This window comes from Schistocerca americana, chromosome 3 (genome assembly GCF_021461395.2).
Source record: "Schistocerca americana isolate TAMUIC-IGC-003095 chromosome 3, iqSchAmer2.1, whole genome shotgun sequence".
In the NCBI taxonomy this organism is placed as follows: Eukaryota; Metazoa; Arthropoda; class Insecta; order Orthoptera; family Acrididae; genus Schistocerca; species Schistocerca americana.
The window spans coordinates 537175578-537463935 of NC_060121.1; the positions used below are offsets into that span (position 1 = coordinate 537175578).

General features: G+C 40.8%; 2 protein-coding genes across 4 annotated transcripts; one reads left to right on the forward strand and one right to left on the reverse strand.

Moving 5' to 3' along the window:
* Positions 1-52790: 52790 nt before the first annotated feature.
* On the reverse strand, positions 52791-161947 carry LOC124605450 (ubiquitin-conjugating enzyme E2 W). Of its 3 annotated transcripts, none has more exons than XM_047137129.1 (6): positions 161822-161947; positions 152147-152238; positions 123393-123495; positions 100199-100354; positions 70164-70239; positions 52791-53770 (listed from the first exon to the last, which is right to left on the reverse strand). In XM_047137129.1, the coding sequence occupies exons 1-6, from the start codon at positions 161843-161845 to the stop codon at positions 53757-53759; spliced, it is 465 nt and encodes a 154-aa protein (XP_046993085.1). In that variant the 5' UTR covers positions 161846-161947; the 3' UTR covers positions 52791-53756. The 3 variants fall into 3 exon arrangements, with proteins under 3 accessions (XP_046993085.1, XP_046993087.1, XP_046993086.1); XM_047137131.1 differs by lacking the exon at positions 161822-161947 and adding an exon at positions 161745-161763; XM_047137130.1 differs by lacking the exon at positions 161822-161947 and adding an exon at positions 161386-161608.
* Positions 161903-196220, forward strand: LOC124605449 (inositol monophosphatase 3). Its single transcript, XM_047137128.1, has 5 exons — positions 161903-162469; positions 162750-162903; positions 183599-183753; positions 183831-183939; positions 195048-196220. The coding sequence occupies exons 1-5, from the start codon at positions 162119-162121 to the stop codon at positions 195293-195295; spliced, it is 1017 nt and encodes a 338-aa protein (XP_046993084.1). The 5' UTR covers positions 161903-162118; the 3' UTR covers positions 195296-196220.
* The last annotated feature ends 92138 nt before the right edge of the window (positions 196221-288358 follow it).

Genomic DNA, 288358 nt, shown 5'->3' on the forward strand with positions numbered 1-288358 from the left:
TTATGACAAACACATGCAACTGACGACTGACACAACAACAACAACAACAACAACATCATCATTATTATTAAAGAATAATATAGGATTTTCCATACATGGTCAGTAGTTGAATTACTATTTTTCTATATTGTTGACATTATTTTGTGTATACATCACCATTGTATGACCTGTTATGGCTATAAATATATTATTTCTCATTTCATTCTTAATCGACAGTATAGAAACAGAAGAAAAAGTATCAGAAGTATGTCAGGAGATGATCATTTCAATCAAAGTGTGTTTTATACATTGCTGCGCTGAAAATGTATCATACAAAAATGAAGAAATGGGCTTTGATTAGTTGGGTTACATTTTTTAGTACTGGATATGTTGATAATACTGAATAGCTTAAAAAAATTATTTCATCTTGTAGTGAGGGCATTGTTTCATTGGTCCATTATATGAAAGTATTCACAGCAGGAGCATGCTCACTTGGGTCCATATTATAAAAGGCCTTGGCATTAGAAGGTTAAATTCATGGTGAAGTGTGTTGGAAATCTATACACATTTGTCTGAGTGATAAGCAAAAATGGGCTCACTGCTATGTTCACTAAATAGATGCAGATGTCCCTTTCAAATATGCACGTCAGTAACAAATCTCGTGTCGGACTGTGCGTTCAAGTAAGTATCCCCAGCTTATAGAATGATTTAGAATATGAAAATAATATTTTTTGTAAAAATAAATAAGTAAGTAAATCCAAATTTTTCCCACACTGGCAGTAATAATCATTAAGGTCTTGCAATTATTTTGAATGGGATTTGAAATTAACACTTTTGTGGGCGTGTTGCGGTATTTACACTGTGATTTTGTATTATGCAGTTATTGTTTTTAGGATAACAAAAGAGACCAAAATAAAATAGCTTGTCATTTCATTAATTTCTTATTTGAGGTAAAATAAAAATCAGTCATATTATTAAAATAGTTTACATCAATAAACATCTTCAATCAAAACGAATTTCCGTCTGCTGGTCATTAGCATCACAGGAGAAGCATGACATTCTGATGAGAATGGCTTTTTGCAGACACTTCTTTCCACAACTGTTGTACAATGTTTTTGTCCTGACATTTCTGAGCTGTCTACGTAAGCGACATATTCCAGGTTTGAGTTCATCGTGAACTGGCCTGCGGTTTTCTGAATCTTTTTAGAAATATTTGTATGTCTTTCAGAAGGTTCATTAGTTCGCTCTTCATTCTAGATCAGCTTTCATAAGACTATACAATAGCTTTTTTAGAAAAAGCTGTCACCTGTCTTTATAATCTGTATTGCAGTGTCCAATGATGATGATCGAATTAAAACATGCAATACTGTGATGTGAGATGTGGGCAGCCATCTCCTGATTATTCCAGCTGTTTTATAAGATGCACACATCTGATACACATTATCTATCCATCTCTCCTTTAGTTCTGCTGTAGTCTAAATTTACTGACAATTTTCCACATTCGCTGCAGATTTCATTTGTATTGCGCATTGTAGAGAGATAAGCAGAAATCGTACAAAAACCGTTGAGTGTCACTTTGATTTCCCTTGTATTCTGAGCTAGACTGTAGCTGGTGTAATAGTTATCAGTTGTAACATTCCTATTTGTGCCTCCAATAACAGTTGTCTGTCTTCTGACGTCATCTTCAGGTTTATCTGAGTTTCAGTATGGCCCAGCCAATTGTTTGCCATAGTACACTTTGAAATTTAGGGTGTAAAATGCCTTTGCATCATGAAGTGCATATATTTTGATAGCATACTTTGCAAGCTTATTTGGAATGTACTGTACAAATCCACAGCAGTCTCTAAAGACCTGCAGCATTTCATTAATTGCACATGTTAAGGAGCTTTTGCACATGCACAACTGGTGTGACGTAATTGCCTTTCGGGCCAAATACATACAGATTTGGTAAATGTGCACGGGTCATGGTGTCATACCACTCAACTGAAAGTTTATGTCAATGCCACCAGGTGGCAGCACAATCCACAGAGGTGTGAATTCACTACAGTTATACTGACAGCCAAACTTATTTTGTGGGATTCTGAATGAGACATAGTACATCAAGCTTTGGATTTTATCATAGAGGAATCCATTTGAGGTGCTGAGAGTTCTAAAGCACATTGTCGATTGTGAGAGTGTAGCATTTATTCATGCTTCAGACATCTGTTAAACTTATAGAGAGTGAGGTTTATCTTTACTGTAAGCCCACATTGTACATATATCTGAACATTTATGAAAAGCTATCTCACTGGTTTCTCTTATATTTACTTAAATATGGGGGACAGGGGTCAAAGGTGGTGTGCTATTGGCCCTTACGGCCCTCAGTGCTTCATCTGTACTCTAGTCAAATGCCCTTGTTGGTAGATAGTACTACTTGAACTTAATCATTTCCGCAAACGCAGTTTGTGTTTTGAGTTGGTTGTCTACTGTGCAGGAATCAGGTATCCTGTAGAGTGTCAACATGAACTCTGTTGAACTTGTATTAAGCACCACCAGAAAAGAAAATTACCAGGAAAAATTAGCTACAAAGAAACTAGGGCATTCCAGACCAGATTCATTGTCTGAGAAAGTGAAGAAATGAAATAAGCATGATTGCAAGCAAACATTTAACAAAAAAAGTGAGTAATAAGCATATGTTTCTGTGTGGGGGAACATAATGTTGCCTGATTTTCAGCCCAGAAATTAATTTGTTAACTAATACAGGATTTAGGAATCTTGTACATTTGTCCAAAAAAATAGAAAGGTATGAAAACACCCACTTACACAAAAATGCAAAACGGAGAGTAGCAAAACTATAAACATTATTTCATCCTTATCATAAACTGTACTTAATTTTGCACAAAAAAAAAAAAAAAAAAAAAAAAAATCCGCACAAGCAATTCTTCCTTTTGTTCAGACATGTTATGCATATTATTATTATTATTATTATTATTATTATTATTATTATTGTTATTGACAGGGACTGAAGATGTATAAATATATTGTTAGCATAACTATACAGCAGACGCTATTAATTTCGCACTCTTATATTTATCTGAATTTAAAAAAATTGTGAACATGCAGAATGTATACATATGAACTGCTACTGGCTAACACTTGGTTTAAGAATCATGGCAGTAGGTTTGATACCTGGAAGAGGCCTGGAGACACCAAATTGATTATGTAATGGTTAGGCAGAGATTTAGGAACCAGATTTTAAATAAGACATTTCCAGGAACAGATGTGGACTCTAACCACTGTTTATTGATTGTGAACCACAAATTAAAACTGAAGAGACTGCAAAAGGCAGGAATTGAAGGAGATGGAACCTGGATAAACAGAAAGAACCAGAGATTGTAGAGGGTTTAAAAGGGAGCATTAGGGAACTATTGACAAGAACAGGGGAAAGGAATACAGTAGAAGAAGAATGGGTAGCTTTGAGAGACGAAATAGTGAAGGCAGCAGAGGATCGAGTAGGTAAAAACATGAGGGCTAGTAGCAGTCCTTGGGTAACACACAAGATATTGAATTTAATTGATGAAAGGATAACATATAAAAATGCAGTAAATGAAGCACATGAAAAGTAATACAAATGTCTAAAAATGTGATTGACTGGAAGTGCAAAATGTCTAAGCAGGGATGGCTAGAGGACAAACGTAAGGAGGTAGAAGCATGTGTCACTAGGGATAAGATAGATACTGCCCAAAGGAAAATTAGAGAGACATTTGGAGAAAGAGAACCACCTGTGTGAATATCAAGAGCTCACATGTAAAACCAGTCCTAAGCAAAGAAGTGAAGGCGGACAGGTGGTAGGAGTATATAGAGTGTCTATACAAGGGTGATGGAATTGAGGGCAATATTATGGAAATGGAAGATGTCATAGAGAAAGGTGAGAAGGGAGATGTGATACTGGGTGAAGAATTTGACAATACTAAACAGTCCTCCAAAGTAGTACGTTCAGTCAACGATTTAACAATTGCAAATTTCAGGGAAAGCCTACAGCAGTTAGACTGGGATGAGGTGTACCGTGAACCTGATGCCAATTTAAAATATAATTTATTTCATGACATTTTTGTAAATGCATTTGAAAACTGCTTCCCCAAGAAAATAGTTAAATATACTCGTAAGAAACCTTGTAACAAACCATGGCTTACTAAGGGTATAAAAATATCTTGTAACCGGAAAAGGGAAATGTATCTGACAGCAAGAAAGAGTAGTGACCCAGAAACTATCAAAAATTATAAAAACTACTGTGTTATATTAAGAAAAGTTATTAAAAAATCCAGGAATATGTGTATCATGTCTGAAATCAGCAACTCTGATAATAAAATTAAAACAATTTGGAATATTATTAAAAGAGAAACAGGTCAACCAAGAGCAGAGGAAGACAGTATTACCATCAAATTGAATGAAAACTTTACGAACAAAAAGTCAGAAGTTGAAAATATTTTTAATAATCATTTTCTAAATGTTGTGGATATAGTAGGATCCAGGTGTTCATTAGAAGATGCTAGGCTGTTAATGGAAGAGGCCATACCTATGCAATTTGATACAATTGAAATCTCACCCACTTCTCCCTCTGAAATTAGGAAAATAATAAACTTGCTTAAAAGCAAAAACTCACATGGAATTGATGGCATTTCCAGCAAAATACTAAAAGCTTGTTCTCAACAGATAAGTAAGATTCTCAGCCACCTGTGTAATAGCTCTCTGGAACAGGGCATTTTCCCTGATAGACTGAAATATGCTATTGTTATACCTTTGCATAAAAAGGGGGATAGATCTGATGTCAACAATTACCGTCCAATCTCCCTTCTAACAGCTTTATCCAAAATTTTTGAGAAAGTAATGTATTCAAGAGTAGCTTCACATATCTGTAAAAATGAAGTACTAACAAAACGTTAGTTTGGTTTCCAGAAAGGTTTTTCAACAGAAAATGCCATATATGCTTTCACCAGTCAAATTTTGAATGATCTGAATAACCGAACACCACCCATTGGGATTTTTTGTGATCTCTCAAAGGCTTTTGATTGTGTAAATCATGAAATTCTGCTAGACAAGCTCAAGTATTGTGGCATGAGTGGGACAGTGCACAAATGGTTTAATTCGTACCTAACTGGAAGAGTGCAGAAAGTTGAAATAAGTAGTTCTCGTAATATGCAAAGATCAGCACATTCCTCAAACTGGGGAACTATCAAGAATGGGGTTCCACAAGGGTCAGTCTTGGGTCCTTTGTCGTTCTTATTATATATTAATGACGTGCCATTCTACATTCATGAAGAGGCAAAGTTAGTTCTCTTTGCTGATGATACAAGTATAGTAATCACACCTGAGAAACAAGAATTAACTGATGAAATTGTCAATACTGTCTTTCAGAAAATTACTAAGTGGTTCCTTGTAAACGGACTCTCACTGAATTTTGATAAGACACAGTACATACAGTTCCGTACAGTGAATGGTATGACGCCATTAATAAATATAGACCTTAATCAGAAGCATATAGCTAAGGTAGAATATTCCAAATTTTTAGGTATGTCCATTGATGAGAGATTAAATTGGAAGAAACACATTGATGATCTGCTGAAACCTTTGAGTTCAGCTACTTATGCAATAAGGGTCATTGCAAATTTTGGTGATAAACATCTTAGTAAATTAGCTTACTACGCCTATTTTCACTCATTGCTTTCATATGGCATCATATTTTGGGGTAATTCATCACTGAGGAATAAAGTATTTATTGCACAAAAGCGTGTAATCAGAATAATAGCTGGAGTCCACCCAAGATCATCCTGCAGACATTTATTTAAGGATCTAGGGATATTCACAGTAGCTTCTCATTATATATACTCTCTTATGAAATTTGTTATTAACAACCAAACCCAATTCAAAAGTAATAGCAGTGTGCATAACTACAATACTAGGAGTAAGGACGATCTTCACTATTCAAGATTAAATCTAACTTTGGCACAGAAAGGGGTGAATTATACTGGCACTAAAGTCTTTGGTCACTTACCAAATAGTATCAAAAGTTTGACAGATAACCAACAAGTATTTAAGAAGAAATTAAAAGAATTTCTGAATGACAACTCCTTCTACTCCATAGAGGAATTTTTAGATATAAATTAAGAAAAAAAAAATAAATAAATAAATAAAGAAAAACAAAAAAACACAAAAAAATAAAGTTGTTATATTAACTTAAGTATGTTGTTAAATTAACCTAATTATGTCATGTATTGGAAAATTCGACTCGTTCCACATCATTACGAAATATCGTATTCATGATCCATGGAACTAGTATTAATCTAATCTAATCTAGAGCACTTAGTCTGAAATCAAAACAACCACCTGGGAGTAGATACCATTCCACTTGAGCTACTGATAGCCTTCAGAGAGCCAGCCATGACAAAATTCTTCCATCTGGTGGGCAAGCTGTATGAGAAAGGTGAAATACCTTCAGACTTGAAGAAGAATATAACAGTTGCAATTCCAAACAAAGAAAGTGCTGATAGTTGTGAAGATTATCGAACTATCAGTTTAATAAGTCACAGTTGAAAATACTAACACGTATCCTTTACGGAAGAAAGGAAAAACTGGTAGAAGCCAACCTTGGGGAAGATCAGTTTGGATTCCAGAGAAATGTAGGAACATGCAAAGCAATACTGACCCTATGACTTCTCGTAGAAGATAGGTTGAGGAAAGGCAAACCTACATTTATAGCATTTGTGGACTTAAAGTTCGCTTTTGACACTGTTGACTGGAATATTCTCTTTCAAATTCTGAAGGTGGAAGGGGTAAAACACAGGGAGCAAAAGGCTATTTACAATTTGTACAGAAACCAGATGGCAGTTATGAATCAAGGGGCACGAAAGGAAAGCAGTAGTTGAGAAAGGAGTGATGCAGGGTTGTAGCCTGTCCCCAGTGTCATTCAATCTGTATATTGAGCAAGCAGTAAAAGAAACTAAAGAAAAATTTGGAGTAGGAATTAGAGTCCAGGGAAAAGAAATGAAAACTTTGAGATTTGCCGATGTCATTGTAATTCTGTAAGAGACAGCAAAGGACTTGGAAGAGCAGTGTCTTGAAAGGAGGATATAAGATGAACATCAACAAAAGCAAAATGAGGATAATGGAATGTAGTTGAATCAAATGAGGTGATGCTGAGGGAATTAGATGAGGAAATTAGATCAGGAAATGAGACACTTAAAGTGTTAAAGGAGTTTTGTTATTTGGGAAGCAAAATAACTGATGGTGGTTGAAGTAGGGAGAATATAAAATGTAGACTGGCAATGGCAAGAAAAGCATTTCTGAAGAAGAGAAATTTGTGAACATCGAGTATAGATTTAAGTGTCGGGAAGTCCTTTCTGGAAGTGTTTGTATGGAGTGTAGCCATGTGTGGAAGTGAGACATGGACAATAAACCAATTCGACAAGAAGAGAATAGAAGCTTTTGAAATTTAGTCCTACAGAAGAATGCTGGATATTAGATGGATAGATCATGTAACTAATGAGGAGGTACTGAATAGAACTGGGGAGAAGAATAACTTGTGGTACAATCTGACTAAAAGAAGGGTTTGGTTGGTAAGACACATCCTGCGGCATCAAGGATCGTCAATGTAATATAGGAGGGAAGTTTGGGCGAAAAATCGTAGAGGAAGACCAAGAGATGAATGTAGTAAGCAGTTTCAGAGGGATGTAGGTTGCAGTAGTTACTTGGAGATGAAGAGGCTTGCACAGGATAGAGTGGCATGGCGAGCTGCAACAAACCAGTCTTTGGATTGAAAACCACAACAACAGCAGCAACAACAAAACAGCAACAGTTATTTACAAATTTTTGATGAAACTCACATTGCCTCAGTAAGTTGTAGAAGCTACAGGCTGGGTGAAACATTTCATCATCCATAGCTTCTTTTCCTTCACTTCGAACCATTCGTCCTTTCAAAGAGAACTGTACAATGGTAGACATTCTGCAAATCACCTTGATTGCTTCATCCACTACCTCAGTGTCCAGAATTCCCATACGTTGTAGTATCTAGGATAAATCACCACCTTTTTTGAATGTTGTAGGTGAATTGGTGTCCTGTTTCGTTTTGTAGTCCCGATGTGTTGAATCCGCTTCCAGTGCCCTCAAAATTGCATGGGTCTATGTATCACAGGTGCTGAATTCATCAGATTTGGAGGGCACAATCATAGCAAACCACTTAGCAGGCGAGGTTTTCCCCAGGCTTTGATGTCGTCATTGTCATTTCGCACCTCCAATTTTGCAGGTGATGGGGATGAGCCTCTTCCAGCTTCCTCTGTCCTTGTATCCTCTATCCTTGTGTAGCTCTGTCTGATGGATTTGATCCCAAAGGAGAGCACTTCCAGTGATGTTGCTCGTAATTTAGTCGCTCTATCTTCTCCTTGGCTGTCTAACATGTCTTTTGGCATCTGTAGTCATTTCTAGAAATTTGGCGCTCTCTCTCTCTCTCTCTCTCTCCAGAGAGTAGGTCAAAATGGTAGGAATATAGTAGGTATTAAAGATGGTTATTTTGCCTTTTGTGGTATCTGGTTTTCTCACAAAGGTGGCACATTATGTGATTCTGAACCTAGGTGGCTTTGAGTATACGGTTTGGACTTCACTTTGCATTAAATTTTTAAAATTCGTCATGCAGCACATTCTTCAGCAATCTGTTGCCATTCGTCTCTTAACTTGGGCTATCATTGTCTGCTTACCTTCATGATAACAGTTGTGGATTCACTGGCTTTGAGACCAAACTTCTGAAAGTGATTGTTCCATATATTCAGTTTTCTTGGATCTCGGACTGCTTAGATGTATTAATGTAATTCACTTATAATTATGGTGCCAACATAAAATGGTATTTTTCCTCTTATATTTCAAGAGATCAAAATAACCCTCTTGCCTTCAGATCCCTCAGATGGGAAAACCAATACATCTTATTGTCAAATCTGGATCCCAAGAACCTCACCAAATCATTCACATCCAGTGCAATGCCCCTCATAAGCAGTGCTGGTGTATTTTAAATGTTCTTTGAACAAAGGAAACACATACATCGTTTACTCTGGTAGGAACCTGAAACCAACATACCCTATCCACTCTTTGAAACTGTTGCTCATCAACTGTAACTGTTGTTGTTGGAGGGGGATCTTGAGTAGTGAGGCCTGTGGTTGTATGCTAATCATAGTAATGTGCTGTTAGTGACTGCACGGGACATATTTCTAAAGCACTCCCTTTAGGGAGACAGTTTCATCATCTCGATATGTGAAATACTGAGGCGACGGGAGGTCTATGTAAAACTGGGAAGACATTTCTGGAAGCTGCAAATGCAGAATATGTTTAAGAATACTTTGCACCCAAACAGTGGCATAGGCCTTCTCAGTATCAAAAAGGATGCAAATGAAGTGCTCATGGAGTCAGTTTCAACTACAAAAGGAGGGCATGTAAAACATCAAAGAAATTGTTTCTTCCATATATAGTCGTTTTCCTTATATAATTTCAGCCAAAAAGTATTTCTTTGCTATTGGTTTCACAGAAAATAGAAAAGTTGTGTTTATGGCTGATCAGCTTATTGTTAGAATACTACTACAGAATTTCAGTTATTTGAAATTTGTGGATGCCTGCTGCAACTTGATTGAAATGTAAAATTATTTTCTGTAAAAAATATTCATGGGAGATGAGACTTGGTATTATAAATACAAATCTTCCACAAAATGACAAACTGCATAAATTCTCATTAAGGGTCAGTGTTTTGATAACATAACCAACATTCAGGTCAATGTGACATGCAGGCTGAACAATGTACTGCAAAAAGGAATTTTCCAACTGTTTCACATGATTGTATGAACATTCTGCACATTTTACTCAAATGGGGGAGACTATGAAGAACAGCTGAAGCATTAAAAACATCATCTTAATATTATTCTATTTTTTATCAAACTAGTCTCAAAACATTTTCGACTGTCAGGGTATACAGTTCTACATGTATTTTGATAGTAACAAATTACTGAATGAAACCGAGTTTGGATTTATAAAAAATGTATCAACCATAAAAGCTACTGAAATCCTGCTAACTACAGGTCCCACTAGTTGTGAAAGGAAACTGATGATCTGTGCTACATTTACAGTCTTAAGTACACCACCATGTGATATTTTTGCCAAAAAGCTATAATTCTCTTTTATTGTAGCTAAACCACTAAATTTAGTTGCTCCTTACCTGAGCAACAGCCAAAAATTAGTGTCTGTCAGCATGGAAAGGTCAAGACTAATGAAAATAGAGAGAGGAATCACACAAGGCTCTGTTCTTAGACCATTCTGACCTCTGGTTTGTACGTTAATGACTTCTCAAACTATATGGCCGGCAAAAATGTCTCATATGCTGAAGTTGATTGGAAAATGTAGTTAGTGATAGAGATAAGTAAGGAAATATATGAAAAATGTTGTCTGTAGTATAAAGCTGTCCAGTTATGTGTAAATAAAACAAAAACAGAGCAAATTTATTTTAATCAAAAGATATAAAGAGAAAAGAATCAGCATGTCAAATTGTCGGACTTATAACAGACAAAAGACTCTCATGGGGTGAGCCTGTGAAATATCTGAATGGTAAACTGGTGTGTGTGATTTTTCTACTATATGAACTAACATGGGGACCGTGCCTACCCATCATGGCTAATTCCGTCCAAATTTATTGTATATGGTGTGCTTGGTAACAAATGAAGTGACAGTAGTAAGAGCTCCAGATGGCCAAACATTCAGAAAAAAATTGAATTTGTTGGCACAAGTTGCACAAAGCTTGAGCCATTTATGTTAGTGTAGTTCCCAGGTTGTGATTGGTGCAGTGGGAAAATGTTCAGAGTGGTTATCTGAGGGTCACGTTTTAATTCTTTGAACGACTTTAAGTGTCATGTGCATAACTCCCACTTCTTTAGCAATAAGACTTACTTGAGATTGTCAGCCAACTTTCCTTGCTGGTTAGCTAGCTTCTGCAACCTCCTTTTCTCTTCTTCTCCGAAGTATATTTGCTAGGAACAGGAATTTCTCAAGATTCTTTCTACTTATAAAAAAATAAGCAGACATATACGGCTTCTTTTGCTTCACTTAACAATGTATATTCAAACATCAAAACTTTTACGAATCTCGTTCTCCTCATAAACACTGTCAAGTAAGTCTCCTCAGGTATCCAAAGGTTAGAAACAAAGTTCACTTAAACATAAGAGAAAGTTGGCTTAAAAACCGAATCCAATCTCATCCTGAATCTGAATACACGTCTTATCCTCTCCAAGTCCAAGACGAGCATCCATTTTACAATATTTCAACAGTTCTTCCTCCCCCCCCCCCCTTCCAGTAGTCAAAGTTATAAAACAGTTTGGAGTAACACAGAAGTTCCTTGAGTCTGCCGTGTTCTTTCATTAAACTTCCATGGCATGGCGCGACAGGCAAACAGTTATCAGTGCCATTTGACCACTGTGTCTACAGTCTTCTTACGTAGTAAGTAGTACGTAGTACATCGGACCTGCACACACAGACAGGCAATGTGCTATAGATAGGCTCTCTCACACTTACACTGCTGGCCATTAAAATTGCTACACCAAGAAGAAATGCAGATGATAATATTATACTAGAACTGACATGTGATAACCTTTTCACGCAATTTTGGTGCATAGATCGTGAGAAATCAGTACCCGGAACAACCACCTCTGGCTGTAATAATGGCCTTGATACGCCTGGGCATTGAGTCAAACAGAGCTTGGATGGCATGTACAGGTACAGCTGCCCATGCCGCTTCAACATGATACCACAGTTCATCAAGAGTAGTGACTGGCATATTGTGTTGAGTCCGTTGCTCGGCCACCATTGACCAGACGTTTTCAATTGGTGAGAGATCTGGAGAATGTGCTGGTCAGGGCAATAGTCGAACATTTTCTGTATCCAGAAAGGCCCGTACAGGACCTACAACATGCGGTCGTGCATTATCCTGCTGAAATGTAGGGTTTTGCAGGGATCGAATGAAGGGTAGAGCCACGGGTCATAACACATCTGAAATGTACTGCCATTGTGATGCCCAATAACTTATTCAATAGAATTAATGATTGGTACTGGGTCGTGCAGTGTTGAAGTTCAAACACAGCTGGCAATAATCCGAAGGAATAGTGTTATTAGATACACATTCCTAATTGTAGAAGGTTTGATCATAAATTGCTTCCTTGCAATGAATTTTTACAAGAGAGGGATGTCAAATTAGAATTTCCTAATGGTGAATGTGTATTGATGAAAAGAATATTGCTATAAATTTATTGGGGAAAAAATCCAGGCATAATAAGTACTGTCAAGGTGTAAAGGTAAAATTTAATAAACAAAAAAGTGTTGCATGTCAGCAGTCTCGTAGCATAGGTATGAACTCTAATGAATACATATTAGGAATAAAGTGTCAGAATCCAAGTATCTTAAATTGCAGCAACAAGCTGAACTAGTCAATTTATTATTAAAGTATATAGACGTATTTGCAGAGATTTTGAGTACTGCATGGAAGTAATGCCTCACAAAACATTTTGTCATAGGTCTTAATCCATCTTGTGCTCCTAGCAAGAGGCATACAATAATTTTATTTCTCATATACAGGTTTGTGTAAATACATACAACCTGATATATTTAAAAACAAAGATGATGTGACTTACCGTACGAAAGCGCTGGCAGGTCGATAGAAACACAAACAGACACAGACATACATACACACAAAATTCAAGCTTTCGCAACAAACTGTTGCCTTATCAGGAAAGAGGGAAGGAGAGGGAAAGACGAAAGGAAGTGGGTTTTAAGGGAGAGGGTAAGGAGTCATTCCAATCCCGGGAGCGGAAAGACTTACCTTAGGGGGAAGAAAGGACGGGTATAACATGATATTTCGTTTAATCTTAATTGCTGTAATCCCATCAGACATATAATGGATGATACCATACTATTAAACCGTCACTCTACACCTACGCCTGACAAGTTGTCAGGCGTAGGTGTAGAGTGACGGTTTAATAGTATGGTATCATCCATTATATGTCTGATGGGATTACAGCAATTAAGATTAAACGAAATATCATGTTATACCCGTCCTTTCTTCCCCCTAAGGTAAGTCTTTCCGCTCCCGGGATTGGAATGACTCCTTACCCTCTCCCTTAAAACCCACTTCCTTTCGTCTTTCCCTCTCCTTCCCTCTTTCCTGATAAGGCAACAGTTTGTTGCGAAAGCTTGAATTTTGTGTGTATGTATGTGTCTGTTTGTGTTTCTATCAACCTGCCAGCGCTTTCGTATGGTAAGTCACATCATCTTTGTTTTTAAATATATTTTTCCTGCGTGGAATGTTTCCCTCATTATATACATACAACCTGAGTTATACATAAGTTAGTTGTCTTATAAGCATTGACAAAAATTTAATTACATGATCTATGTGAAAAATACAAGGGTATGAGTAAGGTGCAGTACTTAATACGACCTGTACTCATGTACATATTGTAGATCTAATACAGAACATGTATATTCCATAGTTATTTAGTATAGAGATCAAGGGATATCTAGAAATAGAAATTATCTGCTGTCAAATGACAGACGCAAACACAGTTAAGCTGTGAATCAATGTCAGTGAGTAACTAGCTAACCCTCTCCAAGTATACTGTGTCTGTATTTATGCGCATAGAAGTTGTGAGTGAGCACACAGAGTGAAGTGTACATTACTTTTCAAAATATTTCAAGCAGGAATAGGTGAGTGCCATTAAAAACTATATAAAGTGCTATTGATAACTCCCTCTGTGGCAATAATTATCACTAGTTCATTGAATTATCGACATTAGTAACATTACGAAGAAAATAGTTGGCGATATATGCAGATTAATGACATATTCGTGTGTTCATTTAGAAAAGCACAAATGAGTGCTAACACATCATGTCAAAGACGGAATATTTTACGAAGTTAACTTTCATATAGGTTTTAAGAATACATCCTATCTAAGGCATTTGACTATACAAATCACAGTATTCTCCTAGATAAACATTTTATGGGACAGATGATACAGCCAACCAATGGATAATGTCATATCTAACCAAAAGAATGCAGAAGGTTGTACTTCATAATTCAACCAATATAGTCCAGGGACATAATTCTGATGGGAGAAATCATGTGGGGTTCCCAAGAAGTCATCGACTGGTTTTCTGTGAATGGTTTCACCCTCAGTTTTAATAAGACCCGACATATTTACTTCTGCACATGTAGAGGTACTACACCATTGATAAGAGTAACACATAGTGAGAAAACAATAAATAGGCTGGAAACTTCAAAATTCTTAGGTGTCAATACTTATGTGAATTTAAACTAGTAAAAGCACATTTTGGAACTCCCAAAATAACGATGTTCAGCCGCAGTTACAGTTAGAATCATTGCAAATCTCGCGAGGAGAAAATTGGAAAGTCGACATTCTTGCATATTTTTATTTAGTAACGTTTTATGGAATTATGTTCTGGGGTAAGTCATCTTTAGGAAAGAAAGTCTTAATTGCTCAAAAACTTGCTGTAACAATAATTTGTGGTGCTCAACTATGATCATATTGTAGACATCTGTTTAGGGAGTTGAGCATTCTGACTACTCCTTCACAGTATATTTCTTCCCCCATGAAGTTTGCTGTAAATAATCCACTAAAGTTCAAAAGTAACAATGATGTACATAATCACAATATTAGAAGGAACAATGACATTCATTACTCCACATTAAGGTTGTCTTTAGCACAAAAAGGTGTGCACAATGCTGTAACTAAAGTTTTTGAGCACTTATCCAGTGATATAAAATGCCTGACAGATGGCAAAGTAAAATTTGAAAACAAACTGTAGAAGTGTCTCTGTGACATTTCTTCCTATTCCATAGAAGAATTTCTGTTACTGTAATCGTCATTGCAATTTATCGTGCAAAATGATTCATGGAACATGAAACTAACAAACTAACAATATAGTAGTGACCGATATTCACTTAGATATCAATGCAGTGAAGACAAGAGACTAACCATATATAGTGTACATAATATAATAGCTGTGCTACATGAGCAACAACTGACTTACAGTAAAAGGAGTATTTCTACTGTCACGTGGACATACCTGGCACAAAAGGAACTAAAAGATTCTTCATGTTGTATATACACCAACAGAAAAAAATAAGTACATTATTCATTTAAGGCAACACCCACCATCTTGGTGTGACAAGCAAAATGATGAATGGTGCATAGCAATGACAGGGCATACACAATGCCTGGGGGGGGGGGGGGGGGGGGCGGGGAAGAAGTTGTACACGCTTTTAGAGGTTTCCAGTCCATTCAAGATTTATTGTTGCAACATTGCATATGGCATATATGAAATGATTACATTTACTGATCAATAGCACAAGCAGTTCTGAGGTAGCAGGTACTGAACCATGGTGAAACACCCATATTAGCACATGTTGTAGCTTCCAAGGACAGCAATGCAGGCATTGACTCTGACATCCAGTTGGTTGTGTAGATGGCGAATACTGTCCTGGGATACATTATGCTAAACCTGCTTGACCTGTTCACGAAGTTCTGTAAGAGTTATGGTTGATGAATCACACAAGTAAGTGACTCGTCCCATACATGCTCGACTGGAGACAAGTCCAGAGATCGTGCTGGCCAGGGTAGTTGTTGGATGTCTTGCAGGACAAGTTGAGTTTCGTGGACATTGTGTAGGCAAGCATTATCCTGTTGGAACAACTCATCACTTTCCTGATGCAAGAGCAGCAAAAGAATAGGTCTGACAACATTCTGCATGTACGAAGCACTGGTTAGTATCCCTTCCAAAAACAGCAAAAGTGAATGAGCGTTGTGATAACACATCCCAGACCATAAGACCTGGGGTGGGGTGAGTGTATGTTGGAAGAGTGCCTTCTATGAGACAGCACTCATCAGGTCTACATCATATGCACAAACCATTATCACTTGCCTGCAGGCAGAATCCGCTTGCACAACTGAAGACCACGGCACACCATTCCGTCTTCCAATGATGGCACCAGTCGAGCTGTGGATGTTGATGCTGTGGTGTGAACAGAATGGGCTAGAGGTGTGCATGCCTGTGGTCCCACTGCTAATATCTGGTTTACAACAGTTCATGCTGACACATCTGGACTCCCAAGCCTTCTTATCTGTGCTGTGGTAGCAGTAAGATCTGCCTCTGGTGCCCTTACAGTACAATGATCTTGGCAGGGGTCTGTGCTGCATGGAAATTCAGAACCTTGTCTACTGGTGCGAGAATGCTCATTTCACCACTGACAATAGCATTGTTGCACAACTGATACAGCACATCTAACTTGTGTGGCAATTCTCCAAAAGGACCATCCCAACACTTTGGAAGGCCACACACAGTTTGATCTGCTTCAAACTCACTCAGTTGACTGTAGGAAGCACAAATGCTTCTCCACGGCGTTGTTGCCTGCTTGCTTCACATATTTGCATCACACCCAGTCTGTTGTCTTTGCATTCCCTTTTAAAAGGTAGACACAGAGCACTCCTGCAGGTATGCCCCTAAGCTATTTGTTGGCGGATGATGCTGGAACGATTATCGGTGTGTCTGCTATCCCCCAGTTGGCATATGCCGTCACTGATCAAAATCAAACGTCAGCTTTCCAGGCATACTATGCCTATTCCCACCCCCACCCCCTTCCGACAGTGTCTGTATGATGACTTAGGACTGTAGTGTAGGAACAATTTCCGAGTTTATGTTTGTGACAATATACCTAGGGAAGTGATATTAGACCTATCTGTGCTTTGAACAATGTGCTGTGTAACTGGTACTCGTTTGTAGCTAGGAAATGTTTATTTCATTCATTCTTTAGCACATGGTTTTTCTTTGTTGCTTAATGAAATCTCCTTCTTGTATCCTAATGCATGTGTAGTACATGCAGAGAGTTACATAAAAAGGGTTGTCAGAGAGAGAGAGAGAGAGAGAGAGAGAGAGAGAGAGAGTGGGGGAGGGAGCGTTGGTTGGTTGTCTGATATTATAAATCCAAATAGTAGCGTACTTCAGCTGCTGCTTGCACTTGGTGCATTTCACCATGTCGGGTCTTTCATTCACCTTTACATTATTTCTGTTTATGTATGGTCACTTTATGAGTTGTTCTGGTGGTCCAGTTACTCTATCCCAATGCCATGTAGGAACTTTCTCTTCTTCTGGAATTCGATCCTTTGCAGGGAAATGCTGAAATATGATATCACAATGATTATTTAAAGCCATGAAATAAACTTTGAACTCTTGAGTTTCACTTCTCCATATTTTAAATTCTTCCTCTCTCACAATGACAGATCTCCTTCATTATAACTTGGAATAATGTAACTCTGACACAATATTATACATGTGACCCATAGGCTACACATCAAAGTTCCATCATTTTAGTTCAAAAAAGTGATTCATTTGTCTTTGGTCCTCGTTGACATTATCGGTGGCCCTCCTACTCCAAGCTGTCCATGACACCACCAACTCAGAGTGTCAAAACATAACTATATCCTCTTGTAGCAAGTGAGCTGCACTCATCTGCTGATGACTCGCCGCTGCCCTCGTTGCTACCACTCATGCACCCTTTGTGCCAACACAGACTGGTTTCAGCTACCACAATCATCTTTATCTGGTACAAACATTATTAGTGGAGCAGGTATTTCATAAAGTGCCCTGTTACACTACAATATAATAATACTGCAGTGCCTGTGTTATTCCAAATTGCGATGCAGTTTTCCTTCAAACGCATATGCATGCATGTCCGGAGGGACAGGCACTACAGTGACTATAGCCATTATGAAATACATGTATACATTTCATGTAAAATGTCGCCTCTGTACGGGAATATACATAATGGATCTACGAGTACAGATTGTAGACAAATGGTTGATTACATATGGATGTTTTGGTCTGGTTCAGATAGCCAAATGATAAGGCTATTGCTCACTGTAAGTGGGAAATCTGGGTTCGAGTCCTGGCTCAAATTTTTATTGTCTATATTCCATTATACAACTGATGGCTGTCCATATTCGCGACTGCTAACACATTTCTTGTAGTAAAATATAACACATTCATGATGGTGTGCATGCCTATAAATTTCTGGCCAAAATGTCACGCTCTTATAAATATATGGATCATTGTGGACTAGAGTTCTTGTTTCCCATGGAATGTGTAAATATAATGTAAATACTTTGGTTATACCATGTGTCATAAGAAACTACTGCCAATGGAGACAATATTAAAACGCCTGTGAAATGAAAGACTGTGATGCTAAAATCTATATGTAGAAGTGCTTGTGTTTAAGCTTTGCAAAGTGAACAGTTAAGACCCTCCTTCGAGTCATGCCACCAAATGTAGACATGGACAGTAAGTCTAGCACATAAATAAATAAGCTGTGGTTTCTCACTCACCTTATTCAAGTTTGGACTAAGGTGTATTCATATCCGTAATCCAATGAGAGAGCTCAACTTCAGACAAGTTTGATTAAATGTTTTACCTAAGAAGCACATGTAACATCATCGTGAGAAAACAATAAATGGCCTCTCTATCCACACTTGCTGTAAGCTACAATACTCTCTGTGATGTACCTGACTGTTGACGTGGACAACAGGCCAGGCACACAACTATTATTGACTTAAACTGTGCAGTGCCAATTTTGAAACTCAGCCCAACAACGATACTCATCAGATGCAGGTAGTGGGCATTAATAAGTCTCACCTGTGAGATAAAGTACAGGTCGCGGGTAACAGAAAATAATTTAAATCAATATAGAAAACATGTGGTCAATAGGCAATGAAGAGACCTGCAAAGATAAAAATTAAAAGAAAGAGGGGAGAAACAGGTATAATTAATAATTTGTTTACATACTTACATAAATTTTATTTATTTGTTAATAAGATTTTTATTTCAGAAACACCTAATATAAGTTTTATGTAATATGTTATTGACATAAACATACAAATGTTTTCAGCTGCCTGACGTCTCCTTCAAATGAAACCAACCAATCCTGAGGCCTGCCCATGACCTTCTGCTACTTCATCGACCTGACTATCCAGATCCCTATCATTGTACAATAGGTCCTGTGTTGATGACCAACACTTCTTTCCTGCCTAGGGTCCAGCTCCTCTCACCTGAATACAGAAGACCATACATCATCAGCTATCATCCAAAATTCTCAAACCAATTGTACAATACAACTAACATGTGATTCTCCTTTCCACATGTGGACGAATTATTGTGAAACGTGAAACAAACAAAGTTAAAATCTGTACGTATCTCTTCTAGGATCAAAAAGAAGTTTTCCTACTGCTTAATGCAGACTGTCTCCACGAACGTGTACACCACAATTACTCTACCACGCAAACATTTGGGGTTACACTTGCCTGGTATGAGACATTCCCAGAGGGCAGGGGTTCCACTGGGGGCTGAACCACACAATAACCCTGGGTTCAGCGTGGTGCGGCGGTGAGGTGGGTGGACTGCTGTGGCTTGTAGTGGTGTTGTGAACCACTGAGGGCTATGGCAGGACAAAGCCTCTCTGTCATTTCTAGGTCCCCAGTTTAATACACACAATACACGATACACACACATTATGCGGCCAAATGCTGTGTTTATAAAAATTATTACAATTTAGTGGGCTCTATTGAATTTAGTTATTTGTCCTCAGACAAAAATGTTGAATGGCAGGTGTACGTTCACTGATCATGGATACAATTCACGATTAATTGGATGCTATATTGACAGAACTCCCTGTACTTTTACTAATATTATTTGAAACCCACACACTTTATGTAAAAACCATAAACTTATACTGGTTTACAAGGACCTTAAATTCATTATCAATTATACTTAAAGTAGAATTCTAATATTATGTGGCATGCATGTCCTGTACACCATGATCCATAATGCTTATAATCATGAATTATGTTAAAATCAGAAGGCCCTTTCCCAGTTTTCAGCACAGGTTTCCCATGTACTTTGCCTGAATATGGGGACAGACAGGTTAAATTTGATCTCGAGCATTGATGAAGTAATCCAGGTTTTAACAATATGATATTATATAATCTTTAATTACCTAGCATAAACTTGATCAGATATGTAACTAATTAATGAGGTGGATACCATGCCATGGAGAAACTCTAATGATAGTATTTGTTCCATAAAGCCACACCCAAATGCAGCCAGAATAGTTCAGTCATATAATTCCCTTACCAAGAATAATATGTAACAAATTACCATAGTTAAGTGACTAGTATTTCCTGTACCTTACTGAAGTTTTTCATAACAATTGAAGTAGCATGTAGTCGAATACTGTAAGCCAGTTTACACTAATGGACACTGCCTTCACCATACAAGGGGGTTATAAAACTTATCTTTTGATAAAGGCACAAGAGTGAACTCTTGTGTCTAATTAAATAACCCTGAAGGGACGTAACAGAAATGATGTCAAATGATATTCCTGCTTGTGGACTGCCACGTAGCAGCTACTAATATTATTTCAGTTGAAATGTTTGCTTGATTACGTCACCACCATTGAATCAACAGTAAAATACTATTTCTTTTGGTTGTGTCTATGTAAAAGCAAAGTCTTGTAAAAGTCTAACACACTGATGTTATACCAGTCTTTGTTCTCCAATAATTATTGTTCTATCTGAGAAATATGCAACATTAGAATGTCTTCTTCTCTTTTTTTCCCCTTGGTGTGGCATTAACGCAATTCAGATATATGTTGCAGTAGATCTATCCACCAATAATAATTGGGACGCTACATTTTTTTTCAATTTTAATTAGATCAAACAATCAATTCCTGGCTGTTTAAACTAAGATTGAAGTGTCTTCTTTAATGACAACAATGGAGCACCTTAAGCATCCTGTTGTTATTTATAACAATATTATAAAAAGGAAAGTTGCTAGTCACCATATATAGTAGATTCTGAGTCACAGATTGGCACAACAAAAGACTGGCACAACAAAAGACTGTCACAAATAAAGCTTTCGGCTAGTAAGGTATCAAATTTTGCATCACATGTTGCTGGGTGCCAAAATCTTCACTTGTTTTACACTCTTTTCAACAAATATGCTTGTAATTGAAATTTCAAAGTTTGAAGTGCTATCTAAAATACCTATACTTATTCATGTCCACAATATTCATCTTATACTCTTATGATTAACCAAGAGAACAAAGTTTGATGAAATGCCATAACTACAATCACGTTTGAAACACGATAATCCAAAACCAAACAATGGAAAATCCAGGAAGGAATGTAACAATACCAGAGAAGGAAAGTTGCTACTCACCATATAGTGGAGATACTGAGTGGTGAAAGGCACAACCAAAAGATTCACACAATTAAAGCATTCAGCCATTAAGGCCTTTGTCAGCAGTACACACACATACACACACGCACACACACACACACACACACACACACACTCAAGTAAACGCAACTTTCACACATGTCTGCAGTCTCAGAGAGCTGAAACCATACTGCGAACAGCAGCACCAGTGCATGAGGGGAGTGGCGACTGGGTGGGGGTAAGGAGGAGGCTGGAGGGGAGGGGGAGGGATAATATGGTGGGAGTGGCGGACATTGAAGTGTTGCAGTTGAAACGGAGGGCAGGAGAGGAGAGAAGGTGTGGAGGGGGGGGGGGGGGGTAAGTAGATGAAAGGAGAGAAATAAAAATAAATTAAAAGACTGGGTGTGGTGGTGAAATGACAGCTGTGTAGTACTGGAATAGGAACAGGGAGGGGGTTGGATGGGTGAGGACAGCGACCAACGAAGGTTGAGGCCAGGAGGGTTACGGGGACGTAGGATGTAATGCAGGGAAAGTTCCCACCAGCGCAATTCAGAAAAGCTGGTGTTGGTGGGAAGAATCCATAAGGCACAGGCTGTGAAACAGTCATTGAGATGAGGGATATCATGTTTGGCAGCGTGTTCAGCAACAGGGTGGTCCTCTTGTTTTTTGGCCACAGTTTGTCGGTGGCTGTTCATGTGGACAGACAGCTTGTTGGTTGCCATGCCTACATAGAATGCAGCACAGAGGTTGCAGCTTAGCTTGTAAATCACATGACTGGTTTCACAGGTAGCCCTGCCTTTGATGGGATAGGCGATGTTAGTGACCGGACTGGAGTAGGTGGTGGTAGGAGGATGTATGGGACAGGTCTTGCATCTAGGTCTATTACAGGGGTATGAGCCATGAGGTAAGGGATTGGGAGCAGGGGTTATGTAAGGATGGATGAGTACATTGCGTAGGTTCGGTGGACGGTGGAATACCACGGTTGGAGGGGTGGGAAGGATAGTGGGCAGGACGTTTCTCATTTCAGGGCACGACGAGAGGTAATCGAAACCCTGGTGGAGAATGTAATTCAGTTGCTCCAGTCCCAGATGGTACTGAGTTACGAGGGGAATGCTCCTCTGTGGCCGGACTGTGGACTTTGGGAGGTGGTGGGAGACTGGAAAGATAAGGCATGGGAGATTTGTTTTTGTACAAGGATGGGAGGATAATTACGGTCGGTGAAGGCTTCAGTGAGACCCTCGGTATATTTTGAGAGGGACTGTTAGTTACTGCAGATGCGACGACCACGGGTGGCTAGGCTGTAATGAAGGGACTTCTTGGTATGGAATGGGTGTCAGCTGTCAAAGTGGAAGTATTGCTGGTGGTTAGTAGGTTCCCATTCCAGCACTACACAGCTGTCAGTTCACCACCACACCCAATCTTTTAATTTATTTTTATTTCTCTCCTTTCATCTACTTACCCCCTCCCCCCTCCACACCTTCTCTCCTGCCCTCAGTCTAAACTGCAACACTTCAGTGTCCGCCACAACCACCATATTATCCCTCCCCCCTCCCCTCCAGCCTCCTCCTTACCCCCACCCAGTCGCCACTCCCATCATGCGCTGGTGCTGCTGTTCGCAGTATGGTTTCAGCTCTCTGAGACTGCAGACGTGTGTGCAAGTTGCGTTTACGTGTCTGTGTGTGTGTGTGTGTGTGTGTGTGTGTGTGTGTGTGTGTGTGTGTGTGTGTGCGCACGCGCGTGTGTGTATGTGTGTTTACTGCTGACAAAGCCCTTAATGGCCGAAAGCTTTAATTGAGTGAATCTTTTGCTGTGCCTGTCGCGACTCGTAATCCAAAACCAATAGATTGCAAAGCAGTTTAAATAACAACAGCATTCAGTTTAGCTTCATAATGCCTGCAGTGTTTGTGAGGAATTAAAAAGCCATCTTAGCTACTACAGGATATTAAATAAAAGTAAATTGATGAATTTACAAATATACTCATTTATTAAAAAGTAATTGCGTTTTCAAGACTTGTAGGCCACTGGGAGCCTTAGGTGATGGAAAATCCTGAACATGTTTTATTCCTTGCCAGTATTGCTGGATTTGAGATTGTATCAGAATATGAAACATTTAATTTGAGTCTTAATTCACAACTTCATAACACATGTGATTTGTGAGTGGTAAATACTAAAATTCTGCTTAGATTTTTATACTTTTAATTTACTAAGCAACACTCAAACAGTCTTTCTCAAGAGAAAGGTGAACTTTAAAATGTAAATTTGCTAGCATTTCCAAAACAATTGCCTTGGTCGAATTACCTGTGTTGTTAAGTGTAAAAACTATAAATTGTGATTCCGTTAGCAACACCCACTACCGAAATATAGCATTTGTTCATGAAAATGATTAACATCTGGTTTATTTTTACTGTATACATTACTGTCTACTTATCATCTATGTAATTAAGGGAAATGTAACTAGTAAATTAGGATTACCAGTTAAGTCCACCATTTTTGAAAACAGATGCATGAAAATGCACTTCATTTACTGCTGTCATGCGGAGTGGGTGTATATCCTCTCCTATAAACAAGTGTGACGTCATTACACCACTCATTGTGCAATGTTTTGTTACTCTGAACTGGTATTACTCCACTTATGAATAAATGGAAGTCATTAACTGAAATATAAAACCACAGGTTTTATTTGAAATTTCAAAAGACTTTATTAAAATAAAATATCTGTACAAAACTCAACCTGAGACTTACAATGATACAATTTTTGTCATCATGAGATCAAAGTAACAAAAGATAAGTAACCTGCTCTCGGAATGCGCGTTAGTTACCTCACAAATTTGGATTTTGCTGTGCTAAGATCCCATGATTAGTGATAGCAACCAGAAATTCCTCCAGAGTATGGATAGTGATATTTCAAACCAAAATTTCCTTGAACAGAGCACACAAATTGTCATACTTGTATTAATGATCAGTAAAGATCCTTCGACAGCAGATGATACTGTCCATCATGCTCAGTGAAGACTTTTGAACATCTTGTCAAGTCATATATTGAATGCTGATGGGGATATAATAAAATTTTGCTAATGTCTAAGATGGCTTTCAGAATCGGAGGAGCACCATTAATTATTAAAAAAAGTCCTGATGATCTATAAAAGTTTTCATAACAGAAGATTGTCTTACAACTTTCCTCTTGGGTGTTGTAGCTGTTTGCCTACTTTGTTTCTTCACTGAGTGTCTCGGTGTTGATGTACTGCGTTGCTACATTGGCTGAAAAATAGGTTGTGGATTCCAACACTGACAACAGTAAATAATGCAGCCGACAGATGCACATTTGCGTTTCACTGTATTTTACTTTCACTTTTCGCAACCCCCCTATATACACATTTGTATAACCAGTGCACTATTGTTTAACTTTCGATAAGCCTCATTAATAGGTTATAGGCGAAGATCCACATACTGCTACAATAGTTTACTGTTGAACATCTAAGAGCATTAAAAAATATAACCCCGAAGTTCACAGTTCTTGAAGAATAGGAAGGTATGTATGGAAACAGAAAATGTCATTGTTTTTACACACGGCCTATTGGTGTAACACTTATTTCACTGTTAAGTTGGTGCATTGTTGTCATTCTAACCAACACAGGTTCCTCATGTGAAACTTGGCCATGGACAGACTGTCTTATGATCAAAATTTGGGCCCTTATATATCTTCACAATAATAGGGGCCAAAACTACACATTGTTCAAAGTTAAATTTACAGAAATTACAATTAAAACTTAACTCATTTGATTAACTGCATACTTCAAAAAATTCCATCTTTGAACAGTTTCTTCTGCTATAAGAGTTAGGCCAAGTTATTTGTTTAAATCATGAAATTAACAAACATAAGTACACAAACAATACTTTGGACAAAACTGTTAATTACTTTAGAATTAATTAAGGGCTGGCTTTGCTAACATTTTTCTGAAAATAACTTTCAGATTACTAGCATTTAATCTTCCAAATATTTATAATTAGTACAGAACTTATATTTGTTTATACATCAGCAATAGAATTTAAGTTACGAAACAATTACTGACTTCGCCCTATAACAAAAGATACTAACTAGGCATAGTCAAAATAAATTAGAAAATCCATTACATACATAAAACTAAGCACAAAATTAGATGTGGTGTTATATTCTTTTAAAACTTAGGGCCAACCTTTCTCTTATATGAAAATGCAGATTATGCTCATGTATGTTAATGGTAATTAGTTAAAAGTGAAAAACCAAATTTAAGGAAGCAGATGGGAAAAGAGGAGGGGAAGTAAAAATATCCCAGCTTGCTTCATCACAGTGTTGGGGAGATATGGCTCTGTGGACATTTTCTTACTTTCACAAAAGTTAAACTACTTCAGGACCCACCTATTTCTCCTATTTTCTGCAAAAATAATATTTACATTTTTTTACAGCCATACTCTGGAAACCACTGTGAATTGCATGGCAGCACTTGCTCCCTAGTGTACCATGTATTAGTGTTTCTTCCCATTCCATATGGATTGTGTGAAGAATGACTGCTCAGATGGCTCTGTGACCACTGTAATTATTTAAACTTGGCTTTACAGTCCCTATGAGAGTGATTTGTAGTGGAGTGTATATTCCTCGATTCCTCATTTAATATTGGTTCTTGAAATTGGACAGAAATTCATGTGACATTGTTCATAATGTCATCTCTGAAAATTACTTACAGCCTGGTTGGAAAACAAACTCATGAGGGCAGTGCTTTGGAGCTCCTACTAATTAACAAACTCAAATTTTTAAAATTGTTTAACACAGAGGAGGACATCACAGATCATAATGCTGTTGTAGCATTGATGGTTACAAGTGTTACAAGGAATGCTTCCACATCAAGAGTGACAGGAAACAAATGCCAAAGTCTCTTGAGTAGTCAATATCAACTATCTGGCTCTGAGGACAAAGATGAGGAGCAAAAATGAATAAAATTCAATAGCACTGTACAATATGCCTTAGACCTATTTGTGATGAGAATGTGCTTGGGTTGGGAAAAGCCCACTGTGGTTCAAAAGTGATGATAAAAATTTGCTACAAAAGCAAAGAGGGCTCCATCACAGATTTAAGTGAAGTCAAAATCTCATTGACATACAAAAGCTGAGTGAAGCCAAAATGAATGTGAGGAGAGCAATGTGAGACATGTTCAGTGAATTTGAAAGTAAATTTTTACCAACCATTCTGACTAAAACATAAGAAGTTTTGCTTGTATATAGTCATGATCACAGTGGGTCAAAATTATCTATATAGTCACTTGGTGACCATGCTGGTACTGAAATGGAAAACGATGGAGAGAAACCTGAAATGTGTGTCTGGTTTCCCAAAGTTATTTTGCCACAAAAATTGAAATACATTTCCTCCTTTCCCTCACTGTGGATACTGAGGTAAATGATCATGGAATAGAAAATCAACTATAATCTCTTAACAGTGGAAAGGCACCTGGTTCCCCCCCCCCCCCCCTTTCCCCTCATGCATGCCCTTTTGCAAGAGAGAGGCTGTGTGTTGCTGACTGGCTAAGATTCATAATGTCATAAGAAGGGCAGCTTAAACATTATGTGGTTGCATCCACGGGTAGCCTGGATCATCAAATGAACTGACAGACACATCTCTGTAGTATACTCACAGTACTGTTATCAACATGCCAGACAAAAACATAGATGAGGGAGCCATTTCAGCACTTAATACAGGAATGAATTTTGTTCCTGCACCTCACACTGTACCTACTGTGGATTTCACTAGTAGAGTTGGACAGGCAGTATGGCATCTCACACAGGACAATGTTGACAAGAAACAACTTACCACCAGTGGTGTTTTAGCCTCAGCCAAGTCACCCAAATCTAGCATCAGCTGAGCAGAACGAAAGGTGCTCTGTGCATTGTGGAGAGATGAAGATCTCATTGTACTTCCGGCTAACAAGGGAAATGCTATGGTTGTTCTTAATTCTACTGAATATCACAGCAAAGTGGCATCACTGTTGGAGGATAGCACATCAGATGCCTAAAATGATACCCAACTCTGTCATGCTGCAGAACTCTGTCATGCAGCAGAAAAATGGCAGAGCTTCTGATGGATTCTTGTCCATCAGAGGACATCCTGAAAAATATTTGAACTCAAGTTCCTCGACCTCACATGCTGTATAGACTATCTTAAGTCCATAAGGAAGGTATTCCATTGAGACTGGTTGTTAGCTATTGGTTGTCCTAACTACAGGTTAGCCACATATCTAAGTTAATGACTTACAGTTGGCTGTTCCAAACATCACATCGGAAATGCTGAGATATTTCATTGGGAAAATCAAACAGATCAGAGTTGGCCTGGATGACATTTTTCTCAGCCTGGATATTGTCTCACTATCTACAAACGTTCCAGTGGAGGAAACATTGACACTGTTGGCAGAGCATTTTCATTCTGAAATGATAAACTTGTTCCGATGAGTTACGATGACCACCTGCCTCTTGTATAGCAGTAAATTTTATGGTATGATAGGTGGAATGGCTATCAGTTCTCCACTGTCTCCAGCAGTTTTATGGAACATTTTGAGGAATGTGCATTAAATTTGGTTCCTTTTTGTTCAACTTCAGTTTACTGTTTATGTTGACAACATGTTTATGGTGTGGCCACACAGTGCAGCAGCTCTCGGGCTCTTTCTTTAACACACGAACAGCAAGCACCCAAACATCCAATTCACTTTTGAGACACAGAAAGAAGGAAGGTTGCCATTTTTAGATATTTTGGCCCAATGAAAATTGGATGGACATCTTGACCACTTTGTATACCACAAGTCGACACACAATGAACTATATCTTAGTACCCAGAGCTTTTGGTCCAGAAGACATAATTTTTATATTTGAGTGGTTTACAAAATAAAAGGTATGAAACAACATTGTGGGAATAATTTAAGTCTTTATTTAAAAGTAATCACCAGAGGCCTGAGCACAACAAGCCCAGTGTTACACAAACAAAAATATTCCCTGTTCCTACCATTCCTGTCACTGTGATAGGAGCCAGTCCTCCTCTATGTCCTTTAGTTTGTCATCCAATTTGGATGGCTTCCCTTTGAGATATTTTTTTCGCAGGCCAAAGAAATGGAAGTTCAAGGGCTGTAGGGCAGACACTCAAGCTGTTCCCACTTTGTGTGATCTTGGAGACCTATGGAAGTGCATTATAGTGGAGCAGAATCATTCCCTATATGAGCAGCTCAAGCTGTTTGCTCTTGATGGACTTGCATGTGTTAAAGAGTGCCTCACAGTACACATAATTGTTAATGATTTTTCTGTGCTCAAGGAAATCAGTGAGTATTGGACATTGGGATCAAAAAAAGATGCTGAGCATCAACTTAGCTGCTGAGAAGAAGCTTGGAATTTTTAAGGATTGGTGATGACACTACATTTGTGACGTAAGATGTCTCACTGTGTTATCAAAAAGCAGCTTATGCAAATTTCAACTGGCTTGGTTGTTAAGATGTTCCATACCTTTTTATCTGAACACTCCTTATATACTGGGATGCAGAGAAGAAACAGTTTCTGATGAGTGGCCACTAAGAGGCCAAAATTTATCATCTGAACTACATGATCTGAAAGAACAGCTATGGTTCACATGATATGAAGTCAGCATTCTCCAAGAAAAGGAAATGTGAAAATGTTGAATTCATGGGGTGAACCATTGACTGTATTCCTTCCTTTCTATGGCACTACATCCAGCAAATTAAGCAGAGTTCAGGAAAGATGAGGTATAAGACCTATTTTCTGACCTCCTAAGAAGATAAAGAAGATGACAGTCTTGGCCTCAGAATCCCTGGGATTTATAACATCCTTTGTGAGCGCAGAAACAGTTCCACCTGTCAGTCCATCCGTACCGTTTCCAACCTCTGAACAGAGCATCAACAGCACATAAAATAATCGGTAACTGGAGAAATCTGCAGTTGCTGAGCACAGCCTTACAAACAACCTCAAAGTACTGTTTAATGAGAGAACAGTTTTGTCCCAGGTTTATAAATACTGGGATCCTGTGATTAACTAGTCAGTAGAAAATATGAATGTGAAATAACTTCAACCATGACTGTGGATATTGTCATAGCAATGGTGCATGGAAGCTAGATCTTGATGCAGGAAAGCAGCAGAAATATTCGTTGCAATGTTTAAGCTTCTACGGGAGTGGTGGCACCACTAGCATAGACGCTGACACCATATGCGACAGCATTACTTAATTAGTGATCAATCAGAAGCCTTCTATAGGCTATATAAGGCCACCATACCAGTAGTTTAGACAGTCAGTTGCTCCTGGCAAAGACAATGGAGATAATTGTCTAAAGCTCAAGTTTTGACCCTGTACTGACATGGCAATAAGATTGAGAATGTTTATACAACAATACTGTCATGAAAGACTTCATTCTCAAGTATAAAAAGTGTTTCAAGAGTTCCTGAAGTTTTCAAACATGTGTTACACATAAGTGATCCATGTAAAATAGGACTAACAAGGGATACTGAATATGCACAAAGAAGAGCCACATGGATAGTCACATGTTTGTTCGACTTGAGGTAGCGCACCACAGAAATACTGAAAAACCTGAATTGGCAGGCACTTGAAGATACATGCCACTTATCTATTAAAAGCCAACTTTCAGAATTTCCAGAATCAGTATTCAGAGAAGAATTTGTGAACAGGCTAGAACACACTATGTATCACTCCTGGAGGTACAGCAATGAGGAGATTAAACACTGCAGGCACAGAGGCATTCAAGCAGCCATTCTTCCAGTGCTCTATACATGAATGGTATGGGAGACACCAAGTATGTGGTACAATGGAAAGTACTCTCCATCATGCACTTCATAGTGCTATGCAGAGGTTGGATGTAAAAGCAGAAGGTACAGTAATAAATGAATATTGCTGTCACCAGAATGATCCTGTTGCCACGGGCATGCCCCTTGCTTTCTTCCAATCTTAGAAATGATTTCTCTTATTTAACGTGGTTTATTTCACATTAACAAATCATTGCCAGAAGTGAAAGAAATGGTAACTGGGGGGTGCTGGGTTGGGGGGAAGAAAAGATTCATTGCACCCTATGCCTTTAGTCAGTAGTCTATTACTGACTAATGTTTTTTAACAATTTATTTAGCTGCAGACCAGTATTTGGAGACTGTCCAGAATTTTTTTTCCCCATGGCAAAAAAACAAAAAAAAAAAAACAAATATATATATATATATATATATATATATATATATATATATATATATATATATATCTGCTTGTGTCTGTATGTGTGGATGGATATGTGCGTGTGTGCTAGTGTATACCTGTCCTTTTTTCCCCCTAAGGTAAGTCTTTCCGCTCCCGGGATTGGAATGACTCCTTACCCTCTCCCTTAAAACCCACTTCCTTTCGTCTTCCCCTCTCCTTCCCTCTTTCCTGATGAGGCAACAGTTTGTTGCGAAAGCTTGAATTTTATGTGTATGTTTGTGTTTGTTTGTGTATCTATCAGCCAGCCAGCGCTTTTGTTCGGTAAGTCACCTCATCTTTGTTTTTTTATATATATATATATATATATATATATATATATATATATATATATATATATATATATATGTGTGTGTGTGTGTGTGTGTGTGTGTGTGTGTGTTAATTAAGAAGTGTTGAGGTAGCGCACCACAGAAATACTGAAAAACCTGAATTGGCAGGCACTTGAAGATACATGCCACTTATCTATTAAAAGAAGTGTTCATATGTTCCATTAATTGTGGCAGTTTACATACAGGAAGTTACGGTATTATTTTAGTAAACCACAGTATTATTGCACGTGATGGTAAGGAAGCTTTAGTTGGGTTACCTTGAGTTTTTATCGTGCTATTTCACTAGGACACACTGAACCACTTGACACCATACGCACAAGTGTCCTAAGCATCTATTTTCCTTAATGACTTGTTTACTGTAACATCACTGTACACTTCCAATAATGAGGCCAAGTGCAATTGTCATCAGATAATAATCATAAAAATGACAAGCATTTATAATAAGTGAAACAGTGAAGAAAGAACCCACAGACAACTGTTTTTGGTATCACACTTGAGTTGTGTAGAAACAGAGCTACATCATAATTGGAAGTTAGGTAATATCAATAAAAGAGATTCAAAATGACATTAATCTTTTACCCCTTCTCAGGGTGTGGTGACACTGATAAAGGACTTGAAATTTATTCTTGCAAATGACCTTTCTTGATGAACACAATAAAATTATTTTTCTCCCAAATGGAAATAAGAAACAAAAGAATAAAGTACAACAGTAGGTTCTTTCTTCACATGCCTTGAGCTGCACTGTCACAATGGGTTATTTCTGTCACTTTGAGGTGTACAGAGAAATACACACAAAATTTTTTGAAAGAGTTTAATGCATTGTTCATTAAATCTTTTTGGAGCATCCAGTGCTGATCTGCTAGGTACAATGAGAACTGTTGTATATTAGGCTGTGTGAGATGAAACAGTGAAGGCAGCAGAGGATCAAGTACCGTATTTACTCGAATCTAAGCCGCACTTTTTTTCCGGTTTTTGTAGTCCAAAAAACCACCTGCGGCTTAGAATCGAGTGCAAAGTAAGCGGAAGTTCTAAAAATGTTGGTAGGTGCCGCCACAACTAACTTCTGTCGTCGAATATATGTAGCGCTACGCAGGCATGCTTCGCAGGCACAAAGACAAATACTGGCACCAAAACCACTGTTGCCAACTCTAAAAAACCCGAGTCGCTAGATTCAATATCAAAAGTCGCTAGAAAGTCGCTAAAACTGATTTTACTAGTGGTGTACTGAAAATTTCGTGCTGTGAATGGTGCAATAAGCCAGTGGGGGTGGGGGTGGGGGTAATAAAATATTAATAAAAATTGTCTCACACGTTATTGCTATATTGTCTTAATTAAATTATGCATCGCTTGCAGCAACATACATATAAAATACGCTAATGTTTAATTAAACATGTGATCATAATTGACGCAACACATAAACTGTTGTTTCAATCACAGTAGTCAAATATACTAGAAATATACAACTATATTTGTAACAAAAGAAAGCAAGAACTCAAATTAGGTTACAAAATATATACATACTGGTGTGTGAGCTGTTCATCGTCGTCACTCAGACGATCGAATAACTCTTCTGTTTCTTGCTCTGACAGAACTGTAGTTGATGTAGGGGTTGAACGTCGCTCAAAAGATGATGTTGCAGTTCGACTGGTTTTGTCGCAAAAGAGTAACTTTTGTTCTTTTCAATAAGCTCCAATACGTCTGATGGTATGTCAAAAGATACACAGTCTTCATTTTGTTTCTTCAGCTGGTCTCTCAATATGATCAAAGCATTAATTGTCTTTAACGATAATCTGTTACGTTGTTTAGTTTTTATAATGTTCATTGTTGTTGTTGTGGTCTTCAGTCCTGAGACTGGTTTGATGCAGCTCTCCATGCTACTCTATCCTGTGCAAGCTCCTTCATCTCCCAGTACCTACTGCAACCTACATCCTTCTGAATCTGCTTAGTGTATTCATCTCTTGGTCTCCCTCTACGATTTTTACCCTCCACGGTGCCCTCCAATGCTAAATTTGTGATCCCTTGATGCCTCAAAACATGTCCTACCAATCGATCCCTTCTTCTAGTCAAGTTGTGCCACAAACTTCTCTTCTCTCCAATTCTATTCAATACCTCCTCATTAGTTACGTGATCTACCCACCTTATCTTCAGCATTCTTCTGTAGCACCACATTTCAAAAGCTTCTATTCTCTTCTTGTCCAAACTAGTTATCATCCATGTTTCACTTCCATACATGGCTACACTCCATACAAATACTTTCAGAAACGACTTCCTGACGCTTAAATCTATACTCGATGTTAACAAATTTCTCTTCTTCAGAAACACTTTCCTTCCCATTGCTGGTCTACATTTTATATCCTCTCTACTTCGACCATCATCAGTTACTTTGCTCCCTAAATAGCAAAATTCCTTTACTACTTTAAGTGTCTCATTTCCTAATCTAATTCCCTCAGCATCACCCGACTTAATTTGACTACATTCCATTATCCTCGTTTTGCTTTTGTTGATGTTCATCTTATATCCTCCTTTCAAGACACTGTCCATTCCGTTCAACTGCTCTTCCAAGTCCTTTGCTGTCTCTGACAGAATTACAATGTCATCGGCGAACCTCAAAGTTTTTACTTCTTCTCCATGAATTTTAATACCTACTCCGAATTTTTCTTTTGTTTCCTTTACTGCTTGCTCAATATACAGATTGAATAACATCGGGGAGAGGCTACAACCCTGTCTCACTCCTTTCCCAACCACAGCTTCCCTTTCATGCCCCTCGACTCTTATAACTGCCATCTGGTTTCTGTACAAATTGTAAATAGCCTTTCGCTCCCTGTATTTTACCCCTGCCACCGTCAGAATTTGAAAGAGAGTATTCCAGTTAACATTGTCAAAAGCTTTCTCTAAGTCTACAAATGCTAGAAACGTAGGTTTGCCTTTTCTTAATCTTTCTTCTAAGATAAGTCTTAAGGTTAGTATTGCCTCACATGTTCCAACATTTCTACGGAATCCAAACTGATCTTCCCCGAGGTCGGCTTCTACCAGTTTTTCCATTCGTCTGTAAAGAATTCGCGTTAGTATTTTGCAGCTGTGACTTATTAAACTGATAGTTCAGTAATTTTCACATCTGTCAACACCTGCTTTCTTTGGGATTGGAATTATTATATTCTTCTTGAAGTCTGAGGGTATTTCGCCTGTCTCGTACATCTTGCTCACCAGATGGTAGAGTTTTGTCATGAATGGCTCTCCCAAGGCCATCAGTAGTTCTAATGGAATGTTGTCTACTACCGGGGCCTTGTTTCGTCTCAGGTCTTTCAGTGCTCTGTCAAACTCTTCACGCAGTATCTTATCTCCCATTTCGTCTTCATCTACATCCTCTTCCATTTCCATAATATTGTCCTCAAGTACATCGCCCTTGTATAAACCCTCTATATACTCCTTCCACCTTTCTGCCTTCCCTTCTTTGCTTAGAACTGGGTTGCCATCTGAGCTCTTGATGTTCATACAAGTGGTTCTCTTATCTCCAAAGGTCTCTCTAATTTTCCTGTAGGCAGTATCTATCTTACCCCTAGTGAGACAAGCCTCTACATCCTTACATTTGTCCTCTAGCCATCCCTGCTAAGCCATTTTGCACTTCCTGTCGATATCATTTTTGAGACGTTTGTATTCCTTTTTGCCTGCGTTCATAGAACTGAATATTCTTTCCACTTCCGCATTTGAATGCGGTAGGCATAGAACAGTCATTGCTAGCTGCGAAATCAAAGAAAAAGGATTCTCCCCTGCGGCATTTTTATACTGCAAAACCTCACTCCAAAATCGAACAGTGCTAGTAGTGTTATTCCACCTACTGAAGTTGATATTATGCCATTCTTGCAGCATACCGTCTATGAAATCGCCACTAAAACCCAATTCTTTGGCTACATCCGCTACAGAATTATTTTTATTCACTTTTAGTGTTTCTTCAACATTCGGCATTAACATTTTTTTCAGGATCGTAACGTTACTTGGCAGTATTTGTTGAATTTCTTTAATGAGTTTCAGACTAAACTGAATGCATCTCTTCTTCAAATAAACTTTATTTTCTTTAGACAAACTTGACTCAGACAATTTCTGTTCAATATTCATAAATGACCTCGTGCATGACATCGGAAGTTCACTGAGGCTTTTTGCAGGTGATGCTGTGGTGTATCGAGAGGTTGTAACAATAGAAAATTGTACTGGAATGCTGGAGGATCTGAAGCAAATTGACGCATGGTGCAGGGAATGGCAATTCAATCTCAATGTAGACAAGTGTAATGTGCTGCAAATACATAGAAAGATAGACCCCTTATCATTTAGCTACAAAATAGCAGGTCAGCAACTGGAAGCAGTTAATTCCATAAATTATCTGGGAGTACGCATTAGGAGTGATTTAAAATGGAATGATCTTATAAAGTTGATCGTCGGTAAAGCAGATTCCAGACTGAGATTCATTGGAAGAATCCTGAGGAAATGTAATCCGAAAACAAAGGAAGTAGGTTACAGTACGCTTGTTCGCCCACTGCTTGAATACTGCTCAGCAGTGTGGGATCCGTACCAGATAGGGTTGATAGAAGAGAGAGAGAAGATCCAGCGGAGAGCAGCGCGCTTCGTTACAGGATCATTTAGTAATCGCGAAAGCGTTACGGAGATGATAGATAAACTCCAGTGGAAGACTCTGCAGGAGAGACGCTCAGTAGCTCGGTACGGGCTTTTGTTAAAGTTTCGAGAACATACCTCCACCGAAGAGTCAAGCAGTATATTGCTCCCTCCTACATATATCTCGCGAAGAGACCATGAGGATAAAATCAGATAGATTAGAGCCCACACAGAAGCATACCGACAATCCTTCTTTCCACAAACAATACGAGACTGGAATAGAAGGGAGAACCTATAGAGGTACTCAGGGTACCCTCCGCCACACACCGTCAGGTGGCTTGCGGAGTATGGATGTAGACGTAGATGTAGAAGCCAAGGTTCGGATTTGCGTACATACATTCGCTTGGAACTGGTGTTGTCAACAAATCAACAGTTGAAAAAACTATGTTTTGTCCGAGTGACTGCATGAGAAATATAAGTGTATCTAGTAATTTAGTGGGGTCATTGTCTTCTCCTTCAAAAGCTTTTATTGCTACTTGTACGTCTTTTAAAGCATGTTTAAGGTAAATCGTGTAAAGCTGATTTTAGTCGTCACAATACATCTTGTACAAAAGATCGGCAGTGTAACAATTGTCTTGAATCATAGCAAGTGAAAAATATAGCTTTAGTTCTTCCCACTGCCCCAGAATTCTTCGTATTGCTGGTTCAAGTAAAAGCCAACGTGATGCACAGACCTCCAAAATTTTTAGTGGCTGTTTTCCACAGTTTACTGTCTCATAAACCTTTTTATATCCCTCTTGTCTTTTGGGTGAAATGGAGAACCAATTGTAGGTTTCCCGTACAAGAAACTCTATGTTTCTAGGTATGGTATTCACTGAGGCATGCGAAACTGCAAGTGAAGAGAGTGACAAATGCAACGGATCAGTACCAAATGCTTCAAACCATATTTTCTCTTGAGTTGTTCGAAAAGCCTATTGTTTATTCCAACCATTGCAGAAGCATTATCTGTGCCAATTCCTACCATATTAGCGATTGGAAGTTTGAGATCTTTCAAATAATTTGCAAGAACAGCAGCCAGATTTCTTGCATCTGCAGTTTCTACTACAGCGAGTTTGAGAAATGCTGTTTACACTATAGTACCGTATAACGATATCTAGCATTTTACATATTGGTACATCTGTGGATTCATCTATTAGTACACTGTATTTTTGGTTATCTATATCTTCAACCAATGATTGTGTAAAATATGGAGCCAAAACTTCAGTTATAATGATTGTGCACTTTGTACGATGTAATTGCATGTTTTCAGCGCCCTCATCACCGGAAAACACCTTCTTGCACAGTATTCCTAAATGATCTACAGCTAAAATAGAACAATGTTCAGCAATAAATAAAGGGCGCCTTCCGCTCTGCTTGCTATTCTAACTGTAGTGTTCGGAACAATTTTCACAGGTAAGGTGGTTTGTGTTTTTTTTTAATCAATTTTTTGTTTATGCTTAATAGATTTCGAACGCTTTCTAATATCACACAATTTAGCATAAAACTCTGTTGCACATACTTGACATCTTGCCTTGGATAAGTCTCCAACTACTGGTTTCAGCCACCCATTGAATTAAGGTTCTGCTTCCCACGCATCCCGATATTTTTGAGCGTACTGCTTCTTCTTCTGCGGTAAATCCATTATGTAAGCCATCACAACATAAGTTTCACCAATTTATAATCACTGAAAATACATTAAAACTCAGGCGAACTAGAGGTCATGAAACAATCTACTCACTCGGTAACTCGATATCAGTCCTATTGTTCATTGTTTAAAACGTAATAATATCTGAAATACCCCTACCGAATTGTTCTTGCATTACTACTGTGCATGTGGTAATAATTTGACTGCGAGTTAACATTTCGAAAATTAGAGGTTGCTGGACAGAAATGTATTTTATTATACTTAATATTACGTATGTTTTTTTGTCAATTCGAAAAATAAAGGAAGTTCAAAGTTGAGGAATTATAGATCAATACGCTATCGACGATATCAGGCTAGTGGGTAAGGAATAATGAATTGTTCTATAGTCAACGTTTTCTTACTCTGTAGGCAATTCCAACATTCAGGTTTACTAAATGCTGAACAATGCTACATGATCTGCTAAGAACTGAATTTAACTTAGTAAATCTAGAACAAAGTCAGTGTAGTACCCATTGTATAGTTAAAATCTTAGTTTTGTTAATTAAAATGCTGGCCCAAAATAGTTTTGATTTGTACTTCAAAAGTCGTCAGTACTCCAAAAGTCGCCAGATAAGTCGCTAAAAAGTTTTTTTTGTCGCTAAGACGAAGGCAAAAGTCGCCATTTCTAGCGACAAAGTCGCAAAATTGGCAACACTGACCAAAACCTCTGCGTCAGTAAATAAATTAAAAAAAAGGTGGAAGACGAGCTTTTTTTTCTCCGCCCCGAGTTTCGACCACTGCATTTTCATACATTATCCAACGAAGTAAATACAAATTCCGTATTGTTCCTCTTCGAACGTAGCAGCATTTCAATGTACTACGAAAATCCGACTGGCGAGACTGTTTGGGATATTTGTCAATATGGCCAACTCTGCTTTCTGAATTTTTTCCTAACTGTGAGAAGAAATGGTTGCTAATAGGAACTTTTATGAATTGTGAATCACATGCAGTATTCTCTTCACCATAAGAATATTACGAATATAAAAATTTTTCCATGTATTCTTTCGTGTTTGCTGCTATCTCATTTAAATCCTGTCCGCCTAATAAACTACGAAACTAGAGTGAGACAACAGCAGACGCGGAAGAATATACATACCATGTCATGTTTATATTCGTATTATTCTTATGCCTAATAGTGATACAGTCAAAAATGAAGCACGGCAATTGACTAGATTTTTAAATCTAAGATGACTCTAATTTCTGTGCACAATGTAACGTACTAAAGAGGCGTCTGCAAAGATTTTCAAACGGAAAAATTTTTCGCTAAATTCTCGTTCAGAACATCTTCTATCATACGCAGTCTATTATTTGATTCTTGTTGATCATTATCAAAGAAAGCAGCAGTGTAAGTAGCAACGAATAGCAGTCTCATGCCATTGTTTCGCTAATGAGACGATTTCTCTCTTTGTTTTTTTTTTTAAATTGTAAGCGGCGGTAGCGTGCACAAAAGCAAGCCACGCTGCGAGCGGCGACAGGCCGTAAACCCTAATTTTCAGAATGCGACAAACAATGCATGACACAGTACAGTAATGCATTTTCAGCTTTGAGTGACGGAAACACCTATAACAAAGAGAACTGCACTTGTCAGATCAAAGAAAAATAAGCAATCAATTCAAACCAGACGAAGCACGTGAAAAAGGAAGGGTACCCGTATAAATACGGACGGAGCGCCTGACGCATAACAACGGCTACCAGGTAAAGCTTAACTGCTAAGCTTACGACTCGAACCAAACTACTACAGCTGTATCGTCATTCATTCAACCTAAATTGTTTGTCATATTACAATGGACCAAGTTTGTTTCGATGTGGAAGTGCGGCCTAAAACTTTTCTCTCCCCTTGAATTTCGAGTCTCAGATTTCAGGTGCGGCTTAGATTCGGGAAATATTTTTTTTCCTCGATTTCGAGTCTAATTTTTCAGATGCGGCTTAGATTCGAGTGCGGCTTAAATTCGAGTAAATACGGTAAGTAAAAAGACAAGGGCTAGAAGAAATCCTTGGGTAACAGAAGAGATGCTGAATTTAATTGATCAGAGGAGAAAATATAAAAATGCAGTAAATGTAGCAGGCAGAAAGGAATACAAATGTCTCAAAAATGAGAGTGACAGGAAATGCAAATTGGCTAAGCTGGGATGGCTAGAGGACAAATGTAAGGATGTAGAGGCATATATCACTAGGGGATAAGACAGATACTGCCTACAGGTAAATTAAGAGACCTTTGGGGAAAAAAGAACCACTTTTAAAAATATCAAGAGCTCAGATGGAAAACCAGTTCTAAGCAAAGAAGGGAAATCAGAAAGGTGGAAGGAGTATATAGAGGGTCTATACAAGGGTGATGTACTTGAGGACAATATTATGGAAATGGAAGAGGATTTAGATGAAGATGAAATGGGAGATATGATACTGTATGAAGAATTTGACAGATCACTGAAAGACCTAAGTTGAAACAAGGCCCTGGGAGTAGACAACATTCCATTAAAATTATTTTTAGCCTTGGGAGAGCCAGCCCTGACAAAACTCTAATATCTGGTGAGCAGGATATGTGAGACAGGTGAAATACTCTCAGACTTTAAGAAGAATATAATAATTCCAATCTCAAAGAAATCAGATGTTGAAAAGTTAAAAATTACTGAACTATCAGTTTAATAAGTCAGAGCTGCAAAATACTAACATGAATTCCTTACAGATGAATGGAAAAACTGGTAGAAGCCAATCTCGGTGAAGATCAGTTTGGATTCCATAGAAATGTTGGAACACATGAGGCAATACTGACCCTACGAATTATCTTGGAAGATAGAGTAAGGAAAGGCAAACCTACATTTTTAGCATTTGTGGACTTAGAGAAAGCTTTTGACAGTGTTGACTGGAATACTCTTTTTCAAATTCTGAAGGTGGGAGGGGTAAAATATAGGGACCGAAAGGCTATTTACAATTTGTACAGAAACCAGATGGTAGTTACGAGACAGTGGACATGAAAGGGAAGCAGTGGTTGGGAAGGGAGTGATACACGGTTGTAGCCTATCCCTAATGTTATTCAATCTGTATTTTGAGTAAAGGAAACAAAAGAAAAAAGTGGAGTAGGGATTAAAATCCATGGAGAAGAAATAAAAACTTTCAGTTTTGCCGATGACATTATAATTCTGTCACAGACAGCAAAGGACCTGGAAGAGCAGTTGAAAGGAATGGACAGTGTCTTGAAAGGAGAATATAAGATGAACATCAGCAAAAGCAAAACAAAGATAACAGAATCTAATCAAATTAAATCAGGTGATGCTGAGGGAATTAGATTAGGAAATGAGGCACTTAAAGTAGTAAATGAGTTTTGCTACCTGGGAAGGAAAATAACTGATGATGGTCGAAGTTGAGAGGATATAAAATGTAGACTGCCAATGGCAAGGAAGGCGTTTCTGAAAAAGAGAAATTTGTTAGAGTATAGAATTAAGTGTCAGGAAGTCCTTTCTGAAAGTATTTGTATGGAGTGCAGCAATGTATGGAAGTGAAACATGGACGATAAAATAGTTCAGCCAAGAAGAGAATAGAAGCTTTCGAAATGTGGCGCTACAGAAAAATGCTGAAGATTAGGTGGGTAACTCATGTAACTAATGAGGAGGTACCAAATAGAATTGGAGAGAAGAGGAATTTATGGCACAGCTTGACTGCAAGAAGGGATCAGTTGAAGGATATGTTCTGAGGCATCAAGGGATCACAAATTTAGTATTGGAGGGCAGCATGGAGGGTAAAAATTGTAGAGGGAGATGATAGAGAGGAATACACTAAGCAGATTCATATGGATTTAGACTGCACTAGGTACTTGGAGATGAAAAAGCTTGCACAGGACAGAGTAGCATGGAGAGCTGCATCAAACCAGTCTCTGGACTGAAGACCACAACAGCATTACTGGTTATCTCTCTCCCTATATATAAAAGGCAATGTCCCAACTGACTAACGCATTATTGCCCGGCCCAAACCACTAAGGATATAAACTTGAAATTTGGAGAGAGTACTGATCTTACACTATTGTAGGCACTGTTTAAGAAGGGATTTTTCAAAATTTCACCCCTAAGGGGTGAAAAAGGGGATGAGAGGTTTTTTAAAAATATGAACAGAGAAACAGTGTTTTTTCCCTGACTGAGAAGCCAAAATTTTCATAGATTGAGCTTTAAAAATGCTTACATAATAAATACTTTGTAAAACATTTCATCTCTTATTTCACCTCCTTAGGGGCTGAATTTCCAAAAACACTGAATCTTATTTTTTTTAAATTTATAACCAAGAAGTCAAACACAAAAGCATTTAAGTAGTTCTTTAATAAATATTTATTTTAAAAAACTGTCACCCACTATTTCTTCCCCTCAGGGGTTAAATGTCCAAAAATGCTGAGACACACATTTCTTTATTTCTGACTGAGAAACTAAGTATTGGTTTTTTTACGTCTAATAATTATTGAGTAATTTTGAGGGTGGACTTTCAAGAGACACCTCAGTGAGCAAAGTGCTGGCTGATCCTTGCTTCTTCAAAGAACTTAGTGATGTCTTTCAGTTCTGTGTTTGCTGCTTAAAACATTCTTGCATTACCTGAATAAATAGTATTAGGTAGTCCTCTTCTTGCAGTATATCTCCTGAAGGTCATCAAAGATTTATCTGTACTCATATCTGATGCAAGTTTGAGGTGGAGGTCTCTTGTAGCAGCTTAAGTAAATAGTAACATATAACACTGAGCGAGGTGGTGCAGTGGTTAGCACACTGGACTTGCATTTGGGAGGACGATGGTTCAAACTCAAGTCCGGCCATCGTGATTTAGGTTTTCCATGATTTCCCTAAATTGCTTCAGGTAAATTCCAGGGCAGTTCCTGTGAAAGCGTACGGCCGACTTCCTTCCCTAATCTGATGGGACCAATGACATTGCTGTTTGGTCCCTTCACCCCGAATCATCCAACCAACCGACATATAGCATTTTCGTAACAAGTTGCTGAGTTTGATGAAAAGTGGTCCTGCAAAATGTGAGCCTGTTATGGCAAATAGTTTAGTGAATTTAATGCAGTCAAGTGGTAGAGGAGGTTCTGTCTCGCATCCTCGTGCATTTCTGGGAGACACGTGTATATGACTCCTTTTACTGTTTGTCTTCCCCTTAAAATCCAATATTCATTCTGTAATTCAACTAATACTATAGGACTTCTTGGATGGTGTAACCATATGTGTGTTTGTCAAATAATTAACATGGATGAGAACCTTGCAAGAGTAATGGATGGTTTTACAGTACATTCAAGTCCACAAAGTGAAGTCGTATGAGTCCATCCTGAAGAAACAGGTTGTAATGTTCTATCTTTGTCTTTGCTGGGAACTCGTGTTATTCTGCTGGAAAGATTTCGTGGTGGGCCATCCGATCCAACTTCATTTTGTTGATTCTAGTTCATGGGCAGTGAATTTACCCTTTCTCTGTACTGGATATGTAACATTATAGATGAAACAGTGAATCCATTCCATTATATGCAACAGTTTCCAATAAGAACTGTATTTTGATGCCTGAATGGGACACTCCCATGTGTTAAGAGCTAGGTTTGGTTTGTATATCTTTGATGTCTCTGGTAATGGGTCACAAGAGATTTATTGTTGAGGCCAAGTTTCAGGTTTCTGAGTTAGCCATGATGGCCCATGCCACAATGACATGAGATAGTGTAATCTCTCTATTGAAGTTCCACATGATATCAAATCTGCTCTATTGTCTGTGGAAGGGCACTGTCCTGCATATTGATCCTTTCAACTTGCTCATTCTGAATATAAAGCTACACCTGTGAGTAACGCATCTCATGAAAATGAATGTTACTTGAAAATTTTCTTTGTAACGAGATAAAATGACTTTCTGCATTGCAACAATTTGAAGAAAGGATCATAGCTTTCTTTCTTAGTAATGAAACTATCCTCCTGCCTTCCACTATTTGGAATGCATCAAGGAATTTCTGCAAAGTGGTGTCATGTTGGGATGAGAGTGATCATTCTTGTTTTTCTTTTATCCCCATTAATTCTAAATCCCAGAAACGAAGCATGTCCTTGTCTAAGGATATCGAATCTTTGTTGCAGTACACATGACTAACAATTATATGCATTACAATAATACCTGACCAGCACCCACTAAAAATTCATGCAAATCTAGAAGGAAGAAGAACTGCTGAATCAGTTGAGTGTATTAGTGGATCATCCTTTATTATTTTCCAATATTGATCTTGCAACAATAAGAATTTCAATAGGGTTCTGGTGATCTTCGTCTTTGGAATCAGCAAATTGCAGCTTATGTGTATTAATATCTTGAGGAAAAGATGGAAGTTATGTATACGTGTTTCTACTTTCAAAGGCAGAGAAATTCAAAGTATTTTTGTACAAACTCCTGTCAGCTTGAAGTGAAAAAGCCTGCAGTTTTTGATGTGATATGTGGTGACTCAAGTCCTACAACAGCTAATGGTTGGTGGGTGATGACTCATATTTACAAGCTGTTGACCAAATTTGTGCTGATGAAGCTGCATTGGTTCCCAGTGCTGAGTAAACAGCACATACATTTTTTTTAGTCCAGTCAGATCTGTGATCCACACAGAGGCAGTTTGAAGATATATGAAGAGGGGTCACTGAACATCAATCGCCTGGCCGTCTTGAAGCTGCACTTGCAGCGCACAAGTTCAGCACTGGAAGTGAAGACGGCGTCAGGCCCAGTCATTTTTCTCCTCAAAAATGAGCACTTTTCATTAGTAGACATTGTCTACAACTTGAATCAAAAGCACACCTCACACACTTCAAAAGGTACTCTACTGGCAGAGTTGACACCATGCCTGTGTCATGTCTCATTCCTGCACCTGGTGCCACGTCTGCATTGCATCTCATCCTGGCACCTGGTGCCATGCATGCACTGAATTGCATCTCCGCAACCCATCTATCACTTTGCACGACAATGCGCGGGCGCATAGAGCGCAAGCTGTGGCTGCTCTGTTCGGTCAGTGGGACTGGGAAGTACTGTACCATCCACCATACGCCCTGGACTTAAGTCCTTGTGACTATGATTTGATTCCGAAGATGAAGGAACCACTTCATGGCATTTGCTTCAGAACTGTTCCAGAGATTCGATTGGCAGTAGACTGCTCCATTCACACCATCAATAAAACAGGCTCTGCTAACGCTGTACTACGCCTTCCACATCGCTGGCAACGGGTTCTACACAAAACTGATGACTACTTTGAAGGACAGTAACAGGTGCAAAACATGTAACTTTTTTGTATCGGTTGTGAATAAATAGTTGACTATTTAAGTTCCAACTCTCGTATAAAGACTGACAGAACATATATCGTTCTTATGGCTTTATTTACGTTACTAGTCGCAGATATATAATACAAAGATTAATGCACTACAAACAGAGTATTTATTTAACCCTTGACAATCGATATTCTTCTGGTTAGAGTACAATTTTGATAAAGTCCTAGGATGCGAGACAATAATCAGCTGCATCCTTGTGTATGGAGCATGTGCTTGAAAACCCATACTGAACAGATTTACTGGTCACAGATCTTTAACTGTTGTTATTCTAGTCTTCTTCGGAATGAGCATAGTGATTCCAGTTCAGGAAAGCCAACCATACCAATTCATTAAAAATATATGTCACCTGTTCATCAAACAGATGCTACTAGCGAACAAAAAATTCTACTGGTGCTCCATGTGCCTCCACTGATTCCCATTTTATCATTTGTATATTGGACTATGAGCGTGTGATTTCTCTAAGACTATGGCAGATCTTTGTACAGAGAGTTTGTTTTGGCGTTGGTTAGCTTGTGTGGAGAAAGCCATTGCACACTCTTGAAAAGTGAATTTTCTCATGCGGCTGATCTTGTCTGTTGTTATTACCTAGCTGATTGTGTGATTTTCCATATTTATTAATAAAGATAGATAGCTCTCAATGATTTTAATTTTCATTTTGTGCCGTCGTATGTATGTGGTTTTCTTCTGTCTTACACGCAGTTTCCCTATGCGCATTGGGTGTCTTGAGATATCTGCACAGTGAGGACTGATTTCCTTTGGTTTGTACTTTAAGACTAGTGATCTATGTTGTTTGTTTTTTGTCTTGTACCTGAGTTGATAAGGATGTAATTTGGTCTTCTCTATTAAGAGTCTGCATTGAGGACAAATACACCTAAGACGGTCTGTCACAGTGCGCATAGCACACGTACATGACTGTACTTCATACATGATTCTTGCTTTGTATACCTATAATAATATCTAATAGGACAAGACATGATTTTTTACATTCAGTGTGTGTAATCAGAACACCATTTTCTGTGTTGAAGAACCTATTATTCTGCCAATTTTCTCTTTGAATCTATATACTAGTATCATTTGCATTCAGGGCCTGCTGTATTTGTCTAGCAAGATTTTCATCGGACAGAATGCAGTTATATGTTCGCATGTTAGACTGTTGTCTTGTTACTCTCTCATTTGCAATTCAGAAACTCCACACATCAATTTGTGTTATTACCTGTTCGTAAGTAAGTTTTGTCAATGAATCATTACTGCTAGCTTCCTAAAAAGATGGCTGCACACTGTTTTCATTATAAGTCAATGGAACAGAATGGAATGGCGGGGCACGTGACGTCACCATCAAATGGTGGTATGCACACACAGAATAGAACATCAACATGTCACTTTGTTTAGCCCAGTACTAAATGGAGTGAGATACCAGTCATGATTCAACTATTTCAAATACAGTATTAGAATAAAAGAACTTGGAATGAGTATGTTTATGACTGGCCAAAGCAAACTGTAATGGATGCTTTTCTGAGACATTAAACAATATGAAATATGTCATACAAATAGTACAAACGATCAACATTTCTTTGCTGGTGTAGGGCAATACATAGCCTTTTTACCGTATTCAATGTGCTTTTTCTCTTTCTAAGGAACAAATAACATCAAATACAACTGTACTTGCTCCTTCACTATTGGTGCTGCTTCACACAACTCCTGATTTTTTTTTCTTTTGTACCATTCCAGCCTTCTTCTCATAGAAAGAATGGATTACACTTCTATCTCATTTGTTGACACTAAGCTTCTTATTAATGGAAAATATTTTCTCCCATTCCATATTATTAAAAGCCATTACCAGATCCATGTATGTAAGGTATGTTTCCTAGCTTTCTCTAAATATACCCTATATTATTAGTCGCATATTTTAAACCTGATTCTCAAGAAGCCCTGATTCCCTCAGACCAAACTTGTCCTAGGTGCAATTTCCCCAACCATTCTTCCGCAAAGTATTCTTGCAAGTATTGAAACTTTACAATTACTTTCTTTTTTTTCAGAATTTCATTGTAGCTTTCCCAGTTTCATAAATTTTGTTCTGCTTGAGGATTTCTTCTTTCTCTGCATTTTGGCCTGATGCCTGTATAGTCACACTGGCGTTTCATTAACACACAGATACTTGTTCCTTCTTGTTTAAACAAAGTTTTCTGTAATTCAAGATAGGGACTGAATTGCTCCTACTATTTTCTTGCAATGTGGGCTCATTTTCATTCGGCATAATATCTTCTGCTTTCCGTTACTTTCATCTCCATACCTGCCAATTTTTGAAAAGGGCTGTCAGTGTGACAAAAAAACCAATGTTTTTTTACATGTCCTGGCTTTATGAAAATAATAATACTTTTGGGCTACAAAATACAATAATTCATGCTTTAAACAGGATACTTCAATGAAATCACATCGGCTTCATCATAGGCTAATGATTTGCAGATGAACATAACAATCTAGAAGAAATCCATGTTAAACAGCAGCAGGCGTGGTAAATATTGGTTCAGAGCATACACAACAGTACTTCATTGATAAATTGAGCAGATATGTGATAACTGAAAGATACTTTACCCAATGAAAATTGTTTAATTTAACACAGGCAAGAAATAATATAATAAACACTGCAAATTGCATCCTAGTTTGACTTTGAAGTCGTAGTTCTGGCCTTTTTAGCTTTCTGCAAAAAAACCCTGAGAAAATGCTTTGTCATAACAGGGTCCAGAACTCCAGGTCTTTGAAACAGAGACTCCAGAGGTTCATTGGACATGGATGACCTGAACTCTATTCTATTTTCCTTCACAAGGCTGAAAACATGTTCACATTCTGCATTGCTATGGGGTATGGTGACAACAAAGAGCATTACTGTAGAAATTCAATTATACTTAAGAAATCCATCAACTGCACGAATTCTTGATATTTGTGCCCAACTGGAACCACTTGTAGCATTTTGATTTGCAGCCAAAGTGTCATCCACCTGAAGAGCTGTAAAATGCCTTTGTATATATTCGATGGAAGAAAACTCTGCATCTTCAATTTTGTCCAACCTAGCAACTTGAGCATGCTTTACGACATTACACTGAAGTGGAAACTTGTGATGATGTAGTCACAGGCAGTACAAAAGTAGTTTCTCACTTATGAAAATAGCAGGGATTTGTCTGTATCCTGTAGATCATTCACTATGTACAACATCTGAATGCCAATATCTAACTTATCATCACTACTTTGATTTTGAATCAAATTGTACTCAACTTCAAGCAATCAGTAGGTTTTGACAATTTTGGGCTTAACAAATGAGGCGAACAACTGCTTTAGCAAATCCACTACAAGTTCTAACAAAAAGTGAACTTGTGAAGAAGAAATCTGAAGGGCAACATTCAGTTTGTCAAATACAGGAATAGTCACATGGAAGAAGGTGCAAAAGATTTTGTTCAAGCTTGAGGACAGAAACACAAACAATTCTTCTTCATGTGTTGTAGCAGAAGTCTTACTTTTAGGACAGGTTTGTCACATATGGAATAATATGCTATTCTTTTAGGGGCAGATTTAGTAACAGAATCAAGAATTCTCTTCTTCTGATATTCTTTCGATCCACTTTCTTCAAACTCTAGGTATTCTGAAAGATGTCAAGCTTGTGGGAATGTTTAAGGTACATAATATTACTTCCTGCTTGAGGAAAGAAAGAAGCAGATCCCCCTAGTCCAGCAGTTTATCCAAACATCTGGCCCGAAAATAATCACCTAGTACATACATGCTTCAAAATTTTCTTTGCCTCTTTATTGTGAAAGTTCTGAAGGCATTCTTTCCTTTTGGCACTCTTCCCTAAGAAATAAAATATATCAACAAGTTTCTCATCCACTATAAGTGGTAATCTCCCATCACCTTCCTCAGCTGCTAGATTAATGAGGTGGAAAATGCAACCTACTCGTATGATAGCATTACCTGGTCGAACTTCCTTCCAAACTGCTGGAACCCCATTTTTGTGTCCTATCACAACAGGAGCATTGTTTGAGCAGAAAGCCACACAGTTTTCAGTTGGCTGATAACATCAGGTTACCTATGTTTCACCCTGTTGAGTCCTCATCTAATGCTGGTATGGATAGCACAGTGCTCACTACTTTTTCCCATGGAATGTCATAGAATGTAACAACAACAGAATACAACTTGGTATTCATATCATTGCCTCCATCCACTGCCAAAGAAAATGGTCCATTCTGAAGGCACTTAACAACTTCAGATGATGCATTTTTCACCATTTTATTTACAATGCATGTAGTTTTTATGTGACCATATCTATATTTCTTTTAACTTCTGATTTGGGAAACATCATCTTAAATAAAGCACCAGCATGATCACACACACTTAAGGACACATTGTGTTCCATCAAAAAGGAAGTAAAAAGATAATTGGCCCTAATTATGTCACTGTCAACGTTTCCAGACCTGCCAAAAGTGTTGATTTTCTTGTTATCTTTCTTCGATTTAACACAACTTATGTATTTACACTTGATGATTACTTAAATTGTTTCTACTACCATGTGCAATATTAACATCCTCCCACATACCATGCAAAAGGCAAATTTTTCTCTCTTTCTGATTTTAGTACGCACTGAAAATCAACATATGATTCTTTAAATGTCTGGAAGTGCTGTTTCTTATCAGATTTATTCATGAATCCTACAACAATAATATAGCAAATGAAAATGTCCAACAACATATGTCTTAATATGTACTGAAACATCAAAAAGACCTGGATCACTGAATGTCACACAAAATTATAACATAAACACCGCTGACCGACCGCTCTCCAGGACGACAACACGACAGCAGTGGCCCCTATGTGAGGAGGACATAAGTGCCATGCCTGACTGGTCATGGCCCAGTTCTACAACAGCTTCAAGACTAGCAATGTGGATAGAAGCATCAATTCTTAAAACTTGCTTGCACTGTCTATGTAACAAGGACTTGGGAGTTGTTATACTGAAGACATTTCTTATTTTGTCTGTCGCCCTTTGCTTGCGACACATCTGTGTAACATGAAGTTAAGTATTGTATTTTTTCCATTTTGAAATTAAACTCATTAATACACTTTGTTTGAATGTTGTCTAGTGATCCAAGAAAGCAGGATTCCAAGATGATCATGATGACGATGATGATGATGATTGGTTTGTGGGGCGCTCAACGGCGCGGTTATCAGCGCCTGTACAAACACCCAACTTCTGCTCAGCCCAGTCTCACCACTTTCATGGATGATGAGGACAACACAAACACCCAGTCATCTCGAGGCAGGTGAAAATCTCTGACCCCGCCAGGAATCGAACCCGGGACCCCGTGCTCGGGAAGCTAGAACGCGACTGAGAGCTGCGGACAGGGTTCCAAGACACCCCATATTTGACGACTACGCTGGATTTAACACAGAGCCTGTCGACACACAAGATTCATATGGAATAATTGTTATCCCGGCTTTAAATTCAGTTCCAATGATGACACAAACATCACATGGTTGAAAGTACCAATCATATCAAAGAATGAGCTATCAACTATCGTAGACTTTCCTTCAACTGAAGAAATCAATCAATTGTATCAAAGTGGTGTGATTATCAAATATTAACATTCCACATTCCAAATTTTTGTGTGTGTCATACAATGATGCCATCCATCCATAAAATTCTGCGATTTCCGTAAATTTTATGGATAAACTGTAATATGGAGCACAGTGTTTAGAGGTGCAAACCTGCTAACTAAGTGATTTCAATATCTCATCCGTTACCCGTAGCATCCCAGAGTGTGCATTTTTCCAATTCTATTGTCTTTTCTGTTGCATTTAATATATTTCTTTTAAAACCATCCAGTCAGCTTTCTACAATAACAACTTCATGAAGCACCAGCATTTCCTTTTGTCACATGACCTTCCAAAGCTGGTTTTTTCAACTCTGTTAGTTTCCACTACTGTTTTCTCAGCTGATTTTTTTTCAGCTTGGTTAGCTTCCGTTACTGCTTTCTCTTTATCTTACTGAATTTCAAGTGGCATTGCAGACATTATTATTAGGTTACGGTTTCATTAACATCAGCACCTGGATAACTCTTGCAGTTCTTAACTTGATTTCTGAATTTTGACTTAACCAAACGGCAATTAACATTGTATTGTGTGTGATCCTCAGGCATCTTCCTAAATATGTTGTTCTGAAAGCGTTCTCAATAAATGTATTCACTGCAACTAAATTCTGCCCAGCAAAGAATTCTGTTATTCTTATGCTTCCAATCATTTTGCTTCCAAAATCAAACTGTTAAGTTATTTTCTGTTCCCGATATTCACCAATGACTGCAGTCCAGTCACCATTTTGATTAAATCCAAATCGTCCTCTGACATATTTCATAAATGCATTAATACAACCACGACTTTTTCAGTTCCACTGACATCATCTATGTTTGGCTTGTATGCTTTCGTGTTTGTTGGACATCTATTCAATTTCATTAGCAACACTTTTTTGCTTGCTGCAGCTAACCTATTATTCTATTGTCAATTTCCCTATATATAACTATTCCCAATCCTGCTCCACTTAATCTGACCCAGTATGAATACTCCCACGATCACCACTAAACACCCCCCTCGTCAATGCATATCTCATATACACGAAAAACTACATTTACATATGAGGTCTGTTACAAAAATTCTGGAACATTTGTAATTTCACATCAATGGTGGCTGGCATCCCTGCACACCCCTGTGTTTGAAGTGTAACTGCCATAAGTTTCATTGTTATATGTCTGTTAGTTATTGTACTGAACAACTTTGTGTCGAACAGTTTGCGAATTTCGAGATGGCAGAGTTAGAGGAGCAACATGTCTGGATTAAATTTTGCGTGAAACTCAAGAAAATGTTCACACACACACACACACACACACACACACACACACACACACACACACACACACACACATCCCAAATGATGCAGGAAGCATATGGTGCTGAGTGCTTAAGCATTACTCAGCGTTACGAATGGTCGGACAAAAGTTAAAGATGACCCTTGTTCAGGAAGCCATTCGACATCTACCAATGACACCCATCAACATCAATGAAATTGCGGATGTCAATCGAAGACAGAAGGGATTGCAAAAGAATGTCATTTCAGGTGGCCCATGTCATGACATCCTAACACAGCATCTTAGAATGCATTGTGTTGCCATGAAGTTTGTCCCACGACTCGTGAGTCACGACCATACAGACTTTCACCGCGCAATCTGTGAAGTGCTTTTCGATCGCACAAATGAGACCAAGATATTCCTTAAGAGAATCATAACTGGTCTGGTGATGAGATTTGGGTTTACGGTTTTTATGCTGAGATTAAGATTCAACCTTCACAATACGTCGGGAAAGGTTCCCCAAGACCAAAAAAAAATCTCATGAGGTCAGATCAGAGTCATGCTGATAGTTTTCTTTGACTTTGAAGGATTAGTTCAATATAAATTCATACTACAGAGACAAGATCGATGGGACTATTGAGACATGTTGCAATGCCTGCGAGATAATGTGAGCAGCTTTGGCACGAATTTCACTAACACTCTCTTCATGACCAAATATTCAGTCACAACGGATGTTCCAAGAAAGTGCTGATGCCTATCTCTTCCACAATTTCCCTGAAAGTCACACGAGGGTTTTGCATCACCACAGTGTTCACTTTGGCAATGGCATGGTCATTTGAGCATGCTGATAGCTGACCAGAGCATGGCTCACTTTCCACTGACATGCAACTGTCTTTAAACCAGTTGTATCACTCCTTAATCCATGTGATGCCCATAGAATCGTCACTGAAAGCCATCTGAATGTTCTGCATGGTTTCCACCTGGGTGTTGCTCAGTTTCCGGCAAAATTTGGTGTAGTGGCTCTGCTACAGTTGTTCAGTCATTTTCTGTGCAATGAAAAACAGATGCAAGCACCACACACCACCTCACTTGTTGCTTGCCAGCAACTGACACGATCGATGGGTCAGAAAAAATTCATACATGCGCACAAAGGGTCGAGGTCAGCTCATGCAAGCATGCAAGATTCAAATCCATCAGGTGTTTACAAAAACAAACAAGGTCGGATTCTTTTCTAACAGACCTCGTAAATGTGTACTCCCAGTTAGGAAGTGCTGAGCAGAACCAATTCACTTTATGGTATTTCATATCAGAATTTCTACTACTGACTACACACTGGAAAATCTGGGATCAAGCAAACAAAGTGCAATACACAAGTAGATTAAAAATATGATTTCATTTATACCCTTAAAGTATTAAATATCTAGACAGAATTAGTGTATTTACAGTTTAAGAAATGTACAAAATTTAAAATAAATTTACACTGGACTTCTTTTTCCTCTTATACATCAGCAATCTTATTAGTTACAGTAATCATACAATTTGTAATAAGGCAATGAAGTATATTGAGAGTGCAAGAACTTCTTGACCTATCTGAAGTCACACATTTAGCCTAGGTACAAAACCAATAAAACAAGCAAATAATTCTGTATAAAATATAACTGGTTTCTGTAAGAAATTAAGTAACATGTCACTATTAAACCCACTGGTGCATCGTACGTTAACCAGGGTTCAAAATATGAGAACTTTTTACATCTTGAGCTTTCACACACCACAACATTGTGCAATGAATGCTGCTTATTATGTAAAACTGATTCTAATCCACATCACGTGAACACAACATACATAATTCAAAAAGCAGCTCTCTGTGGGCTAGTGAAAACACTTCAAGATACCTTAGATACTAAAAATGGTGATTACTCTCAGTAAATGCAGAAGCTGTGGATTAAGTAATTCCAATTTCAGTCTTTTGAAACTGAACTGAATAAAATACAAACAACAACAATGAGAAACAACAAAGGTAAATCCACACAAAAGCCACTAATGTTCTTTAAATTATGAAAACAATGTCTTGCTAGTACATCACAACACAGATTTGTGGCAACATACACAAAAAAACCTTCTCACTCAATGACCAAAGCTGTATTTTGTGACACAGGTCAGTTACTGTAGTATCACAAAAAACTGGTGAAATTTAAACGCAGACAGTTTCATGTTTTACACATTAGATATCCATGTTTGTCCACCAACTATTCACTTTTCATAGATGATCACAGACAAAAATCATCTGGTTTCACACTGTAGTGTGGTACTCTTTAATTTAAAGATGCTATAAAGTTCATCCTATACATCATCATCTGTAAAAAAAAAAAAAAAAGAAAATAATGGTGAGATAACCATATTAGTAATAATAACTACATACTTTTAATATCAAGAAGCAAAAATCACACGCAACATACACCAACCAGGGAAAAAAGATCATTTATTAAAAAAAAAAAAAGGAGCTGCTGCACCACAGAGGCATAAGTAAGGCAGTTGAGAAATTAACCATTACCTTGAACCTAACAGAAGATAGCTGGTACAACAAACCATGTGAAACTACATGGCAGACAAGATAATATTTGCTGTGCCATAAAATAAGAATACCACAGCTGACAAGGGAATGCTCCAATCTGACTGTCAGAACCTGTCTTGAAATTTTTTATACAGGAAGAAAACGTTGAGAGAAACGTGATGTCTAAATTTTAGCTGCTAAGACATACTACAATTATTTTTAAACAATGCTGAAAATTGCCAAATTTGAAGTTCACCAGGTGGTGGGTGAAATGTACACACCTACTGTAGTTTTAGCAGGTAGCACACACACAACACGGCAGGGGCATTATCCTTGGTTGTTGGTACGTTGTTGAATAGGTGACACAGCATGACACAATTGTAATTTGTAAAGTGAATATCAGTTTTCATTGATAGTTTCCCTGTCACAACTCTTCAAAGTTACTATTCACTAGAATTTGCAATTCATGTAATATCCATAACACTCAGCAGTTCCCTTTGCAGTATTGTCAAGTGTTAAAAATGGAGAGGAAACTGAATTAATTTTCTTTGTACGTGTTTTCTAATAGCATCTGTCTTTGTGCAGCTTCCAGAGTTTCACACTAATGTGGAATACAATACTGTTTTAAACCTTGCAAAGATGAAATATGAAGACTATGATATGCAATCAGAGTCACCTGGTTCTCCTGAAGACCTACATATGAGTCATTTATTAGTTAATTTGTCAACATTAGAAGAAAAAAAAATACAATACCTTCCTTTCAAGCCCTCCAAGCCCAAAGAAAATATGTACAGTAAGGGCTTTCAGTGACAAAGAAAAGGCCATACATTTTTTAGTTAAACAAAGGGGGTGGACAGGGGGGAGGGAGGGAGGGAGGGAGGGAGGGAGGGAGGGAGGGAGGGAGGGAGGGAGTTAATAGGTGATACTACAGAGAAATTTGTAGCTGTCGTAAAGATGAAGCTTCTTGTAATCCCTTAAAATGCAGGGTATAATGCCAATCAGCCAGGTTTCATTGAAGATCTACATGCAAACCGCACTTTATCATTTCAAGTGAAAGAAAGACCGAGTCACTTGTGCAGTCGATGAATGCCATGACACATTCGTATAAAATAATGCCAGTAATAAGTATCAGTGGATTAATTAATGTATTCACAGCTTTATATATTTCTTCACAAAACTCACAGCAAATAATTAGGACCACTATTAAAAAAAAGGACTGTTTAGTTGCAAAAATCTGGCATAGCAAAACATGGGAAAAATGGGAGAGAATAATTTTCAATATTACTGCTGAAATGTCTTCTTTTCAGTTGCAGAAATTAATTCACTGCTTTTGTTGGACTCTTGGCCTGGACATAACACTGCTTTGTCTTTATGAGGATGGCAAAAAGACTGTTAATATAATTCTGATTCCACTCTGAACTAATAGCATGATTTAGCCTCTACATAAAGAAATGGTTCCACAGTGTAAAGCTTTTTTTTAAAATTATTGTCCAAATATAATTTCTGATAGTTCTGTTAAATGTCAGTCATTTGTGCATTGTCAGTTTGTACCACCATGTTTTAAGAATTTGATCAAGTGTGCCTGGTACGGAGTACTATACGCAGGACGACCAGGACTTCACCCAGTTCTGCCTAAATAGGACTAATAATTACAGTGAAGTTCCTGAATGCATTAATTTTTCTTTCATCAGGTGTGCCTCAGGTAAGTCTCTCCCTCTCTCTCTCTCTCTCTCTCCATCCAATAGACACTTCTCAGGTTTATGATGACTGCAGCGAACAAACAAGGAACTGCTCAATGTTAGAAAAATATATATTATTAGAAAATTATTGAAACAGCTGTGCTACAGGAATTGTCATAAAATATTTCATGTAACCAAATTAAAGTCCCGACTGATGGAAGTCGTCTCAAATGTTACATCATACACTGCCTCAATTTTCTAATCACTTGTTTAACAATTACATCTACAACAACTTGGATGTCAATACGAACTGCACATTATTCTGATGCACTTTGGCATTCATGCTATGCGGTGCTACGATATCATGTCACTGTTGCATCTGCTTATTCACCGACTAGCATACTTGGCTGTTATAAGCGATTCTTCATGTAGCAACAATCAGTAACATATATTTAAAAAACAATTTACTTGCATGCACCTTTGCAGCTACAATTTGGCAGTGCATTTCTTTCGGTATATTCTTCTTGTGAGGTAAATTGCAGGCTAGGTCCCAACATATCGCATTGGACTACTTCCTTGTGAGAAGAAGAAAAGGTGATACACCATACCTTCCAGTTTCTGGCACACAATTACATTCCATAATACCCATCCCAAATATAAGAGTGACACATGGTTTGTTGCCTCATATTCTAACTGGAGTTATAACATTGAGTTGACTGACAATTCTGCTTACAATATTTTATGAGCCCAACTAAAATAACTTCTCAAAATTTCTGCACAACTCATTGCATGTCTGATTAGTATCTGCAAGTTATACAGTGATTGGGTTTCCATATCATTCACAAAGTACACAAAATCAGAAGTGGCGAAGTGATACATAACACTCCAGAGGAACAATGAATATCCCTATGCATTGTTACTAACAAATACACTCACAACAAGAGTTGGTTACACAGTGGAAAAAAGTGCAAATAATGTACATTATTTTTAGTTTTATTATTCATGTGGTCAGCCATAATGAGGCACGATGTGCCCCATAATGCCTCTTTGGTATAGGACAGCGGCCACAGCAGCTAAGAGGAAATACCATCAGATCAGACACGAAAATAAATATTCCATGGATTGCCATTCTGCTCTGGAGATTTGCCAACTTTCCAAGAAGTCACTAATCAAATAACTTTTAACACTGTTTAGGAACATCAGCAACAGTAAATTAAAAAACAAAAACAACAAAGACAACAACAACAACAACAACAGCAAATAATCCAGATTGCAATCAGTTAATTATTTTTTATTCTGGTTACCAACTTCACTCTGTATGACCATCTTCTGACCAGAAGCTCAGATGACATGAGGACCAGGTATACAGAACTGCTGCAACCACCAACTGGTCCTGATACCAGTCACAAAAGTGCAGCTGGTGACTGGTACCAGGTGGTGCTCACAGCGGCGTCTAAAGATGGACATATAGATCAAAATTGGTCACTGGAATTAAAAATAAATAATTTATTACAATCTGGCTTTTTTAGTTAAAAATGATATAACATCAATAGAAAAACAATGTAACAGAAGTGAGATGAACTTCTGAGCTAGAACTTATCTCTTATCCACGAGTATTAAAAAGTTATATTATTATGAGTGGTTGATGAATTTGAAGTGAAAGCAAATATATTGCTTGTTAAGCCAGGAATATGTGGGAAGTTTATTTTTAAAATGTGATGTAAATGAGAAAACATTATTTTGATCTAAAGAAGTTATTACAGCTTTGGTGATACAAGTCCTGAAGATCAATGTGGAAAGTACTGTTATACAAATATAACAACAAATGATGACTAACTGAAAACCCTCAGCTGCTGACAGGTGTTGTTGATATACCTTGATGTGGACAGTTGAAAATGTGTGCCCCGACCGGGACTCGAACCCGGGATCTCCTGCTTACATGGCACACGCTCTATGCATAGTGTGTGTGTGTGTATGTGTGTGTGTGTGTGTGTGTGTGTGTGTGTGTGTGTAAGTACAATCAAACTTCTGCACCATTTCAGCGCAGTAATGTGTTCATTGTAAATAAGTATTATAGTAGTCGTATTACATGTTTATTACCTCATAAATAAATAAACTTTTTTATTTTAAATTCAGTGCATTAGTATTTGTAAAATGACTTTCATATAGTGTTCATTAAAAAATGACGATCATTCCACTTGGGACCTGTGGAATGGTACATTAGCTTATTTGTTTTAGTTGTAAATATTTGTCATGTATTGTTGTTTTTCTGACATGTTCCACATCCTGGAGGATCTCCTCACTATGGATCAATTGGAATGAAAGTAAATCTAATCTAAAAAAAAAAAAAAAAAAAAAAAAACTTAGTGCCCCCCCCCCCCCCCCCCAGTTTTGTTTGTAAGCTCAAGAAGTTTTTTTTTTTTTTTTTTTTTTTTTTTTTTTTTTTTTTTTTTTAAATGTATCAATCCTCATTTACTGTCCTCAGCCTTTCTAGTGAGATTGTTATGATGTGTATGCAATCAAAGAAAGTACATAACACATAACCTGTTCTATCCGCTTTTCTCAGACCACATTTTCGGAAGATCAAGACATGATGTTCTCTTTATATCTGGTTAAAACAGCACAATCACATTTTGTCCCCACTTAAAATGTTGAATATCAGTTTCAATCCACCAGAATGAAATCTATTGCACAATAATTCTTCTGTTTCAAAATTTCTTGGCATAGTATCCAATTAATGCAAATGTAAAGTCTTTCAACAAGGCTTTTAGAGACAGCTGATATCACAGTCTCGACAGTACACTGAACGTGCTGGGAGGGGAAGTAGGTCAGCTTGACCAGTCTCTCAAAGTGAAATTTGCATTATTCAACAGGATATGATGGTGACCAAGTGAATAGACTTCCATCTTATGAAGAACTGTTACGTTTATGTGTATGATGATAATGAAGGACTTAGGCTATGGAAATAAATTTTCTAAATTGCAGATGCAAATACCTAAGGTAATGATTCACACTAAGCTCCAATTTGAAATAATAAAACAAGGACTGCCCATCAATGTTAACATTTAAACTTTATGGAAGGAGATCATATGATTACTTCCAAAAGTCACAAATTAATGAAACTTGCAATAAAAGATTGTTTAAAAATGTGATCAATGTGTAGAAACAACATTGTAAAAAGTTCACTGTTACCCTCCTAATTTTTGATGAGTAGACTATAGTGACAAATAATATTATCCAAATCTCTCAAAAATTTTGCATTCTTAACAAAAAAGTGAGGTAAGAGAAGAGCAATAAACTATAAGCTTAATTAAAAAAATTAAAAATTTTTAAAAATTAAAAATAAAACCATTTTAAATTGAATTAACACACAACTGAAGTGGGCAAACAGGAAGATATAGCTAAGGGCAGGTAGTACTAGAAAGGATTTGGTAAATGACAGGTGGGTAATGCTAGACAACTTGAGTGATCACTTAAGTTTGACGCTGAACAATGTGCAAGCAGTTAATGGATGTGTAAACACATACATGGTTGTGACATTTGTGGAAGGATTCTCAACTGGTGTTTGTTGAAGTTACATCAACATATGCAGCAGATGAATTATATGATTAATAATATAACCAGGAAAAATTTACTGTATAAATGGCAACTTTGACAGCACAGTGCACTTTAGTTATTGTCAATGATTCACACATAAACAGAAAATTTCCTCAATACTGCTTGCAGTGCCATGGATATCACAGCATACAATTTGTACTATATTTCAAACACATAAAACGCTGTATTATGTTCTGGCTGGTATGTGGCAGTTTTCTCCACAGCATGGAATATGATGATTCTTCCCTGGCCCACTACTGCCATTGATTAATAACGTATAGTGGAAGTCACAGGAAATCATTTCCATGGTTAGGATGTTCTTTTATTTTGAACTAACACTATGCAGCTTTACTGTATGATTAAATTATGATGGCGTCCTCTTGGGTAAAATATTCCGGAGGTAAAATAGTCCCCCATTTGGATCTCCGGGCGGGGACTACTCAGGAGGACGTCGTTATCAGGAGAAAGAAAACTGGCATTCTACGGATCGGAGCGTGGAATGTCAGATCCCTTAATCGGGCAGGTAGGTTAGAAAATTAAAAAAGGGAAATGGATAGGTTAAAGTTAGATATAGTGGGAATTAGTGACGTTCGGTGGCAGGAGGAACAAGACTTTTGGTCAGGTGATTACAGGGTTATAAATACAAAATCAAATAGGGGTAATGCAGGAGTAGGTTTAATAATGAATTAAAAAATAGGAGTGCGGGTTAGCTACTACAAACAGCATAGTGAACGCATTATTGTGGCCAAGACAGACACAAAGCCCATGCCTACTACAGTAGTACAAGTTTATATGCCAACTAGCTCTGGAGATGATGAAGAAATAGATGAAATGTATGACGAGATAAAAGAAATTATTCAGGTAGTGAAGGGAGACGAAAATTTAATAGTCATGGGTGACTGGAATTCGTCAGTAGGAAAAGGAAGAGAAGGAAACATAGTAGGTGAATACGGATTGGGGCTAAGAAATGAAAGAGGAATCTGCCTGGTAGAATTTTGCGCAGAGCATAACTTAATCATAGCTAACACTTGGTTCAAGAATCATAAAAGAAGGTTGTATACCTGGAAGAGTCCTGGAGATACTAAAAGGTATCAGATAGATTATATAATGGTAAGACAGAGATTTAGGAACCAGGTTTTAAATTGTAAGACATTTCCTGGGGCAGATGTGGATTCTGACCACAATCTATTGGTTATGAACTGCAGATTGAAACTGAAGAAACTGCAAAAAGGTGGGAATTTAAGGAGATGGGACCTGGATAAACTGAAAGAACCAGAGGTTGTAGAGAGTTTCAGGGAGAGTATAAGGGAACAATTGACAGGAATGGGGGAACGAAATACAGTAGAAGAAGAATGGGTAGCTCTGAGGGATGAAGTAGTGAAGGCAGCAGACCATCAAGTAGGTAAAAAGACGAGGGCTAATAGAAATCCTTGGGTAACAGAAGAAATATTGAATTTAATTGATGAAAGGAGAAAATATAAAAACACAGTAAATGAAGCAGGCAAAAGGGAATACAAACGTCTCAAAAATGAGATCGACAGAAAGTGCAAAATGGCTAAGCAGGGATGGCTAGAGGACAAATGTAAGGATGTAGAGGCTTGTCTCACTAGGGGTAAGATCGATACTGCCTACAGGAAAATTAAAGAGACCTTTGGAGAGAAGAGAACCACTTGTATGAATATCAAGAGCTCAGATGGCAACCCAGTTCTAAGCAAAGAAGGGAAGGCAGAAAGGTGGAAGGAGTATATAGAGGGTTTATACAAGGGCGATGTACTCGAGGACAATATTATGGAAATGGAAGAGGATGTAGATGAAGACGAAATGGGAGATAAGATACTGCGTGAAGAGTTTGACAGAGCACTGAAAGACCTGAGTCGAAACAAGGCCCCCGGAGTAGACAACATTCCATTAGAACTACTGATGGCCTTGGGAGAGCCAGTCATGACAAAACTCTACCATCTGGTGAGCCCGATGTATGAGACAGGAGAAATACCCTCAGACTTCAAGAAGAATATAATAATTCCAATCCCAAAGAAAGCAGGTGTTGACAAATGTGAAAATTACCGAACTATCAGTTTAATAAGTCACAGCTGCAAAATACTAACGCGAATTATTTACAGACGAATGGAAAAACTGGTACAAGCCGACCTCGGGGAAGATCAGTTTGGATTCCGTAGAAATGTTGGAACACGTGAGGCAATACGGACCTTACGACTTATCTTAGAAGAAAGATTACGAAAAGGCAAACCTACGTTTCTAGCATTTGTAGACTTAGAGAAAGCTTTTGACAATGTTAACTGGAATACTCTCTTTCAAATTCTGAAGGTGGCGGGGGTAAAATACAGGGAGCGAAAGGCTATTTACAATTTGTACAGAAACCAGATGGCAGTTGTAAGAGTCGAGGGGCATGAAAGGGAAGCAGTGGTTGGGAAACGAGTGAGACAGGGTTGTAGCCTCTCCCCGATGTTATTCAATCTGTATATTGAGCAAGCAGTAAAGGAAAATTCGGAGTAGGTATTAAAATTCATGGAGAAGAAGTAAAAACTTTGAGGTTCGCCGATGACATTGTAATTCTGTCAGAGACAGCAAAGGACTTGGAAGAGCAGTTGAACGGAATGGACAGTGTCTTGAAAGGAGGATATAAGATGAACATCAACAAAAGCAAAACGAGGATAATGGAATGTAGTCAAATTAAGTCGGGTGACGCTGAGGGAATTAGATTAGGAAATGAGACACTTAAAGTAGCAAAGGAGTTTTGCTATTTAGGGAGTAAAATAACCGATGATGATCGAAGTAGAGAGGATATAAAATGTAGACTGGCAATGGCAAGGAAAGTGTTTCTGAAGAAGAGAAATTTGTTAACATCGAGTATAGATTTAAGTGTCAGGAAGTCGTTTCTGAAAGTGTTTGTATGGAGTGTAGCCATGTATGGAAGTGAAACATGGACGATAACTAGTTTGGATAAGAAGAGAATAGAAGCTTTCGAAATGTGGTGCTACAGAAGAATGCTGAAGATACAGTGGGTAGATTACGTAACTAATGAGGAGGTATTGAATAGGATTGGGGAGAAGAGAAGTTTGTGGCACAACTTGGCCAGAAGAAGGGATCGGTTGGTAGGACATGTTTTGAGGCATCAAGGGATCACAAATTTAGCATTGGAGGGCACCGTGGAGGATAAAAATCGTAGAGGGAGACCAAGAGATGAATACACTAAGCAGATTCAGAAGGATGTAGGTTGCGGTAGGTACTGGGAGATGAAGAAGCTTGCACAGGATAGAGTAGCATGGAGAGCTGCATCAAACCAGTCTCAGGACTGAAGACCACAACAACAACAACATGCTCACGGAATGTTATATTACACACATAAGAGTTTGTGGAGGGGGGAAGCAGCACGTGATGGCAACCTAGTTTCACACAACCATGATTGATATGAACACAACTATCACAGATGTGAAGTACATAAATGTAAAATGAGAGAAGTGCAACCTGTATGTAGGTTTCGTCATTGAATCAGCACTGTTTCTTTATAAATTTACAGCATATGTGGACCCATACATAAAAAGGAGGAGGTCAGTTGGCAGTGAGGCCACCAGTATTTCTAAGTACTTGGTAAAAATGACTTGTGATATGAAGAGAAACACAATAATTGTAATATCACTCGAAGTGACCAAACACATCCCACCTCAATTTCTTGCTACTACAGCTCAGTATGCAGACAGAAGATAGAACATTCCTACAGTATTGTACAGTTTGTTTTATGTGGTATACACACTGTACTAGTCTGATGATTCCAGAAGGTATTTACTTTTTCCCCCCTGCTGCGTATTATTTGAATAGTAATGTTGTGAGGACAGTCAATTTATACCATTTTCTGTTTACGTGTGTCTACAGTCCTGCAGTATTTTAGAAATGGCAACTTTTCTGCCTAAACTCTTATTAAATGTATTTATTTCTTTAGAAGGGAGGAAAATTGGATTTAATGTCCTGTCAACAACAAGGTCATAAGGAATGGAACACAAGCTCGGATTGTATCAAGGATGGTGAAGCAAATTGGACGTGCCCTTTCAAAGGAGCCATCACTGCATTTTCCTGGAGAGATTTAGGGAAATCACGGAAAACCTACACCTGGATAGTCGGACACAGGTTTCAACCGTCGTCTTCCCAAATGTGAGTCCAGTGTGCTAACCAATGCACCACCTTATTTCTTTATGATAGTGATTTTAGGTATTGTGTCATTCTCAACCAACAGCTGTAACAACATTAAGTTGCTAAAAACAAGTACATATTAATGGGTTGCTGGACAGCGTGAGTGTGGTGGTGTTGCAGGGGGGGGGGGGGGGGGGGGGAGGAGGAATTCAGGAACCAAACTGTGAGGTCATCAGTCCCTTCATCCTATATATATATAGAACGAGGAATAATCCTTAGAGGAAGGAAACATAAGGCAAATGCGAGGAAGCCTGACTGTAACCAAGATACAGGAAGACAGAGATAGAAGCAAGGAGAAGTAGGAGCCAAGGGAAAGGTAGTAAGGTGGGCATGTTGCTCTACTCTGAATGCAGCTGGAGAACCCCTGGGCATGGAACAAGGTGAGAGATGGAGAGACTCCATCTGACCATCAGTACTTTGCCCTATCCCAAGAACATTGGCAGCACAGGCAAGATAATAACATTTTAGGAAAGACAAATATTAAAAATTGTGAATACAAAAGAAAGACGAGAATAAAAAGGTGGGAAGGGTAGGAGACAGGCTGGGCGACCGATCTAAGGCCACCTTTCATGTCCTGGGACAGAGCAGGCAAGGGGGCGCCCCTACAACCCTTCAGGTGGTCAATGAGGCCAAAACTACAAAACTACACCACCTCACAGAGACTAGTAGCAGAAATCACCTTTGTGGGTAAAACATAAAACCAGGTCAGCCATTAGCACCAGAGGTACCAGTCATGAAGTTTAAGATACCGCTGGAAGGCATCTAAATTTGGGCAGTGTAATAGGGTGTAGGCCACTATTGGGTGGGCAACTCATTGGCAAAAAAAGGGGGGGGGGCGGCGGCTTCACTTCGGAAAATGTGCCCATGGGTCAGCCAAGTAAGGCCAATGCATAGCTGAAAAAGGACAGTGGATTCCCTGCACAAAGGGAAGACTGCCATGTCATCATGGTATCCTTTATTGCCCTCAGTCTGTTGGGGAGTCTGGGGTGGACCATACTCAGTTCCATGCCACTACAACTAATGGTGTAGAGTTGACTGAATGTCCAGTTCTGAAACACCATTTCCAAAATTGACAACATCCTGGTAGCCAACTTTGTCAACCAGTTGGCATGTACATTCCCTGAGATCATCCCAACATGACCAAGGATGCAAAGACGAGCTGCTGTTCAGCTTGGTGGACATCAGAAAGAAGATCCCAGAATGTTGTGACTAATGGGTGATGAGGGTAGCACTGGTCTACAGCCTGAAGGCTGGTCAGAGTGTTGCTGCACCTTAGAAGCATCTTGCCGGTGCAAGAACAAGCATGGCTAAGAGCTTGTTTGATGGCTGCCAATTCAGCTGTGAAGACTTTGCATCTATTCAGCATACAGCATAGTTCACTGCATCCTGCACATGTGTATCCAAAACCGGTTGATCCATTGACCATTGAGCCACGAGTGTATACCACTTTGGAACCCAGAAAAAACATCGGGGACACCCTGGAACAGGTGATGAAAAATCAGGTGTCAGCTGATCTTTCAGTTCAAAGGATAAATCGTGACAGATCCTAAGTCAAGGTACATGCCATGGGGGCATACGCGAATGCTCCCTGGCAAGAAGCAACAGGGGGGGGGAGTTCGATTAAGCAGAGACACTGTATTCAAACTGCAATTGTGACCCCAGTTCTGGGTCTCTCTTGTGGGAGGTGGATCTCCCCACTGGGGAAAAGTGCACAGTAGTTTCAATGCTTAGGGGAGTTGCAAATGTGTATAGCGTAAGTGAGTAGCTGTTGTTGGTGCCTGATCCACAATGGAGAGACCCTAGCCTCCTAAGTAGGCTGTTCACAGGGATAGTTCAAAACGCTCCTGTTGCAAGCCGGACCCCACAGTGGTGTACCAGATCCAGTGACCACAATACTGAGGGCAATGCTGGACCATATGCCAGACTCCCATAATCAAGACAAGACAGGATCAAGGCCTTGTAAAGCTGCTGAAGAGTAGAACAGTCTGTGCCCCAGCTGGTGTTACTGAGGTAGTGAAGTATATTAAGATGTAGCCAGCACTTTCGCTTAATTTGATGAAGATGGGGAAACCAGGTCAGTAAGGCATCAAAGAACAGTTCCACAAAACAATAAATCTCCACCACATTGAGTAACTGGTCATCAACGTAAAGTTCTGATTGTGGACGAACAGCAGAACATTGAGAAAAGTGCAGGACACCAGTCTTGGTGGCTGAAAACTCAACGCCATGGGTGAGGGCTCGTGACTGCGCCTTTTGAATGGCACTGAGCAACACCCACGCAAGAGGAGGAATAGTAAAAGCAACAATCGTTAGCATACAAGTACGGTGATACTGAGGACCCCACAGCTACTGCTAGACCATTGATGGCCACTAGAAAGAGAGGGACACTCAATACGGAGCCCTATGGCACCCCATTCTCTTGGATATGGATGGGGGGATGTTTCTGTGGGAAGCATTAACTTGAACCTGGAAAGTACAGTGCTACAAGAAATTCTGGGCAAAAATTGACAGCTATCCTACTCATGTAAGGTACTGAGGATATTGTGTTGCCATGTGGAGTCATAATCCTTCTGCACATCAAAGAAGATGGCAATAAGGAGTGGACATTGGTCACAAGCTGCCCAGATGGCAGAATCCAGGCAAACAATGTTGTCAGCAGTGGAAAGGCCTTGGCAAAAACCACCCTGGGACAGAGCCAGAAGGCCCCGAGACTGAAGGAGCCAACGCAGCTGCCGGCTCACAATGCATCAGAAAAGCTTACAGAGAACACTGGTGAGACTAACTGGGTGATTAGCTGTCCATTTCTAGGGTGTTTCAGTACCGGGACAATGATGCTTTCTCGCTATTGAGATGGTAACTCATCCTCATTCCTTTTATGGTTGAAGATGGTAAGGAGATGATGCTGACAATCCACTGATAGGTGTTTTAGCATTTGGTTGTGGATGCAGTCTGGCCCAGGAACTGATCAGTGCAAAAAGGGTAGGGCACTAATGGGTTCACACTCATTGAATGGAGCATTAGAGGGCTCCAGGTGGGTGTAGTGAAAGATAAGTGCATTCACTCCATCCACTGTTTGAAGACACAAAATGCAGACTGATAATTCTCAGACGCAGACGCTCAAGCATAATGCAGAGCAAAATGTTCTATGACAGTGTGTGGGTCAGTGAAGACAGTACCGTTCATGGAAATAGCACATACACCTGTAGGGGGCTGTTATCTCTAGAGGCGGCTTACCTTTGCTGAACCTATGAAGGAGTGGTACATGGTCCAATGGTTGACACATACAGTTCCCTGCATTCTTGTTTGTGCCATTTTATTAGGTGGCACACCCAGGCATGGAGCCATTTACAGGCAATAAGGTGCTCTATAGATGGATTCCACTCAGGGCATTGGAGCCCTGCCTTTGATCTACAATAGCCTCTATGATTTCTGAGGTCCATCAAGGTACTGTCTTCCAACAGGAGGATCACACAGAATAGGGGATCGATAAGTCAGCTGCCAACAGAACGGTTGCCCTTGTACTCCATGTAGTGGAGAGCTAAAGGACAACAGTGGAGGTGAAAGTATCTCAGAACCATTGTTGTAAGCACATCTGGGAGGACATCTAGGGGAATGATACTGAGGGAAGGGCAGGAAGATCAGGAATTGGTCACTACCACGCAGGTCATCACGGGCTCTATTGGATGGATGAGAGAAGACAAGGGCTGCAAATGGGAAGATCAATAGCTAAATAAGTTCCATGTGAAACACTGAAATGTGTGGAGGCATCGTGCCAGTAAGTTTTCAATGTCTTTACCATGGTCAGTGATCGTGGTTCCACCCCACTAGAGGTTATGTGTTTTGAAGTCACCCAAGATTGGGAAAGGGGGCAAGGGGTGGGGGGGTGGGGGGGAGGAGCTGAGAAACCAATGCAGACAATATGTTCTGTGACACATCACTACCACTGGGATGGACATAAATAGTACAGACAGAAAATCCTTAGACGCCCTTACCTGAACAGCCACAGCCTCCAAAACTGTACTAAGAGGCCCAAGTTTGCTAGATGCAGAGCCCAAAACATACGAGCAAACTCCACTTGACACTCTACCATAGCCAGCGTGATTCTTAAAATATTTCTGGTAACCACAAAGTGCTTGGGTCTGCATTGCTAGAAACCAGGCTTCCTGAAAGGCAATGCAGAAAGTAGGGGAGGTGCTTAAAAGATGTCGTAGTTCAGCCAGGTGGTGGAAAGAACCACTATACTTCCTCTTGGGAATCTTTCTGTTAGTATAATGAGTGGGTGTGTAGGGAACAAGGAGGCAGGTTATACCCCAGGATCAGCTGATGACACTCATTGAGAATTTATGGTTATCAAGATACATAGGTTCTGAACTCATTGCGTGGTGCAATCTGGAACCTCGGGGGCCACTAGAATCGCCACCTTGGCCACAAAAGCAGAACACACAGGACTGGTGGCATGGGAGCCACCTGATTCTCCTTCTTCTTAGAAGACTTTTTTTTTATCTTTGGCCTCCTTAAGGGGTTTAGATGACTGGGAGGGTTTTTCTGAATTAGTTTTAGGGACTGAAGAAGATTGCGAACCCTTATGAACAGCAGCCTGTGCCTCCTTCAGCCACTGGTTGGTATCCTGCTGCAGACCGGCAGAAACTTTGGAGGGAAATGTTGCGAGGGACACCTTCCTGGCTTGAGAAGCCAGATGAGAGTGATGCATCTCTGGCCGGGGGATGGGGATTGATGGCCCTGGTGGATTGGCGAGCCACTGCTCCCAAAGTGACTGTGTAGGAAGCAGCAGCAGGAGGAGAGTCCCAAACCACGATGGATTCAGGCATGGTCAAGTGCCCCTGAGGGCCTGCTGTAAAAGGCATAATGGGTAAACATATCGTTGTCAGAGAGGGCAATGTCATCATAGCTGTAGCACACAACATTGTTCCTCATGGAGGCTGTAGATGCTTGTACTTTTTCTTAGCCTCTTGGTATGCTAGTTTGTCCAGAGTCTTATATTCCCCTATTTTCTCTCTCTCTGAAAGACAGTGCAGTCTGGGGGGGCAGGGAGAATAGTGCTCTCCACAAATGCCACAGTCGTTGTGAGGGACACATTTGCATGCAACTGTTGTCCACAATCCCTACAGACTGGGGTGGCACAGCAATGCGAAGACATGTACTTGACTTTTATGCTTCTGAAGCACTGCATGGGCAGGTGGGGGGACTTATGGCTTCACATCACATCAGTATACAATCACCTTCATCTTTCCAGCAATGGATCATGTTAAAACAGGCCAAGAGGAGGACCCCAGTAGCAATACTATTGTCCCTTGGTCTCCTATAGACATAATGGACAATGTGTACACCCTGTTGCTCTAATTTGGCATGTAGCTCATCATCAGAGGAGGTCATGCAAGAAAATGATGCCCTGAGCCATGTTTAGACTACTATGGGATATGATAAATCACTGGACTGTCACAAGCAAGCAATGCTCGCGCCTGGACAAGGAATGTGTTTTAATCAAAACTGACCCACTCTTCATTTTGGAGATGGCTGCAGGTTCCCCAAACCTGTCCTCTATATTCTCCACAAAGAGTAACAGCTTTGTGACAAATCCCCATCAGTACTTATATAAACCAGGCATTGGGATTGAGTATTTCTCTGTTGCTTAATCCAAAGTTCCTACCAGGGCATAGCCAGGGAAGGATACATTTTGGGGTCATATCTCTCTGCACTGAACAAATTCTTTCCTTCTGAAGAGACTGTTGGGATTGTATGACCACCAGCAGGAGAAACTCATCTGCTTCATATGCAAGTCATCTGCCATGGTGCCACCCACTGCAAACTAGGGTTCACCCCTTGGGCGCCACCCTTCCTCAGCAACATCTGTTACTCAGTCCCTGTGCCCCAGACATGATGAGCACATACTCCTTGGGGAGTTTCCACTTCAAGCACCAACAGAGAGATCCCTGGGTAGTCCAGCAGGCTACCACTGTGCAGGTACTTGACGATGACACTCCCCCCCTTCCCCCCCACACTGGGATGGCAACCAAATTGGGTTTTGGGCATACTACCTCACTAGAAAGGAAATGGTGCTAAGGTGGAAAGGCACAAAGGTGGAACATATACAACAATGGACAACCTTTCCTGCATGATTCGTACTTCTGAAAAATTTGGGAAAGTGTTGGCAGGTCAGACCCAATAATGGGGACAATGTATTGATTATTGAGAAAGTTCAAAAAGCACAGGAAGTGAAACAAAAAAAAAAAAAAAAAATAGGGTGCAAAATAATGTACATGGTGCAAATGAGGTCTTCAGCAGGAAAACCATTTGATGAAAAGACAGGGGGGGAAAGGGACAGTGGAAGTATAGGCTTGGAGCACAGGAAGGGAAGCAGTGCTGCAAAGGCTGGGGCCCTCTGGTAGCCAAGTACATACTTGCAACAGAGTTGTTGGCTCCCTGTGGGACATCAGTATTCAATGTAAACTGCTAAAAGACCATTTTTCATGTTGGTGGTCATGTAAACTGCTAAAATAATTCTACGAAATGGTCTCTCGAGTTTATGTTGTTACAGCTGTTACTAGAAAATGGCACAATAACTGAGATCACAAATATAAATAAATACATTTAATAAAAGTCCTGGTAAAAAATCTTGTCACCTCCATTTGTCAAGTTATATTCCCACTGCAGAAGATGCAGCATGCAGTCAAGATTCTCAGTTTTCATACATACCATGATACCACCATTTTGTCTTCTTTGGATTCTTATTACACGTTTTGACATAAAATGAGTTGTCAGGCGGCCTTTTCTGAAAATAAAAGTACATAATCTTAGCTTCTTATTCTATGCATGGAATTCTAAGTACTACTACTACTACTACTAGTACTAACAATAACAACAACAATAATAATAATAATAATAACAATACAAGCTACTGAGTTAGTTGTTGTTCAATTTGGAGCTAATTAGTCATTAGCATGTGGAACTAGTCAGATTTATAGTTATAGTACACTTTCTCAGCAATAAACATGGCAACCTGCTGACCATTTACACGATTCCTAAAGTTGTGTATGTATTTCCCTTCCCTTGCAAATGATATTTTGATTCCTTTTGTAACCCAGGGTTTTCTTGTGTCTTATTAGTGTCATATTTCATTGTTTTGTAATGAATGCAGCTGTTAAAGACTGATGGAAACCCATCAACAAATACACTGAATTTGGAATTGACAATGTGCCACATTATACACATTCATCTAGTCAGCTTCCTGTATGACTACCTTGAAACTTTCTGTTGTCTGTTCATTAATTATCCTGTTTTCCATAAATCACTTCATTGGAATGAGACAATTCATTTCGTATGGCTATGCTCCGATTAAAATTCAGGGTGTATACGTGGACAAGGAAAAAAAATTCCCGGATTTTTCCTGGATTTCCAGGTTAAAAATACACTTTCTCCCGGATGAAAATACACTTTTCCTGTGTTAAGTGACAGTATACTCTTCCTCAACACTGTAAAACTCATCCATCCTGTGAATGTTTATGGTTTTATATACCGACATAGAATTTCCCGGCACTTTAGAAAACGAAACTCAGGGGGGGAAAAACACATTTTGAAAGATCTTTGATATGCAGCAACATGTACGCTGCTTATATTCGTATTACGAAGGTATATATTTGAATTCCATCAAACACCGCATGTCACTTTCCGAAGCATTGAAATCGAGATTGCAATGCACTTTTGTAAGCCAGTCATAGCTCATGTCACGTGGTCTCACCAGCCGATGACAGCATACGACACATGATGTAGTCAGCCAATAGCAGTATCACTCTTAAGTAGCGGGAAAACACAAGTAAGAAAAGGTAATGGTTAAATTAATATACATAGCATCCACATATAATATTGGTCTCTAAGATTAATAAGCTAGAAGAGAAGCTAAGCTTCCACATATAATGTTCATCTTTTTTGCGTGTGTTACACTTTAAGATACATTGTACAAATGTGCCAGTAAAATTTTTAATAACGACGTAATGTCTGATCCTCTGGGCTCGAAATTCTTCTAAATTGGCGTCCTCAAAGAGTTGATTTTTAAATGAGAGTCAAACACTTTGTGATTTACGAAATTCATTGTACATTCTCGCACATAGTTCATCTTGTGTAAAAGGAAATTTGCTTTGAATGTAATGCTTTTCAAACCACCATTCGCAATATTTTCCCGCGACCTGTTAGAAATAGGTTCGTTTCAGCAGTTTCAAGAGAGTGCCAGATAAGAGGCGTCACCGCGCTGCCACAGCTACGATGATGCAGGAAGCCCATATGTTTGGACATGTAAAACATTAAAAGATCATATATTATGTCATAAAGGAAACAAGACATCAGCGGATACTTCAAGAGCATCGGAATTTCGTGAACCATACTGAAATGCATAATTCGGCTTAAAGTGCACATTCGTATGTCCAGATTCGGATGTAAATTTTTTTGGAGCAGCAGTACTGCATTATGTCATGTTTGGCTCTCTGTTATGGCATAATGCCATACATGGACTTGAAATGCAGCAAACAGTTGAAAGTAGCCAACAGTGTGAAATTTAACACTTTGTTTCAAATAAATTGACTGTCAGCAGAAAAGATTAATAAAAGCCAAATCTCTTTAGCAAACTGACAAAAATAACTTCATTGTTCTGCAAGGCTGGCTGTGAGAAAGGAGGAAATAAATTCTGAAACTAATAACATATTTTTGCCTCCCGTAATTATGCGAACGTATTTTAATGCATTTGATAGCTCCTGGCTACAGAAATCCGTTGTGGTTTCATTTAATGTAAGAGCAATAAATGAAGAGTAAACAACAAAATCACGGAACGCAAACACATGTCACGTGGAGATGACCCACCTCCCCACCACAACTCAGACTGCTCTGTGCATCAGCCCCAGATTTACTATATTTCCAAACCAGGGCAATATTACGTGATGGCACCCAGCCACACTTCCGTAACCAGAAGCGGGAGAAGGTACTTCTCATATGCGACTCAACTGCGAATGCACAAGAGCCCGCCCGCAACTGCTCATACGAATCTAATTTAAACAATTGTCAAGCCACGCTCATCAGAGGCAATTTGTTGTTAAGAAGCATTGCATAGTCTTCCTAAAGCCTTTGACACATTTTGTTGTTGGCAGACGCTTGTATGAGCACTGTATTTTGTTGTTGTATACGGCGCATTTCCTTTGCAACTTAAATTTTATTTTCATTTATTTTTCTTTTTTTTCTCTCTCGTTGCTGCAGTATTACTTTTCAGTAGTGGGATACAGTAATTCCTTTGTTAGAGTATTGGTTCTTACCAGCCAAAATTACAAAAAAATTAACTGAAAACTAAAACAATGAAAAATTCTCGGAATTCTAAACAATTCCCGCGTTTTCCCCGGTTTTCTCCCGGATGAAAAAATTCCTGGGTTTTTCCCGGATCTCCCAGTTGTCCTAGGTCGTATACACCCTGAAATTACTTTGTGACTGATGTTTCAGTGAGTCTAGTGGTAGGAGCCCTGAGTGTCAGGCAATCGCACCTGTAACTCGGGCTCCATTTGCTTGCTGTGTTACCTGTTCTGCTGGCACGAACAGCAGAGCCTTACCAAGTGACACGGCTTGCAGGTTTTGGCAGGGGCCAGGCAGTAGACTTAATGGGCAGGAGAGGGGAGGATAAGAAATGCCAAACATGCAGCGATTTTTGCATTTTCTGTTGGGCCATTAAAATATATTTTTATGCAAATAAGACAAAGCTACATCTACTGCTGAAGTTGGTATTTTGATAAGTGCTTTACGTTCTGCACAAATATACTGGAAAGAATATATCACACTCTCAATTTTTATCAAGTGATCAAAAATAAACAATTTGGTTAAAAACTTTGATTCTCTTGCATCTTATAGTCCCACGTTGTAGCTTGCCATTACTGGTCAACTGGTTACCATTAGATCACTGAATTTAAGTGCTGTTGGACTTGACTAGCTCCTGGAAGAGTGACCGTCTAGGCCTGCGGTTACCATTAGATCACTGAATTTAAGTGCTGTTGGACTTGACTAGCTCCTGGAAGAATGACCGTCTAGGCCTGCTGAGTGCGATGGGTGACTGTCTAGGTCTGCTGAGTGCTACTGGCAAGCGGAGCACACTCAGTCCTTGTAAGGCCAAGTGATTAAGAAGTAATGGCTCAAGTCACAAAATCTGACAATGGCTGACCGCATGCCCCTCCATTTCCACATCTATACTATGTGATCAAAAGTATCCGAACGCCCTCAAAAACATATTTTTTCATATGAGGTGCATTGTGCTGCCACCTACTGCCAGGTACTCCACACCAACGAACTCAGTAGTCATTAGACATCGTAAGAGAGCAGAATGGAGTGCTCTGCGGAACTCACGGACTTCGAACGAGGTCAGGTGATCGGGTGTCACTTGTGTCATACATCTGTATGACAGATTTCCACACTCCTAAACATCCCTAGGTCCACTGTTTCCAATGTGATAGTGAAGTGGACACATGAAGGGACACATACAGCACAAAAGTGTACTGGTCGACCTTGTCTGCTGACTGACAGAGACCATCCAGACCATCCCACAAGAATTCCAAACTGCTTCTGGATATACTGCATGTACTATGACATTAGGTGGGAAGTGAGAAAACTTGGGTTTCTTGGTTGAGCAGCTGCTCATAAGCCACACATCATGCCGGTGAATGCCAAACGATGCCTTGCTTGGCGTAAGGAGCGTAAACATTGGACGATTGTACAGTGGAAAAATGTTGTATGGAGTGATGAATCATGGTACACAATGTGGCGATCCGATGGCAGGGAGTGGGTATGGCGAATGCTTGGTAAACATCATCTGCCAGCGTGTGTAGTGCCAACAGTAAAACAGTGTTATTGTGTGGTCGTGTTTTTCATTTGGGGGGGGGGGGGGGGGGGGGGGGGCGCTTGCACCACTTGTTGTTTTGCAAGGCACTATCACAGCACAGGCCTACATTGATGTTTTAAGCACCTTCTTGCTTTCCACTGTTGAAGAACAATTCGGGGATGGTGATTGATTCTTTCAACACAATTGAGCACCTGTTCATAATGCACAGCCAGTGGCGGATCAGTTACACAACAATAACATCCCTGTAATGGACTGTCCTGCACAGAATCCTAACCTGAATCCTACAGCACACCTTTGGGATGTTTTGGAACACCGACTTCATGCTAGGCCTCACCAACCAACATCGATGCCTCTCCTCAGTGCTAAACTCCGTGAAGAATGGGCTGCCATTCCCCAAGTAACATTCCAGCACCTGACTGAACATATGCCTGTGAGAGTGGAAGCTGTCATCAAGGTTAAGGGTGGGCCAATACCATACTAAATTCCCACATTACCGATGGAGGTTGCCACGAACTTGTAAGTCATCAGCCAACTGTCCGGATACTTTTGATCACATAATGTAGTGATGCCTATTGGGTGAGGACAACATGGCAGTCGGTTAGCACCATTGAGCCTTCAGAGGCCTGTGAAGACAGAGTTTAGTTTTTATTACTTTAGTGGTTATAGATATTATGAAATCAAGAAATCTATGGCATTTAATTCAGGGAACTTGAAGTAAAAATGTGTTCAGTGGACTTTATATCATATCTTACTGTACATGAAATGCAGCCATCCAACCAAAATTGTTTTTAAGGTGGAAAGAGAGCCATATCTCACTACAAAGTGAAGTAAATATAACTGATGTAGTTGTAATACATCACACAGTGCCACAATCATAGTTGTACCTGTGCACTGTGCCAAATTTATTTATCTGTTTGTGATTCTTACACTATTTATCAAATCCATCAGTAATCTAAGTTGGCATAACAGTTACAATGTACTGTAATGAGATGAAATAAAACAAAACTTTTTGTGTGACACATTAGGATAAGAGTAAAGCATTGGAATGTGTTGCAAATCTCAGTCCCACCAAACATATACACTAGAAAATTTGAAGATTATTCCACTGAGGCAGTCCAGAAATCGTCTACAGGGAAGCGAGGAAGCATTGCCTCAGTGTTTGAAATATGACAACAGCGCAAGCCAATCTCGAGGTACCTTGTGATAAACAGAATTACACTCAGGGCTAGATGACCAGCTGCAAGCCTAGACGCTGCCAAGAACAGGAAGAAGTCTCCAGACATGACCAAATATAGTAATGGAAGAAACACTATGTACATCACCAACAGCTCAAGAGTGTTCTGGAAGCAGGTATTGGGACCATATAAGAAGAAGCACACAACACAAAGGTAAGAGTAGACACTGCAGTCTCCAGTCGACACAAACTCTGTGTCACATGTCGCTGGATGTTGGACTTTGACTATTTGACTAGTCATGGCGCCAGCCATTGGTATGGAGATTGGTTTTCAGAGCAGCAGATGGGCTTCTGATGAGATGTTAGTTGGGAGATAACGCAAGACAAGTCTTCAGTGGTATGTAGCAAGTGTGGGCACTTAGCATTTACATCCTGACCCCTTATTATTCTCACCAAGTTCTGTACTCTGCAGTATTTATAGCTTACATCTAGCAGCTGTCAAGAGTTCTACAAGCGGCCCATGCAATCTTCCACTCATTGAGTATCCGCCTAAGGAAAGACCCCTGTGACTGTAGCTGTGTGTCCCTTGCACTCCCTCTCAGGTCACAACAGGAAGGAAGGGGGGGGGGGGGGGGAAACTGGCTCCAGTTGTGGGGTGTTTTGTATATGGTGAAGCAGGGATGAGACACAGAGGTGTAGGGGAGATTGGCAGAATCAGCCCAGCTCTGAGTGAAGAAGGGGTACCATTCAGGCATTGCCATCTGCAGCCAACATGCGCAAGAGGCCCGCTGTACCAGAGGCTTTGCTACTTGCAACCGATGTGGGTGAAAAGCCCATCATACTACATGAATTGTCATTTGCAGCTGATAACCGGCGTGAGCAAGAGGCTCGCTGTAATGAGTGCCAGACAGTGGCAGACCAACACAGCTAGCAGCTCAACATCTGCAGAAGGGTAGTGAAGATGGAACAAAAAAAAAAAAAAACAGCTGATTCATTACATAATGCCATGTTGTTGTTGTTGTCTTCAGTCCTGAGACTGGTTTGATGCAGTTCTTCATGCTACTCTATCCTGTGCAAGCTGCTTCATCTCCCAGTACCTACTGCAGTCTCAGGGTGTATACACGGACGACGAAAAAAAATTCCCGGATTTCCCGGTTAAAAATACACTTTCTCCCCGATGAAAATACACTTTTTCCTTGTTAAGTAACAGTATACTTTTTCTCGGAACTGTGAAACTTATCAATCCTTTCAGTAGTCGTGGTCTTACACCGGCGTAGAATTTCCTGGCACTTTAGAAAATTAAACTGAAGGGGGAAAAACAAGTTTTGGAAAGATTTCCGATGTGCAGCAACATGTACACTGCATATTTCGTATAATGAAAGTATAAATTCGAATTCCACCAAACACCGCATGTTACTTTGCGTAGAATTGAAATCGAGATTGCAATGCGCTTTTGTAAGCCAGTCTTAGCTCATGTCAAGCGATCTCGCCAGCCGATGACAGCGGATATTCAGAGCATAGGACACATGATGTAGTCAGCCAATAGCAACAGCACTGTTAAGTAGCGCGAACTCACAAATCGGGAAAGGTAATGGTTTAAATTAATATACATAGTGTTGCTAAAAGAAAAGAAAAGCTTTCACGTACCCTATAATATTGGCTTCTAACATTAATAAGCTGCAAGAGAAGCTAGGCTTTCACATGTAATGTTGATCCTTTTTGTGCGTGTTTCACTTCAAGATACATCACAGAAATGTGCCAGTAAATTTTTTAACAATGACATAAATGTCTGACCTTCTGGGCTCAAAAATACTCTAAATGGTCGTTCTCAAAGATTTGAATTTTGAATGAGCGTCAAACGCTCTGTTTTAAAAAATTCATCGGACATTGGCGCACAGAGTTCATCTTGTGTAAAAGGAAATTTACTTTACTTGAAAGTAACGCTTTTCAAACAACCATTCGGAATATTTTCCCACGACGTTATATTCGTTTCAGCAGTTACGCCAGATGACAAGGGTCGTCGTGATTGCGCAGCTACGATGACGCAGGAAGCCCATACGTTCGTACGTGTAAAACATGGAAAAAAGATCTTACATTATGTCATAAAAGAAACAAGACGTTAAGACGGTACTCCAAGAGCATGGGAATTTTGTGAACCCTACTAAAATGCATAATTCAGCTTAAAATGCACATTCGTATGTCCAGATTCAGATGTGTTGTTGTTGTTGTGGTCTTCAGTCCTGAGACTGGTTTGATGCAGCTCTCCATGCTACTCTATCCTGTGCAAGCTTCTTCATCTCCCAGTACCTACTGCAACCTACATCCTTCTGAATCAGCTTGGTGTATTCATCTCTTGGTCTCCCTCTACGATTTTTACCCTCCACGCTGCCCTCCAATGCTAAATTTGTGATCCCTTGATGCCTCAAAACATGTCCTACCAACCGATCCCTTCTTCTAGTCAAGTTGTGCCACAAACTTCTCTTCTCCCCAATCCTATTCAATACCTCCTCATTAGTTACGTGATCTACCCACCTTATCTTCAGCATTCTTCTGTAGCACCACATTTTGAAAGCTTCTATTCTCTTCTTGTCCAAACTAGTTATCGTCCATGTTTCACTTCCATACGTGGCTACACTCCATACAAATACTTTCAGAAACGACTTCCTGACACTTAAATCTGTACTCGATGTTAACAAATTTCTCTTCTTGAGAAACGCTTTCCTTGCCATTGCCAGTCTACATTTTATATCTGGTTTCTGTACAAATTGTAAATAGCCTTTCGCTCCCTGTATTTTACCCCCGCCACCTTCAGAATTTGAAAGAGAGTATTCCAGTTAACATTGTCAAAAGCTTTCTCTAAGTCTACAAATGCTAGAAACGTAGGTTTGCCTTTTCTTAATCTTTCTTCTAAGATAAGTCGTAAGGTCTGTATTGCCTCACGTGTTCCAACATTTCTACGGAATCCAAACTGATCTTCCCCGAGGTCGGCTTCTACCAGTTTTTCCATTCGTCTGTAAATAATTCGCGTTAGTATTTTGCAGCTGTGACTTATTAAACTGATAGTTCGGTAATTTTCACATCTGTCAACACCTGCTTTCTTTTGGATTGGAATTATTATATTCTTCTTGAAGTCGGAGGGTATTTCTCCTGTCTCACACATTGTGCTCACCAGATGGTAGAGTTTTGTCATGACTGGCTCTCCCAAGTTCTAATGGAATGTTGTCTACTCCGGGGGCCTTGTTTCGACTCAGGTCTTTCAGTGCTCTGTCAAACTCTTCACGCAGTATCTTATCTCCCATTTCGTCTTCATCTACATCCTCTTCCATTTCCATAATATTGTCCTCAAGTACATCGCCCTTGTATAAACCCTCTATATACCCTTTCCACCTTTCTGCCTTCCCTTCTTTGCTTAGAACTGGGTTGCCATCTGAGCTCTTGATATTCATACAAGTGGTTCTCTTCTCTCCAAAGGTCTCTTTAATTTTCCTGTAGGCAGTATCGATCTTACCCCTAGTGAGACAAGCCTCTACATCCTTACATTTGTCCTCTAGCCATCCCTGCTTAGCCATTTTGCACTTCCTGTCGATCTCATTTTTGAGACGTTTGTATTCCTTTTTGCCTGCTTCATTTACTGCATTTTTATATTTTCTCCTTTCATCAATTACATTCAATATTTCTTCTGTTACCCTAGGATTTCTATTAGCCCTCGTCTTTTTACCTACTTGATGGTCTGCTGCCTTCACTACTTCATCCCTCAGAGCTACCCATTCTTCTTCTACTGCATTTCTTTCCCCCATTCCTGTCAATTGTTCCCTTATGCTCTCCCTGAAACTCTCTACAAACTCTGGTTCTTTCAGTTTATCCAGGTCCCATCTCCTTAAATTCCCACCTTTTTGCAGTTTCTTCAGTTTCAATCTGCAGTTCATAACCAATAGATTGTGGTCAGAATCCACATCTGCCCCAGGAAATGTCTTACAATTTAAAACCTGGTTCCTAAATCTCTGTCTTACCATTATATAATCTATCTGATACCTTTTAGTATCTCCAGGACTCTTTCAGGTATACAACCTTCTTTTATGATTCTTGAACCAAGTGTTAGCTATGATTAAGTTATGCTCTGCGCAAAATTCTACCAGGCAGATTCCTCTTTCATTTCTTAGCCCCAATCCGTATTCACCTACTATGTTTCCTTCTCTTCCTTTTCCTACTGATGAATTCCAGTCACCCATGACTATTAAATTTTCGTCTCCCTTCACTACCTGAATAATTTCTTTTATCTCGTCATACATTTCATCTATTTCTTCATCATCTCCAGAGCTAGTTGGCATATAAACTTGTACTACTGTAGTAGGCATGGGCTTTGTGTCTATCTTGGCCACAATAATGCGTTCACTATGCTGTTTGTAGTAGCTAACCCGCACTCCTATTTTTTAATTCATTATTAAACCTACTCCTGCATTACCCCTATTTGATTTTGTATTTATAACCCTGTAATCACCTGACCAAAAGTCTTGTTCCTCCTGCCACCGAACGTCACTAATTCCCACTATATCTAACTTTAACCTATCCATTTCCCTTTTTAAATTTTCTAACCTACCTGCCCGATTAAGGGATCTGACATTCCATGCTCCGATCCGTAGAATGCCAGTTTTCTTTCTCCTGATAACGACGTCCTCCTGAGTAGTCCCCGCCCGGAGATCCGAATGGGGGACTATTTTACCTCCGGAATATTTTACCCAAGAGGACGCCATCATCATTTAATCATACAGTAGAGCTGCATGTCCTCGGGAAAAATTACGGCTGTAGTTTCCCCTTGCTTTCAGCCGTTCGCAGTACCAGCACAGCAAGGCTGTTTTGGTTAATGTTACAAGGCCAGATCAGTCAATCGTCCAGACTGTTGCCCCTGCAACTACTGAAAAGATTCAGATGTACCAGTACTGTATTATCTCATAATTGGTTCTTTATTATGGCATAATGCCATACTTACTAGACGATAAAAACGTGCACTTGAAATGTAGCGAACAGTTGAAACTAGGCAATAGTGTGGAATTAAACACTTCTTTTCAAATAAACTGACTGCCTCAGCAGAAAAGATTAATTAAAGTCAAATTTCTTTAACAAACCAACAAAGATAACTTCATTGTTCTGCAAGGCGATTAACACTTGACTGTCATAGAGGTAGAAACAAAATAAAATCTGAAACTAATAACTTATTTTAGCCTTCCGTAATTATGAGTATGTATTTTAATTCACTTGATAGCTCCCGACCACAGAAATCTGTTTTGTTTTCATTTGACGTGAGAGCAATAAACGAAGAGGAAACAGCAAAATCACTTAACGTAAACACGGGTCACGTAGAGACTACCACCTCCCCACTAGAACTCAGACTGATCTGTGCACCAGGTCCGGATCTATGATATTTCCCATCCCTCGAGCGTTAAGGTAGGATGCCAAAAATTTAAAAAAATCGACTTTTCAAAAATATCTTCGTATTGTAGCGCACGTCTTTCTGAAGTGTCTGATACATAAAACATATATGATCGAGGCAACGTAAGACACGTTATTTGGTCTTAAGCGTGTCAAAATGCAGTGCCACGCCTCTTCATACAGCATTCTTCTATGGCACGTCACTGTATTTCGCTGTGGATTTCAAATGTATAATATTTTGTAATGGATGTCATCAAACCTGTATTGAGGACAGTGGAAATTAAAATGCCCTGTGGTGCCTCTCCTGATCCCAGTTGACCTGTTTGACATCTTACCTCTCTCTTTTTTTTTTTAAAAAAAAACCTTGCAATTAATACTTGGTGGGATTATTTGTGACCGGCAGAACAAGAACTCTTCAGAAATTTGCAGTCTCAACTGCCTATTAGCTAATAACTTGCTGTTCTGTGTGACATAAAATTATATATAGGATACATAAAAGGAGTAAAGACAAGAGACAAGCAAGACAGTACACATTTCTTCAATCCTTACATCCTAGCTTTTTTTTCCCTCTCTAATCTTGCTGCAGCTTTATATGGCGTACTGTCCTTTCTGGGAAAGAATCTATTATACCATCAAAGTTCGGCAACGTTTTGCTACATGAAAAAAGGAAATGTCGTTGTCTAACATCAGAAAAGCTGTTAATACAAATAGTACCCAAGACTGGTGTGGTTTCTCGATCTGATTACGTGTATTTTGTCACTGTCTGCTAGATAAAACAAAATAGGCCTGCCTAATATTGCAGCAGTTGTTACACACACCAAATAAACGAGACTGTTTTGGCACAAATGGTCATTTTTATAACACGACAGAATATAATTCAGGAAGCACCAATATCAAAAGCCCATTAGGCCTACTACGAGCAAAAAGTTTTATGTTAGGAAATAATTTCACATTTCATTCATACTCTCTAGCTTCAGAAGCGTGAGATCGAAAAGTAGTAGTACGTAATTTTTATATAAATTTGGAATCGTCATATACTTCTGTAATTTGTGACAGTCTCCGTTTGTTCTCCTTCCTCGTTCTAACAAACAATCTTGTCATCACTAATTCTGTAACTATTCCTGCCAGTGTCAAAATTTTTCTCTGGTTAACTTCCCTAACCCTGCCACAATCACCAGTTTAGTTATCCCGCATTTGTTCTTCGGTCACGCGTTATTAAGAGCTCGTACAACGCATTTTCTGCGCTACTCCCAGAATAGAACTTTAGCGGCTGCTAGTGTACCAGTCTGGCCAAAAATTTTCTGTCAAAATTTCATTTTCTTGGATACACGGAGAAGACAACACGTAATCTTGGTTGCCTGTTATTCCTGTTAGTCGTTTATTTCCACTCTGGTAGCCTGAATCGATGTAATTCACTAGTAATTATAACAACGCTGATGATTTGCAAACCCAGTCAACCAGGAACAGTTTACAGCGATTGTCATTCACCCTTTCGGCTTTATTCGCTCAGCTCGTATAGACCTGTCCCCTTTTGTCTGCAGGAAAGTATTTTTCTAGATGCGATGGAGATTCCCCTGGCAGAGACATCACGTACACTACGCAAGCATTCAAAAATCAGTTTACAATTCATTCAGAAATCAACCTAGAATTTGATCAAAAAAGTTCAAAAACCAACAGGGATGCGCTCAAAATCATATGAGTAATCGATAGACCAACGTGCACTGGATACTAGGTTCTTTGTGAAACGAGGTCTTTTTCCTCAATAATATGAATTTGGTGCTCCCCCCCCCCCCGCCCCCCTCGAAACTGCCGCCCGGGACAGATAGTTACCCCTGTTTGCCCCCACTCCCTAGTTTCGGGCCTGTTGTGCATACGTGAATCTGCCAGCTTAGGTGCACCAGTAAAATTTTTCCGGATAGCATCTGGCTGCTTGCTGCTATTGCTTATACAGCTAACTGCCACACTTCTGTAGCCAGAAGTGGGAGAAGGTACTACTCATACGCGACTCAACTGCACGTGCGCATAAACTCGCCCGCAACCGCTCAAACAAATCTAATGTAAACAGTTGTGACATCACGCTCATCGGAGGCAATTTGTTGTTATAAAACATTGCATAGTCTTCCTAAAGCCTTGACACAATTTTGCTGTTGGCAGACACTTGTACGAGCACTGTGTTTTGTTCCTGTATATGGCGCATTTCCTTTGCAACTTAGGTTTTATTTTCGTTTTTTTTCTCTTGTTCGTGTTTTATTGCTCCAGTATTATTCTGCAGTAGCGAGATACAGTAATATTCTTTGTTATAGTATTGGTTCTTAATAGTCAAATTTACAAAAATGTAACCAAAAACTAAAACAATGAAAAATTCCCAGAATTATAAAAAATTTCCGGGTTTTTCCCAGTTTTCTCCCGGATGAAAAAATTCCCGGGTTTTTCCCGGATCTCCCAGTTGTCCCGGGTCGTATACACCCTGAGCCTACATCCATCTGAATCTGCTTAGTGTATTCATCTCTTGGTCTCCCTCTACGATTTTCACCCTCCACGCTGCCCTCCAATACTAAACTGGTGATCCCTCGATATCTCAGAACATGTCCTACCAATCGATCCCTTCTTCTAGTCAAGTTGTACCACAAGCTCCTCTTCTCCCCAACTCTATTCAATACCTCTTCATTAGTTATGTGATCTACCCATCTAATCTTCAGCATTCTTCTGTAACATAATGCCATGAATAGTGTAAATCATCAGTATCTGAGCTATAGTGAGGCTGTGAAACTAGTACCTAGGAAATTCGATGGGGACAGGGTCAGCTTTCTGAGTTTTTAGATAACTGTGACAGTGCCTATGAGCTGGCCGAATCGAAAGCTAGGAAACTATTTTCTAAAATATATTATAGGACAAATCATTGGACAGCCTCTAGTAAGTTAGAAGTAAGAGGTCAAACAGAGACTTGGTCCACTGTGGTCTGACGGGGCACCCATGTTATTACAATACAATTCCATTTCCGTTAAACAATGAAGCAGGTAATGAATAATGTTGGTTTTAGTAGTAATGAAGTAGTTGGTAAACTGGGCCAGTTGGTATTCATTAAAGGATTGCTTCACGACTGAATAAAGACAGTGATGCATGTACATGAGGAATGGGTAACCATTATCAGAAGTAATTGATTTGGCATTAACAAAAGAATGCGCGATCAAATTCGATCAGGAAAGCTACAAGGCAGTCACACTCCCAAAATAGGCCCACAAAATAGTGAGAAAGTGTTTTAATTGTGGGAAGTATGGCCCTATGGTGCGCAATTGCAGACAAAGACTCCATATATGTAAAATTAACCACTCACAGACAGCACACCCCCAATCGGAATGGTCCAGTTAAGCTGTTACTGATAATTATGTTCGACAGTACAGAGCAGATGGTTTATGGTCCGAGTGCCCTCCCCCCTCATCACCCCCTAAGTCAGATGTACACAGTGTAATTCACACCTGTGGTGTTAAATTACACTTTGTACATCTGACTTGGGGGTGGGGGAGGGGTGGGGGGCATCTCCTCTGTACTGTCGAACATCATTATCAGTAACAGCGCACGTGCCCACACGTGCATACACGCTCATGTAGACAAGCAAATCCAGTTACTTGTTTTACATGTCACCGAACAGGGCATTATGTGAGAGACTGCAATGAGAGCTGGTGGGTGAACCTATACAGGAAGAACACATTCGGAAACAGCGAGCACAGTGCAGCAGTCACTTCACGCTGTGTTGGTGATAATATATACAGCATACTGCACAAGAAAGAATACTGCATACAATTACAAAGTGTTAACACTAACAGTACTCACGTGAATTTATGAATCAATAGTGGAGCCCACGTGAGTTTGATTAAAGCCACCACTTTAGAAAGAAAGAATGGGGACCTGAGAAGAGCTGCAACAACTCAAAGCATAGCAAACAAAGAGATCTGACCCAAAACACAAGTTAAGCTGAATCCACATAGCAAGATGGGCATTGAATATGCTCAGGATTTTCAGATTATAGGCGCACACACACACAGATTTACCTTTTGAGAGATTACTAGGACAGGATTTCCTAGGAAGGCATAAAGTTTTAATTAACTATGAACACACGAGAATTAGATTATGGGAAAGATGGTTAGAGCTGAGGGAAGCCAAAAAGGCGGCAAAGATATCAAAACAGAATTGGCAATAAATACAACTGTTGAGACCTGGGGAACCAGTTACACATTTGTAACCACACATGGGCGTACAAGGGACTGCGAACCAATAGATAGCAAGACAGAGGCGTTTTGAGACAGGAAAGTAAAATAGTCCTGGGTTCAATAACAGAGCCACCAGCTGCTACGAACCACGTGAACTGAGTTTTACATAAGAGGACAAATATAGCTCCATTACGAGACCAGTCTACTCATGTGCTGTCACCTTCCACCATCAGCGAACAACAGAAGGAAAGCTCACAAGGAAATGCATGACAAACAGAGAAATACGAATGCGAAGGATTCCAGCCAGCAGAATTTACCAGCAATTACACACAGAGGAGAAACTGTAATCTGTTCTTGGGAAGAATGTTTAGTGAAGATGTGCATAGCGCAGGTACTAGTGGCAGAAGTTCCGACTCACAAGCAAGAAATTCAACATGGTGTGCACATTTCAGAAGTGCTAGAGACTGTTCAATAAGAAACTCAGTGTATTTAACACTTGGGATCAAGACATTCGATTAGAGTTGCCTGAAGCATTCACAGAACAAACCACCCCCCCACCCCACCCCTCCCCAGTAGTTACAAAATTCAATAAGTTGCAACCAAACAGAAGGTCATGACGAAGTCGGGACTCAGTCTGCTTAAGGAAAATATTTGACTCAAACATTTAAGTAGTGAATAAAAATCATCTTCGGTGGGGGTATTGTTTGATGGTTTCTGCTTTGGCAGGGTCAGGTTGTAATCCCGAAGCTGTTAATATGTGCCCTAAGAAAGTGACTTTGGTTTGCATGACTTTGCACTTATCTACTTGCGACTTCAAATATCCTTGCCTCAATCACATAAGCTTGAGGGGATATGTGCTGCATACAATGATACATTTCACTTGCCTCGGGATGTGTTACATCACACCACATTGGTGAAACACAGCATACCTCCGATACAGGAGGCAGAAGACATGATCATAAATCAGAGGCCATACCAAATACCACAAATTCAGAAAGAAGTTTCAGAGGATGCTAGCAAATGGGATAATATTCCATCATACCAGTCCCTGGAATTTTTCTCTTCTCGTGGTACCTGAAAAATCAGACACCAGTGATCGACAAAAGTGGTGAGTAGTAGCTGATAATACAGGGTGTATACGCGGACAAGGAAAAAAAATTCCCGGATTTCTCCCGGATCTCCCGGTTAAAAATACACTTCCTTCCGGGTGGAAACATAGTTTTTAGCTGTTAATTGACAGTATATTTTCTTTCAGCACTGTATAACTTATCAATCCTTTGAATGGTTATGGTTTTATACACGGGCGTAGAACTACCGGCGCTTTGGAAAACGAAACTCAGGAAGGAAAAAAAACCTTTTGGAAAGATGTTTGATGTGCAATAACATGTACGCTGCATATGTTTGTATTACGAAAGTATAAATTCGAATTCCACCAAACACCGCATGTTACTTTCCGAAGCATTGAAATCGAGATTGCGATGCGTTTTTGTAAGCCAGTCATAGCTCATGTCACGTGATCTCGCCAGCCGATGACAGCGGATATTCAGAGCTTCGGACACATGGCGTAGTCATCCAATAGCAACATCACTGTTAAGTAGCGTGAACATACGAACAGGAAAATTTAATGGTTTAAAGTAATATATATAATGGTGCTGCAAGAAAAACAAAGCTTTCGCATATAATATTGGTCTCTAAGGCCAATACGCTGCAAGAGAAACTATGATTTCACATATAATGTTGGTCTTTTATGCACGTATTACATTTTAAGATATATCACACAAATGTGGCAGTAAATTTTTTAATAATGACAAAAATGTGTGATTTTCTGGGCTCTAAATTGTTCTAAATGGTTTGTCATTAAAGAGCTGATTTTTAAATGAGTCCCAGATTCCCAGTGAAGTAGGCCTCGGCTTGATATTAAGCTTTTCAATGTGGTTTTCGGGATGTAAATTTTCTTGGGTACCAGTACTTAGTTACCTCATGTTTGTTTCAAAAATATGTTCATTTTGTAGCGCACATCTTTCTGAAGAGTCTGTTATATAAAACATACGTGTCCGAGGAATTGTAAGACATGTTATTTGATCTTAAGCGTGCCAAAGTGCAGCGCCACACCTCTTCACACAGCATTCTTCTACCGCATGTCACTGTATTTCGGTCCGTGAAATTGAAACGTGTATATTTTGTACTGGATGCCATCAAACTATATTCAGGACAGTGGAAAATTAAAATGCCCTATGGTGCCTCTCCTGCCTCAGTCGGCCGGTTTGACATCCTGCCCCTCTTTTTCTTTCTTTTCTTTTTTTTTTAAAAAAAACTCTTCAGAAAATTTGCACTCTTTATTCCCTATTAGCTAACAACTTGCTGCTTTGTGTGATATAAAATTAAGTACAGGATACATAAAACCAGTAAAGACAAGTGGCAAGCAAGACAGTACACATTTCTTCAATCCTTAGCTCCTAGAATTCTTTTTCTCTCTAATCTTGCTAAGCTTTACTGGCGTGCTTTCCTTTCTGCGAAAGAATCTGTTACCTCATCAAAGTTCGTCAAACATTTTGTTACATGAAAAATAGAAATGTCATTGTCTAATACTGAAAAAGCTGTTAATGCAAATAGGCCCAAGACTGGTGTGGTTTCTCGACCTGATTACCTGTATTACTGCAGCAATTGTAACACACGCCAAATAAAGGAGACTGTTTTCACAGAAATGGTCATTTTTATAACACGGCACAACATAATTCACAAAGTACCAACATTGTATGCCTATTAGGCCTCCTACAAGCAAAAAGCTTTACGTTAGGTTATAGTTTTACACTTCATTCATACGCTCCAGTTTCTCAAGCACGAGATCGAAAAGAAGTAGTGCGATATTTTTATATAAATTTGGAATCGTCATATTCTTCCATAATTTAAGTAATGTCACCGTTTCTTCTCCTTCCTCGTTCTAACAAACAGTGTCGTCATCACTAATTCTGTATCTATTCCTGCCAATGTCAAAGCTTATTCGCCGATTTACTTCACTAACTCTGCAAGAATCACCAGTTTAGTTATCCCGCGATTATTCTCTGGTTAGGCATTGTTACGTTTTCGTATTACGTGTTTTCCGTGCTACTTCCAGAATAGACCTTAAAGCGGCTGCTAGCCGGAGACTGTACAACTGGCCCTTGTTAGTATAGCGATCTGGCCAAAAATTTTCTGTCAAAATTTAATTTTCCTGGATACACCGGGAAGATAATATTTAATCTTTCTTACCTATTATTCCTGTTAGTCATTTATTCGCACTCTGGTAGTCTGAATCTATGGATTTCACTGGTAATCATAACAACGCTCATAATTCGCAAACCCAATCAACCACATAATCAGACAGTGGTTGGCTTTCTTTCGTTCGGCTATTCTCTGCTCAGCTCGTATAGCCCCTTTTGTCTGAAGGGAAATTTTATTTCTAGATGTGACGAGGATTCCACTGGCAGAGACATCACGTACACTATGCACCCATTCACAAATCAACTTATGATTCATTCAGAAATCAACTTAGAATGTGTTCAACAATGTTCAAAAACCGACAGGGACACGTTTCAAAGTCATACGAATAATCGATAGACCAACGTGCGCTGGATGCTAGGCGCTTTTTGAAACAAGGTTTTTTCCTCAAGAATATGAATTTGCCCCTTCCACTCCTAGATCCAGGGCTGCTGCACGAATCTTGCAGCTTGTGACTTCATGTTCATCTGAGGAAATTTGTTGTTACGAAGCATTGCAAAGTCTCCCTAAAGCCTTTGACGCATTTTGCTGTTGGCAGACGCTTGTATGAGCACTGTGTTTTGTTGCTGTACATGGTGCATTTCCTTTGCAATTTAAGTTTTATTTTAGTTTTTTCTCTCGTTCATGTTTTATTGCTGCAGTATTATTCTGCAGTAGCAGGATACAGTAATATCCTTTGTTAGAGTATTGGTTCTTACCAGTGAAAATTGCAAAAAATTCACTGAGAACAAAAACAATGAAAAATTCCCGGAATTCAATAAAATTCCCGGGTTTTTCCTGGTTTTCTCCCGGATGAAAAAATTCCCCGGGTTTTTCCCGGATATGCCGGTTGTCCCGGGCCGTAGACACTCTGTAATAGAAGACTCAATGATATTTCCCTCAAAATGTTATTGAGGATCTGCCTAGTAAAATTGAATCACAGCAAAGAATTACTTTCTGAGGATGGTCAGTGAGTCACTGTTCCATATGGGGATATTCGCGATCTATAATATGCTGTGCGAAAATCTGCATAACCAATACTGTCATGAACAGAAGTCCATCCAGGAAATTGGTCAGATATATGCACATGGATAACTCCAAAATCAATGAAGTTGCAGAGGAGGAAGAGAGATCTGTTAGACTTTCACCATTTCCAGTCAAAGAAATGTGGAGAGAGCGAAGTCAGACACCACAACCCTCCAGTGTGATGGAATCAGGTGTGCCAATGGAAGAATCTCCAAAACTGTGCACAGACAAAATAAAAATCTCACTTTTAGCGGAATGAAACTAAACTGTGAGCGAAATGGACTCCTCATGTAATACTGTAATGTAGTACATGTGTAAAATGATAACACAGAAAGTTTAACAATTATATACTCAAAAAGTTTAATAAGTATATACTCAGTGGTAAAACAGAAATTAAACTCAGAGCAAAATGGACGCATCAAATACCAGTGTAATGTAATAAATATGTTAAGTGTTAACATAAAAGTGTAATGACTGTACACACACAGTGATAAAATTGAAATGACAACGATGGAAATGAATAAAACCGATAGTCAAGAATGACTCACTACATGAGCATAGAGTATTGCTGTTGTGTAAAATGTGTTAAATGTATTCAAGAAAGATTTTGCGTATATTTTATGAACTGTGTATCATGTGAAATGGACTTGCCACCAGGGTAGAACTATATAGCGTTTTTCAATGTACACTTTCACCATGTAAACAATGTAACATGTTTTGTGGATGCAATAAAAAGAAGACTGCTCCAATGGCACAGGAAATAGGAACAGAAATTTTATAAACTCTGAGGTCAGAGCTTATAAAATTTCGCCATGGGGATGGGAGGTGTTGCAAACCTCAGTTCTATCAAACATCTTCATTAGAAAATTTGAGAATGATTCCACTGAGACAGTCCAGAAATTGGTTACAAGGAAGCTCAGTGTTTGAAATATGACAACAGTGCAAGCCGACTTCGAGGCGCATTGTGACAAAGGCAGAGTTACACTCAGGGCTATTTGACTGGCCACATGCTGAGAAGCAGTCAGCAACAGAAAGAAATCTCCAGACATGACCAAATATGGTAATGGAAGAACACTGTGTGTGTGACCAGTAGCTCGGGGTGTGCTGGAAGCAGGCTTAGGGGACATACAAATAGGAGCACATCAACACACAACTAAGAGTAGATACCTTAGGCTCCAGTCGACACCATCTCTGTGTCACATGTTGCCAGATATTAGACTTAGATTATTTGACTAGCTTCGGCACCAGTTGTTGCTATGAAGATAGGTTTTTTGAGCAGCAGATTGGCTACTGATGAGAAGTTAGGTTGGGAGATAGTGACAGAGGAGTCTTCAACTGTTATGTACCAAGTAGCGGCACTTAGAATTTATACCCTGATTTCTTAATTATCTTCACTGAGTCCCATACTCTGCACCATTTATAGCTTGTATGTAACAGCTGTCAGAGTTCAACAAGCAGCCCATGCCATCTTCCACTTGTTGAGTACTCACCTGAGGTAAGACCCCAGCTACTGTAGCTACATGTCCTTGTAACACCTTCTCATGGGATGACAAACAGCAATGGAGTGCTTTATTTCCATATGCATGAACATAAAAAACTGAGAATTTATATAAATCATTATTCCTTGGTTTTAGTTGTTGATTGATGTATTCAAATCAAATGGAGATTTTTCTCAGCTAAAAGCAAACGGAATTGGAATCTGTGAATTATTCTGCAGATAATTGTAGAAAGAGAGAATAACTGGATCTCGTGGCTCAAAACAAGCTACCTTTACCTCTAATATGTTGCAGATGAAATTACATAAAAATATGGTCATAGGATCCTCAAACTGCCACCAAATCACTGCCACTTCAGTTCCACCAAACTCATAAGAGCTCTAGTTAAAAGTTATGTAGAAAGGAACAACAAAACATATACATCAGCAGAGATGGAAAGATTGACAAAAGATGCTATAAACTTTGTTGTCATATTGGCAGACTCCTCTACCACATGCAAAGGAAGTAATAATGAAAGCATCGAAGAATGAAGAAACTGAAGATGTTATTTCATCAAATTCTGACAGCAGTTTCTATGACCACGCAGTAAATATGGAAAATTATGAGATACAAGTGGTCTGCATCCATTAGTGGTATAATGTGTAACCAAAACTTCAACTGTGTACATCACCCACCATTTTCTCCACTTATTTAGATTATTTGTTACTTTGCAATGTGTGACAGAACGCTCGTCTTATTGCTGTTACTCACCTAAAACATATGATTTTGATATCTTAAAGCATCTCCGCCCCTATAGCAGCAGCAGCCCCACCACTGCCCTCCCTACTGCCACAAAGATGTTTGCACAGTCATCAAGTAGACTGTGTGTAATCTTAGGCTTTCCAAGTGAATCAGATGTTTGTACCATTGTCAAGTGTCCAGCCAGGTGGAGTCCTTTTTATAACACAAGATTTCTACAGCACACCTTGCTGTCATCCTTAGATGATACCTATCGAGTAAGTATCTTGGCTATATCCTACCTCCTTTATACTCTAATCACCCACCACCCCTTCCTCCATTACCAGTTGCACATCGCAACAGGTGGAGTTGTGAGTGGGATAGTGCTGCCAGATGCTGGGTGTGAAATCTGTTTGAAAAAAAAGGTTCAAATGGCTCTGAGCACTATGGGACTTAACATCTGAGGTCATCAGTCCCCTAGAACTTAGAACTACTTAAACCTAACTAACCTAAGGACATCACACACATCCACACCCGAGGCAGGATTTGAGCCTGTGACCGTAGCGGTCGCGCGGTTCCAGACTCAAGTGCCTAGAACCACTGTCACACCAGCCGGCAAATCTGTTTCCTCAGTATTCCTGTGGTTTACATTGGGTGCAGAAGTTGCTCTCGGCTGACATTGTGATTTTAGTTGGCTGAGTGCTGAGTCTCAAGTTTTGCTGATAGTGAACCTGGCATCTCTGTTGACCAGCCCCTTGTACTGTGTGGAGAAGAAAGTCATCAACACTGATTTTTAGCTGCCAGCTGCCATCATTCTTCACAGTGTGAGGATGCGCTAGGTACACTGGTACACAGGGCCCATACAACACTGGACAAAAAAAAGACTACGAAGGGAGCTCAACTATGTCAAGCATGTTTTCAAGAAGCACAGATACAATGAGAGACAAATCAATGTGCTTTCAGGTAGAAAGTACTAGCCCAGCAGACAGAAAACAATGAAAGACAATGGCTTATCTGCCATATGCTGGCAGCCTATAAGAAGAATCGGTATAAAGGTTCAATGTAAATATTAAATGCATTTTCCACCCTCTTCCGAAAATGTGTGCCCTATTGGGTATGGTGCAAGATGATTTGGGGATCCGTAAACCAGGTGTTTACTATATTCCAAGTAAATGCAGTAAGGCATGTGTCGAGGACACTGTACGGACAATCAAAGAAAGATGCAAGGAATGCAGAAAACACACCAAATTCAAGCAACCAGCAAAATCTGTTGTTACAACACATGGCATGGCTACAGGGGACAAAATGAAGTATGAAGAAATTGAACTGCTAAGACACACCACATTATTTTGGGACAGTATTCTGAAGGAGGCTATTGAAATGAGAGTGGCTGACAGGCTGAGCAGCAGAGGCACTGAGTTCACTCCCAGCAGGCTTGGGACCCACCATTCTTCCAGCTAAAATCAAAGCATCGTACAAGAGCGATTCCCGCACCCAAAGCACCACAGGAGCACTGAGGGGCCAGAATTTGTGCCCAGCATCCAGTGGTACTGTCCTCCACTACTCCACCTGTGACCTTCCTTGTGACCATCAGTGGAGGAGGCAATAAGAGTATAAAGGAGGTCAGATGTAGCAAAGACACTCATTCTACAGGTAACACCTGAAGATGGCTAGGTACGCTGCTGAAAAATCACATTACGAAAAGGACTGTACCCAGCTGGACAACATTACAAACAATAAGTAGATGACTTGTTTCTTTTTTTGATGCATGTGCAACCATTGAGTGCATGAACAAGTAGTATGTCATTTATGAGCTGCCAACTCTGCTCCCCAGCGCTGACATCTGTCAGTCGCAAAGTAATTTTGATGGGAGTCTAGTGCAGTATCATGGGTAGAGAGGCCATTCAGTACTGGACAAACATTTATATCATTTGGGGTATAAAAAAATGGTTCAAATGGCTCTTAGCACTATGGGACTCAACTTCTGAGGTCATTAATCCCCTAGAACTAACCTAAGGACATCACACACATCCATGCCCGAGGCAGGATTCGAACCTGCGACTGTAGCGGTCTCACGGTTCCAGACTGCAGCGCCTAGAACCGCACGGCCACTTCTGCCGGCTTTTGGAGTATAGTTCAGTACAATGGATAGAGAGGCCATTCAGTACTAGACAAACATTTATATCATAGATTACATAACCATCTATAAAGAATGTTGAGTATTAATGTATTGCTTTCCTGAGTACTTCTGGTGAGAAAATTAACAACATAACTAATGTTGATTCTCTATTCCCAAACAACACAGTTTGTTTTTGAAGTGCTACTGCCAAGCATAGTTTTTCAAGTCTCTATTCCCCCTCATTAAAGTTTATATTGTGAGAGTTTTAACAGACTTAAAATTACTCTGTACAATACGTGTGCACATCAGCTTCTGTGTTAGTGATTAATGGGGAGTACATTACGTAAGAGAGAGAAAACTGTAGATAAAATGGAGGCAATACCACTACAAAAAGTAAACAATAACACAAGCTAGTAGTTTTATAGAACACACTTCAAATGTTTTGGTTGAAAAAGGAAACCTCACACTAAATCTAATGTCAATAATATTATCAACAATACTAGAAAGGACAGATTGCTACTCTCTTTGAAGATGACATGTTGAGTTGCAGACAGGTACAACGAAAAGATTGTTACACATTTAACTTTCGGCCTAAGCCTTTTTCAGAACCCCCCCCCCCCCCCCCCCCCACACACACACACATATACCTGCACAAGCAAGCACACCTCACACACACATGACCATCATCTCCAGCCACTCAGGCCAGAATGCAATTGTTGTGATGAACAAAAGCAGCAATCCAGAGAGCGGCGGGGAAGGGGCAAAGTTTCAGCCCTTCCCAGAACCTCTCCTCTGAATCAATTTGCCTCCTCATCCCTATGAACCACCACTCACCCACCTTCTACATGCTCCACAAACCAAACAATCCTGAACACCCCCCACTGTAGCTGGTTATTGTGCCTCCAATGAAAGAATGTCAGCTCGCATTAACCAAAACCTCCAACCAATTTCCAGTAATTTAGCATCCAATGCCAAAGATCCCAAAAAATTCCTTCACCAACACTCCACCATCCACACCTCTTTGCCCCCTGGATCCCTAATCTTCACTGTTGATGCCACCTCCCTATACACCAGTATCCCTCATGTCCATTGTCTTACTGCTGTTGAATACTATCTTTCTCAATGTCCTTTACACTCCAAACCCACTCCCTCTTTCCTCTTACACCCTATTAACTTTATCCTAACTCACAACTACTACCCCTTTGAAGGGAAGGTATACAGACAAATCAGCAGCACAGCCATGGGCACCCACATAGCATCATCCTATTCCAACCTGCTATTGGCCATCCAGAGGGAATCTTCGTAGCCTCCAAAAACCCCTGGTCTGGTTCAGGTTCACTGATGACATCTTCGTGAGCTGGACTCTGGGCCAAGACACCCTATTCTCTTTCCTTCACAACCCTAACTCATTCTCAGCCATCTGCTTCACCTGGTCCTCCTCAACTCAGTGTGCCACTTTCCTGATGACCTACTCTTTGATGGCTCCATCTGCACCTCTGTGCACATCAAACCCACCAACAGTACCTGCTTTTTGGCAGCTGCCATCCATTTCACATCCAAAAATCCATCCCATACCACCTGGCCACCCAGGAACAGTGTATCTGTGAAGATGAAAACTCCCCTGCCCAGTTTGCTGAAGGTCTCCCTTCACAGACAGGCACTAACCCACCCACACACACCTGGTCCACAAACAGATCTCCTGTGCCATATCTACACACAACCCGGATCCTCCCACTACTCCCAAGAACCAGCTACAAAGGAGTGCACCTTTCGTCACCCAATACCACTCTCGATTGGAACAACTGGATCAAATCCTTCATCAAGGTTTTGCTGATCTATAATTATTCCCTGAAATGAGGGACATTGTACCCAGGGTCCTGGCATTTGATATAACATGTAATTACAAACATTTGGACAAGGCTTTTTAGTAAGCTGCTGACAAATGCTGATCACTAATATATAAAGCCAGAAGAACATTGACATGCTATATGATTTAAGTCACTGCCACAGGAGCATACTGTTTATAAATAGAGATTATTACAAGTTAAAATGAAAGCTCTAAATTAATAATACATCTTGAAGTGCATGAATGGAAAATTGAACATACAAGTGAAGATGAGGAGGTTCTGTTGTCCTTTCAACTGGTGAGTGGTAGATATAGCAACAATTTTTAATGGAGGATAAACAAATGTGTAAAATCCTTGAAAAATTAAAATTTTTCGTAGCATATAAAATACTAACTGACCTACAGAAATTAGAAACATCAAAACAGAACACTTACACTACTGGCCATTACAATTGCTACACTACGAAGATGACGTGCTACAGACACGAAATTTAACCGACAGGAAGAAGATGCTGTGATACGCAAATGATTAGCTTTCCGGAGCATTCACACAAGGTTGGTGCCAGTGGCGACACCTACAACGTGCTGACACGAGGAAAGTTTCCAACCGATTTGTCATACACAAACAGCAGTTGACCGGCGTTGCCTGGTGAAACGTTGTTGTTATGACTCGTGTAAGGAGGAGAAATGCGTACCATCACATTTCCGACTTTGATAAAGGTCAGATTGTAGCCTGTCATGATTGCAGTGTATCGTATCGCGACATTGCTGCTCGTGTTGGTCGAGATCCAATGACTGTTAGCAGAATATGGAATCGGTAGGTTCAGGAGGGTAATACAGAACGTCACACTGGATCCCAACGGCCTCGTATCACTAGCAGTCGAGGTGACAGGCGTTTGCAGCAGCATGGACTGTCAGCTCGGAGACCATGGCTGCGGTTACCCTTGACGCTGCATCACGGACACGAACGCCTGCGGCGGTGTACTCAACGACGAACCTGGGTGCATGAATGGCAAAAAGTCATTTTTTCGGATGAATCCAGGTTTTGTTTACAGCATCATGATGGTCGCATCCATGTTTAGCGACATCGCGGTCAATGCACATTGGAAGCATGTATTTGTCATCGTCATACTGGCGTATCACCCAGTGTGATGGTATAGAGTGCCATTGGTTAACGTCTCGGTCACCTCTTGTTCACATTGACGGCACTTTGAACAGTGGACGTTACATTTCAGATGTGTTACGACCCATGGCTCTTCCCTTCATTCGATCCCTGCAAAACCCTACATTTCAGCAGGATAATGTATGACCACATGTTGCAGATCCTGTACGGGCCTCTCTGGATACAGAAAATGTTCGACTGCTGTCCTGGCCAGCACATTCTCCAGATCTCTCACCAATTGAAAACGTCTGGTCAATGGTGGCCAAACAACTGGCTTGTCACAATACGCCAGTCACTACTCTTGATGAACTGTGGTATCATGTTGAAGCTGCATGGGCAGCTGTACCTGTACACGCCATCCAAGCTGTGTTTGACTCAATGCCCAGGCATATCAAGGCTGTTACTACAGACAGAGGCGGTTGTTCTGGGTACTGATTTCTCAGGAGTTATGCACCCAAACTGCGTGAAAATGTAATCACACGTTTATCATCTGCATTTCTTCTTGGTGTAGCAATTTTAATGGCCAGTAGTGTATTTCATTGCAAATGAGAATAATTATTGTGTGTGCTGCTCTGATACGTATTCGTGTAAATATATTAAATTCACTTCACCACAGATTTCCCCCTTCATTATTTAACTATAACACAGCAAACATTCCAGAAATAAAAAAGTATTAATGAACAATATAAAATTCAAATCAGCAATTAATTTTAAGTTTTTGAAAATAGTATGATTTACTGAATTAAACATTTAGTAAGGTTCACAGAAAATGGAAAGAAATTGGTAAGTCAGTCAACATTCTAATGCTAAAAGAGAAAAGTGACCCTGGAATCAGAATGAATTCTTTTGCTTTTGCAGTACTTTTTTCAGTCACAGTAGGGTTATAAACACCATTCCACAATGAATAAAGCTTGACTTCAACAACTAATTAAAAAAGAAAACTCAGAGAATTTGCACTAATTTATTAACTAGACTAGGACTTTTGAGGAATATTTACAGTTGTTCCCATCAAATCGCACACAAAAATGCTGTCCGACACAGTTTAATCTGATTTATTTATTTCTTTTTTTTTTTTTTTTTTTTTTAACTGATATGGGAAAATTGTGGACTGAACATAACAAATGGCACAAGGGAAGACACTTATTCAAACCTGTGACTGACACACGATACCACCAGAGTCTGGGTGACTTGTTAAGTTAGCTCCAACTTTTACTCCTTTGCTGAAAGTACTACACACACCTTTTTGCATATGAGTTTAAATCATTGAACAGCTACTGTCGAACAGTTTGACAAGTTTGGTGGCCCAGTTGCAGAGACTATGCTATTTTGCAACATTCTACAACATCATAATGTTTGACCTTGCTGTTTAATTATGTTTTTTTGTTTTAGTCTCTGTGTATCTTCTTACTACAGTTTGGGGAGACAGCTTCTTATTCTGCATTTCCTGTTATCCTTTACAGTGTTTTCCTAGCAGTCACCCTGGGTATTGCAACTTTCCCTCCACCTGGCTTCCTATGTGGAAGCTATCACAGACTCATCTTATCACAGACTCATCTTATTCCTGCATAAGCTGTCCTTATTCCCATATTCCTTATCATCCTCCTCTGCTGTTCCTTCCTCTAACTATATTGTTCCATCCACATTTATTGCTCATGGAAACCACACATTTTTGTTGTACCACCAAACATCGAGACCTTCAGAGGTGGTGGAACAGATTTCTGTACACAGTGGGTACCTCTAATACCCAGTAGCACGTCTGTATTAATTGTGACATACTATCCACAAGTTCATCAAGGCACTGTTGGTCCAGATTGTTCCACCCCTCAACGTCGATTCAGTGTAGATTCCTCAGAGTGGTTGGTGGGTCATGTTGTCCATAAGTAGCCCTTTTCAGTCTATCCCAGGTATGTCCAGTAGGATTTATGTGTGGAGAACATGTTGGCCACCCTAGTCGAGCGATGTCGTTATCCTGAAGGAAGTCATTCACAAGAGGTGCACGATGGGGGCATAAATTGTTGTCCATGAAGACAAATGCCTCACCAATATGCTGCCAATATGGTTGCACTATCGGTCAGAGGATGGTATTCACATATCACAGCCGATATGGCGGCTTCCATGACCACCAACGGTGTATGTCGGCCCCACGTAATGCCACCCCAAAACATCAGGGAACCTCCACCTTGCACTCACCGGACAGTGTGTCTCTGACAATTGTATGGTTGAAGGCATATGCGATACACATTGGTGAAGAGAACATGATCCCAATCCCGAGTGGTCTATTTGGCATGTTGTTGGGCCCATCTGTACTGCCCTGCATGGTGTTTTGCTTGCAAAGGTGGACCTCGCCATGGGCATCGGGAGTGAAGTTGCACATTATGCAGCCTATTGCGCACAGCTTGAGTCGTAACATGAGGTCCTGTGACTGCACTAAAAGCATTATTCAACATGGTGGCGTTGCTATCAGGATTCCTCCGAGCCATAATCCGTAGGTAGCGGTCATCCACTGCAGTAGTAGCCCTTGGACAGCCTGAGTGAGGCATGTCATCGACAATTCCTGTCTCTCTGTACCTCCTCCATGTCACAACAACACTCCAAGCTGCCTGGACACTTCCCTTGTTGAGAGCCCTTCCTGGCACAAAGTAACAATGTGGATGCGATCGAATTGCAGTACTGACTGTCTAGGCATGGTTAACTACAGACAACACAAGCCGTGTACCTCCTTCCTGGTGGAATGACTGGAACTGATCAGATGTCGGACACCCTCTGTCTAATAGGCGCTGCTCGTGCATGGTTGTTTACATCTTTGGGTGGGTTTAGTGACACCTCTGAACAGTCAAAAGGACTGTGTCTGTGATACAATATCCACAGTAAACTTCTATCTTCAGGAGTTCTGGGAACTGGGGTGATGCAAATCTTTTTGATTTTTTTTTTTTTTTGTGTGTGTGTGTGAGAGAGAGAGAGAGAGAGAGAGAGAGAGAGAGAGAGAGAGGATGCACAACTGAGGCTGAAACCCAGGTTTTGGGAGCAACACATGCACTGCTACAGAATCCCCCCCAAACACACACTTTTTTGTTTGTGCATATGACTGTGACTGGGAGGTTTCCTATAATTCAGATTCGGTGATAAGAAAAAATATAATTTTTTGCAAAACATTATCTCACTTTCTTAAATGAAATTATAGGGAGCTTTTTCTGCATTTACTACAGACTGATGTACAAATCTCTTTAGCACAACACTTCTCTATTTGCAATGCTTTTCTGCATAAAATTAGAGCCCACATCAAGAAAGATAATTAAAAGTTGTTGGTTGCTTTTATTCCTACGTCCCATAAGGATCAACAACTTACATGTTATGTGTAACACATTCCAATAGTAATCTCAAATATATTTCAAGAATGTTACACTGATTTTCAGTATGTGAGCTTAAAAAGAAATGGTAAAAATGCTAGTGTTTACTACCTTCTCTTTACAACTGCTAAGCATGGAGACTATGCTAAGGCAGACTGACTGTACTGAAAGTGCTGGCGACCAGTCTTCAGTCAAAATTGACAAACAGATATGTCCGTTACTATACACATGTGGATGGACTGGAATATTTGGTCCTATGAATGTAACCTGCAAGAAAGCAATAAATTTACCAATACGTAAAAAATTTTAAATTTTTTTCCACAGTAAGACCCACAATATTTTTCCTGAATACACTATAAGAGTAAAGTCATTCAATATATCAAATGCAAGCATTACCTTAAATTTTTATAGCTAAAACAATACCTAATTAATAAAAGAGTAAAGTACTAATTATCTATGAGGATTTCAGATCAATAACCAGTATGAATGAAGCAAGCCTATTTAAGAAACACAACTAAGTTAAAATGATTAATCAATTGAAAATTTGTCATAAGAACAAGAGTGTTGCAGAATGCAGCCAAATTACATTAAGAGAATATGATCACACAAAATTACGGGAATTGAAGATGTCAGTCCACAGAGAGACACTACCATAATTTGACAATGAAGCATACAATTGCTGGAAAAAATTTTTTTTATGCTGTCAGATGTGTGGCATTTAATTGGTGAGCATAGTGCTGCAGGTTATTATTGAAATGCCCATTAGTAATTACAGCAAGTGTGAATCATGGTCATTATTCTTCATTTAAGTTTTCCTTAACTGCTTCTTTGAAACCCATTTTCCTATTTTTTTTCTAAGGAAACACTGTTCAGTTTAAAATTAGCAGACTATTCTCAAGAAACACATCTCCTCCTCCTCCTCCTCCTCCTCCTCCTCCTCCTCAAGGTTTCATATTTTCATCAGTACTAAAATCAGACAAATCATTGTAATTTATATTTTATCCAGCAGAGAGTTATCTAAAAGAAAGTAACTTCTTGTCACTTACTGGTAAAACTTATACTGTTCCCATGTAACCTTCTTGATTTATCAAAGATGAATCAGAATATGGCAACAGCAGCTTCTTCTGCTACAAAGACATTTGGGAACTTGGCCATCCTGCCAACTACTGATATCCTTATTGTATGGATAGAGAGATTCTAAATAGAGTCAATCACAATTACAAAGCAAAATGTGAAGCCTCAGGAAACAGTGTGGATCTCAAAATAAGAGTGATGATTAATCAACACTACGATATAGAGAATCTAAAGGTAAATTTGTACTGACGCGCTGATGGGAGAATTATCCTACCACCGTAAAATACTTCAAGTGCCAAAGTAAGTTTTTTCTCTCTTTTGAAAATGAAAGATGGTGTATTACACCCAGCTAATGTAACTCACCCCAAACCCCCATCATGTCAAATCTCATCTCTAGCTATTCTTCTGCCCACTGATGGACAGCTGTAACTCCATAAGGACAAGAACAGATATGGAAATAGAACAGGCGAAAGCCTCCTGATTTCATACTAACTGGAGTGATCACATAGGCTCAGTAAAGCATGTGGCAGGCTTTGGTTCATTCATAGGATACAGGGATAATATAAAAGTGTGACTACAGCCTAAAATAAGAAGAAACACTTTCTGACACATGTAGATATTGTGTTAGTTTTCTTATTTACGTGGCTGTGGTCTGCTGAGAGTCCAGGGAAACAAGAAAATATAAGAAAACTCCTCTCACAGTAATGCTTCATCTTCTTTGCTGACTTGAGATTTGTATACATAATGGTGCCAAATATTGTAATATTTGTATGTAAGACAATTCCAGCATACATGGCCATGGAGGGAGGGAGAGAGAGAGAGAGAGAGAGAGAGAGAGAGAGAGAGAGAGAGAATCAGTGAATAGTACATTTGCACTAATTATCTACAACACTACAAAATCAGGGCTTACAAACTATTATAGTGTGTTTTCCTTATTGTCAATGCAATTCTGGACTTCCTTCTCAAGTAGACTGTTGTGACTTCACCACCCTAATATTAAAAAAAGATATACAAATCTTTCTTGGAACTATGAAATTCAAAGACTTGCACAGAAAATGTAAGCTATGTTCTTCACTATAAAAATATAATCTCCAGTGCTGCTGTGACTGAAAAGCAACATCTTGTTTACTTATTTTCATTTTATACTTTTCTATGACGATATTCTTTGGAGCATCTCTGTGCATCCACGAAGAATATTCTTTGCCCATAAAAGGGCAATTACAATGATCTGCAGGGTCAGTTAGCATACTACAAGCTTGATGTGGTTTAAGCATTTTGGAATTAACTCTACTGTTCTTGCACACGTATCACCCCCCCCCCCCCCCTCCCCCAATAGTATATAGTATAATATGGACTGATTTCAAAGGGACTGGAGCACTTACTCAGTTCCATCAAAGTTCTATGGCCAAGGAACTTAACCATTCAATAACCTTTTGGAGCAGCCTTTACGAAGTCATTCCAGTTCCCTTCCAAATAATTCTGCTGGGCAAGATGTGTAAGCCATCATGTCACTATCACACTCTTGGTTGTGTATAAAATACCCCATTTATGATGGGATACCTGGCTGGTATCTTGGGTACTTGTTCTTATGTTGTTGAACTGACTCCAGATTTTTCTTGGCAGTTGTATAGCTGTAGTAATTGTTTGTCTGATTCTTCAGGCCTTGTCCAGAAAACTGTGTCCAATTAGCTCTTCAGGCCACCCAGGCTTTCTAGATTTAAGCCCAGTAAATGGAAGATAAGAAATATATTTTTATTGCAATGTTTTTAGTAACCGGTCTGTAGCAAAAATTATTCCATTCTTAGTTCACTCTCTGTTGTTATACAAGATCTGGTGGTGCTATATTACACAAGACATGAAACGTGGAAACTTGTGTTTATTTTATTTTCAATATGTTGTTCGGATGGACATAAATCTCGCTGAGAACTTACTGCAGCCATATAGAAGCTCAGTATCTGCTTACAGAACACACAACTGATAATATTGCTGTATATTAAAGTGTCTGCTTGTGCTCCCCCCCCCCCTCCCCCCTCCTCCAGCTTGTTCCAGTAAACTTTTGATAATGCTATTTCCTCTAAGCATTGGAGAGTGATCAAGTATTTCACCTAAATATTTAGTACATAGGTTGCAGTTTAGCTGTCAACTTCAGCAACTGATACTAAGTTTTATTTCAGAGACCTTGCTCTTTAAGTGGAATATACACATCTTCACTTAAGCAAAGCAACGGAAGCAGTCTTTCTTTGAAAACAGCTTACAAATTCCTCATCATATATGCCAAGACATTCTCCTGCTGAAATATTGTAAATGAATTCAACTGACCTTTCTGTTGTAGTGGATGCTCTTCAGAATCCATCAATATGCAAGGTTCTATACTATACTGAATCCAAACTCACTCAAAAGAGTCCACTAAGCTACTGAATGATACAGGCTACCAAATTGTAGTCAACATTATTGTATCTAACACCTACACAGTCATTGCTACACAACAGGTGAAAGCATGATTTGCCGGAAAATGACAAGTGGGGTCACATTAAGTTTTAATTACCACCTCAAACACATAGTGTTAAATAAGTAATACTTTGTTTGCTTGCAGGTGCATGTATGCCCTCCTGGTACACACTGAAATCCCATGGCTCTGAGCCAAAAGAAAATGGCGCAGCCTACCGACAAAGTAGTGTCTCATGCAGAAATTCTTTTTCCATTTTTGAAGGGGAACAATGCATGCTTAGTTGATAGCAACAGTGTAGCATCATATGACAAAGTGGTTAAATGGAAAAGACACTTCCAGTGTAGTCAACCACATTGGAATGATGAACAAGGAGGCACACCATTTCTGTCAAGAACCAGGAAAAGTTGAGGTCCTGATGCTCGAAGATCAGTGTAACACAATCTAGGCAACAGTGAAAAAAAAGAAAGTCAGTCATGGAACAGTTTTCAAACCTTGGACGACATTTTGAATATGATGCAAGCCGCCACCCAGTGCATGCTGTGAGCTCACATACACTAAAACTGTCAGTCGAACTGAGGTGGAAGTGGAAATTTTATGCTGTGTCAAGGAGCGGTCTTTTTTAGCGATGTAATCACCACAGATAAATGCTGGATGTATCACCATAAACACGATGAATGAGTAAAGCAAGCATGGAAAAAACATGGATAACCACCACCATAAAAGGTGAAGACCCAAGCATCATGGGGCAAGGTGATACTAGGTCTTTTTTGGGACTGCCACTGTGTGGTGCTGACAGATTATGTTCCAATGGGCAATCAGTCACAGGCACATACTATTGAATTACCCTGACAAGAATATGAGAGGCTGTCAAGATGATGTATTGCTGGAAGCTGTCCAAGGGGGTGTTTTTGCTCCATAATGACAAGCCAGCTCATTATGCAAGGGCATAATTACATGTGCTGTTTCTTTGAGCTATCAAATTTTGTTTCACCATCTTCACCTGACACAGCGCCTAGTGACTTTTTCCTCTTTCCTTGGATGAATAAACGATTGTGGCAGGAATGTATAGTAACCAAAATATAGATTTCTAAAAACAAATTCTCTACCATGTCATCAGTAAATGGGAAAATCTGCCACATTGAAGGATGAATACACAGAAAAGAATTAAGGCATCATCAAGCTCCACAGCTGCAATTTGATCTTATCTTTTCAAGGTAGTAAATAAAACTTCATGGCCACCACTTGTGCACTGTTCTACAAATTTACCCCATTTGGACTCTGTCAGGTTATTCCTACCAGGTCATGGAATTTTTCATTAAAGCATAACTGACATACACCAAGGCGACCAAAGTCTTGGGATAACAATATTTGTGCATATAGATGGCGTTAGTGCCACATACACTAGGTAAAAAGAGGGCAGTGTGTTGGAGGAGCTGTCTTATGTACTCACCTGATTCATGTGAAAAGGTTTCAGATGTGATTTGGCCATGCATGGAACATTTCATTTTGAAAATCATTAAAGAACTCAAGAGACTGCTGAGAATAACAGATTTTGGGCATTACCTCTCACCATGGACAATGCAGTGGCCAATGGCCTTCACTTAATGACAGAGCAACAGTGTTTGCATAAGTTGTCAGTGCTACAAGCAAGAATGCATGGAATAACCACAGAAATCAATGTGGGATGTACCACAAATGTATCAACTAGGACAGTGCGGTGAATTTGGAGTTAATGGACTAATGCAGTAGATGACCAATTAGAGTGCCTTCGCCAACAGCATGATATCGCATGCACCGCCTCTACTGCGCTCATGACCATAGCCGATATTCCCTACACATGACTGGAACACTGTGGCCTGGTAAGATGAGTCCCAATTTCAGTTGGTAAGGGCTGTTGGTATGGTTTGAGTGTGGTGCAGACCCCATGGACGCTAGTTGTCAACAAGGCGCTATGCAAACTGGTGATGGCTGTGCTAATATGGAATGGATTGAACCAACCATTGACTGGAAACAGTTTGGCTACTTGGAGACCATCTACAGCCATTCATGGACTCCATATCTCCAAACAATGATTGAATTTTTATGTATGACAATGCACCATGTCACCAGGCCACAACTGTTCACGACTGGTTTGAAGAACATTTTGAGCAATTTGTATGAACGATTTTGTCACCCATTGAACATATATGTGATATAATCGACATGTCAGTTTGAGCACAAAATTCTACATTGAAAACACTTTTGCAATTACGGATAGCTATAGAGGCAGCATGGCTCAATATTTCTGCAAGAGACTTCCCACAAATTGTTGTGACCATGCCATGTCAAGTTGCTGCACTACAATGGACAAAAGAAGGTCTGACACGACATCAGGAGGTACCCCACGATTTTAAGTCACTACAGTGTACTTCTCTCCTGATGCTAAATGAATCCACCCTTAAACACTGGTTTTCTGACATAATTATAGTTTTAATCTCTGCAGTCCCAACCAAAATTAGGTACTGAACTGTGAAATCACTGAGTGATGTAATCACATTATGAAAAGGATAGTTGCTACTCACCATATAGTGGAGATGCTGAGTCGCAGATAAGCACAAAAAAAGACTTGGAAAATGAGGTTTTAGCCAACAATGCATTTGTTGGAAAAATAACCATGCGCGCGCGCACGCACACACACAGTATCTGGCACCTGAAGTCTGACATTTTGGCTTCAGCTGCCGAAGACTGTCGTGTGTGTGTGTGTGTGTGTGTGTGCGCGCGCGTGCACACATTTTCAACAAAGGCCTTGTTGGCCGAAACCACAGTTTCCAACAGCCTCTCCTCTATATGGTGAGTAGCAACTATCTTTTTCGTAATATTATTACAGTCCATCCTGGATTTTCAATTATTTGAGTTATGTAATCATCTTCAAATCAATTTAAAAGCTCCACTCTGCAGGTCTAGAAAGGAATTTTTTTTTACCAGCAATTTCATGTTAATAATGACTGACTAATGCTTGCATCCACAATCACCAACAGAAGGATTAAGTTGCTCCCATTGTAGGAGGAGACTTTAAAATCCGTTATGGTACCATGATACATGTACAATTTGACACTGTTCTGAACACATTTATACTTCAGAACTTAAAATTGGAATTGTCAATGTTGGTTTTTCTTTTTCATAACTTAAACCAGACAAAATCATTAATATGTTAAAAACTCAAGGATCTAATGAATTTCCTGTTTCAGCCATAATAATGTGGGCAAAACTGTGCTGGCTAAGTTCCAGTATGAAACAAATATTTCATTCTAAGTGGTAGATTGGGATATTTAACCGTATGATGGGGTTAGCGTTTTTCAGACTATCATTAGTAAAGTTCACAACTGTTTGACAAACAGCATAATATTTTGGCTTTGAGACACAACTTGAGGATGACTAAAATTGTTTTCAAATACATCCATCCTGGAATATCTGTTGGAAAAATATTACACTATGTTAATATTTTAATGCTGTTAAATAAAATGATGCACTGGGAGGATTTCCAATCATTCAGTACAGACTGACTGCTAAAGAAATGTCACTTTCTGAAACAAGCACATCACAAAACCATATGCACTCCTTATCTCACACATCTGTGTATACCACTAATTACAAGTATAGCATATCATGGAAAGCCATTAAAAACAAAACAAAAAAAATCTTCAGGCTACAGTTATAATGGAATGATTCTAAATGACCCCAGCAGCACGACAATCAGTGCAGAGCAGGACTGGTGAAATAAATCAGTGATACTGCATGCATGTGTGCAACAAAGAGCAGAATGGTGTAGCAATGAAGGGATAAAACATGTTTGTCACAAAGCTGTGACAAGGGCAGCACCAGCAGCAATCCACTACAGACAATAGCTTGCTACCAATTGTACTTTTTTTGCATGATAGTCAGAAAAAAAAGACATCAGCAGACACCTTAATATCAGCTGCTTTTACCTGCCATCCTACATAGGATCAGCAAGACGATTGTCAGAATAGATGAAATTTTTGGTCAAATTGTTGGATTAGATGGCAGGAGAATCACTGACTATTTAACAGATCTTCGTTTTCACATTTCCTTAGTCTTTTACTTTTACTGACGTAAAGCGAGAGTCAATAGTGAAGTTAAAAGTAGCATAGCTGGTAAACACACTGAAATCATTTATTTTGTAACAAATTTTGGAATAGCATCTCTTACTTGGATAACTTCATTTGTCACAATATCAAAGTTGTTTCCTGTTTCAAAACTACCTTGCATGAATGCTTGATTTCTACTACACATTGCTCTTTATGTTCAGGGATCCCTCTAGGATAATAAAAGTATTTTGCACAATATCACCAGTAAATTACAGTAAAGTTTCTACTGACTTCTAACATATTTTTCACTTAATATTCATTGTTTCAAACACACATTGTAGAAAGATATTTGTTGAATTTTTTTTCTCTGAATCTAAACTCTACTGAGCAAATGCCATAACAATGACTATGCCTCATCTCCAATGAGCATGTAAGGCAGTACAACAGACATCTGTAGCAGTAAACATTATAGCAGTATATTAAAGTTCTCTCATTGCATCAAGTGACACCCACTTGAAGACCAAATGGTACTGTTGCTTTGTTTCCTACTTCTCCTATGGTGATTCTACTGAAACTCCTATGATCATTTGTAACTGTTTGTTCTATGATTGAGTAAAACTGTTTACAGTTGAAAAACAACTGTGTAGAATTTTATGGGCATTTAAATGAATGTTCATTTCTTCTTTTGAGCTACATGGGTCACAAATAAAGTTAGTCCAAGTAGATTGTAGTTCGTGTCATTTGTACTGTAAGCTGTAGTCAAACATGGTAGTTTACTTTCTGAAGTGATATCCACAAGTACAACATGATGAAACTTTCAATTTCTCTGACTGAAAACACTGATTGGATGGATAGACCATACACTCAGTTCCTTTTAGACACACATTGACATAAATGATAAAATCTAACAGCACTGTATCCTAAGTACACTCATGATAGTAACACATTTCAAACTTCAAGTACCTGTAGATAACAACTCTTCCCACTCGTTGGGCAATTTCTTTGGTCAGGACAATGTACTGCACTGCTCAGTTGCCCCACTATACATGCATAAGAAGTGCTGATGTGGTGCCAACCTAACACTCTGTGCTGCACTACTCTCGAGCATCACTCCACTACAACCTGGGGCTCAAGCATGGACTGAAATTATCTAACAAGGGGAGGCCGTCAATTGTGAAATTCAGATTCGATTTATACTGCGTATAATAAAAGCTAATGGCCAGAGGTGTAATGTGGCAAAGCACCAAGATGGACTTCTCAGCCATTGTCGAGAAAATCGACAGTTAAAAGAAACCGTTGCGGTGAAATACTCTCTACGATTAACAATTTTCTCCAGCGACATGGCGCAGCGGTAAGCGCTCGGGTTCTTAATCCGAAGGTCGCCGGATCGAATCTCGTGCCATGCAACCTTTTTTTTAGTATTTGTTTTATATATATATATATATATACATACCAACAACCTGACAACAGCTTTCGCATCCCGCAACTACCCTCCCGACCTGGTACAGAAGCAAATAACCAGAGCCACTTCCTCATCCCCTCAAACCCAGAACCTCCCACAGAAGAAACACAACAGTGCCCCACTTGTGACAGGATACTTTCCGGGACTTGATCAGACTTGAGAGACGTCTACAGACGTTAAAGTAACCTCTGGCGTGCCACAGGGGAGTGTTATGGGACCATTGCTTTTCACAATATATATAAATGACTTAGTAGATAGTGTCGGAAGTTCCATGCGGCTTTTCGCGGATGATGCTGTAGTATACAGAGAAGTTGCTGCATTAGAAAATTGTAGCGAAATACAGGAAGATCTGCAGCGGATAGGCACTTGGTGCAGGGAGTGGCAACTGACCCTTAACATAGACAAATGTAATGTATTGCGAATACATAGAAAGAAGGATCCTTTATTGTATGATTATATGATAGCGGAACAAACACTGGTAGCAGTTACTTCTGTAAAATATCTGGGAGTATGCGTACGGAACGATTTGAAGTGGAATGATCATATAAAACTAATTGTTGGTAAGGCGGGTACCAGGTTGAGATTCATTGGGAGAGTGCTTAGAAAATGTAGTCCATCAACAAAGGAGGTGGCTTACAAAACACTCGTTCGACCTATACTTGAGTATTGCTCATCAGTGTGGGATCCGTACCAGGTCGGGTTGACGGAGGAGATAGAGAAGATCCAAAGAAGAGCGGCGCGTTTCGTCACTGGGTTATTTGGTAACCGTGATAGCGTTACGGAGATGTTTAATAAACTCAAGTGGCAGACTCTGCAAGAGAGGCGCTCTGCATCGCGGTGTAGCTTGCTCGCCAGGTTTCGAGAGGGTGCGTTTCTGGATGAGGTATCGAATATATTGCTTCCCCCTACTTATACTTCCCGAGGAGATCACGAATGTAAAATTAGAGAGATTAGAGCGCGCACGGAGGCTTTCAGACAGTCGTTCTTCCCGCGAACCATACGCGACTGGAACAGGAAAGGGAGGTAATGACAGTGGCACGTAAAGTGCCCTCCGCCACACACCGTTGGGTGGCTTGCGGAGTATCAATGTAGATGTAGATGTAGATGTAGACTCTGAATGTAGCTCTCCAGCAGGGATACGACTTCCTCAAATCCTACCCTGAAATGAGATCCATCCTTCATGAAATCCTCGCCACTCCACCACGAGTGTCTTTCTGCCGTCCACCTAACCTTCGTAACCTCTTAGTTCATCCCTATGAAATCCCCAAACCACCTTCCCTACCCTCTGGCTCCTACCCTTGTAACTGCCCCCGGTGTAAAACCTGTCCCATGCACCCTCCCACCAGCAACTACTCCAGTCCTGTAACCCGGAAGGTGTACACGACAAAAGGCAGAGCCATGTGTGAAAGCACCCACGTGATTTACCAACTGACCTGCCTACACTGTAATGCATTCTATGTGGGAATGACCAGCAACAAACTGTCCATTCGCATGAATGGACACAGGCAGACAGTGTTTGTTGGTAATGAGGATCACCCTGTGGCTAAACATGCCTTGGTGCACGGCCAGCACATCTTGGCACAGTGTTACACCGTCCGGGTGTAACGCTGTGCCACTAACACCAACCTATCCGAACTCCGGAGATGGAAACTTGCTCTTCAATATATCCTCTCTTCCCGTTATCCACCACGCCTCAATCTCCGCTAATTTCAAGTTGCCGCCACTCATACCTCACCTGTCATTCAACAACATCTTTGCCTCTGCACTTCCATCTCGACTGACATCTCTGCCCAAACTCTTTGCCTTTACAAATGTCTGCTTGTGTCTGTGTATGTGCGGATGGGTGTGGGTGTGTGTGCGAGTGTGTACTTGTCCTTTTTTCCCCCTAGGGTGGGTCTTTCCGCTCCCGGGATTGGAGTGGCTCCTTGCCCTCTCCCTTGAGACCCGCATCCTTTCGTCTTTCCCTCTCCTTCCCCCTTTCCGGGTGGGGCGGCGGTTTGTTGCGGAGGCTTGAATTTTGTGTGTATGTTTGTGTTTGTTTGTGTGTCTATCGACGTGCCAGCGCTTTCATTTGGTGGGTCGCATCATCTTTGTTTTGTTTTTAGGTATATTTTTCCCATGTGGAATGTTTCCCTAGGATGATGTGACTTGCCGGGCGGGGGCGCTGGCACGTCGATGGACACACGAGCACGGGCATACGCACGGGGTTCGGGCTTTCGCGGCGGACTGTTGCCTCGTCGGGGGGGAGGGGGGGGGGGACAGGGGAATGTGGGTTTTGGGGGAGGGGGTGGGGAGTCGTTCCGGTCCTGGGGGCGGGGGGACTTGCCTTAGGGGGAGGGAGGGACGGGTGTGCGCTCGCGCACACACTCGTGTCCGTCCGCACATGCACGGACACAGGCAGCACATGTCTGCTTGTGTCTGTGTATGTGCGGATGGATATGAGTGTGTGTGCGAGTGTATACCTGTCCTTTTTCCCCCCTAAGGTAAGTCACATCCGCTGGCACGTCGATAGACACACAAACAAACACAAACATACACACAAAATTCAAGCTTTCGCAACAAACTGTTGCCTCATCAGGAAAGAGGGAAGGAGAGGGAAAGACGAAAGGATGTGGGTTTTAAGGGAGAGGGTAAGGAGTCATTCCAATCCCGGGAGCGGAAAGACTTACATTAGGGGGAAAAAAGGACAGGTATACACACACACACACACACACACACACACACACACACACACACACACATATCCATCTGCACATACACAGACACAAGCAGCAAAATCTCCAGTTACTTTCAAGTTCACCTTTATCTCTCCCCATATATTTTTGTTTTCATTTTCATTTCAGCCTCATGTTACACTTTCCACCTTCTAATACCATGCCACCCTCACAACACCCCCACAACGACCCCATTAAGTTTTATTTACATTCCCTCCACAAACATGCCTTCACCCTAGCCAGATTACACTCCCATATTTTATTTTCTCAGGCTTGTCTGACATTTGGCATTACCCCCAAAGGCCTCACACTTAAAATTCCCATCTCTGGCTGTAACCCTTCTTTCCATCAGTCCCTATACCAATTCCAAACTGAACAATCCACAGCCCTCACCCACCAAATCCTTCACCTACACATCAACTCAGCCAATGAACACACCCGTCAACTCCAATCCTTAATAGAAGTCCTCAATCTTTCCTCTCCCACATCCACACTGGCTGTTCAGAGCATCCTCCTACAGGCCAACCGCAAATTAGAACAGCATGCCACCCTCCACCTTAAAAAAACTATCCAATCTTCTGGTTTCCCACCTCCGGAAAGGCAACTCACTCACCCTTCACAACCTTTCCAGCAAACCTCAACCTCCTCTCATTGCACACAGACCCAGTCTCTCACATCTACTCAATCTCCCACTTCCAGCTCCACTGACCCCCAAAACCTCAAAATTCTAATCAACACAATCTGGAACCACAACACCCTAATTCAGTAGTTAACCTTTCCTCCAAACCTCTCTCCAATCTGAAACCTCTGTCCTATCCAAAGGCCTCACCTTCAGCCCCACTCCCAGATTCAACCAAACAGCCCTCGTCAAAGATTTACTGTCCTACACTCGTACTCTCTGCTGGAAATATCACTTTGCCACGAAGAAAAATGATCCTAATCCTACTCCTAATGATCCAACTCCCCAAGACACTATCCAAATTGAACCCTGCCTGGAACAGTTCCGTCCTCCGTCACAGCGGGACCCACCTCCTCTTCCTCAAAATCACCCTCTCCAAACCTTCCAGGAATTTCTGACTTCCAGCCTTGCCTCTCAATCCTTCTTAAAAAACCTTAATCCTACTCCCAACATCACCACTGCTGAAGCCCAGGCTATCCGTGATCTGAAGGCTGACCGATCCATCGTCATTCTTCCGGCAGACAAGGGTTCCACGACCGTAGTACTTGATCGTCGGGAGTATGTGGCTGAGGGACTGTGTCAGCTTTCAGACAACACTACATACAAAGTTTGCCAAGGTAATCCCATTCCTGATGCCCAGGCGGAGCTTCAAGGAATCCTCAGAACCTTAGGCCCCCTACAAAACCTTTCACCTGACTCCATCAACCTCCTGACCCCACTGACACCCCGCACCCCTACCTTCTTCCTAAAATTCACAAACCCAATCATCCCGGCCGCCCCATTGTAGCTGGTTACCAAGCCCCCACAGAACGTATCTCTGCCTACGTAGATCAACACCTTCAACCCATTACATGCAGTCTCCCATCCTTCATCAAAGACACCAACCACTTTCTCGAACGCCTGGAATCCTTACCCAATCTGTTACCCCCGGAAACCATCCTTGTAACCATTGATGCCACTTCCTTATACACAAATATTCTGCACGTCCAGGGCCTCGATGCGATGGAGCACTTCCTTTCACGCCGATCACCTGCCACCCTACCTAAAACCTCTTTCCTCATTACCTTAGCCAGCTTCATCCTGACCCACAACTTCTTCATTTTTGAAGGCCAGACATACCAACAATTAGAGGGAACAGCCATGGGTACCAGGATGGCCCCCTCGTACGCCAACCTATACATGGGTCGCTTAGAGGAAGCCTTCTTGGTTACCCAGGCCTGCCAACCCAAAGTTTGGTACAGATTTATTGATGACATCTTCATGATCTGGACTCTCAGTGAAGAACAACTGCAGAATTTCCTCTCCAACCTCAACTCCTTTGGTTCCATCAGATTCACCTGGTCCTACTCCAAATCCCATGCCACTTTCCTTGACGTTGACCTCCATCTGTCCAATGGCCAGCTTCACACGTCCGTCCACATCAAACCCACCAACAAGCAACAGTACCTCCATTATGACAGCTGCCACCCATTCCACATCAAACGGTCCCTTCCCTACAGCCTAGGTCTTCGTGGCAAACGAATCTGCTCCAGTCCGGAATCCCTGAACCATTACACCAACAACCTGACAACAGTTTTCGCATCCCGCAACTACCCTCCCGACCTGGTACAGAAGCAAATAACCAGAGCCACTTCCTCATCCCCTCAAACCCAGAACCTCCCACAGAAGAACCACAAAAGTGCCCCACTTGTGACAGGATACTTTCCGGGACTGGATCAGACTCTGAATGTGGCTCTCCAGCAGGGATACGACTTCCTCAAATCCTACCCTGAAATGAGATCCATCCTTCATGAAATCCTCCCCACTCCACCAAGAGTGTCTTTCTGCCATCCACCTAACCTTCGTAACCTCTTAGTTCATCCCTATGAAATCCCCAAACCACCTTCCCTACCCTCTGGCTCCTACCCTTGTAACTGCGCCCAGTGTAAAACCTGTCCCATGCACCCTCCCACCACCACCTACTCCAGTCCTGTAACCCGGAAGGTGTACACGATCAAAGGCAGAGCCACGTGTGAAAGGACCCACGTGATTTACCAACTGACCTGCCTACAATGTGACACATTCTATGTGGGAATGACCAGCAACAAACTGTCCATTCACATGAATGGACACAGGCAGACAGTGTTTGTTGGTAATGAGGATCACCCTGTGGCTAAAAATGCCTTGGTGCACGGCCAGCACATCCTGGCACAGTGTTACACTGTCCGGGTTATCTGGATACTTCCCACTAACACCAACCTATCTGAACTCCGGAGATGGGAACTTGCCCTTCAATATATCCTCTCTTCACGTTATCCACCAGGCCTCAATCTCCGCTAATTTCAAGTTGCCGCCACTCATACCTCACCTGTCATTCAACAACCGTGACTTAGGAAACAGGAAAAAACTGAAATTTAAAACCAGCAGCAATGGGAACAAAGTCATAAAATTTGAGAAACTAAAAGCAGAAGGAATGCTTAAAAATCCACTACAGAAAGGGGTTGGTTGTCCCCAAAAAAAGCTTCAAATGACTGAAGTCATTTCACTGTCACTAATAAACTGGAGAACGCGGTCGGCTGAGCGCGTGTCATCTGCTAAAATCGACGATAGATCAGGCGATAGCTGTAGACGGGAGCGTAACGGATTAAAATAGGGGCATTCAATTAAAAGGTGTCTGACCGTCCCCAGCTGAGAGCAGTGGGGACAGAGTGGGGGAGGATCACCGCTTAAAAGATGTCGATGGCTAAAAAGACAGTGCCCTATCCGGAGTCTAGCTAAAATTACCTCCTCCCGACGACGCGTTCGGGAGGAAGAGGTCCAAGCGCAAGGAAGGGCTTTCACTTCCCGCAATTTATTATGGGGAAGTGTTGACCAATGCGCATGCCATAAATGAGCAACTTGGCGACATAAACCGCTCCGTAGATCGGTGAAGGGAAGCGACTGAATAGCTGGCCGAAGAAGAGAGACTGCAGCCTTGGCCGCTATATCGGCCGCCTCATTCCCACAGATACCAGCGTGTCCCGGGAGCCAGAGGAACGCCACCGAGACGCCCCCCAGGTGGAGCAAGCGCAGACAGTCCTGAATCCGGTGGACCAGAGGGTGCACAGGGTAAAGAGCTTGGAGACTGAGGAGAGAGCTGAGAGAATCTGAGCAGATTACGTACTGTATCCGCTGATGGCGGCGGATGTAGTGGACAGCCTGGGGAACAGCGTAAAGCTCCGCAGTATAAACCGAACACTGGTCGGGAAGCCGAAGGTGATTTGGGGTGTCGCCAACAATATAGGCACTCCCTACACCTAACGATGTTTTCGAGCCGTCGGTGTAAATAAATGTGGCGTCAGTCATTTGTGCACATAGAGCAGCAAATGCCCGACGGTAAACAAGTGTAGGGGTACCACCCTTGGGAAACTGACATAGGTCACGGAGCAAGTAGATCCGGGGACGGAGTCAAGGCGGTGCTGTACCCCAAGTTGTCAAGAAGGTTTTAGGAAAGCGGAAGGAAAGAGAATGGAGCAGTTGACGGAAGTGGACTCCCGGGGGCAGTAGGGAGGAGGAGCGGCCTGAATACCCTACATCAAAGGAGGCGTCGAAAAAAAGGTCATGGGCTGGATTAGCAGGCATGGAAGACAGATGGCTAGCATAACGACTCAGAAGGACTGCCCGCCGATTGGACAGCGGAGGTTCAGCAGTCTCAGCATAAAGGCTTTCCACAGGGCTGGTGTAAAAAGCTCCAGACACTAAACGTAATCCACGGTGGTGGATAGAGTCGAGACGCCGAAGAATAGACGGCCGAGCAGAGGAGTAGACTATGCTTCCATAATCCAATTTCGAGCGCACTAAGGCGCGATAGAGGCGGAGAAGGACCACTCGGTCCGCTCCCCAGGAGGTACCATTCAGGACACGGAGGGTGTTAAGGGAACGCAGACAGCGAGCCGAAAGATAGGAAACGTGGGAGGACCAGCACAGTTTTCTGTCAAACATAAGACCCGAGAATTTAGCGACGTCGGAAAACGGAAGGTTGACAGGACCTAGATGTAAGGAGGGCGAAAGAAACTCCTTACGTCGCCAAAAATTAACACAAACGGTCTTACTGGGTGAGAAACGGAAGCCGGTTTCGATGCTCCACGAGTGGAGGCGATCGAGACATCCTTGAAGACGTCGTTCAATAAGGCTTGTCCGTTGAGAGCTGTAGTAGATCGCAAAATCGTCCACAAAGAGGGAGCCCGAGACATCAGGAAGGAGACAATCCATAATTGGATTTATGGCGATGGCAAAAAGTACAACACTTAGCACGGAGCCCTGGGGTACCCCGTTTTCTTGGGAGAAAGTACGGGAGAGAGTAGTGTTCACCCGCACCCTAAATGTGCGCTCTGCCATAAATTCGCGAACAAAAAGGGGCAGCCGGCCTCGAAAGCCCCAAGAGAACAGTGTGCGGAGGATGCCTGTCCTCCAACAGGTATCGTATGCTCTCTCCAGATCAAAAAATATTGCTACCGTTTGGCGTTTCCGGAGAAAATTGTTCATGATATAAGTGGAGAGAGCAACAAGATGGTCAACTGCAAAACGATGCTTTCGGAATCCGCATTGGGCAGGTGTTAAAAGACTGCGGGATTCCAGCCACCAAGCTAAACGGTAATTCACCATACGCTCTAAAACCTTACAGACACTACTCGTGAGAGAAATGGGGCGATAGCTAGAGGGGAGATGTTTGTCCTTTCCAGGTTTTGGAACGGGAACGACAATAGCTTCCCGCCATTGTCTGGGAAAAGTACTGTCGGTCCAAATTCGATTATAAAGGCGAAGGAGGAAACACAGACTATGGGTGGATAAATGCAGCAACATTTGGACATGGATACCATCCGGTCCTGGGGCGGAGGAGCGAGAAGAAGAGAGGGCATGTTGGAGTTCCCGCATGGAGAAAACAGTATTGTAGCTTTCGTGATTTTGAGAGGAGAAAGCAAGATGTCGCACTTCCGCTGCACGTTTCTTCGGGAGAAATGCTGGCGGGTAATTGGAAGAGCTCGAAATCTCAGCAAAGTGCTGACCCAATGAGTTAGAAATTGTGACGGGGTCCACTAAGGTATCATGCGCGACAGTGAGCCCAGAGACCGGGGAGAAACTAGGCGCGCCTGAGAACCGTCGAAGCCGACTCCAAACTTCCGAGGAGGGAGTGAAGGTGTTAAATGAGCTAATAAAGAATTTCCAGCTTGCCTTCTTGCTATCGCGGATGACGCGACGGCATCGCGCACGGAGCTGCTTATAGCGGATACAGTTGGCCAAAGTAGGATGGTGACGGAAAACGCGAAGAGCACATCGCCGCTCACGTATTGCGTCACGGCATGCCTCGTTCCACCAAGGAACTGGGGGGCGCCGGGGCAATTCGGAGGTGCGTGGTATTGAACGTTCCGCAGCTGTAAGAATAACAGCGGTAATATGTGTGACCTCATCGTCGACGCTCGGAAAGCGACGGTCATCGAATGTCGCTAGAGACGAAAAAAGTGTCCAATCGGCTTGGGCAAACTTCCAGCGTCGCGGGCGCATATATGGCAGTTGAGGCTGCAGTCTAAGGACACATGGAAAGTGGTCACTCGAGTGTGTATCATCAAGGGCGAACCATTCGAAGCGCCGAGCTACAGGAACAGTACCGACCGCAAGGTCCAAATGAGATAAATGTGTCGTGGAGGCAGACAAAAATGTGGGGACCCCAGTGTTGATCCGCTTGGTGGAAGATGTCTAGCAATAGGGAGCCACGTGGACAAGGATGTGGAGATCCCCAAAGCGGGTGGTGGGCATTGAAGTCCCCAACCAGCAAATAGGGGGGTGGAAGCTGACCAAGAAGATGAAGGAGATCAGCTCGTGCCATTGGTGTGGACGATGGAATGTATACAGTACAAAGAGAGAACGTGTATCCACAAAGAGAAAGACGGACGGTGACAGCTTGGAAGGAACTGTTTAAGGGGATTGGGTGATAATGGAGAGTTTCATGGAGAAGAATCATGAGTCCTCCATGTGCTGGGGTGCCTTCAACAGAGGGGAGGTCATATCGGACGGACTGAAAATGAGGGAGAACAAAGCGGTCATGGGGACGCAGCTTTGTTTCCTGAAGACAGAAGATGACCGGCGAGTAGGATCGTAAGAGGATCGACAATTCATCCCGATTGGCTCGAATGCCGCGGATATTCCAGTGGATAATGGACATAGGGTGAACAGAAAATTGAGGACTGTGACCAAGGTCGCTGTCAACTCAACGACTGCTCAGAGCTTGCGACCGACAGCATGGAATGGCATTCAGCCGAAGGCAGAAGATCCTGATCCATAGGTTGGTCAGGAGCAGCTCCTGCCACCAGCGATCGGTCGGTTGACCGGCCACCAGCAGTGCGCCTCGGCGACACAGAGGACGGCCGAGGGCGATTTCCGCCAGGTGGTGCTGTAGATGGGACACGCCTTGGCGGAGGAGAGGAACTGGGTTTCTTTGTAGCCTTCTTGGAAGTATGATGTTTAGATGAAGCAGGAACCGATGGTTGTGAAGTTGCGGTACGTAAAAACTCTTCACGAGTATGCTCTGTTTTCGAAGACTTCGTGTCTGACTTGTGGGCTCGAGATTTATCAGAACCCGACGAAGGGTGAGCCATAGAGTGGGCAGGAGATAGCGGGGAGGTTGAACGGGCGATCTTTGCGCTGGCCGATCTGACGACCGTGGCACTAAAAGTGAGGTCGCAAGTCTGCGTGGCCGCCTCCTTTGTTGGCCGAGGAGAAGCAAGGACAGTGCTGTATTTTCCTTTCTGAGGCACGGTGGGCTGTTGACTGGCGAATAATTTTCGAGCAGAAAAGGTCGACACCTTTTCCTTTACTCTGATTTCCTGGATGAGCTTTTCGTCCTTAAAAACGGGACAATCTCGAGAGGAAGCAGCTTGGTCACCCATACAGTTGATGCAGCGAGGGGATGGAGGCAGACAAGCACCCTCATGGGCATCCCCGCCACACGTAACACATTTGGCCGGATTGGAACAGGACTGGCTGGTGTGATTGAACCGCTGACACCGATAGCAACGCGTAGGGTTTGGGACGTAAGGGCGAACGGAAATTATCTCATAGCCTGCTTTGATTTTTGATGGGAGTTGAACTTTGTCAAATGTCAAGAAGACAGTGCGGGTTGGAATGATGTTTGTGTCAACCCTCTTCATAACCCTACGAACAGCCGTTACGCCCTGGTCAGACAGGTAGTGCTGAATTTCTTCGTCAGACAAGCCATCAAGGAAGCGTGTATAAACGACTCCACGCGAGGAATTTAAAGTACGGTGCGGTTCCACCCGGACAGGGAAGGTGTGTAGTAGTGAGGTACGCAGTAATTTTTGTGCCTGGAGGGCACTGACTGTTTCTAACAACAGGGTGCCATTCCGTAATCTGGAACAAGACTTTACAGGACCTGCAATTGCGTCGACACCTTTCTGAATAATGAAAGGGTTGACCGTGGAGAAGTCGTGACCTTCGTCAGACCGAGAAACAACAAGGAACTGTGGCAACGATGGAAGAACTGACTGTGGCTGAGACTCAGTGAACTTACGTTTGTGAGCAGACAAAGTGGAAGGTGAGGAAACCATTGCGGAAGAATCCCCCATGATTACCGGCGTCTCCAATGGCGCGCTCCTCCCTTGTGGGGGCCCTCTCTGAGGGCACTCCCGCCTTAGGTGATTGTTCACACCTCAGGTCACACCTCCCGACAAACGGACGGAGGGACCAATCGGCACTTTCGGAAGGTATCAGCTCGGGTAATCACCCCTCCCTGGGCCTGGCCGTTACCAGGGGGTACGTACGTGTCCTACCTGTCTACCCGGGGAGGGGAATTACGCGTTACCCCGTCACCGGCTACGCATGGAAGTGCGTGGGTCGGCCTTCAGACACGCACAGGGAGGAAGAAAGAGAAAGGGAAAGGAAAGAAGAGGGGGTCTCAAACGCCGCAGTGGAGAAAAGGGTAAAGAGAAGAGGTAAGGAAAAGAGAAGGACAAAGGAAGGAAGAAGACATACAAGCAAGGAAGGCGAAGAATGCGGTACATTTACAAGCGACCGTCTCCGGACGTAGGCACAAACCATACTCCCAGAGGGGGAGAAAGGGAAGGAAAGAGCCAGAGGTGAGGGGGGGGGGGGGGGGGCGAAGACAGGGGATGGGGAAGGATGCGGAAAGGGAAGGTATGCAGCCCGGAAAAGAAGGAAGGCCACATTAGCTCGGGACCCCGTGCTCGCTACGCACGTATCCACAAAAGAGTTGTGGATCCCCTGGGGGGTCAGCCTCGACTGACATCTCTGCCCAAACTCTTTGCCTTTCAGTATGTCTGCTTGTGTCTGTATATGTGTGGATGGATATGTGTGTGTGTGTGTGTGTGTGTGTGTGCTCGCGCGCGCGAGTGTATACCCGTCCTTTTTCCCCCCTAAGGTAAGTCTTTCCGCTCCCGGGATTGGAATGACTCCTTACCCTCTCCCTTAAAACCCACATCCTTTCGTCTTTCCCTCTCCTTCCCTCTTTTCTGATGAAGCAACCGTTGGTTGTGAAAGCTTGAATTTTGTGTGTATGTTTGTGTTTGTTTGTGTGTATATCGACCTTTATGCATATAATAAGTTGTTGAAAGTCGTTTGTCGTGAAAAAACTGGCGACTTCGAACATCATTATGTTTTCCGCAAACAAAGTTGTATTTCACAAATGTTATTAATTGTCTTCATAACGTTTACCACGTATAGTTAACGGAAGACGTAGAAACGAATACGTATAGTGTAAGTCAAACGTTCGAATTAGTATAGAGACCCCACGAACACAAATTTGCTGTGGCAGGTATGAAATATAAACTCCGTTACTCACTCATTACAATTGAAGGACAGATGTTGAATGGGCAGAAACGAGCCGCCGCATAACTGCGTAGTTGCCTGCTAACTTCGAAAGAAGGTAGATGCGGTCCCTGGCGCAACTTATAACATCGTCAAAAATCAGTGCGTATGTGACAGCTTTGGTACACCCTGTTAAACAACTTATTATATGCATAATTGTTGCAACTGATTGCCAGGAATTTTTTGTATATAGATGTCTGCTTGTGTCTGTGTATGTGGTGATGGATGTGTGCGTGTGTGTGCGAGTGTAAACCCCTTTTTCCCCCTAAGGTAAGTCTTTCCGCTCACGGTATTGGAATGACTCCTTACCCTGTCCCTTAAAACCCAAATCCTTTCGTCTTTCCCTCCCCTTCCCTATTTCCTGATGAGGCAACAGTTTGTTGCGAAAGTTTGAATTTCATGTGTATGTTTGTGTGTCTATCGACCTGCCAGCACTTTCGTTCGGTAAGTCACATCATCTGTGTTTTTAGCTATATTTTTCCCACGTGGAATGTTTCCATATATATATATATATATATATATATATATATATATATATATATATATATATATATATGTGTGTGTGTGTGTATATACATTTGAATTACAAAAAACAAATAATAAAAAAAATTGCATGGCGCGAGATCCGATCCGGCGACCTTCAGATTACGAACCCGAGCGCTTACCGCTGCGCCACAACGCTGTAGAAAATTATTAATCGTAGAGAGTATTTCACTGCAACGGTTTCTTTTAACTGTCAATTTTCTCAACAACGGCTGAGAAGTGCATCTTGGTCCTTTGCCATGAGCTTTTATTATGCGCAGTATAAATCAAATCTGAATTTCACAATTGGCGGCCTCCCCTTGTAAGACAGACAGTGCATTACAAATAAGTAATCATTCTACACTTAAATTTGGATTTTTTTGTGAAGTTCTAAACTACTCTGTTTTCTTGTGGAAATTGTTACCAGAGGCAGTTTTGCTTTTGGTGGAGGTGGTGATGGGGGGGTGGGGGTGGGGGGGTGGATACTGTTGGTGGAGGTAGGGGGTGCTGGTGGTGGGGTTGGAAGCTGGCAGTGGTGGTGGTGGTGGTGGTGGTGGTGGTAGCAGCAGACATTATCACCTAGAACACTCTTACCCATATACTTTATTTCATTTTTGCTTTCATTTTTTGACTGTCTATCTTCTATTAAAATTAAAAATTTGACTCACACACTCGTCTTGTATTTGGATGAAGTAGTGCCCCACCCCTACCAGCCATCCTCACTAATGCTTACCATGGGTTCCTCACAATCTTCTCAGGTGATTATACCCTTAATCAGATCGCAGCTCTTCTGTATCTCTGTCCAGATTACTGAGTTATCCATTTGTATTGTAGGACTTTGGCAGAATTAGAAACCCAGATTGAGCTTCCTTTTACGTTACTTGCGACCTATCACATCTCACTTTATATACCATACGTAAAGTAAAGATTTTGTGATAGGACAATTCACACCTCTAATGACAGTGTCTTGTGTTGTTGATTTCACTGCTTTTACTACTGTATTTTTCTGCAATAAGGAAGAATTGACTAGTCAGTCACTGTCCTGACTGAACTGCTCTTTATCTCCATCTTCCATGCACTTTAGGTCTGATCCACCCTCTTAGAAAGAAACTTGCAGTTCCAAATCAATGAACTAAGTATTTATTCTCATGTGTTCTAGTCGACCTTACTACAGTTTCCTTCCAGCCTGATGGGCATTAATAATAAATAAAATTATTTTATTGTACTTCTGTACTGATGTTAAGTGAAGATTTCTCATTAAAGTTAAACCATCTTACTGACAACAATTACATATTGTCTCTGACACTGTAACTGGTGACCTTTGTTGTTATTAACTTTATTTTATATAAATTAATTTTTCACATTCCTTCATGATCTTGAATTCTTTGCAAATATTAGCCTTTAAAGTGTTTAAATCAAGGTTATGAATGTCATATTTAGAAAAAGAACCCGAATGTTAAGTACCTCTGGTGAGTCAAAGGGGTATTTTGAACTAAATTTGAACTGGAGTTGGAACTGCTCGCCCTCATATAGTGTACCTTGTGCACCATCCATCTGAATAATCCATCTGGAAAAGAAAAGAGAGAAATACAAAAATAATGATTAATACTAATGTAACTGACTTCCAATGGCCCTTGTTGTCTATAATTCAACAAATATATTTCCAGCCTTAATACATAAAACACAGGAAACAATATCTACAAGTAAGGGTACATGAATATAAGAAACATTGTGTTTGCCATTCCACTCCAAATGGCCATTTCAAAAACAAATCATGTAAAGGCTGATACAAAAATGAGGTAGAAACAGTGAAGAATGAAAAAGCACTAGAATCCCATTAAAGTCTCAGTACAGTGACATACACAAATCCCTAAAAAAAAAAAAAAAAAACTGAATGCAAATCGAGGACTATAATATATATATTACTTAAGAATGATTCTTCTATGACATGGACGGAGTTGTCAAGCAGATATTGATTTATGTTAGTACTTTTGCTTTCAAACTGTAACTGATTGTTTTCAGCAAATTTCATAAGAAAGTCCTGTGAAGTTCCAAAGAGAGAAAGGCTGGCCATTACTGCCAGTAACTACATTTAAAAGCAAACATCTGTTCCTAGCCTTTGGAACTATTAGTTCTTTCCTCGAGAAGGAAAGCAGGGTAGTTTGGGGACGGTCAGAAAGGAGAAACAGGTCACTCAGACCCATGCATGGGAGGAACCCACCTGTAGAGGGGACAAGGAGAAACAAAAATCAAGATCACTTTTAAATGTGTTAATCGGCAGTACTGGAATTTCACCTCCTAAAGGTAAGCAGTGGCCAGCCACTCAGTCACTTTGCAATTTTATTGATTTCTAATGCGAATTTTTCTTCTGATACTATTAATGTACTGTCACGCTTTATTTGGTATGCCAAATCATTTGAAAACCTATCCTTAAAAGATTCTAGAAAGAACATCATATATTATCATTATTATATGCTACTGTTGAATGAACACTTTCTTCCTCATCTGTATCAACATACATTGTGCTCAGACACATGTAATACATCAAATCTCTTTTCAAGCAAGAAGAAAGGAATGAAGCTCAGAATTCAGTAGCCCCCTCCTTCTAATCTACAAGACTAACATGACCTGTGCATGGAGATTCGATGCCATCTATTACTGTCCACATACTAAATGTGTGTAAAATCCATTATATCAAAAGGCACTGCACTCAGATCAATGTTTTTCTAATGAACATATTTCATCCCTGACATGAACTTCTGAATGCCTTGCAAACTACATCAGCTGACACTAAAACATAACTAATGGGTTCACAATGTTATCCAGACACAAATTTCTTACATGTGGAAAAAGGTGGAAGTCAGAGGGTACAAAATCTTGTAAATCAGATTAGTGTTCTAACAATTTGTATTTCAAATCCCTTTGCTTTACCATTACACTATATTCACTCCAGGCCTCTTCTCACACATTTTCATCCAGCTGAGGTAATAAATAAAAATAACTCCTTTTACATCCTAAGAAACACTGGCTATAAACTTTCTGGCAAAAGAAATCAACTTCATCTTTTATGACGGAGGTCCATCAGTTTCCAAAGTTATAATCACCAAGTTCATTCTGGTTGACTGATGCTTCAGCCACAGTTTTAAACTGGCACTAGAAACAACTTTAAAAAGTTTCAACGATGCTGATAAATTGCTCTCCACATATGCTTTTGGTCATATTTCAACAAATTTGACACCCAGCTTGGGCAAAACTTTATCCTATTTCTAATTTGAAAACTAATATGCTATTTTTATTGATATGCCTATGGTTCAGCATGTCATACACATTCAGCAGCTGATCAAACAGATGTGTTTCAAGTATTGCCAGAATCAGAAACAAAATTCAGTGTCAATGCAAAATAAAACCTACTTTGAAATGTCTACTGCAGTTGCTTGTTTTACTGTACAATGACACTGATCTTTGGGTCTGACTATGGCAGTAACTGAAAGATGCCATGACATAACATAATTAACAAAAAAATTTTGTTGTTGACTATGGGATTAAAAAATTAAATCACCCATCCCTCATCCGGGTCTAGCATGTGGTGGGAGGCTCCCAATCCCAACCATATTTACCTCATCTCAAAAGCAGTTTAAAACATTAGAGCTGCAAATGAAACCAGAGTTAGTGGCCACAGACACAATTCTGTTTGTTTTGTTTTGTTTTGTTTTAGGGCACAAAAACAACTAGTGTCATACACGTCCAAGTCACAACTGTAGAACATGAAGACAAAGAGAGGAGTTAAAAACGAAGGGGGAAGACAGCTAAAAACAGGGATGTGGAGAAAGGTCTATAAAATATGCCATAGAGAAAAAGAGGTCCTGAACTAAAGATTAAATGTCCTTCACTGTATTGCTATGACAGATAAAAAGTACAATGCAGCCGACAGCCCATGCATAGTTCGTTAAAACGGCCAATAACTCAAACGACAAACACAAATGAGAATGTAAGTATTTAAAAAAATGGCATTCCATCAGGAAATGGCGGACCGTCAAAGGTTGAGGCCACTGAGCACAAAGTGATGGGGGAGCACCACTTAACAAATGGTGATGGCTAAGAACACAAGTGTCCTAGCTAAAACGATTTTCTCATGGCGAGAGGGCCAAGAGGAGGTCGTCCAAACTGCTGGGAGAGGTTTAATTCCCCGGAGCTTGTTCCCATGAAGGGAGGACCAGCGGTGATGCCAAAGTGACATGACCTATTGACAGGCGGCAACACAGACATCATTAGAGGAAATATTAGAACTAGTGGGCTGAGGTACGGGGACTGCAACCTTGGCAGCAGCCTCGTTTCCTGTCAGACTGACACGAACTGGAACCCACATACACATAACAGGGACTCCATCAAGAGTTGGCAAGTAACAGCTTTCATGGACCAGTTGCACTAAGGGATGTATGGTGTACAGCACACAAAGGCTTTGTAGGGCACTGAGACACACTGAGTAGATGACACAATTGAAACGCCTGTGTCACCGGAGGTACTGCGTGGCCTGATACGGGGCAAAGAGCTCTGCTGTAAATACTAAGCAGTGTTCCAGAAGCCGATATCAAAATATTTCGGTGCCAATGACGAAGGCACACCCGACACCATGATCAGTCCGAGAGCCATTAGTGTATACAAAGGTACTCCGCGAAGTTCCGTGAGAAGGTCGTGAAAGTGAAGGCGATAGAGCGAGGCAGGAGTAGTGTCCTTAGGAAGCAAATGATGGCCAAGGTGAGCACGAACCGCCGCACGAAGCCAAGGTGGTGAAGGGTTCATACCCATCAGGAAAGTGGAAGGCAGCGTGAAGTTAAGCTGCCGGAGCAACAGCCGAAAGCGAACTCCAGGAGGTAACAGAGAAGAGGGATGTGCCCCATACTGACGATCAAAGGAGTCATCTAAGGAGGAGGTGTATGATGGGTAGCCACGCATGGCAGATAAATGGCATGCATATCTGCTGAAGAGAAAGTCATGGTGGTCGGACAGAGGTAGTTCGGCAGCTTCTGCGTACAGAATCTCAGTCCGACTAGTATAAAAGGCACCAGTCGCCAAATGGATGCCACGATGGTGCACAGAATGAGACGGCATAAGAGGGATTGATGTGCAGATGCACAAATGAAACACCCATAGTAGAGTTTCCAACGGACAAGGGACCAGTACAAATGTAAGAGAGTGATTTGATCTGCTCTCCAGGAAGTACCACAGAGGATACTTAGGACACTGAGGGACTGCGTACAGCAGGCTGCCAGGTAAGACATATGGGAGGACCTAGAAAGTTTACTATTGAGCGTCAGCCCCAGGAATTTCGTACTTTCAATGAATGGAAGAGCAACAGGCCCAAGATGTAAAGACGGTGGAAGAAACCAATTGCACCGCCAGAAATTCATTCAAACGGTTTTGCCAGTGAAAATTGAAAGCCTCTGTCAATGCTCCATGAGTAAATATGATCAAGACATAGCTGAAGATGAAGCTCAATGAGACACGTCAGTGGAGAACTGCAATAGATGGCAAAATCGTCAATGAAAAGGAAGCAGGAGATACCTGGTGGGAGACAGGCCATAATAGGGTTACTGGCGACAGCAAAGAGGATGACACACAGGATGGAACCCTGAGGCACACTATTTTCCTGGATAAAGGTGTCTGACAATGCAGGACCTACACGTACCTTGACAAGTCAGTCTTTTAAAAATTCCTGACGGAAATGGGGCAGGCAGGCATGGAAGCCCGACATGTAGAGAGTGCAGAGGATACCAGTCCTCCAGCAGGTATCGTAGGCTTTCTCCAAATCAGAAAACACGGCCACAATCTGAGATTTCCGCATAAAACCATTCATAATATGGGTGGACAAAGTGACAAGATGGTCAACTGCAGAACAACACACTCGAAATCCACACTGTGCAGTGGTTAGTAAATTGCAAGGCTGAGCCATCATACCAGCCAAGCATGAATCATATGTTCCATCACCTTGCATACACAGCTGGTGAAAGAAATGGGGCGGCTGCTAGAAGAAAGGTGTTTGTCCTTACCAGGCTTAGGTATGGGTATGACAGTGGGTTCACACCATGGTCTGGGAAACACACCCTCTGGCCAGATGCAGTTGTATGTATGAAACAGAAGATACTTGCCCATAAGAGAAAGGTGTTGCAACATCTGAAAGTGAACATCGTCTGGCCCTGGGGTGGAGGATTGGGATGAAGTGAGAGGATGATCTAGCTCCTTCATAGTTAAGGCGACATTGTAGCACTCATGATTCTGAGAAGAGAAGGGTATCGCCCGAGCATCCTCCGCTCGTTTCCGATAGAGGAAGGCGGGCTGATAGTGGGAGGAGCTCAAAATTTGCACAAAATGGCAGCTCAAGGTATTGGAGATAGCAGTAGGGTCCACTATGACATTGTCTGCTACGGTCAGGCCGGAAATTGGGGAATGGACCTTGGTCCCAGAGAGCCATTGGAGGTTTGCCAACAGAACGGAAGAGGGAGTGGAACTGTTGAAAGAACTAGTAAATAAAATCCAGCTAGCTTTTTTGCTATCACGATGACCGCGACGACACTGTGCACGGAACTGTTTATAACGAATGCAGTTTTCCATCGCAGGATGACGGTTACAAATGCGGGGAGCACATCTCCACGCGCAAATTGCATCGCGGCACGCCTCAGTTCACTGAGGGACCATTACATGGTGCAGTAAAGACGAAATGTGAGGGATGGAACATTATGTGGCGGTAAGGATAATGGTTGTAAGATATTCCACCTGGTCATCACAAATGGGGAAATGTTGTTCGTCAAAGGTCGCCAAGGAGGAGTAAAGCCTCCAGTTGGTCTTAGAAAGCTACCATTTGGGTGTGCACGTACGTGGGGTAGGAGTCAGCAAACAGATAGGATACGGGAAATGGTCGCTTGAGTATGTGTCAGAGAGAACAGATCACTCGAGATGATCGGCAAGCTGGGCAGTGCAGAAGGATAGGTCCAAATGAGAATAAGTGTATGTGGAGTCTGAAAGAAACATAGGTGACTTCCGTGTTAAGGCAGATGAGATTAAAGTTGACTGAGAAGGTCAGCTGAAAGGGCAACTCTTCTGAGAGAACCCCAAAGGGGATGGTGCACATTACAGTCATTGAGCAGCAGAAAGGGGTGAGGTAGCTGCCCAGTAATTTGGAGGAAGTCTACCCTGGTGACCTCGAATGACAGAGCGAAGTAAATGGTACAAAGGAAAAAGGTCAGGTGAGGAAGGAAAATGCAGACTGCAACAACTTGAAGCCGAGTAGTCAGGGAAATGGGTTGACTATGAATGTCATCCTGGATGAGCAGTATGACTCCCCATGAGATGGAATGCCATCTTCGGGGGAAAGGTCAAAGCAGACTGGGAAGAAATGCGGGAGCTCAAAGAAATCGTGCGGGTGCAATTTTGTTTCTTGGAGGCAGAGAACAAGCGGACACTGGGAATCAAAGAGCAGCCATAAGTCCTCTTTGTTGGATGGAAGGCCGTGAACATTCGTTTGGAGGAAAGTCATGACAGGGAAAGGGAAGGAGAGAAAAAAATGAAGGGGTGTCACCTTGGTGGCCTCAAAGAGCCAGCCTTTGAAGACTCACTGCTACAGAGTATAGAAGGTGGAGGATCCTGCACCATGAGACCCACAGAGACATTGGGCATTCTCCTTCAGTTGGTCTATAAAGTCCAGGGCAGCAAAACAATTGGCGGTGCGCAACGGTGACATATCACGTGGTGACACCATTGAAGAGGATCTCCGAGATGGTGAAGGAGAAGACCATTTGCCTTTGTTTGATTCCTTGAAGCCTTTCCAGTTGGCAGAGAAAGACTCAAGTCATTTGTTGGCCGGTGGGCCCCCCAGACATAGGAAGTCTTCACAGGGGTATTCCTTCTGTCCTTTCCGCCCTACCAGTTGTATAGCAGGTGACATCGCCCCCATAAGGCGAAAGTCTGGTGGCTTGTTGCACAGCTGGAGGAGGAGATGCGGATGCTACCATGACACCGGGCAATTTTACAACCACGGTGCAGAATTTGAGGTCACATGTCTGCATGGCCATGTCCTTCATTGAGCAAAATGTAGCAAGAACATTACTGTAAGTGCTGGACGGTAGAACGCAGGGTTTGCAACTAGCCAATATAACTTGCGAGTGACCTGTTAAGACACTTTTTACTATACCTGGATCTCCTGGACAGCCGGTTCATCAAGATACACGGGAAATCTCGAGAGGAGGCAGCATGGTAGCCATTGCAGTTGATACAGTGGGGAAGAGAAGGCACACAATTGCCCTCGTTGTGCATCCCTACTACATGTTACACATTTGGCTGGGTGTCAACAGGACATTCAAGTATGGCTGAAACAACGACACTGATAGCAGCGCATCAGGTTTGGAATTTCCGGACGGACTGTGGTAACTTCATAACCTGCTTTGATCTTGGACGGAAGCACCACTCTGCCAAAAGTGAGACAAGGAGTGCATGTGGGCACTAAGGGTGCATCTACGTTTCTCATCACCCAATGGACTGCAATGACATCCTCGTCAGAGGGATATGTTTACATTGAGCAGCCTAGTGCAAATAACACCACGGGATAATTTCACAGTTCTATGGGCCTCGACACAAACATGATAGCCGTGGAGGAGCGAAGCGGCAAGCAGTAGTTGTGCTTGAGAATCAGTAGTAGTCTCTAAAAGCAAAGTGCCATTCCGTAAACAACAGCAGGATTTCATAGGTCCGGCAATCAACTTTTTTCAATTGCATCAACACATTTGTGACTGACCATCTTCAGTACGTGAAACCATGAAGAACTGTGGTGCAGCTGGGAGAGTCTATGTATCAGGAGCTTCATCCCATTTATATTTGGTGTATGTTGAGTGCGAAGATGATGATTGGCTCACTGCTGGAAAATCCACCATGATTGTCAGCATCTTCAATGGCACACTCCTTCAACCTGAGGCCCCCTTTAGATGAAAGTACAGCTGCCTTAGGTGATAGTTCACACCTCAGGTCACATCTGCAGAACACCTGACAGAGGGACCAATCGGCAATTTGGGAAGGTTGCAACTTAAGCAATCACCCCTCCCTGGGCCTGGGGGTAGGTGCAAACCCTACCTGTTGACCTGGGGTTGGGAATTATGCATTACCTAGGCACCTATTATGTGTCAGGCACATGGGCCGGGTTTTAGGAGTGCACAGGGAGGAAGAAGACAAAGAGGAACCTCAAACACCAAAGCACAGGAAGGACAGGAGAAGGTGAACGAAGAAAGAAACAAAGGAACTAAAAACAGTGGTGAGACTGTTCTGATGTTAGCTACTGAAAATGCAGAACACATTCCCAAGAAACACCCTAGACATGTTCCCCAAGCGAGGGAAAAAGGAATAGCAAGACAGGCATGCAGCATGGAAGGCAAAAGATGCTGCAAAGGTGGGAGCCCAATGGTAGCCAAGCACAAACCCGCCAAAGAGTGGCGAGCCCTCTGGAGGCAGTCAAAATTCTGATCAACATTACAGACGACATTTTCGTCCCAGGAGAATCAGCAACTGTACTGATATTAAAACAATTTTCATTTTTAAATTTTAGAGCTTGCATTTGAGGGATCACACAAACATACCATTGTCTGATCATCGTGCTGACACCCATATGGAGAACGTAGTAATGGGACCCCTTGCATAGAGAAGCAACTGAAAGAATTTGAAACAAATAAGTCACCAGGTCTGCATGGAATTCCGATTTGGTTTCACATAGAGTACCCTACAGCAATGGCCCCTCAATTAGCTTGCATTTATCATGAATCTTTTGCCCAGCACAGATTTCCAAGCAATAGGAAAAAAGTGTAAGTGACTCCTATATATAAGAAGGATACAAAAACAGACTCTCAAAATTACTGACCAATGTATTTGACTTTGGTTTGCTGCAAAATTCTTAAACATATTCTGAGTCTGAATATAATAAATTTGAGATGGGAGAGCTTCTGTCTACAAACCAGCATGGATTCAGAAAGCATTACTCATGTGAGACTCAGCTTTCACCGTTCTCATATGATCTCCTGTCAACCATGGATGAAGGGCAATAGCCAGATTCCACATTGGAATCTGATATGGTGCCCCACTGGAGAAAGTTAATGAAGATCCAAGCATACAGACTAGGTTGTTCATCATCAGGAGTGTCCAGGGAAGTGTGGCAGTACCACTCTTATCCATACTAATACTATAAATGCAAAAGTTACCCTGTATGTTACATTTTCACAACTACATTGCTGAACCAAATTTGATGACATCTGGTACGGAGATGGCTTGAACTTTTAGGAAGGACATAGGCTACTTCAGAAAGTAAAAAATAATCGATCCTGCATATGGTGTACTCGAGTCAGATGCAGGTGATGCTTGCAAGGAGGTTGGCGACTCCAAGATTATTCTGTGACAATGTGATTCTGATGTCTTCCCGTGCGCACATTTTCTGAAATTTTAAAAAGAACTACTGTACCTCAATTAAATATTTAAACATAAAGCCACAAAGCAATGTGAAATAGACTGAGCACATAAGGGTGCTAGTACAGAAGGTGACGGATCAGCTTCAGTTTACTGGGAGAATTTTAGGAAAGTGTAGTTCATCTGCAAAGGATACAACATATTTCAAATTTGTTACTGGTGGGTTCGATCAACACGCAAGTATTACAGAGATGCTTCATGAACTCAATTCTTTTCGAGAAACACTACTGAGAAAATTTAGACAACTGGCATTTGCAGCAGTCTGCAGAATGATTCTACAACCACCCACCCACATTTTGCATACAGAGCACAAAGATAAGATAAGAGAAATTAAAGTTCCTCCAGGGAAGTGACTTCCTTCATAGGAATTACCATAGATGGTTTTGGCATAGCGCTGGATGCAAATGTATATATTTACTGCACAGTGTAGATAGCAGCTGTTTTAAAATCACTAAAAAAAACAGCTTGATGGCTGTGTTAGGAGCTTCAAAGTGCAGTTCAGACACACCAACATAATACTACAACATGCCAGTGCAGGATGCCTATATGCTCAAAGTATGTGATGGTGTATTAAGATGCTTCGTGTGCTTCAGAGTTCTGAACACAATGAAAAATTCAATTTACAAATGTATCACAATACCTTCTCCGCAAAAGATTATGGACACTACAACGGCGAAGAGCGTGAGAAGTGGAGATGTGCAAAAATTAAAGAAAGAGTTAAGTAATGTGACTGAAATAAATATTCATCATATTTAATCAGATAAATAAACACCTTAATAATTTTCCCCAATACTTTCACTATAAAAATATATTTTTGTTTTCAGGAGGAACACACAGCAAATGCACCTGCAAAATGAACAAGTTACCACACTACTTTTAGATTGCCAAAGCAATGATCAGTTCGCTGAAGGAGAGCTTATAAAGACATGTTTGGTGTCCGCAGCTGAGCAAATAGCTCCTGAGAGACTTCATGAGTTTCAGGCAGTTAGTTTCTCTCATTCAACCATTTGCAGAATTCAAGAAATAACTAATAATGTTTCAGATAAGGCAATGGTTCTTGCAAAAAATATTGCCTTTTCATTGAGTTGGACGAGTGCACAGGCATTATTGACATTGTGCAGTTGACGATTTACATTTGCATAGTAGATGGCAGTCTCATTGTCGCAGAAGAATTACTGGACTTGGTTCTGATGAAAGACAATACAGCAGGGCCAAATAATCTCACTTGGGTGCAGAAGTGAGTTGAAAATATGGGTCTACAATGGAAAAACCTCACATCAGGGTCCGCAGATGGCGCAACAGCTATGGTTGGCCAAAATACTTGTTTCATGACTCTTTTATGAGAGATGCTACAATTGTTGTCCATTGCACATGAGACTTGTGCAATGCAATGCATTTTCCACTATGAGAATTTTTGTGTTAAAAGTGTGAACATGACAGAAGTGATGAATGTTGTGACTCATACAAGAAATTTCATCTGCTGTCATGCTCTCAATCATCACCAGTTTAAACCCTGTTTAGAAGACCAGAAAAACATTTATGGCGATGTGCCACATCACTGTGAAATACACTGGCTGGGTTAAGGTAAAAGCCTTGAGAGATTTTTTGAACTTTGGAGTGAAATAGATATATTTATGGACATGAGTGGGAAGCCTGGTGCTGAATTGAAAACAAATGGTGGATAGCAGTTTTGGTCCACCTCTGTGACATTATACGCCACTTGAAAGTTCTGAATTTAGCATTGCAGGGTAAGAACATGTTAATGTCACAGATGTATGACTGTGTTCAGGGCTTTGTGTTTAGACAGCTAGCACTTGTGAACACTGGTATTTTTTAAAGTTTAATTTCTTTTCACTTTTATTTTCATGTTGGTAATGTGGAAACTGAGCTGCAGTTAAAACTTGTAGACCTACAATGGGAAAGGTAATTGGTTTCAAGTTTAATATTAAAATTAATCTCACAGACTTTTATAACAATTTTCTTCAAGACAAATTTCTACAAACTTTACAAATCTGCAGCTATGATTATGCCAATGTTTGGATCAACATACTTATGTGAGCAACTTTTTTCCACTATGAAGAGAATAAAATCTACCCACAGATGCTCACTGACAGACTTCTGTTTAAAAGACTATCTTTGAATTAGCAGTGCACAAAAAGTAGTACCAGATATTGATGCATTGTGAAAAGCAAAATATGTAACATTCATTGACACCCTGCATTTTTATTTTTAATGTTTAAATAAAATGGTTAAAAAATACAAATTTATGTCAATTAAAATTTTGTCCTAAAGAAAAACATTCATTATAGCTCTGCATCGAATGAGATAGTAAGATCGATAACTGAAAAGATGCCATGGGCATTCAGGTATTCTTTGAAATGTCTTATTGTTTGGCAAATGTCTATTAGGAAACCTGCCAGCAAATAAACATCTGATTCAGGTACATTACAATTTGCACATTCATACATAAGGTGCATGTCCATAATGTGCTGATTACAATACATTTTCATCAGAAATGTACAGTACACAGCAGTTCAATATAAATACGGCCAACCAGGCTTCATGCCCTTGACGGAAAGCCACACACAACATGTTGCTCTCTCCTTCAGTGGCACCCCTCTCAGACACAGTGTGATTCAATTCCTCAATGGCGAAGAATGTTCAGTAGACACTAAGCACCACTCCAATAAAAACTGCAAAAAAGTTCCGCTGTTGACTGCACTCTCAATCCTAAAATCATTTGTTTATTTACTAGAACCGTGACAATCAAGATAACACATCTGTTAATTAACACTTCTCAAGACAAATAATAGTGAGGGGAGAGGGACAACGGGGAGGGAGGAGGGGGAGAGAGAGAGAGAGAGATGGGTGAGGGCGCGGCGAGAGTTGGCGGGGGGCGGCGAGAGTCGGCGGGGGGCGGCGAGAGTCGGCGGGGGGCGGCGAGAGTCGGCGGGGGGCGGCGAGAGTCGGCGGGGGGCGGCGAGAGTCGGCGGGGGGCGGCGAGAGTCGGCGGGGGGCGGCGAGAGTCGGCGGGGGGCGGCGAGAGTCGGCGGGGGGCGGCGAGAGTCGGCGGGGGGCGGCGAGAGTCGGCGGGGGGCGGCGAGAGTCGGCGGGGGGCGGCGAGAGTCGGCGGGGGGCGGCGAGAGTCGGCGGGGGGCGGCGAGAGTCGGCGGGGGGCGGCGAGAGAGGGGGCGTTGTAAAGGGGAGGACAGGGCAGAGAGGGTAGGTTGGTTGGTTAAAAAGAGGGGGGAAGGAACCAAACTGAGATGCCATCAGTTTGTTGTTCCCAGTAAAATAATTACACAATATAGAGATGAAAAGAATGGAGACCTACAGCACAATAACAAAGAAAGGAAGAAGCAGAAGAACGACACAACAACCAACACTACTATGGACAAAAACAAGTTAAGAAAAACATGGAGGGAAGCAAGAAACAAGTAGAAGGGGTAAAAACAAGAGAGCTGCCAGTCACTCTGCAACACATTAAAACATCCACTCAAAAAGCATTAGAGTGGAGAACACTAAGGGACAAAGGACATGCGCTGAAATTTGTATAGCATGATAACACGCACCGTAACATATAAAACGTAAAACTAAATTAGCTGATGAGGCATTATCAGCTAAAATTAATGTCAACAAGTCCAGTAACTGAAGAGTCCATCGCAGGGCAGCCAAAGGACAGCTCACCAAGATATGGGCCACTGTCAGCCGGGTGTCGCACCAACACTGAGATGGGTCATCAGGGCACACGAAGCAGCTGTGTGTCACCTGAGTGTGGCCATTGCGGAGCCGGCAGAGAACCACAGAGTCCTTGCAAGCGGCCCACATGGAGGACTGCCACACATTCGTAGTCTCCTTAATGGCACACAGTTTGTTGTGCGTGCTGAGGTTATGCCATTTTGTCCCCGAAAGCCGCAAAGCCTTACGGCATAGTACTGAAAGCAGGTCACTTCCAGAGGAGCCAATCTCCATAAGAGGTTTCCATGTAGCCGGTTTGGACAGCCTGTCGGCAATTTCGTTGCCTGGGATTCAAACATGACCTGGGGTCCAGACAAACACCACTGAACGAGACGACCATTCCAGTGCGTAGATGGACTCCTGGATGGTCGCTATCAAAGGATGACGACAGAAGCACTGGTCAAGAGCTGTAAGCTGATCAAGGAGTTAGTACACAGAAGAAACGCCTCCCCAGGGCATGAACGGACGTGCTCAAGAGCACGAGATATAGCCATCAGGTTTGGCAGTGAAAACACGGCAGCCATCGGGCAAGGAATACTGTTCAATATGTCCTCCATGGACATTTGCGAATCCGATGTGAGCATCAGCCATCGAGCTGTTGGAGTAAACCACTTCGTGGCCTCAGTATTTGTCAAGAATCGAGTGGAAGTGGCAGCGGAGAGCCGCTGGGTTAACTGAGTCCTTAGGGCCATGTGAAACGACCAAGTGAAGTTGCGGCCCAGGTGTACGCCATGGAAATGTACATGAATGGACCTCAAATACACTTGGTAAACGCAAGGACTCCAGTTCAGAAAGAAGGGATCGGACACGAACTGCAATTGGAAGCCGTGACTGGGCCGCCAATGCGGGAGATGAACCGCCGTGGATGGGAAAAAGGAGACAGTGATTCGGATGCACAGGAGAACTACAAACATGTGCTATGTAACTGGCCAGCAGTTGTGCATGCCTAACTTGCAATGGAGGCACTCCGGCTTCCACAAGGATGCTGGTCACTGGACCCGTCCTAAAAGCTCCTGTCACAAGGCGAACACCACAGTGGTGCACTGGGTCGAGTAAACGCAAAGCTGAGGGCGCCGCCGAACCATAAACCAGACTCCAATAGTCAAGGCGGGATTGAACAAGGGCTCTGTAGAGCTGTAGCAGCGTAGAGCGATCTGCACTCCAGTTGGTGTTGGCTCAAATGGCTCTGAGCACTATGGGACTTAACATCTGAGGTCATCAGTGCCCTAGAACTTAAACTACTCAAACCTAACTAACCTAAGGACATCACACACATCCATGCCCGGGGCAAGATTCGAACCTGCGACCGTAGCGGTCGCGCGGTTCCAGACTGAAGCGCCTAGAACCGCTCGGCCAATCCAGCCAGCAGTTGGTGTTGTTCAGGCAGCAGAGGATATTGAGGTGCTGCCAGCAATTCCGCCTAAGCTGACGAAGGAGAGGAAGCCAAGTCAATCAGGAGTCGAAAACCAGTCCTAAGAATCGTATGTCTCCACTACAGTGAGTTGGATCGCCATTAAGGTAAAGTTCGGATTCCAGATGAATGGTATGACGCCGACAGTGCATAACACACAACTTTGCGGCCGAAAGCTGGAAACCGTGGGCTCAACACTAGTGGAGCAATATAAAATGCAGAAGTAATCTGCATACAAAGAAGGTGAGACAGATGGTACTACAGCTGCTGCTATACCATTAATGGCCACTAAAAACAGAGAGACAATACAGAGCCATGCGGGACCCCATTCTCTTGGATAAGGGGGGAACTATGGGAGGCATCGTTTTGAAAGTATGAAGCAACAGGAAATTCTAGATAAAAATCAGGAGTGGGCTTCAGAGACCCCACGCGTATAATGTGGAAAGGATATGATGTCACCAGGTTGTGTCGTACGCTTTTTGTAAATCAAAAAAGATGGTAACCAGGTGTTGGTGTCTGGAAAAGGCTGTTCAGATGGCAAACTCTAGGGTCATAAGATTATCATTGGTACAGCGACCATGGCGGAAGCTGCCCTGACATGGAGCCAATAGGCCATGTGACTCCAGTACCCCACCCAACTGCCAACACACCATACACAGCTTACAAAGAATGTTGGTGAGGCTGATGGGCCGATAGCTATCCACATCAAGTGGGTTTTTACCGGGTTTGAGCATCGGAATAATGTTGCTCTCCCGCCACTGCGATGGAAAGTCGCCATCGCACCAGACCTGGTTGAAGATGACAAGAAGATGTCGCTTGCAGTCAGATGATAGATGTTTAATCATTTGACTGTGAATCCGATCTGGTCCAGGGGCTGTTTTGGAGCAATGTGCAAGGGCAATGAGGAGCTCCCACTCAGTAAATTGTGCATTATAGGATTCACTGTGGCGTGTAGTAAATGAGAGGACTTTCCCTTCCAGCCACCGTTTGAGACAGCGAAAGGCTGGGGGGTAATTCTCCAACACAGAAGCTCAAGCAAAGTGCACAGCAATCGTGTTTGCAATTTATGTTAACACCCGGAACACCTGTTGGGGTCTGGTACCCGAAAACACGTTTGATCTTTGCCCAGACTTTGGAAGGTGATGCATGGCACCCAATGGTCAAGACATCTCTCTCCCAACACTCCTGCTTACGTCATTTGATAAGTTGGTGAACACGAGCACGGAGCCGTTTAATGGCTATGAGGTGCTGCAGGGAAGAATGCCGCTTATGCCACTGTAGAGCTCGTCAATGCTCCTTAATTGCTTCAGCGACTTCCGGCAACCACCAAGGGACTGTCTATCGCCGGAGGCACCCTAAAGAGCGAGGGATCGTTTTCTGCCACAGAAACGATTGTAGTCACCTGCTCAACCATCACATTGATGTTCCCGTGTGGGAGAGATTCAACGGTGACAGCAGAGGTGAAAGTTTCCCAGTCTGCCTTGTCTAAAGTCCATCTGGGCAAGCGTACGTGAGCTTGACGCCGGGGCAGTGACAGGAACAAGGGGAAGTGGTCACTACCACACAGGTCGTCATGTGCACCCCAGTGGATAGATGGGAGAAGTCCTGGGCTGTAAACTGATAAATCAATGGCCGAGTAACTACCTTGAGCCACACTGAAGTGTGTGGCCCAGTATTTAAGAGGCAGAGGTTGAACTGAGCTTCATCAAGAGGGGTTTGAAGGGGCGCAGGTTCACTACAGACTGAGTTTAGGACATAAACGCAAACTCCACCTGACTTTCGATTACAGTCACTACAGCTCCTGTAGTATCCCTTATAAGTGCGGAGGGCAGGGGGGGAGGGGGGGGGGGGGGGGGTACATACTGCCAGGTACCAGGTCTACTGGAGGGCAATGCAGAAAGCAGATGTAAAGCTTAACAGTTTCCGTAGCTCAGCCAGGTGGTGGAAATACCACCACAATTCCACTGGAGGATGGCATCATTGTGAGACTGGGAAGGCATGGAACATTCAATGAGGCAGTTTACGACTTTTTGCCTGCGCAGTCTATATCCATTTCGTCTGAGGGTCTGGCTAGATCTAGGTTGTCAGTGGACGCCAGAATCTCCACCTCATCCGCAGACGCAAAGCTTTGAGGTAGTGGTGGTGTGGGAGCCACGGCAATCCCCTTGGTGTTGGGGACCTTCTTTTTGGATTTCTCTTGCTGCTCCTTGGGTTTCCCTGGCTGGGAGGACTTCACTGATTCAGTCTCCGGGACTGAGGATGAGTGTGAAACCCTGCGACCAGCTGCTTTTGGGCTCTTCAGCCACTGGAGGGTGTCGTCTTTCCCACTAGCAGAAACCTGGGAAGGGAAATACCCAAGAGACCCATTCCTAGCGAGAGCAACTGAAGATGTACACTTCTCCAGCTTAGAAGTGGGGACGGACATTCCCAATGGTTGGAGGGGTGTTGCTCCTGAAACAGGTGGTGCAGGAGTAACAGGGAGGGAAGTGCCCCCCCACCATCAAGGGTTGGCGGAGCTGATGGGGCTAGAACTGTTGTAGCGGCGGCATAAAAAGATGTCATGCGTACAGGATGTAGGTGTTCAAATTTCTTCTTAGCCTCAGTATGGGTCAGTCGGTCCAGGATCTTGTACTCCATGATTTTCCTTTCTTTCTGGAGAATCTTGCAGTCTGGTGAGCAAGGCGAATGGTGCTCTACACAGCTGACACAGATGGGAGGTGGGGCACATGGAGAATTGGGATGTAATGGGTGTCGCAATCTCGACATGTGAAGCTGGTAGTACATATGACCAAACTTCCTACATTTAAAGCACTGCATTGGCGGGGGGATATAGGGTTTTACATCATAGCAGCAGGCCATCACGTTGACCTTCTTGCGTAATGTATCACACTTGAAGGACAAGATGAAGCCACTGGTGGCAACCAGATTATCCTTCGAACCCCAGTGGACACGCCAAACGAAATGTGCACCCCGCTGTTCTAAATTGGCGCAGCTCATCGTCTGACTGCAAAAGACAAATACGACCATATTTAAGCTCTTATGGGGTGTGATGGTTACAGAAACATCCACAAGCTTGTCACAAGCGAGTAACACCCTTGACTGGAAAGAGGATGCTGTTTTGATCCAAACTGACCCAGATCTCAGTTTGGACAAGCCCTCCATCTCCCAAAACTTGTCCTCTAAATGCTCAACAAAAAACTGAGGCTTCATCATCGTAAAAGATTTCCCCTCAGCTCTCAAACATACAAGGTACAGGGCCAATAAGAGCTGCTGCCAGGCTTAGCCTGACATTCCCCCCATGGTATGGCCAGGGAGGGGAACAATCTGGGATCGTACTTCTGTGCAATGAATTGAGTCCGTGAATGCTTAGAGACTGCTGGTGCTTGACCACCAGCGAGAGATGATGTACTACGCTTCAACCACCCTGATGCCACCCACTCCGACCAGGGGCCCTACTTTGCTGAGAGCCCCAATGCCCCAGGGGGGATGGGCATCTACCCCTGGCATATGTGGAGGGTTAACGGTGCAGGCATCACCAGAGCGATCCCTGTGTGGCCAGGTAGCTACAACCAACAGGGTACTTGGCAGCCCAACCATAAAGGGCTGGCTACCATGCTGGGTATCAGGAGCAACCAAGCAAACAAGTCTATTACCTTGCAACAGGTCTCAGTACGATGGACACAATGCACCATGTAAGGTACCCTTCCTCAATTGGCTCATTCTTCATGAAAATTTTGAAAACGGTGGTCAAACCCTACAGGGCACCACCACAAGCGCTGAAACGTGAAAATCGCATCTTACACAGGCGTGAATACCTAGGGCCTATTCTAACCCCTGGACCCGCAAAGGACGCACATACAGGAGGTGGGCAGCAGCGAGAGGGGTGGGAGGCGGCGGGAAGAGCGGGGAGGCGGCGGGAAGAGCGGGCAGGCGGCGGGAAGAGCGGGCAGGCGGCGGGAAGAGCGGGCAGGCGGCGGGAAGAGCGGGCAGGCGGCGGGAAGAGCGGGCAGGCGGCGGGAAGAGCGGGCAGGCGGCGGGAAGAGCGGGCAGGCGGCGGGAAGAGCGGGCAGGCGGCGGGAAGAGGGGGAGGTGGGAAGAGGGGGTAGGGGTGAGCGTGTGGGAGGAGGTAGGGGCTGAGTGAGCGGGAGGAGGTAGGGGCTGAGTGAGCGGGAGGAGGTAGGGGCTGAGTGAGCAGCAGGAGGTAGGGGCTGAGTGAGCGGGAGGAGGTAGGGGCTGAGTGAGCGGGAGGAGGTAGGGGGTGAGTGAGCGGGAGGAGGTAGATCGAGGGGGAGGGAGTAGGTGCGAGAGGGGGTAGATCGAGGGGGAGGGAGTAGGTGCGAGAGGGGGTAGATCGAGGGGGAGGGAGTAGGTGCGAGCAAGGGAGAGGGGGTAGGGGGTGCACAAGGTGTAGGGTGTGAGTGGGGGTAGGGGGTTCACAAGGTGTAGGGTGTGAGTGCGGGTAGGGGGGTGCACAAGGGGTAGGGTGTGAGTGAGGGTAGGGGTTGGCAGAGGGGTAGGGTATGAGTGAGGGTAGGGGTTGGCAGAAGAGTAGGGGATGGCAGAGGGGTAGGGGTGTGGGCAAGGGGGACGGGGTAGGGGTGCGGACGAGGGGGACGGGGTAGGGGTGCGGACGAGGGGGACGGGGTAGGGGTGCGGACGAGGGGGACGGGGTAGGGGTGCGGACGAGGGGGACGGGGTAGGGGTGTGGGCCGGGGTGTAGGGGTCTGGGCAGGGGTAGGGGTGTGGGCGAGGGGAAGGGGTTGGGGGTATGCAAGGGGGAGGGGGTAGGGGGGGTGTGGGAGGGGTGAGAGAAGGAGGGGGGACGGGAGCAGATTGGAGTGGCAGGGGGAGGGGGGCGTGCGGGACCTAGACGGTGTCGGGGGTGGGGGTGCAGGGGAGACGGAGAGGGAGTGGGGTATGAAATGAAATGTCGTGTGGCTAAGGCCCCTCGTCGGGTAGACCGTTCGCCTGGTGCAGGTCTTTCGATGAGGGCAGCAGGGGGGAGAGGGAGGGAGTGGGGTGGGAGGAGGGCAGCGGGGGGGGGGGGGGGGGTAGGGAGTGCGGGGGAGGAGGGCAGCGGGGTGGAGAGGTAGAGAGTGGGGGGGAGGAGGGCAGCGGGGGGAGGAGGGCAGCGGGGTGGAGAGGGAGGGAGTGGGGGGGAGGAGGGCAGCGGGGGGAGTGGGGCGAGGAGGGCAGCGGGGGGAGAGGGGGGCGGAGGGGAGGGGGAGGGCGGTATGGGGGGAGGGAGCGAGCGAGCGGCGGGGGGAGGGAGAGGGAGAGGGAGAGAGCGGCCGGGGGGAGGGAGAGGGAGCGGGAGAGAGCGGCCGGGGGGAGGGAGAGGGAGAGGGAGAGAGCGGCCGGGGGGAGGGAGAGGGAGAGAGAGGCCCGGAGCGGCGGGGGGGGGGGGGGGGTGGAGCGAGAGATAGCTGAGCGGCGGGGGGGGGGGGGGGCGAGAGAGATCGGACGGCGGGGGGGGGGGGAGCGAGAGAGAGCGGCGGTGGGGGAGCGGCGGGGGGAGCGGCGGGGGGGAGCGACAGAGAGGGGCGGGGGGGGAGCGACAGAGAGCGGCGGGGGGGGGGGAGCGAGTGAGAGCGGCGGGGGGGGGGGGGGCGAGCGAGTGAGAGCGGCGGGGGGGGAGCGAGAGAGAGCGGCGGGGGGGGGGGGAACGAGAGAGAGCGGCGGGGGGGCGAGCGAGAGAGAGCGGCGGGGGGGGGGGGGCGAGAGAGAGCGGCGGGGGGGGGCGAGAGAGAGCGGCGGGGGGGGGGGGCGAGAGAGAGCGGCGGGGGGGGGGGCGAGAGAGAGCGGCGGGGGGGGGCGAGAGAGAGCGGCGGGGGGGGGCGAGAGAGAGCGGCCGGGGGGGGGGGCGAGAGAGAGCGGCCGGGGGGGGGGGGCGAGAGAGAGCGGCCGGGGGGGGGGGCGAGAGAGAGCGGCCGGGGGGGGGGGGGCGAGAGAGAGCGGCCGGGGGGGGGGGCGAGAGAGAGCGGCCGGGGGGGGGGGGCGAGAGAGAGCGGCCGGGGGGGGGGGGCGAGAGAGAGCGGCCGGGGGGGGGGGGGAGCGAGAGAGAGCGGCCGGGGGGGGGGAGCGAGAGAGAGCGGCCGGGGGGGGGGAGCGAGAGAGAGCGGCCGGGGGGGGGGAGCGAGAGAGAGCGGCGGGGGGGGGGGGGGAGCGAGAGAGAGCGGCGTGGGGGGGGGTGGGAGAGAGCAGCAGGGGGTGGGGGGGTGGGAGAGAGCAGCAGGGGGGGGAGTGGGAGAGAGAGATTGTTGGTTGGTCAGTTTGGAGTGAAATGGACTATAATGCAATGTCGTCAGTCCGATGAACCATTACGTGAGAAAGCAAGTGTGGCCATCAAAGTAAGGAAGTGAAAGGCAAATTCCGGAAAGGCTAAGTGTAACTAACACTAAAAAAGACTGAGATAAAAGGTCAGACAAAATACAGCACAGACAAATTCGGTCAAGACCTGGCATTAATATCAAGAAATAAAAACGACTAAAGAGAAGAATAAGATGGGAAGGGTATAGGTCAGGGTGGGCCACTGATCAAGGCTGACAAGAGACACCTGTGGCAGAGGGGGTAGGGAGGAGACTGGAGTGCCCCACCAACCCCTCAGGTAATCAATGCAGCCAATAAGCCCTACCTGACATGGATGAATAGAAACTACCTTTGGAAGCAAAATGTAACACCAGATTAAGTATTAATAGGCCATCAGGAAGATTAAGATGCTACATCAACTCACCCATGGGTCAGCCAAGTAGGGCTCATGCGAAGTCAACAGAGGATGGAGAATTTCTTTCGATAAGCACACGGGGAAAGATTTCAGGGGTCATGGTCTCATAAATTGTTTTCAGTTTGTTTGGGGAGATCGGGGCAGCCCATTCTGAACTTCCGTCTTTCAGCAATCATTGGCATATAAAACGAAGGTCAGTTGTGAGACCCCATTTTCCAGAATTGACATCCTTGTGGCCAGCTTGCCCAACTGGTCAGCTCATTCATTTCCCAAACTCATAACATGACCGGGGGTGCAAATGAAAATGACTGTCTATACAGTTTGATGGAGGTCAGAGACAAAATCCTGGATAACAGTAACCAGTCGGTGATTAGGGTAGCACTGGTCCACAGTCTGAAGTCCGCTAAGGAAGTCACTATGGATTAGGATACTCTTGTAAATGCAAGACTGAACATGGCTAAGGACTATTCATCCATTTAGCAGTGAAGACACTATGGCCATTTGGCTGAGAGTGAAGTTCACTGCACCATGCATGTGTGTATGCAATGACTGTTCATCCATTGACTGTTGAACCATCTGTGAATACCACTTCCCATCTGGATACATTTCAAGGGCAGGCAAGACTAGGCAGGGAAAAATTTTAAGTTCTATGAATCTTTTGGCCCAAATGAAACTTTGAGACAAATCTGAGGTCGGGGCACAAGCCATGGGGGCAGATGCGATTGCTCACTGACCAGAGGCAACAGTTGAGGAAGCTGCAGTTCCGAACAGACACAATGGAGGTGTTGAGAGATTGTAAACCCAGTTCTGGGTCGCTGTTATGGGAGGTGGAGCTTCCTTCCAGGAAAAAAGACATGATAGTTGGGATGTTCAGAGATACAGAAAATACATGTAGCATAATTCAGCTGCTGTTGCTGGCACTTGATAGGTAATGGAGGAACTCTACTGATAGGCTGTTCACAAGGCTAGTTCAGAAGGCTCCTGTCGAAAGACCGACCTCAAAATGATGAATGGGGTCCTGTACCCACAGTAATGAGAGTGATGCTGAACAATAGGCAAGAATAGGGAAGAAGAAGAAAAAAAAAAAAAAAAAAAAAAAGGGTGGGCCCCGGAGACCACACTCATGTTAACATAGTAAGGATGTCATGTCATGAGCCTTCTGTAGGTAAAAAAAAAAAAAAGATAGTGATGAGGTGCTGATGAAGTGCAAAGGCCGTCCGGCTGGTTGACTCCAGCTGAATCAAATTATCAGCAGTGGAGCGGCCTTTGCTGAAACCGCCCTGAGATGCCGCCAAAAGGCACCAAGACTCAAAGAGCCAACACAGCTGCTTGCTCACCATGCAGCTTACAGAGAATGTTGGTAAGACTGACTGGGTGATAACTATCTATGTCAAGGGGGTTCTTACCCGGTTTCTGTACCGAAACTATCCACTTTCTCACCACTGAGATGGGAACTCGGCCTCATTCCAGATCCATTTAAAGAGGGCGAGGATGTGACACTGACAATCCACTGAGAGATGTTTCAACATTTGGATTTGGATATAATCTGGCCCTAGGGCTGCATCAGGGCACTGGGCTAGGGCACTGGAGAGTTCCTACTCAAAGAATGGAGCATTATATGGCTCCAGGTGACAAGTATTAAGAGAAAAGCACATTCGCTCCACCCTCAGTGTCATGAGCCAAAAGGTGGGGTCATAGTTTTCAGATGCAGATGCGCGAGCATAATGCTCAGCAAAACGTTCGGCAATATGTCAGGATCAGTATAAACAGCACCTCTAAAGTACTTGATAGACCTGCAGGGGACTGGAAGCCGTAGAGGTGTCTGATCTTTGCCCATACCTATGATCCAATGATGGAAACATACCATTCACAGGATTCTTGCTTTTCTTGTTTTATGAGGTAGCAGACATGGGCACAGAGCCGTTTAAAAGTAATGAGGTGCTCCGGTAAAGGGTGCCTCTCATGGAGTTGGAGAGCCTGCCTACGATTTCTAATGGCCACAGCAATCTGTGGGATCCACCAGGGCACCATCTTCCAATAGTGGGATTCCTAGGAAGAGAGAATGGCTTGGTTGGCTGCCAAAAGAGCAGCTGCTGTTGTATGCTGAACAGCTGCATTGATACTGCCTTGTGGTGGGGAGCTAAGGGTGACAGCGGTGATGAATACATCCTCATCAGCATTACAGAGAACACATATATGTACGCATCCAGGGTTGCAATGCTGAGGGAGGGACAAGATTGTTTAGTGGTCACTGTCACATAGGTCGTCATGAACCTTACAGTGGATAGATGGTAGAATACGAGGGCTGAAAAAGGAAAGGTCAATGGCCGCTGAATAAATTCTGTGGGCCACACTGAAGTGCATGTTGGAACCAGAGTTCAAGAGGCAAAGATCAAGCCTTACCAGTAAAGATTCTATGTCTTTACCACACCAAGTGATCACTGTAGCACCAAACAAAGAGTTACGGGCTTTGAAGTCGCCCAAGACTAGGAACGGTGGGGGGAGCTGAGAGAGTAATGCAGACCGTACGTCCTGGGACATGACAGCATCAGAGGGAGACAAACATTACAATGGTAAAATCCTGATGTGTCCTTACCCAAACAGCCACAGCCTTCAAAGGTGTATCTAGAGGCACAAGGTCACTGTATATAGGATCCAGCAGATACGAGGTGTGTTCAAAAAGAAACCGAACTTTTGAAATAACGCATCAACCATCAGAGAGCGCACTGTGGATACTGAGACCACCTAGCAGCAGGTTTAGACAGTTAACTGCAATTTGCCTCGTGTCACTTGGACAATTAGCCGCTGAAGTAAGTAAGTGTACAGCCTGCTCGTCGGATTAGTGCAATGAAGGAGCTTGAAGAACAATGTGTATGTGTGAAGTTTTGCTACAAACTTGGCAAAACTTTCACAGAGACATTTCAAATGCTTAGCCAAGCGCACAGGGAGGGCTGTGCGAGTTGCATGTAGTGCTACAAGCAGTTTAAACATTTTCAATATGGGAGAATGTCAGTCTGTGACAATTCCAAGTCTGGACGCCCTTCCACATCAACAGATCACAGCTAAGTGGATAGCATTTGTGCTGTGATTCACGGAAATCATCATTTAACAATTTGGGAAGTTGCTGAAGAGGTCGGCTTCAGTGAAGGATTATGCCACCAAGTTTTGAGTGAAAAACTGTAGATGCATCATGTCAGTGCAAAATTCATACCACGCTTGTTGACAAGATCAGAAACACATCTATGTTGAAATGTGGGAGGAACTGCTTGCCACTGTTAACGACAATGAAAACTTTCTTGAGAACATCACAACAGGCGTAGAGACGTGGGTGTGATGAAAAACCTGCGCACTATCCCACAAAAGGTGGTCCAGGAGGCATTCCAAACCTGGAAGACACAATGGGAATGGTATACTGTCAGTAGAGGGGACTACCATATTTACTCGAATTTAAGCCGCACTTGAATCTAAGCCACACCTGAAAAATGAGACTTGAAATCGAGAAAAAAAATATTTTCCCAAATCTAAGCTGCACCTGAAATCTGAGACTCGAAATTCAAAGGGAGAGAAAAGTTTTAGGCCGCACCTCCAAATCGAAACAAAGTTGATCCATTGTAATATGAGACACAATTTAGGTCGAATGAATGACGATACAGCTGTAGTAGTTTGTTTCGAGACGTAAGCTTAGCAGTTAAGCTTTACCAGGTAGCCGTTGCTATGCGTCAGGCGCTCCGTCAGTATTTATACGGTTACCCTTCCTTTTTCACGTGCTTCGTCTGGTTTGAATTGATTTGCTTATTTTTCTTTGATCTGATAAGTGCCGTTCTCTTTGTTATAGGTGTTTCCGTCACTCAAAGCTGAAAATGCGTTACTGTACTGTCACACATTGTTTGTCGCATTCTGATAATGAGGGTTTACGGCCTGTCGCCACTCGCGGCATGGCTTGCTTTTGTGCACGCAACCGCCGCTTACAATTAAAAAAACAAAGAGAGGAATCATTTCATTAGCGAAACAATGGCAAGAGACTGCTATTTGTTGTTACTTACACTGCTGCTTTCTTTGATAATGATCAACAAGAACCAAATAATAGACTGCGTATGATAGAAGATGTTCGGAACGAGAGTTTAGTGAAAATTTTTTCCATCTTTGCAGACGCCTCTTTAGTACATTACAATCTGCACAGAAATTAGTCATCTTAGATTTAAAAATCTAGTCAATTGCCGTGCTTCATTTCTGACTGTGTCACTATTAGGCATAAGAATAATACGAATATAAACATGACACGATATGTATATTCTTCCGCGTTTGCTGTTGTCTCACTCTAGTTTCGTAGTTTATTAGGCAGACGGGATTAAAATGAGATAGCAGCAAACACGAAAGAATACATGGCAAAATGTTTATATTCGTATTATTCTTATGGTGAAGAGAATACTGCATGTGATTCACAATTCATAAAAGTTCCTATTAGCAACCATTTCTTCTCAAAGGTAGGAAAAAATTCAGAACGCAGTGTTGGCCATATTGACAAACATCCCAAACAGTCTTTCCAGTTGGATTTTCGTAGTACATTGAAATGCTGCCACATTCGAGGATGAACAATACGGAATTTGTATTTACTTCGTTGGATAATGTATGAATATGCAGTGGTCGAAACTCGGGGCGGAGAAAAAAAGCTAGTCTTCCACCTTTTTTTTAATTTATTTACTGACACAGAGGTTTTGGTGCCAGTATTTATCTTTGTGCTTGCGAAGCACGCCTTCGTAGCGCTACATATATTTGACGACAGAAAGTAGTTGTGGCGGTACGTACCAACATTTTTCAGAACTTCCGTGTACTTTGCACTCGATTCTAAGCCGCAGGCAGTTTTCTGGATTACAAAAACCGGAAAAAAAGTGCGGCTTAGATTCGAGTAAATATGGTATTTTGAAAGGGACAGTGCTTAAAATGTTAATAAGCAATAAAGCTAGTACAGCAAAAGTTCAGTTTCTTTTTAAACACACCTTGTACATAAAAACTCCACCTGATACCCTCTCACAGTCGGTATGATTCTTAAAATAATCTCAGTGACCATGATGGGCAGGGGTCAGAGTTGCTGGATGGCAATACAGAATACAGCGTAAGTGCTTAAAAGCTGCCATAGCTCAACCAGTTGGTGGAAAAAATCTTTTGTAGTTCCACTGTCTGTTTACTGTAGGGGCATGACGCGACCATGGAGGGGAGGCAGGGAGGGAGGGGGCGGGGGAGGCATGACCCAGGGTCATGTGCTACCACCTGTTGAGACGTCAGGGGATCCCACTGACACAGGTTCTGCAGCACACCGCCTGGGGAGATCTGGTGCCTCAGGGGCCACTGGGATTGCCACATTAGGCACAGGGTCATGGGGGCCGCCAAAGTTTCCTTCATCTCAGAGGACTACTTCTTGTCATTCTTGTCCTCCTCCTCCTCCTCATAATATGGGGACTGAGAAGGTTTCCCTAAATTACTTTCAGAAACCGAGAAAGAACGAGAAGTCCACAGCCAACAACCTGTGGTTCCTTCAGTCACTGGCTCCTGTCTGGCTATAGAGCAGTATAAACCATGGAAGGTAGAGGCCCTCTGGACCTCTTCTTAGCTAGAGAAGCCATAGGAGGATGACGCACCTCCAGCTAGGGGATGGGGACCAGAATCCCCGGCAGGTGGGGAGTCAATGCTCCTAAAGCGAGTGCAGTTTAAGCACCAAAGGGGCCTTCAGCCATCTGGGGGGCAGATATTAGTGGGCAGCTTTGAGGGCTCACTGTAAGAGGGGCAACAGATGAAAGCACTGTAAAAAGCTATAGCATACGACTAAGTCATTTGTATGGGATTAAGACACTCCTACTTTTTTCTGGCCTCTTGATATGTGAGCTTGTCCAGAGTCTTATACTCTTGGATTTTCTTTTTACATTTAAAGATGGAGCATTCTGGTGAACAGAGAGAGTGGAGCTCACCGAGGTTTACACAGGTGGGGGAGGGGCATATGGAATGTTCAAGTGCAGAAGACGTCCACAATCCCTGCAGACAGGGTTGCTGGCACAACGGGAAGACATAAGTCAGAAGTTTGTACATCCAAAGTGTTTCATAGGAGGAGGAAGATAAGGTTTCACGCCACACTGGTAGACCATCACCTTGACCTTCTCAGGCAACTTATCACCCTCAAATGCCAAGATGAAGGCCCCAGTACCATCTCCGTTTTCTCTTGGTCCCCAATTGACATGACAGATGAAGCGCACACCCTAGCTCTCTAAGCTGGCCCACAGCTAATTGTCATATTGCCAAAGATCACAGTGAAAGACGATGCCCTGGGCCATATTGAGACACTTGTGGGTAGTGACAGTCAGTCACAGGAATGTTACCCAACTTTTCACAAGAGAGTAGTGCCTGTGACTGGGCAGGAGACAACATTTTAATCAGAAGGGAACCACCAGTTATCTTTGAGGTAGCTGCTACTTCCCATTATTTGCCCTAAACAAAAAGTAAAGACTTTGTTGCCAAAAATGTGTCCTCGTCAGTCCTGGTACAAATGTGGTATTGGGGATAGGATTTTGCCCCTTGTCATCTAGTCCTGTGTTCCTCCCACAGTGTTGCCAGGGAAGGGAACACATTGGGATCGTACTTTGTTGCATCATACGAGGCATTTCCATGCAAAGACAATGCTGGGGAAATGTGACAACCAGCAGGAGAAAGTTTAAGTCGCTTCATGTGCGAACTATCTGCCATGGTGTCACCCACTCTGAATGGGGGCACTCCCCAAGGGTGCCACCCAGCCACAGCAATGGCTGCTTGGCCAGTAATCCACCGCCGGGATTCCGCGTGCCCCTGTCATGATGGGCACATACTTCAAGGCATACATGGGGGGAGTACAGTGGAGGCACCTACAGTATGAGCCCTGCACGTCAGGAGGCTACCATCGTGCAGGTTCTTGACAACCCTCCCCTCCCAATCACACAGTGAGATGGCTACCATGCCAGGATTTGGGTGCACGACAACCAGGAGGAAGGGTGCCAGGGTGGAAGGGCATGGAGACAGAACATACACCACAGTGGGCAACCTTCACTGCACAACACACACTAATGTAAAATGTTGAAAAGATGGCAGGTGAAACCCAATAATGGGCACAATATAATGGTTAATGGAAGGTGAAGATAACACCAAGAGCGAAACTGGAAATCGAGACCAAAATCATGAACAAATTCCACGATGGGTCTGCACCAAAAGGACCATCTGATTGAAAGTCAGAGCTGGTAAGAGATGGTCTAAGTGTAGGTTTGCAGCAAAGAAAGAGGATGCAGTGCTGCAAAGGCTGGGGCACCATGGTAGCCAAGCACACACTCACCAAAGAGCCGTGAGTGAGTGAGTGAGGGGTGGGGAGGGGTGGGGTGGGGTGGGGAGGGGAGGGGAGCTGTGAGTGAGTGAGGGGAGAGGAGGGGAAGGGAGGGGAGGGAGAGTTTGGTGGCAGCTCACAGAGAAAAAATAAGTGGTCATTTTCCACCATACTGATGAGATGAAACGAAGTGATTTTTTATGTTAGAAAGGATAATATCACAATATATGAGGTGAGAGTTTTAAATCAGCAGTGTGTAGATTATTTAAACATTTCATTAATATAAAAAACTTGCAATTTGCACAAAGAAGAGAAGTTGAGAATACAGATCTCATGACAGAAGAGAAAGGAATGTGATAGAAGATTACCTGGCAACTGGGAACAGTTTTTTCTACTTTTAAAAGTGGCTACTGGAAGTTCTTGGAATTGCATCTCTTTAAGAGAAGTACCGGGTTGTTGTAATAACTCTTCATGAAGTGTAATTTTGTTTTGTTTTTTAATACATTTGAACTTACTGATTGAGGTTCTGTCCTGCTCCTTCAGCATCTACAGTAACTCCTGGAGGGGGCTCTTTCATAAGTGACATAAGTTCTTTCTGAAGGCGTCTCTGAAACAGAAGATGGGAGTCAACTTTAGATATTTTCTTAACAGTTCTTAAGACACATGATGAAAGGTAAGAAATTAATCATCACTCATACAGTATAAATAATATAAAAACAGAAAAATGGTTCTAACTATTAAAAATTGATTGTTTTACATGGCTTCCCCAATTTGAGAAAGCCTGGCCCAAAAAATGACATGTGAAAGTCAAATCTCTTATCCACCAGACTTCTGCCTCTATGAAGACTTCCATGTGCCTGCTAATCACTACTTCACATATAAATCACTACTTCCTATGTTCCTGCAAACAAACAACATTCTTGTCATCTGCATGTTTCATTTAATACCTCTAAATTCTTCACTATAATCCTCATTTTGCTTGGCTGTCTACGTTTAACATCATGGGTGCCAGCTTGATAGAATTTTAAAATTTTGTTGATGAATAGAAAACTGTAGCACCTATAGGAGAACATGGAATAGTTGCCACATACGACCAATGGAATCACAACTAAATGACTGAAATTTGAAAAATTTGGACAAATCACTGCTACAAAAAGCATATTTTATGACACAAGATAGATCTGAACTAAGAGCTTCCACACTTCACAACATGGAATGGAGTGTCTATTAATGAGACATTTTTGCCAATATATTTCTGTTCATACTAGCAGTCAAGTGACAAAAAGTGAAATGTCTGATAAGTGATGTGACAAACAAGTAGATCAAGCTTGTAGCATCACAAATATTGCATTGAGACTCTGACTATTCTGTAGTATGCAGACTATTTCTAGCACCACTATCTGTTCTTTCCTTACCGTGTTCCTGTTATGAATGGCATGCAGGAAGATTTATTGTCAGTAAACATCAGTATTAGTTATAATTTCTCATGTTTCATATTGTGGTCATTTTGCAAGGAAGTAATACGATGGCCTAACTTTTCCCAAAACATGCTTTCTATGAATTTCAATAGCAAAACTCTCTGAGAAGTACAATTCCCCTGTTGTAGAGTCTCCCACTGGAGTTTGTTGAACATTTCCACAACATTCTTGCAACTACTACACGATTCAGTGACATAATGTTCTAGTCTTCATCATGTTGTCTATCTTTATTCATCCAACCCGTGAAGGGCCCCAGACTGATGAGCAATACATAAGAGTGGTTGAACACGTGTTTTATTTGATGAAGATTATTGCTACAAATCTTAGTCTGGCATGTTTTCTGACTACCTGTTTTATGTGGTCATTCCACTTCAGTTCACTCTGGACAGTATTTTATGGTAGTTACTAATTGTAGTGATTTGTTGCCAATAAAGTAATGTATTTCTTCACCTATTTGTGTTTAATATGTTGAGACTCAACTGCCAATTCCTACAACAATCAAAAATTCTCTGCAGCTCTTTCAGTTCGCTATAGTCTTCTGGTGTTGCTACCTTCTTTAAGACAACAGCATCATCTGCAAAAAGCCTCATAGAAGTCTGGGAACACTTTCAATCATTTATTGCACAAGAACCAAACATTGTTCAGATATCATACACATGTCATTTTGAAGAGAAATCCTGAAAGTTGTTTTTTTTTTCCCCCCCATGTATACTGCCACAGCGTAGTTTGGTAATTTGTTGATAGTTAGTGCCAGTCGCAAACATCGCAGAATCAAGTGCGGAGCGAGTTTTCTGTGTGTTGGAGTTTGACAAAAACAAGTGTGCTACAGCTGTTCAATGGATGTTTAAACCAAGTATATTAAGAAGCCATCAACAAGGAAGGCCATTTACCATTGGCACAACAATTTTGTTACGATGGGTTGCTTGTGCCCAGCAAAGAGAAGTGGATGTCCCAGTGTCACTGAAGTGAATGTGGAGTGCATACAAGAGACATTCATAAGGAGTCCACAAAAACTGGGGCGTCATACATCCCATGAACTTTAAATGCCTCCAATGACAGTGTGTAAAGTCCTGCGACTTCATCTTTCAGCAGGATGGGACTCCACCCCATTATCATCGTGAAGTTCGTGGGTACCTGAACACGGAGCTGCCGCATCAATGGATCGGCCGTGCTACAGAAGGGGACAGCTGTTTCACGAAATTTCCTCCCCGATCACCAGATCTCACTCCGTGTGACTTTTTTCTGTGGGGACAAATTAAAGAGCTGGTGTATGTATCACCTCTACCATGTGATGTAGCAGAGCTCCGGGAGAGAATATGGGAAGCGACTGCCACAGTCGATGATACCACGCTGGGACAGGTATGGCAAGAATTTGATCATCATACTGACATCTGCTGGGTCACTCATAGTTCACATAACAAATGTTTGTAAAAACACTTTCAGAGTTTCTCTTCGAAATGCAATATGTATTACATCTGTACACTGTTTAGTTGTTGTGCAATAAATAATTGAAAGTGCTCCTGGATTTTATGTACACCCTGTATATTGTCAATAGTAATAGTCCTACAATCCTTCCCTGGGGTACTATTGAAATTACCTCTGTATTTGTCAATTTTGTTCTGTTGAGTGGCAAGTTGAGTTCTTTCTGCAGTGAAGTCCTGAATCCAGTCATAATTATGGTTCACTATTCAGTGAGCTTGTATTTTTTCATTAAATGACTGTGTGGGAGCGTAGTAAGTGCCTTTCTGAAGTCAAGAAACATGGCATCAACCTGAACGCCAATGTTTGCATCAACCTGAACACCAATATTTATGTTCCTCTGGATCTCATGGATGAAACAAGTGAGCTGAGTTTCACAACATCTTGTTTGCAAAATGCATGTTGATTTTTACAGACGATATTTTTGTTCTCCAAAAAGTCATAATACATGAACATAAAGCATGTTCCACAATTATAATACATGTTCTGTACAATGATATCCAATGCACAGCAGATAACGACCCCTGACTATGAACCTGATCATGAAAATCTTATTTATCTTATGGTAAAATTCACACTTCTGTGTACCACATAAGACAGGCATTACTGTATTTTATGATGAGCAGTTTATAAGTAGTAGCTACACCATACCACTTCCTATTCAATGGCACTGGAAGTTTTGGTAAAGGTTCCTCCACAAGTCAGGGTCCAGTAACTTTAATTCTAGCACATCCTTTTTGGTAGCCTCTTTAACTAAATGATATGTGTGAGTTTGTTTCCTGCAATTCTGACATGGCTACACATCTGTAGAATTATGATCTACTTTCCCGTGTTTTAAAGCTACAAACCATGATGCAGTGGCTGTTGGGGACAGCTGTAAGTTAAATCTTGTAAACTCCTCAGAGACTTGCTGTAAATAAGAAAGAGTTGTGTACGCAGGACAGGAAAACTCTAAAAACTCGACTGTTGTTCACCACCACATGTGCATGTAGGTATAGACAGTTTGGCCCTTAATACATGACTGATCATTGTAAATTATTTCTAAACTCTGGAATTAGTTGATCACTGAATAGTAATCATAAAATAAATGGGTCTTTTATGTCTTTTGGCCTGAAGGATAAATCTAAATGAAGTTGTGGGCTAGTGACCCTTCGTGGGGATGTCCATAATAATACTTGTGAGAGACGATTCAATGAACTCATTAGCGATTTCATCTCAAATCGTACTGGTCAACAGTGAACGTGTCACATCACTATTTCAAAGTTTGCAGGAAAAAATGAAGTTCCACATGACACCTCTTGAAAAGTACAATATTTTGGTTTTCTGACGATTTGTTGAAATGCTACAAACCTCTCTAAATGACAGTGTTTGTGAAAATAATGTAACGAAAGAGAAAATTGAAAAACTGTAATAAAGAAACCAAAAGTGATAGATATCTGAATTTATTTTCAATTAATACTTTGCTCCCAACACTGTGAGACGTGATTAATATATACACACTTCTGAGCTCTTTTTCATTTTTTGGAATAATAAACTATGAAAATTTGTAACCTTTTGGAAAATTCAAAATTATAGTTCGAAAATATGGATAGTCACAAGATGTTAACTGTCTTGAGAAATGATAAAATGGAAGGACTGCTATCAGCTATGACATTAATGCATGAAATTCTGGAACTGTCAAAATATCTGGACATAAAGATGAAAGAATGTGATATTTTTTGGCTATTTAGAAATTATTTTCTCCAAAGCCCCCATCCTAAATGCTCAAAAGTTTCATGGTACATTAGTTGGTCATTGTACTCAGGAAATGTACAATCAGAGTACAAAATGTTAGAAATTTTTTTAGGTATACCTAGCTTTACTCTCAAGGTCAAAAAAATCATGGACATTTAAATACTTACTGACCACTCAATTTTAAGTAAATGTCATGTAAAACTGGTATTTATGAATCAAAATAATTACTTTACAACATTAAAAGGGAGTGAGAAAACCATTCACAATTTTGTTCGAAAGCATTTTATAACAAAAATGACATATAGAATATTTATAGCCACCTTTCTTTTTACAATATTGTTCACTAATTATTATTGTCCTCTGTCATGATTTCACTTCTTCATGACTTTCCATGAATTAAAATTGCCTACAATGTAACAATCAACACTGCACTATTGAGAAGAGTTCATTTGGTGACAGCCATTTGAAAGCAATAGCAGGACCACAAGCTGTCAAAGGAGCAGCTCATGAGAGAGACTTATTGTCTGTCACAATCACCACTGATTGTCATACACACGAGAAATGATTTGGCTCACTGCAAAGTCTTTTAATGTACAGTGCGGTCTCTGCCTGTCACACACAGTAACAGGTTGCGTTTAATGGAGAACAGGTCTTGCAATGTATGTGATATTCTGGTATGCAACCCAGTAGTGACTTGATTGAATTCCTACCACAGGTTTCATAGCAGACCATTCTTTTCTCTTTTTCAAAACAGAAGTCCCTTAATGTACTTTCATTTAGAATTAAGAGTTTCATGTTTGTTACTAATGTTGATGTGGTGTGTACAAATCCAGTAGCATCTCTCAGTTCAACAGTTTCTTGCTGGAGATTAAATATTGTTGCAAGATATCTACAGAGATCTCCTGCCCCTTCACATGCACTTTTTCCATGGCCAATTGCTGAAAATATAGATTTTTTTTTCTCTTCTTAATTCCAGTACTACAGTCTTCACCAAGCTCATAAGGCTGAAAGCAGTTCTTAAAATGAGATACTACACCATCAGACACATACACGTTTACAAAATGCATGGTCTCTAGATTCTGTGTCATCGATCATCATGCTGACAGCGTAGCACATGCATGTGGACTGTCATGAATGAGATCGTCACTGGCAATAGCAAAACAGTGCGGTATTTCAAGGAAATGAGCATCCCATGAGAATACTGATATGTGTGATGTGTGCCAGTGGTAACTTTGAATTTAATTCTGCAAAGCAACTGACCAGTTCTCAGCAAAGTCGAAATGAAGAACTAATGTGTCAGTATTCTTGGATGTGGCTGATTTTACTTCTGCTATGACCTGTCTATGAATAATCGAGATATGAGGGTGAAATAATTTAATTGGATAGATAAGAAATTCTACTCACCAAGTGCCGGCAGAACGCACACATAAAAGCAAGTTATAATTAGGCTGGCTTTCGGAGCCTGTGACTCCTTCTTCAGGCAAAAGGGTTGAAGGGGAATAAAGAGGGGTGAAGGAAAAGAACTGGAGACATCTAGGAAAAGGAGTATATTTCAGGAGAGTTATTCAGAACCATGGGTCAGGAGAGACTTACTGGACGGGACAAGAAGGAAAGACTGATCATTGGAGACTGCATCAGACAAGATTTGAAAACCTGAGAGCTTAAAGGTGAAGACAGAATAATATGCAAGACAGAGATTACTGCTGAAACATCGTGCATGAGTTAGTAAGAGTGAAAAGCTAAGTGCATTGTAAGTAACGGGGAGGTGGGGGGTGAAAGATAGATGGGTAAGGCAATGAAAGATGTAGACAACTAAAACAGAGTGAAGAAAAGAGTAGTTACTGTGAAGAAATTCTGAGCTGGAAGAAATTAATGTAAATTAAGGCCACGAGAGGGGTGAGAACCGAGGTCATGTAGTGCTAGTTCCACCTGAGGAGTTCTGAGAAACTGGTGCCTGGGGGAAGAATACAGGTGGCACATGTGGTGAAACAGCCACCAAGATCACAATTACCATGTTGTAGAGCATGCTCTGCAACAGGATATTGTGTATTGCCAGTATACACCCTCTGCCTATGACCATTCATCCTAATTAATAATTTGATTGTAGTCATGCCAATGTAAAAGACTGAACAGTGTTTACATAACAGCTGGTATATGAGTCGTTTTGCAGGTAGCTGTCCCTCTGGTTGTATAGGTTTTGCCACTTTGGTTCAAATGGCTCTGAGCACTATGGGACTTAACATCTTAGGTCTTCAGTCCCCTAGAACTCAGAACTACTTAAACCTAACTAACCTAAGAACATCACACACATCCATGCCCGAGGCAGGATTCGAACCTGCGACCGTAGCAGTCCCGCGGTTCCGGACTGCAACGCCTAGAACCGCACGGCCACCGCGGCCGGCTTTTGCCACTTTCAGGGCTGGTATAGGTGGTGGTAGGAGGGTGCATTGGGCAAGTCTTGCAGTGTGTACAGTCACAGGGGCAGGAGCCATAGGGTAGGGTAGGGAGATAAGTGGTGTGCTCCAAAGGTTTTTTTTTTTAGGGGTCAGCAGTGCCAGGATTGGGTGTGATGGTTGGAACTAGGCTGGGGGTAGTTATGTCCAATGAAGGCGAAGGTGAGGCGAGAATGGTGGTGTATCGTTGTACAGTATCTGCATCCGAACAAATATGTTTGCCTCGAATGTCAAGGCTGTATGGGAGGGAATGTCTGACATGGAAAGGATGGAAACTTCGAAATGTAAGTACTGTTGTTTGTTAGTAGGTTTAATGTGGACAAAAGTGCGTAGCTGGCACCTGGTGACGACGAGATCAACAGCAAGGAAAGTGGCATGGGATTCGGAATATGACCACATGAAATTTGAATGGGAGAAGGTATTCAGAGATTCCAGGAATTTTAACAGGTCAGTCACACCATGAGTCCATATGGTAAAGATGTCATCAATTGTACTACACCAAACCAGGGCCTGTAGACTTATGTATCCAATGAAAGTCCCTTTTCAAGCGACCCAGGAAAAGGTTGGCATAGGAAGGGGCCATCCTGGTTCCCACGGCCGTATCCCTGATCTGTTTGTAAGTCTGCCCCTCAAAGGTGAAGTAGTAGTTGGTCAATATAAAAAGTTGATTAAGATGAGTACGAAGGACTTCATGGGTTTGGAATACGGTGGCCACTGACTGAGGAGATTTTCAACAGCAGACCGACCATGTACATAGGGATGTTGGTATAGACAGAGGTGGCATCACTGGTGAAAAGCAAAGTGTGTGGACGGAGTAGGACAGCCACGAATTTCAGACGACCTAGGAAACGGTTGGTATCTCTGATATAGGAGGGAAGTCTTTGTACTACGGGTTGCAGCTGCTGATCAACTAAGGCAGACAAATGTTTGGGGGGTGCTTTGAAGCCAGCAACTATAGGACGACCAGGATGATTGGGTTTGTCGATCTTAGGAAGAAGATAAAAGGTGGGTCTGCGTCATTTGGGTGGGATGAGGCATTGGAGACAAACATATTTGTTTGATGCAGAATCTTTACAGTAATACACCACCATTCTTAGCTCAGTGAAGGAAGTATGCACACACATTTACTGCATAAATTTCAAACTTGTTTGTTTCACCATCAGCAGTGTCACAAGAAAGAAGTACACAGCAGAGATGGATCTGATTCTTTTATGTATATGTCAAGAGCCGCAAGATAAGTGTTGGTTGCAGGAGTGTGCAATGTGCCCTGGTGCTGAAATGACAACTGCTGAACCATTAATGACGTAACCTATGCACTGTGTGAGGAAGGAGAGTTGGTGAAGAACACAGTAGAGCCAGAGAAGTTTGTGAAGACATTGGGTCATCAAAGGAAGAGCTCACCTTCATATCTATAAGAATGAAAGCAATCAATTTTTGACAAACTAATTTAATTGGATAGATATAATTAGGCCTATGACTTGTGCTTTTTTTCCAAGAAGTGTGCATCTTTTTTTCCTTCAAGGGATCTACAATAGATTATTGTTAGATGAAGGGCTAACTCAGCAGCAAATTCAGTATACAATCTTATAGAGATTCCATTGGGCCCTGGAGCTTTGTTCAGTTTCAATGATTTCAGCTTTTTCTCAATACCACTGACACTATTTCATCCATCTTTTCAGTACAATGAGGATTAAATTGGGGCAATTCTCCAGGTTTTCCTTTGTAAAAGAATATTTGAAAATGGACTTAAGCATTTCAGTTTTTGCTTTGCTACCTTCAATTCCAGTTCTTGTCTCATTCGCTAGGGACTGCACACTAACTTTTGTGCCACTAAACAGTCTTTACATTTGACCAGAATTTCTTTGGGTTTTGTAAAAGATCGTAACAGTTACTTGTCAAGAATAATACATATGTTGAAGAAATGTATCACTTTATGAGTATATAAAAACATATAAATTTTTCAGTGTGTTCAAATACATGGTTTAATACAGTGGGTGCAAAGCAAGAAAATGATATTTTTGTAATGGACAAAAAGGTAGTCAGAGTAATGGCAATGGTAGACATTCTACAAATCTTTTATTCATTAAATACAAGATATTAATGGAAATAATTCATATATTTTTGAGTGTGAGTTACATATTTTAGAACTACATAATACAATTTTAACAATCCAAAGACAAGACTATTAGGGCTATATTAGAACCTGTACGCTTCCACCCTTCTCACACACTAAGGGAAAAAAGCAGCCATGTTTATATGAGAAAAAACAGTATAACAAATTATCTAATACACCGACGGTACCTGTGTGACGTAAATTGTTAAGGAAAAAGCCGCAACGCCTCTTTTCGCCAAACCCATTTCATTCGTTAGAAAAACTGCTACAAATACCCAACACAATCATGACTACGTAACAAATATATTATGTAAATTTTCCTATTAAAAAGAATCAAAAAGTTAAGCATTCTGACAAAGTCTATTGGACGTACTTATGACAAATGACTAATAACGAACCTGAATCTGAGGAATCAAACAATGTCACTACGGCATTCATATTCGTTTGGTGTAATTATTCATCCATAACGTATTTACTAACAAACCTATTTGACTCACATTGTTTGCAAAGTTTGCCTATTACAATATAATGTGTTGCATCACAAACAAATCAGTTCTTACACAGTGCGAAACAGAGCAACACCTGGACGCAATTAGAACTTCAGGCATTTCGCCAACATTTTGAGAAATACGCTTCGAAGCCAAGCACCGATTAACTGGGAGATCATCAATTATTCCACAACTTCACCAAGGGACACAAACTTGATATCTGCGAGGATTTTGGCACGAAAACATTCCAATAATATTAACCTTAACTTCACTTGTTTTCCCATATGCATCAAACATTCGCTTTTACGACATTCGCAATACATACTAACATTCGGGCAAACAACAAGAATTATAGTAAAATGCAATACCCAATGTTACCAAGTACAATACTTCGTATATCGAAACATCGAGTACGCGCTACTTTAATTGTAAATCACAACAGTACCTCCGACGGTGACATCGACGCCATGCTTCTCCTTCCGGTCAGCTGAGATCTGTGACAGAAGAATTGCCTATCACGCCGCGTTAAGTAAGTTGACGCGTATGCGTGTAATGTGTGATCAGAATTACTGCGAAACGTAACGTTAGACTTCTAGTAGTAAATGGTTTCATCCAGCGAAGTAATTTGTCAAGTGTACCGCCATTGAGTTTTCCATTCAAACTAATAAAATGTTTTTAAAATTTGAAATGAACATTTCAAAACTGATTTCGTTTAATATTTTTTAAGAGATACTACATAACAATGTTTGGCGGGACTGTAAGGCTCAATCCATTAGGAGTATTCATTATTGTGGCCTTGTCGATTTTATTCTTCGTATCATTAAACACGAATCTTCTGAGGTCTTATGACAGCAGTAAAAAAGAACCTACAGTGTCGCAAAACAACATTAGTCTTCGAAAACTCCTTAGTGATTGTATATTGCTGGCAGAAGGAGGAGGTAGAAAAGTTGCTGAAATCAGGAAGGACACTGACATTGGAGAAACAAGCAAAGGAAAAACCAAAGAAGGCGCAAAAAATGTTGTTACGAAAGCAGATTATAATTCCCACTGTGTGATGTATTATGGTTTAAAAGAAGAATATCCGACAATAAAGGTAAATGAGTCTTTTTATGAAAGAAGGACCAGGAAAAGCAATGACTCAGTTACCAACGGTATAATTAGGTTAACTCGCCGAATTTTTTAACAATGAAAAATTTTTGTCTGTAGTTTGACTAGATTCATGTTACGTAGTCTACGCATTTTATGGAGCGAATTACTAAGTCTTGAGCTTGGCAGGAAATAAATACAGTATACAATTGTTGGGATAATTCTTGTACAGATATGTCTTTGTAATGGTGCTTAAAATTTTTAAATTTATATTTTATGCGTTACAGGTTATTTCTGAAGAGAAAAACAAAGACTGTACAGGTATCCCTTCGCTTGACAATTCGAAAATCTTAGAAACAGTTCCTTCGAGTGATGAGTATGTTCCTGCAACTGATATTTCCGTCTGGATTGATCCTCTGGATGCTACATTAGAATATACTGGTAAATAAAATTTCCATTTACGTTATATATTTTCTAGTGGCAGTAGTAAACCTTTCATTGATTTACTGATTTTTTATTACGCCACAGTTGATGGTTATGGACAGAATGTGTTACTCTGCCTACTCACAACAAAATTTAACTTTCAGCATAATCTGCAGCATTGCATCAGTCTTGTCACCACAGCCTTAATTCCTAACGAATAATATAGAGACAAAAAATATTTTCAGACTCCTGTTCACTTCCTGTTTTCCTGTGTATAATGTATTGTGCCACATCATCAGTAAGTCATCAGATGAAGCCCATAGAAATCGTAAATGAGGATGTCCACACTCAGCTGAATCTCCATCCACCTAAAACTGACATCCATGTCTTAACAAGTGCACTATGTACTTCGGTCAGTTATACCGAACATACGGTTCTTTTAATTTTGTATGTCTTAGGACAATTTAGTTTAGTAATATAAAAAATAATTACACATTGTTCATTTAGCCTCTTCACGTTTTTCACTGCACACAATGCCATATACCTGCAGCTGACTCTAGGATAACAACCATGCTGCTACACCTCTGTTAGATTTCCATGTCTTCCTCTCAATCTGTCTGAAAAAGTGGTTTGGCATCTCCTCATGAGTGAGAGACTGAAATTGAAAAGAATGGCGAGGCATTAGCAGGTCTATTATGCACCAGCAATCACCTTTTTTGTGCTATTAACCATGCTTTGAATTCTGGAAGCAATCTTTAACTGTATAGATGCAATATTTAAGAGCTACACTTCGGCTGTCTTTTTAAGTAGCCTAAATGTATTTTTGCTTCTCTCATTTCCGTAGGCAAATTTTCATACAGTCTAATTCTTTGTAAACGATACTGTTTAAAAAAATTTTGTGTGTTCTTTCGTGGCAAATGTAAGTCCAAACTAGCTCTTGTGCCACGGTTGTGTGGAGAACTATTTATGACTTTTGTACAAATGTTTTTTTCCAGTGAATACAACAGACTGGTAGATCAGTTCTCTTGGTACAGTAAGAATACCTAATTTTTAAAAAAAAATTCATTACAGTGAACCCAACTACAACTTTTAATTGTTTCCATACAGTCCTTTTCTTCAGTTGGAAAATTGCTCGTTTTGTGATTTTGATCCCCAGAACAGAACTCCATAGCTAAAAATTGAGTTGCAAATTAATAGTATGTCACTGCAAGGCATAACATGCTGATGACATTCTCTTTGTCAATACCTTTGTGCGTTCATTCAGTGCCAGTTGATAATTATTAATCTTCCTGTTTCTAAATTGTTTGTGAATGATGATAGTTCATTATTGACCTTAGTGCTTCGTGTTACTCACTGTAGTGGGAGTTTGTTTTTTGCTGCCTTTGCAATATGTTATTTCAGTGTCACTAGTTATTGACTACTGATTTATTTTTTCTTTTGAAATTGTTAGTTTGTCATGTTGCTCATGGTTTGAAAGTTTTTTTGATACTATCTACAGATGTTACAGCAAAGTTTATCAGTCATTGGTAGGTTGCTTCTATGGGTGACAATATGGCCAATCGACAGAATGTTCGAAGTGTCAGCAGTGCGCAGAAATTATGACATTGAGCCAAGTCTGTGCTTCTCAAACCAGGCATGAGTGTGTGCGGCAATGTTTTCAGTAATGGTTATTTTGGTTTTTTGGGTGGAAGAGGGGAAGGGGGGTGCCTGGTATCTTTGTTTTCCTTTGTGCTATGTAGGTCTAATATTCAATTCCAGATTTTTTGGTACTTTTTGTTCGGTTTATTCTTGAGGATTTCGTGTTTGTAATTTTTTAGTATAGTTTGTTTCGGAACGGTGACATTGTTATTGTATATTTGTCTTGTTCCCTCCCAAGACCCTATACTTTCCACCCCATTAGTTTCATTTTATTGCTGAAGTGAAATATTTCGAATGAGTTGTGCAGAATGTATTGTGCACCATCATTCTTATTCGCCAGATTATCAAAGACATAGATAAAAGTAGATTCAAATTTTGTACCATGATCCATCAAATTGTTGTTAATCTGATGTAGGCTATATTAATTTGGTTGGTGCATGAGTTCATAGCATTTTTCCATAAGTTTAATAAACACAACAAATACATATAACAGAGACTTTAGTCATCAGTAACATAGTCTCATTCACTATTTACAATCTGTCAATGCTGAGGTAACTTTTTAATTCTGCGACTGTAAAAATCATGTAGTTTTGAGGCGGAGAACTTGTCAATGCATGTTCGGAGCACATCTGGAAATGTAGTCCCTTGAAAGTTGTTCAATACAGGGCTGAAAAGGTGAAAATATGAGGGCACAAGATCAGGTAAACAAGATGAATGTGACATGACTTCCCACCCCAACTCCCGTATGATGTTTTTTTATCAGTCTAGGAGAATGCGGACGGTCATTATTAAGTGGCATCACTTCACGCAGTCTTTTTGGTAAAATTCTTGGATTGCATCTGCAAGACATCTCAGTTGTTGACAATAAATGTCAGCAGTAATGGTTAAACCTCAGGGATGCAATTCCTAGTATATCACACCGTTGCTGTTCCACCAGATGCTTAACATTATCTTTTGTGGATGCATGCATGTCTTTGTACAAGGAGTTGTTGCTTTGTTTGAGCTCAACCACTCCTTTCTTTTCCACATGTTAGCATAAAGATACCATTTCTTGTCACCAGTAATGATACAGGATAGGTAGAGTCAGTGTTGTTCACAAGGCAGTTGATGACAAGCAAGCAGAGATGCACATATGACCACCTGCTGATTTTTGTGATTTTGGCTTAGAGCACGCAGCACAGTTGCTCCCTATTTTTGAACCTTCTCTGTTGCATGCAAATGGCACATGATGATGGAATGACCATCAAATTTGCAGGTTCTTGAGTACACTAAGATGGATCATTGTGGATTAATGTGTGTAAACAGTCTTCATCAAATCCCAAAGCTCTTCATGAATGCGGAGAGTCACTAATGTCAAAATGATGCTTCTTAAAATGAGATAACAATTTTCTTGTTGTGCTCTGTCCAGTGACATTATCCCCATAAAAGGTACAAATGTTTCTGGCTGCCTCCACTGCTGTCACCCTCCTATTTAACTCAAACAGAAAAAATATGTCACAAATATTCCAATTTCTCAACTTGGAACTCCATTTTCTAGTGTCTGCAGGTCCACTTACTATCTCCAAATGACAATATGTAAACTCAGATAGCAACTGTGAACCACAAATAAAAAATGACAGTTGATAAATAAACCCATAGCAACCAAAATACCAACATGTAAAACTTAAGCACCAACCTATTAATTAGTAAGTAAGTTACCAGAATCATTAGATTTTTGTGGAAGAGCCTTTTTTCCCAAGGCAGCAGAGAAGAGTCAGGGGAAAACTTAAACTTGGAATCAATTTGTAAGTGTTATTTTTATTTATTTGCTGTAAGAATGTTCTGTAGGTCCTTACTAAGATCCTCTCACCATATATTATGACAAATGTTTACAATATATCATTATAATACCAGGGTCGTTCAATAATTAAACATACAAATAGCTGTACAGCAAAAAATTAAGTCAAAGTATTATTGTCTGTTTTTCCACTAATCCCTACCAACTTATGTACATATCTCATCTTCTTATGAGTCGTCTTATCACTCCAGCAAAGAATTTATATTGATGTCATGATGACTTTTGTACTTTTTTTCTTTGGTCCTTTATTGTCATTGACGTTGATGCCACCCAAACTTTCATCAGACCAAACAGATAAATATCTGGAAGGGGAAGATCAGGGCTGTAAGCAGCATGAAGTAGAAACTGCCATCCCTCTTTGCTAATGTTTCCAACATGATGTGTGCCGTATGAGTCCAAGCATTATTTTTAAGAGGTACCACACCTTTCCCCTACCATCCCAATCGTCTTTTCTTCAGTTGACCCCCCAGGGGGCCCACAGTCCTTTTGTGGGTACATTTATGGTGCGCATGGGACCCCAAGCTATTGCAGTCTGCTTTCCTTTCCTTTATTACCATCCCTGTTCCTTTCCCTCCCTATCCTTGCTCCTTTGTCCCTGACCCCTCTTTTCTCTCTTGGTGGACTTCATGTTGACCTGGCTATCCTCCTGGCTTTGTTTTGGTCTGTGCTCTTGTTTAGTTTGCTGTTTCCATGTTCTTTACGGCGTTTTTGGTCTCCTTGGGGTTTGACCTCCACTTCTAAAATTTTCCATTCAGTGTGAACCATTTTGGGATGAACTCCCTACCTAGCTTCCATAGTGCAGGTTCCTTTCCCCCCTCCCCACCCCTTTCCCTTTGCACCCTGGCCCGCTCCCTCGTGCTAGGTCACCAGCACGGTAGCCAGTCCGTGTGGTGGGGCTGTTAAGTACCCACTTGGCTGAGCCCCCTGAAACCACAGGGATTACACTACTAGTACTGGAGCTGTTAACGCCTCGTGTATGCCCAGGAGTTGATCCTCATCGTTTTGGGGCACCAGTACTCCTGGCAATGGCCGCTGTGCTAGACGGCTCTTGCTGTGGCTGGGTGGCGCAAACGGGGCGAGCCCCTGATCGGAGTAGGTGGTACTAGGGCAGACACCTTGTGCATGAAGTAACAAAAGCTTCACCATCCTGGCCATTCCATGGCCGTCTCTAAGAGTGGTAGCAGACGTGACACTCCTTCTAATCGTTCGGCCTTCCCCTCCCTGGCCACCCCCTGGGAGGAGGGGCAAGCTCACCAGCTTGGGTTGAAACCCTTCCCTCGGTACCTGGTTTGTACCAGGATGTATGGAGGTAGTTTTGCCATGACTAAGCCTTTGTTTTTTGTGGAGACGATTGAAGATAAGTATGGCAAAGTTGAATCGATGAGTAAAATGTGATCTGGTCCTCTGCTCATCAAGACATCTTGTGCTGTCCAATATGTCGTACGTTCTTGTGACCATCTCAGTGACGTCCCAGTCTCCGTCATGCCCCACCAATCTTTGAGCTCTGTACAGGGCATTATTTTCCACCGAGATCTTCTTCTACAAACTGACAAGGAGCTCCGTGCTAACCTCGAGCAGTGAGGGGTTCATTTTATCCGCTGTGAGCAGCGAGGCCCTCCAAACAATCACATCACTACAGCCGCCTTTATCCTGGCCTTCAGGGGGGATGTCCTCCCAGAGATGGTCAAGGTAATGGTGTAGCAGTGTGATGTAAACCTTATATTCCACCACTGATGAGATGTTTTAAATGCTTAAGGTTTGGACACATCTTCCCGCTGCACCACCAATCCCCTCCATGAGGGGCGTGCCTGTGCTCCCCCGCCAATGTGTGTAAGTTGTAATGGACAGCATTCACCACGCTCATCTACATGCCTGGTGTTTGTGAAAGAAAGAAGGATTCAAGAGTACAAAACCTTAGATTGGCTCACCTAAACTGAGGCTCGTCAAAAATATGACCGGCTCCATACTGTGTCTATGACCTTTACTTTTGCTTCAATTACGTCCATTCCCTCTGCTACCCCCTCCTCTTCCCAGCCCCACCCCATTCGCCCCATTCCTGCAGCCTCCCCCTCTTCCCCTCCCCCTCTCCCCCTCCCCCTCAGTACCCATACCCACCCCTTCGGGTGCTGCTCCCCCTCCCCCGCCGCAGAAGTGCTCCCCTCCTTCGGCGGCCGCCGGTACTGGAGCTCCCTCCCGGGACTCCTCTTCCCGGCACCCCCCTGAAAGGTGATCTACTGCTCCACATCGGCAGCGTGATCTGCAGCCGGTGGGTGCCAAGATTGCCCAGTGTAATTCTGTGCCTGCCCTCACTTAAGTCTGCTCTTCTCTTCATTCCCAAGAGAAGAAGCAGAAACGCAGGAACAAGGGCAAGGCTCCTCTGGTACCCCCTGAGGCGCAGCCTTCCCCTCCTAAAGTTAATGAACCAACAGTGTCTGACCCCACCTATATTGATATTACCCCATCCTTTTTGGTGACGCAAAGCGACTCGGTGGCGTGACCGACTCCAGTCCATTCGCTTCCACTTTGGTCTCCAGTTTGAGAATCCTCCAGTGGAATTGTAATGGATATTTGTGTCACCTTGCAGAGTTGCAGCCCTTTCTTTCCTTGTACTCTGCCACTTGTATTGTGCTCCAGGAGACCCATTTTGTCAATTCGTACTCACCCACCCTTCACAGGTTCCACACTTTCTGTCAGAACCGAATTGACCCCTTGCGGGCTTCTGGTGGTGTTTGCACCTTGGTCTGCAAGGACATTGTTAGTAGATGGGTTCCCCTCTATACCACTCTGGAAGCCATTGCTGTCAGGGTCCATCTGGCCACTCCAATCACAAACTGTAATCTCTACCCCCCACCTGACAGGCCGCCCACATCCCATGCCCTCACCACCCTTCTTCAGCAACTCCCTTCTCCCTTCCAGTTATTAGGGGGCTTTAATGCCCACAACCCTCTTTGGGGTAGTCATAAGACTACTGCCCTTGCCAGGACAGTTGAAGCAGTTCTGGCAGGGCTTGACCTCTGTTTACTTAACACAGGTGCTCCCACACACTTTAGTGTGGCGCACGGCACTTTCTCAACCATTGACCTCTCCATCTGCAGTCCCGACCTTCTTTCCTCCATTCAGTGGGGCGTCCACGATAACTTTTGTGACAGCGACCCTTACCCAATTGTTTTGACCTTCCTTCAGTGTCTCTCTCTCTCTCCGTCACCCTCCCAGGTAGGCAATATCTAAGGCTGATTGGGATGCCTTCTCCTCTGTTCCCATCCCCCCTGTATTGCCACACAACAGTGTTGATGAATCTACTCAGACCTTGACTGCCTCTATCTTTTCAGCAGCTGTTTCAGCAATCCCTTCTTCTACAGGTTCCCCCCGCCAGAAGATGGTCCCTTGGTGGACTCCAGAAATTGCTGCAGCCATAAAAGACCGCCCCCGTGCTCTTCAACACTTCAAGCGGCACCCTTCTACTGCTATTCTTCTGGTCTTTAAACGACTCTACGCCTGGGCCCGCTACCTAATCAGATTTCAGAAACGGATTTGCTGGGAACGATATGTAGCTGTCACAGGACCCCAGTCTCCCTCTTCACAAGTCTGGGGGAAACTCCAGCGAATTTTTGGCCACCATCCTCGCACCGGGGTTGCAGGAATTTCTGTGCATGGTGTTGTGGCAGAAAATTTTGCTCAACACTTTGCTCAAGCTTTGGCATCGGCTCAGTATCCGCCCATGTTCCTTCTCCTGAAAGAGTGTTCAGAACGACTGCCTTTGTCTTTCTTTTTCTCGCTGCTCAGAACCATGTAATGCCCCATTCAGTTAGTGGGGATTTGCCAATGCCCTTGCCCTTTGTCCTGAAACAGCTCCTGGACCGGATCGGATACATAACCAAATGCTCCAACACTTATCAGGGGCTGGCCACCGTTCTTAGATGTCTGTGCAATACCACCTGGGGTACAGACCGCTCTATTCTCCTGCGATTATATCAAGCATTGGTCCAGTCTTGTTTAGACTATGGAAGTCCTGTCTATGGTTCTGCATCACCTTTGAAACTGCAGATACTAGACCCCAACCTCAACTGTGTGGTCCGACTTGCAACTGGTACCTTCCGTACTAGCTCCGTAATTAGCATTCTCGCAGGGACGGGGATTCCACCACTGCCAGTTTTGCGCCAACAACAGCTGATATCTTATGCGCTCCGCATTCGCTGCACCACAAAGCACCCTAATAATGGTCTCCTTTATCCAGACATGGAGATCACCCTGCCGCAGTGGCGGCCACAATGTGGGTTTACCATGGCTGTCCGCATTCAGTTGCTATTTTCTGAGCTCCAGCAGTTGCCTTTACCACCTCTCTTCTCCGCTCATGCATGTACCCCTCCATGGTGCGTCTCTCGGCCGCAACTCTGTCTTGACCTCTCAATCGATTCAAAGAATTCTGTCCCTCTGATGGCTCTTCGCCACCAGTTTTCCTGTCTCCTCAGTTCTTTTCAGGGTTCAGAAGTGATCTGTACTGATGGCTCCATGGTTGCTGGCTGCACTGGTTTTGCTTACACCTATGCGCGACTCATGGAACTTCGTTCCTTGCCAGATGGCTGTAGTGGTTTTACTGCAGAATTGGTAGCCATCTTGTGCGCACTGGACCATATCCGCTTCTGCTCAGGACTATCCTTCACTATCTGTAGTGTCTCATTGAGCGGTTTGCACGCTATTGGCCAGTGCTTCCATCACCACACGTTGGTCATCGCTATCCAGGACTCCCTTTCTCTCCTTGCTCAACATGGATGCTTGGTGGTTTTCATTTGGACCCCAGGCCATGTTGGGATTCCTGACAATGAACTTGCTGATCCTGACAATGAACTTGCTGATCGACTGTCTAAATTAGCTACTACCAGGCCATCTCTTGCGATTGGCATTCCAGAAATAGTCCTTCGCTCGGCATTATGTCATCAGGTTTTGGGCCTTTGGGATGCAGAATGGAGCACTTTCTCTTTGCCAAACAAGCTCTTGGCAATTAAGGATTCTACAACTCCATGGTGGTCCTCCTTACGGGCGTCTCGTAAGGCCTCTGTCATCCTCTGCCTGCTCCGCATCGGCCATACTTTTTTGATTCCCAGTTATCTCCTCCGTCATGAGGACCCCCCTCTCTGTCATTGTGGATAAATGTTGACTGTGGCTCACATCTTATTGGACTGCCCCAACTTAGCCACCCTACAATGGACTTTTAGCTCTCCAGAATCACTATCCCTGGTGTTGACTGCCATTGCCTCGGCGGAGGATCTCGTTTTACGTTTTATTCGTGGTAGGGGTTTTTATTGCTTTATTTAAGGGAGGGACCTTCCACCTTATCAGTGAGTGGAGGGGATGACAGGCCCTCTTGCTCCCCCCTTCGCCCCAACTGGACTGGCTTCAACTGGGCTTGGTGGTTTACCACAGCCCTCTGCCTTTCCACTCCTTTCGTTACGGGGTCTGTTATGTCTTGAGCATCTCTCTTGTCTCCTGTGCTTCTTCCTTTCCACCCCTGTCATTAGCCACTTTCTTTCCCTCACATCTTCTTCCGCCGTTTTCCTTCCTTCCCTTAGTTTCTCATTTATGGACATTGTGGTTGCCTATCCTAATGTGGGATTTTATTGGTTTTAGTTAATCCAAGGTCAGAGGGACTGATGACCGCATAGTTTGGTCCCTTCTACAACCAACCAACCAATCTTCAGTTGAGGCATGACCCTGATCTCAGTCATGCCCGAGTTGTGGATGCTGTTAGAAGCACATTTCTCCCCCCCCCCCCCCCCCCCCCAAAAAAAAAAAAAAAAAAAAAAAAAAAAAAAAATACTACAGAAAATGGTTAACATGACCTTACTAGTCAATGATTGTGTTTCGAATTTTCTACAAAAAGTCCAGAAGTCAGAGACAGCAAAGGAGTGGTAAAAGCAGTTTAACAGAATGGATGGTGTCTTGAAAGGAGGATATAGGATGAACATCATCAAAATCAAGACAAGGACAATGGGGTCGACAGAAGCGTCCGATCCAACGCGTCGGCTTTGACCCGTGACGTAAGGGTGTTGTCGTGTGTAACGTCATGACGGCGCGGAGTTTGGTTTGAGTGTGGCTGTCTCCAGTTCTGTTTTATCTTATTTTATTTACTTTTCTAATCTGTTCGTTCTATCTCGTGAGGTTTTTTTTTTTTTTTTTTTTTTTTTTTAATTTAAAAACACTTATTACTTATTTTAATTACCTGTTTCCTCGAATTTCTGTTTTAGTTTATTATATTTATCTTTCTGATCTGATCGTTCTATCCCGTGAGATTTTTTTAAAAAAAAAAAAAAAAAAAAAAAAAAAAAAAAAAAAAAAAAAGACAAAAACACTAATCAGCTACTGAAGCATCTTTATCTTCTATGGGTTGCGGGGGTTACGCCGCCTGGGGAGGTGGGTGGGTATTCATGCATGGCTGTCTTCACTTACATGTTGTAGCTACGCAAGGCGTCTAAATTTGTTTATATTTAGTTTGCCCTCCACCCAAAACACCCCATTTCCCGCGCTTGTCCCGTTAGTGTCATTAGGCTTCTTGTGGAAAGTGTGTGTGTTTATTTTTGTTTCCGCCATATTTGTGACGTCATGGGTCAAAGCAGACGGGTTGGATCGGACGCTTCCGTATTTCTGGATAATGGAATATAGTTGAATTAAATCAAGTGATACCGAGGGAATTAATTAGGAAATGAGAAACTGAAAGTAGTAGACGAGTTTTACTATTTGGGCAGCAAAATAACTGATGATGGCTGAAGTATCAACATTGATATTGCTATAGGACACCAAGAGCAGTGTTCATTGGTTACGCTTTTACAGCCTGTTCTATACTTTTCCACCCATGCGTAAAAACTTGAACAGATTGTGTAACTAATGCCCCATTGTTTGTTAATCCGAGATGATATTTGCAACAGTTGTACACATTCCCAAAGTAAACACCTGATCACAGAACACTGTTTTTCAAAAGTATTTTTTGAGTGGACTCACAGTTGACACTAAGACCTTAAATGTTATGTTTATGTATATGTTAATCAAACAAATGACTAAAACTCTTCACAAGGTTTCCAACTAACACAAAATTTTCAACTTTCTTACAGTAGGTATTACATTACTTAATGGCATGCCTATTTGACTAGAATATTCTTGTACATACTGTTATATTACAAAAACAATGTATATATGGTGGCATTCAAAACCTCGTGTATCAGTACAATAAAAGTGTGTACAGAATATACAGTCATTCAATTGTAATACCATCTACGTCTGCATTTCAGAAACTGCTGAGAAGTTTATGGAAGAGAGTACCAGATATTGGGGTTTCTTTCCATTCTGTTAACGTATGAAGTGTTGGAAAAATGATAGCTAAAATGTGTGTGTGAGTAATGGTGCTAGTCTTGCCTTGTTGGTACATATGAGAGCAGTCATTTTGGTGTTGCAGTATATTTCTAGATCCTCACTTAAAACTGGTTCTTGAAACTTAGTAACTAGGTTCTCACGGGATAGTTGGCATCTCTCTCCAAGTGTTTGTCAAGTTTTGGTTTTTCAGCAACTCGGTGACTCTCTCTCATATGTCAAACAAACTTGTGACTATTCATGTTTCCCTTTGTATACTCCCAGTACTCCTGTTAGATCTATGTAGTGTAAGTTTCACACAATTGAGCAATATTATAGGATGGGTTGCACAAGTGTTTTGTAAGCAATCTCCTCCGTAGCCTGATTGCATTTCCAAGTGTCCTGCCAATGAATTGAAGTGAGCCACCTCCTTTACCTATGCTGAATTATGTGATCATCCCATTTAATATCACTACAAACTGCTATACCCAGATATTTGTATGAGTTGCCCGATTCCATTGTGACGTATTGATATTGTTGCCATTGGATACATTTTCCATTTTGTGAAATGCAGCTTTATGTTTTTTGAACTTTTAAAGCATGTTGCTCACAAATTTTGTTTGCTACACACAAATATATTAACGTATGAGAAGAATTACGTCACTTTATTGTGACTGTTTATTCCGTAAACTTATGTACACTCTTTGGCTTTGTCGGAAAGTGGAAACTCTGCAGTGGCTGGAGTTGATGTCATTGTTGAGCTTTCTTTGGTTGATTTGAGGAAGGTTAACACTGGTGGTGTTTGCTGCTGTAGTCATTCCAGTGATTGTTGGACGACTTTAGTGGTTTCGTAACCAATATTCACCTGATGCAAGTCCAATGATATTTCATGAGTGTATCATAGCAAACTGCGTAGCTCAAAACAGTGATATAAATGTCTGACATAACAAATTTCTTGTTGCCAGCTTTGTAGAGGGCACTAAATGTTTATTTTTACATGAAACTTGAAACAAGCATATGAAACAAATGTAGCATCACAAACTTTGGAAACAGATAGGTTCATCATAAGGTAATGCAAGGACGTTATGAATAAATCCATAATCTTACGTTCAGGCACCAGTCTTGCAGCACTGGATACAGAGGATGTCCAAAGAGTGAAACATACTAATCGTAATGAAAGGCGCACAGATATTGTAAGATAGGAGCATGTGTAAACACTGAAGTGGCTTAAGACACACTGTGATCATTCTTTTATTGGCCAGGCAGCTGGCTCACAAGGTACATAGCCACATACCTCATGTCAAGTGGTGTTCATGTCATCTGTCCTGCCACTTCCACATATCTATGATATATTTTGCATATTGATGTTCAGTTGGGCTATTAAGCTGATTTTCTGCTCCCAAAGTTGAAGCAGTTTGTCCCAAATTCAGTACGCTGTTTAAAGTGTCAACTTGAGGCATGCAAGAAATGTGTAACATGCAGGGAATGTGGTAGTGTAAAATCCTGGATGACTGAAAATAAAGGTACCAACTCACTGGATGTAGAGCCACAGAGTCTTAGAAAAGCATGTTAAAGAAACTGTGAGCTTTGCTAGTTTTCATCTGAATCTTTCTTCAGAACTATAGAGAGCAGGTGCAAACACCCCCCCCCCCCCCCCACACACTCTCTCTCTCTCTCTCTCTCTCTCTCTCTCTCTCTCTCTCTCTCTCTCTCTCTCTCTCTCTGTACTGGCTTACTATTTGGTGAATTGTGAGTTTAACATCCAGAAGAAAATGTGGCCAATCTGCATTTGAAATGAAAGTTCATTTCCATTCCCTCTATTTTGTGTGAACTGTTCTAGTAAACATGAACTATGCTGTTTGGTAATCTAAGTGCCAGACATATAATGCTTCATTGCAGAAAAGGAAACATCATTGTGCAATGCACACTTCATTGTCTGAAACTGGCATTACATTTGTAGTGAGGAACTTGGGATAAAATCATTTTTTCCCCGTGTACCACCAACAAACATAATAGAATAACATATATCACAAACTCCATGTTCATCACTAGAAACAGATGTGGAACCATCTCATTGTAAGGAAAACCTGTTGAATAACCAAAGATATAAAAGAATTAATCAAAAGTCATCAGATCACACATCATCTGTCTTAAATGGTCAATCTGAAGAAGAGACAAATGCCTGATGTAGACATTAATGTCTGCATAATGTAACAAGCATTGATCTGTTACAAACCTGCTCCCACTGCAGCTTTTGATGGGGAAAAAAGGGGAAATTAAATAAAGTGTCACTGTAATATGGCTTATATTTTACAGAGAAACACACACAGATTTAGGATACATATGAAAGAACTTGGATACTTTATATTATCAGATGGCTTAGCGTTAAGGGGATAAAATTTCACAGGAAAGGTGATTGTAGTGAATAGGCAAGTTACAGGTAACAATAGATATCACTCGTCACCTCTCATCATTGCCACTTACTTGAAAACATTCCGTATTTGTGTCCACATACCATACTGTGTGATGGATCATAATTCCTCTCATACAATGTTCCACATATTAATTGGAATCCTTCTTTCGGTCAATTCATCCTTCTTTCGGTCAATTCATCATTTTTTGGCGTTTCTGTGGCGTTCAGTAGTGCTGGATCTTCCCTCTGTTCAGCAGTGATATGGTCTCTCTACCAAAGAATTCCTTAAAAGTAGTCGGTGTCCTTGTGTTTGTGTCTTTTTTTGTATCCCATTGTGACATCATACTCCTTAAGTCTCCTTGCTCCCTCATCAGTCAACTCAATATATCTTCAGGCTAGTCAACCAGTGCAGACAATGATGATCTCTCACAATGTTGAATTATTTGCCAAATAAGTACTGTCAGAATTTGTTAATTGCCCAAACAACTTCAAAGTACTCCTTCTCAGTTGTATAGTAGTTCATCTCGAAATTGGAGTTTAGCTGCCACCTTCTTGAATTTTTATTAGAACTGATTCTAGCCCAAAGCTGCTGGCATCGGTGTGAAGTTCTGTCTCACCATTCTTGTCATACAATACAAGAACCGGAGAGAATGTTAGTGTCTCCTTAAGGAGAAAACAGAGAGCACTAGGAGCTATGAAGGAAGCCTTTCCCCAATCAACCTCCATTTGCCAATAGCCTTTCTGCAATTCCATAGTTGAGAAATACTTTCCCCTCTCCAGCAGTCCAAGTTTTCATCAATGCATGACAGTGGATAGATATCTTTTTTTTTTTTTTTTTTTTAAAAATTCGGTTCAGTCCTCAATAGTTGATGCAGAAATGCCATGCACGTTTCTCCTCCTTCACAAGCAGCACTAGAGGGGACCAAGAACTCTCTGAAGGTTCAGTGGTGCCGTCTTGCTGTTCTCCAATTTCAAGTTATGTATGCTTCAGCCAGTGATACCCTATACGAATGCTAGCTAATTGGGGAATGATCCTCCATGTTGACATGGTGTTTTACATGGATTGCTTGGTCTCTCTTATCACCACTCCAGATTTGACAGAATCTGGAACATGAAGCAGAATACTTGTTACTTGCTGACGTAGTTCCTCGCTCAGACAAGATCCTATTGCAGCACAATTCTTCGTTAAAGATACTAAGTGCCCTTCCTGGGCAGGTTCGGCTGTCCCTATGCATGATGATTAGGGAAGAGTTGTGGCTGCTCATGACATTTAGTGATCAAAAGTTCTCCCTGAACGCCTGCAATGCTTATGATCATTGCTGGCATGTAGGCAACTTGTGTGAGACATGCACAGCTTTTTGCATTCGACAAACGCTTCACAGTTTAGTTGTGAATGTCAGTTAATGACTGGAACTCGTCTAATTGATGATGGCATGATAATAAAGCCTTCAGTGGCAAACAAAAAGTGCCCAAAGCAATCTTTGTTACTTGTGCTTATTGTAATTGCTTTGGGGATTTTTTGGGGAAAACTTCAGTGTGTATTGAAAGTATAGGATGATGGCAAATGGAGGTTGTGGGTTTGTCACATTAGACAAGACACTGTAATCCATTGAGTTAGAAATTGTAGCTGCATGCGAGATTGATTGGGCTAGATATATCATAATTTATTTTTTGTCCTCTGAATCAATACTATACATGACATGCACATGGTGATGCACATACATACATTTTATGTTGGACATTACAATAATTTGCTGGCATGAAGTAATATGCCAAAAGTTTACACAAACATGAGTTTACATACAGATTTTCTGAGAAGTTACGAACACACAAATTACACACTCAGTTACACATTTGTATTTTAGTGCTGTATTCCTCTCACACTTACACACAACAGTAGCTTGTTGGATATTCTTTCTGCACGTAATTTGCTTAGTAGCAGATGATATAGCTGAAAGATTTTTGCACATACTTGCGTTAATGTTTTACTCTTTACAAAAATCTTTGCTGCACTTTGTTTCGTGTTTCTTTCCACCCATGTGGAGCAAAAACTCACTTGCACTGTAGAAACAATGAAAAAGTAGGAATGATTTTTTTTTTTATTAAATACAGTCAGGGACTTACTGTTTGTTATTTCTGATAGCAGCCTGATGTATATTTTAATGCCTTTGTTGAAAGGAAAGTTTTTAATGGCAGAGGTGCGCATTTCTTTAACATGGAGTTTCATTTTCTGCCTTGTACGATAGGCATGGGCATTTACATTTTTATTAAATTTTGTAATATTACTTTTTACAAATTTGCATAGTTCTAGTATACACAGGCTGCCAAGAGGTAAGATGAGCAACTTTTGGAAGAGAGGTTTGCAGCTGTCAGTCGGCATTGCCTTATTCATTATTCTTATAGCTCTCTTTTGGGTGAGGAGAATGTTTGGGCTATGTGTAGAGTCTCCCCAGAATATAATACCATACTGCATTACACTGTGGAATTGTGCATAGTAGGCTGTGTGAACAGTTTCTGGGCTTGTGCAGTATGCAAGGATTCGTAGGGCTTAGCACACTTTGTTTAGCTTACTATTAGTTTTATTAATGTGTGTTTGCCATTTTAGATTTTCCTGGATCCATAGGCCTAGAAATCATGTTTCTGTATTTGGGGATATTTGGGAACTGTGTAATTTCATATCAGGCATAATTTTATTTGTTCTTAGTCCGGCCCCGGTAGCTGAGTGGTCAGCGTGACGGAATGTCAATCGTAAGGTCCCGGGTTCGATTCCCGGCTGGGTCGGACATTTTCTCCGCTCAGGGACTGGGTGTTGTGTTGTCCTAATCATCATCATTTCATCCCCATCGACGCGCAGGTCGCCTAAGTGGCGTCAACTCGAAAGACCTGCACCAGGCGAACGGTCTACCCGACGGGAGGCCCTAGCCACACGACATTTCATTTCATTTCATTTGTTCTTAGGTGGAAGTTTAGGTAAGTGGTTTTCTTTGTGGTAACTATGAGCTTGTTTTTCTCAAACCAATCACCAAGTTCGTCTGTATTTCCATTTATGGCCTCTTGGAGTTCATGTTCATTTTTTCTTGTTATGAGGATACTGGTATCATCTACGAAGAGTGTACTGCTGCTGGCATTGATGTTTGACAGTAGGTCGTTAATCTACACAAGGAAGAGCACTGGTCCAAGTATTGAGCCTTGGGGCACACCTTGCGTAATATTGCAATAGTCAGAGTAGTATGTTTCGATATGCCCTTGATTGTTATGTTTTATTGACACTTTTTGTTTCCTATTTGTCAGGTATGAGCTGAACCAGTTTAGTGGGGTGCCTCTTATGTCATAGGACTCCAGAAGAATCTTGTGGTGTATGACATCAAATGCCTTGGACAAATCTAGGAAGATCACAACTGCTTTTTGTTTTTTGTCTAGAGCATCAAGGGTGGAGTGTAAACACTCATATATGGAGGATGTCGTGGATTTGTTTTTTCTGAAACCGTGCTGGGCATCACATAGTATCTGGTTCTTATGAAGAAAATTTATTAGTCTTTGGTGAACTAATCTCTCCAGAAGTTTACCAAACACAGGTAACAGCGATACGGGTCTGTAATTTTCTGCGTTGAGTTTTTCACCTTTCTTAAAGATTGGGATGACTTTAGCAACTTTCATGCAATTTGGAAATGTACCTGCCATCAACGGAGAGTTGTACATATTTGAGAGTGGGAGATCTAATTTGTTTATGCAGTGTTTGATGATAAAATCTGGGATGTCATCGATTCCAGAAGAATTTATTCTTGAGGTACTTTGCGCTTGATACAATTTCTTCAGCAGTAGTTTCCCAGAAGAATATAGATTTTACAGGAGTTGTTATTTTGTCTTGTCTTTTGGGTGTGGGTTTTTTTATGCTTTGTAACAGATTTTTAACAATATTTTCATAGTAATTGTTGAACATATTTGCAATTTCTTGTGGATTAGTAACTCTGGTGTTGTTGTGGATCAGAATAGTGTTTTCATGTCTAAGTGGCTGTTGATTTGTTACGTTCCTGTGATGTTCCACACTGCCTTGGTTTTGTTTGAGGATGTTGCCACATAGTTGTCATTTGCTATTTGCTTTGCTAGTGCTATGACTTTTTTTTAAGGATTTTGACATATTGCTTGATATATCTTTCTTGAGATGGGGTGGGGATGGGGTTGTTAAAAGGTACTTCAACAGATCTCTCTTCCTTCTGCAGAAAATCTTTATACCAGTTGTTATCCATGGCTTCTTAAGGGATTCTTTTGATGTGTTGTGTTTAAGAGGAAAGGCAATATTGAAGTGATATATAAATGTGTTTAGGAATGATTTCATTTTGTTGTCGGTATTGCCTGCTTCATATACTGTGTTCTCTGTTTCTGCTGCTAAGGAATCATTGAAGATTTTCTTGTTTTCATTGCTGTAATTTCTTACTTTAATTGTGTATTTGTCGTTGCAGTCTAAGGGGAGAACATTTGTAAGGTATAGGACTTGGCCACAGTGATCACTATAGCCTGTGTCCAGAGGTTCAACTTCCTGGTAGGGACAGTTTACAAATATGTGATCAAGTATGGTTTGGTGTTGTTTTTGCACCTTGTGGGGAATGTTACTGTGGGATTCAGACTGAATGAGTTAGTGAGATTCAATCAACAACTGGAAATCAACATTGAAAAAATATATATATATATATCCGCTCCCGGGATTGGAATGACTCCTTACCCTCTCCCTTAAAACCCACTTCCTTTCGTCTTTCCCTCTCCTTCCCTCTTTCCTGATGAGGCAACAGTTTGTTGCGAAAGCTTGAATTTTGTGTGTATGTATGTATGTATGTATGTATGTGTCTGTCTGTGTTTCTATCGACCTGCCAGCGCTTTCGTATGGTAAGTCACACCATCTTATATATATATATATATATATATATATATATAGTTTTGGCCCTTTGCGACGCTGTGAAGCCAAATGTGACAGAAGCTGACAAAATCTCCCATTTGACAAAAGTAATTGCAGTGCCTTTGTTGTTCAGAAATACAATGCAATGTTCCTTCAGATGTACATACATGCATGCTTGTCCAAAGGAACAGGTACTCAGGCACTATGGCAATTACAGCTGTTACAACATACATGAAATGTATTCATAGTTGTGAATACAGACAACCATCTGCTGTATAAAGGAATGGCAACAATGAAATTTATGCCCGACTAGAACTCAAACCCAGATTTTCCGCTTATTACTAGTAGGTCGCCTTACCATTAGGCTATCTGGGCACAACTCATGGCCAGTTCAATACCGGGGGAGCAAGTTTCAAGTAAAATGTCCCCCTTGTATGAGAACATACATAATGGATGTACGTGTCAAGGTTGTAGACACATGGTTGATGACATATGGAAATTTGGGTCTGGTTGGGAGTTGTGCTCAGATAGCTTAATGGTAAGGCAACCACTCGCGATAAAGGGGAACTCCGTTTTCAAGTCCTTGTATTAGTTGTCACCGTATCTTATTTTCAGTTCATTCTGGAATTTGTCCAATCTGTTGAGCCTTTGTTGTTCTCAAACCATATCTGGGCTGTTCCATCCTTGTAATAGTATACATGCCAAACACATCTTTTCATCCCACTTGTTATCCGCCCCGATAGCTGAGTGGTCAGCGTGACGGATTGCCCTCCTACGGGCCTGGGTCTGATTCCCAGCTGGGTCGAGGATTTCCTCCACTCAGGGACTGGGTGTTGTGTTGTCTTCATCATCATTTCTTCCCCGTCTGGCACGCAGGTCGCCCAATGTGGCGTCGAATGTAATAAGACCTGCACCAAGGTGGCCGGACTTGCCCCGCACTTAAGTGGCCTCCTGGCCGATGACGCCAAATGCTCATTTCTGTTTTCCATCCCACTTGTTGTACTTGGCAACTCAGTTGAATCATTTCAATCATTTTGTCAGGTCCTTACCAGTATCTCCAGATAACACTGAGGGATACCTGATGTGCAGCTGACTTACTGCTGTTCAGGAATCCAACTCTCCCCTCAATATACAGCTTTTGGGTGTGATGTACTGCTTGTATTTCAGTTCCTGTACATGTAGATGATGGCTTTTATGTTGTTTAATTGGAGCCGTGTAAATGTTTTGAAATTTCTGGTATCTCCACCAAACAGTATCATATTGAAACCAAAGTCAAGTCCAAATCTGAAGGCATGGTCATCAGTGAAGTACAGCACAGAACTGACCTCACTGATGGATAGTGCAGCTATTTATACAAACATTAAATAGTCCAGAATGTACAAATATTACAAACAAGATAATTTAAGAAAAAAGGGAGACTTAAATTTTATGGGCACATTAAAATAATGGCACGCACTGGTTTGACAAAACAAATAGTAGAATTCTACGAAAACAGAAGTAAGTACAAAACTGAGCCAATGAAATGGATTGCTGCAAAATGAAATGGATTGCTGCAATTAAGGAGGATCTTAAAGCAGCTGGCATAATTCAGGCTGACCTTACAGGTAGGAAAACATTCAGACAAAATATATTTGATTGGAAAGTTGGTCAGAGGGATTAGAAAACAGACTGGAACACCGTGGTCTGATGAAAGAAAAAGACTTCATTCTGAAAGGATGAAACAAATTTGGGCACAAAGAAAGGCCAAACATCAAACGTGACATTGATGGATTGTATCTCGCATGGACCTACTGGGCCCATACGTGAATAATAATAAATAACAAATAATTACTGGTGGTTGGGTTTGAACTGGTGACCCGCAGCTTGCCAGCCAACAATGCTAATAGTATGCAATACTACATGCACCACAATTTAAGGCTATATTTTGACAGATGACCATCTTGTCATCATTAGGAACTCTGATGAACAACTCACTGCCTAGGGGTGCAGGGCTTACATCTCCTTCCCCCTCCCTACCTGGTGCTCTGTGGTCAATGCTCAGGCTTGAGTGTGCAAGCAGTTCTCCTCCTTCCACCCCCCACTTCCTTCCGCCCTCTCCCAGCATCACGTCACTGACCTTCGTTTGTGCCAAAGATGTAGACCATAGATGGAGCAAGTGTTGGTAAGAGAAGTAAGAAGAAGGTGCTAGTTGCTCAATAACACCGGGTGGGAAGGGAGGAGGGGTATAAGCACTGCACCAGCTCCTAGTCAATCAGAGCACCTGATGACAACATGGGCACCTGCTAAAACATTCAATGGCACTTTCTTTAACCACATATAGTTTACCATTCTGTCAACCATCAGTATCTGCTGTAAATATATGGCCTTATTTTAATGCAGAACTTTAAAAATTGATCTGTTTTAGGTTTTCGTGCACATGTGTCTGGGGAGGGGGTCTGTTCACTTGTTTTTATAGGTGTACAACATTGTACTCCTATAGCTACGTCTGATAGGAGATTTTCATAACAGACAGATGTTATATATGTTGGTTTTTTGTATTACTATGTGAACTTATTCCATGTACAAGCTTTCTTTATTTTGTATGTTTATTTTGCAGAAAATTTGTTACAGTATGTGACAACAATGATATGTGTTGCTGTGAAGGGGAAACCCATCTTGGGTATTATCCACAAACCTTTTGAGCAGGAGCCGAACACGTACTGGGGTTGGGTTGGGAAAGGAACATCTTCCAACATTAAATATGTTCCTGATGTAAGTACAGAAGCATTCATCAAACATTTCATCCTCTTTTTCAAGGCTTTATTATTAATGTTTTATTTAAATTCCAGAATAATTTGAACAAGATAATTATTTCTCGATCTCACACTGGAAATACAAAGAACATTACACGTTTGGCATTTGGAAATGATGCTGAAATTGTTGAAGCTGGAGGAGCAGGTATTTATTCACATAGAAATTAAGCTCAAGTTTTTTTTTTTTTTTTTTTTAAGTGATAGACATTGAATCGTAAGTTTTGAGTTACAGTTTGTTCTAATAAGGGCTATGGAAAAAATAAGGGAAGGTGAAGTTGGATTATCGGGTCTTCAACTCCCTCAACTCAAGGGGGAAGACACCCCTTTCCTTATATTTTTCGCCAGATTTCAAAGTTACTTTTACTTTCTTTTGTATTTTTAGTTGCAGTCTGCATGTTCTTGACATAAGTCTAACAAAGAGATATAAATTCCCTCTGAAAGCTTTACTATCTTTAGATATTCAGTATTTGCAATAATATTTTATGTTTGGTTCAGTTACATTACCCATTCAGTAAATATGTTTATTTGTCACTGATGCTATAAAGACAGTGTCTTTGTGTTTGGATCTACTTTTGATGTATATTCTTTCTAACTTCTTCATTTCACCATTACAGTTTCTATCAGATACTTTGCTTTCTTGTATGACTAACATATCTTCATACATAAATGTAAACTCAGCACCCATGAGTCGTCATTGGGGTTTGGAATGAATATATTATAATATAGGTTCCATTATTAAAAGCCGGAACTGAGCTAGTGCTGTAGAAGAAACAATTTGGGACATGACACAAGTTTTTGATGAGCAAATCAAATTAGGGTATGTAGATTATGGAGGCTCTTTGGCTTCTTGTGTGCAATGCACACCTCAGGTATTGAAGAGAGCAGTGGGAGCAGGGACTGCAATTCTCCACACAAAAACTGAGATAAAACTATCAGTGTCATTACAGATCTTAAAACCAGAAGATTGCATCAGTTCTGAGGATAAGTCTGTTGTCAGTGTTTTTTCTTTTTTTGTTGAATATTTTCACATGAATGAGAAACCAATGATTCTCATTTATAGAAGGAAAAAATCATTAAATGAATAGTTACATTTACAAATAGAAAAACAGGCTGGCCATAATTTGCCTGCAGGAGGTGCAGCTTGCACTACAGCTGATACAAAAAATAGGTAACACAATCCTAGCTCTGGGAATCACATATTCCTATAATGTGAGGAGTGGCTGGGGGGGGGGGGGAGGGGGGGGGCAGGCATTTGTGAGAGTAGAGGACAATGATAGTATATGAGGTAATGGATGCTAAGTGTGTACAGAAATTTAAATATGTAGGGAAAGGATAACAAGCAGGGCTATCAGCTAAGGAATAATGAGTGTACGGAGCAATTTAAATACATAGGGGGAATGGATAACACCAGCTGGGCTATCAACTACTGGATTACAGGGAAGAGCAAAAAAGATGTAAATGGTATACCAGTTTTACTAAAATACTTGTAACGAAAAACTAAACTAATTTCATCATAAAACTCAGGCACTACAATCCAGTGATAAAACCAGAAAGTGAAGTGTGTATATAGTTGAATATATCCCATTAAAAAGAAGTGTCTGCTAAAGAACATGAAATTAAAGGAGAGACAAATTCTAGGGGTTTAAGAAAGATGATCAAGAATACAAATTATGACCAATTGAAGGACTGTATGAGAAAATTGAAAATCTCACAACATTCTTTAACAAGAGAGGACTAAACCTATATGGGAACATCAAAACAACACCATAGAAAATAGATCAAATCATCTTGGATACCTACAGATTGAAAGACCAAAATTAACTGGCTGAAAGAAGCAAAGGAGTATATTTACAGAAATTAACATCATACCAGAGGCAATAAACAACATAATAACATGTAATAGTACCAATGACAAAAATAATACAGTAGAATATAGGAGTATCATTAACAAACAAGATATTTCAAAGGCCACAAATGCTAGAAGATTTTGGAAACTGCTTGATTGCAGAAGCGCAATGAGGCCCACTCAGGAAAAATGGAGAAATATTGGATAGAACTCAAGAATAAAAATTAGATAATATGGTTGATGTGTAACGTAGTCCATAGTAAATTTGAACAAAATAAATTCATTTGTGTCTCTAGAGTTTGACTGTAATGAGTGCTCAGCAACTGTATACTAGATATCCCTTAGACCAGGCTGCTACCAGCAGTGGACAAATACCTGTTGTGTGGGTAGTCAGCCAGCTGGCCATAGCCTAAGCGATTGTATTGCATGATTGATCACCCACGGGCAGGCCTGACCAAGTGGCTCATGTGGGCATAATACGGTGAAGCAGAACCACCTGGTTGGTTGCATATACAACTTGTGCCTGCTTATGGGCAAGCTGATGGGTATTTGCAGGCACCCATGCCTCGTGGGGTACTGTTGGAACACCTGCCATAGTCAGGTGTCTGTTCAGGCATTGTGCCAGTTTTGTGGTGATCCATCCCCATGTAGAAAGCTGCACATGTCAGCTAGTAAACAACATGAGTAGTATTGCATATGGAACTACATTTAACATTGTATATATTGTCAGTGGTGAGGCTGGAAATGGCAGTGGAAGAATGTACTGAGAATGTTGTAGGGTCAAGAACATTGAGGTAGGAATGGTGATCAGATTGTCTCATATGGTTTCACAAGAGCATTGTCGGGGTGAGCAGGGCAACAGGAGCTGACCATAGGTGCCACAGGAAAGAAGTTACAAAGACATATGGTGTACCTTATTTGTTGTATACTCTCACCAGTGTGGCTTTCCTTTATCCGTGGCCCGATTCCTCTCAATATTATGTAAGTCATTCTTATCCCTGGTTCTGTGTCGATACTCTGACTACCATTTTGAAGTGCAGGGCTGAGGATATTTCCCATTGTACCAGTTACTAAGGCATCTGTCTGTTCTGTTCACATACAAAATATGGGAAGATTGATAGTTTAAACACCTCTTTGCACCCTGTAATTAAACCAATCTTGTCCTTGCTGCAGTCCCTGCGGGAGCAATACAAGAGAGGTTCTAGTACATTTCTAGATTAATCATTTAAAGCTGGTTCTTGAAACTTTGTAAGTAGGCTTTTTCAGAATAGTTTTTGTCTATCTTTAAGTGTCTGTCAGTTCAGTTTCTCCCAAAGGCCAAACAAAACTGTGACTCTTTACTGAATATGTTCAATGTTCTGAGAATACCCATCCCCGTTCTCCCGTACAACTTCCCCAATTCCTCTTACTTCTATTAAAAAAAGAAAGCAGTGTGTACTGTTATCTATTTTTATGTGTTTCTTTCAGCTATACTAGAATATTCCCCTTCACAAGACAGATACTGGCCTGCCCAGCTCCCAACTGACTGACCATTTTTTGAGATTTGCTTTAGTGATGTTATTTGGTATCAAACACTCAGTTTAATTCTCATAAAAAATCTATTTTCAGATAAGTACATTTTGATGCTGGCTGTCCTTTGAGTGTTGAAACTCAAACCTGTAGTTGAATCGATGTAAGTTGATCCCTGACAGCTAGTAATGCTGTTGCCAGCTTTCAACTATGAAGTGCAGAAGGATGCAGCACTGTGGCAACATTGAGACATTATTATAGAGTCATTCACAGAATCATATGATGTGACTGGTTGCAGTAGGCATATGGAGCTACTGCATGCAGCACACTGCAACCTGTCGGGGATCTTCTTTACAGCAGCTCAGCTGTAGGCCGCTCAGTTACATCCACCTCCAAATACTGACATGGAGTTAGTCGGGTCCATTTACCTCATATGACCAAACCACTTCAGTCTCGCAGCACTCATTCTTTCCTCCCTGGTCAAGGTCACCTGGAGATCTCTCATTACAAATTCATTCCTGACTCCCTCCCTCCCCCCCTCCCCTTCTCTCCCCCCTGGGTTTTTGAAGGAATGACCCGAGAAATGTTATTTCATATGCTTGTATTTCATCTCTTCTCTCTTATATCTACATCTACATACATACTCCGCAATCCACCATACAGTGCGTGGCGGAGGGTACCTCGTACCACAACTAGCATCTTCTCTCCCTGTTCCACTCCCAAACAGAACGAGGGAAAAGTGAATGCCTATATGCCTCTGTATGAGCCCTAATCTCTCTTATCCTATCCTTGTGGTCTTTCTGCAAAATTTAAGTTGGCGGCAGTAAAATTGTACTGCAGTCAGCCTGAAACGCCGGCTCCCCAAACCTCCCCAGCAGCGATTCACGAAAAGAATGCCCCCCCTCCTCTAGAGACCTCCACCCGAGTTCCTGAAGCACCCCCGCAATACCCACGTGATGATCAAACCTACCAGTAACAAATCCAGCAGCCCACCTCTGAATTGCTTCTATGTTCTCCCTCAATCCGACCTGATAGAGATCCCAAATGCTCGAGCAGTACTCAAGAATAGGTTGTATTAGTGTTTTATAAGTGGCCACCTTTACAGATGAACCACATCTTCCCAAAATTCTACCAATGAACCGAAGAAGACTATCCGCCTTCCCCACAACTGCCATTACATGCTTGTCCCACTTCATATCGCTCTGCAATGTTACGCCCAAATATTAAATCGACGTGACTGTGTCAAACGCTACACTACTAGAGGAGTATTCAAACATTACAGGATTCTTTTTCCTATTCATCTGCATTAATTTACATTTATCTATATTTAGAATTAGCTGCCATTCTGTACACCAATCACAAATCCTGTCCAAGTCATCTTGTATCCTCCTACAGTCACTCACTGACGACACCTTCCCGTACACCACAGCATCATCAGCAAACAGCCGCACATTGCTATCCACTCTATCCAAAAGATCATTTATGTAGATATCCCTGACAGATATATACTATACATATCTCCAGACTATATGTCATGATTGGCAAGAGATATGTTTTATATATGGTTTGTTTAACTCTCAGAGGAACTCCATTGTCCCAGATTAGGTTTCGTAGTTGGTGGAAGAAGCTGGGTCCTTTTGTTACTCTATTTAAATCTCCTAATTGGGCGCTTCCATCACTTGAAACGACAGTACCCAGATAACTAAAACCTTCCACACATTCAACATTCTCTCCTTCCAGTATAATGTTGCAACTGTACTGGGGCTCGTTCACTACCTATTTTACTTGTGGCTCATCTGCGAAGTGGGTTGGTAGTGATCAGTTGCATTTGCACCTCTAATAATGAGTCATATATTGGCTAGCCTTTGAACAGCATGGAACTGAATACCCAATTGTCTATACCACAACCTTGTGCAAAATGAGGTGCACTATACAATTTCAGAATGAAACTTACCTATATTAAAAAAAACTTCTGATTTTGTGGCCATGCATATTAAAGCTCATAAACAAACCCGATCTGGATAAATAATAATCGATGGAGTTTGTACACATGGTTTACTGTCTCGCACCTACACACTTTCACATTGTTCCTTCACAGTTTATTTACTTACACCGGCATCCGTGCTTACACTCGCAGCACTTTGCCGCTCCAAGCTTACCACCACAAGAAACAACCACCAAAGACCTCACTTCCTGCTCATATCCCCAGTCCTGAGTCGGGTCACGTGACACTACATTAATCAAAATAATTCCTAAACATGGCCACAATTCGTTTACAATTTTTATAAGATTTAAATACTTAAACCTAAATACATTATATAATTTTACACACATTTATCACCACATAATTTTATAATTCGTTGCAATTAAAAAAATGCACTATGCAATGGAACTACGACGCTCATAAAAACACAAAACAAGTATTTTCGTGTCTATTTTGCATTACACTATTTTCACTCTGTAGTTAATACATACTTTTATTCTTAAGCATGGAAAATTAAAATCAGAACTAATTTGTGACATGCTATTGGATTTACATAATTAGAAATAATGCCATGTTTTGACACAGTTTCACCCTCTCACTTCATTTAATGACGTCTTTACACGAAATATGACTCATACAAATACTTGTCTGGCACTGCAAAGATCGAAACTGAATGGTGACTTCTTAATAAAATAATGACTTGCTTTGCAGTTGTTCTAAACATCTTTATAACTTAACTCTTACTATAAAACATTTTGATTGAAGTACACCAGCCCAACATATTTCTGCTGCTGTGCTTTAAATTTAAATTACGAACTACTTGGAAGAGCTCGTTTTCACATGACTTCTATTTCAATGATCCAAGGACTCATTACAAGCACACCCTACATTTTTTACTTAAGTGCAAAGTCATGTACAGTAATTATATGCAGTTATGTAACCAACTAATTTAAACCATCTGAAACTGCTGAATGCTGCCTTCTCTTTATCGGGGAAAGATGAGTCTATAAATATATGACTTGTCTTTGTGCTTTGCACATCCCATCCATTTTTTCCATAGCTGATATTTCCATTGCCAGCAAAACTGCTGTATGGCCATATTATTCCCCATTACCTTACAATGTTACGAGGTGTGGGTGTCCAAACCATCTTCCTTATCACTGTCTTGCTCTTACTCACAGTCAACTTGAATTCTTGAAATCTTTTATTCCAGTAAACTAGTCTCCTCTGAACCTCCTATTTCCATCTCTCCCCAAATGGCAATGTCATCAGAAAATGCAAAAGTGCTGAGATCTTCTTTTTCTACTTTCTTGATTTTTTTATGCTTGTGTCCATAAGTGTAACAAAGAGTAATGGGGAAAGCAAAGTGCCTTGCTGAACACCTCTCTTTGTTCTTCCACCTCCTACTTGTACAATGCTTTCACAACCTCCATACATTATCTGCTTTTTTAGTTAATGAATTAGGAACATTATGTTTTCTCAAACATTGTCGTATTGTACCCATTGGTACTCTGTAATATGCTACGATCAGGTCCTTTCCTTTCCTCCTCCAATTCTTCTCTTTAAGTGATGAAGAGGAAAAAATGAGATCTATCATTCCCCTTTAGTTTGGAATCTATGCTGTTGTTCCTCAAATTGACGTTCTAGGCTTTTCCTCAGTCTCTTTTCTATATCTTTTCCACTGACAGTGTGATAGCAATGTGATTCTTCGGTGGTTGGTGTATTTCTTTTTTCTTCCTTTTTTAAACAATTGTATTATAATTCCATTTTTCCTATCATCCAGCACTTCGTATGCTTTTTGTATCACTCTCCAGCATCCGATGTAACCATTTGGTTCCAGGTGCCTTAATCGTTTCCACTGTCAGCTCATCTACTCCTGTACTTTCCCACCTTTCATGTGTTGGAGGTTAATTTGTGTTTAAAAAAAAAAATCTTGTATGAATCTGTTCAAACTTTGCATGAAGGTAGGTAAATGGATAAAGTTAAAATGATTTTTTTTAATCCAATGATCTTTATCCATTGTTGAGATATGATAGTGTAAAGTCGAAGTACAGTGGAACTCCCATTAACCGAATTAATTGGGAATGGACCCATTTGGATAGTCAAAAATTCAGATAATTGGGTGCTTTTTGAAAAAAGGGTCTGCAAATTTTAATTGCAGTAATTACGTATTGTATGTACAGTACTGTATGTTGAAAATGGGAGGAAAAAATATTTTTAAAGAAAAAGAAGTTTTAATGAATTAATTAATATGAAAATGCCACACTTTGACGTGCATGTTATATAGCGAACTGTACAGTTCAGGTGCTGAAAGTCATTGCTTGCTGAACATTTTGGTCAAAGTAAGCAGTTTGATTGTCTTCATCCATTTTCAGGTAGCCAATTCACACAGCAGGTTGACATTGAGAAGTTGCATATGGTCACACTCGAGCTGATGCTCCATCCACTTCAACGCAGTTTCAAGTCGGGCAAACACTTCACTATGTGATGGTCCCATGTCTGCCACAACTTCAACATTAAAGTCATCTTGCTCAACACTTTCCTCTCTCATGCTTTCAATAAGTTCATCATCATTTAGAATTTGAAACCCAGGATCTGACAAATCACACACTACTGACTTTGGAACATCCAGGAATTTTCAAAAGAATGTTTCTTAATTCCTCAAGTGACAAGTCATCCTCATCTTCTCCTGTCACTTCCATTTCCTTTTCTTGAGTTTCTTTTTCCTTTTTCTCCTTTTCCTTCTCTTCCTTCTCTTCTTCATTTGATATGCCTTTCAACTTGTTTCACATGCATTTAATGTGACTGCTTTAACCAAGCTCCGAGCTTCCACCCCCATGTAAGCACAGTCTTTCAAATTTATTTTTTTATCGTTACCCAACACACCTTCTTTGTCTTCGCTCTCTACCAAATCTTTCCTTAAAAGTTGCCTTCTGGAATGGTATTTCATGGTTTCGATAGCAGATTGGTCCAGTGGTGGCAACAAGCTTATGATGTTTGGCCGCAAAAAGATTGTTGTGAACTGGCCATTCCCTCTTTCCAACAATTCTCCAGTGGCCTTAGTTGCTGCATTATCAACAGTCTCAATCACTTTACTGCCTTCTTTTCCTAGAGATTTTTGTTGCTTTTTCACTTCAGGGATGAAAATTTTTTTGTACCACTCAGTAAACAATGGAAGCTTTTTCACATTTTGAAATGCTCTTGGCTTTTGACTTCCCTATCAACAGAAGGGGTATTTTGTGGCTTCCTGTACAGTTTGCTAAGGTAAGTACTGTAGCACAGTCTGTGCTAGCTTTATGTCCTGGAGCACTACACTCATTTTTAGATGCTATGGTGGAGTTACGTAAGGCTTTCCAAACAAGACCAGTTTCATGTGTTGTTGCAGACTCCTATGATCCTGAGTTTTGTACAACTTCAAATTTTTTAATAAAATTTTCTGCAGCCTTGCTGATAACTTCTCGCCACTTAAATCTAATTCATTGACACTGTGCCTGTTTTTAAAATTTCTTAGCCAGCCCGTACTTACTTTGAAGGATGAACAGTCAAGCTTCTGAGTTAATATCTTAGCTTTCTCACAAAGAATTAAACCCAAAATTGGTTCCCATAGAACATAACTGCAAAACCACTTGAAAATAGCATCTTCTACATTTTTGTTTGTTGCTGTCTTCATTATTTTCTTGAAGAATGCCCATTGTAGTTTTCAAGCACTAACACAAAGTTTGAAAGTATGTGCCTGAAATTATTACTTGTGCAACTCTGAACATCTCAGCCAGCTGTTTACTTGTAACTCCTTGGCTGTATAATTTTTAGTTTATCCACTAATGATAACACAACACATTTTCTTTTGGAAGCCTTGGTGAATGATGAAATGCACTCACAAACAAAACAGCATGTACAGTCAGCAGCTCCAAGACATACAGACTGCCTAGAAATCAAAAGGAGCAGTAACAGATGGGCCAGGCCAGCAACGTGGTGATGGTGACTCATTATCCCCATAATGTTCGCAGTGCGCCTACACTAGCTTCATGAAGGGAAGATCGATAGTGCATGTTGACAGAATCACTATTTTGTGATTCGGATAATCAACGATACAGGTAGCCGGAATTCAGATAATTGGAGTTCTACTGTTAATGTAGCACGTAAAATTATTTCTTATGCAAATTGAATATAAAGTTAATGGTCTAAAGTGATTCAAATTAATAATTTGAATCACTTTAAACCATTAACCGTGCATTCAATTCATGAAAGAATGGATTTTACATGCTACATTTACCTCGATGTTACACCATCATATCATGACAATGGATAGAGATTATTTGATAAAAAAAATAGTTTTGACTTCATCCATTTATCTATGTTCGTGCAAAGTTTGAACCAGTTCATACTAGTATAAAGTATGGAAGTGGTACACTTCAAAAAGCTGCCAGAAAACTTGTTGTTTGCACATATTTGCATTTGAAATCTGAATGGTACACATACAAATTGTGCCATTAGCTGAGCATTAATTTCAGACTAATTAACATATTTTGTAAGAGGAATTCATCGATTCGCACAGTTTGCCTGATTGCTAGCACCGGTTCATCCTTCAAACCTTGCTTAATGTACTGTAACATAGCTACAGTAAGACAAATGGTTGAATGGCTATACAATGGCCACTGCTCTGGACTAAACCAAAAACTTTTTACCCATCATTCCTAGCTAAAATAGGAACCAAGCACCAAGAGCAAGATCCTCCCCCCCCCCCCCCTCCCCCCCCCCCAAAAAAAAAAAAAAAAAAAAAAAAACCACCCACAGTTCCACACATGCCATTTCAAATATACTTGTTACAGCAGCTCCATGTTGTAACAATAATATCTTCATGATAGCATTTCTTGAAAACTAATATTGACAGACAATTGAGCCGCCACTCTTTTATCTCGCAGTAAGCATCTTTCTTGTCTGAAATTATCCTGCAAAAATAATCCACTAACATATAAGGTACAAACTTTCTTTCATTGTGCGTTTTTATAATAGATTTTATAACAGATGTTTCTTCTTCTTCAACTGACAAAGTCATCTGTTACTTGTTTAAACACACCATATATGCATTCTTTCATATGGAGTTTACTGCGCTCCAAAATGTCATTCATCTGCAGCTCCTTAATTCCAGGACCCACAAAAACTACTTCTTATATCTATGCAGTTTAGACATGAGGGAATTTGGCAGCAAGTTGTGCAAATGCTGTGCCTGTTGCACCAGTGGTTTTTATGAGTTGTTTTTGTAGCCAAATTTGGTGTGAACTGGGTAAGGAAGTACATGTTCATGAGCAACCAGGCTATCACATTGCCCATTTTTCATCCATTTTCCATTACTGCTCAATTCAGTTCTCTTTCTTGTAGGGAGATTACTGGTCACAATTGTTCACTTGCAAAACAAATGTGCATAGTTTCTTGTAACCTTACTACACTCCTAATGGTGTAGCAGTTGAAGTTACCTCATATTTTTCTTTTTCCATTATATTGCAATGAATTTAGCATATTCCTCCAAGATCTTGTAACCCTCTTTAATTAAGCTGGTGTATGCAGGTGAGACAGTAGGCATTTCGTTTTCATTGTAAAACAAAACACCACATCTATCAAAAGTCTCAATTCCTACAAACTGTACACAAAATAGTCCTGTCAACAAAATTATGTTTTCAGATTATAATTTCTCATTATAAATCTGTGTAGAATAAACCACTTTCATTGGACAATTGTAAACCAGTGTAATTTGTTAAGTTTGTAGAGTGAAGTAGAAATGGGTAATTTATAGGCTTGTAGGTACATCTTAACTGCTTGTAAAACAGATGTTAGGAATATGAGTGTAATATTTTCTGTCTTGTAATGCTTCTTCCAGCATGCTGCTGTATATTAATCACAGAGAAATATGTTGCAGGTTACAAGTCATTACAAGTGGCTACTGGAAATTTTGACGCCTATGTTCATACCACTGCCATAAATAAATGGGACATTTGTGCTGGAAATGCTGTTATCAAAGCCCTTGGTGGACAAATGACAACATTAAGTAATGAATCAATAGATTATTCATGGGCCACTCAAGCTGAAAACACTGCAGGCCTACTCGCTACTGTGAAGAACCACAACATCTTTTTAGAAAAGCTTAGTCATGTGAAGAAACAGTAGCTTAAAATTTGTGAAAAGCAGAGAGGTACAAAGCTGAAAACAATTGCTCTCTATGGAAAAATAATTGTATAACATTATAAACTATTTGATATGTAATGTTTTAGTGGCCAAGAGAGCGGAAAGTCTTAAGCAAAGTCTAAAGCAAAAATGAAAAACCTGTAAACTAAGAAGTTTGTACCTAACGTGGGATGGAGTTTAGGAGTACAATTATGCTGCCAGTTATGTATGATATTAATTAAAGTTTTGAAAGCACCACACTTTACATAAATCTACCATGGTACTGTTCATCACTTTTAAAGTTCTAAAATGAAGTTGTTTGTACCATGCAAGTCTTAATGGAGTTAAAAAGAACAAGGATTATATCTCTAATTCATATTTACTTTGTCTTCTTTTGAGACTGCCCCTTTATTCTCTCTTCTCTCCAGTAAGTACCATTCCCATCTTCTATTTATGTTTGCTCTTTCTCTGTCTTGACTTCTTTCAGGTCTTAATAATGTGTTTCGTCTAACATTTTCACAGGTTCTTTTTCACTTGTTTCTGTCCACTGTCATTTCAGTTCTGTGTGTGTGTTGACTGATAGTAGCTATTTGTGTTTGTTATCTCGTCTTCATCTCTTGACCCGAGACGTGATATATCTGTCTCCTTTGCATTTTCTCTTTCACACAGATTTTATCACCTCTCTTTTCTGATAATTTTCATAGGATAAGGCTTTTGTACTAAAATATCAAGATTTGATACAGACAGCTGTGCTAGATTTTACTCATTATGGGCAGCTATTTTTATTTATAAATATGTATGTAGTAGTCTTGTGGATGTGAGATTTGTATTATTTGTAATGTAATGTTGTGAAAACAAAAGTGATATACATTTATGGGTGGATGTTGCAATCTTTATTAATTGAAAATAAATATGTGAACTATCATAATTTTTGTTATTTCTGGAGGTGTTTGCAAAGCAATAACATTATTGATAACACATCCCATTATATGCACTGAATTTAGGCATTGAAAATGGTAAATTGTAAGTCACCACCTGCAGGACAAAGGAAAAAAATAACCAGATGGAGATCAATATTGTGAAACAGATATGCTTATTAAAATGCTCTATATATTACACAGAAATATGTATTTGGGATGTGTCTGCTTCAGATCCCAGTACAGCCATATGGAGGATTTAGATTTGTGTCTGATTCCCCTAAGAAAGAAAATTTTTGGATTGTTGAAAGAATGGGACAGAATACAATTCCTTCTTCTTACACATCTTTGGCACTCACTAACCCCCCACCACCCACCCACCCGCCCACCCACCCGCTCTCCCACACGCCCACCCACCCACACACGCACGCACCCACCTTCCCTGGTGCACCTGTGAACAGTTCATTGGTGGCAAGCAGTGTGTATAATACAGTTTTACGCTGCAGTTCACAATATTCAAGATGTATTCGTGCTGTGGTAGAAAGCATAGTGAAAGTACATTTATCAGCCAGTCACTTGTTTATAAAAGGAAGTGTCTTCAATAATCTCTAAGAATATACATTCTATTACAAAGTCTTTTACGGATTGCACTCCACAGCAGAATTTTTAATTTTGGTATCAAGAGGTACTTTCCCAAGTACCTCATTGCATTGACAGCTGCATACAAAATAATGGAACTAATTGCCCTACTTGACACCACTTTGTAGTAGATGCCCTATTTTTAAAATTTTTGTTTTTATTTATTTATTTATTTACTTTCATTATCAATTGGTTACAATCAATACACAAATCACCGTGTGCCTCAATTAATTAATATGCTTGTATGATACTTTCACATCACCTGATGTCCAGCAATATCAGGTCATGTTATGGTTAGGATCCAAGTCTTTCTAGGTTTTGAGCACAGAATGCATAAAATCATTACAGTTCGTCACACAATGAATACTGCATATTGGTGTGATAAGGGAAAGGGGTAATTTTAGACCATCTCACAAAATAAGACAGCTTTCAGTTATTAGTGCTACAGTCAGACATCTGCTCAAGAACCACTTTTACCTTGCAACCAGGAGTATGTTATGTATATTTCTGAGCTAGTCTAAACAAAGAGATGCAGAATTTTATTGAAAATATCAGTATAACAGTTAATCTAAGCTAAGCAAATTCCACTTATTCTGAAGTAGGTGCACCAAATAAAAGATACCTATGTATGAATATATTCTTGTAACAACGTGTTTGGTTTGTAAGTTTTTGGAGTGAATATATAGATGACATTACTGACATTACATTTAAGTGTCAGTTGTAACAGGGCCCTGAACGCTTCCACTGGTAAGAAACAACCAGTCAGCATGAACGGAGTCCACCCGGTCTAGTACAGTAGGCACTGGAATGAAAAGGTACGTTTGGACCTGCAAATCAATGGTTAAATGTTAGGAAGTACCAGACACACACTAATGTGACCCACTGTGTGAAGGGCACTGGTCAAGAATTACACAATTACTTCTCTGTGCAAAAATTCTATACAAATGAATCAGACACGCGAATTTCACCATGTGAAAGTGGTGAATGCGGTGAAAGTAAGATTTCATCTGTACTCCCAAATCTCTGCGTGCTACAAACAATTTAATTTAATTGTGTATTATTTCTAACATTTGTATTTACCGGTCTACTGAATGATGAAACAATATATGAACACAAGCAGTAAAAATGAAGGATGTTAATCAACAATATGTATTCAACACAGCCTTGTAACAACTAGACCATGATAGAGGCTTTTAGTTGAAGAGACACATGAATCAGAGTATACCCCATTTTACAGGTAAGACACTACAGGCTTTAAGATGCACCATAATTTTTCTCTAAAATAGTTGAACGAATAATATGTAATCAGTTAAAAAAGTACAATAAAGAAGGTAATATTATTCTCAATAACCAATATGGGTTTAGGAAGTGACGAAACACTTTACAAGTTGCAAATGAACTAATCTCTGAAGTAAGTAAATGCCTCGACAACAAACAAAGTGTATCTGATATTTTTTGTGACCTCTCAAAGGCATTTGACACAGTAAACCATAAGCTACTGCTCCAAACATTGAATACCTATGTCTTCCATGGAAAATCTATAAGATGACTTTCATATTATCTCAAAAACAGACACCAAATGGGGGTGATACATCAAAAGGGAGAGAAAACTTGCTGTAGCTGGAAAGAAATTCAAGCAGGCGTGCTCCAGGGCTCGATATTAGGACCACTTCTGTTTTTATATTACATAAATGACATGCCTAGCAAAGTAAATACAGATACAACACTTTACGCAGATGACTCAACTGGTGTAGTCTGCTGCAAAAAGACTAATGAATTAGTATGGACCACAAAACAAACTCTACAAGAACTTGAAAAATGCATAAAAAATAATGCTATTGAAATTAAATCTTGAAAAAACCCAAATCATACACTTCAGGACCAAACTAACTACTGAATGTATATCACAAATAGAGTATTCAGATAAAGAACTGACCACAGTTGATTTTGTAAAATTTCTTGGGATAACTTTAAATAAAAACTTGCAATGGACTGACCATGTGGACAATTTATTGAAGAGATTAAATAGTTTAGTTTATGCAATGAGGGTACTACACAAAGTAACAGATTTAACGGTGAAGAAAACTGTATACCACATGTATTTCATAACATTTACAAGATATGGAATAATTTTTTGGGGTGCTGAAAAGACAAACCTCCTTCGAATCTTCAAACTAATAATAATAAGAGCAATGACAGGAACCAATAGTAGACATTCGTGTAAACCACTATTCGAAAGCCTGGACTTCATGACAATCCCTTCCATCTTCATATATGAAATACTTCTCTTTGAACAGAAAAACTTCCATCTGTTTGAAGGAAATACATTCACACATGCCTATGAAACTAGACATAAATTGAAATACATGCTACCTTGTCACCAACTCACATTATATGAAAATACTCCGTATTACATGGCTCTGAAGATCAGAAATAAGATAAGGTCAATATTTGGGGAATCCACATTAGAGACTATTGGCACATGCCTAAAAACCAAATGATGTTATAGTCTAGAAGAATTTGTAAATGAATAAAAAGCAAATGTTATAGTTTAGAAGAATTTATAAACAGGAATAGGGAGTAAGGATACAAGTACAAATGGTATACTTTCGAAGCCATATAGATACAAAGTGTACACGTTCACTGTATATTCATGTTTATATATAGAATTATAGTTTGAATGGCGGTTTGTATTCCGTTCAATACATTCATACTTCATATAGGTGTGTAAAGTCTATGGTAATGATTCGATGAGTTACGAAAAGATTTAAAATGTATGTTGTATTTTTATTATAATAAGCAATGTGTGTCACATTTCCTGCAGTATATAAAATACTGGAACAACTTAAGTTAAAGACTGATGAGTCACCAATGTTCTCAATCGAATGATTGTATAAAAATGTGTTATGTGACAATAAAGTATCTTATCTTATCTAAGCTTTTTTTTTTAAACAAATAACATTTTATTGTTCATCAGTGAAAACTCCAGGTAGGAATATCAACAGTATAGGGAAAGGCAAATTGCTACTTACCATAAAGAAGACACATTAAGTTGCAGACAGCACAATTAAAAGACCACATATATAAAGCTTTCAGTTACAGTCTTCATCAGTAAAAGAAACACACACCATTTGTACACACAAGCAAGCACACCTCATACACACATGACCACCAACTCTAGAATCCGGCCCTAAATGCCGGAGTTGGCGGTCATGTGTGCAGTGTGGTTGCTTGTATGTATGTATGTCTTCTATATGGTAAAACGCAATGTGTCTTTTCCTACATTTTTGTTATTAGATTTCAAAGCGAGACTAAAAAAAAAAAAAAATTCTTAGTTTATAAAACCAAACTGACCTTTAAAGTCACTGAAATTCATCATCTGAACTTTCTCATTCTTCTTCCTCCTCTTTGTCATCATTGTTGTCCTCTTCATATATAGGAGGATTTTCACTGCCATCGAGAACATTACATATGTCACACTGCCTGAAAGATTTAATAATAATGTCTTCTTTCATTCTAGACCACAACTGTTATATTCATTGACAAACGTGCTTGATTGTAGATTGTTTTAAAGCTCCCTTCGGCGTGAATTCATGATGGGTTTCATCAATCATCCATTTTTTCCATTCCTCTCTCATACACACTTTAAATGGTTTATTTACACCAAGTGGATGCAATTATGAAGTAAGACCTCCCAGAATAATGGAAAGCTCTGTATTTCCTTTCTCAATTTCTCCTTCACAGAATTTTTCAAATGACTACTAAACTGATCTAACTCAAGAAGAGAACTTTTCTTCAATGAAGCACCTTTCCTTCTCTTCCAAACTCTGTTAATCCATAATTTCATACCAGCCTCCTCCATCCAACACTTGTCATGTACGTGAACAACAACACCTGGTAGTATTTCAGAAGGTTTTGGCATTATTTAGCTCTTGAAAATGATCACTGGAGTAAGTTTAGTACCGTCAGCACAACATGAAACACGTATTGAATCATATTATTTTTTCTTTCTTTTCTTTTCCTATATGTAAGCTGTATATAAAGAGAAAGAGCTATAAACCAGATGCCACTAAAAAGTAAATTAACAAGTTGTTTTGTGGTAAGAAAATGTTTTGATACATCTTTAAATACCTGTATGAAACAAAGTAAGAAATACACTCTCCAATTTGTTAATTCATGTATTTTCCCTTTTTTGTTTTCGGGAAGTGGTAGCGTCGGGACGTATGCTTGGATCTGTTGTACCAGAGTTGTTAAAAGTGTATTTTAACCATTCATTAAAAGTATTATAAAAAGTTATTAGAAAAGGAATATTTATTCGCACAGTTATAAGTTCAACTCCTATCTGTTCATCATTTCATTCACCACTGAGACCCTGCATCAAGAGGTCCAGTGCAGACAAGAATAATTAACACCCTATCTGGAGGAGCATTCCTGCATTGACATTGTCACACTCAAGACTAAACACAATGGGATTAATGTGAAGGTAATGACTCTAGACTTGATAGGCAAGTATTGAACTTGGTTTATTTATGCTAAAAATATTGTGCTTCGTGTGTTTAAGAACTTATAGATAGATGAACAGTTTCAGTGGTTGCGGTGGTTATTTGGTACCGCACACTACTGGAAGCAGCAGTACGTAATGCAAATTATGTTTTTTGACCTTGAATGTAATGATAGTCAAGTTAAAGTTCACCCAAGATTGTGCACAGTTTCATAAATTACCTTCGAAATTTTCTCAGCTATTCTTTCCAATCAATTTTTCCAATTATTCAAGCAATTATTAATCCATTTCCACATCCCTATTCAAAGGACAATATTGTAGTGCATTTGTTCGTGTCTACTTGTTTTTATAGCTACAGTTTTAGCGCCTTTCATGGCAACAGTTCTGTTACTCGGCATATCAGATTTTAGGGAAGATTCGTCAATATTCACTATTTGGCTTAGATCCACACTGGTTTTCTTTCGCTGTTGAATAATAAAGTGATGGGAAGATAACATTTTCTCTTCATACTCTTGTGGCATTTTCTGAGATATTTTGGTTTTGGTTTGCATGTTAAGTCCACGATACTTCATGAACATGTAGCACCAACCAACTCAACCCTTAAAGTCTTTTTAAGTTCCACAGTAGCACTAGCTTACAAGCGTTTATTTGAATCACTTTTGTATTAATTCCAATGCCATTTTGACGGTGTCCTTGAATCCATTTCACTACATCATCTAGTTTTAAACATTTTGCATTCACCCCTCTATTTGCACATTTAGTCTTCCTAATTATTTTCAGTTCTTCTTTATTGGCCCACCAATTGCGAATGGCTTTTTTTCTGTTGGTGTAGGGCCAAAATACCACTCAGCAGCTCCGTTTCCAAATTCTTCAGCATATACTATTACCTCCAATTTATAGCCCACATTGTATGAATTCGTTTTATTTCTTCCATTATAAAACAAGCTACTAACAAAAATATAGTACTGTTACCAATAACACAAACCACTTTCAATTCAAGTTCACTGGCACCGTAGGCTGCAATGATGCATCTTAGGCTAGACAGTGTTCTGGGTTTGTGATGGTGAGGTGGAGGGAGACAGTGTTGGCAAGCTTGTGAACCCCTACAACTCATGTTCATCGCATTGGTGGACTGCTGCTGTCAGTTGAATCCATTGTTGCCCGATAGAGACAGGTTTCCCAGAGCATCAAATATACGGCCATTTTTAAGGCTAGCAGGAATTTTAAATCAGAACACTGAATATTTTTACATTGAATTCGAGTATAAATACACCTGAATTTTGGAGGCAATTTTTTGAAAGGGGAGAAAAAAAAACAGTATTAAGCCAATTGCGAAGACATAGACACCAACAACCATGGCTTAGATGTCATCGGATGGCACTAGTGATAACAATATTATATATGTAAAAATATACATTATAGATGTAAGCATACATTGGTAGTGTTAGAACACATCACTTTTCAGATCTACTTTTCAGAGCCAAGTATGGTGTTCCTCTCTCTCTCTCTCTCTCTCTCTCTCTCTCTCTCTCTCTCTCTCTCTCTCTCTCTCTCACACACACACACACAAAACCGCAGTCTCAGGCAACTGAAACCACACTGCGAGCAGCAGCACCAGTGCATGATGGGAGTGGCGACTGGAGGACAGTGACTAACGAAGGTTGAGACCAGGAGGCAGACTGTGAAACCAGTGATGTGATCTACAAGCTAAGCTGCAACCACTGTGCTACATTCCATGTGGGTATGACAACCAACAAGCTCTCTGTCCATATGAATGGCCATAGAAACAAGTGGACCCCTGTTGCTGAACGCGCTGCCAAACATGACATCCCTCATTTCAATGACTACTTCACAGCCTGTGCTATATGGATCCTTCCCAGCAACACCAGCATTTCTGAGCTGCATAGGTGGGAACTTTCCCTACAATACATCCTATGTTCCCATAACCCTCCTGACCTCAACATTCGTCAGCCACTGTCCTCACCCATCCAGCCCGTTCCCTGTCCCCATTCCAGAACTACACAGCCATCATTCCACAACCAACCACTTCCAGTCTGTTTATTTCTCTCCTTTTCTGCTACTTCCCCCCTTCCCTCCACACCTTTCCCCTGCCCTCCGTCTAACCTACGCTTTATTTGTGACAGTCTTTTTGTTGTGCTTATCTGCGACTCAGCACCTCTGCATACGGTGAGTAGGAACTTCCCTATTCATAATATTGTTACTTTCCATCCTGGATTTTCCATTGTTTAATAAGTGTAAGTAGCACCATTTAAATTTTAATTGAATTGTGCATCACTTAGATTAGATTACCTTTCATTTAAATTCAACAACAATATGTAACGGATGTATTGCCCTTCACTGTATAGAGGAGGCGTTGCCGCAGACAGGCGCAATCAGAAAGAATGCCAGATATATTCAGCTATTGGACTAAGTCTTTCATCAGGCATAGATAACCCTCATCATGCAAGTACAACTCTCACATGTGGTCACTGTTGTCTCCTGATGCTAAGTCCCAACTGCAACTGTGTGTGAAAGAAGCAGCAATCTTTTCTGGTGTGGGTAATGGAGGTACTGAAGAGACCTGTGGTGAGGAGAGGGCAGGAGGGGGAGGGGGATAGCAGAGTAGAGGTGGGAGAAGATGCTAGGAGTGCCTGTAGGGGCATGTAAGGATATGGTGAGGACGGGATAGGGTCGCTATGTACAGCTCCAGGAGGCTGTGCTGGGTGACTGGGGAAAGGAGAGGGGGAAATAGGTCAGGAGCGAAGTAGAGAAAGGGAAAGGACTAAGGACTATGAGAGTGCATTGCTGTGATAGAAGGTATGTATAATACTGAAGTGGGAGCAAGAAAGGGGATAAGCCAGTGGAGGACAGGGACCAGTGAAGGTTGAAGCCAAGGAGTTTACAGGAATGAAAGATACGTTGCAGGGAGACTTCCCACCTACGTAATTCAGAAAATCTGATGGTGGAGGGAAGAATTCAGATTAAACAGGGTTTGAAGCACTCATTAAGCTCAAGCACATCGTGCTGGGCTGCATGCTCAGGTACTGGGCGGTACAGCTGTCTCTCGGCTGCCGGTGGCCATTCATGTGCACAGACAATTTGTTAGTTGTCATTCCCACATAGAATGTGGCCCCGTTGTTGCAGCTAAGTTGGTGGATTACATGGCTGCTTTCACAAGTGGGCCCTGCCTGTGATGGGGAGATGCCAGTGACAGGATTGAAGTAGAGGTTAGTGGAGGATGTATGGACAGGTCTTGCATCTAGGTCTATTGCTGTTAATATGAGCCATGAGGCACAGAGTTGGGAGTATGGATGGACAAGGATGTTGCGTAGGTTGGAGGGGCAGTAAATACCACTGCAGGGAAGCAGGGACTGATATTCAAGGCTCAATGAGTGGTAGTGGAAAACCTGGTAGAGAATGTGATTCTGTTCCTTCAGTAGTGGGTGGCATTGAGTCACAAGAACAGTGCACCTTTGTGGTCGGACAGCGAGTGTGAGGGGAATGGTAGGTGACTGAGAAGACAAGGCATAGATCTGTTTCTGGACAAGGTGGGGAGGATAATTTTGGTGAAGTCCTAAGTAAAATTCATGGCATATTTAGGGAGAGCCTGATCATCACTAAAGATGTGACAATGCTGGGTGGCTGTGCTGTATGGAAGTGACTTTTTTCTGTGGAATGTATAGCATCTGTTGAAGTGGAGGTATTGTTGGTGGTGGGTAGGTTTTAAAAGGACAGAGATACTGATTTAGCCATCCTTGAAATTGAGGTCAGCATCAAGGAAGATAGCTGGGCTGATGATAAACAGATGAAATAAATGGGAGAGAATTGTTGAGGTCGTGGAGGGTTGCAGGTAGGGTTTTCTCACCATCACCCTCAGCCCAGATCACAGTGTCATTAATGAACCTGAACCAGGTGAGAGGTTTGGGTGATTAGGAAGGATTCCTCTGGATGACCCATGAAGTGAGTAATCAGCCACTGTGGAATGTGCTTGGTGGTCAGGTTTATGTACTTTCAGAAGCATGCAGAAGATAAGAGTTATGGGAGTGGTGAAGATTAGGAGAGAGGCTCAAAGGAAAATTTCTGGGATGGACTTAATTATTTTAGGAGGCACTGGAGATCCTGCTGGATTTGTGTAATGGGTCATTGTGACAGGGTCAAGGGTGGATATATCAGACAGCTGGTGGGATCCCTTCACCAGGTAATCGGTGCACTACAGGGGATTATTTGGGGGTGAATCAGGGATAGGTGGAAGAGTAAACCTACCAGTAACAAATCTAACAGCCTGGCTCTGAATTGCTTCAATGCCATCCTTTAATCTGATCTGGTACGTATCCCGAACACCTTAAACATACTCAGGAGTACGTCTCACTATTGTCCTATATGCTGTCTCCCTTTCAGATGAACAGCACTTTGCTAAAAGTCTCCCAATAAATCGAAGTTCAACATTTGCCTTCCATTCTACAATCCCCATATGCTTGTTCCATTTCATATTGCTTTGCAAAATTACGCCAGGATGTTGAAATGGTGCAACTGTGTCAAGCAGGACATTACTAATGCTGTGTCTAAACATTACCGGTTTGTTTTTCCTACTTATCTGCCATTCTTCACACCAACTAGAAATTTTACCTAATCATCTTGTATCAACCTACAGTTACACATCTTCGACACCTTCCTGTACACCACAACATTGTCAGCAAACAACCTCAGACTTCTTCTTCTTCTTCTTTTGCTTCTGCCTTTGTCCCGCAGTTTTCATAGGGTCAGCATGGTTACAATCAGATTTGGCAAGGTTAGTTTGAAGGGGTGGCTGTACTTCCTGCTGCCAACCCATACCCCCCCCCCCCCAGGGATGGAATCAGTGCACCCCAGCTCTCTGCATCTAGTGTAAATTGTGAAATAGTGCGAATGTGTTTCAAATCTCTGTGAATCATGTAACTGAGGTGAGACATGGGGAGCAGCCTGGTATTCATGTAGTGGGATGTGGAAAACTGCATAAAGGCCACATCTAGGCTGGCTGGCACACCGGCCCTCATCATTAATCTGCTGGGGGGATTCGATCCAGGGCTGGCGCGCCTACCCAAGTCCAGGTAGCAGCGTATTAGCGCTCTCGGCTAACCTGGTGGGTACTGCTGCCCACCCTGTCTGCCATATCATTTATGTATACAGTAAATAATAGTGGGCCTGTCATACTTGCCTGGGGCATTCCTGACTATACCCGTGTCTCTAATGAACATGCACCATCGAGGACAACACATTGAGTTCTATTATTTAACAAGTCTTCAGGTTGCTTGCACATCCGGGAACCTATTCCATATGCTTGTAGCATCATTAGCAGTATGCAGTGGGGTATTGTGTCAAATTCTTTTCAGAACTCTAGAAATATGGAATCGACCTGTTGTCTTCATCCATGTTGTTGTTGTGGTCTTCAGTCCTGAGACTGGTTTGATGCAGCTCTCCATGCTACTCTATCCTGTGCAAGCTTCTTCATCTCCCAGTACCTACTGCAACCTACATCCTTCTGAATCTGCTTAGTGTATTCATCTCTTGGTCTCCCCCTATGATTTTTACCCTCCACGCTGCCCTCCAATACTAAATTGGTGATCCCTTGATGCCTCAGAACATGTCCTACCAACCGATCCCTTCTTCTGGTCAAGTTGTGCCACAAACTTCTCTTCTCCCCAATCCTATTCAATACTTCCTCATTAGTTATGTGATCTACCCATCTAATCTTCAGCATTCTTCTGTAGCACCACATTTCAAAAGCTTCTATTCTCTTCTTGTCCAAACTATTTACCGTCCATGTTTCACTTCCATACATGGCTACACTCCATACAAATACTTTCAGAAATAACTTCCTGACACTTAAATCTATACTCGATGTTAACAAATTTCTCTTCTTCAGAAACGCTTTCCTTGCCATTGCCAGTCTACATTTTATATCCTCTCTACTTCGTCCACCATCAGTTATTTTGCTCCCCAAATAGCAAAACTCCTTTACTACTTTAAGCGTCTCATTTCCTAATCTAATACCCTCAGCATCACCCGACTTAACTCGACTACATTCCATTATCCTCGTTTTGCTTTTGTTGATGTTCATCTTATATCCTCCCTTCAAGACACCATCCATTCCGTTCAACTGCTCTTCCAAGTCCTTTGCTGTCTCTGACAGAATTACAATGTCATCGGCGAACCTCAAAGTTTTTATTTCTTCTCCATGGATTTTAATACCTACTCCAAATTTTTCTTTTGTTTCCTTTACTGCTTGCTCAATATAGAGATTGAATAACATCGGGGAGAGGCTACAACCCTGTCTCACTCCCTTCCCAACCACTGCTTCTCTTTCATGTCCCTCAACTCTTATAACTGCCATCTGGTTTCTGTACAAGTTGTAAATAGCCTTTCGCTCCCTGTATTTTACCCCTGCCACTTTTAGAATTTGAAAGAGAGTATTCCAGTCAACATTGTCAAAAGCTTTCTCTAAGTCTACAAATGCTAGAAACGTAGGTTTGCCTTTCCTTAATCTTTCTTCTAAGATAAGTCGTAAGGTCAGTATTGCCTCACGTGTTCCAGTATTTCTACGGAATCCAAACTGATCTTCCCCAAGGTCGGCTTCTACTAGTTTTTCCATTCGTCTGTAAAGAATTCGTGTTAGTACTTTGCAGCTGTGGCTTATTAAAGTGATTGTTCGGTAATTTTCACATCTGTCAACACCTGCTTTCTTTGGGATTGGAATTATTATATTCTTCTTGAAGTCTGAGGGTATTTCGCCTGTGTCATACATCTTGCTCACCAGATGGTAGAGTTTTGTCAGGACTGGCTCTCCCAAGGCCGTCAGTAGTTCCAATGGAATGTTGTCTACTCCGGGGGCCTTGTTTCGACTCAGGTCCTTCAGTGCTCTGTCAAACTCTTCACGCAGTATCGTATCTCCCATTTCATCTTCATCTACATCCTCTTCCATTTCCATAATATTGTCCTCAAGTGCATCGCCCTTGTATAGACTCTCTATATACTCCTTCCACCTTTCTGCTTTCCCTTCTTTGCTTAGAACTGGGTTTCCATCTGAGCTCTTGATGTTCATACATGTTGTTCTCTTATCTCCAAAGGTCTCTTTAATTTTCCTGTAGGCAGTATCTATCTTACCCCTAGTGAGATAAGCCTCTACATCCTTACATTTGTCCTCTAGCCATCCCTGCTTAGCCATTTTGCACTTCCTGTCGATCTCATTTTTGAGACGTTTGTATTCCTTTTTGCCTGCTTCATTTACTGCATTTTTATATTTTCTCCTTTCATCAATTAAATTCAATATTTCTTCTGTTACCCAAGAATTTCTACTAACCCTCTTCTTTTTACCTACTTGATCGTCTGCTGCCTTCACTACCTCATCCCTCAGAGCTACCCATTCTTCTTCTACTGTATTTCTTTCCCCCATTCCTTTCAATTGTTCCCTTATGCTCTCCCTGAAACTCTGTACAACCTCTGGTTCTTTCAGTTTATCCAGGTCCCATCTCCTTAAATTCCTACCTTTTTGCAGTTTCTTCAGTTTTAATCTACAGGTCATAACCAATAGATTGTGGTCAGAGTCCACATCTGCCCCTGGAAATGTCTTACAATTTAAAACCTGGTTCCTAAATCTCTGTCTTACCATTATATAATCTATCTGATACCTTTTAGTATCTCCAGGGTTCTTCCATGTATACAACCTTCTATCATGATTCTTAAACCAAGTGTTAGCTATGATTAAGTTGTGCTCTGTGCAAAATTCTATCAGGCGGCTTCCTCTTTCATTTCTTAGCCCCAATCCATATTCACCTACTACGTTTCCTTCTCTCCCTTTTCCTACACTCGAATTCCAGTCACCCATGACTATTAAATTTTCGTCTCCCTTCACTATCTGAATAATTTCTTTTATTTCATCATACATTTCTTCAATTTCTTCGTCATCTGCAGAGCTAGTTGGCATATAAACTTGTACTACTGTAGTAGGTGTGGGCTTCGTATCTATCTTGGCCACAATAATGCGTTCACTATGCTGTTTGTAGTAGCTTACCCGCATTCCTATTTTCCTATTCATTATTAAACCTACTCCTGCATTACCCCTATTTGACTTTGTGTTTATAACCCTGTAGTCACCTGACCAAAAGTCTTGTTCCTCCTGCCACCGAACTTCACTAATTCCCACAATATCTAACTTTAACCTATCCATTTCCCTTTTTAAATTTTCTAACCTACCTGCCCGATTAAGGGATCTGACATTCCACGCTCCGATCCGTAGAACGCCAGTTTTCTTTCTCCTGATAACGACATCCTCTTGAGTAGTCCCCGCCCGGAGATCCGAATGGGGGACTATTTTACCTCCGGAATATTTTACCCAAAAGGACGCCATCATCATTTAATCATACAGTAAAGCTGCATGCCCTCGGGAAAAATTACGGCCGTAGTTTCCCCTTGCTTTCAGCCGTTCGCAGTACCAGCACAGCAAGGCTGTTTTGGTTATTGTTACAAGGCCAGATCAGTCAATCATCCAGACTGTTGCCCTTGCAACTACTGAAAAGGCTGCTGCCCCTCTTCAGGAACCATATGTTTGTCTGGCCTCTCAACAGATACCCCTCCGTTGTGGTTGTACCTACGGTACGGCTATCTGTATCGCTGAGGCACGCAAGCCTCCCCACCGACGGCAAGGTCCATGGTTCATCCATAGCTTGTGGTATATCATGAGAAAGAGGCAAGCTGAGTTTCAAATGAGTGATGCTTTCTATAACTGGGCTGATTCATAGACATAAGCTTTTCAGTCTTTAGGAAATTTATCATATTCAAACTCAGAATATGTTCTAGAATTCTGCAGCAAACCAGTGTTAAGGATATTGGTCTTTAATTGTGCGGGTCCATTCTTTTACCCTCCTTATTAACAGGAGTCATGTGCACTTTATTCCAGTTGCATGGGACTTCGTGCTGGGTGAGAGATTCGTGATAAATGCAAGCTATGCAAAGGGCCAGTCCCTTAGAGTACTCTTTGTAAAACTGAAGTGAGATTCTGTTGGGACCTGGCAACATTTGTTTTCAACTTTTTCAGTTGTGTCCTGTTTGAACGATTTCTTAAATGCAGAGTTTAAAACTTCATTTTGGTGTCTTCAACTCCTGGTCAACAGGTGGCTGGACGGAAGTGTTAGATCTGCTTAGCAATTTTTCTTACGACCAGAATTTTCATGGTTTCTTGGTCAGATCTCCTGCTAAGGTATGAGGGTGGTAGTTGTCATATGCTTTGTGCATAAACCTTTTCACAGGTACGTGAATTTCTACTAACCTTTGCCTGTTGTCATTTGTGCATTCAATTTTGAACTGAGAGTTCAGCAGCCATTGTGTCTTCAGCATTCTACGAATTTTGTTGCTAAACAAAGGTGGGTCTTTTCAATCCTTACTAGGCACATAATTGTCGGGAGCAAAATTTACAATGTGTTTAAACTTTGCCCATAATTCCTCTATATTCATCATACTGGGACTAAATGTTCGCAATTCATTGTCTGAGTCAGATGCTAACAACTGTGTATTTACTCTTTGTAGCAGAAACACACTCCTAACCTTCTTGATTGATTTATTAACTTTCATAACTATAGTCACTATGATGACATCATGGTTACTAATCCCCATCTCTGTACCGATACCATCAATAGATAAAGTCTGCCCTGCTTCTAGGTACAAGGCCTAAGATACTTCCATTGCATGTGGGCTGCTGAACAATCTGCTCAAGAGAGTTTTTGGAAAACACGTTCGAAAGTCTTCACAAGACTGTATGTCTGCACACCCTGCAATTAATCCATACACATCCCATAGACTTCCTTTGACTGACTTTAGAACTGTCATAGCAGAATTGGTTGGGTGATGAAAACATACAACAATTAACTTGGTCTCATCTAGAGCTGTTTTATATGACCAGATAACTTCACTGTCACAGTGAGTTCCAACCAAAATAGAAACAATGTTTTTATCACAGTGCACACTCCCCCTTCTGTGGCATCTAATCTGTCCTTCAGATAAACATTCCATGACTTGGTAAATATCTCAAAGCTTTCTACTTCAGATTTTAGGCACATATTATACTACACTATACCTGGGCCAGTGAAACATGTCACTTGACAGCTCACATGTAGTTAGCTCCACTGCGATTGCGAGGTTGCAATAGTTGCCACCGCACACGCCCACAGTTCTGAAGTACGGGGTGATCAAAAAGTCTGTATAAATTTGAAAACTTAATAAACCACAGAATAATATAGATAGAGGAGTAAAAATTGACATATGCTTGGAATGACATGGGGTTTTCTTAGAACCACCAAAATGCAGGATGGCGCTCCACCCCATATTGATATACGCGTGAAAGATCTCTTGCGTGCGTCGTTTGGTGATGATCGTGTGCTCAGCTGCCACTTTCGTCATGCTTGGCCTCCCAGGTCCCCAGACCTCTGTCCGTGCGATTATTTGCTTTGCAGTTACCTGAAGTCGCAAGTGTATTGTGATCGACCGATATCTCTAGGGATGCTGAAAGACAACATCCGACGCCAATGCCTCACCATAACTCCGGACATGCTTTACAGCGCTGTTCACAACATTATTCCTTGACTATAGCTATTGCTGAAGAATGATGGTGGACATATTGAGCATTTCCTGTAAAGAACATCACCTTTGCTTTGTCTTACTTTGTTGTGCTAATTATTGCTATTCTCATCAGATGAAGTGCCGTCTGTCGGGCATTTTTTGAACTTTTGTATTTTTTTGGTTCTAATAAAACCCCATGTCATTCCAAGCAAGTGTGTCAATTTGTACCTCTCTATCTACATTATTCCATGATTTATTCAGTTTTCAAATTTATACTGACTTTTTGATCACCCGGTATATTTCATATATATAAGCTACAATCAACATCTATAGGTAAGAACAACAAAGTACGTTTTACTAACAATGGAGAGAATGATGACGACAAAGACTAAGTGTTTGATAGTATATGAAACTGGGAAATAAAAAGACCCGAAGTTTATGACAAAAACTATGAAAAGTCGTTCCAAATTGTGACCATAATAGCTGCATGTAAAACATCGTACAATAATGTAAAACTAAGCGTACCAAAGAACACACTATCCACACTCAGAGAGAAGTATAGTGAAACATGCATAGCCTACTCGATTGCAGAGAGAGAGAATTAATTCTGTATGCATTTACACTCTCCAATTTACAATGGCAGTGGCGCAATTCCATCCAGTTCTCTTTCACTATCATGAGAATCAGCACCAAAACCAATGTCTTCATAATCATCATCAAGAGAAATCATTAACTGTTCGTTTTCATTTATAATCCTTTCTATAGTCTGTGCTTCTCTTATGCGTTTATCAATATGGTCTACTTTCTTCCTCCATGAGGCAGCATCTACAGTAGTAAGACCGTCATGTAGCTGTCTTTTCACTTATGTTATAGTAAAAGTCTTGTTACTTGTAATGTATGCCTTGACTTCACATCAAATCAATTCAATTTGATTAAAATGACAGTGATAAGGTGGTAGCCTAATTACCAAGTGATCCTGTTTGCTTGCAATTTCATCTGCAACGTATTTAGGCATCACAGGCTTATTTTGTTTTACGACCGAGTATAACAGCAGCTTTGTCATGCTCACATTCGCAGCAATGTCTCTCACCTACAACCACTGCACCGTAGTTTCTTTACAGTCACAAATGGTGGGAGTTTTGTCTAAAATTATGGAATGGTACAGTGCATTGTCTATCACAAATACTGTCGGAACACTAAACTGGAGCAACAAATTTTTAAACCACTGTAGAAAACATGGGTGGTCCATATCCTCATGATAGTCGCCAGTTTTTCTCGATCAAAAAACTAGAAGTTCTTCAGGCATGAAACTATCTGAAGATCCTGTATGAGCCACAATCAATCGGGGCCTTCTTCCTGCTGGCTGATGACTGGTGTTATTCAGCATTTATCAACTGATTCTCCAGTGATGACCCATATTTCATCTAACCACAGGACTGAGAGTATGTTCTTTCCTACAATTTTGTGTTAGAAAACGCTACGAACTGTAATGATATGAGCTTTTTCACGTTACAGTTTTCGTCCATTTTACTTTTTGAAATGGAAGCCCATACTTTTGAATACCATCTTAGGCTTGCTGGCTGGTGTTGGTTGGTTGGTTGGTTTAAAGAGGAGGGGAGGAGGGGGGGGGGGGGGGGAAGGGACCAAACTGCTACTGCTAGGTCATTGGTCCCTTGTTCCTATTAAAATAATTCCACAAGAGAAAGAAGAGAACAAATGGCACTCACAGCACAAAACTGGGAGGAAAGGGAAAAACCACAAGAACGACAAAAGGGCAACAAACACTACAATGAACAAAACAGTACAAGAAAACCAGAGAGAGATGCAAGAAACAGGTAGAAGGGATTAAAACAAGAGAGCAGATAGCTGTGGCTGGCTGACCATGAGAATAAAAAGAATAAGCGAGCCACTCTGCAACACATTTAAACCTCCAGCCTAAAAGCACTAAGGTGGAGGACACAGAGGGACAAACGACATGCACTAAAACTTAGATAGAAGGATGAAACCCCCCTCAGGCATAAAATGAAAACTAAATCAGCCAATGAGACATTGCCTGCTAAAATTAATGATAATGAGTCTGGTACCCAAAGATTTCATCACAGGGTAGCCGGAGTAGGACAGCGCAACAGAATATCATCTTAAGTGATGTTTTCCCCCCTGAGAAAAGTTCACTTTCTTTTAAAGAAATTAACAACTGCGCTATTGTGGGGTATTATTTCCTTCTATAGTATCTGTATATGTGCCAACGAATTGCACTGGTTTGGAAAGAATCAATATCTGTAACAGGACAAGGCTACTTTCTTTCCTTTCCGGGAGTACTTAAAAACACATTGTTTATCCCACAGGGGCATTGTTCCATACTGTTTAATTTAGTGTATAGTGAGTCTTGAAGAAGCACCCCTTTCCTTATAACTGAATAAGTCCTACAGTTTTTGAGGTACACTCTAAGATTTTATTGGCAGGAATCCACGCATGCCCATGAACAGAAACAAATTCTTTTTCTTGCTCATAAAACTCACTCGTCCTCCATAGCAGTTCCAAAGCCTGACTATTTAATGGCACTTGGTGAATGACATCATTTTGTTGACATTGTTTAATAAACAGAAACTGTAGTTGAGTTGGTAACACAACACAATACAAATGCAGACAGTCGTGCACTAACATACAATGTTTACAAGGAAGCTGGCAACATGGTAGTGTTGATGCCGGAACTGGCTTTTGTTCAGTGCTATTATTGGTTCAGAAGATGCAGCACCTCGTGTTCATAACTTATTGGAATGACTCCTTACCCTCTCCCTAAAACCCATATCCTTTCGTCTTTCCCTCTCCTTCCCTCTTTCCTGATGAGGCAACAGTTTGTTGCGAAAGCTTGAATTTTGTGTGTATGTTTGTGTTTGTTTGTGTGTCTGTCGACCTGCCAGCACTTTCATTTGGTAAGTCACATCATCTTTGTTTTTAGATATATATAACTTATTTGTCAGTTATATTGCCGACTTTACAGCGCTTGGGGAATGACATTGAAGTGACATGTTTCAGCGGCCCGGGTATACACTACATTACACTACACAAAACTACCCTACCCTATAGTATCACTGCTCTAAACTATTGCTGGCAAATGACTGATGTCAATAATTAATGAAAATAGAATAAACAGAAACTTTTCAAGTCTTTTTAATTAATCAAGAGAGGTTCATCAAGTTTTCCATGACAAACAAGAAATAAACTACACTTAGCAAAGATGTGAATAGTGAAGTGGAATCAAAGATACAGCTTCACAGATTTGTGGAACATTTGGAGGAGCAAGTAATATCCTTCTCAAATAGAAAAAGAACAGAACAATTAATGATCACATATGGTATAATTGTGAAACTGAAGGAAGAAAATAAATATAATTAGCACAATGCACTTGTAATATGCAGTGCATGGTGGAGAACAAAGTGGAAACTGAAGACTAGTGAGGATTTTGAAAAGGTACATCCCTACAGGGACCAGTAGTGTGAAGTCTATGGCTGGACGTCTGGAGAAAAAAATTAAGGAATTACTAAATGTATGTGATTATTATGGGCTCAACAGTTAGGCACCATGCAGTGATGGCTATTTGTGATACTGTGTGGCACTACACCACCACATCCCAACACTGTTGGCTGCTGCCTGGGCAGTTAGGCATTGCTCATCATGAACATTATCTACTGCATGACCATGTTGCTGTGACAGACAGGAAGGTTCCTTGTGGTTAGGAGAGCTACATAGAGTTCTTTGTTATTTAAGTTTATGGAAAATAGTTTTTAGAAGTTTGATGTTAGCTAATTATCAATAATATACATTGATGCAGCTCCAAGGAATACAGCAATGGCTGTTATTGAGCAGTCAGCAAGAATATTGCAAAAACTACTAAATAGTAGCTAGATGCACAGTCACATGGCCATGAGACATGCATTTGCATGTCCATCTGGTTGTGTGTGTGATATGTGTGTACTATTGCTAGAAAAAGAGCTATTGCTCAAAAGCTACTGAGAATGCTGTTTTTTGTTAAGTGTTTCTGTGACCCACACATTGATCCACATAAGTGATTGGTTGCCTTTCTCATATTTTACACACTGCCTCATCCAGGAATATTCATTATTGTTAACTAGTAGCTAGAAAATTAGAGAATACAATAGATTGCTTCAAAAATTGTAGTTAATGGTGGGTTGGAGGAAATGAAAGCACACTTTAATAACTGGATGGATCATTTAGGGAGCTGAAGTCTTTCTTTCTGAATAATTAATAGAACAGATGTTTAATTGATGCTAAAAGACATTAAGAATTTTCTCTGTGTAAATAAATCTGTAAAGCAGGGAGTGAGGGTCATGATTTAATACAGGGGATGCATTTTTGCACTGTTCCAGGGAAATGTTTATACATCAGAACTTTTACTCTCTGTAAAGCAAGTTGAAGGCAGTCACCGAGCAGTAGCTGTGAACACTCTCTCTCTCTCTCTCTCTCTCTCTTTCATTTGTTTTCAATGGCAGTATGTAAGTGTTGCTCTTGTATCTGTATCCTTGGGTCAAATAATTACGTTAATTTAGTTATAATAAGCATGTTTGAATCAAGAAACCTACTTTCCTCTTCCGTTAATGCCACACCTCAATTTATTGTGTTGCATTTTAGAGCTTTTTCAGGCTGCAGCAAAGGAGAATTGCTGATGAATTGCTTCGTGGCTACGCCTAAACACTACTAGTGTTCAACTGACATTTATGTTATCAAACTTCTATTTCAGTGTCCCTGAGATCTCTTTTACCAGACTTTTCTAGCAGTATGTGTCCAATTTAATTATGCAAACTGCATAATTTTGAGATTGATCACTGGCGTCTGGACAATGCCATCCATCAACATTAACATTCTCGTATGTCTGATGGGAATCTGATGCTGAATGGCAGAATACAAATCTACTAATAAGCAAGTAAAAATTTTCTATGTATCATTTCAGAAGCTTTACCACCAGCATACATAATTTAAAAAGTTTTATAATACTTTTTTTTTTTCAAATATCAGTAATATTATATTGGTGCAGCCAATGTGGTGCTTGAACAAAAAATTGTATGATGTTAATTGGTGATTGTTTGTTCTATTTTTCATTAATCAACTGTATTGTTGGAGTCAAGGAAAAACTGATGTTGGCCACACAAAACATAAATGAAATTAACTATGTAATGGGAATTAACAGCAACATGGGAAAAAAGGGTATGGTTATCAACATGTTACCAGTTGCCACTGCTTTTGTAGTCTGCAATGTGTAGCTCATTTAATTCATGGTCAGTTTTGTATTTTCTACATTTTGTGTAGTTTGAAATGAGTAATTGCAGTAGGCATTATTGCTAAATGCTATACCAAAATGGCTACTTTTGCGCTGCCCGCAAGCAAGATGAAAACATGTGATAGTGGATTGTTTTAGTTTAAAGCATCCATCTTGTCATTTCAGTGATACAGAAATTAGTTTCTGGTCAATTTGAATACATAGATTCTGCAAATGATAGTGTTTCTGAAAATAACGCCAATGGTGGTAACAGTAGTACCGATCTGACAGTGGCAGAATCCAATGCTCAAAACGTGGAGGCAGAAGCTAATACCCAGGCACAAGCAATTGAAAGTGCTAAGCAAATACCTCCTCCCATCATAGTTCCCTCTTCTGTATTAGTCAATAAAACTGCTGAGACGATAAATACTCGTGAAGTACTTGCTTCACATATTAACGACACCCATTCTGAAAGGGACAAACAACTGGCATTACAAATCTATATGCAGGGAAATACCACTCTTGGTGAGAGAGATGTAGCACTGACATCTCAAACAAATAACACCTTGGCTGAACGTGACAAACAGTTGGTCACTCAGATTCTCACTCAGGTAAATGAGGAATTAGTAAAAAAAGTTAAACACTGGATTAGAAACAATAGCATCCAAAATTACCAGCCTAAAGGATGCATATAAAGATTTACCAGAAACAAGATGTGGAAACAATACGATCAGTACACAAGGTGATGGAAGATACGATGCATAAATGAACACAACCTGTCGATAGCCTGTCCATAGAACCACAAGAAGTAGTGTTGAAAACCAGGCTAGACGAGCAAGGCACAAAATTAAACCCAGAATTCACCTAGTGGCTTGAGCAGGAAGACAAAATGCTCACCAATGAAATAAATTCAGAGTGGAAAGACACAGTCCAATGCACTGGGAGCAAAGTGATGGCCAAACTCAGCACTGCAAACCAGAAGCTCCGCTTGGAAATTGATGATATGAAGCACATGACATATCACAACCTTCCACAATGGCGAGACAAAGTTTTGTAAAAGGGGAAAGAAGTGCACCGTGCAGTGGAAATAATACTACAGCCATCACGCAAAGCACTGACTATCAATACGCAAATGCAGGGGTGTATACAACTGAGATCGACAAAGCCCAGGGCCATACTTTGATGTGTATAAGCCTATTACCCCGCAGTACAACAATTGCCTGATGAGATGGGGCAGGTGCAATCTTAACATAGATCTTTCAGGAAGAAAGCCTGTTAAAACACTGACAATTTCAGGTCTTTATCCCAGTCAAAAGATGTGTCCATCCTGTAGTTTTTAAACATTCATACCACAACGTATTGCCTAGGTCATGGAATGAGAGGCAGAGAATACATTTGTTGCCTCACATATACTAGGAGATGGTGCCTGATGGGCTACCGATGCCGCAAAGAACTGTATACATTATGAACAGTTTGAAAAGGCTTGTCTTGCTATGTACTGGTCAGTGGGCATACAGCAACATCTTAGAAAACAGGTCTTCAGCCCAAAAATTTACAACCCAATGCAAGGTGGACTTAGGAAGCATTTTGAAAAATACAGTAATTTAACAAGATACTGGGACGAGCCGGTCAGGCACAAAGATGTATTACACTTCTTGAAGGGAAATTTGCCTGTGCACAAAAGGAAAAGTTAATAACAGTCCCTGATTTTGACCTTGAACGCTTTTTGTCAGTGCTCAATACTATGGACCCAATACAAGAAGATGTGAAAAGCAGCACTGGCAACAGTGGCTCACAGTCCACAAATAAGAATGGGCATGGCCACAATAACAGCCGTAATGATGAGTTGTGGGGTAACGGAAGCATGTCGCAAACCGAACACACAAATCAGAATGACAACAATGGTGACCCACAAAGTGGACAGACATTTTTTCAAAGGCAGAGATGAAATAATAATCAGTACCATCACGGTTATCAAAGTAATCTAAATGGGAACTGACAAAACAACAATAGGAGTCAAAGCCACAATAATCAGTGGTCGCAAAATAATCAAGGGCAAGTTACACATGTAAACCAAAACAGGAATAACTATATTCGGGATGTCCAGATAATCAAGTTGGTTGAAGCACCACCAACAACAATGTCTGGGACATCAAACTAAACGCGACTGTATTGAGCTCCCTGATGGTAGTCACATGACGGAATGGGGGCAATAGTTTGAATGAACAGATAAACATGCTCCGATATAACAATGAGGCTGACATCAGTCAAGAGCTATTTAATGAGGTAGACAATAATCTTGAAAGTCCCTCGGAGTATGTACAAGCTGCTGTTCAAGCATTTGTGGGAGGTATTCCCACAACATTGATTTTAGATACTATTGCAAGCGTAAATTCAATAGAAGCTAATTGCTTTAAGAAAATAGTGCAGTCTGTAAAATTTTCAACTTTGCCAGTTCAGAACTGCATGGTATCTGGTGCTATTGGCACCAGAGGCCAGACTGTTATGTTACAGGCACAGATAGGTGTTGAATTCGAGAACGCAGTGGATCAGTGCACGTTTCTAGTCCTGAAAAATTTAACCGTGTCCTGTCTCATAGGCATGGAATTCATTCAGTAATGAGATGTTAAGATCGATCTCCATATAAAGGTACAAGGTGAAGAGTTTGTTTTGAATTTGATAAAGACAAAAGCAAAAACGCAACAGAGTGTGCCAAGGAACGCAAGTTAAAATTATTAAGAATAAAGTGCTGTGGGTGCAGGACCATTCACAGTACACAAAGCTTTCACCTGAGCTGAAGAACAGTGGCCAAAATAAAATAGATTATTTGCTCATACGATGCAAATCCAATGAGACAGAAACCTTATCGGATGAACAGAAAATGAAATTATGTATGTTACTGGAGAAATGTGTCTAGGTGTTTTCATTCAAGCCTGCTGTGATTGAGGATTATGTTTACTGAATGGAAGTCATACTGCATAAAACTTACTGCCAAGAAACCTATTCCATCCCATGGTCCAAAAGGGAGGCTATCAAACGGGAGCTCCAGAAAATGGTGCAGTGGCATATTATAGAGCCTTCCCTTTCGCCATGCAGTAGCCCATTATTAGCTGTGGGCAAGGCAGGTGGAGGGGTGTGCCTTGTTCTTGATGCATGATTCATCAACAAAATAAGTGTTCTGGTAATAACCAGGCCAGAAGTTTTATTACCACCAAAAGGGTCTGAAGAAATATATTCAGTAAGAATGTTTGCCCAGCTGTCAAAGTCTGTTGTCTTTTATATTTTATCTACCACTCTGTATTGGGAATGTATACACCTTTTGAAGTTTTATGCTGAACCTGTCATACAGTGAAAGACTACTATTACAATAAAGGATGTGTACTAGTGTACCAGAACTAATTGATATAAATAGTTGCACTATAAGGTGCATAAGACTACTGACATTTGTTTGATATTACAGGCAGTAATGATCTTTTAAGTATTTTCTGAATATAAGTAGTAGTCAGGAAGTTTTGCTGTGTGTTTTCATGGAAGTATGTTCATGTTGTCAAAGGTGATGCTATGTAATGGGAAAATATTTCACTGCAGCACTAGAAATGTGGAACATGAAAATGAGGACTGAGTATTTTGTTAGTAAAAAGAATATTTTCAGCATTAATTATATGAACTCTAGAAGTCTGGCAAGTTTATTCTGGAAGATATTCCTGTACAGATCATTTAAAGTATAGGATACAGGAAATTGATGAACAAAAGCCAAACGAGAACTAAAGTTACACTTTTATACTTTGTTGCCTAGTACAAATATAAACAGCTCAACTGTTACTCACAAATAAGTGTATATAGAGCAAGAGATAGTAATATTCAGTGTAACTATGTATCTTTTGATAAGCAATTTTTTAAAGTTTAATTTCTATGGCATAAATAGATGATACACATATACATTGAATACTACCAAGTAAAGAACAATTAGTTAAACCCGGTAGTGAACTGTATGTAAACAGAGTGCATTCTCTAGTTACACTTGTGCTGCATAGAGTGATAATAAATTGAGCTGATCATTTATTGAATGGAAGATGTAGAGGCCATGCAGTAAATATATTTAGACTGTAAATATAAATATTTAATAGCAGAATGAAAATAGCATTTCTCTTTGATAAATCAAGGCACTATTGGACTGATATTTTATTTTGTATGTAAATATTTATGTGCATGCTAATCTCTTACTTATCTATTTCATGTGAGTTGATATGAATTCCATTTTGAATTAGTGAACTGCTACACAAAGGTATACTGGCACAATTTAATCAGCTTGATCCCTTATATATTAAGTGATGCAGGACCATGAGTTATGTGAGTTAATGCGGAGCAGGAGTTTAGATTTTTGCCACATGTGACTTTGGAGACATGTGTTAATTTTGTGATAGTGGTCTGTGTTGTGTCGATTTTGTTTGGGTTTTTCTCTTTGCTGATCCATACCTACAATAGGATTATTTCATAGGTACATGGCAACATGACAAAACCTAGGTAATGGTACTCAATCTATCAACCATAAAAAAGAGAGCAGTAAAAAATTTTGTGAACATCGTGCCATGAGCAATGCATTGTAATGAACATGGGTAACAAACCAAATATACATGAGTGACACATTATTCATGTAAAGTACTCCATTCGTAAGAAAGACAAATGAAAAAACTATATCAATTAATTTGTACAAGAAATAAAACTAGGGAACAGACTGACTTGTGTGAGTAAGAAAAAGGGACTTGTTTGTTTGTGAGTATCTTTATAAGTAAAGATTGTGACTTGAATTAGTGGACAATGGTCACAATAGGACACTTGAGTGAGTGACATTGTGAATCCAAAATGTATAAAGTGAATAAGTGCTATGTGAAGTGAACAGTTTGTTTGTCAAACTCACTGTTGTGAACTGCATGCCAGCTGGTGCAGTGGGAGGGTCCTGTGCAAATGACTTGTCTTCGATTTATGCATGCACGGTGATGCATGTACCCGCACACAGGAATGACTTAGTGAACTTGTAAAAGGTATTGTTGCACTGGCGTTGGATGGGTGAAGGACTGCCTTGTCAATGAACGAGCAACATGTGAAAGCATGATTCATTGTCAGCATGCACAAACTTTGCAATTGTACACTGAGTGAAAATTTTTTTTATTGTTCAACAACTCCAGGCAGTGACTCTGCAAGGACATTCTTGAGGTGCCTGTGGTGAATGCTGCAATGCGTGAATGAGTGCTGTTTGTTGGCAGACTTAGCAGACAAGAACTCGACTCATTTAGTTTGAAAATATGACCTGTAGACAGTGATGCCAACTACAAATTAGTGAGAATTAAGTTTCTCTAAAGATAGACCTTGATCACAAGAACAACACACAAAAGACAATAATGAAAGTAAACTCTGTTGTACCAATCAAATTTTTCCCTATGGCAGATCTGCAATATTGAACTAATTTTTGTATAGCTGATACTCATTTGCTTTGATTTTCATGTATCAAAGGAAGCAGCCTGTCATCACATATATGGAGCAAGCAGGAGTGGGAGTGTGACCAGCCGCCAGAGCTGTTCACATATTTTCCAGCTATGATGGACATTCAGCTGGGCAGCGGGTTTCCTGCAATCCCCACCAGAGGTCACTGTGTGAGCTGACAGGCCTGCCTCCTCTTCAACAGTGCATCCCAAATTGAGAAAGTGTTATGATGTGTCAATCAAATGCACCACACATGTTTCATAGTTACAGACAAATCCGTCAAGATTCCTAAAGAAAAAAATTAGTAAAAAAAAAAAAGACAAAAGATAAAAAAGGAGATAACGAAGTCAGAAAGAAATTATGTCTGTAATGTTGTATTGCTGTACATTTACTAAAAGTTTATGAACATTTTCTAGAAAGACAAATGTATTTAAACAATCTTTACGAAACAGCTGTACAAAGACAGTGAAATGTAAAGTATATGTACTGAACATTTTCTGTAAAAAAAACTGCCAAGCAAACAGTGTATTTTGTTGATGATTCTATTGGAATATGATGTTTATTTACTCCTCTGCAGCACAATGCATGCTAATCTTACCACAGTTGAACCCCTGTTCTGTATTTCCTGAGACAAAATAAGAAACAAGTGTTCAAGGTAGCAATGAAATTTTGTTTTCTGAATAATTAATGGAATATGCCACAAACGTTTAATTAATACTAAAAGACATTAAGAATAAATTTGCTCTGTGTAAATAAATCTGTAAAGTAAGGAGAGAGGGTCATGATTTAATACAGGGGATGTATTTTTGCACTGTTCCCACAAAGAATGTTCCAGGGAAATGTTCATATATCAAAATTTTTACTCTCTGTAAAGCAAGAAAGCAAGTTGAATGCCGTCACCATAATTTGTTTTGGACGGTATAAAAGCAGGACCTGTGAGCTCTCTCTCTCTCGTTTGTTTTCAATGGCTGTTTCATAAAATGTAAGTGTCGCTCTCTTATCTGTAACCATTGGTTAAATAATTATGTTAATTTAACTATAATAGCCATGTTTGAATTAAGAAACCTACTTTCCTCTTCCATTAATGCCACATCTCAATTTATTATGTTGCATTTTAGAACTTTTTCAGGATGCAGTGAAGGAGAGTTGCCAACAAATTGTTTCGTGGCCACAGCCGAACACTACTAGTGTTCAGTTGGCATTTATGTTATTAAACTTGTATTTCAGTGTGCCTGAGATCTATTTTCCCAATCTTTTCAGTCAGTGTCTGTGCAATGTAATTATGCAAACTGCATAATTTTCTGATTGGTCACTGGTGTCTGAACGATGCCATCAGTCAACAATCTCGTATGTCTGATGGGAATCTGATGCTGGATGGTGGAATGAAAATCAACTAATAAGCAAGTAAAATTTTTCTTTGTACCATTTCAGATGCTTTGCCAACAGCAGACGTGATTAAAATAGTTTTACAATACTTTTTTTTCAGATATCAGTAATATTCTAGAGTGAGTTACAGGATACCATCAATTGAGGGGAAAAGCTTTAATGATAGATGAAAGGAAGTTGAATAAGTGGTATCTCACAAAATGGAACAGTTATGAGTATATTCTTTGATAACAGAAATTGGCAAATTCCGAAGTTATGGAACCTGCATTTTCTCTGATATGAACCAATGTGAAAATTGATGGGAAGAAATAAATACATGAGGGCATGCTGTAGATTAATGTCATTTTATGTGAAAAAGCTTTTTACATAAAACAAATGTTATTGTAATTCTATGTCTTTATTCTTCATATTTACATATTTATTTCTCAACATAGTCACCCTGGGACAAATACATTTCTTTCAGTGAGAGAGCAGTTTGTTGATACCATCACAGAAAAATGTTTGACTTTGTTGACTGAGCAGAACCTCACTTCTGCTTGCACTACTTCATCACAATCAAAGTGAAGTCCTCAAAGGTATTTTTTAAAGTTTTGGAAACAGATGAAAGTTGGATGGGACCAAGTCCGGGCTGTATGGAGTATGTTTGACAATAGTGAACCCAAGTCACCAGAGTGTTGCAGATGTCACAGCACTTATGTGATCTGCCATTCTCATGTTGAAGGAGTGTGTGCTCCATGTGTGGGTAAACTCTTCAAATTCAAAACTTGATTACAGCATGCTGCTTCTCATGCACCAACATAATTACGTTATACACCATTATGTTACATGCTACAATTCAGAGCCCTTTAGCAGCAGACAGCTGCAAATATGAAGAAATGAAGAATGAAGATGTAGAATGTTAATAATATTTGTTTTATTTAAAAAGCTTTAAGAGTTTTTCCATTAAAAACTCAGTGGCATTGTTTTTCAGCTTGCCCTTGTACTTACGTTGAGGGTAATGGGGATACAAAGTTGCATGAAATTAGGGAACATGTATAATTTTTCAGCTTGCCCTTGTACTTACGTTGAGGGTAATGGGGATACAAAGTTGCATGAAATTAGGGAACATGTATAATTACAATTGAAGCAAGTTGTGGATAAACTAGATATCACAGTAAACAGCAAAAACCAGAAAATACAGGTAGTCCTGAAAGCATTCAACAGTTGGTCCATAATGTGATCAAACAGGTAACAGAAAAAGTTTACACAAAAGTCTTGGATCAGGTTAAAGAGCATATAAATGTTCTCTGTGGACACTCATTGCTATTACCCATACTTAGAGAACAAATGAAATTTGATGAGTGAAAAATTATTAATAGAGCTGCTGTTTTGGAAATAATTTAAATTCAAAATAGGCAGATGTGGTGCAAACACATTTCCTACTTTCAAACAAAATGAGGGTGATCATTCAGTGTATTTGAGATACACTTTCCAAATATCTAACACTAGTAAGAAAATTAATTAAATTCATTACAAGTCATTTGGAAGGTGCTGCAGCCATGGGGAATATTTCAAAGAGATGAATTCAGAATATCCTAATGATTTTGAGACCTGACCTAATAATACAAACCTTTTGGAGCCCAGCATAGGCTAAGATGAAAATTGTTAAAGTTAACACCTTAGTGTAGGGAATGGGAAGATTTGTGCCATTTCCTTGAATGTGATCTCAATAATTAAAAATATTTAGTGGCAACTATTAACAATAATATCTCATTGAGATGGTTACTAGTGTATTACCAGTTCCAGTACAGCAAAAACTGTTTTTCTTGGGGGGGGGGGGGGGTTATGGGGAAAGATATCTTTGTTACTGAAATATTTACAGTACTTGCACACCAGAGAAGCTGGAGAGTAGAAAAAAAGAGGTTGATATGAGCACATAAGGAAATGAAAACTAAAAGAACGAAGAAAGCCCCACAGTTGGTAGTGATGTAGGCAATGCCATTTATGGACATACAGAAAATTAAAATCCATATGAGAAACACAAGTTGGTGAGAACTCATTAGGTCTGCAATATTACAGTCATAACAAATCAGCCTCATTTAAGAGTCATAATAATGTACTACATAGTAATAAGATAACTGTGTAGATTTTTGCAGCCAGATTCGGTTAATATTCAAGTTTTCTGGCAATGGTACTGTGTCGTAATTTAATAACTATACTGGAGGAACTGAAGGTTTTGCCAAGGCTGCAGTGGCCTTCTTTTGGGTGTACTGGTGTGTTTCAACTGCACAGAGGTATTTATATCTTGACATTGCTGCTCAGTGAGCATGGCATTACATCACAGTTTTGAAGATCATTATTATAATTGGTCTTCTAGTACCTCCCGCCACAGAAGTCAAACACGTGCCAGAACAAATGGATGTGGTCAGCCCATAGAGGGCTCTGCATCTGCGGCGGCTATTCCGCGCAGTGGCTCTCATGCAACGAGGGCGCTACCGCTACGCCATGTGCAGACCGTGGCCAATAGCCGCTCCCTCCGGTTTCGTATATAGGGACCTGCTCTGCCCTAGTCCAGCCAGTCTGGTACTCACTCTGGATTGTGCCTCTATCTTGGTGGTACTGCGTTCTGGTCGTTGCTCATTGTTGACATTTGCCTGGCTCTGGTACTGAGTGGATTTACTGTTTGTGTTTGGTGTTGTGGTTTCTACAAGCCTCCGTTGTTTATCTCTTCCTGGTTGTGTCGGTCATTGTCGGTTGTTGTCAGCTGTTGTCGGTTGTCGTTGGCATGTTGTCCAACTCATCCTTGTGTTTACCTGGTGGTGCGTGCTCCACCACCGGCGGCTTCCCCGCCTGGCGGCTCCGATCCACAGCACAAGGCGTTCCCACGGTTGGTTTTGGTTACTACAGGTCTCTTAAGGTGTGAGGATGGAAACTTTATTGTTATAGGTTATTACAATGGATGGAGTGGGCATCTACTGTTATCTTCAACTTCATTCACTGTGTGCCATGACTGGTCATTGACGAATGAGGTATGGGTTACTGTTTTCCTCCTGCTGGCGCAGGCCATATGGTGACAGTTACCCGCTGGTAGTGCTTGTATCTCATGTTGTTGGTGGAACCTCTTGAATTTGGAGGGTTGTCAACCAGGATGGGACAAAACTGAAAACATCCTCTCTCTTCATGTTGTTAGGGTGTTTTAGTAATTCCATGGCTTCTCTGATTTTGCACTTTACCAAGCTCGGCCAGTTGGCAAGTACAGAGGTGTCATTACATTTTTTATTCTCTTGCCGCAGTATTGCTAATATTTGGTCACTGCAGATCTGCTGTGTTGCCGTAGACAAATGCAGCACTCATGTTTCCATATGCACATTGCCATTGGCCTGTCAGTCTTGTCAGTGTAGACTTCTCCACTCTGATATTCCACCTTGTACATACCCACAGTGTGTAGAGCATTTACCCTGTCCTTGGTGGACCATAGCATTTCCTGGGTCTTGTGACTGCTGTAAAAGACAGGCTGTACTCGCAGCAGAGTGAAGGTGTGTACCAATGCAGTCACTGACATTCGTCATGTAGAGTAAGTGCACTGATGGCTGCAGTTCAGTGATTTCATGCCTATCTTGCTTTCTTTTGTTTGCTGCCATGGCTGAGTGGATTGATTAATATTTGTAACAATTTGGCCAAGAACACTGCATGCTGCTGTTTGAGCTCAGGTGTTAAATTGCGAGTGTCAGTTAGGTGCTGTGCATGGATAACTAAAGAACAAATAACTGAGTTGTACTGCACTTAGTGGTGTTTGTATTGGGCATGCAAGTATCTGTCCACATGTGTAGACTTACAAAGTACCCCTTGCCCTAGCGTGCCCTCCACGTCCTATAAACTTCCACATCCAGGAATGGAATGATGCCATTCTGCTCTACCTTCAGTGTGAACTCTATCTTCCCATGCATTTCATTCAACTATTTGAGAAAGCTGTGTGTCTCAATTTCACCATGAGGCCACATAGCAAATGTACCATCCGTGAATCTGAACCAGCGCCTAAGTATAAAGGACTGCAACAAAGTGCAGTTGCTTCAAAGGCCTCCATGAATATTTCACCTGCTAATGGGCATAGTCAAGATGCCATTGCTACACTGTCTGTCTGCTTGTAGTATTTTCCTTACAATTTAATGTATTTTGAAGACAAACATAACTCAGTGAGGTTGTGTAAGGTTGGTGAGGTGTGCTCTTGTAGGATGTGAATGGTTTTGTCTATTGGCACATTTGCAAATGGTGACTGTACGTCAAAGCTAACATGATGTCTGTAGGTAAAATTGTTTTTCCCTTTGCATTCTATGAAGTGTGTTGATTTTGCCAACTAAAGATCTCAATTTGTAGATACGAGGGTTATTCCAAAAGTAAGGTCCGATCGGTCGCGAAATGGAAACGACTATGAAAATCCGATAAAGCTTTGCACAGATGTGTTGGGTAGTGTCTCTAGTATAACCCCAGTTAGCATCACGTCGCTCTTCTCATTTCTGAGCTCGCAGTGAGTGCGTAAAGATGTCTAGAAAATAGTGTCTGCCGCCAAGTACGAGGGCCTGGTGAGAAATTTCGCCTGAAGCTATGCAGCCAACATTACATAACTGTCGTGCTGTTTCGTCTTCACGACAATTCTCAGCCGCATTCTGCAGGGGCAATGAAGATGCTCCTGCATCGTTTTCAAATGGAAATGTTAGATTACCCACAATACAGTCCGCAATTGTCTCCCCCTGAATTTCATCTCTGGTCACATGAACCGCTGTCTATGAAGACAACATTTTGACACAGACAACGAGGTGTAGGCCAGCGTGGAGAATTGGCGGAAAGCACTGGCGGCTGCCTTCTATGATGAGGCTATTGAAAAGTTGGTACAACGCTATGACAAAAGTCTAAGTCAGAACGGCGACTACGTAGAGAAGTAGCTGAAAGGTGTAGCTAATTGTTACAAGTAAAACATTTCTGATGTTCTCTGTGGTTTCAATTTGGCAATCAATCAGACCTTACTTTTGGAATAACCCTCGTATTTTGCCATATTGTATGTAGAAGAGTTGATCCTGTTAATTATGGGCCTTCATGGATATTTTCCTCATGTATTTTTGGCAATCCTTAAATTCTAGGAGCAACTGGTACTCTGAGAATGAGTCTCTTGACTGTGTCAGCATCAGTTCTGGAGTCCTTGATTGAGATAAAACACACCATTAGACCAAGTAGAAGACCACTGCAACTACAGCCAAAATGTTGGTTTCTCTAGTATATTTTTTACATGATGCGGTACCATATCCAGAAAACTTTTATGTTAATAGCAGAAATATTGCAGAAGCTAGGAAGACTTGAAGGGAAGGTCATAACATACATTTCATTGATGTCAAGGAATATCTCATTAAGAGGCAAATTGCTTGAAAAACCAGTTACAAAAACTATAAAACAATACCTGCATCTACATACATACTTTGCAACTTACCATGTGGTGTATGGCAGAGGGTACCTTGTACTGCAGCTAGTCATTCCCTTTCCTGTTCCACTTGCAAATGGAGCAAGGCAAAAATGACTGTCTATAAGTTTTTGTATGAGCCCTGATTTCTTTTGTTGCTAACCATTCCACCAAAAACCTCAGCTTCATGGAATTTTGGTCCTGTCCAAAGGCCTCAGCTTCTGCCCCAAACCCAAGTTTAACCATGTTGGACGTGTCAAAGGTCTCTCCCCTTTCTTCAGTCAAAGCCAACCTAATCTCTTGACTTAACCTTGCCTTTCCCAGTGCATATGAAAATCCAACTGCAAACCTGCCTCCTCCCACTTATTCACTCCCTGGTCACCCCCCAGGGGACTCGCCACTCCGTAGCAGATTCGTACTTGGCTACCACAGGGCCCCAGCCTTTGCAGCATTTTTCCCTTCCATGCTGCATGTCTATCATCTTGCTATTCTTTTTCCCCTCCCTTGGGGAAAATGTCTGGGGTTTTATTGGGAATGCTCTGCATTGTCTGTCGCTGATGTAAGAACAGTCTCACCATTAATTTTTACTCCCTTCTTCCTTTCATTGTTTCCCTTCTCCTCTCGTTTCTCCGCTTTGGTTTTTGAGGTTCCTCTTTTTCTTCTTCCTCCCTGTGCACTCCTGAAGGCTGGCCCAGTTGTCTGACACATAACAGGTGACTGGGCAATGCATAATTCCCAGCCCCGGGTTGACAGGTAGGGTTCGCACGTACCCGCTGGTACAGGCTAGGCCCAGGGAGGGGTGATTGCCTGAGCTGCAACCTTCCCAAATTACTGATTGGTCCCTCTGTCAGGTGTTTGGGAGATGTGGCCTGAGCTGTGAACAATGATCTAAGGTGGGTGCGCCCCCTTGGAAGGAGTGCGTCCTCGAAGATGCTGGCAATCATGGGGGTTTTCTTGCAATGAGTCAATCATCTTCGCAATCAACATCTACAAAACATAAGTATAATGAGGCTAATAATTCAAAGACCCTTCCCACTGCACCATGGTTCCTCATGGTTTCACATGCTGAAGACGGTCACTCCTTCACCATGGTAAATTTGCTTATTGTTCAGAAAGGTGTTGATGCAACTGCCGGCCCTGTGAAATCCTGCTCTTGTTTACAGAATGGCACTTTGCTTTTGGAGGTAACTTCTGATTCTCAAGCACAGCAACTGCTTGCCACCTCGCTTGTCCATGGTTACCCTGTTCGTGTCGAGGTCCATAGAACTTTGAATTCTTCCCGTGTTGTTATTTACACTAGGCTGCTCAGCAGTGTAACTGAGGCCAAAATCCAATCTTACCTCTCTGATTAGGGTGTCATTGTCATCCACCAGCTAATAAAAAACGTAGATTCCTCCATAGTGCCCACCCGCACTCTTTTTCTCACCTGTGATAGAGTGGTGCTTCTGTCCAAGATGAAAGCAGGCTATGAAATTATCACAGTCCAGCTGTACATTCTGAACTTGATGTGCTGCTACCAATGTCATCATTCAACCATACTAGAATGTCTTGTTGACACACAGCCAAATGTGTAACCTGTGGTAGGGACACACATGTGAACAAATGTCCACCTCCTCCTCCCCACTGTGTCAACTGCAATGGCGGCCATGCTGCCTCCTCTCGTGATTGTCATGTGTATCTTGATAAGCAGGCTATGCAAGAGATCCAGGTAAAGGAAAAAGTGCCTTACCCAGTTGCTTGCAAGTTATTGGCTAATCACAAACCCTGCATTATATCATCTGGCACCTACAGTTCCATTCTTGTTACCCCTCACTCCATGAAGGACATGGTCACACAGACATGCTACCTCCACTTCATCTCTGAGGTGGTGAAATCACCCAGTGTCAAGGTAGCATCGCCATCCCCCTGTCCAGCTGTGGAATAAGCCATCAAACTCTCACCTCAAGGGGCTGAGCCACCAGCTACACAACCGGTAGACCAGAAGCGACAGAAGGAGTACTCCCGTGAAGACCTCCTATGTCCCTCCACCCTCCCAACAACCAAATAGTCCTCTAACTGGAAAGGCTCAAAGCAGTCCACCAAAGGCAAATGGTCTTCTCCTTCGCTAACTCAAAGATCCCCTTTGACGCTGTCGCCACATGATACCTTAGCCCGGCCAATTTCTGTGTCGCCGGCACGCACTACCGAGCGTTTTTCAGCATTGGACTCCACAGACCAACAGCACAAGGAAGCCATTGCTTCTGTGGACCCCATGGAGCAGGATCCTCCTGCTTCTGTGCCCTGTAGCAGTGACTCTTCACAGGCTGTCACTTGCAGCTGCCAAGGTGACACCCCTACATCTATTTCTCATCATGACTCTCCTCCATTGGAACATTCATGGCGTTTGGTCCCGCAAAGAGGATTTACAGCTGCTTTTTTAGCAGCACAGTATCCCCTTGTACTCTGCCTTCAGGAAAGGAAATTGTGCCCTCATGACCGCTTTGAACTTTCACATTTCTTCCTGGTTCATTTTGACCTTCCCCATGAAGTTGGCATCCCATCTCATGGGGGTGTCATGCTGCTCATATGGTATGATGTTCATAGTCAAGCCATCTCCCTGACTGCCCATCTTCAAACTGTTGCATTTCGCCTTTTCCTTCCCCGCCTGACTTTTTTCGTCTATGCCGTTTATGTCCCTCCGTCATTCAATGTCACCAGGGCAGACATCCATCATCTTATTGGGCAGTTACCTCCCACATTTTTGCTACTCGGTGACTTTAATGTTCATCATCCCCTTTGCGGTTCTCCCAGGACCTGTCAGAGCGGTGCCATCTTGGCTCATCTTCTTAACCACCTTAACCTCTTCTGCCTTAACACTGGAGCACCCACTTTCCTTTCCAACTCCTCGCACACCTATTCCCATTTGGACCTACCCTTTTACACTGCCCAGCTTGCCCATTATCTTGAGTGATCTGTTCTTTCTGACACCTGCTCGAATGACCATTTCCTGTGTGCTATCTGTTTCCTGACTCCTACCCCACCTGTGTGCACACCCAAATGGCAGCTTACTAAGGCTGACTGGCAGCTTTACTCCTCCCTGGCAACCTTCGAAGAACAAGATTTCCCCAGTTGCAATTACCAGGTGGAATATCTCATAAACATTATCCTAACTGCTGCAGAACTTTCCATTCCTTGCACTTCCTCTTTACCATACCATGTCCCAGACCCTTGGTGGAATGAGGCATGCCACAATGCAATTTGCATGTGGAGACGTGCTCTCCACGTTTTTAGCTATCATCCTATGATGGCAAACTGCGTTCGATATAAACAGATGAGTGCAAAGTGTCATCGCGTTCTTCAGTATAGCAAAAAAGCTTGCTGGATTTAATTCACTAGTTATTTTAACAGTTTCTCCCCTTCCTCTGTTGTGTGGACCAATATCCGATGGCTCTCTGGGACCAATATCCATTACTCAATTTCTGGCCTGACAGTAACAGATGATGTCATTGTGGACCCTATTGCTATCTCCAATACCTCGGGCTGCCATTTTGCGGAAGTTTCGAGCTTTTCCCACTATCAACCTGCCTTCTTCCATCGGAAACAAGTGGAGGAGGCTCAGGCAATACCCTTCTCTTCTTCGAATCGTGACTGCTACAGTACTGTCTTTACTATGAGGGAGCTAGTTCATGCTCTCAGTTCATCCTGATCCTCCACCCCAGGGCCAGACACCATCCACATTCAGATGTTGCAGCACCTTTCTTTTGTGGGCAAGCTCTTTCTGCTTAACACGTACAACCACATCTGGGCAGAGGGTGCATTTCCCTGACATTGGCGTGAAGCCACCATCATACCCATATCTAAGCCTGGTAAGGACAAAAACCTTCCTCCTAGCTACTGTCCCATCTTTCTTACCAGCTGCATTTGCAACGTGATGGAACTTATAATTCATGCCCAGCTGGTATGGTGGCTTGAGTCTCACAATTTACAACGAATGCACAGTGTGGATTTCAAGCACGGCGTTCTGCAGTTGATTATGTCGTCACTTTTTCTACCCATGTCATGAATGGTTTTCTGCAGAAATCCCATACCATGGCCATGTTTCTCAATTTGGAGAAGGCCTTTGACACCTGCTGGAGAACAGGTATCCTCCATACTCTTTGCACATGTTTACCTGCCCTGTTTCCTTCAGGAATTTTTAAAAGATCGAGTTTTCCAGGTGCGTGTGGTTTCTGCCTTGTCGGACACCTTTGACCAGGAAAACGATGTGCCTGAGTGTTTTGTCTTGAGCATCATCCTCTTTGCTATCACCATTAATTCAGTCTGTCTCCTGCCAGGCATCTCCGGCTCTTACGATTTTGCCATCTATTGCAGTTCTCCACGGACCTTCCTCACTGAGCAGTGTCTTCAGTTATGTCTTGATCATCTTTACTCCTGGAGCATCAACAATGGCTTTCGTTTTCCTACTGACAAAACTGCCTCTATGAATTTCTGGTGGCACAATTGGTTTTTCCCACTGTCTTTTCATATTGGGCCTGTTGCCCTTCCGTTTCCTGAAACTATGAAATTCCTGGGGCTCATGCTCAATAGGAAACTCTCTTCATCTGCCCATGTGTCTTACTTGGCAGCCTGTTGTATGTGGTTCCTCAGTGTCCTCAACGGTACTTCCCGATGTGCCGATCAAACTACCCTTGTCAGTTTGTACTGCCCCATTGTCCGTTTGAAACTTGACTATGGGTGCTTTGTTTATGCATCTGCATCCCTCTTACGCTGTCTCAACACCATCCACCATCATGGCATCAATTTGGCCACTGGCTCCTTTTATACTTGCCCAGTTGGGAGTCTGTATGCTGAAGCTGTGGAACTACCATAGTCTTACCGCCATGGCTTTCTCCCCAGCAGGTATGCATGCTGTTGGTCTGCCATGTGTGGCCACCCATCCTATGCCTCCTTCTTCGATGATTCGTTTGATCATCAGTTTGGGGCATGTCTCTCTTCTCTGTTATCTCCTGGAGTCCACTTTCGACTCTTGCTACAGCAGCCTAACTTCACACTACGTGCAACTTTCCCAGAGGGTGTGAACCCTTCACCATCCCTTGGCTTTGTGAAGCAGCCCATGTTAACCTTGGCCTTCATTTGCTTCCTAAGAACACAACTCCACCCTTGCTCTATCACCTTCGGTTTCATGACCTTCACATGGAACTTCACGATAGTACCTTTGTATACATTGGTGGCTCTCAGACTGACGATGGGGTCAGGTATGCCTTTGTCATTGGCACCCATGTCTTTTGATGTCAGCTTTCAGCACACTGCTCAGTATTTACAGCTGAGCACTTTGCCCTGTATGAGGCCATGTTGTACATCAAACGACACAGACTTTTCAACTGTGTCCTCTGCTCAGACTCACTCAGTGCCATTTAAAGTCTATGTACGCAGTACACTGCCCATCCCTTAGCGCAGAGGGTCCAGGAAAACTGTCACTTGCTCACTCTTGGTGGAGCCACTGTGATGTTTATGTGGGTACCTGACAGAATGCCCACTTTTTAACACATTCAACACTGCCCTCTTTACACCCAGCACTTGGCTGTGAACTGGCATATTTAATGAATGTTTGAAATTAGATTGCAAAGAACAGGAAAATGATAGGAATATGGTTCTTGCATCATTTAAAAGGAAAAAGTTAGAGCTTTACATGATAGTGAGTTTATTTTACAATATAAAATACAAATGGGTGTTATAATTAAAAAAGAAAACACAAAAATATTGTGGATAAAAAAGTTTTACATGATCTCTCTCTTGAGTAATGTCATTATTACTGTATCTAAATTTAAAACAAAATATCACTTGACTGTCTAACTGCCGGTACCTGTAAACCAGAGTATTTTAATAGTTCAGGTGTAGTTAGCCTTCGTGTGAAAATCCTGGAAACACTGTGGGACGCAAAGGCCAACGCCACAGTCCTTGCACCACCATCTACTTCCTTCCTGATGCGCTTACCCGTCTCTTTCTTCCCCCTGTCTGAACATACTTTGCAATACCTAGTAGTATTCACCTTGTTTGCAGTGGGTGGGACCTTCTCTGGAAGTGCCTTGCAAATGTCCTCTCAATTTGTGAGGATGAAGCGGCTTGTTGCTGAAAAATATTTCCGCCCTTCTCAGGCAATTTCTTCCCCAATCTGTGAATAAAGTCTACTAGGAATACATTATACTTAGTGTTCTCTTTATATAAAATAAAACTGTTGACAGTTGACATTATAAACAACTGGAAAAACAGCTTTTACCACCACTCAAAGTTTTTCGGGCAAACGGGCTCTTCACTTTATGAACAATTGAGACATATACATACCTGAATCGTCACTTGTACTTTCGTCTGGAGAGTACGAATCCTCTTTGTCAGAATCATCAACTTCAGATCCTTCATCTCCACAAAGAATATCTAAGATCTCTGCCTCCGCCAACTCGCTGCACGATATTTTCACGATAGTAAACACCTGTGAATGAACTGCAGGTAACTTCGACTTTGCAGTGCTCACAGCTGCTCCCAGGATGAGATAGCCGATAAGTGCTTGCCTCTTGTAGAAGAAGAACGAAATACGTCCACATTAGTTGATGAAACTGCTTCGGAGACGCGCTAAACGCGATTACGGAGCCAAATAAAGGCTCGCCCGTACGGTATACGGGCGCCGTCGCCAATGTCAGGGCGGCCGCGCCCGTGTGGCGTACGGGCACCGTGCTGTAAGTGTTAACTGTTTATGTTCCTGTTTGGGTTTGCCATCTCAGTTATCGGCCATTTTAGCAAATGATGCGTGGTCTGTTGAATGTGGTTTACTTTTCATCTGCAAAAGCAATATGGCAAATGCCATTTAATTTTTAGTTTTTGGACCTCTGTTTCTGTATGGTGTCTTTTTTAGCTCTTTCTCCCCATCCCTGTTTGTAGCTGTCTTCTATTATATCATTTGGGACTGACATATTGTTTTTTAACTCCACTCTGTCTTCATGTTGTGATGTAACAGACTACTGAAACTATCGATACCACTGGATGGCGAGGTGTGCTGTGCCATCAATCATCTTGAAGGAGCAAGTGAACTTTAACTAAGTAAACATAAACTGAAATATTATTATTTTGTTACAAAACTGTTAATATGAGGACAATCATGAGGTATATTGCCACAGAACTATATTATAAACACTTTTCATTTTTCATACTATGTTTTTCATATATGTATATGTGCAATGTGTAAAATATCAATATACAACCAAGGTTGGCAGTACTGCACAGTTTGTAAGCTCTGTGAACAGGAGCCGGTTGTTGGCGGGTGTAGAGACATTGGGCAGTTGGTGTTGAGATGACTTATAATACGCTTGCTTTGAGAAGGTCAAGGATAGAGGGAATGAAATGATGTATTGGAAAAGCTGTTACATTTAAAATTATTGAATATCATCACAATCAGCATTTATAAAATAAAAGTTGTAAGTTTAAATATATGTCAGTTCTTACGCAGCAGAATACACAACCTGGACCTCAAATTGATTTAACAAACAGCGGATGGCGAGATTCATCACTGGACCACGATCGTGCAACAACGACCAATAAAGGTAAGAAAGTTATATTACTCTAAATTCAAATTGTGATGATACCTTTCTTTCTCCATGTCTTCAACCCTGTATGTACTCTGTTGTTGGAGTGAACAGCATGACAGGGGCTTGTGGTCGACTAGGCACACCAGGGAGACCACACAGGTTTAAAATGATAATTTGTAGCTTAATATACTACTACTGACAATAATTAATATTTGTCGCCTGGAGAAAGAGGTGAATTGCATATGGGGGCTTGTCCGGGATCTCAATTGCATTGTTTGAACTGATACTTGTTGTAAGTTCACAGGCAACAATACATCAGGCGACAATAAATTAACTAATAAAGACGAAGAGGAAAATGAATCCAATGAAGAAGGCAAATAACATTTATTAAAGGACGGAAGCAAATTACACAGCAACAAAAAGTAGGCCTACAATTACAACGGACGTGAGACCACGCAGAAAATAAGATAAGTGCAGTAATTAATTTGTTCATATTGTGACTTGTTGAACGTATTTTGTGGGTTAATAGATTTCTAAATTTCTTAATTAAAAATGACAATAACAGAGGATCTTGCAAACAATCAGGGGGAGGAGGCAAAATCGAATGCAAATAGTGAAGCTAATTCCAGTGCAGAAACAATGCATACTGTATCAAAAACCGATGTTCAAGAATTAGATACATCCACAATGTTGCAAGTACTGTTAGAACAAAATGCTGAACAGGTAAAACTAAATGCTGAACTGTTTAATTCTTTGAAGAATGTAGTATCTGATTTGAAAATGGAATTGTCAGAAAATTCAAAATGGGTGGAAGAAAAAGTTTTGGAAGAAAATTGCCTATTGGCTCAGAAATTCTTTAAAGTAAGTGAAACTATAAAATCAGAAATGGAATTAATCAAAACCAATTTAGAAGAACATGCTAATGATATTGAAGATAGAGTGGAGGACGTGGAAGATAAGCTCGGTAAAGTTGAATTAACAATCAAACGGGATGAGGAAGCAACAGCAAAATGTCTCAAATCCATTGTGGATGAAAGAAAAATTAAAGAGGGGGAAATGATTACCAGACTTGACTTGCATACTAAAAGTTTCGATAGCAAATTGTTCATGCTTGAAAACAATGTAATGGAAAAGGTTAAGACTGTTGAGCATAACAAAATACTGTAGTTAAAGACAATGAGCATGAGGTGACAAAATTACAGAAACAATTAAGTGAAATTCGGGATAATTTAGCCATGAAATCAGTGGCAACTTCTTTTAACGGATTTTGGCCAGGTGTTAACGTGCGTAATTTTCCAGGAGATGGAAAATTACACCCAGTTGACTTTATCATGCATTGTCATGACAATTTTTCGTTCGAAATGAGTGACACTGCAAAGATTAAATTCGTTAAAAATTTCCTTGATAGTGATGCTCTGACATGGGTGAATTTGTAGACCACTACTAATTTAACATACAGTCAGTTTGAAAAAAGCTGTTTGAACAAATTTTTCTCAGAATCAGTTCAGGCTAAAATTAAAAGTAATTTCCTTAATGGACCTAACTATAAGGAATGTGATAGCACAATGAGGGAATTCTGTGAGAAACAGTTATGAAAATTGGCACATTTGAACAGACCTTTTGACGAATTAACGCAAATAGACACATTAAGACAAAGATTACCAAACAGACTTCAATGGGACTTAGTTTATGGACCAGATGAATTATGTGGAAAAAATAGATCTTGCATTGGAGAGAAACAAAAGGTTTAGTGGACACCACTATGAACAAAACCATGGGGGGTGGAACCAAAATTTTAACAGTGGGAATAATCCAAGGAGAGAGAATGGTAATTATCAAAATAATTATAATGGGAATCATCAAAATTATCAGCAAAATTGAAATGAGAATTATAAGGAAACCCCAATAGGCAAGAGAATGGGAATTGGGGACGAAATGAGGACAGGGAAAGCAATAATTATAGCGGGAACAGGAATAGACAATGGGAAAATTCTGATAGAAGACAAGATGGGAATGGACAAGGCCGGTTAAACTAGGAGCCATCCCGATGATGGCCTGTCAATTTGGGACGAACAGATTTAACTTTAGAAATCAGGGTATGAGAAACAAAAGTAGGCATAGACAGAATAATTACAGAAAAAGACAGATTATTAATATAAGAAGGACACCTGAAAATGTTAAGAGACCTTTTGATAAACAATTCTGGAAGCAAATAAGTGATAGGGGGGCAAGCAAAACTAATTGCAGACACATTAGTAATTATGATTCAGAAATCAGTGGAGATGTAATGAAGAATTTGTTCATGGAGGAAGAAAATGTTGTGAGAGGTAATGGCGGGGGTTGTTCCTATGTTAATAATACTAATGGCAGCTATGATACTTAAGGAATTAATGCATTAATGTATTCTGATGAACTTGTAGTAAATGGTGATCTGAATGATGTGGAGATTTCTGTGAGTGGGAATGAGACTCAAGTACTGAATGGACAATAGAGTTGTAGAACTGAAGGAAGAAGGGTGTGATATTAATGTGAGGGATAATATTGAAGTGGTTGATGTTAGGGAAGTAGAATCATGTGTTGAGGTATTGAAGGGTTCTGAAGAAGAGGCTGTTGTTGCTAGAAATGCTATGGAATATGGAAGCAAGGTAAAAGTTTTTGTTGTGCTAAAGGATGATGCAGATGTCGATATTAAGGAGGAGGGTGTTAGTAATGAGAGTAATTGTACAGTACAGGAGGATCAGGAAGCAGTCATGTTGGTCAATACATCATCAGTAATCAACAGGATAGATGCTGAGAATGAGGAGGGGGTAATTATTAACATAGAAAACAAGGAACACAGACTTATTTGTAGGTTGTGGGATAAGCTTAATGAGGGTAATAAAGATATGTTTTGGAGGCAATTATTGGAAATTTGCAAGAAGGTTTATCCAGTTTGGTGAGAAGAAGCAAAAGTGGCTGTAATATGTAAAGAATTGTTTATGGAGAATGATATCAATAATGTGTCTAATTATGTTTGTGAGGAGAAACCTGATTGTCTTGTGCACAATGTGCAGACTGAAAATACCTTAGCTTATGTTAAACAAAATGATGAACTAAATTTTAAAAGTGTGGAAGATGATTTATTGCATGAAGATGTTGATGAGCAAGAGAGTGAAATTATAGGTAGCCCTTATATACAAATTTGTATTAATGATTGGACGGGTTGTTGTCTGATTGACACATGGAGCCCTCATATCAGGAGTCAGTGAAAAGTTAAGGGATAAGATAAATAAAAACCATGAGTTTGCAGAATTGCCAGTAGTAGGGGTTAAAATCAGGGGAGCAACCAGGAAGGTTCAGTAAAACAGTAAAAAGTCAGATACTTTTATTTTTCAAAATTGGAGATGTTATCTATGAGCAGGGTTGTCTTGTCATTCCGGAGCTGAGTGAAGATATAATTTTGGGCATGGATTGGATAGTGGAAGTGGAGATGGGATTGGCTGGGGAAGCAAAACTGTTATACTTGTTCATCCTACAGATAAAGATAAGAGGTGTAAAGTGAATTTCATTGAGAAGTGCAGCAATAGTCATATTCAGATCAGGGGGGTAGATTATTCTGATGCTGGGGGATATTTAGATTGTTTTGGACAACAGACTTCTGATGATGTGGATTATCAAAACAGTAGAAAACAAAATTGCAGAAGCAGGGAATTTAAGCTACGAAAAGCAATCTGACCTTAAGGAACTTTTAAGGGAATATTCTGATGTTTTTAGTGACAGACCAGGCAGGCAGTTGTACTTAAGCCCCATGAACCCTTTTTCATGAAACCTTATGGTATTCCAATAAGCAGGAGGAAAGCAGTAGAGAAAGAGTTGGAGAAGATGGAGACTTGGGGGGTTATTCGAAGATGCAATGTGAATATAACAATTTGATTATAGCTATTGCCAAGAAAGATAACAGTGTAAGACTTGTCCTTGTTTCCAGATTTCTCAATAGATTATTATGTAGGGAAACTGATCATCTTGAAAACATTGATGAATTATTACACAAGTTTGAACATGTAAAATTTATATCAAGTTTGGATTTGACCTCGGGATTTCATCAGATACCATTAGCAAGGGAATCTCAGAAATACACAGCATTCCTATACAATGGAAAATGTTACACGTTTACTGTAGTACCTTTTGGACTTAATGTTTCTGTTGCAGAGTTTATTAGAGCCTTGGATTATGTTTTGGGAAAAGAATCGTTGAGTAAACTAACTATATATGTGGATGACATTTTGGTTTCGGGAAAAAATTGGGATGAACACATTGGGTTACTTAAGAGAATTTGTGAGGAGTTTAGGAAAGGAGGCATGTCTCTCAAGCTAACAAAATGTAAATTAGGTGTAAAACAATTGATGTTCTTGGGGCACATTATATCAGAGAATGGAATAATGCCAGATGATGAGAAAACTGAAACTCTTGCAAAGTTTCCACTTCCTAGAAATAAGAAACAGCTGAAGTCATTCCTTGGAATGTGTGGATTTTGTAGGAAGTTCTATGCTACTCAGATACTTAATGCACCATGTCTGTGGAATTTGCTTAAGAAAAATACCATATGGGATTGGGACAAAGATTGTCAGACTGCTTTTGAATAGATCAAACATCAACTGATAAATAGTAAAATCTTATTTAGGCCAGATTTTGAATTACCATTCTGTATGATGACAGATAGTAGCAACTATGGTTTGGGGGCACATCTTTTCCAAGTGAAGATAGAGAATTGGGTAGAAGAACATAGATAAATTGCTTTTGCCAGCAGGACATTGCAGAAACATGAGAGACAGTACACCATTACAGAAAAGATATTGTTAGCTATACACTGGGCCTTTTCAAAGTTTAAAAATTATTAGTGGGTCATAAGGTAATAGTGTTTTCTGATCACAAAACACTTTCTTATTTACAAGAATGTAAGTTATACCATAGTAAAATCACAAGATGGGCACTCTTTCTTCAGCAGTTTAACTACACCATCAGATACATAAAATGTAAAGAAAACTGCATAGCAGACACACTTTCCAGGCATCCTTTGGGAGAATCGACTGGTGACAATGGTGATGAAGAGGGGAATGAATTTAGAATCCGATATCTAAAAGGAATAAGTGAAGAGAAAGAAGTCATAAAAATTTGCAATTTCTGATGATTTCAGAACCATGATTCAGAGTGGAAGTTGGTGAAAAGCTATACTGGACAAAAGGGAAAGGAAAAAGTAGGCCGGTATTACAAAGTTCATAGAGGAGTACTATTTAGGAGAATGAAGGAAGATAGTGAGGTATGGAAATTGTGTTGGCCACGTGAATTTGTTAACTTAGTTGTAAAATATACCCATGAGAGTTATGGTCATTGTGGAGTGCTCAAATGTATTCAGAAAATCCAGGAAAATGTTTACTTTTACAATATGGCGAGGACGGTCAGGAAAATCCTGTCTACTTGTGATCTGTGTCAGAAAGTTAAGGTGACCAATCAGATGAGTAGGGGTCTGATGCAAAATGTAAATCCTAAACAGCAGCTTGACACTGTAGCGATTGACTTGTATGGAAGACTGCCAACTTCTAGAGGAGGGTTTATGTATGTGTTTGTAGTTGTGGACCTGTTTTCTAAATTTATTAGGTTATACCCATTGAGAAATGCTACTAGCAAGAATATTATTTCATGTTTTACCCGAGACTATTTTAAATGTGTGGGAGTACCTAAGGCAATTCTCAGTGACAATGGATCATAATTCACATCCAAAACTTGGGAATCATTTGTGTGTAGAGAGGAAATTAGCCATATTCTTATTTCGGCTTATCACCCTTCAAGCAACCCAGCAGGAAGGTACATGCGGGAAATTGGGAGATTATTTAGAACTTACTGTCATACTGACTATAACACCTGGGTAGAACACATTAGCAAACTTGAAGATGTGATGAACAGCTTACAGCACAGTTCAACTGGGTTCTCCCCTTATGAGATACTTTTTGACAAAAAGCCACCAAATTTTATTAGTGAATTGGTTGAGTTTCCAACATGTACCAGTCTGACAAAACAGGAAAGAGAGGAAATAGTAAGTAGGAATATGAAAAAGCAAGGGGAAATTAGAAAAGCTAGACATGACAAGAGAGGAAGGATGAGCGAGTTTAAAGTTGGTGATCTAGTCCTTGTGAAAACAGTAGAGAAGTCAAAATCATTATGTGGGGAACTAAAGAAATTCTTTGACATATATACAGGACCTTTTGTAATATCTGAGAATCCTCATCCAAATGCCTTTAGGTTGATCTATCCAGAATCTAGAAAACTTTTTGGTCTATGAAACATCACTGAGTTGAAACACTACAAAAGTCCATGGCAGAAGTAAAGCTGTGAGGATGGGGCGTGAGTCATGCTTGGGTAGCTCAGTCGGTAGAGCACTTGCCCGTGAAAGGCAAAGGTCCCGAGTTCGAGTCTCGGTCTGGCACACAGTTTTAATCTGCCAGGAAGTTTCATATCAGCGCACACTCCGCTGCAGAGTGAAAATTTCATGTTAATATTTACAGTGTCAGATCTGTCGGAGCTTAGGTTACAGTTTCTATCTGGAATTTGCCAGTCAGTTTGCAATGTTGTATATATTTATGGTTTACAGAATGAATATCTTATGCTCTTGTCTTACATAATGAATGCTAACTTGGAAAATTTATTTATGCTCATGCCTTTTGAAAATATCATTTTAATTGTAATATAGATAATTATGTTAATATGCACTTATTGCAGTATTTGGTTTCTGGAGGTCATTTGACCCAGTTTATTAATTTACTGATCTATTCACCCTTGTGCTATGTATCTGTGTTTGGGCAGAAAGTTTATATGTTTATTGTGTAATCCAGTATTGTGTCGAATTTGCACAATTGCTTATGCTTATGAACCCTTAACCTTTGTATTGGTTAGTATTTGGCAACTTTGTCTTATGCAGTTAACGATAGAATTTTGAAACACACTATTCAGCCATGTGGCGTTATAACTGATTACTAGTCATATTTTGTTTGACAACATGTACTCTGTGCACCTAGGTAGATATCTGGTCAGGTGTACACTTCTGAACCAGGGATATAAATATAATTTGCATGATAAACGTACTTGAACTATGCTTTTAGACCACAAATGTACATTATGCTCTTTCTGCAGTTTCTTGTTGAGCCATAATGTACAGAGAAGTACTGCATTTGAATTGGAGAGGTATAACAGTAGATGAGATTTTTCAGTGGTAAACCTTTTCATTAGTGAACCCATTTTACATTTTAATTAACTTTCTATAAGCTTTATGCTACTTTATATTCAAAATTTCTGGAGTTGTGATGTTTTTGCTGTACCACTGAGACAGCTCATTCAAACTTACGTTGTTTCTGATATTGGATCTGTAATACACAAACATTTATATAATACTGACAAACAATGAAAACAAAATATATAAGAAAGAAATGTACACTTGACACTCAAGAATCTGAAATCAAACTATACTTAACAATAACTGTGAACTTATAAATATGAAACTACCAATCATCTGCATACATACCTAGTGATCTGTAGTCTTACACATGATATTAGAGCGAGGCTGAAAAATTGTATTGCCTTTGAACAAAATTTTGAACCAATTGAAATCCTGTAGTCACATGTTGCGAATAACTATGCTTTATCAAGATTTTACATGCCATGGTTACCATTCAGAAGAGACGGAAACTGTAGCGTATGAACACCACGTTCAACTCATTCTCGTACAGTACGATGACACAAGTCAAATACCTATTACTAGGTGAGAAACCATAAGAAATATTCAGGCTGAGGTCGTAACAATGTAACTTTGCTGATGATACTTTATACAAAGACACTGGAAATGTGATACTTGCTGTATCAGTTGTCATTCTTGTGGAACAATTTTAATACAGAGATCATTCACTGGAACTGCCAAGAAGGTTGAGGAGAGAAGGTGTAGTAATGGAATTGCATGGTCAGCTCAGAGTAGTTGGACAGTGTATGATATTTGTGGCACAGGTGACTCATACACACTAAACACATTTTCTGACTTGTGAGGTGAACTCTTGTTGTGACTTTTGTGCTGCAACATATTATGTGACTGATGGAGGAAGTGACTGGTGTAATGTGCTCATACTGCAAACTGTGTGACAGGAAGTATGAGGCTTTGGAGACAGCAGTATGTTTGTATGAACCAGTGTTCATACACATTTATGGTGATGCTAAACCAGTATCGGCAAGTTGTGAATACTCTGTGGTTCTCACGGAGACACATAGACCTTGTGGACATTGGTACTGGTTGGACTATCGCTCACTATGGTATCTCAGGTTACGTCAATAAGACATGGAACAGTTTATGGCTGTGTGCTGGTGGCAGAGAGGAGAAGACTCGACGGTTTACTTGGTTATTCTATACTTTTATTGTTTGTGAAGCATGGACCCTAAATGAAGAACACTGTACATAACTACACATTACATGACATTACATATTACCTATGCCAGAAGTTGAAGGAAGTTTTATATATGATTGATTACCATTTCTATGCATTTTTAGGGATGTATTCACCATTTTGTTGTATGTCATAAAAAACTGAATTGACCAAGTAATTGCTATCTTCTATTTTACATGTATGAGAAAACAATGACATGTTTGTGTGGATGGAGACTTGAACCTCCACAGAATTACTTATAACTACATTGAAAGAAATCAGCTAGTTTATACACATGATTTGATATGAGGGAAAGGTATGGGAGTTACAGGGCAGAATGGATAAAGGCTGTACGGTAATGTGCAAACAAGTACTATAAACACACAGGTTTGTAAGATATTGACAATAATATAGTTTATTTCCTTTCATTTTTGCACACTATATGATATCACAAGTTAGGATTAGATAATTGTGATGCACTCTTGTTTGTAAAGCATTATTCTTTAGGTTAGAGAGATGATGTGTTAGGGAATTATATTTTGTCTGATTCAAATTCAGTAAAAATTATTGAACTTTAAACACTTGTGATCCACTACTGCAAACCAAATCAAGTTGCAATCTGCACTATTATTTCTACATTTTGATGCAAGAGATGGCTGGGTTAACATGTTCCCATTGCATTGCCATCACTGATTTGAACTATTATATATCTTTGAGAAAATATGTTAGTACTGAGGATGACTGGGTTAACAGGTTCCCATTGCACTGTCACCTCTGGTGTGAATTATTATATAACTATGAAGATAATATGTTACTACTGAAAATGACTGGGTTAACCTGCTCCCATTGCACTGTCACTTCAAGATTCGCACTGTTATCTATTCTATATTACTTGTTGATGTGAGAAGGATGATACACATATTAAGTTGATGTAAAGTCCATATTCTAAAACTACTGCATTTGTATTTTATGTTTAATAATAACTGGTAGAAATCTTTGCACATTTGTTTATGTAAATATGTAAGTCAAATTTGGTAATCGAACTCAGAATGATAGAGAACAAATGCCCTGGGTGAGGTACCATTATAAATATGTGCCATTAATTGAGTGTTATATAATTCCAGGATAATTACCAATGTACTAAGTCTGAAACCTGACAGATGAGGAGATAAATTCAAGAGGAGAAGATTGGCCGGCACAAGAGGACATCTGAAGAAGATTATTAGTATTTATGTAGTAGGGTCAGTGGTTCATTGCATTGCATGTCTGTCAAGATCCCATGCGAAATTCTTTCGCATGAAATCTCGAAATCTCGAGGGGTGTGTGTAATGTAACGGACTGTTGAAACTACTAATACCACTGGCTGGCAAGGTGTGCGGTGCCGTCAATCAACTTGAAGGAGCAAGTGAACTTTAACTACGTAAAAATAAACTGAAATATTATTATTTTGTTACAAAACTGTTAATATGAGGACAATCATGAAGTATATTGCCACAGAACTATATTATAAACACTTTTCATTTTTCATACTATGTTTTTCATATATGTATACATGCAATGTGTAAAATATCAATATACAACCAAGGTTGGTAGTACTGCACAGCTTGTAAGCTCTGTGAATAGGAGCCAGTTGTTGATGGGTGTAGAGACAATGGGCAGTTGGTGTTGAGATGTCTTGTAATATGCTTGCTTTGAGAAGGTCAAGGATAGAGGGAACGAAATGATGTATTGGAAAAGCTGTTACATTTAAAATTATTGAATATTGTCACAATCAGCTTTTATAAAATAAAAGTTGTAAGTTTAAATATACGTCAGTTCTTACGCAGCAGAATACACACCCTGGACCTCAAATTGATTTAACAAACAGTGGATGGCAAGTTTCATCACTGGACCACGAGCGTGCGACAATGACCAATAAAGGTAAGAAAGTTATATTACTCTAAATTCAAATTGTGATGATACCTTTCTTTCTCCATGTCTTCAACCCTGTATGTACTCTGTTGTTAGAGTGAACAGTGTGACGGGGGCTCGTGGTCGACTAGGCACACCAGGGAGACCACACATGTTTAAAATGACAATTTGTAGCTTAATATATTACTACTGGTAATAATTAATATTTGTCCCCTGGAGAAAGAGGTGCATTACAATGTTCTATTGTTTTGACTTGGGCACGTATGAACCCAGTTGTTTTTTGCGCCCTAAAGCAAAACCAAACCAAACCCCTTGGTCACCTTCGGGGTTCCTTTTCTTCAACTTAGCCTCACCTTACTGCCCCAGGTCCATACCTAAGAACACTAATCTTTCAGCAAGAGAAAGGACAGCCACACACAACTTCAAAACAGATCCTGATCTTATCACCCTTCCTATAGAAAAAGACTCCACTACAGTCATGATGAACTGCAATGACTGTCTGACAGAAGGCTTCTGCCAACTGTCTGGCTGCTCCAGCTACGAGTTCTGCCATAGTGACCTTATCCCAGAAGTCCGACATAAGCTCCAATCCCTACTGAAATCCTTAGGCCCATCCCTACTCTCTCACCTGAATACATTTTGTTCCATGCCCCAACAACACAAGTACCTACTACATGCTCCCTAAAATCTATAAACCCAACAATCCTGGACCCCAATTGCATCTTGTTATTGTGCTGGTACTGAAAGAATTTTCACTCCAGTTGAGCAATACCTCCAATCTATCACCCAAAACCTAACCTCTCATGGCAAAGACACCAACTGTTTCCTTCACAACTCTCCATACTCCCCACCTCATTACCTTCTGGATCCCTACTCATAATTGTTGTTGCCATTTCCGTAAACAGCAATATCTTTCATGCCCATGGAGTTGCCAATGTTGAATACTACCTCTCCTGATGCCCTTCAGACTGTAAACTAATACTTCCTTCCTCATACGCTTTGCCAACTGTATCCTGACACATAGCTACTTCTCCTTTGAGAAGAAGGTATATAAACAAATTTGTGGCACAGCCATTGGCACATGCATGACACCTTCCTATGCCAAACTTTGGTTAGTCTATCTAGAGGAAATTTTTGAAACATTGTGCCAGGAAGCAGTGAACTAAAGTAAACACAGTCGTAGTTGATTATAAGTTGTTGGTTTTGATTTCTGGATGATCTACTACAGGGATCATCATCAGATCAACATTCCTTGGTGGTAATGGGAATCCCTGATGTGGATCAGACCTGTCCATGCTGGCATTGAGAACAAAGCAGTGATGATGATCACTGCAGTAGATCAAAACTGGTCATCCTCAGATAAAAAAGGAACAACTTACATGTGATCACAGCTGTGTTTACTAAATAATGTGGAGGAAACCTTCCTAACATCCTAAAACCCCAAACCCATTGTCTGGTTTGGGTTCATTGATGATATCTTCATTATCTGGACTCAGGGTCATGACACCCTATCCTCATTCCTTCACAGCATCAACACCTTCTCTCCCATCCACTTCTCCAAGTCATCCTCAATGTACTATACCACCTTCCCGGACATCAACCCCCACCTCTCTGATGGTTACTCCCAAACCTCTGTCCATATTAAACCCACTATTCACCAACAGTACCTGCATTTTGATAGCTTTCATCCTTTTCACACCAAAAAGTTCCTCCCATACAGCTGGGCCACCCACGGATGGCGCATCTGCAATGGTGAAAACTCCCTTGCCTGGTATTCTGGAGGTCTCATGAAGGCCTTCACAGACAGGTGCTAACCACCAAAACAGACTTTCTGTGCTATATCCTCAGACACCTCTAATCCTCCCACCAACCCCAAAGAATCAGCTACAAAGGAATGTCCTTCTCATCACCCATTGTCACCTTGGATTGAAGCAACTGAACCATATCCTACACCAGGGTCTGTTGTATCTATTTCCTGAAATGAGGGAGATCCTACCAAAGATCCTTTCTGTCACTCCTAAACTTGTATTCTGTCACCCATCCAACCCCTACAACATCCTAGTCCATCACTATGTCATAGGGATCATATCCCTGGGGAACATCCAGGTGGAAGATCTGCCCAATCCACTGACCCAGCAGTTCCTATTCCAGTTCTGTCACAGGCTTATAATACCCCATCAGGTCCTGGGCCACCTGTGAAATCAGCTATGTTATATACCAGCTCAGCTGTAATCATTGCATAGCTTTTTATGGTGGTATAACTACCAAACAGCTGTCCTCCGGATTGAACGATCACCACCAAACTGTGGCCAAGAATGAAATTCACCAACCAGTGGCACAAAATGTAGCTGAGCACAAAATGCTCAATTCCAATCGATGCTTCAAAATTGAGGCCATTTGGGTGCTTCCCTCTACCATAAACTTTCCTGAACTAAGTAGATGGGAGTAAAGTTGCAACACATCCTTTTCTTTGTAACCCTCCTGGCTTCAATCTCCATTAACCCACAGTCCCCATACCCTCCATCCAACAACTTCCCCTTCCTCTGTCCTATCACCCTCTCCCAATACATATCTTCATCATGCACCACACCCCACATGCTCTGGCACCTACATATCACAAGCCTGTTTTTGTGCACCTGACACTCCTCCCTCACACATTCCTAGCCAGCACACCAGCTGCCTCACTCTGGGCCACTAGCTGCTCATCTGCAAATCCTCTTCTGCCTAACTCTCCCTCTACCTATTCCACCCCATCAGTCCACCTGCTGAACTGAAATTTCTGCATGGTGCATCCAGCTGGTATGACTCAGGGGCACAGGCATGTGTGTGCTTGTGTTTTGTTTGTGTATTAGCACTCTAGCTTGAGAAAAGATTTATCCCAGATTGTTGAAAGTGTCCTTCTCTTTTGTGTGCCTGTTGATGACTCATTGCTTTGTTATTCAATGAGTGGTCTTTTTATTCCTAAATTATTTACTTTTTTACTGGAAACATCCTACTATATGTTGGTTAAAATTACTCAGTGTTTTATTTGTGGAAGATTATACATAGTTGTGCCAACACCCCTTGATCAGTTAGTGCACCAGTTAGGTGCAGACTGGCATGCTCACTTCAGGTAGTGTGGAGAAACAAATGATAATTGTCATTTTATGAAATTTTCTGTGTGTCCAAGCAGAAATTCATGTGTTGTCTGTATTGTGTCACCACAATTGTACTCTGCTCTCTAATTTCTGTGACAATGTGGCAGATGAGTCTGGATATGCATGAGCCAGTGACTGTTGCTTTGGTTGATGGTTACATACTGGACGTACAGTAGTGGTTGGCAGTTGCATGACATCTTAAGATTGACAGATATGCCAGTTTACATTGGTGGTGGACACAACTTTCTTTCTCCTTTTACCTGGAGAGTCAGCATTTTGTCACCCCATTTATGAACAGTCTGCCTCCATAGCTGAGTAGTCGCATAGATGGCTACCATGCAACAAACCCAGGTTTGATTCCTTGTACCGCCAAGAATTTTTCCTTGGTGCGAGGATTGGTATGGGGTGCATTCAGCCTCATAATGCCAATTGAGGTGCTTCTTGACTGAGTAATAGTGGCCCAACTGTTGCAAAATCTGCAAAATGATCAGAAGAGGTTTGCGCTGACCACATGTCCCTCATACCAAATCCACATGATGCTGCAATGCCAAGGGTGACACAGCAGCTGGTAGACTTTGCTTGGGCCTCCATGGCCTGGTGGGGAACTCATAAAAATTCACTGAACAGGTATGGGCCTTGTTATATAAAAGGTCTTGACACAAAAAGGCGTGTTTGCCATGGCCAGATCTGAGATACAAAACATGCCTCATTTGTTATGTTCCATGACATGTATTGGTTGCAATTCTTCCTTGTTTTTCTGAAGACTCGTTTCAAATCCAGGTACTGTGTAGGAAAATGTGGTGAACAGGAGAAAGCACTTGTGTGACAACTGCAGAGGTTCACCATGCATGAACTCTGCTGCAGATGCCTGACATTCCTCCTCCAATGCAGTATACTGTCTGATGAGAACTTGTGCCACCCAAGAACCACTCAAATGGCACATGATGGTAGCCATAAGCAAACAATGAAGGCATTCTACCATACCACTAGAAGCTGCTTGATATGGTGTCATTCTTATGAGATGAATACCGGATAAATGTGCCATGATATGAAACTCCTTTGCCTCCCAATCTCTGCTATTTGATCTTGAAGTGCTAAAACTTCTGATGTACTCTTGAACCCGTCAATCACTGTTGGGCAGTAGCAGAAGTTTGAAAAACAGGCAGCAGGCTGACAAAGTCCATACTTGGGTGTGTAAAACAAGTGTCAAGAATAACGAAGGTTCCATATCATACATGTACATTGTGCATCAGTGCTTCTGGCAGGGTAGGGTTCCCATTGGTCTTGATTTTTCTAAGGCAGACCTGATCTTTGACAAAATATCTAGGTGTCCCCAAACTCTCTTGGGTGACAGCGAAATGTTCCAGGTTTTCATCTTGTATAGTGTAATTGTTTTCTTTCTAAATTAATTACCTGTCCTGATACAATATTTTGTTCACCTGCAGCTTTGGAATGTTGGCATTACACTTCATTTGCATGAAAAAACTAAACTGTATCGTTTGCCAAGTTCAGTATAATATACAACTTCTTTCAGAAACTCTATAGTACAATGATCTTGTAAATAACTGTACATGTTCTGAATTCAGCGTGCTGTACTATAGTCTAACACTTCCATTACTTGTGGTAGCGACTTTGGGAAACTTTATTTGAATATTACTTACGACTAAAGAGATTCCGAAATCCAAAAGCATTAATGTAAGAAGGATAACAACATGGAACGTCAACTCACTTCTTAAACGTGGTAAACTGAAAAACTCGAAAATGGAAAAGAAACAAATGGATATTGATGTACTGGGAGTCTCAGAAATGAGATGGCCAAACATTGGTGACTTTTGGTCTGGGGATTACAGAATCATACACACTGGAACAGCACAAGACAATCTCGGGATTGCAGGAGTGGGAATTATCCTCAATAAAGAGATGGGTTAAGAGTAAAAGGATTTGTTCAACATAGTGAGAGGATAATTTATGTCAGATTGGAAACTAAACCAAGAGACACAATCATAATCCAAGTATACATGCCAACTACGAGGCACGAGGATGATGAAATCAACATTATGTATGATGATGTATGACCACCTTGAAGAAGTAATTGGCAGAATTAAAGGAGCTGAAAACCTTGTCATCATGGGAGATATGAATGCTGTTGTTGGCGAAGGTAAAGAAAAGGATGTGGCAAGGAATTTTGGATTAGGATTAAGAAATGAAAGAGGGGATAAACTTGTAGAATCCTGCCAAAGAAATAAACTTTGCATTACAAATACCTTCTTTAATCATCATCCAAGAAGAAGATATACTTGGAAAATGCCTGGTGACATTAACAGATATCAAATTGACTTCATATTAGTGAAGCAAAGATTTAAAAACCAAGTTAAGGACAGCAGATCATATCCAGGCTGTGATGTGGAAAGTGACCACATACTCGTTATGATGACGACTGAACTAAAATTCAAGAACATTAAAAAAAAAAAAAAAAAAATATGTAAATGGGATTTGACAAACCTGAAAAATGAAAATACACTGAAGCACTATCAACTAGAAACAGACAAGAAAACAAATACAGAAGGGCTGCAATGACATCCAAAGCAGCTGGGAAAAAATAAAAACTGGTATTTTAGAAGCAGCAGAAGAAGTAATAGGAAAAGAAAGGACAGAGAAAAGGAAGGAATGGATCCCTAATGACCTACTAAATATGATGGAAGAAAGAAGGAAATTAAAAAATTTTGTGAAGAAGTAAGACCAATAGAAATACAAGAGTCTGAGAAACAGAATCAACAGAGAGGCAAAACAAGCAAGAGAAAAATACCTTGATGATCTCTGTATTTCAGTTGAGAACGACATGAGAAAGGGAAATATTGACAAGGCCTATAAATGTGTCAGAGAGAAGAAACAAGTGTAGGGCTGTGATGCATGAAAATGGCAATATCTTGGATGACGACGATGAAGTTGCAAGAAGATGGAAACAATATATAGGAAAACTGTACAGCAGACCAGAACTATCTGAAAACATCATGGAAGAAGAAACAGAAGTAGATGCACACAACATAGGTGAACGTATATTAAAGGAAGAGTTTGAACTAGCTCTGAAAAAATTGAAAAACAACAAATCGCCTGGTATAGACAATATCCCAGCCGAACTTCTGAAATCTGGAGGAGCAAAACTGAATCAGGAGTTGTATAATCTTGTTTCCAACATGTACGAGCAGCATAAAATTCCTACAGACTCTGAGAAAAACATTATGATCCCCATTCTAAAGAAGGCAAATGCTACAAGATGTGAAAATTATAGGACGCTCAGCCTAGTTACTCACGCCTCTAAAATAGTAACCTCCGTTATCCTAAAACATATAGAACAAAAAGTCGAAGCTACACTCTCCAAAGACCAGTTTGGATTCCAGAAAGATAGAGGAACCAGAGAAGCAATATTTGCTCTAAAACAAATAATAGAGAAACGATTAGATAAGAACCTGACAACATACATAGCTTTCGTAGATGTAGAGAAAGCCTTTGATAATGTTAAATGGGATAAGATGTTTGAGGTACTCAAAAAAGTAGGAATAGACTATAAAGATAGAAAAACGATATGGAACCTGTACAAAAATGAGACAGCAATTATCCGTGGACGAACAAAACAAGAAGAGGTGCAAGGTTGCGCACTATCCCCTGTTATCTTTAACCTATACATTGAAGAGGCGGTGAAAAAAGTAAGGGAAAATTCACAGACAGGTGTAGTAATTCATGGCCAACGAATAGATATGATAAGATATGCCGATGATATAGCTGTCCTGGCTGAAAGTGAAGAAGATCTTGTAGTCCTACTGAATAGAATGGATGAAGTTATGGGGGAAGAATATAATATGAGAATTAATAAAGCAAAAACATAAGTAATGGCATGCGACAAAAAAGATCAAGTGAAAGTTCAAGTTCATGTAGGCAATGAACTGCTTGAATAAGTTGATAAATTTACTTATCTGAGCAGTAATATTACCAGCGATGGAAGGAGCAAGGCATAAGTGAGAAATAGAATTGCTCAAGCAAAGGCTGCTTTTAACAAGAAGAAAAACATCTTAACATCTAAGAGCATCAGCCTTGAAATCAGAAAAAGATTTTTGAGATCGTATGTGTGGAGTGTGGAATGCTATGGGTGTGAAACATGGACTCTCGGGACAGAGGAAGACCAGAAGCTAAATTCTTTTGAAATGTGGTGCTATAGACGCATGCTCAAAATAAAATGTATCAACAAGGTCACAAACGAAGTGGTTCTGGAAAGAGCAGGTGAGAAGAGAAGCTTCTGGAGTTTGATTGTTAATAGAAGAGTGCAATTTACAGGCCATCTATTAAGACATAAAGGACTCCTGAACACAATCATAGAGGGATATGTCAAGGGGAAAAGACCAAGAGGAAGACCACGACTGAGGTACATGGATCAAATCGTGAAAGATGTGGGATGTAACATCTATTAAGAAATGAAGAGAAAAGCTGAAAGACGCACAGAATGGAGACAAGTCGCCATTGTAGCTGTTGCAAACCAATCCTTGGATTGACCACTACAGAAGAAGCAGACTTGTGTTAATTGTGGGAAAACACAAGTACAAACTTAACAGAAAGAGACTGCAAAAATTCTCATTTCTTCAAGGACCCAGTAAGAATGGTGTGAAATTTAGGATTGCATCCCATGGATGCACTGACATTGTAGTTCAAATAAAGCCTGACAAATATAAAGCTGCACTTCAGATTAATTTTCAAGCTCAAAAATTGATAACTACTTAGTGGTGTAGTTAGTTTCAGACATGGGAAAGCAACTTTTGATGCAGGAAGCCACATCTGCATACCACACATTGATGCACAACCAGAGTTTCAAGTCCATGGACTGCATAACTGACATAATTAACTCACTGTTCGATGAGTTGTTCTTGTGCTTGCAGATGAAAACTATATAATTATTACAAATTTACTACACCATTTGCTGTGAGAAAATAATTTCAGTGGTGATAGATTCTTCCAGCCATGTGGACATCAGGCTGGTTTTTTTAGTTGTTAGGTTTTACCATCCATAGAAAGACATCATAGTGAGAGTGTTGGAGTTACTGAACTTTGGTGCTGAAAGTGCAGTGATTTTATATGTTTTACTGGTGTTGGAAAAGTTCAATCTTAAGAAAAAGGTTGTAGCAATTTTGGCTGTCAATACACACACCATTTATGGAATAAATAAAAGGCAAGGTAAAAAGAATATTTTATGTTGCAAGAAAAGTGTAAAAATGATTTAATAGGTATAGGATGTTCTGCTCATATGGCTGTTCACTGGTAAAAATGGCTTACCCCTTGATACAAAGCTCATAATTGGTAAAATAAATTGGCATTTCAATATTTATGGTGCACATTTTGAAAAAAATAAAACCATTTTATGAGTTTGCTGACTTGAAATATAACAAATGTTTAAGTCGTAGTGAAACTAGATGGTTCTCTCTTACATCAGCTAATGAAAGACTCACTGATGTTTTCGAAACATTAAAGTCCTACTTCTGTTCCTTAACTAATGCCTTATCACCCTGAAGAATTTTAATGACAATCCTTTTACTTTCATCAGCTTTCAGTTCCTTTCTAGCCAGTTAGGTATTTTCTCCACCAGTGTTTTGTGTAGTGAAAGAGAATATGCAACTATAATTTGCAGATGAAATAGATGCATTGCTCAATAAATTAGACACAGAAAATCCAAAAAATTTTTGATATTTGCAGTAAAACAGTTAAATGAATTGAAAAGTGAGGGACTAGTGACACTTGATCAGCACCACAGCATTGCATGTATTCACGAATAATGAAACATTTCTGGAACTTCGGCCATTGGAGTGGATTGCCCTAAATAAAACAATCAGCTTGAGTAGTGTTCAGGAATTGTATTGGTCCTAAACAAAACCATCTACCAGACAAATGTTCAAGAACTGTATTGTATAGTTTTGTAAAATCTGTTATAATTAACTGCACTGTGGATGAGGGAGAACTGTTTGATGAGTACTATTGTGTAAATAAATGGTGTGAAGATAACTGCAGGACCAGAATATGAAATCAAAAGTTAGTGTCAGTGAAAAACAGCAGGAAATTTTTATTCATTTTAACAATGAGAAAGTATGTCTGAAACACATTAGAAGTTTGCTTGAATTGTTAGTAGTGTTTCCAGGGTCTAAAATAAATAAAAAAGTGTTTCCAGTAATTAAATTTTCATGTACAGATGAGAAAAAGAGCCCCACATTAGATACAGTAAAAGACAATTATAAAAAAAACACATTTGTTAACCACCCATGTATGTACTTCTACAATTTGATACTTAATGGAAATAAACTTCTAGAACAGGTACACACCACTACAAAATATGGCTCTAGTATCAGTGAGTCTGTATCATCACCTACAAGGCAAAATGTGTGAACTCTGTGCTCATATTTACATCTAAATTGTATATTGTAATAAATCAAGCTGTGTTGAAATTTCTCTTTCCCTCCCTCCCTTCCCTCCAATAATTCATGGTTTTGGACATTTATAAAGTTTTCTAGTACTCGGGCGAAAGTCTACCTCATAAAAAATTTTCTGTTTGTATATTACTGGTAGCTTATGCTATGATATTATACCATGAAAATTATTTTTCCAATAAATGGAAGTAAAAGTGTATAAAACAGAATATTATCACTTATTTATTTGTTGCCTGAGTCAAATGGCTGCATTTATTTTGTTATCAATTTACAGTCAATATCTGATTAAGGCATCAATTTGACATAAACCCAATAACCTTAGAAATGTCAGCAGTATTAAGAAAACATAGCCTGCCAGAGATTGCAGACTTTGTGAAACCGTAATGGCAGACATTTCTCAGTTCATGTAGAAATTAATAATAGCCAGAGGAATAACGATACCTTAAAAAGAAGCAAGTACATTACCATTATTTGCACAACAAGTCTGATGCTGTAATCATATTTTCAATATCTTTATTAGTTCAAAGTTTAGTATTTGACTGAAAATTATACAAGTAACACCCAGCAACGAATTTCCAAAATCTAAACAGTTCATCCAATTTTGTCGATCGACATGTCTTTAGAAAGCTATTAGTGTAAACATAAATTGGTATGAATTACAGGCATATAACTTGAATAGTACATGAGTTATTCAAGATCAAAGTGGCTGACTATTATTGATCGCATCAAGTCATAAGTACTCCACAGTTACACGAAAAAATGGTAGCAGCATGCTCATAAATACATTTATTCATCTATGTCTTTGTTTATATCCGATATGTACTATTCATGAAGAAATTGGTCAAATATTTACTGTGTTTTAAAAGCACAGAGACATTAGGCTACTGGCCTGCTCTAGTTTCTATTTACTTGATTTATGTTTATTTGATTTGTTTATGTATTTAATAATGTGTGTTAGAGCATGTTTATGGTTAAGCCATAGGAATATTTATTTAATTTCAAATAATTTAAATGTAAATCCAGTATTTTGTATGTGTTTCAATATGTTTGTGAGTGTGCATTGTCTTGGAGACATGGCGGGAGTGCTCTAATCAATCACAGTGCTCATTACAACGGTATGCGATTACTGAAGTCAATGGAGGGGGAGTACTGAATGGGACGGCATGACAGACGGTCACATGGGACACTGGGGAGTGCTGGATGATAAGGCACAATGGATGGTAGCAGGAAATACTTAGAGAGTGTTGAGCAGTTCGCGCGTGGTAGCGGGAGATAGAAATATTTCATAGTGCCGACTTGTGCAATTGTGAGGTTTCTGTGGCTTCTACAGTGAAGATGTAGTATGTGTTTAGAATTGAAAATCTCATGAGCTACGTTGTTGTTCATAATTAATTATGCGAAATAGGAATCTATTGTTTTCCTGTTATTCAACTTATATTTTATTTCTGGGCCATTGACACCAATAAGTGATTTGCAGTAGTAAATGGCATTCTTAAAGGTACTTCTGCTTCTGTACTCATCATTTAAAGTCGTTGGAAATAGTACCTGTAGATTTTATTTAGTTGCAATGTTTCATTTATAAATTTCTATGTTACATTCAAAATTCACAGTTGCGGAGTGCTAGGAACGTTTGACCATTCAATTCATGTGTATATTCATATTGTATACTGTAGACTCAGCACTATTTAGCTTTTAATGTGGCAACTACGTATCCCAGCCGCTAGACAACGAAACCAGCCAAAACTTTTAATATTTCGACTATGAGTCTGAGAGTTCGTAGTTGAGGGTCACACACACACACACACACACACACACACACACACACACATATATATATATATATATATATATATATATATATATATATATATAATGGTTGCGAAAGCTAGAATTTTGTATACAAAATTCTAGCTTTCGCTATATATATATATATATATACACACACACAAAATTCTAGCTTTCGCAACCAATGGTTGTCTCAGGAAAAAGGGAAGGAGAGGGAAAGACTCAATCTCCCACTTCCAGCTCCACTCCCTCCAAAACCTCAAAATTCCGATCAACACAATACACAAAATTCAAGCTTTCGCAACAAACTGTTGCCTCATCAGGAAAGAGGGAAGGAGAGGGAAAGACGAAAGGATGTGGGTTTTAAGGGAGAGGGTAAGGAGTCGTTCCAATCCTGGGAGCGGAAAGACTTACCTTAGGGGGAAAAAGGACAGGTATACACTCGCACACACACACACACACATATCCATCCGCACATACAGAGACACAAGCAGACATTTGTAAAGGCAAAGAGTTTGCTCTTTGCCTTAGGGAAACATTCCACGTGGGAAAAAATATATATAAAAACAAAGATGAGGTGACTTACCGAACAAAAGCGCTGGCAGGTCGATAGACACACAAACAAACACAAACATACACACAAAATTCTAGCTTTCGCAACCAATGGTTGTCTCAGGAAAAAGGGAAGGAGAGGGAAAGACTCAATCTCCCACTTCCAGCTCCACTCCCTCCAAAACCTCAAAATTCCGATCAACACAATCTGGAACCACAGACCCTAATTCAGTAGTTAACCTTTCCTCCAAACCTCTCTCCCAATCCGAAACCTCTGTCCTATCCAAAGGCCTCACCTTCAGCCCCACTCCCAGATTCAACAAAACAGCCCTCGTCAAAGATTTACTGTCCTACACTCGTACTCTCTGCTGGAAATATCACTTTGCCACGAAGAAAAATGATCCTAATTCTACTCCTAATGATCCAACTCCCCAAGACACCATCCAAATTGAACCCTGCCTGAAACAGTTCCGTCCTCTGTCACAGCGGGACCCACCTCCTCTTCCTCAAAATCACCCTCTTCAAACCTTCCAGGAATTTCTGACTTCCAGCCTTGCATCTCAATCCTTTTTTAAAACCTTAATCCTACACCCAACATCACCACTGCTGAAGCCCAGGCTATCCGTGATCTGAAGGCTGACCAATCCATCGTCATTCTTCCGGCGGACAAGGGTTCCACGACCGTGGTACTTGATCGTCGGGAATATGTGGCTGAGGGACTGCGTCAGCTTTCAGACAACACCACATACAAAGTTTGCCAAGGTAACCCCATTCCCGATGTCCAGGCGGAGCTTCAAGGAATCCTCAGAACCTTAGGCCCCCTGCAAAACCTTTCACCTGACTCCATCAACCTCCTGACCCCACTGACACCCCGCACCCCTACCTTCTACCTTCTTCCTAAAATCCACAAACCCAATCATCCCGGCCGCCCCATTGTAGCTGATTACCAAGCCCCCACAGAACGTATCTCTGCCTACGTAGATCAACACCTTCAACCCATTACATGCAGTCTCCCATCCTTCGTCAAAGACACCAACCACTTCCTCGATCGCCTGGAATCCTTACCCAATCTGTTACCCCCGGAAACCATCCTTGTAACCATTGATGCCACTTCCTTATACACAAATATTACGCACGTCCAGGGCCTCGCTGCGATGAAGCACTTCCTTTCACGCCGATCACCTGCCACCCTACCAAAAACCTCTTTCCTCATTACCTTAGCCAGCTTCATCCTGACCCACAACTTCTTCACTTTTGAAGGCCAGACATACCAACAATTAGAGGGAACAGCCATGGGTACCAGGATGGCCCCCTCGTACACCAACCTATACATGGGTCGCTTAGAGGAAGCCTTCTTGGTTACCCAGGTCTGCCAACACAAAGTTTGGTACAGATTTATTGATGACATCTTCATGATCTGGACTCACAGTGAAGAAGAACTCCAGAATTTCCTCTCCAACCTCAACTCCTTTGCTTCCATCAGATTCACCTGGTCCTACTCCAAATCCCATGCCACTTTCCTTGACGTTGACTTCCACCTGTCCAATGGCCAACTTCACACGTCCGTCCACATCAAACCCACCAACAAGCAACAGTACCTCCATTATGACAGCTGCCACCCATTCCACATCAAACGGTCCCTTCCCTACAGCCTAGGTCTTTGTGGCAAACGAGTCTGCTCCAGTCCAGAATCCTTGAACCATTACACCAACAACCTGACAACAGCTTTCGCATCCCGCAACTACCCTCCCGACCTGGTACAGAAGCAAATAACCAGAGCCACTTCCTCATCCCCTCAAACCCAGAATCCCCCACAGAAGAACCCCAAAAGTGCCCCACTTGTGACAGGATACTTTCTGGGGCTGGATCAGACTCTGAATGTGGCTCTCCAGCAGGGATACGACTTCCTCAAATCCTGCCCTGAAATGAGATCCATCCTTCATGATATCCTCCCCACTCCACCAAGAGAGTCTTTCCGCCGTCCACCTAACCTTCGTAACCTGTTAGTTCATCCCTATGAAATCCCCAAACCACCTTCCCTACCCTTTGGCTCCTATCCTTGTAACCGCCCCCGGTGCAAAACCTGTCCCATGCACCCTCCCACCGCAACCGACTCCAGTCCTGTAACCTGGAAGGTGTACACGATCAAAGGCAGAGCCACGTGTGAAAGCACCCATGTGATTTACCAACTGACCTGCCTACACTGTGATGCATTCTATGTGAGAATGACCAGCAACAAACTGTCCATTCGCATGAATGGACACAGGCAGACAGTGTTTGTTGGTAATGAGGATCACCCTGTGGCTAAACATGCCTTGGTGCACAGCCAGCACATCTTGGCACAGTGTTACACCGTCCGGGTTATCTGGATACTTCCCACCAACACCAACCTATCCGAACTCCGGAGATGGGAACTTGCCCTTCAGCATATCCTCTCTTCTCGTTATCCGCCAGGCCTCAATCTCCGCTAATTTCAAGTTGCCGCCACTCATACCTCACCTGTCTTTCAACAACTTCTTTGCCTTTACACTTCCGCCTCGACTGACATCTCTGCCCAAACTTTTTGTCTTTAAATATGTCTGCTTGTGTCTGCGTGTGTGGATGGATATGTGTGTGTGTGCGAGTGTATACCTGTCCTTTTTTCCCCCTAAGGTAAGTCTTTCCGTTCCCGGGATTGGAATGACTCCTTACCCTCTCCCTTAAAACCCACATCCTTTCGTCTTTCCCTTTTTTTGAAAGCCCACAATTGGAGGTTTCTCAACTGGGAGTTGTGTCCTGCATTGCGGTAATTCCTTTGCTCTCTGTTATTTGGCATACTATGTGAAGTGTGGATAACTTTGCAAAACCAGTAGAGATTTCTGTAGAGTGAATCTCCCACAAAACACAGTGTGAGATTGGTCCCCTCCCACCCGCAAGTAGGTTTCTGAAAATTGTGAAATTACACAGTAAATTTCACAACTAACACATGCTATCGATAAAGGTCTTAATCTATCGTGTTAAATGCAATTTGCATAAGGCTCAGAGTCTAACTAAGTTGAGTGCAGGGAACAGTAGTGGTTAACACGTTTAACGGATAGGGGTATTGGAGATGGTCGGAACATGTGGTAACTGGCAGCAGCTACAGTTACTTCAGGTGACTTGTCCAATGGGAGATGCAGTTCAACAGCAGTACAATGGCAGTGTCTTCAAGTACTCCAGGGCAGTCTTCAATGTCGACTTCCACTACAACCAATGGCATCACCATGGCAGAGGGAACCATCTCAGATCAGGTAAGTGCCTGTGCAAACAGTGAGATATTGTTTAACTCTGAAGTTCAAGCTCCACTTATAGATCTCATAAATATAAAACAGTCACCTAGTATGTGTAATTCTGAAAACGGAAGTAAGCCAGTTAGTCTGAATTCAGAGCGCAAAAGTGTAACTCGTAGGAATTCAGGCAAGGGGAATGAATATGGGGGAGATATGCTATATCAGCTAATGCAAATGATCCAGAGATTGGAAAATAATATGAATACGATGGCAAATAATATCAGTACAATTCGAACAGATATGAGTACAATGCGAACTGACATAGGTTCTGCTATGAAAGAGAAAGTTGAAAAAATTCTGAGTAATCTTGGAAAAGCAATTGATGATAAATTAAAATGTGTCTGAGTGGATATGGGGAAAATTACAGACGAAGTTGTAATAGTAAAATCTAAAATTAAATCAGTGGAAAAAGATCTTGGGGAAAAAATGGATAAGATACAGATGGAAGTTGGGGGCAAGGTAAGCAACTGTATAAAAGCGCAAGATGCTCATAAAAGTGATATAAAGTTAGCAATTAGTGACATTTCCAATCATGTAGGTGAGGGGGAGAAAGAAGTGGGCAAAATTAAAGATAAAATAGAGTCCAGTATCACTAGTGAAAATGAATTTAAAAAACAAATGCAACAGATAAAAAGTGATTTAAATTCATTAGCCTCCCAACAGGCCATGCTGGTTATAAGTATCCCTTGGGCAAATACTGGATCTGTGAAATGTTACACAGATGATGGAAGATATCACCCAGTAAATTTCTTGGCTGCATGTAGGGATGCTTTTGTCCACGGCATGTCGGATGAAGTTAAAATAAAATATGCTAAACAGCATTTGAAGGGAGACCCACAGTCTTGGGCAAATGTTTAATGTAGTTGATGTGAATCATACAAAGAGTTCAAAAAGGGTTTTTTGAATAAATTTTGGAGTGAGGCAAAACAGACTTGGATCCAAAATTAACTTTTAAACGGGCCAAGTTACAGGCATGGTAAAGGGACCATGAGAGATTTTTGCAAGCGTGAACTTGGCAAGCTTATGCATGTGAAACACCCATTAGGGGTTTTAACGGAAATCACCATGTTAAAAAGGCAATTACCCGAAAATTTGCAATGGGATCTTGTCCATAGTCCATGTGATTCAGTGGACGAATTTCTAGAATTTGTAGAAAAATTAGAGAGAGCTTTGAAGCTCAAATCTCAGAGCAAACTGGGTGGTAGTTATCAAAATGGGAATCCAAATAATCATCACCAAAATAATAATCGTGAGAGAAATCGAAAGTATTCTCAGGGAGATAAAAGCCAGAATGTGCAGAAAGGTTGGAAAACAAATAGGATTGATAACTTCTGTGAATGGGACCCAAGTAAAGAATGCAGATTTGATGGGGGAAATTCACGCGTAGTGCAATCACGTAGCAATGGGTTGGGAAACTGATGTTCACCACATCTCAAGTCCGGGGAAGGCGATCTAAACAGGCGATGAAAAGGACTGGAGATAATGGTAATGAAAGAAATTTTGATAGGTTTGGAGAAAGGCAACAAATATGTAATATGAAGTATGTTAAAGAGGAAGACTATATAGGTGGCTCTTTCAATAAAAGCAGGTGTGAACAGCGGAAGCATAGATTTGTGAGAGATTTAAGTAAAAGTAATGGGAATGAATTTGCAGGGAATGATGTAAGTTATGAATGTGTAATGAATGATTGTGTGAATGATGATGAATAGAAAGATTCAGTGGTTTAAAAATAAGTTAAAGAGGAGATGAATTTTGTGAAAGCAAATTGTGTGGAGAGTTCTGAAGAGGTATTAGCAAATAGTAGCACTGGCAGTAAGGAAGGTATTGTAGTAACAAGTATTTGTGAGTCGGTGAAAAGCATCAATGTCAGTGAAGGCGATGTAGCTTTGGTCTCGCCAATTGCAAGTGAGGGTGATTGTGTTTTGGCGGAAAGCATCAATGCTACCAAGGGAGGCTTAGCATTGGTCAGCAGCTGAAGTTAAAAATGCATTGGCAGAGGTAGATGATTTCTGTTTAAAGGAAAAGAGTAATGGGAATTTATGTAATGATGTAAAAGCTGCTGGTATTGATACTTCAGAGGAAGGAATTTACATGTTTCTAGTCACAAATGAAGGTGAAACAAAACTAATTGATGAATGTGTGGATCTGAAACATTTGTCAGAGTATGAATGTGAGAATGTATGTAAAGTAGGATTGGTGTTTAATCTGGATGAAAAGTGTGTAGAAATGGCAGTGTGTGCTGATTTTTGTCTGATCACAGTGGGATGTAGCAAGTCTGGAAGTCCCAGAATTATATGACAAGGTAGCAGCAATTTGTGTAATGTAGTGGCAGAGGATAAAGTTGTGTACGATTCACGTAAAGTTAATTTGTCGATGGAGGAAAGAGAGGTTCATGATGTGAATTTATGTAGTGATTTAAATGGTGCATCTTCAGATAAGGTTGCTGAGATGAATACTTATGGTGATGATGGCTTAGGCATTGGTGTACTATTTCAGGAAGATAAAGTGTTTAACAGTGAATTGATAAGTAATTTTGTTGAAGCTGCAAGTGTCGATATTTTGGAGGGGAAAAACAGTAAAGTTGTGTATGCTGTGGGTAGTGAATTGACGAAAGGTGTGGAAGAACTAACAGAAAATTTAGAGAGGGCTGAAGTAAATAGTGTGGATGGAGGTAGTTTGTGTAATGAAGTTCATATGAATTGGTATTTTAAGGAGGAGTGTGATTTTAGTGTGACTGATTGGCATTGTTAAAGTAGAATGTTATGGTTATTACTGCTGGATATGTGGAAACGAGAGAAGTTTAAAATTGCTAGAGGTTTAGAAAAGGGAAGGAATGAATTTGAAGAAAATATTTAATGAATTATTTTAGGATGAACATGAGACTGAGGGATAGATAGAACAGGATGTGTGTACGCTAGAATTGGAAGAGAGGGATGAGACATAGAAAATGCTTTATTAAGGGAGAAATATTTAGAACAAAAGGAAATGGTAAATGTACAGCCAATTATTGAAATTAAAATTGGCAAAGAAATGGTAGATACACTTCTGGATTCAGATAGTGATGTGTCAGCAGTGTTGGAAAGCTTTATGAGCATGATCAAAAATAGGAAACTAGTAATCTTCCCAGTCACTGGCATTCAGATTAAATCAGCAGTAGCCGCGCAGGATTAGCCGAGCGGTCTAAGGCGCTGCAGTCATGGACTGTGCAGCTGGTCCCAGTGGAGGTTCGAGTCCTCCCTCGGGCATGGGTGTGTGTGTTTGTCCTTAGCATAATTTAGGTTAAGTAGTGTGTAAGCTTAGGGACTGATAACCTTAGCAGTTAAGTCCCATAAGATTTCACACACATTTGAACATACACACAAAACAGCAGTTGGTGGTATCAGTAAGCCAATAAGACAACAAATACTTTTAGAATTTAAATGTGGAGAAAATAAATTTGAGATAGAATGTTTTGTAGTGAGTGGTCTAGTAAAGGAGGTAGTTTTAGGTACTGACTTCCTGTGCAGATACAATACTTAGCTTAATTGTGTAGGGAAATGCCTAGAATTTGAATTTTGGAATGAAAAAAGTCAAGTAAAATTTAAAAGACTTTTAACAGGTGAAAATCAGATTGTTTGTGCCATAGTTACTGAGGGTTGGAGTGAGGAAGTCAATATGCATAACAGAATTAAGGAAGTGATTGATGCAGTCAAAGGTGTATCAGAAGGGGAAAAGAAAGAGTTGTGTGGGTTGTTCTACTGCTACAAAGACGTATTCTCGGATCGACCTGGTAAAGTTACTGATTTTGAGTCCTCTGTAGAAGTGAAACCTCACGAACCAATAAAGTGTGAACTGTATGTAATACCTATAGCCGATTGGGGTGCCATCAGACTTCGATTAAAACAAATGTTGGATTGGGGTATAGTTGAACAATGTAGGAGCGATTACTGCAAACCTATCGTTATTGTTAAAAAATGTGATAACTCGGTCAGAATTGTATTAGATGCGAGAAAAATAAATAAAGTAATTTTAAGGGAATTAGATCAGCCTGGCAATATGGAGGAACTGCTGCAGAATTTTAATAATATCAATTTAATGTCCAGTGTTGATCTGGACTTGGGATTTTGGCAGATCCCGTTGGCAGAGGAAAGCAGATGGTACACTTCTTTTCTTTTTGAAGGGCGAAGCTACCAGTTTTGGGTAGTACCATTTGGACTTACAATTTCTGTGGCAGTTTTTGTAAGAGCAATGAGTTGTGTCCTGGGGGAGAGTCTAATGAGTAAACTCATGATATAAGTAGATGATATATTGATCGCTACAGAAATGTGGAATGAGCATTGTTGAGTTTTGGAGGAGGTACTCATGGCTCTGAGACGAGGTGGAATGACTTTAAAGCTCACAAAATGTGAGTTTGTTTGAGCAGAAATTCAGTTCCTGGGACATATCCTTACTTTGGAAGGAATTTTACCTAGTTCTGAAAAATTAAAGTCCATTGCCAAATGTAATAGACCCAAAAGTAGGAAACAACTGAAGTCTTACTTGGGCTTGTGTGGTTTCTACAGAAAATTCCTGGGGGAGGGAGGAATGAATATTCCAAATTTAGGCCAATTGTTGAAGAAAAATACAGCTTGGGGTGAACCGAGGAATGTGAAACAGAATTGCAGGGTGTAAAGGATAAATTGTGCAATAGTAAGATGTTGTACTACCCAGATACGAATCTCCCTTTCTGTTTATCATTGGACAGTTTGGACTATGCAGTAGGTTGTGAGCTACATCAGGGAAAGCTAGTCAATGGAAAAATTGAACACCGTAGTGTGGCATTCTGCAGCCACATGCTAAATAAGCACAAATGAGGATACAGCATATCGCAGAAGGAGATGCTCATGATCATGCACGGATTTAAGAAATTCCACATGCATTTAGAGGACAGAAAAGTGACGGTGTTGTCGGACCACAAGGCGCTGAGTTATCTGCAGGATGCTGAACGACCACTTAATGCGTTGGGCAATGTTCATGCAGCAATTCGAATACAAAATCCACTACATTAAAGGTACAGAAAATTGTGTTGCCAATGCTCTGTCCAGATTACCAGTGGGAGCGGAAGATGATGGAAGGGAGGAGCCAAATGAATTTTAGTGTATATGAAGGGGGTAGTGGGGGAGAAAGAAATTAATGCAGTGTGCAAAGATATGCGGCGAGCACAGAACGACGATCCTGAGCTGAAACACATTAAGATGAATTTTGACAGCAAGGGATACGAGAAAGTACCTAAATATTTTAAGGTACACAAGGGAGAGTTATTCCAGTCGAAAGATGAAGAGATGGACAAATAGAGAGTGTGTTTTCCCAATAAGTATGTGAAACAGTTAATAGACTACCTCCATTTAAGTCACAGATATTACGGGGCTGAAAAGTGCACCGAAATCATTGAGGAATACGCCCACATAAATAAGCTGGCCAGACAGGTCCAAATGCAGCTGGTGGTGTGTGACCATTGCCAATGGGTCAAATACTGCATGACCGCGCAGCAGGGGGAAATGCAAAGCATTATACCTACTAAAGTGAGCAAGTTACTGGTTGTGGACAAGTTGGGCCCACAACCTACAGGACACGGCAGCATGAAGTACATCTTTGTTGTGGTGGACATGTTCTCTAAGTTCATTAAAATGTATCTGATACAGAAAACGAATACTAAAACTCTGATCACCAAACTGGAGAAGGATTTCTACAAGAATATTGTAAAACCAGTAAGGCTGTTGTCTGACAACAGATCACAGTTTACTTTGAATGATTAGAACGCATTCTTGAGTGACCAGGGTGTGCAACAAATCCATATATCTGTCTACCACCCAGCGACCAACCCATGTGAACAGTGTATACCGGAAGTAGGATGTTTATGTAGGACGTATGCCAGCAATCATCATTCCAAGTGGGTGGAATACATGAGCGCATTTGAGGACATACTCAACAGCGTAAAAAGTAAAGCTACAGGGTACTCACCTTTGGAAGCCATGACCAGGGTTAAACCAATGTTCATACTCACAGAAATGGTAGAATTCCCGCCGTGAAAAGCCAAATCAGCTGCTGAAAGAGAGCAGGCAGTAGTGGCCCACATGAAAAAATTAGCCACTGAAAGGAAAAGATGACATGATGGGTGATACAAACCAATGAAGTACAAAGTGGGGGACAAAGTGCTTGTACGCACCAAAGAGCGTTCGAGCAAAGTGGACCATTTGTTGTGGCATAGTGCCCACACCCAAATGCATACCATTTAAAATACCCTGTCTCAGGAAAACCTTTGGGTCTAAGAAACGTAATGTAGTTGAGACTGTATATAGAGAAAGGGGAGAAATAAAAAGCTGTTCTAATTTGTAATTAGTGGTAGTAATTTTGGAAGGATGATTTTATATGTTTTGCTTGAAGATTCAGTAGTAATTTGTTACTTTATTGTGGCACTGTGCATGTGCAAGAGGGGGAAGTTTAGGCACTGAGTGTGCGTGGAGGTCAGTGACCTCGTGGCTTTTAGTAATAAATGTATTGTTTATGCTTTCTATAAGAGTGTGGCGAAAAATCTAGTGGTCAATCTGAAGGGTATTAAAATTGTAATTGTATGTGCATGCATATTTTGGTGCGTGGAAGTAGGAAGGATTTATTAAAGTCAATTAAATAGAACTTGTGGGAATTTGAGCTTACTGTGATTCAGTTGTTTGCCCTATGACTTTGTTCCTAAAGTATCATTTCCTGCTGGAGGGGATCTTTAGCAAGGATCCTGGTTGAGTTTGGGAAATGGTTTGTGATGGGTTTCTACTTTTGGTTTTCGCTGTAAACAGATTTCTCATGATAAACAGTGGAGCTCGGAATTCAGAGGCAGACACGATTTCTGTGAGGCACTTTGACTAAAGACTGATATGAGTTGATCAATATGTCATGCTAAAATCTGTGTGAGAATATGTAGTGCGACAGAATAATCAGTGCAAGAACGTGCCTTAGCACACAGTGAGTAGCACAAGAAGTGCTTACAAAATCGCACATAAGTGAAAGTGCTTTAAAAAAAATTTATTTCTTGTCTAAAAAATTGTTTATGCATAACTGAAATTAAGGCATTTATTTACTATGCCACTTTGTTCATAATTTGTGTTAGTTTAAGTTTATTTCTAAATTCATTCTACTCCCACACCACTACAAAAATTTGGTAAACACTATTGGCCTGGCGTTTTAACCATTTAATTCTGTTCTTTGTAATTTGTTTTATATGTTCTTGTATGAACTGAAGGGTGCTACTTCTGAACATTCTGGCAAGCCAGAATGTTAATAAGTGGAGGTGTGTGAGGTAACGGGTGAGTTGTGGTGCCCAGAAAATATTCTAAGTTCAGAGTTGGTGTGGCCGCTCGGCAAGCCAGGGCTTGTCAGCTACTGCGTGGTGCCAAATGTTACCCAGAGCAAGAGGGGTAACCCCAGCAATTGGTCCAGGCCAACCATGTGGCTGGGAATTCCATGTTGATGCTGTGACGGGGAGTGTGCTTTGTGTCGATGAAGGAGATTTGTATGCCAGGAGTACCAGAGATGGCGGACTTTGTGAAACCATAATGGCAGAGATTTCTCAGTTCATGTAGAAATTAATAATAGCCAGAGGAATCATGACACCTTAAAAAGAAACATGTATATTACCATTATTTGCATGGCAAGTCTGATGCTGTAATCAGATTTTCAACATCTTTATTAGTTTAAAGTTTAGTATTTGACTGTAAATTATACAAATAACACCCAGCAACAAATATATGTTTATTTGATTTGTTTATTTATTTAATAATGTGTGTTAGAGCGTGTTTATGGTCCAGCCATAGGAATATTTATTTAATTTTAAGTTATTTATATGTGAATCCAGTATTTTGTATGTGTTTCAATATGTTTGTGAGTGTGTGTTGGCTTGTAGACATGGCGGGAGCACTCTAGCCAATCACAGTGCTCATTACTAAGGTAGGCGATTACTGAAGTCAATGGAGGGGGGAGTACTGAACAAGACGGCACAATGGACAGTCGCACAGGACACAGGGAGTATGGAACAGGATGGCATGATGGACGGTCACACAGGACACAGGGGAGTGCTGGACAGGAAGGTGTGATGGACGGTCACAGGAAATATGTGGAGAGTGTCAAGCAGTTTGCACATGGTTGCAGGAGATGGAAATATTTTGTAGCGCCAACTTGTGCATTTGTGAGATTTCCGTGGCTTCTGCAGTGAAGATGTAGTATGCATTTAGAAGTGAAACTCTCACGAGCTATGTTGTTGTTCACAACTAATTACGTGAAGTAGGAATCTATTGTTTTCCTGTTGTTCAACTTATATTTTATTTAATTTCTGGGCCATCGACACCAATAACTGTTTTGCAGTAATAAACGGCATTCTTAAAGGTACTTCTGCTATTATACTCATCATTTAAAGTTGTTAAAAGTAGTACCTGCAGATTTTATTTAATTGCAATATTTCATTTATAAATTTCTATGTTACATTCAAAATTCGCAATTGCCGAGTGCTAGGAACGTTTGACCATTCAATTCATGTGTATATTCATATTGTATACTGTAGGCTCAGCAGCATTTAGCTTGTAAAGTGGCAACTATGTATCCCAGCCTCTAGATAACGAAACCAGCCAAAACTATTAATATTTCAACACTGAGTCTGAGGGTACACAGTTGAGGGTCATATTTTTTTATTTGAAAGCCTGCAAGGGGGATGCTGGTGGGGAGGAGGGTGGGGGACAGGGAGTGAGAAAAGAGAAGTGTAGGGAAGGGGAAAGATGCTGTGGCAGAGGGTGGAACAGAAAGAGGGTTGGAGATGAGAATAGGTAGGAAGTGATAGGACAGAAGGGGTAGGAACTTTTGGGTGGAAGGTTATTGTAGATTGGGCCAGAATAATTTTGTGAGCAGATAATGTGTTGTAAGGGTAACTCCCATCTGTGCAGTTCCGAAAGCTGTCGATGGGAGGGGGTGGGTGGAGGATCCAAATGGCACTTATAGAAAAAAAGCCATTGAAATCAAGTACATTATGTTCAGCTACAGTTTTAGCCACAGGGCGGTCTACTTTGTTCTTGACCACAGTTTGGCAGTGGTCTTTCATCCTGGTGAGCATCTGGTTGGCAATCATACCAATATAAAAAATGTCCATTGATTGCCGCAAAGTTGGTATTTGATAGTGGCATATGGATGGAGTAGGAGGTTGTCCAGGTAGGTGGACGATGGATCACCACTGTAGGAGGGGTGAGAAGGATCTTTTCAGGGCTTGGTAGTAGATAATAAAGCCCTGGTGAAGGATGTCATTCAGTTGTTCCTGTCTTGGGTGGTATTATGTGGTGAAGGAGCATTCCTTTGTAGTGGGGTGCTTGGGATGTTGGGAGGATTGGGGGTGTGAGGGGAAACAGCATGGAAGATCCATATGCAGACTACATCTGGGGAATACTGAAGGCCTTGCCTCAGCATACTGGGCAAGGTAGTTCTTGTCACTGTGGATATGCTGCCCTGGGTGGTCAGGCTGTTTGGAGAGGCGGGATTTTCTGGTGTGGAAGGGATGATAGCTGTCAAAAAGGAAGTTACTATTGGTTGATGGGGGGGGGGGGGGGGGGGGTTATTGTGGACAGAGCAAATTCAGGGCCTTGATAGTCTTTCAGCATTACTTCAGTTATTTCAAATGTCTGTACTGAGGTTATGTTCACTAGCATAATAGACAATGATGTAGTTGTATAGTGGTCTTATTATTTCCCAGTACCAAACAAATAAACTGAAATGACAAATTGTTTGGGGGTTGGAATCAAAGAAAATATTTATTATTGTTTGTGTTGGGAAACCTCATACATATGAAACATTATTTGAGTTTTTGAAATTTTCACACCCCATGAACCGAGGACCTTGGCATTGCTGGGGTGGCTTGTGTTCCTCAGGAATGTGGTTAGCCATACTATGTGTGCAATCAGAATGGAGGGGTGTCTTTTGAGAGGCTAGACAGACATGTGGCTCCTGAAGAGGGCAAGGAGCCTTTTCAGTAGTTGCTGGGGCAACAGTCTGGATGGCTGACTGATCTAGCCTTGTACCATCAACAAAAACCACTTTCTTGTGCTGATACTGTGAATGGCTGAAAGCAAGGGGAAACTGCAGCAGTAATTTTTCCAGAGGTCATGCAGTTCTACTGTATGGTTAATAGATGGTGGCATCCTCTTGGGTAAAATATTATGGAGATAAAATGGTCCCCCATTTGAATCCCCAGGTGGGGCCTACACGGGAGGACGCCATCATAAGGAGAAACAAAACTGACATTCTACACATCAGAGTGTGGAATGTTAGAACCCTTGATCAGACAAGGATATTAGAAAATTCAAAAAGGGAAATGGCTATTTTGAAGTTAGATATAATGGGAATCAGTGAAGTCCAGGCGGGAGGAACAGGACTTCTGGTCAAGTGAATACAGGGTTAAAAATACAAAGTCAAATGGATTAATACAGGAGTGGGTTTAATAATGAATAAGTAAACAGGAAATTAGGAAAGCTTCTATTAACAGCAACAGTGAATGCATTGTCATAGACAAGATAGACAAAATGCCCACACTAAGACAGTACTACAACATTACATGACAACTAGCTCTACAGATGATGAAGAGCTTGAAAAAGTGTATGACGAAAATCGTTCAGATAGTTAGGGGAAATTGAAATTTAATTGTGATATGGGACTGGAATTCGATAATACGAGGAAGAAGAGAAGAAAAATAGTAGGTGAAGACAGACTGGAGGAAAGAAATGAAGGAGGGAGCCACCTGGTAGAATTCTGCAGAGAGCATAATTTAATAATCACAAACATTTGGTTTAAGAATCATGAAAGAAGGCTGTATATGTGAAAAAGACCTGAAGACACTGGAAAGTTTCAGATTGATTATATAATAATAAGACAGAGATTTGTGAACTGGATTTTAAATTGTAAGACATTTCCAGAGGCAGATGTGGAATCTGAGCACAGTTTACTGGCCATGAACTGTTAATTAAAACTTTAGAAATTGCAAAAAGGCAGGAAATTAAGGAGATGGGACCTGGATAAGTTGAAAGAACCAGAAGTTGCTGAGAGTTTCAGACAGAGCATCAGGCAATGGCTCACTAGAAAATGTATGGGTAGCTTTGAGAGATAAAATAATGATGGCAGAAGAGGATCAAATAGGTAGAGAGACAAAGCCTAGTAGAAATTGTTGGATAAGACAGAAGATCACCCATTTAATTGATGAAAGGAAAATATAAAATTGTAGCAAACAAAGGGAATGAAGGGAATAAAAAATTTAAAAAATTAGATTAACAGAAAGTGCAAAATGGCTAAGCAGAAATTTCTAGAGGACAAATGTAAAGATTTAGAAGCATGTTTCACTAGAGAAAAGATAGGTACTGCCCACAGGAAAATTAAGCAGCCTTTTGAGAAAAGAGAAGCAGCTGTGTGAATATTGAGAGCTCAGATGGAAAACCAGTATTAAGCAAAGAAGGGTGGAAGGACTATATAGTGGGCTATACAAGAGAGATGAATTTTATGGCAGTATTACAGAGATAGAAGAGGGCATAGATAAATATGAGATTGGAGTTATGATAACACAAGAAGGGTTTGATGAAGCACTGGAAGATGTAAGTTGAAACAAGGCCCCTGGAGTAGCAGATATTCCACCAGAACTACTGATAGCCATGGGAGAGTCAGCCAAGACAAAACTCTTCCATCTCATGTGCCAGATGTATGAGACAGGTGAAATACCCCCAGACTTCAAGAAGAATGCAATAATTCCAATTTCAAAGACAACAGATGCTGAAAGGTATGGATAATATCAAACTATCAGTTTCATAGATCATGGTTGCAAAATACTAACATGAATTACTTACAGGTGAATGGAAAAATTGGTGGAATACGACCTTGGGAATGATCAGTTTGAGTTCTGGAGAAATATAGGAATATGCAAGGCAAAACTGATCCTGTAAGGCAATATTGACCACATAGACGGAAGGTTAAGGAAAGGCAAACCTACATTTATAGCATTTGTAGATGTGGAGAAAGTTTTTCACAATCTTGACTGGAATACCCTCTTTGAAATTCTGAAGGTAGCAGTTTTAAAATTCTGGAAGAAGAAGACTATTTACAACTTGTAAATGCACCCAACAGCAGTTATAAACAGTTGAGGGGCATGAGAGTGACACACTGATTGAGAAGGGAGTGAGATAGGCTTGTAGACTGTACATAGAGAAAGCAGTAAAAAGAAATAAAGAAAAATTTTGAGTAGTAACTATGGTTCATGGACGGAAAAAAAAAACTTTTTGGTATTCTGATGACATTATAATTATGTCAGAGACAGCAAAGGACTTCGAAGAGCAGTTGAATGGAATGGACAGTGTCTTGAAAGGAGGACATAGGCTGAACATCAACAAAAGTCTAACAAGGATAATGGAATGTAGTTGCTATTTGAGAAGGAAACTAACTGATAATGGTCCTAATAGAGAGGATATAAAATGTTGACTGCCAATGGCAAGAAAAGTGTTTCGGAAGAAGAGAAATTTTTTAATGTTGAGTATAGATTTAAATGTTAGGAAGTCATTTCTGAAAGTATTTGTCTGGAGTGTAGCCATGTGTGGAAGTGAAAATGGACATCAAACCGTTTAGACAAGAAGAGAATGAAGGTTTCAAAATGTAGTGCTGCAGAAGAATGCTGAAGATTAGATGGGTAGATCACGTAACTAATGAGGAGATACTGAATACAACAAGGGAGACAGGAAATTTGTGTCACAGCTAGACTAGAAGAAGGAATCGGTTGATCCAACACATTCTGAGACATCAAGGGATCACCAAATTAGTACAGGAGGGAACTGTGGGAGTGAAAATCACAGAGGGAGACCAAGTTATGAATACAGTAAGTAGATTCAGAGGGATGTAAGTTGCAGTAGTTATTCGGAGATCAAGAGGCTTGCGTGGGATAGAAAAGCATGAAGAGCTGCACCAAACCAGTCTTTGGACTGAATATCACAGCAGCAACTGAATTGTATGACTTTTAACCAACAATGGAAATAGGAAAATCTTCATGGTCTTTTTGAAGATAATTTATTTATTTTTAAACTGTATTATGTAAACTATGGTATGCCATGGTATATTACTGCTGTTTTGAATAAGCTGACAGTAAACAGATTTGAATTACTGTCATTTTTGGAAGCTTATGTGCATTTTGAAAAAAAAAATGGATTTTTACAGAAAGGAAAGTTAGACTGAAAATATTTTACTGGATATTATGATTACAATCAGATGGTGCTAGCAACATAAAAACCTATAGTGTCTTAGTGCATGAAAATGTTTAACAGAAATGAAAATGTTACATTTTTGCAAGCTATGTTGACTCCATTACTGTTGTGGTGTCATTGTGAGAGAAAGGCTCAGTGGAGAATGTTGTTTGATGGACCAAAAGATAAACAAATTATGCAAACAAAAAGGTCATATAAGATGTTTGAAAGATCATTTATGGTGTAAAATATATTTCTTGGTTCAAAATACATTAATGTTATTATGGATGATGTACATGGAGTATATTCAGAGAACTTTTCTATTTGTGGTGTATTTACAAAATTATGTGAAGCTTTTGGAGAGTCTGTGGCATTTATATTGAGATGATGTTTTGTTAAGTATTCTGCAATTATGAGGTTTATGATGATGATGATGATGATGATAGGGGGATGAGTATTAGGGACTTATTTTTTGCTCTGTTCTGTAATTTGTTATACTCTTTGTGATGGTATACTGTACATGATTCCAGTAAATGCCGAAGGTGAATATATGCTATATGCTGAGGTACAATTTTTCTCTGTGGTTATGCCGATGATTATTATGAAGTGTAGGCAATGTCTCTGATAAATTGGTAGTATCTGAATTTCAGTTGACAGCTTTGTGATGAACTAGGCTTGGCAAGAGAAAAATTACTAAAATGAATTACTAAATATAATGTAATTTCTGACTATAAAATGTGAATGTCTCATGAAAAATTTCCTACCCATTACCCTTCCCACTCCTCCGACAGTGGTATTCCCCCACCCACCGACCCTTCACAGTATCCTTGTCTATCCGTACACAGTCCCTGCTCCCACTCCTTTGTCTCATGGCTCATATTCCTGTAATAGACATAAATTCAAGACCTGTCCCATACACCCTCCCACTACCATCTACTCCAGTCCAGTTCCTGCTCCCAGCCCCTTACATCATGGCTCATATTCCTGTAACAGACATAGATGCAAGACCTGTCGCATACATATTCCCACTACTACCTACTCCAGTCCAGTCATGAGCATCACCTATGCCATCAAAGGCAGGGCTATCTGTGAAATCTGTTATGTGATTTACCATATAAACTGCAACCATTATGCTGCAATATATGTGGACATGACAACAAACAAACTGTCTGTACGCATGAATGGTCACCAACAAACTGTGACCAAGATGGCGCCGAATGAAAAGTGTAACGACACGTCTGTCTCTACAAAAAAGGAAAAAATCAGCGGTTCTACATGTAAGCAATGCAGAAAACGTGTGATGAAAGGAATCTTATGCGTAAAGTGCAATTTTTGGCTTCATGAGAAGTGCGCAAAAGTAAACCTGAAATTCATTAGTGACGAAGTTCCGTGGACATGCACCGACTGTTTGCAGTGGGAAACATCAGAACTTGTAAGTACCATAAAGTCAAAAGAAGAAATAATTAAAGTGTTACAAAGTGATATCGGAACTCTCAAAAAAGAGATTCAGTCTCTGAAAGAAGAAAACGCAAAGCTAAAAAGTGAATCGGCAAGCTGCGTATGTGGAAACCCATTACAGAACAAAACAAACAAATGTGAGGACTCTTTTGTGCAAACTCCGTTCGCGAGCAAAAAACAAAACCTTGAAAACTTACATGTGCATATTCCCGCAAAAACAATGGCAGAAAGCGAAACGTGTGGAAATTCAATAAACTCGCGCGTGCAAACTCCGTTATTGGGAAGTAAACAAACCTGTGTAAACTCGCATATGCAAATCCCAGTGAAAACAGTGGCGGAAAACGATTCGTGCGGTAAATCTGTAAGCAAATATAAGTGGAAAACTGTGACGTATAAGAAAAAAGATAAATGTGAAAGAAATCCAGCAAAACAGATCGACAAAAGTGATTTCTTTGTTATCGGCGATTCCATGTTAAAAAATGTAGTGGTTCCGAACTGTAAAGTCGATGTTCGCCCTGGAATCCGACCACAGCAGATTGTGAAACATTTCAACAACATTAGGAACACGGAAAAATCCAACCAAAACAACAATGATTCCAACACAAATTTTAAAGGCGTGATAATTCACGTAGGGACAAACTCTATTAGAAGCAGCAGACAAGAAGAAATCATAAATGATATTCGTAATGTAATTCGATCAGCCAAAGGTTTGTTTACAAGCTCCAGAATTGTTATCAACGGAATTCTACAAAGAAGATCGGTGAGTAACGCGTATACAAACAAAATAAACACCGGCATTAGGGAACAGTGCGACGAACTTGGTGTTGTGTTTGTTGACCCAAATAAATTTCTCGACGACAAATGTCTGGGTAGGGATGGCCTGCACCTAAACAGACTAGGTGCAATGACTTTCAGTAAAATGCTCCTGGATTTATGTAAAATTATAAAAAATAAGGGAAACTAATACGGTCTGCAGGGGGTGACTATCCAAGAATAACATATGCAAACAAAAAACGTGAGTGTAATCGTAATAAGGAAGCAGTTGAACCAAAACAGAACGACATTAAAACGAAAAAAAGTGGGAATGCAAATAGCGGTGGAAAAAATTACTTAACAGTTTTTCACCAAAATATATGTTCCCTAGCAAATAAGACCCAACAGCTAGAAGTGGAGCTGGAGTCTACAGAGTGCTCAGTTGTTTGTCTCACTGAGCATTGGTGCAATGAGGCTGAAATTAATCAGTTAGTCTTGCAGTCTTATAATTTAGCGTGTGCATACTGTAGGACTTCTATGAAGTGTGGAGGGTGTTGTATTTATGTAAAACAAAATTATCAGTATAAGACCAGAAGCGATTTATGTGTAATCAGTGAAGAGCAACATTTTGAACTGGCAGCAGTTGAAATCAGGGACCAATACAGGTGTAGGAATTTGATTATCTTATGTATATACAGATCTCCTAGTGGAGACTTCAATATTTTTTCTCCAAACTTAATCATGTTCTTGACAAGATATCCACTCCAAAGAACCACATTCTCATATGTGGAGACCTAAATGTGGATAAACTGAATCCTGATTCTACATGGGACTCATTACAAAGTCTTGCTCAAAGTTTCAATTTAGTTCCAATGGTTAACAGTGCAACCAGAATAACAAAATACTCAAAGACAGCTGTTGATCAGGTATTAACAGATTTAGGCAAAGAAAACTGTGAGGTGGTGGTAGCAGAGCTAGGATTATCTGATCACTCAGCTCAAATCATTAATATACAAGTGGCTCCAGAAGAAACAAAGAAAATGCTTATTTACAGAAGAATTTTTTCTAAAAAAAATAGACATGAGTTTGCCAAACAGATAGCAGGACAAACATGGGACTCAGTATACTCAGAGGTAGATGCAAATGAAAAATTCAAAAATTTCATGACATTGTTTAAATTAAATTTTGAAGAAACATTTCCTAAAGTATTATGTCCATTACTAACAGCAGGAAAAAGCAAGTGGGTCACAAAAGGAATCAAAAAATCATCTGAAACACTAAAGTACCTGAGCTCCATTAAACACAGCCAAACTAATCCTGCTTTCTCACTCTTTTATAAAAGATATAGGAAAACATATAGGAAAATATTGTTTGCAGCAAAGAGAGCTCATAACTCCAAAATAGTGCACTCTGCTGAAAACAAAAATAAGGCAGTATGGAAGATTGTGAAGCAGGAAACTGGTACCAGGAAAATGAATCTGTCAAACTTGAAAATCAAAGAGGAAGGGACTTTAATAAAAGACCCAATATATTTGGCAAACTATATAAATGATTATTTTAGTAGCATAGGAATAAAATTACAGGAAAATTTTCTAACAGCCCCTCAGGTCAAAAAGCCAAATAATGGTGTATCACACTCAATGGTGTTATTCCCTACAACACAGGAAGAAGTCTATAAAGCAGTCAGCAAACTGAAAAACAAAAACTCAGCTGGTCTGGATGAAGTCCCCATTTTTATAATTAAGGACTGTATCAAGAGCCTACTTCCACTTTTAATTGATATTATAAATCAATCTTTCAAGCAGGGCTACTTTCCAGACTATTTAAAATATGCAAAATTACTACCTCTCTTCAAAAAAGGTGATGCAGGAATAATTGAAAATTATAGGCCAATTTCTCTACTATCATGCTTTGCAAAAATATTAGAAACTATTATGAAAGATAGGCTAATCAGTTATTTAAATAAATACAACTTACTGTCTGTTGACCAGTTTGGATTTCGATCAGGGAAAAGCACAGAATCAGCAACAGCACACCTCACAAAACACATTCTAGAAGCATTAGATAAAGGGAACTACACAACAGGTATATTTCTTGATCTAACTAAAGCGTTTGATACAGTAGACCACAACATATTGTTAAATAAGTTAGATGAACTTGGAATTAGGGGACTTGTGAAAAAGTGGTTCCAGTCATATCTAAAAAATAGAAGACAGATAACTGAAATCTCACATATTTCAAGTTGCTCAAACTATATTGTAAAGTATACTTCAGACCCAAATTATGTAAATATAGGTGTCCCACAGGGTAGTGTCCTTAGCCCAGTACTATTCCTCATTTACATAAACGACTTCCCACAGAGCATCAAGCATGGACATACAATATTGTTTGCAGATGACTCAAATGTTCTAATCAGTGACAAATCACCAGATGCACTAAAAGAAAAAGTCGAACAAACACTAAACAGTGTACGTGAGTGGGCATCCAATAATAAACTAACACTAAATCTTAAAAAAACAAATGCTGTTAACTTCTATGTCTGCAAAAAACCACACTTTAACAACTTTAAGTTAAACAATGAAACTATAGAATGTGTAGACTACACAAAATTTCTTGGTATGCATATTGACAGTCAGTTAAAGTGGGAAGAACATATTAAAATACTTAGTAGCAGAATTGCTACAGCATGCTATGCTCTGAGAATTCTGACTGCAGTTTGTGATACTACATGTGTCAGATCTGTATATTTTTCTTATATCCACTCTGTTATTACCTATGGAATAATATTTTGGGGAGTCAACAGTAAAAATATTCAAATAGTTTTCAAATTACAAAAAAGAGCAATTCGTATAATAACCAAGAGTGGCAGTAGGGCTCACTGCCTTGAACATTTCCAAAAGCTGGAAATCCTAACTGTCCCCTGTGAATACATTTTTCAAAGTGTTATGTATGTAAAAAAAAATATTGACTGCTATATGAAAAATTCATTAGTACACAGCTATGAAACTAGAAACCAATTCAATCTGCATCTAGAGAGGAAAAATAAAGTTAAAACTCAGCAGAGCTTGTTGTACAATGCTGTTAAATTATATAATAAATTACCCCAAAAAATAAGAGATATTGACACAATCGGACAGTTCAAAACAAAACTAAAATTTTTTTTATTAAATAAAAGTTATTACGCAGTAACGGACTATCTGAATTAAAACATGTAGTGTAATTAAAGTAGCCTGCATTGTAATACATGAGGAAATAATTATGATATGTAATCAAAAATTGTACAGTACTATAAGAAAATTACAAATTACACATGGATATAAAACTAATTTAAGATACCTCAAAAATGTGTGTAAATACTAATTTTATGTGTATAATTGTAGGTATATTGTATTGTATATGATTTTGCTGACGAAATCCACACAATGTAAATTGTTACATGGATTAATAAAGAAATCAATCAATCAAAAACAGTTGGACCACCTGAATACAACACCCAACACAACATTCTTCATTTCATTGACTGCTTCACAGTCTGTGCCATCTGGCTCCTTCTCACCAAAACTAGTATTTATGAACTGCACAGGCAGGGTCTCTCCCTTCAATATATCCTATGTTCCCATAACCCTCCTGGTCTCAACCTTCATTAGTCATTGTCCTTACTCATCTAGCCTCTAACGTTTTTTGGATGACACGAGACAGTGTGGTACTGGGATGCAAAACTCACACATCTCTCACAGTTGACTTACATATTGTATGCAGCCGTTCTCTTCTCTGGGTAATCAGCTACATCGATCTCTCAAAAGCTTCTTCTCCAAAGACTATAGCAGATTACAGGAATTTTTTAAGCTACTTCTCTATTCTTGAAATAATTTGTATAGTTTCAATTCATTCCTGGTATATTTTCATCTGTCAACACAAAGCAACATTTACTCTTTTTCACATAAGTAAGTAAACCCTGGCAAGCCAACTGGTGTCTTTAAATGACAGACTCAATAAAACACAAGTACAATACCATAGTAACAATCCAACAGTTTATGGACATTACATGCGTCCTGCCTCATGCACAGCTAAGACATGAAAAAATAAAAAATAAAAGTCTCTAGTCTCAAGCAAAACCAATAAATGAATGTGCATAGAAATCTATATTCAATTGTTCATTAGTATTTTTACAACCAACACAGACACCAACACATCAAAGAATACTATATAATTATTCCTTGAGTTCTCATCATCTCTTCTGTGGCGCTGGCGGCAAACACTTGTCATTGTCAGTGACTCACCCTTCTTACAGTATTCTAATAACAAACTTCTGACCTGCACATAGAAACAGTTGGATCATCAGAAATGTTCTCAATCTCCTGGACTTGTACCTAAAATATTGGGTGTTCAAGACAGTGGAAGGCCGAGAGGCACTACATATCCCTCCCCTTAGCTTGAACACGCGATATTTTATACATATTCGTTATGTACAATAATATTACACAACATAATTCATTATCTTTTAACAGTACATCTCTTTCTACTAATAACCATGCATATTTTACCGCAATTATAAAATGTGAACCTTTCAATCCATGTTGGAGTTAGCTCTTTTCAATCTCCAAAAAATTTGTGAGTACCAAATTTTTCTTTTCTATTCCTCTTCCAATCATAAATTTCAGGTGTACATAACTCATGAATACTCTACTGCTTTGTTCTTATTTCCCATACTACTTTTCCTAAGTATGTACTTACTCATTACTTATTGTCATTTGGAGGAACTCTGGATAAAATAAAAGTGTTATCTTCTTAGACATTTGTGAACCTGAAACATAAAAGGGCTATTGTTGCATAGAATTCAAACCTACAAGACTCAACCCTTTAAACATGTGACTTCTGTCACAATACTGCCCTTTTTCCCTTTAGGAACAGTACCTATATCTCACATGGGTTGGTCGTAGGAGTACCCTTTCTCCTTCCGTTTTGGTTAGTACACCCCTTTCTTATTCCTATCCTCCTATGGTACAGGTCAATCCCCTTCTTGGTGCCCCTGTCTGTGCAGTATAGGTCAGCCTTTCATAGGTCTGGCTATCCACCCTTTTTCTCATCCAGTAAATGTCGAGTGTGCCCTCCATATATTTCTTGAGTAAGCCTCTTGGTTCATTGCCCTAGCATACATCTTTATGTATATTATTCTTAAATTTTCTCTGGTAAAATTACAAATCTACTTTACGCCTCAACTCCACTTTCCAATACTCCATCTAATACCCTACAGTCCTCTTTTACTCCTCACTCCTACTGTACAGACAGATATCATGCCCACATGTAGTAGATGCTGTGTCTACCCGTGTTTATCATCTGCCAGTAGGTACTATGCCTTTTCTCAAAGGACTAAACCTGTCCTTTTTTCCCCCTAAGGTAAGTCTTTCCACTCCCGGGATTGGAATGACTCCTTACCCTCTCCCTTAAAACCCACATCCTTTCGTCTTTCCCTCTCCTACCCTCTTTCCGGATGAAATAACCGTGGGTTGCAAAAACTTGAATTTTGTGTGTGTGTTTGTTTGTGTGTCTATCCATATATATATAAAAAAACACAGATGATGTGACTTACCGAACAAAAGTGCTGGCAGGTCGATAGACACACAAACAAACACAAACATACACATGAAATTCAAGCTTTCGCAACAAACTGTTGCCTCATCAGGAAAGAGGGAAGGAGAGGGAAAGACGAAAGGATGTGGGTTTTAAGAGAGAGGGTAAGGAGTCATTCCAATCCTGGGAGCGGAAAGACTTACCTTAGGGGGGAAAAAGGGGTATACACTCGCACACACACACATATCCATCCGCACATACACAGACACAAGCAGACATTTGTAAAGGCAAAGAGTTTGGGCAGAGATGTCAGTCGAGGCGGAAGTACAGAGGCAAAGATGTTGTTGAAAGACAGGTGAGGTATGAGCGGCGGCAAATTGAAATTAGCGGAGATTGAGGCCTCGTGGGTAACGAGAAGAGAGGATATACTGAAGGGCAAGTTCCCATCTCCGGAGTTCTGACAGGTTGGTGTTAGTGGGAAGTATCCAGATAACCCGGATGGTGTAACACTGTGCCAAGATGGGCTGGCCGTGCACAAAGGCATGTTTAGCCACAGGGTGATCCTCATTACCAACAAACACTGTCTGCCTATGTCCATTCATGCGAATGGACAGTTTGTTACTGGTCATTCCCACATAGAAAGCTTCACAGTGTAGGCAGGTCAGTTGGTAAATCATGTGGGTGCTTTCACACGTGGCTCTGCCTTTGATCATGTACACCTTCCAGGTTACAGGACTGGAGTCGGTTGCGGTGGGAGGGTGCATGGGACAGGTTTTGCACCGGGGGCGGTTACAAGGATAGGAGCCAAAGGGTAGGGAAGGTGGTTTGGGGATTTCATAGGGATGAACTAACAGGTTACGAAGGTTAGGTGGACGGCGGAAAGACTCTCTTGGCGGAGTGGGGAGGATATCATGAAGGATGGATCTCATTTCAGGGCAGGATTTGAGGAAGTCGTATCCCTGCTGGAGAGCCACATTCAGAGTCTGATCCAGCCCCAGAAAGTATCCTGTCACAAGTGGGGCACTTTTGGGGTTCTTCTGTGGGAGGTTCTGGGTTTGAGGAGATGAGGAAGTGGCTCTGGTTATTTGCTTCTGTACCGGGTCGGGAGGGTAGTTGCGGGATGCGAAAGCTGTTGTCAGGTTGTTGGTGTAATGGTTCAGGGATTCCAGAGACTGGAGCAGATTCGTTTGCCACGAAGACCTAGGCTGTAGGGAAAGGACTGTTTGATGTGGAATGGGTGGCAGCTGTCATAATGGAGGTACTGTTGCTTGTTGGTGGGTTTGATGTGGAAGGACGTGTGAAGCTGGCCATTGGACAGGTGGAGGTCAACATCAATGAAAGTGGCATGGGATTTGGAGTAGGACCAGGTGAATCTGATGGAAGCAAAGGAGTTGAGGTTGGAGAGGAAATTCTGGAGTTCTTCTTCACTGTGAGTCCCTCAGCCACATACTCCCAACGATCAAGTACCACGGTTGTGGAACCCTTGTCCGCCAGAAGAATGACGATGGATTGGTCAGCCTTCAGATCACGGATAGCCTGGGCTTCAGCAGTGGTGATGTTGGGAGTAGGATTAAGGTTTTTTAAGAATGATTGAGAGACAAGGCTGGAAGTCAGAAATTGCTGGAAAGTTTGGAGAGGGTGATTTTGAGGAAGAGGAGGTGGGTCCCGCTGTGACGGAGGACGGAACTGTTCCAGGTAGGGCTCAATTTGGATAGTGTCTTGGGGAGTTGGACCATTAGGAATAGGATTAGGAACATTTTTCTTCATGGCAAAGTGATATTTCCAGCAGAGAAGTCCAGAGAAGTTCAGTCCAGTAGGACAGTAAATCTTTGACAAGGGGTGTTTTGTTGAATCTGGGAGTGGGGCTGAAGGTGAGGCCTTTGGATAGGACAGAGGTTTCGGATTGGGAGAGAGGTTTGGAGGAAAGGTTAACTACTGAATTAGGGTGTTGTGGTTCCAGATTGTGTTGAATGGAATTTTGAGGTTTTGGGGGGAGTGGAGCTGGAAGTGGGAGATTGAGTAGATGGGAGAGACTGGGTCTGTGTGCAATGAGAGGAGGTTGAGGTTTGCTGGAAAGGTTGTGAAGGGTGAGTGAGTTGCCTTTCCGGAGGTGTGAAACCAGGAGATTGGATAGTTTTTTGAGATGGAGGGTGGCATGCTGTTCTAATTTGCGATTGGCCTGTAGGAGGATGCTCTGAACTGCCGGTGTGGATGTGGGAGAGGAAAGATTGAGGACTTTTATTAAGGAATTAAAGATAGGACTTGACATGTGTGTACATTGGCTGAGTTGATGTGTAGGTGAAGGATTAGGTGGGCGAGGGCAATGGATTGTTCAGTTTGGAACTGGTATAGGGACTGATGGAAAGAAGGATTACAGCCAGAGATGGGAACTTTAAGTGTGAGGCCTTTGGGGATAATGCCAAATGTCAGACAAGCCTGAGAAACTAAAATATGAGAGTGTAATCTGGCTAGGGTGAAGGCATGTTTGTGGAGGGAATGTAAATAAAACTTAATGGGGTCGTTGTGGGGATGTTGTGGGGGTGACATGGTATTAGAAGGTGGAAAGTGTAACATGAGGCTGAAATGAAAATGAAAACAAAAATATATGGCGATAGATAAGGTGAACTAGAAAGCAACTGGTGATCTGGTGTGAAAAAAGGCGAAAAGGTGTTGGTTATAGCTGGGCTATGTTGATCCAAACCATAACCAAAAATTTTTTATTTCTTCCGCTTTCAACAATACTGCTACTACAAAATCTACCGTTTCCAGTTCACAAACAGTTCCTTTCAGCTATTAAACAGCCATTTCGGCTAGTTCCAATAACTTTCCCACATCACTGATCTTTCTTAGCCGCTTCCCGCAGGTTTTAACGTCATTATTTCTTCATCAGACAATTGTTAGCCTCATTTTCACAATCTGCCACCACAAAACCACTCCTTTTAATACATTTATACGCAGTTTTGAGGAAATTTTCCCGAATTGCTCCACCTTTTAACGTGTTTTGGCGGCAACACAACCACATAACCTTAGTGCACAGCGTTGTCTACCAACCCAAGTTCACCACAGGATCAACATAGCCCAGCTGTAACCAACACCTTTTCGCCTTTTTTCACACCAGATCTCCAGTTGCTTTCTAGTTCACCTTATCTATCGCCATATATTTTTATTTTCATTTCCATTTCAGCCTCATGTTACACTTTCCACCTTCTAATACCATGTCACCCCCACAACATCCCCACAACGACCCCATTAAGTTTTATTTACATTCCCTCCACAAACATGCCTTCGCCCTAGCCAGATTACACTCCCATATTTTAGTTTCTCAGGCTTGTCTGACATTTGGCATTACCCCCAAAGGCCTCACACTTAAAATTCCCATCTCTGGCTGTAATCCTTCTTTCCATCAGTCCCTATACCAGTTCCAAACTGAACAATCCATTGCCCTCACCCACCTAATCCTTCACCTACACATCAACTCAGCCAATGAACACACATGTCAACTCCTATCCTCAATAAAAGTCCTCAATCTTTCCTCTCCCACATCCACACCAGCTGTTCAGAGCATCCTCCTACAGGCCAATCGCAAATTAGAACAGCATGCCACCCTCCATCTCAAAAAACTACCCAATCTCCTGGTTTCCCACCTCCGGAAAGGCAACTCACTCACCCTTCACAACCTTTCCAGCAAACTTCAACCACCTCTCATTGCACACAGACCCAGTCTCTCCCATCTACTCAATCTCCCACTTCCAGCTCCACTCCCCCCAAAACCTCAAAATTCCAATCAACACAATCTGGAACCACAACACCCTAATTCAGTAGTTAACCTTTCCTCCAAACCTCTCTCTCAATACGAAACCTCTGTCCTATCCAAAGGCCTCACCTTCAGCCCCACTCCCAGATTCAACAAAACAGCCCTTGTCAAAGATTTATTGTCCTACTGGACTGGACTTCTCTACTGGAAATATCACTTTGCCACGAAGAAAAATGTTCCTAATCCTACTCCTAATGGTCCAACTCCCCAAGACACTATCCAAACTGAACCCTACCTGGAACAGTTCTGTCCTCCGTCACAGCGGGACCCACCTCCTCTTCCTCAAAATCACCCTCTCCAAACTTTCCAGCAATTTCTGACTTCCAGCCTTGCCTCTCAATCATTCTTAAAAAACCTTAATCCTACTCCCAACATCACCACTGCTGAAGCCCAGGCTATCCATGATCTGAAGGCTGACCAATCCATCGTCATTCTTCCGGCGGACAAGGGTTCCACGACCGTGGTACTTGATCGTTGGGAGTATGTGGCTGAGGGACTGTGTCAGCTTTCAGACAACACTACATACAAAGTTTGCCAAGGTAATCTCATGCCTGATGTCCAGGCAGAGCTTCAAGGAATCCTCAGAACCTTAGGCCCCCTACAAAACCTTTCACCTGACTCCATCAACCTCCTGACCCCACCAACACCCCGCACCCCTACCTTCTACCTTCTTGCTAAAATTCACAAACCCAATCATCCCGGCCGTCCCATTGTAGCTGGCTACAAGCCCCCACAGAACGTATCTCTGCCTACGTAGATCAACACCTTCAACCCATTACATGCAGTCTCCCATCCTTCATCAAAGACACCAACCACTTTCCCGAACGCCTGGAATCCCTACCCAGTCTGTTACCC

What these genes read in the sequence shown, in the direction of transcription:
- LOC124605449 (XM_047137128.1), top strand. Translation starts at nt 162,119, where the DNA reads ATGTTTGGCGGGACTGTAAGGCTCAATCCATTAGGAGTATTCATTATT. An exon ending in TGCTACATTAGAATATACTG is followed by an intron (nt 162,904 to 183,598) that starts GTAAATAAAATT and finishes TTTATTTTGCAG; the next exon opens with AAAATTTGTTACAGTATGTG. An exon ending in TGTTGAAGCTGGAGGAGCAG is followed by an intron (nt 183,940 to 195,047) that starts GTATTTATTCAC and finishes AATATGTTGCAG; the next exon opens with GTTACAAGTCATTACAAGTG.
- LOC124605450 (XM_047137129.1), bottom strand. Translation starts at nt 161,845, where the DNA reads ATGGCGTCGATGTCACCGTCGGAG. An exon ending in GCAGGACAGAACCTCAATCA is followed by an intron (nt 123,496 to 152,146) that starts GTAAGTTCAAAT and finishes TTTCTTTTCCAG; the next exon opens with ATGGATTATTCAGATGGATG. An exon ending in ACCCCTTTGACTCACCAGAG is followed by an intron (nt 100,355 to 123,392) that starts GTACTTAACATT and finishes GCTTTCTTGCAG; the next exon opens with GTTACATTCATAGGACCAAA.